Source organism: Epinephelus lanceolatus, chromosome 12 (genome assembly GCF_041903045.1).
Source record: "Epinephelus lanceolatus isolate andai-2023 chromosome 12, ASM4190304v1, whole genome shotgun sequence".
Lineage (NCBI taxonomy): Eukaryota > Metazoa > Chordata > Actinopteri > Perciformes > Serranidae > Epinephelus > Epinephelus lanceolatus.
Window position 1 is genome coordinate 19,178,480 of NC_135745.1, and position 253,840 is coordinate 19,432,319.

General features: G+C 39.8%; 9 protein-coding genes across 14 annotated transcripts; 6 read left to right on the top strand and 3 right to left on the bottom strand.

Moving 5' to 3' along the window:
* The first annotated feature begins 106,712 nt into the window (after positions 1–106,712).
* cdcp2 (CUB domain containing protein 2) lies at positions 106,713–113,082 on the top strand. Its single transcript, XM_033650904.2, has 6 exons — positions 106,713–106,779; positions 107,048–107,395; positions 108,668–109,009; positions 111,947–112,300; positions 112,398–112,576; positions 112,719–113,082. The coding sequence occupies exons 1-6, from the start codon at positions 106,713–106,715 to the stop codon at positions 113,022–113,024; spliced, it is 1,596 nt and encodes a 531-aa protein (XP_033506795.1). The 3' UTR covers positions 113,025–113,082.
* tceanc2 (transcription elongation factor A (SII) N-terminal and central domain containing 2) lies at positions 113,077–116,615 on the bottom strand. The gene is made up of 4 exons (XM_033649998.2): positions 116,201–116,615; positions 115,975–116,116; positions 113,846–114,039; positions 113,077–113,594 (listed from the first exon to the last, which is right to left on the bottom strand). The coding sequence occupies exons 1-4, from the start codon at positions 116,297–116,299 to the stop codon at positions 113,406–113,408; spliced, it is 624 nt and encodes a 207-aa protein (XP_033505889.2). The 5' UTR covers positions 116,300–116,615; the 3' UTR covers positions 113,077–113,405.
* A 2,917-nt stretch (positions 116,616–119,532) lies between these two features.
* On the top strand, positions 119,533–123,695 carry tmem59 (transmembrane protein 59). Its single transcript, XM_033649699.2, has 8 exons — positions 119,533–119,763; positions 119,984–120,089; positions 120,332–120,426; positions 120,510–120,662; positions 120,781–120,853; positions 121,732–121,852; positions 121,979–122,096; positions 122,952–123,695. The coding sequence occupies exons 1-8, from the start codon at positions 119,608–119,610 to the stop codon at positions 123,102–123,104; spliced, it is 975 nt and encodes a 324-aa protein (XP_033505590.1). The 5' UTR covers positions 119,533–119,607; the 3' UTR covers positions 123,105–123,695.
* A 3,362-nt stretch (positions 123,696–127,057) lies between these two features.
* Positions 127,058–129,346, bottom strand: lrrc42 (leucine rich repeat containing 42). Of its 2 annotated transcripts, none has more exons than XM_033651347.2 (7): positions 128,622–129,346; positions 128,408–128,539; positions 128,202–128,320; positions 128,016–128,101; positions 127,822–127,935; positions 127,616–127,700; positions 127,058–127,512 (listed from the first exon to the last, which is right to left on the bottom strand). In XM_033651347.2, the coding sequence occupies exons 1-7, from the start codon at positions 129,008–129,010 to the stop codon at positions 127,217–127,219; spliced, it is 1,221 nt and encodes a 406-aa protein (XP_033507238.1). In that variant the 5' UTR covers positions 129,011–129,346; the 3' UTR covers positions 127,058–127,216. The 2 variants fall into 2 exon arrangements, with proteins under 2 accessions (XP_033507238.1, XP_033507237.1); XM_033651346.2 differs by having other exon boundaries at positions 128,202–128,323; positions 128,622–129,344.
* Positions 128,987–135,595, top strand: yipf1 (Yip1 domain family, member 1). 3 transcript variants are annotated; one of them, XM_033651350.2, is made up of 10 exons: positions 128,987–129,011; positions 129,923–130,047; positions 130,251–130,408; positions 130,524–130,604; positions 130,735–130,822; positions 130,999–131,115; positions 131,219–131,385; positions 132,464–132,646; positions 133,344–133,450; positions 134,823–135,595. In XM_033651350.2, exons 2-9 carry the CDS (start codon positions 130,014–130,016, stop codon positions 133,428–133,430), a joined length of 915 nt encoding a protein of 304 aa, XP_033507241.1. In that variant the 5' UTR covers positions 128,987–129,011; positions 129,923–130,013; the 3' UTR covers positions 133,431–133,450; positions 134,823–135,595. The 3 variants fall into 3 exon arrangements, with proteins under 3 accessions (XP_033507241.1, XP_033507239.1, XP_033507240.1); XM_033651348.2 differs by lacking the exon at positions 128,987–129,011 and adding an exon at positions 129,524–129,574; XM_033651349.2 differs by lacking the exon at positions 128,987–129,011 and adding an exon at positions 129,553–129,617.
* Positions 135,596–135,747: 152 nt separating this feature from the next.
* Positions 135,748–137,821, top strand: LOC117272149 (uncharacterized). The gene has a single exon (XM_033650903.2). It carries the CDS (start codon positions 136,857–136,859, stop codon positions 137,613–137,615), a length of 759 nt encoding a protein of 252 aa, XP_033506794.2. The 5' UTR covers positions 135,748–136,856; the 3' UTR covers positions 137,616–137,821.
* Positions 137,822–137,986: 165 nt separating this feature from the next.
* On the top strand, positions 137,987–148,657 carry ndc1 (NDC1 transmembrane nucleoporin). Of its 2 annotated transcripts, XM_033649609.2 has the most exons (18): positions 137,987–138,169; positions 139,320–139,440; positions 139,526–139,627; positions 140,928–141,102; positions 141,187–141,322; positions 141,522–141,630; positions 142,274–142,325; positions 142,426–142,558; positions 143,064–143,156; positions 143,241–143,322; positions 143,465–143,626; positions 143,708–143,971; positions 144,882–144,994; positions 145,586–145,636; positions 146,182–146,245; positions 146,340–146,440; positions 147,454–147,614; positions 147,715–148,657. In XM_033649609.2, exons 1-18 carry the CDS (start codon positions 138,131–138,133, stop codon positions 147,776–147,778), a joined length of 2,022 nt encoding a protein of 673 aa, XP_033505500.1. In that variant the 5' UTR covers positions 137,987–138,130; the 3' UTR covers positions 147,779–148,657. The 2 variants fall into 2 exon arrangements, with proteins under 2 accessions (XP_033505500.1, XP_033505501.1); XM_033649610.2 differs by lacking the exon at positions 145,586–145,636.
* A 4,217-nt stretch (positions 148,658–152,874) lies between these two features.
* On the bottom strand, positions 152,875–160,143 carry dcaf8 (DDB1 and CUL4 associated factor 8). The gene is made up of 13 exons (XM_033651172.2): positions 159,896–160,143; positions 159,305–159,378; positions 159,097–159,192; positions 158,131–158,768; positions 157,864–158,004; positions 157,631–157,725; positions 157,187–157,297; positions 156,125–156,255; positions 155,448–155,555; positions 155,041–155,171; positions 154,586–154,705; positions 154,100–154,216; positions 152,875–153,119 (listed from the first exon to the last, which is right to left on the bottom strand). The coding sequence occupies exons 2-13, from the start codon at positions 159,339–159,341 to the stop codon at positions 153,012–153,014; spliced, it is 1,833 nt and encodes a 610-aa protein (XP_033507063.1). The 5' UTR covers positions 159,342–159,378; positions 159,896–160,143; the 3' UTR covers positions 152,875–153,011.
* A 2,488-nt stretch (positions 160,144–162,631) lies between these two features.
* On the top strand, positions 162,632–231,269 carry LOC117271586 (guanine nucleotide exchange factor VAV3-like). 2 transcript variants are annotated; one of them, XM_078173087.1, is made up of 27 exons: positions 162,632–163,057; positions 168,418–168,534; positions 179,371–179,429; positions 180,169–180,234; positions 180,786–180,903; positions 182,612–182,704; positions 183,155–183,223; positions 183,304–183,407; positions 184,019–184,118; positions 184,610–184,705; positions 188,218–188,286; positions 189,141–189,227; positions 191,408–191,493; positions 191,608–191,740; positions 196,183–196,292; positions 201,259–201,360; positions 201,896–201,987; positions 202,810–202,832; positions 204,532–204,556; positions 207,585–207,715; positions 212,144–212,209; positions 212,457–212,491; positions 212,642–212,758; positions 218,497–218,584; positions 219,118–219,247; positions 229,896–230,044; positions 230,359–231,269. In XM_078173087.1, the coding sequence occupies exons 1-27, from the start codon at positions 162,854–162,856 to the stop codon at positions 230,398–230,400; spliced, it is 2,511 nt and encodes an 836-aa protein (XP_078029213.1). In that variant the 5' UTR covers positions 162,632–162,853; the 3' UTR covers positions 230,401–231,269. The 2 variants fall into 2 exon arrangements, with proteins under 2 accessions (XP_078029213.1, XP_033505758.1); XM_033649867.2 differs by having other exon boundaries at positions 182,615–182,704.
* The last annotated feature ends 22,571 nt before the right edge of the window (positions 231,270–253,840 follow it).

Below are 253,840 nucleotides of genomic sequence, written 5' to 3' on the forward strand. Positions count from 1 at the left end.
TTAACAGCCGGTTGCCATATTATTTCCTGTGTCAAAACGGCCAAGTTGCATTATGTCACCCCACAGCAGTAGCGTTTATTGGTTTGGTGCGGCACAGTGCACTCTGGTAGGTGTAGGTTTTCTACCTTTTGAGCAAAAGCAAATGCCACAGCCCTTTTCCTCTGTTTTCTCTGATCAAGTAGGACTAATGTCAAAAGCACCTTTCTACTGCATAGAAACCCCAGATTTATGAAAAGATAATCTTTCCAGCAGTGAAATACTTCTTTAATTGATGATCTATTAAGTGTGAAGAAAACACATGAAGTCATAGTTACTTGATCATTTGTTAATTGTGAGCAACGGGACTTTGCGATTCAGCCTGCATTAATTTTTGCAATAAATCATCATGAGTCGTGCATTAGCTAAGCATAACTTAAGTATATGTTTTGTACCCTTATTAAAAAGTTACCAATTACTCTGCAGCATCCTGAGGCAAAATCAAGTTGTGCTTCTTACAGAATAAAAGAGAGCAATCTGTACTGTACACAAGAAAAACTGATTACCGATCACAGAATGTCAAATATATCACACAATAAACACACATATGGTCTTTTCAGAACAGAAGTGACATGATGGCTTTCATCTGTTGGTTTCCACTGCCCTTAATCAGTGCCAAAAAGATACATGACATGTCTCATAACAGATGATTTATTGCCAATAGACAGTGCAATGTGGTGTGAATGTTGAGAGGCAAATTAAAAAAAATAAGCTTCATAGCACCTGTGAAAGCCTGTGTTTTATGTGGGAGTGCATAAATATTTATTTTTATTGAATTAAATTTAACACCTTAATCTATCGCCAGTGCTCATCAACTACAAAAACTATGAATATTCATCAGAGTACATCTCAAGCGAACAGAATTTAATTCATAAAGTTGTTTCTGAAATTTCCATTTTGATTAGTTCACACCGAACTAAACAGGGAAAACAGCAGCAGAAATGTAATTTGTTAACGTGGAGATGAAATTAAATGAATATCATATCGAGGCAAGAAAGTGAACAGTACATTTGAGAAGTATTTTCTAAACACAGTTCATTTGGGGGAGAAAAGACAGCTTTTAAAATTTAAAAAGTAATTACATAATATGACATTCTATAACATGTTAGGTTAATATATTTGTAACTAATAATTTTGTCAAAGAATATGTATCTTTTTTGTCCGAAAAAGACAATAAAATTCCTAACTTATGTCCTGACCTGAGACCTAATGTTTCATATAGCACCATGCTGACCTGTGATGGAACAAACTAATCCCTCATTGTTACTGGATTTACAAAGACACCACTTTCAACTTCAACTGGAGCATTCACTGAATGAATCATCCTTCATGAATTAAACAAATATAAAACAAACACTCATAATTAGGAGCCTGAATAACCATAGATTGAACCTGAATATCTCCTTAATGTTTGTTTTTTAATCAGAATACATTAACAATGTTCAGCTTTCTTTAGTTTGAAATCTCTGTGGGGGATGAGAACGTCAAATAAAATAGCAGAGGGGATTCTTTTTCTCTGGGAGACAAACAAAACTTACAAAAAAAAAAATAACAAAAGGCAACCCAGATGTTACACAAGCCGAGTTATCTTATTTGGTTCGAGTTCTAAAAAGGACTTTTTGGCTGGTAATGAAGCGCAGGATGAGTAAAAGCCATTTTTCCAAACAAAATCTATCTCTCTTTGCACAGGCTTTGTTAATGGATGCTTTGACTCTCACATAGTCTTTTTAAGAGCACGTCTTTGGGGAGGTTTTGAATACCTTCAGAAAAGCCAAGGTCACCTACATATAATAAACACAATGCAGCTTTCAATTGTGAAAGGAAAATGTTTATCTTTTACTAGTGTGTCTATTATATTTAGAATATAGCTCAGAAAGTCTGTACTAACCAGTGCAGTCACACCAGCTCATCAGAAAATCGCCTGGTAAAGTCAAGTTCAGGGTATTCATGTTACATGTCAATAGTTGCCTCAAAAAATGCCTCAGGAATAAAGAGAAAGGATGCTGACTATGTAAGAAGAGGAGAACCTTGGGAATCAAGTGCAGTATATAATTCTTTATGGCACTTATTCTTTATGAAACATTGCCTCAAATCAAACATAATGGAAAACGATTAAAATTAAGATGAAATTCTACCCACATTCACATGCTCTGATTAATCACTTCCATATATTCACAACGCTCCAAGTGTGAAAATCTTTTAGATATAACTAAAACCTGCACTGCTTTCAGATACCACTGGATTAATTTCATATTCTAATCTGTGGAGTTGAGCATCAAGGCTAAGAATCACTGGCTGTCTCCAGCTCTCTGCCCACATTTGAATGACCCCCCACTGTGTAAGAGAGGATTAAACTGTAATATGAATCCTTTATTCTCCCTTTAGTCAATTCAACTCAATTATGCCCAACCTGGGCAAATTTTTTTTATGTTATAATATAATTGAGAGATCATAACTCAGCTGGAAGACGCAGATGGAGATTGTGAAGTACCTGACCTTACCTGATGCCTATTGACAGAGCTCCCTTTTTAAGATTGAATTATGGCTTTGCCATTTGTGCCTTGGATCCCATTTTCTAGAGCCATGGGCCATATGTTAATGGATGATTTTAATTAAATATTTCCAAGTTTAAACTTTTTAAAGACTTTAAATGACTTCAGCTACGCAGCTACAGGCAGAGTAATATTTTTTACTGCTGTTGGTGGGATATCTGAACCGCTGGCATCCTTCTGGGCAGGGGAATCAATATCTATCTAATGGGGGCACGTAATACGATAATATTGGGCAATTATCGGTGCAGGGGTATGATTAGTATCATCGTTTTTAACCTCTCAGCTTTCAGCAGAAAAAAAAAAATCTGGCATCTCACTGAATATTTTCAAGGGAGCGCCACAGAAATGCAAGAGAAAAACTCATTTGACTCGTCACTACATCTTGCTCTCTCTCTGCCCCTGGATTTGATGGTGTAATTAAAACCTGAGAGCACCTTGTGCAGCTCACTTACTACAGTGGCACACCTGAATATTGTTATCATTCTGATGCTGGTAAAATTCATATTGGCATGACTTCAAATGTTACTAGATTTTTGAGGCAGATACAGATGTTAATATCTAATAAAAAAAACTTTTTTGATTTCATCCATTTCAGGACTTCTGGTCTATGATGACTTACAGGTTAAAGGAATATTTTGCCATTTTTCAACCAACCGTGTATCATAAAAATGTGAGTAGTATGTGTAAATAAATAGTGGTAAACTTGCCTCAATCTTACACTTTGCACTTCTGCATATTTGTATTTGTATGTTTTTAGACACATGTTTTAGCTTACCGTTTAACTCTTATATGAAACTGTTTATTACCAGCTGGTAGTGTGTCCTGTGTCAAAACTGCCAAGCTCGCACTATGTGATCCACCATTGGGAATGTTTATTGGTCCAGTGCAGCGCAGTGCATTCTGCTAGTTATAGGTTTTTCACCTCTTAAGCAAAAGTGAATCCCACAGCCCTTTTCCTCTGTTGTCTCTGCTCATGTAGCACCAATTTTAAAAACATATTTGTGTCTTTCTACTGCATAGACAGCGCCATTTTAAAAACGAATATCTTTCCAGCAGTGAAACAGTTTTTCAAGCATTCAGGTACACCTTTGATTTTGAAAATACTAATTTGACAAAACTTTACTGATAATGATGTACCCCAGGGTTCTGTGTTAGGTCCACTGCTATTCTCGATTTATATTAATAGTTTTGGTCAAAATGTGATTGGTGCCAATTTTTTAGGCCGATGACACAGTGATATATTGTGCTGGCTCATCCATCACAGAGGCTGTGGCCAAATTGCAGGCTGTCTTTTGTGTTATCCAGATTCAGCTTTCACAACTAAAGCTGGTTTAAAATGCTATATAAAACTCAGGTAATGCATTTCTCAAATGCTAGGAAGAAGCCTGTGAATACTCCTGATGTTATCACTGCTCAGGAAAAGAAGTTAGAGGTTATCACTTGTTACGAGTATCTCGTTATTTGGCTTGATAACTCCCTTTCTTTTAAACCTCAGGTAGATAGTCTTAAAAAGCTGAGGCTGAAGTTAGGGCTGTGTTTCAGAAACAAGTCCTGTTTCTTCTTTGAGGCGAGAAAAAGACTGGTTGCTGCTATGCTTTTACCAGTTTTGGGGGGGCTTTTATTTAGTATGGTTTACTGGTACAGTAGAAAGCTCTTGAAATGCTAGTAAAAAATGTTGAGTTCAAATTGTTTTGTCACACTGAATTTAAACTTAAAACCAAATGGAGATCAAATATCCATGAAAACAGGAGATAAAATATTTCTTTCTGCAATTTAGTTTCCCAATTTCTTGTTTTTTTTATAACAGCAACCATACATGCTGACACATACAGTATTACCCAACATGGACTGATAATACTAGGAATAAGACGGCTAATAATGACTCTGAATGCAATACATATATGTCAAAAACAACATGACCTTGTAGACGGCTAACATTATGGTGCACTGATAAAATAAAAAGAAGCAGAGGTATCCATAAACCTTGCACTCATCTTCTCACTGCAGATGGCCACCTAAACACATAAAGGGCCACCTATTTTGTGTGCTCTCATAAACCTCTCTCTGACATTCCCCTTGTGGATGACATCCAAGCACACAATATCACTCAGTGCCTCTGTATCCTGTTGGGCTGAGATGACTGATAACTATCTCCAATTTCCTCAGGGCTTCTCAGATCTTTTCTTGGATTGGCCATGATTGGATAAGTGGTGGAGAATATGATCAACAGTCTCTCTTTACCAATAATGCCTTGCAGTGAAATAAAGTCTCACAGGTAGGACCTCTCCACTGAGATAAACCTTGGCCATAAAAGGTTCTCTCATCGGGTAATTAATCTTGCAGGGGGTGGTTAAATTTCATACTAGTGCTTAGGTTCAAAAGCCAGAATCCACTGCAATTACTGACCTCAGCAGTTTTTGTACGGCAGTGGCGCTTTTGCTGTCTTTGTCAAATATGGTAGCTGAGTCTGGTGCAATAAAGAAAGGACACTGACAATGTTCGGAAAGAGAAATGGGGAATAAGTTGTTTTGCTGACCCAAAGGCTTCTATGGTTTTCAACAGACGGAGAAAAAAGTTTCACTGTTTTCCTCTCATCGACAGTCATTGAACATCATGCTGGGAATGAAGCTGTGCTGTGCTCCAGACATTTTTGCAGTTGCCTTTCATTCATTATTCACTGCAGTTATAAAAGTGTAAAATGACTGCTCCTTGCCAATAACAATCTCCCCACCAGTTTTCACACACTCGCACTTATTCTTTCACCTCTCTCCGACCCGAGTTCAACTGTCTACTCTGAAATAGCTTCAGCACCACGCTGTGTTAGAAGTGCAAAATTTTCTATGTGGCATATCACTGGAGGTGTCTGGTGCCACTTAAACGTTCACACCCTCTCTCAATGTCATGGTACACTTCATCCAACTCCCAGCTAAGGGACAAGCCAACGGGTCACGGCAAAATTGTCCTTCTGTTTATCTAGCCATTGTGCTACCACTGTGCAGCCCTGAACCGTGGGCACACTGTGGAGCTGCAGAGCAAAACAAAGTCACTCATCTGAAGGTTTATTGTTGTGTCAACTTTGCTGAATGCCTGCCAACCTACTATCAAAGTCCTTTATCTGCCTGAAAGAAAAATACCTCTCTGTCCAAACACAAACAGAACATTTTACCATTAGATCATCCAATTAAACTGATTAATTGATGTATTTGACAATTTGTTTCCTGCCATTGCAGATGTTTGCCCATTGCTATCCCGCCTGCTCAATGTTTTTGTATTACACAGATCATATCAAACTGAGTACTTGATAACTATTACTTTGAAAAGTGCTGTATAAATACATTTTATTTACATTCGTCTGCCTCGTATAGCACACATGCATGTAACACTACATTTACAGGTCTGAGTGATATGTTTCTAACCTTTATTAGGATATCATTAAGAATATTTTCCAATATTGATATTCACTACAATACAGCAGGTATATGCAAAATCATAAATATATAAAAATGTAACTTAAATGCATATATATTGACCTATAAGTGACAAGAAATTGCAGTACACAAATGTTAATAGGTTTGTCCTGATTTAGAAACTGTTGTCATTATGTACTTTGTCCACCACACCTTTTTTTCTTTAAATGTGCTAAGTCCTGCCCAGTACAGTTCTTGGCAACAAATATTTTAAATGTTCCTATGTACACAAAAAAATAAAATATAGCTCAATACACTGTCACTGGCTCTCCTGAATATTGATATCTGTATCTAGGGAATCTGATCTAGTCTACTAATTTGACACACTGGATCAGTATGCAGATATTGACCTTAGCTAGTGTATTTTTTTTCCATCTTAATATATTATAGATTATTTCCCGATGTAATTATACAATTCAGTGCTTCTGCTGTCAGAAACATACATTCTGTCACCACAGGCTGCCAACTACTACCACTCTTAAGAGCCTCCTGTTACCTTTACTTAAAATGAATTCTGAGAGTTCCATGCTGGGAGATATAAAAATTTTGATACCTGAGCTGAGGTAATAGAATCTGTATCCAGAGAGGAAAAAGTTGGATTGTACATACCTATCATTATCAGGCTCAAAAATCCAGTTACAGAGTTTTTCCACTGGTCTGCATTACATCAGCCGTAGTCTTTGTGTCTGAAAAAACTTCCGTAATAGTTTTATTTACTGCTTCGATGCTTGTTTGGAATTATTTATTTGGACAAGATATCTGTAGGGCTGATAACACGGCCTCACAGCCCTTATTAAGTAAATCCTACCTAACTTAATAAACAATTTTGTTCTGGCATTTTTAAAAGACTAGTTGTGGACCTCAAAGAATGACAGGCAGAATGAAAAGAGAACAAACAAAGAAGAAAATAGTTGAAGCTGCAGCGCTAAAAGGTGGCAAAAAGGCTTATAGTGAGGTTGCAGATAATGCACAGCGGACCCCTCATTCCAGGTAATACAACACACAACTGGACCAGCTTTCCACAGAGGGGAATCCATCCATCTCAGGCCATCAATTATTCATTTCGCTCGCTCTCTCTCTCCAGCACAGTTACAAGACAAAAGCTTTCTCTTGGAATTGCGGCTGAAATAGGAGAAAAGCTCTTCCCCTCAGTCTGACAGCCTCCAACAAAACATGTGTAGAAGTTCCTTAGTAACAGACTCAATATAGTAGGGACATGACTGGCTGAGATTTTACCCGAATAGATTAAACAACTATTAATCAAACAAATAACATGAAAAGAAAATAAGAGAAATACGCAACTTTATATAGTGCATGTAATAATAGAAAGTTCAACATACCCTATAGCTTTACATCAGCAACAGAAAGCCAAGAGCTTAAAATGTAAAGCCCATGCAAATGTCTCAGAATAGATGAGTAGATACAGCCCGCAGTGGGCGGATATTATTCATGAGTGATAATGACTTCTCATGCTTATCGTGTGAAGTCTGCAAAGTATGGATTTATGTTATCATATGCATCACACCAATCAAGCATAAATAACGATGCACCACATTATATACAGTAAGCGCCGAGTGTCAAATATACAATAGACTCATATTTGATTGTCCTTCATTCTCAGCTGTCGAACGCCACTGGTCATTATAGAGACGTGACTGAACCCTTCATCAGGCTGATCCAGTTGTCGCTGTAGATGTAATTAACACGGTCTTGCTGGACCCGTAATCCTTAATTATTTGCCAGTGAACTAGATGATACTCGTTTATTGTTGTTATGGGAGAGCTGTTGAGTCCAATCAGAGGATCAAGAAATCGCTGATAATCAGTCTGGGCAAGAAATAAAGTTAATTCCTAATTTAATTGGCATTTCAGACAGAAAAGAATTAATCCATATTAGCTTATTTCATACTGGGGAACTTTATGAAGGTTATTCAAGGTCAATATCTTCCAGGGATGTGCCATGCCTCCAACTGCTTTCATGGGCTTAACTGTCCTTTCAATTAAAATCCTCTCATTAGAGCTGATAGGAGATCTCTGACAGAACTGTTTACACTGTTGTAGGTGGAACTAGCCATGATGGCTTCCTGCTTTCTGGACAATAAAGAAGAGGGCAAAGGTTGGAATCCAGAGCAATAACAGATATCAGCACACCATCCTTCCACAACTATCAAACAATACAACCTCTATTATCAGTAAAGACAAAGATTACGTTCTTAATCTCTGCATTTTTTCCTCAATTAATTGATAGATCATTTTGTCTATAAGCTGCCAGAAATAGTGTAAAATGGCCAAATGTTTTAAGCATGAAAGCAGGTGCAAACAAATCTTTTGTGGATTGACCACGGTGTCTACAGGTATCAGGCAGTTAAATTTAATGCTTTTTAAGACCCGTTTAAAACACCTTTTAACAAAATTTAGGAACAGATTTTTGGACAAATCATGTCTTACTTATTCAAGCATCACAGGTAACCATTGCAGGCAAGTAGCATATATGTGGTCTTGTGCAGAGGTAAGTGTTGTGTAGGAATATGGTTACTAGAGTGAGTTAAGTCAATCTACATTTTGCCAACAGTAAGTGTAAGTATGAAGTAACATGATTGTATGTATTGTAGTTTATTAAAGATCTGTAACATTAGAAATGTGAACTTTGACATATAAAGGCTTCACTCATTTTCACAAAAACAAATTAAAAATGAATATAAGAAATTAGATAAAATGTTCGTAGTAGTTGAGACCTCACAAATTCAAATTTAAGACGATTTAATGACTTAAGGCCTTACTGTTTATTTATTTTAAGACTTATTAAGGACCTGTAGAAACCCTGATTAACTAATCACTGCAGATCCAGCTCAATGGCAAATATTTATTTTTAGTCCAATACCAAGGTTTTTAAAAGTCTCACATTCTACAATATCTATAAATGAAAACAACAGTATGGTAAAGGTAAAGAAAACATCCTAGTTAGGGCACATAAACTTTGGTTAAAGTATGGTTAGGGTTAGACAACTGAAACAACTGGTTAAAGTACTAATGTTGCTTTCAAGGAGTCACTGCCTTAAAGCTACAGTAAGTCATTTTATAAAAAATAACCCTTGTCGTATTTGCTTAAATTTTCATTATATCCTGAGAGTAGTATATGAGAAGGATAATCTGTAAAAAGAATCATGCTCCTCTGGCTCCTCTGAGTACTCCGATGGCATTTGTAAGCATCCACTGCGCCTGAACGAAAATAACCAATCAGAGCCAGAAGGAGGTTCTAATTTGTTGTTCAGATATCGATTCTAGCATTAGAAAAAAAATCTGATTTCCTAAAATGCTTGATCAGGTATTGTCAAGTATGCAAGTCTATGCACCGATCCAATAGCACATAACTTACAGTATGAATAAACTTTATAGCAGTTTCAGACCCGGATGAAGCGGCAGAAATCAGGTCTTTTGCTACTCTAAAACAGTAGCCTAAACACAGGGCCGTCGCAACCGGACAGGCAAACTAGGCAATTACCTAGGGCCCCGAGCTGGAAGGGGGCCCCCAGAGACGGCTGATATTGGTCCATATTAATGACAATATGATGGAACCCCTATAGACACTGCAACAACAGCATCACGTTGGAATCCCCCCTAATGGGGCCCCCTACTAGCTGCTGCTTGCGAGTGGCTAAGTAGGGTGACCAGATGTCCCGCACTGTGCGGGACTGCACAGCATTTCTGTCTCTTTTCACGCGTCACGCAAATTGAGACCATGTCCCGCATGATTGGCTGCCATCCGCGCTAGCACTGTTGGAGTACCGTAGTACTACAGTACCTCACGGTACCACTACTGTGGGATAAGTTCAAAGTCCAATCGCAAGAGGGTGAGTGTCCATGTGCCGTCCAATAACGGCGCGCGCTGGCCACCTGGCACTCAATATGCTGCTGCAGGTTTGTATCCAGTGACATTTCAGGTATTAGCTGAGCTATTGAGTATCTTTAAGCAGTGAAAGTTATTATTTATTTCTTTTTACTTGTAGGTTAGATTTGTTTATATATGCTACAGTGATTTGTTTTCCACAGAGCTCTACGGTGCAAGCATTTTATTCGCATTTGCGATTAAAAATAGTTTTGCGCAAGCAAAACAAATCATTCAGGAGCACGCTGTGCGAGTACAGATTTCAACCAGCAGCAGAAACGAAAGGCGAATCCTGCCGGTTGTGGGTTGAACGGGGGTCACAGACGCCGTATTCCTGTCAAATACGGCGCAAGATAAGGGCTTACCGGCGACGGAGAAGTCTGGCTCCAGGTCCAGTAATTTCCTCTTTGTTGATTTCATGACTGCCCAAAAGTACTTGGACAGCCGAGCCGTGGCAGCACACAGGTATGTGATGTGCCAGAGGAGAAAAACATTCACATTTACATTTCTGTCTTTGTGGCAGGTAATGGCCCACAAACCTCACCGCACTTTAGGGACTGTTCTTTACTTGTGAAGGGACTGTTCTTTCCTGTCCTCCAAGGTGCCTCGTGCCTGGGGCCCCTAGAGTGTCTTGAAACAGCCCTGCCTACACAGTAAGTTGTGCTGTGCAGTCACTGGCAACTACTGTTTTAGTGCGGTGAAGAAGAGTTTATTTCTGGCAAATAGTGGAACATTAGCCGTTAACAAAATGTCAGCATTTGGCAATATTTACACAGGATTAAAAAAACGTTCTATGGCATTCATTCTCAGTATGCTCAGTATTTGGTCATGTTTTACACAGGGTTTAACCTGAGTCATACCATATAACAAGCACAGCAGGATAGCAATCATTTCACATCCATAAAGGGTTTTTAGTATAAAGCTGCAATATATTTACTTAATACAGTGTTATCAGATGAGTACTCTGCCAATATTCAAGTTCCGGTATCAGAATTGGTACCAGGAAGGTAATATGGTTCTGAAACATCTCTTGTCTCTATGACAGGATCAATCACTGCTGGTGCACATGCTGTGCGGTGTCCCTCCCCCACGCATATTCTTACTAAATCAAGCTCAGTATCTTCTGCATGCAGCTTCAGGAGGAGCTTTAGAAAAACACAATGGCTGAGAGACAACCACCAGCAATGATAAAACTGTCCATCTCTCCTTTGCCAACAACAGCATTCATGGCAAGGACAAGTTAACAAAGGAAGACTTCTGTGAAAGTGGAAGCAAGCTTTACGTCATAAGTTTTCGTCTGTTTACTTGTCTTGGCCATGAACGCTGTTGCTGTTAGTGCAGCGTGTGCGCAAGCAGTAACTGATTTTCATGGCTCTGATTGGATGTTTTTGTTCAGGCGGAACCCGATATTTCCATAGATTATCTGTTTTATGTACTACTGCAAGAATATTGTGACAGTTACAGCAAATATGACAAAAAGTTACCTACTGTAGGTTTAAAGACAAAAGTCAGGGAACCAAAGTCTCAGTGCACAGTTAACAACACAGATTACATGAAAGTCTGCCTTCAGCCTTACTCTACAAGATGAGCACTGACACGAATCTGTGACTTTATTTAGGTATACAGTAATTCGTCCTGCTCAGAGGTTGGTATACGCCATATACTTGCATATACGCACCACTGCACCTCTAAGACACCTTTTCTTCTGCATTTGCACTGAATTATGGCATCGGACTTGAAACGGGAGGTACAAAATTGTCCAATTTAGACATATTTCCTTGGGATAAATGAGCTGGATAGCAATACCATCACCCTCCCTTTTGTATTTATTATCAATTCTTTAAAATCTCTATTTCTGTCGCTATCATTCTTACACTGCCTTCTCTTTCCAGTTTCCAGGGAGGTCTACCAATGTAAAGCTAGAATGAAAACAGGAGACAGAACAAAAATGCTTTCCTAACTCAATGTGAGAATCCTAGCAACAAGGCGGTTATCACTTAAGCCATCTTATGCTTCGAAGTCTCGCTGAGAACGGGGGGCTGTTAATTCTGCACTTACATTAGTTGAGGAACATTAATCCCGATGGATTTACATGCAGTAGCCATCACTTGTGGTTTGTCCTTTATGTGACAATAAATCTACCCACCCTACACATTGCTTATTGCCCTTGATGAGACTTTAAGAAAAACCTAAAAGATTTTTTTGTGTGTTGAATGTGCTTTGGATTTGAAAATGTGTTAATCAGCTCCGGATTGACAGGTCTTTTCTCCATAGCCTGACCTTCTGAATATAAGGCTTATACATGTACAGTCACTCAGATGAATGCTAGAGAGGTATATTTCAGGACTCATCAACACATCTCTCAGATCCAGGTTAGAGGATCACACTTGCTGTAGACCCCCCGCCCACTTCAATTAGTGACCTCCACAGGCTTCTCCGAGCAGAGTGCCGGGATTCTCTTCAAATCCACATGATCAAAATGTATGATTAATGCTTGCTGTCCATCCCAGCTAAGGCTAATCATCCAAAGATTCACACAGCCATTAATACCTCTCCAAATACAGGATGGAAAAGCTGCTTTAAGCAGCATTTTATGATACCTGCTACAGCAATCTTTGCACTCCATATTAGCATGGAAAAGATGCTATGAAGCACAGTGATTCATTAAGAACACAGCCAGCAACATCTAATGTAATGGACCTTAAATCTTTAGGACACCTTTATAGCATCTTTGCAGCTATATGAATAAATTAAAGGCAAAGAGGAACTACAGAGAGAAGTCAGTTAAGTTGTGATATATGTAAATCAGATTTAAAATTGGATGTTCTAGATGCATCACCATTTTCTAAAAGTGGCCACATTTGGCACAGAAAATTAAGTACAAAGATGCTGTTTGTTAGTATTGAGTTACAGCTCTGAAGGATCTGTGATTACAGTCCTCATTTTACACTGGGGGCCTCAAGCTCCATATCAATTGGTGGAAGAACAGCATGGCCTTCAGAACACTTCAACTAATCACCCATCTGTGGCCATTGTCTACCAGAACCATATGTGACTGTGATGTCTGTTTATTATAATGAGGATGAAGATAAGTAGCATTTGATTACTTCCTCACAAACTGCGCAGTGTGAAGTACTGTATGTGCCCAGACACTTGCAGATCATTCTGTGCACAGATACAGAAATTGCAGCCACTCTTCACCGACAATATTCAGAAACTGAAATTAGGAATTTTTGAATGCCAGGAATTCATTACTGCTATCTTTGTTCCATCGTGTAGCTACAATACTGACACAGAAAGAACAAGAAATCCCGTTTCACTATCTGGTTTTGCTACAGAAGTGATTAGATCACTTGATACCGTCATTCCACTGCTTCTATTTTCTCCACCATAGGACCTTCCCCAGGGGAATACACAACCATAATGGTTTTCGAGAAATATTATCGACCTGGCATGATGCTGAAGGTGGCTACTACTGTAATGATGCCCTTGCCTTGTGTGTAGATGAGGAACAACTTAGAAACGTGAAAGTGCTGCATTTGAAAGTAGTTTAGTGTTTCATTGAGATTTAAGACATGTCTGTTCAGAAATGAACACCCAGAAAAATCTTTTTCCAAGAAACTACGCAGGAAAAATTCTGGATCTTGTGTGCACTTTCAGATTATATTAAACACATTAAATAAGAGTAGTGTCACATTATTTGTGTCTTCCTCTATTGTATATTGAGGTTATGTTTTGAGTTCACACAGTTGTGGTGTGTTAGAGGCATTATTGTATACTTAAACTATGATGGAAGAGTGGAAACAAGACTTACACAATGAGATAGATTTTTGATAAATAATCATCAGTAGCTTGGATATAATGACTTAGTGGGTATAGGTAAATAATAAAACAGCTATTAACAGTCTGATAAGTTCAGAAATTACATCACTTTACTGTAATGCAGGGTTTGAAACCAGGAAAACACAACATTTACAATCTACTATCTTCTATCCAAAGCGTAAGACGATAGTCTCATATCACGACATCAGTATGACATCTATGTATTGCTCGGTCCTAATGTCTATTGCAGTAACAAACCAACAGAGAATTATCACCAAACGCTGCAGCTTTACATAGTTTTTTCGCTCTTCTACCTCATAATTTGGGTTAAATAGCAGACAAAGTTTGGTGACAAGCTTGTAGCAAGCTAAATAACCCATTTTTTAAACGCTACCAAAACACAGCTAAAATGACGGTAAATGTTGCACTTAATTCGTGGCCACTAATACAGTTAATATAAAGGAATGCTAACGTTAAAGTACACAATTGTTTGCTAACACATTGGCTAAAACCTGTAAAGGGTGGTAAATTGTCAGACTGTGTCTGTACGCTTGTTGTGCAATATGAAAACAAGTGGATATAACATCAAGACAGCTGAAAAAGTATTTGTGAATTGTTTAAAAGGAAAGGCAACATCCAACATAATTAGAAATTGTTCTGCTTTTTGATCATTTCGTCCCTGAACCTAAGTACTTTTAAAGCTACAGAATTTGTTATTAAAAAGACTTCATCATGGAGCTCTTTGTTATACATTCTCGTGTAAGTGTCAGCAGTTACTGAGCTTGATGAACATTAGAGGGGTACTTGAAGAAATTCCACTGTGATTTGTACACCACTTAGTGCCCTGCTACATAAAGAGGTCTATGCACTGTAATAGGCTATTGGGACCTAGAAAGCCAATTACATAGAACCGAATCAAGAAGTCACTGTACTTACTAGACCTCTCTTGCAATTATGATTTCCATTCATTCTCTTGCATAATGTCCAACTAAATGTAATGTACATTGCAACATAATGTATACTGAAAGCATTATGAGGCGGGCCTGCTATACACAATGGATGTCACTGAGAGCTAAAATGCTTTCCTTCATCACTGGAAGCCCAAGTGATGACAGATCTCCGAAGAAACAAACTTTCATATTCTTCTCGATCTGATTAAAAAAGAATGCTCCCATTGTGACTGTCAAGCTTAGAGGATACCCATTAAGGATATCCATTGAGGCCTGTTTTCATTTCATTGAGCAGATGCTTTTATCGGGAGAGACTTAACAGTTAGGGCACAAAGAGAGGTCTTATATGTCAGCCATTTTAAGGCACACAAGACACTGAGTGTCAGACAAAAAAGCAGAAAAAATTATATTTATCCTTATTTTTTTTCAAATGCATTACTTATCTACAATCACTTTGAGCACACACTTCCCTGAATCCCATTGTTCTTCTTCCTCTGAGATGGCCAATGGCTTGTTTTTCATGGAACAATAAAATGTGGGTCTATTCAGCAGCCACAAAGGTGACATGATGGCAGATCAGTCTTTGTTAAGGACCAGCACAGTGTGAAATTAAGTGTTGTTGTTGTATGCAATAGCATCTATTAGTGTTTATGCCTGCTAACCTCTGTTAGCTTATCGGGGCATCATAAACATTCTCATTTTCCAACAGATGCTTTAATAATGTACCAGCATGAATATGCAAGGATTGAAATTACACACTGCAATTACTTAGTGTAACATATTACAAATGAGCACTGTCTGACCACATGATGTGTTCTGTTAGTAAATTACAACAGCACATGTCAGCTGTGGTTCAAATAGGCCTTGGGAAAGCAAAGCAATTGGTAAACATAAAGGTGAAGGGTTCTTTAACATGTTCTTTTCAGAGGAAACCCTGTAATCTCTAAGCTCTAGATCATGATGATTTAACATTAGATTTAATTCTGTCTTAAAATGACTCATTAGCCAATTACAACCTATACTAATCAGTGCTAATTACATCCCATACTGTAAGTGGTAATATCTAGAATTCTCTACAAGGAATTCAAAAAAAGGAAAATCATGCAGTAATTCTTGCATGTGCTGAAAGAATCTCTTGGGAGTCAGAACAACACATTTTCTACCTTATGGTAATGGTACAGCAATAAACAAGAAACAACAACAGTCAAAGTGTGTTTTATTCTGATCTGTGAGCTGTGAACTGTGATCAGTGACAGAAAAAGACGCAGAGATTCTTCTAAGATGAGCCAGCTGGATCACAGCGTCTTTGCAAATCTTTTGGAAACTTCAGGCTCTGCTCATTATGTTGTAAATAATCACAGCGGCAGCTAAAGCGGTAGTTTGTGTCCATGCAAGCTCGGCACATCACATCCTTTTCATCTGGGGACTTCATATAGTCTCCTGCAATGATAAAGAGGGATAAAAAGATGGTTTGTGGGTGCATACTGAGGTCTCCTTAGCTCAGCTGGTGAAGCCGTCTTAGCTCCTGCCATAAATATTATACCCAAATAAAAAAAGGCTTAACGTCAATAGAAAAAGAAGGTGCACAATGTGCTGCATGGTGATGGGAGAATAGACCCCAAAGTACTGGCCTCTAACTACTGCAACTATCACATCTTGCGGTACATGAAAGGGTAATAATAACAATAATAATAATAATAATAATAATAATAATAACAACACTTTAATAACTAATCAAGCTGAAATTTCAAATGAATGAATGAATAGAATTGGTAATTTGTGCTCTCTTTAATTGGACATAAGGGACAAATCTAAAACATTAACACATCATTAGAGAATGATTAAAGCCTTGAGTCTAAAACAAATGGCATTCTTGCCAAAGTGGTGTTATTCATTTCTATAGGAACGGAAACAAGAAACTGCTTTAATCAATAAATTGCTCTCCTTTCAATGACTATCTTCCTGGAGTTGTTATGTTAGATTGAGCTCACCTTGATTCTTTGATTTTCTCCTTTCCGAGTTGTAGCTTCTGGCTTTCGTGGTCCTTAAATGTAAGAGTCATCAGAGTTTTCCTCTCACATCCACACTACTTGAACAGTAAATGTGCTGACTGAATTGTTACTCGTACACAGTCGAACGGAGGGGATAATTGCGGTCTATTGGGCAGTGACCACTGGGGGACAGGAAGACTCCAAAACGATCTCTCAGCAACAATCCTTTAGCTTATCAAGTTGTTATGGCTAATTGCACATCCAGGAGAAACAGAGCATCGTGGCCATCCCGTTGACGAGCACTTTCGCGCTACCTGTCGAATACACTGAATCCACGTCCAATACGGTATATTCCACAAGCCTGAGAATGTATTTTCTCAATCACTCAATTAAACCTATAATGAGTGTTTAGCAGTCCAGCTGCATAGTGCTGCAGAGAATGGTGATTATCAGTGGGACTGCAAACATGATCTTTTCCAAACCATTACCAAGTGTTTTTTGTGTCTAAACCTAACCGCACCTTGACCGCAGCTTTGTCGCAACAAAAAGCTGAAAATTTAAATTTAAAGAAATGTAAAGGTTCAACATATTTGCCACCTATGAAATGTACAAACACACATGGTTTGCAGATCTGTACAATGCCAGCATTTATTCTGATATTTTAATTCAGCTTAAAAACCACTGATGTGACCTGAAGTGCTTTAAATGCTCCATGTAGGTTACCATTTGTTACATAAAACAAAATCACTTTTATAATTGAGTGAATCAGGAAAATATTGAAAGTGTTGAAAGGTGCCTCAGTCATTGCACTGTGGAAAGCTTATATCACAAAGGTCAAAACAGCACTGAATACATATTACATTTCAGTGTAATATAAAAAGTAGCTACACACATTTTTATGTAGTGGTATCCATCCATCCATCCATCAATTTTCATCTACTTATCCAGGGCAGGCTTGTGGCGGCAGAAGGCCAAGCAAAGCACCCCAGACGTCCCTCTCCCCAGCAATACTTTCCAGCTCCTCCTGGGGGACCCTAAGGCGTTCCCAGGCCAGATGGGATGTGTAATCCCCAGCGTGTCCTGGGTCTTCCCCGAGGCCTCCTACCAGTGGGACATGCCCGGAACACCTCTAAAGAGAGGCACCCAGGTGGCATCCTGATCAGATGCCCGAACCCCCTTAACCAACCCCTTTCGACGCGAAGAGGCAGCAGCTCTACTCCGAGCTCCCTCCGGATGTCCGAGCTCCGTACCCTATCTCAAAGTGGTCACAGTGAAGGGACCAGACTAAGCGATTCAAGAAGCACCTCACCCGATATGGGGACACCGGAGGCCTTACCGGAGCAAGACCCAGAGAGGAGCCTGCCAACGTCTGGTGGGCAGACCTTGGGCCATAGAGCCTGGTCAGGCTCAGGTCGAATAAATAACCAGGAGCCATTGCCTTGTAGGCCCATCACCTGCAGGGACAGGAATCAGGGTTTGGTGCATTGTGTGCCAAGCAGCAGGCAGGGGTGGGGCTCCAGGCATGCTGATCCCCGGCGTCGCAGACTGGCTCTGGAATATAGTGGTATGCACACAAAAAAACACACTAAATAGGAAGAAGAGAAGAAGACAGAGAGTTGAGAAAGCTCACTAGCTTCAAGAATTTGAACAAAGGATGGCAGCTGCATAAAAGATTGACACGGCATTAAATAAATCCCCCGTGTTATAATCAGTTATATGTAAATAGTGTGTATGTTTAGTCAACAAAATAACAATGACGGGCCATCTGTGTCACACATTTATTTTATCTAGCAAGTAACATTACAAACATGTTAGCACACATACAAATGCTGTAACTGATATATTTTTCCGCCGCAGCATAAGCTATGAAATAGATGAATAATCCATAATGAGGCCATGTTTCACAGTCAGGCCTCCTTAAAAGCAATTTCTTATGTTCCAAGTTCTTCACACAAATAAAAGAGAGAAAACTCATATTTTTATGAATTCTATTGGGTCAGTGTTCATTGTAAACAATGTTTTTTGGACTATAAGTTTCAGAGACCTCTGCTGTGAACCTGGTGCAGGTTTGTTTTTCCAATCCTATCATAAAAAGTATGGCTATATTTGTATTTGATGACAGCCTCTGCCACTGCTGCTAGGCAAGGGCCATAGTCACCTCATCTCTCAGTGTGTGTGTGAGAGTCTAGCTGGCAACAACAGGTGAAACTAGCTAAGTCAGGAAAAGTACTTGAAAATTATACTTGAGACATTCAAGAAGCAGGTAAGGGCGATACTGTTGCACTGTGCTTCAAGTGAGGGATCAGAGTGCTGGTGAACAACAGAGATCCCTCATGTAAAGAAAAAGAGAAGGAAAAACATACTGAAATAGAGGCTTTATAAAGGAACATGTAGGAGAAAACCTGAGAGCCCTCTGAGGGCTTGAAGTATGGCAATCCACAGAGAAATAATGCCTCAAAATGAAAATACTATATACACACAGAACACATCTAGACACACTTATAAATATATACACAGCTTCACATAAAACTTTGAATGTGTGTAAGGCGGAAATCACACAAACTGCGGCTAACACTCACGCTGCAGTACTGACAAGCGCCAGTACCCATAAATCATACATACATCAAAACATCAGTGCTGATTTGTATTGTTAGTGGCCGATATGCTTTAGTTTTGGTGCAGTCGTATGTTTGACTATGCCCAGCCACCTGACAGGGTATAGTTACAACATTTTTGACAGTGATGTCTGCCATAACTGTGTCACAGTCTCGCAGGCAAACACACTCAGACTTGCAGACTTGTCCAAACAGACAAATACCAGCGGGGCGTGGTTGCATCAGACAGTAAAAGTCCTATTCATTTTTCCAAGAGACAGTCTTATGTGACTGGCCGTTCAAGCATTTATAACATTTTAATGGACTCTCCCACTTGAAGCAGGAGTGCAAAACGTCAGCAGCTGAACTCAACAACATATTCTATTGGAAAAGTTTAAAGGGTACAATACTGTGTACATAACAATTTTAAAGAAAAGTCAACTCGAGCTTCCAAGGACAACTGAGGTTAAACAAAGTATATCTAATCATCAACTTAAAATTCTGATGCCTACACCCATTATGGTGGGTTAAATCAAGATGGATACATAACATTCATTGTCATTCATATTCCATAACCACCTATCCTATCCTGTTGGGGGTTTTGGGGGGGCTGGAGGCTATCCCAGCTGACAATGGGCGAGAGGCGGTGTACACCCTGGACAGGTCGCCAGACTATCCCAGGGCTGACACATAGAGACAGACAAATGGTAAATGGTAAACGAACCTGCACTTATGTAGAGCCTTTCTAGTCATCCGCCCACTCACTTTTTACACAAGTCACATTCACCCATTCACACATACACTGGTGGCCGAGGCTACCATACAAGGTGCCACCTGCTACTCTGTCTTTAACACACTCACATACCAATGGAACAGCCATCAGGAGAAATTTGGGGTTTCGTATCTTGCTCAAGGATACTTCAACATGTAGGCTGGAGGAGCCGGGGATCGAACCACCTATCTTCCACCGCTCTACCTCTGTGCCACAGGTGCCCTGACAACCACTCACATTCATATTCACACCTATGGCCAGTTTAGAGCCACCAATTAACCTGTATGTCTTTGGACTGTGGGGTACCTGGAGAAAACCCACGCTGACATAGGGAGAACATGTAAACTGCACACAGAAGGGCTCCCTCTTGCTGTGAGGTGACAATGCTAACCACTGCACCACCATCCCACCAGATACATAACAACTGGATTAATCTAGCCATTTGAATCAGTTTAGTGTTGGGTTTTTATTCAGTGTGGAATAAATTACATTGTGTTTACCTAATTGCAATGACAAACAAAAAAATGCAAGCACTTCTGAAATTTCAGAAGTATGGACCCACGTTCCCTTTCTTGATCAAGCCCAAAAGCTTTGATGGACATGAACAGGATTCATCTCTGATGGACCGGCTGGATACACAGGTTGTGGTAATGCAGCTGATTGAGCTGAAAAGTTCAACAGTGTGGGTGAAAAAGTTTGCAGAGCTACGGGAACAGCTGAAAACCGCAGCTGTGCGTAATCACAAAACTTGCATCTTCACCTGCTGGATATCTCTACAGGAGAAGTTTGGCTGTCTCAGGGACATTGCATTGGCTCTGCTGACACTCCTCTGACCTTCATATCTCTGTGAGCAGATTATTCGCACATGAAGAGCGTGCTCTCTCTCCCCACCGCAGCCATTTGACAACTGACCACTCCGAGGCTTGTATGCAACCTAAAGTGACTGAGTATGATCCACAGATAATGGAGCTCAGCACAGAAAAGCAGGGCCAGAGATCACAGTGAACAGTAGGCATCTGTTTATTTGTAACATAAATGGCTTTGCATAATGGAGCTCTTAGTCCCAGTCTCTATTTTTCATCTCAGATGTGGATGTTTTCATAAGGATGGCAGGAGCATTCTTCAATAGTGCTTATATTTCTGTTTGTTATACCAAGTTCACCTTTTTTGACATTTACTGCCCCTTCAACACTTCAACACACAACACAGGCTAAGGGAGGGAATGTCATTGAAAGCACTATGCTGAAACTGGAACTGTACATATAATTCGTAACCGCACGGGGTAAAAAACACGACAACTACTGGTTAAGATTATGGCTGATGAACAAGACTAATGATCTCAACTCAGCTGTGGGTGTGTTTATAAGGACCCCCTCCTGAAACTATTGTCATTTTGAGTCCACTGTGGATCTGTACCATTAGCACGCTGGCGTACGCCTGAGGGGCGCCAAGACAGCAGAGTCTGCAAACCATTCGACAGTTATCAGAGCTAAATTTGAGCGGCAAGAGTGCCATTTAGGTCACCACAACCACATGGCTCATACAAACACAATCACGTCAAAGGACACTGATAACACAGATAACTGATTCATTTAATTCAGGCTTAATTAAAATAATATTGTGAACATTTCGACCCATGCAGGCAATTATTTGTCAACTTAAGAAAGCTACCATGGCTTTTACCCTGTAGGCTGACACTGTTGTTTGTTTTGTCAGCTGACAGTGACCTGGTTGCTTCCACTGGCTGACAGATTACACTCCATTTAAAACAGCTTTCCGAGCCTTCGCCGTTACATGCTAAGCAGTGCACCAACGCACTGAAATGGAGCGGACCCACTGATGCATAGTCATGCCAACATACCCGTTTTGCCAGGGCTTTGAGAGTGGAGCGGAGTGAAGTAAAACAAATTATGGTATTAGGAAGACATGTCGACTTCGAACAGCCTCAAGAGCAGCATCTATCTTGTCTAAAGCACCCGCCATTGTTGCTCAGTGTTTCCAATGCACCACTTGACAACACTTAAGAACAGCTTGACCACAGTGTTAGTCCCACCCATGACACTGATCGGTCAATCGATCATCCCCCATGCTCATGTGAAACATGTGCTCATTGGTTGTTTTTTAACTTTAACCATGAACCCTCTGTTTCATGTCACAATGCCAGTTCAGAATTAGTCAACTAAATGGAGTGGATGTATGCACTGTCCCTGTTAAATAAATAAAACAAATAAATAAAAATACAACATGCTGTGTAGGCTAATGTCTAGAGTTGAGTTGATTTCTGGTTTAGCTGGTCTGTTGCAGAGTTTGAACCAGTTTGATTTTATGCAAACTGCCCTAACTGACATTTGTCATTGTGACACTTTCTGGCAAAATAAAAAGTAGCCTACATCAGCAACCTGTGCTAAAGATGTCATGGCACTAAATCCAGTTCATTTTGCATTGGTATTAAGTAATATGACTCCAGGATTAATATAACATTATGTTAGCTTATAAACAGATTAACGGAGACAACAGTGCCGATAGTTAAGAAAGATCAACAGGGCTGAAAAAACAAAATATGTGACAGGAGTCAATTCCAAAATAATAGACAAGTTAGTAGTCTTTGCCATGTCGGCTTAAAGTTATCTGAAGTGTCTTTCAGTCAATAAAATATGGAGTTATATTTTGTAGAAACGACAAGACAGTTTACTTTATTAATGCAACGCCATCAGACTTTTAACTTTTACTTGTGTTAACTTTAATTTACACCCACACCACAACTCTCTTTTTATTGGATATTGTTCCCAGTTGTGATATATTTCCACTTTATTCGTACACAGCTGACACTTCAGTGGACGTCCACATCAGCACCAGCTGTTGCTGGAAGATTAACTTCAAAGGTTCTATACATCTTCAAGGATCTCTTTTGTTTGTGAGGAGAAAACAAAAACACACCGCTTATCCCACTGTGTTACCAGCAAGTGTCCATCCACAGTATGCAGACTATGGAATGAATTCTTATCGGTGGCGGTGCAGTCTGGTCTCCATGCAGCACCGACACTGTGTCTAGATGAAAGATGTGTTTTGATGAGGGCTGTATGAGAATTTAATGAAGCAAGATGGGAGTGAGCCTGAAGCTATGGACGCCTATTGATGTGAGATGTTTTAAGGGGATTCCTCCTCCTTTGCTTTTATGAGTTGCATACCTTTTATGGGATACTGCAGAGCCTCTGTACATGTATTGTAAATGGTATTTCATGATTTGTTTTTCAAAGGACTGCACTCTTGTGGAGCTGCCTGCGACCCTGACTTGAACTGCTTCATAGCCATCATTTGACCTAAAAGACCACGTCACAGATAACAATGATCTAAAAATATCTTTGTCAGATAACACCGTTGCACCTTAGCGAAATCCCCCGATTCATCTTTAGTTGAAAAGCGAGAATGATTCAAAGGCACGCCTGGGGCAACACACATCTGAAGTAAAGGAAAATTAGCTTCTCCAGCTACCCTTTGATAATGGGACACCCCATTGTAAGTCTTGGTATCTTATTGTATTTATTAGTTGCTTTATCAGATCTTTGATGGTCTCAGTTCAAACTGGGAAGAGCAAGAATCCTCCTCCGGGGTGAATGTGTGTGTTGAATGGAGTAATATCTTTGTCTAATGTCTATTCACTTCCTAGCAGCCTTCTCTACATAGCCCCTTAATGTTTCTGTCTGTATACAGCAGGCATCCTCTCCAGTGTTCCAGTAACAGGTCTCCAAGAGGTCAATTAACGGTAATGAGGCAATAATGTGGTTTACTCCAAACCTAATTAGATTTCGCTTAGCCAATGGGCTCTCAGATGTCCCATGTAAGAGGCTAAACTATGCATATCATTTACTGTGTGTTTCGTTTCATTTCACTTCACTTGGACTTAAAGTGGTTCTCATAGAGGCAGCAGTAACACCCACCCATCAAAGATACAATTGTTTGCCTTTTAAGTCTCCATCATCTTATTCCAGTTACTGTGAATGTTCACAAATCCCTTTAGTCTATGCTCTCTCGTGTCTCCAACATCCGATTGTACATGCTGCCTCCTGATTTTTTCTTTGCAATCAGACATCAACAGTCAGATATCAAATATGAAAGAAATTCAAACAAAGACTGCAGGAAGATGTTAACATCTTTGTAAGTTTAATGTTCATGCAGTGTTTTTAAACATTTTTGAACTTATTTTGGCAGCTACTGTGACCCGAACTGTGTGGGAGGAGGAAGCACAGAAATAACCAGGATTACGACAAAGGTGTGAATCACTGTTATTACTCCAGATCCGGTCCAGCCGGGGCAAGAACACAAAGTCAAGAACCCCGTTCTGGTGGTTTGATTCAAATAAATGAAGAGGTAGGCAGAAAAGTGGTGCTTTAATGCAAATTCGATCAGATGAAATATTACACACTCAAATCTTAAGTGGCCTTTGAGGTCAATTGACTGGCTGCTGAGTCGAAACGTGGCAGGGGTGGTGTCCATATTTCACACGCCATTCCACCGCACGGAGCTTATAAGTTATCACACGCGGGGAGAATAGCTTAGCTCCGACCCTGTGGCCCTCAGCGGCGGCGTAACACAGACTGCATCCGTCACGTTACAGAGCAGGAGTGAGCTCTTTTCTTGGCAATTTGTACCACAAAGACTCACAGTTATAGGGAATTACGGGGGCCTTGCAGTTTCACAGTGAACATTAACAATAAAAGAGCTGATGAATAAAGATATTAAACCAAATTCAATCTGAGCTTAATATCTCATTTAGAGCTAATATCATATGTAGGAAATGACATGGTTTGGGTTCACAGAGTGCAGAGTGAAAAATCTGCCCAAAGTCGATGCTGCAGCTGAACTATTTCCTTTATTGTTGATTAGTTGCCTCTTAACTTCCTTGGAGTGATTTCCTCCTAACAGATGAAAGGACAATTTCCATGTTAAGTGGATTGCTTCTCTCAATTGTGTCTGTGGAGGCAGAATTTCTATATGTGCACATGTGTGAGCAAGGGGGCTTTTCGACAACTCAGATCCGATAAGGTTTTGCGCCAGCTTCCATCTATTGGATTTCTCTCACTCCTAATGTAATTCTTCCAACTGTACTGTGTTAAACACGGGCCCAACAATTACATTATTCTAACTGCATTAGGAGATAAAAATAGACTACTGTAATCCATGTGCATTGTTTATTAAAATACATATGTATGTTTTGGTTTGTTTGGAATATCCTCTGAAAGCAAACAGATTGCTTGGTGCATCTGTGCATAATTTGATTCTTGTCATATCAAAACTTTTAGACGAATGCCGCATCCTCTCTATGCTCTCTATGGTGACAGCAAAATGAAGAATATCAATTCATTTTTCTTTTTTTCCTATTAAGGTTTTCCATCTGCTCCAGCAAAGTCATAAAAGTATTAACATTCCTGGATGTGACAAGTGAAAAAAAAAAAGGCTCTTAGTTTTGGCGGAGGTACAAAGGAGAAGGAGGGGAGAGGAACTTAAAATGAGACGTCTGTAGCATTAAAAAGATCCACTGTTTAATGCATGGGCCGTGTTTGTCTTTTTTTCCACTTAAGAAGCCTACAGTTGAGAACCAGAGAGCTATTTTCTCCTACTTATTACAGAAACATTGCTACAGCTTTTCAAAAGTGGACTGTGGAGAACACGTTTGGCCTTAATCTTCAACTTGGACTTCACGCCATTTCATCAGGATAAACTGATGCAAGTTAGTATCCCCTCTCTCCAGCTCTTCCCAGGGGACACTGTGTTTTCTTTATCTCCCACTCTCGATCTGGCGAGAATAGCTGTAATCCCAACCGTGTCACCCATATTCTATATAACTATCCCTGGGGCTGTAACGAACTGCACCAGCCTCCCAAATCCCATAACAGATGTCAGGGGAAACAAACTATTCACTCATACTGACAGGTTTATCTGTCTCGATTGCAACCTGTCAAAAAAAGCCAATACTTCAGGGCTTGAGCATGAGTTGTTGTCTTACTTCTCTCCAAGTTAAATTTGTAATGATAATGAATGGGCTACAGACAGATATAAGAGAAAGTTGAAAGACACTGCCTCAAGCAAGGGAGTCAGTGTCCCAAATGGACGAGCTATGTATTGATACCCTTAATGAATGTGGTATATGGTGTTCCAACTTAATCTTTCCATATAAAATGTATATTTTCTTACTATTATACATTTCTTAAAACTTTAAATGATCTTTACGTTCAAGGGCATACATCAAAAAAGTTTCTGAGCAAACACAGTTTAACTTTTGACCTTTGAACTTTGGCCCAAGCACGCCCTCACTGACAAAGTCACTACTCTCCAAGCAGAGCTACTGACACAAAGAGCATAATTCATACATATTGAGCCTAGAGGCAACTAATCAGCGTTCAGAGCGGGTGTAACTCTGCCTCATGCACATCAGGCGCTTTCCACTGAAACATTTCCCAGAGGAGAGCGGCAGCACTCTGACTGTCAGTCACAGCCTTACTGTACTATTACGGCAACATAGTTATAAAACAGAAACAGATAAATCTGAAGGGCCGATATATCACATTCATTTGTTATTCCATGTTTTAAAAAAAAAAAAAAATCTCCCTCAGGGAATGCATTAGTCACGACAACACAAACACGCCGGGGTACGACTTTATATTTCTTACACGTGGATATCACCAAGTTAGTAATGTATTCCATAGCTTTCCTGGTGCTCCACATTTGCATTTTGCATCTAATTAGAAAGAAGTCATCACTCAATAGAGGCCGCTCTGCTGATCCAGAATCATAACAAGCAACGTGTTAAGCATAAAACATGATTATTGTGGCTCGTCATGAATGTGCTACTCCAGTTTATTCTATGCACCCAATTAACTTCGGCACTTCAGGCATGAACATTCTGCAAATAGCAATTTTTATTTTAGGACTGACAAGAATGTACACAGATCGCATCTTTTCCTGCTGATAAGACTGACAGGAGGCGCAGGCCTTTCTTGACTTTCGGTGGTTGGCAAAGCGATGTCCCATATATGGACATGCAGCGGCATTGATATGCATCCGCAGTTATGTAGCTGTGATGTTAAGTCGATAAATGCTGGGTGTTAAGATCCAATTTTAAGCAAAATTGACAAATCCACAAATTAGTTTATGATCCTCTCTTACTCAAAGGACCACTACAAGCATTTTAAAGACCAAACAGTCTTCCACGCTGCAAGTTTCTGCTTATCACTATATCATTACAAAGAACAAAGCTCCTCTTATTTTCTTTATTTGACATGACTAAACCCCTCCGATAACTGTAGATAAGTTTGTATGTACAGTATGTGTTCTATTAACAAAGAGGAAGGACATAATAATAATCCAAAGTCATACTCCAAACATCATTTAATTCCTTGAAGCCCTGTGTGTGTATGAAATGCTGCATTTCTATCATAGGACATGTTTTGCTTCTCACAGCAAATGGATGAGAGAGTGAGAGAAACCAGTCTACCATCAGTCTGTGACTCTTAAATGTGGAAATATCTCATTTAACTGTTAATCGTTTTTGTCAAAGGTAACACCCACCAATTATCCTTGAAATATCAATTTTAAAGTCTTTGGCGTTGCTTTGTTTGAATTAATTAGTGCAAACTCACAAATTGCTGCAACACTAAATTAGGTTTTAATTTGTTAGACTTTCCAACAATCAAAGTCGCTAAACAAATGCAACCTGTGACAAGGGTCTGCAAGTGAACTATTTTTTAGAGAGGTCTAAATCATCTATTCATGGTGATGTCAAGCAAAGTTCATTTTATTTCTATTCTGCTTTGCACAATAGAATAAGACAACATTTGTTCAGTCACAGATTTAATTAAACTTATTTTTTTAACTAAAACAAACAAGCGCACTATTCTTATTTTAGAGATGCTGCTTTGTCAAATGTTAAAATATTCTAAGAAAATAAGATGATTGAATTGTGCGGTGGAATCATAACTGGGACCAAAACCAAGACAGATGTGGAAATAAAACCAAAACACCCCTAAGCACTACAGCTACATAAAACTAGAGGAGAAACTTGCAAACTGTGTTAGGATTTATCAGATAACTGTTATGGAGTCAGAAGAGCCTCTGTAAATGGATAGTTCAAACTGCATTTCCCCATCATCGCATAGCCACAGGTACTAAGAAATATCCTGCTTAAGAAGAATTACAGATAACTATGTTGAATTTTCGACTTGAACAGAAGGACTCTGGTGTATGGAGTAAATAGAAAATATAATCAATGTTTTTACAATGGGCTTTTCTCAGCAGTGCAATAAAGACAGTCCTAACATATCTCTTAATTCTTTATCTCCTTCACAAAAAAACAAGCTTCTGTGCAGTGTTAACCGCAGGAGTCTGGCAGAGCATAATACAGCCTGAGCAGAGAAAAACAAAGATAAAGTGGCCATCAGAAAATATGGCATATAATTGGCAGGTGATGTACTGTGCTCTGGAGACTGCAGTCAGTTGAAGCATGAATCTTCCCTCAAACAACCTGTCAACAACTTCTCCACCTTGATAGTTATTCACTCTAATGCACTGTTGACATTATCACACTTTTTTATGGACTCTGTTGAGCGTTCTGAATATAAGACGTTGAAATTTGTGTCATTATTTATCTATGATTTGAGAATTGTTAATCTTCATTATTCAGTAAAACACTGATATTGCCTCTGTTAGATTTGCAAGTCTAGCACACCAGTTGGACAACAACCTGAAAATGCTTTTAGGCTGGTATTATCTGTCTGCTACAGATAAATGGGATCATTTAATGGTGCAGTTGCTTTACATTACTTTCAGCGTGCTTGCAAAGGTTTGACACAGGCAATTTATATATGCAAAATATGAGAAACAGCAATTTTTTACATTCAGTGTTTATGGAGAAAACAAGTCTATAATGCATGTGATTCAAACATAGAGCTAATTACTTCAGCACTCACTTCAGGACTACTAGCATCGAGCCATGGATATAGAGTTTATGCCTTTATTAAGCCCTTTTTAGATAGGAGTTGTGCAAATTTACAGGAAAACCCAATCAGTCTTCGTTCAGCATTAGCAGTATAAAAACAAATTTGGGGAGTGCAGCAAAATGCCACCTTCTTACTTTTGTTTATACAGAATGCGCGTTTTTCGGGGCAATGGGGGCAACAAAACGTGTAGCTCAGCGTGTGACATAAACAGTGACGTGGGAGGGAAGCTGTGGCTGGTCAGTCCTTCGGCAATCCTCTCATAGGTCGGCCCGTTCTTCACCATCCCCGTCGTTTGTGAGGGCAAGGAGGGCGAGCAATCCTGTGTCTCCCCAGTTGCTCATCTTTTCATTGTCTGTCAGGTTTCCATTTCCCTCTTACTACTAGCTGCTCGTTAATTCCTGCTATCAGCTGTTTCCTGTTTATCCACCGCCAGTGGGTCACACATGCAGCGTCATCAACAGCTCCTCCCACAAGTCTTCAACAGCCCCTCCCGTTGCGGAAGGCCGTCTTATTATTTTTAAACCAAAAAGGTTCCGCCAATATGACTACCCTACAAGGCGGAAAATTGGGCACCTCGGATCAACTCGTCAATCCAGCTCTGTGTGTCTAAACACTAGCAGTTTGCCGGCAAAACGGCCCAACATTCGCGGAAAATCTGGCAGTGTAAGAGGGGCTTTAGTTTGGGGCATATCAAAGTTAAAAAGGAGAACACCGACTGACTTCAACCCATAAAGGGTCTCACTCAGGGCTCAACCAAGAGGCAACCTCCAGGGCTGAAAAACGAAGCCAATATGGAAGTGCCAAAAACTGCAGTTCCTTGAATGGCCACTTAAGACTGGCTCCAGAAGCGAGTCAATCTGCAAAGACAAGCACGTTAAAATGCCCAACTTCACAGCAGAAATAAACATGTTTACAGTCTGGGACAAAAAACAGTTTTGGTCTCTAGAGCTGGTTTGTCCCTTTATGACAATTGTCCGGGTGTGAATTTTTATATAACTCACCTGTTTAGGTTTTATTAATACTTAAAGTCACGCATAATTAAGGGCAGGCCACTTTGACTGACAGGCTGTCTGCAAGGAGTCACCACAGTCTATGAGTCAGGTCCACCCATCGCTCCTCCCTTTCATCCAAATTTGGTCACTTCTGGCTCCAAAAGACCAAGATGGCAATGGGCAAAATGCAGAAGGTCACGGTAGCTACGTCCATCATTTTAAATCTCCTAAAAATTACATTTATGTATGCTGCTTAGTGGTTTTGCTTATGATGTGTTTGGGGAAACATATTTCTTGCATTGATTATGTTTACTGACAAAATCTTTTACAGTGAAAGTACTATGATCTTGTATTGCTCAGATGTTGGGACTTTGACACCAGAGACCACACAGACAGTAAATGTACTGTCTTGTTATAGCATTGATATTTTCATTTAAGTTGCAGCTACATTTAGCATGAAAAATGGTGACTTTGAAGATACATTTGTTTAAAACACTTTCTTATTATGTTAATAAAAAACAGTCTGAGCAGCATTACATTTCTTTTGAACCATTATTTGCTGTTGCAAGTTAGTAAACGATAAATACATGTTTTAAGAGACAAAAACATGGGAATTTATTATGCAGTTGGGGAAATGGGATTTGATGCCAAGAGACTGTTGGCCGACACCAAGAATATGGTAAACTGAATACTCCGCTCATATGACATCCCTTATTTTACCCTATAGCTTAAGAAACCACCAGAGCTTATTATTTTTAATTAGCGTCACCTCTTTAGTCTGTTGGATGTACAGCAGAGAAATCTGGTACAAACTTATGAACCAACCATTCACGCTGCAGATAAACATTAATGTTTACTGTCCTCAGTAGAGGCCAGAGTGTTTGAACCAAGCAGCTTCAGATATCTAAAACTTCAGCTGTGTACATTAAATATTCTCCTTTAGAGAAAAGACTTTGTACTGGCATTGAACAATCATGTGAGGAGGAGAAATGCAACAAAAAACATTTCTTCACCAATGGTGGCCTCAATGGTGTAAATCACAAGTTTCATCATGTTATGATATTAAATCGATTCTGTGGACAACAGTGTTTGCTGCAGGATTCATGTTGGCTGGCATGTGCTGGCTCTTTGCCGGTATACAGTGCAGTTGTCAAGCAGACAAATATATCAATTGCCAAAATGTCTGGTGCAAAATATGTCAAATGAGTAAATACATGAATTAACAGCATATCAAATAGGCTATTACTGTGTGATCTATAAGATATGTTGCCAACACAACTTAAATATTACACCCAATATCCATTCCAGTGTTTCTCCTATATTCGTTCTGCTGCGGAGCACTGCAGTGAGTCCATGGACGAGGTCTGCATTTAGTTCACATCTCTGTGATAACAGCAGGACAGACGACTGTCCATTATCTAAACTGCTAAAGTCAGTCAAACAGTGGCTACCAGTTGGTAGTGAACGTCACATTAACGTGCTGACGGATTCAGTGTCTTTGTGTTTACAGCCGAGCTATAGACCAGAGAATATTTGGTTAAAACAGATCAGTGATGCTGTTTGCCCTTGTTGTTCTCAGTGAAGTTTGCTGAAAGTGATGTAATGTAGGATTTTGTGAGGAGTGGGCACAGTTTGAATGGTTAAAAAAGAAGCTCTACTTGAACGGCAATGGTGAGACGGCAGTGCCATGGGAATTTCAAAGTAAAGGCATGTCTTAAAGATGACGAAATGTATCGATATTTTCACTTTAGCTCCGTTTTCACCAAACACTTTTGTTATGGTACCTTTGGAACTAAAATTAACCCTTCAGACATGGTACCTAGATCCTAGCTTTTCCACCGCAAACAATACTTTTAAATGTGGGCGGGGTTGTTGTCATGAGGTTATTTTTCTCTCAGACTCCAGCCGCTGTAAGAGGCAGCAAAACATCCTTACATTTATAGTTACAATTTACTAATGAAACTCTCCACAGTATGAACAGTGGTTACATGAGCCTCAAAACCAGCCACAACTCAGCCCTGAGCAGAGTGACCATCCGCTACTGACCAATCAACGGACTGCAGTGTTCACAGCTCCACCTTTCAGTACCAGATCTGTGTGCTAGGTACCCCAGCAGAAGGGTGACCAAAAATGGGGAGGGTATGGAATGGTCCCATGCACAACTTTTTACAGTGGAAACAGAAAAAAACGTACCAAAGTGAACTGCACTTTACTGTACTGCTCGGTGGAAACGGGGCTCTTGCGTCAATGATAGTGGATCGCTGATCACTGAATCGATATAAAGATCAGGATTAATGTATTGTTGCACTCGTAAGCCTCACTAAACCAGAATTCAATGCGGCCACAGGACAGGATGTACATGCAGCACAGAAAGTGAGATAAAAAGAACATCCTGCTGTTACTTTATCACTGATGTTCCCTCTCCACTTAAACAAACCCAGATCTAAAATCATGCCTGGTCTGTGGGGCTGTCAAATCCTAAATGTAGCAGGGTTGAGGTAATTGGTCACACCAAAAACTATAAAACAAACTTTCTCTCTTAATGCACCTAAAATATGAATGTCACAGTGTATTTAGATATATGTATACTACTTGTGCATAGGCAAGAGTCCAAGGATGAGTTATTTCTCTATTAAGGTTGCATTTGCATGTTAAACTAACCTGTGTGCTGCAGGCAAAGAGCACACTAAAACTTTTCCTCTGAATATTATGGGAAGCAGTACAGAAAATTGTATTCACAGCAGCACATTAATCAGATCTTATTTAACAGTAATTTAGTCATAGCAGAGTTGTTATTTACTGCATACATTTGTTTAAATATTTTCAACCCCACACACAGACAAAGGAGCCCTTTTACAATAACTACAAATGTCTCCCAATGCATAAAACCTGTTGGGCATTTCCTCATTACTTTCAATTAAGTTAGCTTGTACATCACTGCATTTGTTCAGGCTATATGCATCCCCATAGGAGAGTGTTAAATCAGACAATCTTCTTGGTTATTCATTTTCATTCGAATGACCTCGCTTTCCGTGAAGAGAGCAGTCTAAATTGGAAAGCGCCTCATTTTGGCCTCAAACTTCCATTCAGCTGAGAAGGGAAGAGACAGGAATTAATTTGCAGTGAGTGAATGGGTTTTGACAGGGGGCTATTTCACCAGTCAGTGTCAGTGTTATCCTGGCTGTGCAATAATGCAATAAGGAAAACAATCAAACAGTGAGCTGCAAAACATCTGACCTCGGATTCTGTTTTGATATAGAATATAATTGCTTCGTGCAGAGGACTTACACTGGCCTCTGTGTTCTGCTGATTTCTTAAAATAAGTTAGACTGAAGCACAGAGCCAGAAGCATGGTTATTTTCATACCGCCTTTGTTCTGCAAGATCAGTCAGAATGTCTCCAACATGGAGAGCTAGTCCCTTTGAAACACCCGGATAAACCTTCATCTTCACATTGTTTCCCACTTCTCTCTTGCTTCCGCTTCACTTTTTCCACGGTAACCAAAGAATTTTATAAAAGCTGAGAGAAAGAGAGTGCATGTCACCTAGTCTCTGCAGTGAGCAGTTTTTGCTCTTTTCAGGAATCATTATTATTCCATGTGTTGGAAAATATATATACTAATAGCTGTAATGATGCTGCATCAGTAAATCCATTTATGGGTTGATCAGACAAAATTAAATACACAAACATCTGCAGAGTTCAATGGCATTCTACGGAATCCAGTATCAAATCTAGTTATAAATTCTGAATCCTTTTAAATCTTCACCTAACATCATTTGCATGTGACTAAATAACTACAACACAAACATTCAGTTCAAATCTGTAAACACCTTGGCAAAAAGTCAGATCTTCAGTGGTAGGTATTAAATTATGCAGGATTTGTCACTAACTATTTTTAAATGCATTTTAACTTGGTCCCTTGTCTTGGGTCAACAAGACTGAGAGGGCAGTGGTGGTCTAGTAAGCTTGAAAGTTAAAGAAGAGATAGAGCAGCTTTAACAAGAACAAAGCTGTAAATCAGGTAGGATAAAGCTTTTTTTTTTTTATCTGATTTTTTCACAGTGGTTTTGTTCTCAAGCATAACCAAAAGTGGTCCAAAAGTGGGTCGCGGGTCCATTCTGAATGGAGCACAAGTGACTCACGAATGTGTCAAGTTTGTTCATTTTGAAGTACAGTGAACTTCCATTTCCTGCTGTAGAGTGAGTAACTAACAGAGACAGGAAAACTAGCTCGACGACATGGCCAAACACAAGTATGACACTGAATATATTAAACTGTGTGGACCTTGAACTAATGACTAAGGAGAAATCTTGACCCCGTGGCTGCATCAGGTGGGAACCACTGTTCTAAAGCACAAATAAACACACCCACTCCTTGCATAACTCTGCAGGAAGGTGCTGCCTTGCCGGACTTTCTCTGGGTTCAGCTTAAGCCCATGCTCCATCCTGTTAGCTTGGCTTCTCTGCTCTACGTGTGTGTGGGGGGCCCAAAATGACACAGACCTACAGCTCACACCCACAGAGCAGAGGAGAGAAATGGAGACAGTGGTGTAGCCTGATCGCTATGTTTTTTACAGAGTCCTGACCTCGCGCTGATATTGGTTGGGAGCTACACACCACTACTCAAAAGTTGGCACCCAGAAACATCCTGAACAGACCAAAATAAGAAGAAAATAAAAAAAATACAGGCAGAGGGCAGAGTCTCTGCAGATACAGACCACACCACACACTGTTAGTGGGTCATAAGCGATGACCGAGAAGGACAACTTTTATGTGAGTCTCTATATTGTTTTTTTGTTGTTTTTTTAAAATCCTGCATAGTATGCCTTTATTTTGCATAACTAATATTCAGACCTTGAAAATGAGATGAGCAGCAGAAGATATAAAACATTGATTGCTGACTGATTTTCATTTAGGAAATAACTGCTGTAACATCCTAACATACTTTTTTAAATTTGATCTAAAACATGGTACCCCTGATTCTAGAAAAGAGTTGCCATTCTGTTGAACAGCAAAACCACAGCTCACTGTAGTGGTTGCAGAGTAATGTTATAGAATGATGTGTCTTTCCAATCGCAAATACAGTCAGGAGCTTGGAGAGAGCACATGAGCCAACACACAAAGTTTCAGTGTAGCTGTTATGGAATTAACATTAATTAACTTGGGTTGATATAATTAACCGTCAGTGACATTGGTCCTTTTAACTGGCGAATGCAATGGTCAGGGTCGGCTATAAAACAAAAGCCTGATAAGGTTCCCTGCGTGTTTTCAACAGTGCTAATAAAAATAACAAGGGAGGATAAAAGGTTTGATAAGAGATTTGCTGGTACTGAAGTCTAACAAACATGGGTATTTTGCAGACCAGGGACCGGATCTAAATTAAACCAGCTATCAGAACTCAACCCCAGTATGTATGTTTACCTCTTGTTAGGCTTTAAACACTGAGATATGAGCATTACTTGTATATTTTTCAGTATAATGGGCAACACTGACGATGAAAATATACATTACGTCTGACTGACTAATTGACCGCATAATCATTTTACCATGAGAATAAGAAAAGACTGACACCCTTCATGTCAAAGCGGGAAATAATTAAGTTTTCACGGTGTCTAGTCGTCATTAGACAAGCACTTCTAATGCAAAATAAATTTCCAAGGCTCAGAGACACTGCAGAAACAGTGGGTCTAAAAGTGGATTATACTCAGTCTGTCTCTGTCCCAAGCATTTCCTCTCTTAATCCAATCATGTCCCAATTACAAAAACCCAAGATGAAGTCAGGGAAAGACAGAAGAAGAACACTATAAATGTAAACCTAGTTTTCTGGCGCCATTTTTAATAGATGAGTTTATGACATCTGTTTTGTGGCATATTTACACAGATGTCAAAAGGAGCCAAGAAGGCAACCCAAGTAAATTTCATCAGGGCAATGGAAAACATCATGAATTTGCTTCTGACCATCTCCCAGAAGAGACAAGGAAAGTCACAAACTGGAAAGATATTCTTCTACAGAGGAAAAAACACAGACCAGCTAATGTAAAATTGCAAAATATAGTGAATCCTATAACAATGTTTGAACTGCCAGATGGCTCTGTGCACCCCTGATGGAAAACAAAGCTTTCTCATCTGGGGTGCAGGGATCATTTACTGGTTTACAATATTGTTGTCTTAAATGCAGCTCTAAACCATTAACTCCTACTTAATTTCATTTTCTTAAAGGAAAAGTTATATTGCTTTTTGGAGAATCCCTTGATCCAAAAAGTCATTAGCTTTTATGGGGCCTGATAGAGACGCCATTTGAATTGTTCTTTATGCTTTGGTCACACGAAATGTTCTTCCACATAATAACTCAGAATTTATTTAGATTTGTTTTTAGTAGGTATTCCTGCTCCAAGCAAAAATGATCCCTCAGTCTAGGTGCTTATCTTTGTACATATTGTACAACTGACTATCAAACAACTTTGTGAGACAGCCTCGTCTAACATCTTGTCAATAGTAGTCACGCTCAACATGGACACATTTAGCGTCAGGGGTAATCTTTATTTGAATGTGAGGCTTTCAACCTGTCTAGTTTACTGAAAGGTTTCAAATATATTTTATCCAGAGAGTACTATTACTCAAAAGAAAAAAAGACCTTCAACTGGAAAGTGAGACTGACCAGAGCCTTTGAGAATGAACAAAGTGCACATCTATCATTTTGTATAACAGGACAATTTAGAGTGAATACGCCGCTAATTTCACCAATTAATCAGTCAACCAAAACACATTCAGTTTTCAGATATGTGAAAAGCGGTCAAGCTTCACTTTAGAATTTCAAGAAATTATTTATTACATCTCAAACACCTAATTATACAGAGTATTGACAACTGTAGAAGGTAACCCGCTAAATATGTTTTCATGGTACTAATTTGCATTGCCAAACATATTTTGGAGGATGAGTCCAGGGTGGGTGGTTTATGACTTGCGTCCAGAGTGTAGCAAGGTTTCGGCTACAAAAACACTAAGACTAGGGAGAGATTGTGGTTTTGATTAAATACTGAAATTGTCATTGAGTTCCATGTTGTACTTCAACTCAGAATTGACTATGTAAATATTTAAGCAAAACATTTCCTGTTTTCTAAGCTTAACCGAGTGCTTTAAGTTGTGTAAATGTAACCACAAGGACACAGATACTGTAGGGAAAACAAACAGAACACATTGATAGTTAATGTTTTGTAGATACTTACTGAATGAATATATACAGAATGCCATTTATATGGATATGTAGTGTGGAGATATATCAAATGTAAGTGCTGATTTGAAAATGTAATGGTGGCATATTTTTCTTACAAAACATACTTGCTGACACAACTCAGTTGCATATGAATGTGAGTTTTTTAAGACAGTGCTGTAGTGTAGGGCAGTAATTTTATCTCTTCACTGCATTTCACTGTAAACCATTTTGATTATTCCCAATAAAGGTAAAGGCTAAGAGTAACTTTAGTACTGCAGGGTTGCAACAAATGATTATTTTCATGACTTATTCATCTGTTGATTATTTCTTGATCAATCAATGTATTGTGTGTAAAATCAACCCATTTTCAATCCCAAGGCATCAAATACTGCCACTTTGTCACACCCTTTGACATGTGATATCGATGCAGAAGGCACCCTTTAGCATGTTTATGTGACACACCAGGCTCTCAAGAAAATCCAATGTAAACCAATCTGCAGCAAAGCATGACACTGAGAGCAACTAATGGTTCAAACAAATTGGACTTTTATCCAAGAGGGCACCATTCGTGTCAAAGTCAATACTGTTTTAGCAAAAAGTTACATCACTTACATACCTACGTCCCATGTGAAACCATAAGTCACTGTTGCTTGAACGTAGTGTTACATAATTCGTCGCACATTGCCTTCACTTGTGTCATGTATTTAGGTCATGTTACATGACAAATGTACTTATTTTAATCCAAAACCTTCTTTTTTTCTTAACCAAGTAGCTGTGTTGCATTTCACAACAATAACCACGTTTCAATGTGCTTCACCTGTGCATCACAAAGATAAACTAAAGGTTGCCCTCTACATTGCTATGACATGTGATGAAGTATGACACAGTGGCAGTATGCGATGCCTTGTTAATGAGAGCGGGTTTCTAACACCAAAAAATTTGGAAAAATGTCTGACAAAATTTCTCAGAACTCAAGAAAACATCTTCAATATGCTTTGTCCGACCAACAATGAAATATATTAATATTATACACGAAAAAGAAAAGCAAATCTTCACAACTGAAAAGCTAGAATCTGTGAATCTGGGGGATTTTTGTATGTAAAATTATTAAAACAATTAATTGGGGGCGTCGGTGGATTAGTGGATAGAGCAGGCGCCCCATTTACAAGGCTGTTGCCGCAGCGGCCTGGGTTCAACTGCAGCCTGTGGCCCTTTGCTGCATGTCATTCCCTCTCTCTCTCTCTCCCCCCTTCACACCTAGCTGTCTTATCTATAAAGGCAAAAATGCCCCAAAAAATATCTTTAAAAAAAAAAAAAATAAATAAAAAATTAATTGTTTATCAACTATTTATTTCAGCTTTAGATATAATGACTAAATACTCAACTTTTACATTGAAGATGAATCACAAACACTTTACTTTACAGTTGCACTGTGAGGTTCTATCACTGTGTACCTGAATAATATTTGTCCTCGTTCTGTGTGACAACTTAAGCTGTCTATTTATCTTTTGAACAATGGCGCCAAGGCATACTCATATATAGTTACTGTACTTGACAAATAGAGTTACGCTGACGCTAATTATTCAGTGTGGGCGCCCAGTTCTTGAGGCTGATATATTTTGCCAAAACTTGTGAAGCACTATGGCCTTGTTGTACATCTGAGCCATTATTCCTCACAAATTAAGTTGTGAAAGACAGGAAGACTTTGGTTTATGTGCCTGAGGCCTCTTGTTGACCTGAATCATGAAATCATTCTGCTGCAGCAACAACGGTAAACTGTGTGTGTGTGTGCATGCATGTCAGAGTGTGTGTGTGAGATGCTTAAAAAGGAGCCCTGGGTAGCACAGAATGTAGGTCAGTAATTACGGTTAGCTCAGTTGAGCAACACTGTTAATCTGTATGTCACTGTTAATCTGCTGTTGTCTATATATGGATGTTGCTTCATCGCACCTGAAGGCACAAAAATTACTCTTTTCCTTTACCTTTAAATTGGGTCATTAAGCACAACAGGATGCGTGTGAAATACTTCTACAGCTTTGGACTCATGTAAATGTCATAGCTGTGATAAAGGCTTGTCACATTCATGTAAAATTTAAAACAGGCATTTTTGGAGATATAGCTGGGGCTAGTTTTGACAGCAGCATCACTAATTAGACTAATTATATGGCTTCATTAGTGTGTGAGACAGCGTCTTTCCAAAGCGACAATGGGTAATCAGATTTAGAGCTCACATCTCTGACAGTTCACCGTTCACTCACCTACCCTCATCCCGCCCCCTTTTGTCTTTGACATCACCTCTTTAAAGATTCATAAGCCAGGGTAATTTGCATAAAAGTTAAAGCGTCTGATTAGTCGTATTACAACCCACTCTGACCGGCATGAGCCCTGCAGGGACTGGAGGATTGGCCAAGGTTACAGCTGAGGCATGTGCTCAACAGCACGTGATGGGACCCACCATGACGCCAGGCATAGGAGAGATTATGAATTTCTTTGAGGACAGAGCCACTCTACACTGTCTCTTTTACCTTCATGTTTACCCTGATTATTGATGTTACTATGTGGGGACCATTCCATAACAATATTATCCTGATACCCATTACACAAAATTAATTCCACAATCGATTCACAAAAGGAATATTCCTATTTGTGACACTCAGCTATTTTGCATGAATAACAAAAGACTGCGGGCTTGTTCCCCACAATACACACAAAGCTATTTTGTTCTCTCTCTTTGTTTGTGTACGGAAATGAGTGACCATGATGCAATGCTGGAACAATTTCAGTGTTTTCATGCACATAAAAAGGCATAAAAACATTGAAATTGAAACTATTCATTGCAATTCAATTGGGGTCATTAAGTCAAAATTTGCATTTAAATAGCAACATTAAAACATTACATAGTATTGCTGAATAATGCGCTCATACTAGGGCATCATAATTAATGTGTGTTTCCAAGGAAACCTAAGAAACCTAATTGCTCACAGGGTGGTCTCATTATAGCAGCAACACAATGCCACAAGTCTGGATGACCAGAGCACAGAAACTGAAGGTGGCTGCTAGGAATGCAATCAAAATCAAAAGTCAGATTCTACAACAGATCTCTTTACGTTTTACAGCATTTCCATTTGTCCATTCTCTTTGAATGTCTTGTCATCGCCTCTCACTGTGCAGGCTCACCTGTCATTTTGAAATAATTGTGTACTTTAAACGTGAGGTGTGTGCTGATGAATTTTGCAGAGGACACTCGAGCCAAATCCTGCCAAGGCAGCATCCCTAAGGCTGGGCAGAAATGCATCACAACTTATAATAACTGCCACTGCTTGTTTCCCCAGACATGCCAGCAGCAGTCCACACCATGTTCTACTTGGTTTAAGAGAAATCCTCTGCAGGCCAATACAGACCTCTTTTATAAAAGACAGAGAAATATAGCCTTCTTTCACAGGTAAGGCCCTGAGGCGTTCTAGCATGCATGTCTTGATAAGGAAAATAGTCATGCTTGACTGTAGGTTACGGGTTTGAGAGGTTTATCAGGGCAACACAAGGTCTTTTTTGTGGATGATGCAATAAAATCAACACATAAAATAATATTCAATGTAAAAATACCAGAGACAGCTAGATAAATCTTTTATTTCTACAACCTGCTTTAAAAAGGAATATAAAACATACCACTAATATTGCATTTTCAAGCCAATGTACTTTAGCAAGGGCAACAGAGTGCCAATTTGTCCGTCATCCCCTCCATTAGCTGCAGTAATGCAGGCTATTATGTGCAAGGGGGGCAAATTGGAAGGGATATGGTGCTTATGGGAGAACTAGGTGGCTCCATTGCAGTAGCGGTGACATTTTGTTGTTTGTTTTGCAGGATGGAGCAAGAGGTGAGGAAGGTAGCCATATGGTGGGTATTTATCAGCCGATGGCTGCCAGAGTGATTGAATGTGAGCTGAAGGTGAAGCAGCAGACAGCTGAGAGGGAGAGCAGGGCCTGAGGCCTGGGGTCTGGTACCAGGTTGTTCATCATCTCCCTTAAAGGAAGGTCAACAGTCCAATGAATCACACCCACCACCAAACTTACAGCTTGTTCTCTGTCAGTTTTACTGCGTTTCGCTGCAGTTCTTAGTGTTCATATGGAACCCAAACCACTCCATGTGTCCCTGCATGAGATTCTGTAGAAGAAACTGAAGGAAACCAAGATGCCAAGGTCTTTTAACTGCAATATTCTCAGACATCATCGCAAATGGCTGCTGATGACGGTGAAGCCAGCAACAGTACAATATGAGTCATTTTGTGTTATGAAAGACACATAACAGCAAGGACAATAGCAAGATCAGAAGCATCAAGTCTGTTCTAGGATTTGCAATGACGTTACCAGTACAGACACAAATAATGCACTACATATGTGGTACAAAGACAATGGAGCCCTTCCATGAACACTCCAGCATGGTCAAAGGGCAACTACCCATTCAGCTAAGCACCCCAGTGGGAAACCTGCAAACCCCAAGGGGTATAAAGTTTTTATATGAATGGCTCAACCTTATTCACCAAGACCTCACAGACCTCATGGGAGGAACACAATTGAGACAAGGATTTGTCCCAGATTACTGTGGACTATATGCAAAATATTACAAGGGCACTCATGTTTGAAGAAAAGTAATCCTCCATGTGCACCAGTAAGGAGAAACACATGTGATATGAATTTTCTCTCTCTAGGAGATACTACAGTCTTACAACTTGGTTCAAATTATGAAAAATACAGAAGTTAATTCCCATTTTGACTGACTCATCTCATTGTTGAGAACACCCAAGGCAGATCTGGGCATCCCAGGGGGTCAGTGAATGAAGTGCATCCACTTAGTACTGCAGAGCCAGCAGTTTAGACAGTGCAAGTGTGACAGATTAAAGAAATAAAACTTAAGCATATGCAACAATGGTAAAGAGAAACTGATCTACTCTATAGTGTTTTTCTGCATAAAGAATTACAAGATACCCCCTCCCCGTCATATGTCATACCGCCTCCAGCTCTTGACAAAACTCTGACGGGTGTCATCATGAAAAACACCATTTCTTACCGAGCACTGCACTTAGTGGATTTGTGTCATTTGTAACTGCAATTGTGGCGATGTGGTGGTGCTGTATCGTAATCAGCGCAGTGCACCGGGACAGGCACTGCCAAAACTGCCAAAGAGGAAGAAAAGAGCTGTCTGTTTTAGACGGCAGCAAAGCGGGGGCAGCCTGGTGCGCCACAGTGTTTCTGCTGGTAACACCTTTGCTACCACAACAACATAAAATAACACTAAAGAAAACAAAACTCCTTTCCCCTGCTGTTCGTTGATAATTTTATATCGCCAGTTGGAGTTTATAAATGCCGCTGCAAACGGCAGTCAGACTCTACATTCCTAAACATTCCTCCATATGGAGCACATCTTTATGTGTCTGAACGCTGTCCTGTGCTGAGACATAGACATTGGAAATAAAACAGTTTTTTAATCAACTTATTTCCCACTTTATTTGTCCAAAAGGTCAAATAGTAAAACATGATATTTGTTCATCACAATACCCAACAACTTGACTGCCACATATACTGATTAAAATACAAATATAATTTTAAAAAAAATGTTCTAAATGCTTCACATCTTCATTTATTTTGCCAGCAGCAATCAAATTGGTTTACAAGATATTCAGTAAAGATGTACCAATACAACTTTTTCCTTCCCGATACTGATTTCGATCCCTGAACCTTAGGTATCTGCCGATACCGAGTACCGATCCGATACCAGTGTGTAAAATAAAAATGGATGGGAATAAATTGTTGTATGTCTCAACTCCTAAAACTCTATGTAAAATATTAAGAAATAAATATATAATAGTAGAATAAATGCCATAAAACTTTTTTTTATTATTATTATCCAGTGTTGACACAGATCAAGACACAGGTTAAAGTGCAGCCACACAATTTGGTAAAAAAGACATTTTAAAGGCTACAGTAGAATGCTTTTTAAACTCCGCTCCGTTTCCGTTTCGTTTGTCTAGCGTGCGTATGCGTAATGACGTGAGGCATTACGTGGTATCGGATTGGTCCTAGGCTGTACTTGCCGATACCCGATACCACATTTTAGGCAGTATCGGAGGCATTTCCGATACTGGTATCGGTATCGGTACAACTCTTATATTCAGTATATGTGGTCATGTTCTAGCCCCAAGCATAGTTTAACCATGTCATGTGGTCTGCTACTTCAGTACACAAAAACTGCAGATCAACATTTGATATCTGAGAATTCACATCATAGATACAACTGACTATACAATAATTTGGCTACAATTCCTTAATTATTGTAGGGTTTTTTTCCATTTATATAATTATTAGACCTCATAAAATACATTGCTTGTAAAAAGTGTTTGCTTGAGCCAGTTGACGGCCCAGTACATATAAATGTGTGTGCACATGATGACGATGGTGCCACCTCCACCTCATTTTGAGCCAGGGGGCAAGCTTTGTGGCTGGAAAATGAAGCCTACAGGAAGTGCCAAAAACTGCAGTTCCTCTAATGGCCACTTGAGGTTGACTTCAGAGGCAAGTCAATCCCCATTAACACCCATGTTAAAATGCCCAACATTACAGCAGAAATAAACATATTTACAGTCTGGTATAAAAAACAGTTTTGGTCTTTATAGCTTATTTTCACATTCATGACAACTGTACAGGGGGGTAGATTTTTATATAACTTACCTGTTTATATCATATAAAGGCTTAAAGTTACACATGTTTAAGAGTGGGGCCGCTAAAGTGGCAGGCTGTCTGTGAGGCGTAGCTACAGTCTATTCTGCTTTCTTTCTTTTTATTTACACATTTGAATAAAATTAAAAGATGCGGTACATAATTTGCAAAGGAATGTGAAGGAGAATTGCCTAAGACTCTCAAGGAGCTTGATAAGTGGTCTTCTCCAGGCAGCATATTACAGAAAATAATTACAGCTATGTTATACACAGTATTTGTAGGTATCTGTCAATAATTTTAGACATGATAAAACAATATCATGAAGACAGTTTAGCATAGTACTTGACAACAATGCATTCCTAAAACACCCATATTAAGGTCTACACCTCGCTCGTCCATAGCTCTACCTTTTCATCCAAATATTGTCAATTCTAGCTGAAAAAATGAAGATAGCATGGCCAAATTGCTGAATGGTGACATCGCGGTAGCTACATCCATTATTTTATACAGTTTATAAAATCAACACAAGACTCTAGTCCAGTTAGCGATGGTAATGCAATGGGTTGGTTTGCCATTAGCAGCCAATAAGCAAGAAGGAAGAACAAGAAGACGAATTAGAAGGTCAAAAGAAAAGACTAAAATGAACCTGAGCAGACAATTTATTCCCACCCACGTCTTATTTTGGATCACGCTGGCTTTACATATATATATACAGTACAGGCCAAAAGTTTGGACACACCTTCTCATTCAATGCGTTTTCTTTATTTTCATGACTATTTACATTGTAGATTCTCACTGAAGGCATCAAAACTATGAATGAACACATGTGGAGTTATGTACTTAACAAAAAAAGGTGAAATAACTGAAAACACGTTTTATATTCTAGTTTCTTCAAAATAGCCACCCTTTGCTCTGATTACTGCTTTGCACACTCTTGGCATTCTCTCCATGAGCTTCAAGAGGTAGTCACCTGAAATGGTTTCCACTTCACAGGTGTGCCTTATCAGGGTTAATTAGTGGAATTTCTTGCTTTATCAATGGGGTTGGGACCATCAGTTGTGTTGTGCAGAAGTCAGGTTAATACACAGCCGACAGCCCTATTGGACAACTGTTAAAATTCATATTATGGCAAGAACCAATCAGCTAACTTAAGAAAAACGAGTGGCCATCATTAAGAAATGAAGGTCAGTCAGTCCGGAAAATTGCAAAAACTTTAAATGTGTCCCCAAGTGGAGTCGCAAAAACCATCAAGTGCTACAACGAAACTGGCACACATGAGGACCGACCCAGGAAAGGAAGACCAAGAGTCACCTCTGCTTCTGAGGATAAGTTCATCCGAGTCACCAGCCTCAGAAATCGCAAGTTAACAGCAGCTCAGATCAGAGACCAGATGAATGCCACACAGAGTTCTAGCAGCAGACCCATCTCTAGAACAACTGTTAAGAGGAGACTGCGCCAATCAGGCCTTCATGGTCAAATAGCTGCTAGGAAACCACTGCTAAGGAGAGGCAACAAGCAGAAGAGATTTGTTTGGGCCAAGAAACACAAGGAATGGACATTAGACCAGTGGAAATCTGTGCTTTGGTCTGATGAGTCCAAATTTGAGATCTTTGGTTCCAACCGCCGTGTCTTTGTGAGACGCAGAAAAGGTGAACGGATGGATTCCACATGCCTGGTTCCCACTGTGAAGCATGGAGGAGGAGGTGTGATGGTGTGGGGGTGTTTTGCTGGTGACACTGTTGGGGATTTATTCAAAATTGAAGGCACACTGAACCAGCATGGCTACCACAGCATCCTGCAGCGACATGCCATCCCATCCGGTTTGCGTTTAGTTGGACGATCATTTATTTTTCAACAGGACAATGACCCCAAACACACCTCCAGGCTGTGTAAGGGCTATTTGACCAAGAAGGAGAGCGATGGAGTGCTGCGGCAGATGACCTGGCCTCCACAGTCACCGGACCTGAACCCAATCGAGATGGTTTGGGGTAAGCTGGACCGCAGAGTGAAGGCAAAGGGGCCAACAAGTGCTAAACACCTCTGGGAACTCCTTCAAGACTGTTGGAAAACCATTTCAGGTGACTACCTCTTGAAGCTCATGGAGAGAATGCCAAGAGTGTGCAAAGCAGTAATCAGAGCAAAGGGTGGCTATTTTGAAGAAACTAGAATATAAAACGTGTTTTCAGTTATTTCACCTTTTTTTGTTAAGTACATAACTCCACATGTGTTCATTCATAGTTTTGATGCCTTCAGTGAGAATCTACAATGTAAATAGTCATGAAAATAAAGAAAACGCATTGAATGAGAAGGTGTGTCCAAACTTTTGGCCTGTACTGTATATATATATATATATATATATACATATATATATATATATATATATACATACATACACACACACACACATATATATACACACACATATATATATATATTCAGATTTTGTTGACATAAAGAGATATTGAGCATGGATATTAGCTGTCTCTATTTGTCCTGGACAGAAATATCCCAGGGAGCCAAAAGCTTGTCAAACAAAAATGAACATGACAATTGTTGCCTGTCATCCCCACTCTGTCCCCTCTCTTTGCCTCTCCACTCGCCACTTGTACACAATCTAATAAAAGTAGGAATGTCATAAAACGAAAATATTATTCTAAAAACAGGACGCATTGATACGGAGCGGCATCATTTTCATTTCACTTCGTATGACACTATCACAGTTGCACAGAAGGCTTGTTTCATAGCAGGTGGTAAATACTGCAGCTCCCTTCCCGAGCAGCTCAGCCATCAACCCCTGAGGGCGCAACAAGAAGACTCACACTTTATAAGTATAGCACACATACACATCACTTTATCTGGCACACCTTGGTGTTTACACCAACATTGCTCCTCCAGATTCCTGTGTGACTAAAGCTTAAGTACAAATAATGCAGAGATGAAATGTGTGGTTACTGTTCAAGTAAATGTTAGAAGTGGCAAGACGTGTGGTTCAAGTGACCTTGAATGTGGCAGCTGATGCGTCATTTCCAGCGATTCAGAAACAACCCAAAGTTGCAAGAAATAGCTGCCCTCTGGACATGCAATTACCAACATTCTTGTCAGTGCTGTGGGCTAAATGCAATGCTGATTAGAGATGAAGGAAGAAAAGCAAGACTCCAGGCTGGTTACACACACACAGGGGGAACCAGGTATGTAAATACCAGCTCTGTACAACAATGGTGTGCAGAGGAGCATCTCCAAACAAACAACTCATCAAGGCTCGGAGTGGATCAAAAGACAGCAGGAGATCACTGTTGGCTTCCAGCTAAGACTTTGAGGAGGATACATGAGCACTAACCCTTTCTAAATGAAGAGCAGTAAAAGGCCACCTGTCCCGATAATTATAGTAAATATCTAGGTAATCATGGCTGGGTCAGTATGTAGAGTCAACAACATAAATCCATATATCCACAGGTCTTAGCCAAATAACAGGATCTGGAAGCCAAGCTGTGACTGGAAGGGGGAAAAAAAACACAGAGAACACAGGCTGCTGTGTCTTTGTAGCTGCATATTCATGTGCTGGTGTGAAGCTCTGGACATCCAAAACTTCAGTGTCAGCATCTTTTCTACATTGTGAGAAAACTCAAACCCAGAACACAAGCAATAAGTAAACACCATTTCCATCAAAAAGACTACATTTGCCAGCTTTTCATACATTAAAAAGAGCTGGTTGTCAAGTTTTGTAAGTTGGAGGTTCCCACAGCACTTGAACGCACTACAGCACAAGTGTCAGCTATGCACACAGAGCAGCCTGCAGCGAACTTTCTCAAGCGAATCTGAGAAGGCATGCAAAAACACAGGTACTGTATGGTGCTTGAACATCATTATAAAAGATGCAAGAGTAAGGGAGAGGAAGCAGTAAATTCATCATTCTGTAGCTAAAAGCTTAGCAGCACCAGGAGATGGGAGTTAACAGAAGTAAAGGGAGCAAAGAAAAACTAAGTGCTAAATATGTCTAGTAAGTGCCATGTTCAGCTCGGCTCATACATTAGGGATAAATGCAATGTATCACTCCAGATGTTTGCCCCTTGTATTTGTACAGTTGTTGTTTTTGGAAACAAGTGTGATGCACACAGTTGATATTTGGGTTTTGTGTGGCTTCAGGTGTGGGTGTTTTCTCTGTTAGGCACTTAAATTGAGATGAGTGCAAACCAAAACATAAGATTTTACTAGAAATGCATATTGCTGTTTTCACACTTGGGCGGTATCACTGTATTACAGTACACCATGATATTTAGAAATCCCTATGGTATCATTTTTAATACTGTCAACAATACAGACTTCATCTTATTATTAAATTCAGACATAAAGGCTATATTAAGGATGTATTGTATGTAGTGCACTGCATGCGCCTCCAGGGGTCAGATGAGAAATGACTGCGAGTAGTGGGGATGACGTTATAGAACTGTAAACAGCTGGCAGAGACACAGCAGGGCAAAAACAACTTACCTTCACATCTAACTCAGTGAATTAAGGGTTTATTTTGACAAAACCAGAGTTGGTGATTGTTGGAATAGTTGACTATAGATGACTAACAAGACTATCCAAGTTTTGGGTGAGTTTTATTTTGTTTCTGTGGAGTTTGAATGAATTGTGTTTTACAATGAGGTTACAAGGCCATTAAGCAAACATTAGTCTTCATTTGGTAGAAGAGCAACACTTGAATTCAGAAGGTGTACGGTTGCATTTCTCTGTTTGATAAGGACAATAGGTGAAAGTATGGGAAGATTAGCTCCATACACTGATACTGTTATATCCTCCTGAGACCTCAGCTTCTGTTTGCTATGCATTTTAATGTCTCCTAGCTATTTGGGAGTTCACGTGTGAGGTTACCTTTGTTAAAGTTGCCAAGGACAATAACTTAGGAGTCTGGGTAAGTCCGATCCGCACACAGTATCTGGTCAGCGAGCGTGCACTGTAGCCTACCTCCTGCACGTTGGCCTGCGGTGGGATGTGTCTGCGGTGTCCGCGTTGGCAGAGACGCACAAGCACACCAGCACGTTTCCCCTCCTCTGGCGTTTCACTGCACGGGCAAAGGTGAGGGCACCTTTGGCCAAAAAGCCCAATAAATCCACTGAAGGCTTGAGAAAAGTGGGGGAAATTCCACTGGAGCTGTTCACCTGACAGCCTGATATATATTAGCCTACTGAGGTAATGTTAGCTTCTCTGACCTGTGGCGCGTGGCATGGTTAAAAAAACAAACAAACAAAAGGCCTGAGCGGGCCTGTGACTGGTCAGTCAACTTGCCTGACATACTTTTTGATTGGCCCCGGGTCATCGCTTATGTCGAACACTGAATTAAGCATCGTCTTTTAACAAGAAACAGAAAAACAAAATGATGTCCTCATATAGTTTATTTTAATAGCCACAAGTGTGTAATAAAGTATAAAACTATATAAAACATTTCAACACCTGAACACTGTTGTGCAAAAACTAAATTACAAATAATGCAGCATTTCAAAAAGTCTTGTGATTTGTTCATTTTGTAACTCTGGATGAGTTTTCCTCGTTCCATACTGTGACTGCTAGTAAAATTGGTCAGATTTGTTGCCATATAAACCAAAATGTTTATAACATAAATAAACACGTTTCAGCCATAAAATGTGATCTGGTTTTGTACCTTTTTCACTTTTGTGTTGGGCTCAGCTACAGACTGACTCAGCGGAGATGGCTGCCATCTTTTATTTACATGGATTAGTGTATTTTGCTTTTGCCACCACTAGATGGTACAAAAAGTGTCCATGAACGAAGGCAACAGGTCTAGGTTAAGCAGAATGAAGTATAAGGTGCAGGAAAGAATGTGATGTCCTCATATTAGGACACAGGGTCTCAGGAGGATATACCGTATACCCAGTGAAATGTCACTGGTATGAAGGTACGAAAAAATAGATACCTCCTAGGGCTACTTGATTATGGATAAAATCATAATCACGATTACTTTGGTCAAAATTGAAATCACGGGGCGTCGGTAAAGCAGTGGATAGTGCCGGCGCCCCACGTACAATGGCGATGCCTCGCCGCAGCAGTTGCAGGTTCGACTCCGGCTTGCAACCATTTGCTGCATGTCACCCCCTGCTCTCTCTCTCCCCCATTTCACTCTATCTCTATCACTCTACATTAAAGGCAAAAAAGCCAGAAAAATAATCTTTATAAAAGGCAAAATGGCCCAAAAAAAATCTTAAGAAAAAAAAAAAAAAAAAAATTTGAAATCACGATTATGCAAACGATTATGCGTTGTACGTGATGACTTGTATTGTTTACACGACGGCATGTCATTTCTGCATCTACATGGTCACACGTTTACAATTCTCTTCTGCTCTCCTCACACACTCACACACACACACACACACACACACACACACAATATTCACCTCTCTCGCTCTACCTCTGCCATTTTCCGCACACTGTTTTTGAAATCTTCCATGATCACCTGCCCCTCGCCCCTCGTAGTTCACCTACTTGACTGGCTCGTGGAGTGAAAAGAGGAGAGGAGGGGAGGGGAGGGGGCAGTATTGCGCATGCGCGGCTTCTGTAGAAGACAAAATAACATCTTTACCCTCGATTTCATTAATTTTGAAATTGCCTGACCTCAAAATCGTAATCGCGATCACCAGACGATTAATTGCACAGCCTTAATACCTCCCACGCCTAATTAACAATTAGCTGATTAATCAATAACTCAATCAACACAAACTCAATTGACAAAACATTTGATAGCTGTTTGAGTCCTTTATCGTGCAGAAATTACAATAAAATATTCTAGTTCCAGCTTTGCAATTGTCATTATTTGCTGCTTTTCTCGGTTTCATATTCTTGGACGGAATAGGATAAAACAATGTGAAGTGGGCAGTGACAGATCAGCCCCCATATCTCAACACAAAAGTGCACCTTTGGGACAAAATGGGATGTTAAAGGGGCTCGATGCAAAATTCACAGTGTATGAATTCTCTGGACACAGTTCTCAACATAGAGGTGGCAGAGCCGTCAACAGCATTAAACAACAGAAACAGAGCTGAAAGAGTTAAAGGTGTAAGGAGGGAATTGGAGGGTGGCACTAGGCTTCTGCGACAATGGCGTCCTGTTATCAGTGGTATCCACCATATAAGTGCAATGGAAAGCTGCGGCGATAAGCGCGTCAGTAGGATATCCACATGCACTAACATAAATGCACGGCTGGACCAGCTTACCACATCGAACCACAGAGGAACTCAAATTACAACACTCACAGAGGAAGCGCGACTTCATTCTCCACTCAGAACACCATTACCATTACTACTATCTTTAAATAACAAATAGTGGATTGTTGCTATATTAATGCTCTGAATGTCGCACTCAGAACCTTAAACACTCCAAAAAAAGTGAAGTCAGAATAGACCAGGATCCCTGTGCAGTGTTTTTAGCACTTTGCAGAGTCAATGACTTGAAGAATTCAAAGTGTTTTGGTGGCAAAAAGATCCAATTTGGTGCTGGTTAGGTGTCCTCAATAAAGAGGCTATGGGGTGTAAAATGTTTTGTGCTTTCTGCCTAAATACTGAGCTATGTTCTAGGGATCAGTGCTTTGTTCCACAGAAAGGAAATTACTCTCTTCACTCTGTTGGGTATATGCAAAGTCTCTGTCTCTCTTTCTCTCACACACGCTCACTGGCAGGTTATTGATTCCCAACCTCCCATTGTGTTGCATAGTGAAACTGACACCTAACTCACAGCACAGATTATGCAGAAGTCGCTGCAAATGGTGAGAGAAAGAGAGGAATAACACAAAGAGACAACTGCAAGCTCCTCTTCCCTGTACTGACCCTCCTTCAGTGATTACCACTGAATACGGTAAATTATTTAAAGATTATTTTATTTGTTTTTAAAAGCACTACAAGGGCTGCCACCAGTTTAACCCTCCGGTTTCCAAAGCCCCTACTCCATCTCTAGAAACCTCACATCTATTGAACAATTACTGTTCTTCATGCCACACTTAAGTCTGAGTATTTTTTACTGTTGAATAGTATGCTCATCTATGAAATCTTTTCCATCCATGGATAATTTCATCAGTAACATCTCTACAGACCCATTTGTCTTCCTAACATTTGTGAATATTACTGTGTTATATAATATCTATGTAATATGTATATTAAAGCTAGACTGATAAATTGGCAGTGCTGATATATCAGCTGATATTAGTCTGCCTATAGGTTAGATGATATCTAACAAGAAATGTCATACAGAAATACAAAATAAGTGTTTGAGGTAGTGGAGAAACAGTGTCACCATTGTATAGTTTGTCCACTAGAGAGCACATGCAAATTCATTTTTTAATTGCAATTCAATTAGTGTGTTGCTCAGTACACATCAAGGTCACAGTTCCTTAAACAAATTCAAACATATAATATGTAACATATCCACATTAAAATGAATAAAAACTACTAGATCATGCTTAAACCAAGAGAATTCTATAATTTTATTCAAGGTAACAATGCGTTTAATTCGGTCGCATAACGTCAATAGCGTCATACTCTCGTTACCCCCTTCTAGGGTCATAGCTAGTTGGTAAGCCAAGGTTTGCAGCACTCTTGCAAGCTGCTTCAAAAATGTTCTTGTGTTGCTGTTGTAGGGTTTGACAATGCTGTGGTTAAGGTCTGGTTAGGTTTAGGCACAAAAATCACTTGAGGTTAGGGAAACGTAATGGTCTGGGTTAAATTGATCACTTGAAACATGGAACATGAGACCTTGGGGGAGTTTTTCCAAACTTTGGGTTAACATCTAAATTACCCACTAGTTGGTCTAATTTCTAAGGAAACACATGCCATTTTTCAACACAGTAACTAAATAGAGACCTAATTTAATGATATAATGTTTCAATACTGATCCAGCTCAGTATGATATGCTGTTATGACAAGTGGCTCATGCCAGTCATCAAGCTAATGCCGTAAGCTAATGTGTTCTTTAACATTATAACCTCACAACAACACTCTCATAAATTTATTTTCAGTATGATTTTTTCAACCACCAATAGCAGCCCTATGCTACCCCATGATTAAATCTGCTACATAACATTAGCTATAGCGATATGGGTAGTGGTAAGTTAACGTTGCATTAGATAATGTTATTTGCGGCTATTTCATTAAAATGAAAAGACAGAGAATCAGTCCCTAAAATAGGAACTAAAAATTGCGGCATCTTCATGTGATTTTTTGCGGGAAATTGCGGCAAATGACAAAAATTGCGGCTAATGACAAAAGGAGAAAAAAAATGTGATTGTTTTTTTAATTACTACCTGCAAAAAAAAAAAGTAGTTTTATTTAATTAGTTTCAAAACATGGACTCCAATAATGTTACAAAAAATCCTGAGTGAATATTGTAGCCAGACAATGTGACTGTAAAACAACATGTAAGCTACATCTTCTGTAAACATAACATTTTAATACATTCAAAACATATTTTATGCAAATTTTTATGTCAATACAGAGCGTTTCTCCATACTGCAATGCCATTAGCGCATTTGATGATGCGGCTGATGACGCTTCAAATGATGTCGCATGCGGGACAACTTCCTGTCAGCTGTAAAAAATACAGAGAAACGCGGACTATTATTGAACCCTAAAATATCAATAAAAGTCAAATTCAAATTCAAATTCAATAGCAATGTTTGCCTCAAAACTACACAATTTGATGGGCTATAATAATCATTATATTTTTACATTTATTGCGAACTATTTATTTTCATTTTGCATCTTTTATTTAATTTATTTATATATCTATATATTTTGGACAATTTTGTTGATTGTATTTCCCCTTACTTCTACAACTGCTCTGTAAAAGCACCTTGGCCAACATTTGTGTTTAATAAGTAAAATAAAACTGAAATTTGTCAATGTTAGCTTATAATGAGATCTCACACTAAGTGGCTGTGCTACCAGCATAGACAGCAGGACCTCATCGCATGACGGAGGCTATAAACCAGACAAGACTGAGACCAGGATAAGGTGAAATGAAGTGGACAAACACATTGGGTGAAGGGCAGAAGTGATACACAAGAGCTTTACACGTACAGCAAGCCCATGTGCTGCCTCTACCGTTGCCTGCATACACAGTAACATGCACCATCCGGGCAGTGGCTACAAGGTACATCAAATGTAATGAGGTATAATTCAAGCATAACTGAAAATAGAAGAATATTCTAGGTTCAGTGTTCCTGTGCCAGGAAAATGTCAGGTACACAGTAGATACCTTGCCATGCCATACATTCCTTCACTCAGTTGAATAAGCACAGAGACGCTTAAGGGTGACAGCATGCATAGTTAAGTTGCAGTCGAAACGACACGCTTGACAGCGCGCTGTATATATTCACACAGGGAATGCACGCTTCCCCACGTCTGTCTGTTTTTTCATGCATGGATCAACGAAGACCAGCATATCAGAACAATGGGGAATGTTAAAGGACATTACATATAGCCTTTACATGTAAGCTCATCATTGTTTGCAATAGCACACTTGCTTGAAAGCATCTAAATAGCAATGCATTCAAGTGTAGAAAAAGAAGAGTAGGTGTCCGGCTGAAAAAAAAGGGCAGTACAGAAGTAATTTAGCTATTACATCAGACTGCTTATAAGAGCAGAGCCTTGAAATAAGCCAAGCATCCATCGGCTCAAGAGCAGGGCACACTTATAGAGAGCATTTGAGGAGAATTCAATTTAATGTGAAATATTCAACTTTTAGTAAAAAATACATAATTGGTGGTGCGAAGGTGAATCACATGAGTTACTGATGAAGTTAAGCAAATTCCCTCCTTAGTTTTAAGAACAGAAACTTAATGTTTCTGACAGTAAAATCATCTGGATTTATACCACATTTCTTTTCCAAAATATTGTGTTATCAAGTGAGAACATTTGATTCCCTCCGTTACAGTATGTAGTAAGGCTGGGTTAGGCCTGAATAAGGACACGTTTGCCCAAAAAGAATCATCTCCCTCATTTATTTCTGCATGTGTGGCTGGATCTGATGATTCGCAGTCCAAGTGTTCAAATTCCTGCTTGTCTGAAATGTAGACTGGCCTCAGGGTGTACGCCTACTATTCACCAACACACACAGGGGGGCTATGGGAACACTGGTAGCACAGAGCACAATGACAGTGTAGAAACCGGAGCCTACCACTGAAACCAGTCCACAAATAGAATGAGACTGCAGGTGAGATATTGCCCCCTAGTGGTTTGTTTGGCAAGAGCAGGGACTTCCAAGAGAGTTGAGTGACAGTGAAGCTGAGAGGTAGACATTCAACAGCCATATTCACTAAAGCGGTACACTGTGGATCATGAGCGTTTCACAAAATTACCGTTCATTTCTGTCCACTATGTAAGCATAACATCCGAGACAAAACACAACACCTTATAAATCGTGCAAATTCAGAATTTGAATCCTTACTGTGGCTAAAACAAAGCAGGGCAACACAAGATAAAGCGGTGGGAACATGAAACATGCTTACACATCCAAAAAGATGAAAATTAGTACATAAAACCATACACTGGAGGAAGGACAGGATTTTCTCCTTCTGTGCCGGTAGAGAATGTGCAGCTGTTCAGGTACTGTGCCAACAACACACCAAGGTTGACTCACTTCCAGAAGCTGCTGTGTAGAATCATCCAGAGACTAGGGGAGTCACCGGTGCTGGGGCTGACTGGCGCACTGTGCTGATTTCTTTATGAAATCCTAATAATGGTTCATAGATGGAAGGATTAAATATATCCCCAACTCTAGCCCTGTGATATCAAAGAGCAGGCGGTATTACAAGGGTATGTGTTCATCTTAAAGTTTCTTTTATCCTGAATTTTCTAACTTGATTTTAGGATTTCAGTCAGTGTCACTTTGATCAGCTGCACCTATTTGTTAGCACAATCAAAACATCACAGTCAAAGATACAGTGATGGAGCCCTACGTGCAGGGAGGGATGAAGGTAACAGAATTGTGCGAAATGTTTCCCAGTACAAAGGAACTCAATCAAGTGTCAGGACTACATCAGATGATAAAATATAAAAAGGAAAAAAAAGAGCAATTACAGAAACAAAAAAACATCAAAAAAACAGAAAGTCCTCTTTCTATTAAATTCATTGTATATAGTGCACATCATGTGCCACCCGGGGTGAGTCTCCGGTCTCCACTGATAGAAGCAGGCAGTGTCTGACAGACACCTCAACTCCCAGTGGTGGAGGGATAAATAACAGCCAGCTAACAACGGCAGAGATAGGCCGTGGGGAAAAACTGCATGTTTTCTACATCTAACTCTGTGAATTCAGGGTTCACTACGACCAAAGCGGAGTTGGTGATTGTTGGAACCGCAGACTAAACAACTGGATGACTAATAAAAGTAACCAAGACGTTTTGGTAGAGTTTTATCTCATTTCTGTCGAGTTCAAATTAAGTGTGTTTGTGGGCTAAGTTAACCAGACAATTAAGCCAATCTTTGTTCCATGCCCACAAGAAAGCTGAATTCAAAAAGTGTACAGTATTATTTCTCTGTTTAATAAAGAAAATAAGTGCGAGAAAATAACTTTGATTGTCATTTTGTGAGTTTCTGTTGGTATTTATTGGTCTGAAAAAGCTACAGGTGCTTTCACACCTGCCCTGTTTGGTTCAATTCAATCAAACTCATGTTTGTTTGCCACCTAATTGCGGTTCATTTGGCCAGGTGCGAACATAGTAATCATACTCAAGTGCGTACCAAAACAACCGGGCTGAGACCTTCTTGAAGAGGTGGTCTCGGTCCGGTTAAGGTGCGTTTGTGGTGAGAACGTGCTCCAACCTCGATCCAAACCAACTGCAGTCATATTGTGCATTGTTTGGGTTAAACAACCATGAGCATGCTACAGTCCTGGAGGATTATTAATGTGCATCTCCTCCTGTACTGCCTTAATATGCACATTCAGCACACCCAATGCATCAAAACATTGTTCTCTAGTTGGAGCCACGCCTCGTTTTCAAACTGTATGGTTTGCCTAAAATGAACAATGACAGCAATGTAGTCCACGATGACCAGCGCTAAATCAACCTGCGTAGTTGTCCCTCCATTGTGACATTAGAAAGTGTCACATTTATCTTGCAAGTGTACTCTTCTTCAACGATTTGTTTACTTCCTCTTTTTTTCCCACATTGAAATTCTGAACAAATCAAGAGCGGCTTTCTCGCACAGGCATTTTATCTGGTCTGCTTGTAAATGCTGCCGTGAGAACACGAACCAACTCTAGGAAATTATGCAGCTTTGTAACGAAATTAGTCCCTGAATTAAACCAAAGCAATACAACTCTAGGTCTGATAGCACCCTAAGACAGCAGTGAACCTCGACAGTTGATGGTTGGGGGGTATGAACAATTAGATACTGCCTAAGCCTAGAACCTACAATTAAAAACAAAAGACAGGTGACTAATAAGACTACTGATTCAGTCTTTCTAACAGCAGAAGCTTAACAATGCAAGTTTAATTGGATTTTGCTGTTCAATAAGAATATTCGACTGCCCGTTCTTTGGAATGTTGAGGGTGACAGCGCCATTAGCATAGGCTAAAATAGTAAACAATCCAAGTTAGCCTCCAAGACAAGGTGTGCTTACTACATGACAGATTGGTAATTTTCCAACATTTTTTGCTAACACTAAACAAACAAAAAGGCAGACTATATCATATTAAGTTGCTGTGAGCTGTGAATTCACCACTTCTAAGCAGAGGATAGAAAAAAACCTTAGGGTCTATCTATCTTAGGGTTATCTTAGGGTCTGAATGGGCAAAGCCTCTCTTCCTCCAGGAAGCTGCCTGTGTCTAAAGCCTAGTTCACATTACACGATTTTCACCCTGATTTTGCGTTGCGGAGACTATCGTAATCTTTTGAGTGTTCATACCTGGCGACGTGTGTTTCTGTCAGCCGGAGTCTCGCCAACTGTGTTACAACCTGTGTGTGCACACCACAAGATTTCTCCACCGAGCCCTTGCTGACAGAGCCCCAGATAACACGGTGACGTCACCAAACTATGAGACGACACATCGTAAAAGCATGGATATTCTTCCCAGTATTGAATCAGATCTGCCTCCAGGACCTGGGTCCAAACACAACGCGCTCCCTGTGATCCTGTGGATGCCGCCATTGTTGTTGCTTGCCGGCTTGTCAGTGTTACCAGATCTTGGGAGAGAAACAAGCAACCAGGGCTATGGAAACAAGCCCAAAAGAAGCGACTATCACACGTTTAAATAACTTATTAGACGGATATATATATATAGAGGGAGAAAGGTGACATTTAGACAGCAAGCCCAAATAAGCCACTCCACTTTAGAAACAAGCCCAAAGTCGCGGCTAATAAGCGGACCTGGCAAGTGGCAACCCTGCGTCTTGTCCTCCTCACATTTCTTCCGTCCTCCTGCGTGCTGACGTGGGACGTATCCCACCTCTCATTGGCTGATGCTCTTTGTCAGTTGTGTCACACTTCTCCAGTTTTCTAGCATGCCAGATATACAGTCCCAGTCACAGACGAGGGGGCGACTTGCTCGTAGGCTTGTTCACACATGAGGACTCGTCGTGGCAGACTATCTGCCGACTCACCTCCGACCCAAGGTGGCTCTCAAGATCCTCTGCGACGTCAAAATCTCGGTGAAAATCGTGTAATGTGAACTAGGCTTAACTCAGACTGCACTCACTCTGCAGCTACATCTGGTGACCAAAAGGTCCACAAAAATTACACTGCATGCTGACTGACAAAAAAAAAAAAAATACTTGACTTGAAGAATCTCAGTTGACTGAGGGGACTCTGACTCAATTTAAATTTAAATTAAGTCCGCAACAATACAAATTTTCAACCTTTAGGGGGTCGTAAAATTAATTAATTGTATTATTTATGTAATAATATAATATTTCTTTTAACCAGACTTTTAAGAACAAAAAGACAAACTATATGGGCCTTGTCTGATTTGCTTTTGTTTGTTAAGTGTCTGGAAAGGGCATCTGTTTATTTGTCACTTTTCGTTTCTAAAGAAGCAATAGTGGGAAAAATGGAAATTGTAAATGCTGACATGCTTGTCAGATCTAATTAGGGTGTGACAGCAAACCAGCCCAGTGTCGCCCAGTCCTGTAAAGCCATCCATTTTGTTGCTAAGTTACATTCCTCATCATCTGAGCGACAACAAAATTACAAGTGACAATTGTCGTGATCCCCTGGAAACTCTAAGATCAACTGATAATTAGATGGTTCTTCACAAGCAAGGAACAAACACCATAGTAACATCAGGCATAATTGCTCTGTGTCTTATGTTGAGGATTCATTAAAGCTGGCTGCCTCTGCTGCCACTGTGTTGATGGGTTCACTCTGTCATCACAAGAATATTCCCCATTATATACCGAAACCAGCCACACAGACAGTAATTGGAAACACAAGGGTCTTGTGGCACTGTCTGAGGTTTCACTGACAAACAAAAAAAAGGTTCCAAAGACACGAGCATGGTGCACTGCATGTCTTTAAGTTAATTCCACAGCATCCTCTGCTTAAAAAAAGTATGTGAACTTGAAATAAAATAGTTCACAAAAACCTTTGATAGCAGAAATGTTGAGGCTTCTTCAGTACAGAGGGCACAATTGAATAAAAATAGGTTCTTCAGAGTGCTTTAGCTCAACGGCTGTTTGTGTAATGTAGCATGAATAGTACAAATTGCTACAGAGGCCTGTCTCTTATCCTCTCTATATTCTGCTGGTGTTTCTCTGAGCAGTCAAGGTCCTTTAACACATATTCTCTTAGACAGTAAATGATGAACATCCTCGCTCACATGTCGCCTATTCATTCCCCCAAAAATCCACCTACTGTAGCATTAGTCCTTAAAATGGCTTTTTTTTAGTCAAACATCAGCCACAGCGGAGTCAATTAATCTTTTTTTTTTTAGCTAAAATACATGTTGGCTCTGGACAGGGAAGACAACATTTTGCGTGAAACAAGAAAAAATGGTTTTAAAGAGTTTCATGAAAAATGTGTGCTATTACTGCCTGAAGAAACAGACAGAAGCATATACAGTACAGGCCAAAAGTTTGGACACACCTTCTCATTCAATGCGTTTTCTTTATTTTCATGACTATTTACATTGTAGATTCTCACTGAAGGCATCAAAACTATGAATGAACACATGTGGAGTTATGTACTTAACAAAAAAAGGTGAAATAACTGAAAACATGTTTTATATTCTAGTTTCTTCAAAATAGCCACCCTTTGCTCTGATTACTGCTTTGCACACTCTTGGCATTCTCTCCATGAGCTTCAAGAGGTAGTCACCTGAAATGGTTTCCACTTCACAGGTGTGCCTTATCAGGGTTAATTAGAGGAATTTCTTGCTTTATCAATGGGGTCGGGACCATCAGTTGTGTTGTGCAGAAGTCAGGTTAATACACAGCCGACAGCCCTATTGGACAACTGTTAAAATTCATATTATGGCAAGAACCAATCAGCTAACTAAAGAAAAACGAGTGGCCATCATTACTTTAAGAAATGAAGGTCAGTCAGTCCGGAAAATTGCAAAAACTTTAAATGTGTCCCCAAGTGGAGTCGCAAAAACCATCAAGCGCTACAACGAAACTGGCACACATGAGGGCCGACCCAGGAAAGGAAGACCAAGAGTCACCTCTGCTTCTGAGGATAAGTTCATCCGAGTCACCAGCCTCAGAAATCGCAAGTTAACAGCAGCTCAGATCAGAGACCAGATGAATGCCACACAGAGTTCTAGCAGCAGACCCATCTCTAGAACAACTGTTAAGAGGAGACTGCGCTAATCAGGCCTTCATGGTCAAATAGCTGCTAGGAAACCACTGCTAAGGAGAGGCAACAAGCAGAAGAGATTTGTTTTGGCCAAGAAACACAAGGAATGGACATTAGACCAGTGGAAATCTGTGCTTTGGTCTGATGAGTCCAAATTTGAGATCTTTGGTTCCAACCGCCGTGTCTTTGTGAGACGCAGAAAAGGTGAACGGATGGATTCCACATGCCTGGTTCCCACTGTGAAGCATGGAGGAGGAGGTGTGATGGTGTGGGGGTGTTTTGCTGGTGACACTGTTGGGGATTTATTCAAAATTGAAGGCACACTGAACCAGCATGGCTACCACAGCATCCTGCAGCGACATGCCATCCCATCCGGTTTGCGTTTAGTTGGACAATCATTTATTTTTCAACAGGACAATGACCCCAAACATACCTCCAGGCTGTGTAAGGGCTATTTGACCAAGAAGGAGAGTGATGGAGTGCTGCGGCAGATGACCTGGCCTCCACAGTCACCGGACCTGAACCCAGTCGAGATGGTTTGGGGTGAGCTGGACCGCAGAGTGAAGGCAAAGGGGCCAACAAGTGCTAAACACCTCTGGGAACTCCTTCAAGACTGTTGGAAAACCATTTCAGGTGACTACCTCTTGAAGCTCATCGAGAGAATGCCAAGAGTGTGCAAAGCAGTAATCAGAGCAAAGGGTGGCTATTTTGAAGAAACTAGAATATAAAACATGTTTTCAGTTATTTCACCTTTTTTTGTTAAGTACATAACTCCACATGTGTTCATTCATAGTTTTGATGCCTTCAGTGAGAATCTACAATGTAAATAGTCATGAAAATAAAGAAAACGCATTGAATGAGAAGGTGTGTCCAAACTTTTGGCCTGTACTGTATACAGTGTGTAGTGAGAAGAGACAGAGAGATTGAGTGGGAGACAAAGTAAGGGATTTAGCTGTAAAATAGCAGCCAGGTGAGTTTTCACACTGTCATGTGTGGCATGCTACAACAAGTGTTAATAGTAATACATGGCTTACATTCACAGTTCTTCAACACTTTTAATTCCTACATAAACTCAAACATATATATACAGGTGCTGGTCATATAATTAGAATATCATCAAAAAGTTGATTTATTTCAGTAATTCCATTCAAAAAGTGAAACTTGTATATTATATTCATTCATTACACACAGACTGATATATTTCAAATGTTTTTTCTTTTAATTTTGATGATTATAACTGACAACTAATGAAAATCCCAAATTCAGTATTTCAGAAAATTAGAATATTACTGAAGACCAATACAAAAAAAGGATTTTTAGAAATGTTGGCCAACTGAAAAGTATGAACATGAAAAGTATGAGCATGTACAGCACTCAATACTTAGTTGGGGCTCCTTTTGCCTGAATTACTGCAGCAATGCGGCGTGGCATGGAGTCGATCAGTCTGTGGCACTGCTCAGGTGGTATGAGAGCCCAGGTTGCTCTGATAGTGGCCTTCAGCTCTTCTGCATTGTTGGGTCTGGCGTGTCGCATCTTCCTCTTCACAATACCCCATAGATCTTCTATGGGGTTAAGGTCAGGCGAGTTTGCTGGCCAATCAAGAACAGGGATACCATGGTCCTTAAACCAGGTACTGGTAGCTTTGGCACTGTGTGCAGGTGCCAAGTCCTGTTGGAAAATGAAATCTGCATCTCCATAAAGTTGGTCAGCAGCAGGAAGCATGAAGTGCTCTAAAACTTCCTGGTAGACGGCTGCATTGACCTTGGACCTCAGAAAACACAGTGGACCAACACCAGCAGATGACATGGCACCCCAAACCATCACTGACTGTGGAAATTTTACACTGGACCTCAAGCAACGTGGATTCTGTGCCTCTCCTCTCTTCCTCCAGACTCTGGGACCTTGATTTCCAAAGGAAATGCAAAATTTACTTTCATCAGAGAACATAACTTTGGACCACTCAGCAGCAGTCCAGTCCTTTTTGTCTTTAGCCCAGGCAAGACGCTTCTGACGCTGTCTCTTGTTCAAGAGTGGCTTGACACAAGGAATGCGACAGCTGAAACCCATGTCTTGCATACGTCGGTGCGTGGTGGTTCTTGAAGCACTGACTCCAGCTGCAGTCCATTCTTTGTGAATGTCCCCCACATTTTTGAATGGGTTTTGTTTCACAATCCTCTCCAGGGTGCGGTTATCCCTATTGCTTGTACACTTTTTTCTACCACATCTTTTCCTTCCCTTCGCCTCTCTATTAATGTGCTTGGACACAGAGCTCTGTGAACAGCCAGCCTCTTTAACAATGACCTTTTGTGTCTTGCCCTCCTTGTGCAAGGTGTCAATGGTCGTCTTTTGGACAACTGTCAAGTCAGCAGTCTTCCCCATGATTGTGTAGCCTACAGAACTAGACTGAGAGACCATTTAAAGGCCTTTGCAGGTGTTTTGAGTTAATTAGCTGATTAGAGTGTGGCACCAGGTGTCTTCAATATTGCACCTTTTCACAATATTCTAAGATAGAATATTGTATTTGATACTGAATTTGGGGTTTTCATTAGTTGTCAGTTATAATCATCAAAATTAAAAGAAATAAACACTTGAAATATATCAGTCTGTGTGGAATGAATGTATACATTATACAAGTTTCACTTTTTGAATGGAATTACTGAAATAAATCAACTTTTTCATGATATTCTAATTATATGACCAGCACCTGTATACAAATTAATTTCTTGGAGGAGTACAAATTGTCATATTAAAAGAAAAAGACTAACTGCAGTGTAAAGCTGGGCAATATAAGATATTGTAATGTGAGGCCATATGAGGCCAATAGACACTGTAATATCCTAAGTGTTTTCTTTTACTGGCTTTAAGGGCTGCATTACAGTAAACTTATATAATTTTCTGAACTCACCCGACTGTTATAGCCTTTCTATTATTAGCCTTTACCATTGGTGGACAGTAACAAAAGTTATTTTACTCAAGTACCATACTTAAATACAGTTTTTGAGTGACTATATTTTTTGGAAAGTTACTACTTTGATTCCACTGCATTTGAAAGACAAATATTGTAGTTTTGACTTGACTACATCTCTATGAAGGCTCTCGTTACTTGTTACTTTTACTTTGATGTCAGCGGATGATTTTTTATTTTATTTTCCGTAGTCCAGAAATTGTGATCATGCAGTTCTGCATGTGATTTGTTAGTCAATGTTGTGTTGCTGTACCTCTACCTTGCCCGTGGGCTACTCAGATTGGGCAACTCATCAGTAGAGACAGGTAGAGAGGAGAGGTCCGCAGCAGGTGGTTGTATGTGGTTATGTGGTGTTACTTTGGCTACAGCAGCAGATGGAGATGAAGATTCCCAACAAGATCAACCATAGCTATAGCTCAAGTCCATGTTTGAATGTTTGAGATAAAGAATCATTCGTATTGTTTTAAATGTTTGCTCTGTTTACGGTGCAAAAATTCTACAAGAATTCACCATCCAACCTGAGAAAGCATGTTAAGGTGAACGAATATTTTAAACAAAGTTGTCTGTGCTTGTAGCCTAATAGTTGCAGATTTTGTGCTATGTTTGGTCAAATGACTGTTTATGGATTTGCCCACGAAGATGTCTTTCACTGTTAGAATCATTTTACCTAGCATTTCTACTTAAGCTGTGGATTCACGTAAGACCTGGTGTCGTGTGTGTGTGTGTGTGTGTGTGTGTGTGTGTGTGTGTGTACAACAAGGTGTTGATATTTTTTTTAAAAGTACTTTGAATACTTAAGATCTTTTTTACAAGCAAGTGCTCCAGTTCTTAAACTTAAGTAATAATTTGACTCAGCAACTTTCACTTGTATTAGAGTAATATTTGACCAGGGGAATCTAAACTTTGATTGAAGTAGTAGAGTTGTGTACTTTGTCCCCTACTGGCTTTTACCCACCTAATCATTATATCCACATTACTGATGATTATTTATCAAAAATCTCATCGTGTAAATATTTTGTGAAAGCACCAACAGTCATCACTACAGTATCAATATTTGGTCAAAACTATTGATTCTCTCCATATTGCCCTGTCCTACTGTGGTGTAGCCTATTCTATATTTACCTCATGTCAACAAATCTCAAGAAAAAAATCAAAGCTCACAATCAACTGATCCTACCAATAAGTAGCCTATTTCTTGAGCAGCTTAAACATGAATATTCTTCTATGCCTCTTCTTCTAAAGATCTCCAATGTTGTCCAGAAACCTAAGAGTAACAGGTGTAACATGTTAACCGTCTAAGTATAGCGTGTGCTAGTGTTGGCACAATACTTGACACAATGTCAAACTTCGATACATTACCTTCAAAAAAAGTTACAAATATAGAAAAATCTGTATCTTCAACAACACTACTCTGCATGCCAATATTTGCTGATTAGCACCACACAGAACAGAGGGTGAGGGTAGTTTCATTGGTTTTTCAACTATTTTTATTATAATTTTTACCATTATCATTATTATTATCATTATTATTATTATTACCCTGTTTTTAATATATAAATTGATGTAACTGACAGATTGTTTTTCACTGTAATCATATTCTTATGATTTCATGTGAAAAATAAATTGGTTGTGATATTTAGTCATTAACCAAATTATTGCACACATTAAAAGTTTGACCTGATGAAAGCACTAGATGAAGAGTCAAAGGATCACCAAAGTTATTACAATTCATCCTGATGAGGATAATGACAGTCTGTACAAAATTTCACAGCAATCCAGCTCATGTGGCTAAACGCTGCTGCACTGGGTGACATGATCCTCCGTTACGTTGATGAACATGGACACTGTAGTTTATTTTGGGTCAATGGCACATTCGCCATTGTACTGCTGGGAATACACACTATAGCATTATGTTTATTAATCAACAGCTAAAAATAGTCCTCAACAAATGTACGATTTACTGGTGTTTGACCAACCTTTGCTAGAAATCTAGGAGGTGCTTTATTCTTTAATATATACATATATAGATATAATTGTGACCTGTTTTTAAAGATTTTTGACTTAGGGCTGAGTTGAACAGACAGGGTAGGGAAGTCAGAAAGCAGTGTCAACGACTAACACATCATTGGTTTTGGTCTTTTCATGGGATTTGTTGACAATTGGAAAATATAACACCAGCTTTATCACTTCACATATGCAATGTAAAAACAGTATCTATGAAAATCTGCTGCTGCTGAGTACGAATTTAATCACAGATAAAGACCCTTTTAAATTCCCTCAGAAAAGATGCTGAGGTTGCATGCTCTTCTCCGGCTATACCTTGAATTACACCCATACGGACACTTTTATAATTTACACTTCTATATGCCAGTACACCTGAGAGCCTTCACAGAATAAGCATCAAGACTGATCTAACAGCACAGAGGTGCTGTGTATCAGAGAAAAACACAGAGTGTGCACAACACAACAGCTGTCCTATAGGATCAACTGGAATTACAATGTGTGCTCACCACTGGGTAAAACGGCATCCATCTCCAGTGGATACAAATCTGCTGCTGTGAAAATATGCAGGGGAAAGGAAAAACAATCCAATTTGTGTGAGCTGTTAAGGATAACCTCTAGTTCAGTGTTTCCTTCAATATCCAGAATGTAAAATGCAAATGAAAAAAGAAAGAATAATAAATGGCGCATGATAAGCAGGGGAAATTGCTGATAAAGAGAAAATTGTTACAGAGACTAATGTGCTTGGGAGCTGGCCAGTTATTTTGTACGCCACCGTCTCATCTCTTTAGACGACCATTTGCTATTTTGATTGATGCGTGAGAGCATCAGCAGCCAGAGTTGAAGGAAAGAGGAATGGAGTCAGTGAAACGGCGCAGCAGCTGGACACAAGTATGATTCACAATTCCCTGCTCTTCCTGGAAACCCTGGGCTGATGGACTGCTGATGAGTGGTGGATGTTGTGGTGGATGAGTGGAGGACAGAGAGAACCCACTGAGAGGTCAATAGTTCTGCGCTGACCTGTGAAGAACTCCATTATACCTCGATCACATCTCTGACTCGCTTCTTTTTTCCAACTGGTGAAGCCAGCCAATACTGAGCAGTAACAATATCATTGTTGCCAACTGGACTACAGTCCTGATTCAATCACAACCCTGTACAGAAATATATCACGCAGTCATCCCTTGCTTTCAGCAAAAGTTTGCTGCAATACAGGCTGCAATTTGATGGCACTTCGGTCAATACTCTGGCCCCTCTATTTGATCCCAAAACCTGAGATCACCTCAAAAACACAATGCCTCAAAGAGTGGCACATCTTTTGACAGCACATCTACACTACTGTAAGGCTGATTTATATTATCTGTTATATACAAGCAGATGGCTGCCCCCTCACTTTCAATGAAACAAAAAAAGGAGAGAACATAGCTGATTGAATTCCATTACATAACACCTTTGTCTGTTGTTGAGAGAAGCAATCTGTTATTGCTGAAGCTATGCTTTGTCACTGCCATTACAGCCAAACAATTACATGCCTGATTGTATTCACTTTGCCCTTACACACACCCACTGCAATTCTTTATGCTCTTACAACTGACTGAAATGCTTTGCATAATACATCTGCTAAGTTGCATTATTCCATTTAGAAGCAGGAGGACTATAAAAACTTGCAGGAAATACATAATATTAAATGTGAAAAGTAGCTTTGATATCTTCTCTGGCACAGGGTGTGTCCCAGCAGGAGGAAAAATATGGAAATATTTCCAGGTATTAAAATACTTAAAAGTAGCGAGAATTACTGCCTTGTTGTTGTACGACTCTGCCAACCAGTCGATTTGCAGTTCACATGTGTGTTCAGACCCATATTTGTAGTGAAGACTTTGAAGGAATTTATAGGTCCAGTGTGTAGGATTTAGGGGAATATGTTGGCAGAGTATATAATATTCATAACTAGGTTTTCTTTGTATAATCAATTGAAGCTAAGAATCGTTGTGTTTTTGTTACTGTAGAATGAGCCATTTCCATCGACATATAACGCAGGTCTTCTTCAATGGAGTCTGCTATACTATATCTACAGTATCCCAGAACAGAAAAATCAAACACTGCTGCCATTCGTGATTTTGCATTTTTTTGTTGTTTGCCACCATAGTCCTCCAACACGCTTCACACTCAAGAGAAGTTTCAGTTGGTTGCAATCTGCAACCTCACCACTAGATGCCACTAAATCCTACAAACTAGACCCTTAATAATATGTATTAAAGAGGCAACAGATAGGATTCGGGGGGTTTTTTAGCTTGGCGCCACCTAGCGTCAGTTGTGTTGCGTCGCACTGTCGCAACGACCAAATTGACCGTGGGGATCAGAGATAATCAATAAAATGTAGGCTGTAAAGCCACCGGTATACCTCTCTGTATACGCAGAATGAAAAGGTGTGCAGACACTCTACTAAATAAATGAGTAAAGAGACCGAGCAACATTTATCAGACTTATCTTTAGAAAAAACAAATAGTAATGCAAATAATTATACCAGATTGCACAGTACCAGTACAAACAACAGTAGACACAGTGGAATTATACCAATATGCACATGTAAACAGTCCCGATTCTAGAATAAACGGTACTGTATGGAAACGATGCGGCCAGTTGGAGCTCACATTGAATCAGAAACAAAGTTCAGTGTTCACTTAGCTGGGCGTAACTTAGCTGGGTGATGTCCGTTGATAGCTGCCTCCGTGAGAAGAGAACAGAAGGAAGGGAGGGGGTATCACTGTCCGAGGGCTGCCGTAGAATGGCAACAAGGATGTCAGCCGACCAACACTCGCTACCCGGTCCCTGGTTGCGGTGATTTGCGATGCTGGCCAGCTAGGAATTAACTAGCAGCCAGTACAATACAGTCCTCTCTCGTCTAGCTAACATTTAGCCATGTTACTTACTGATCCATTAGAAACAAAGCTAGCTGGACAACGGTTTTGAAGCTTCTTTGGTCACGGAGCTCCTTCCATCTCTTGAACGCCTGACTGAGGCTTACCCTTGTTTTTGCTCTTCTTTGCCTCCTCAGACAGAGGAGCTTGTTTTCTTTTGCTAGGCCGTTTTTCACTTGTCTCCAAACTTTGTCCGTCTGCCATTGTGCTCGTGACTCAACTATCTCATGCCCAACTCCTCATAAAGGACCCGCTCCAGTCCCTGATTGGCTGAGCAACCAATTTCACAATACATGATGCGTTTCCTGCCGTAAAGCAGATTTTTTCTGCAAAATTTCGGCACCGGTGGCAGAAGCTTATTGCACAGCCACTAAGTAACCTATGTAAACACTGATAGTCTGATTTTACTGTGGCCACTACCCTGTGCAACCCACATTATCTTCATAATGATATATTTAGGAAAAGATGCTATCTGTTGCCACTTTAAGTGTATTTTGTGGCAAAATGGAAGTGATCGCTAAGGTAACATGTTTGAATCCAGTGAATAATTTCCAGTGAGGAACAGGTTGTCTTCACTTAGAGACTATTTTTACAGAAAATTACAGAGGACTGATGGAGAGTTTCGTCACATAGTGCAATGACAGTCACCTAAAGGTCAGTATCAGTAAAACCAATGACATGGTGGTGGACTACCAGAGGGAACAGGACAGAACACAAAGTTGTAGCCATCACAGTAGACAAATGCTTTAAAAATGGATGTTGTTGAAAATAAGCTACAAAAATGTAGATGCCTCACACACATCTTCAACCCAGTAGCACACATCTATACAATCACCAGAGTTTCAAATTGGGCACCCAAGATTAGTGTCACCAATTTAGTATCCTATCAAATGTCTCACCTCCTGTTCCTGAGATATGACATTGAATAACAGCCACAGTGAAGCTGACCTTTGACATTTTGAATATAAAATGTCATCACTTCATCTTTTTATTCTGTTGGACATTTGTGTCAAATTTGGTTCTAACTAGTGTATGAATTCTTGAGTTATGGCAAAAAAGTGTTTAGTGAGGTCACCATGACCTTTGGCTACCAAATTCTAATCAGAATTTGCATTCATATTTGTGTCAAAGTGTCAATTGTGCCAAATTTTAAAAACTTTCCTCAAGGTGTTCTTGAAATACTACATTTATGAGAATGATACAGAAGGACAGACAACCCTGAAAACATAGTACCTCCATCCATGGATTACAAGTCAAGATCTTGCACTGAAATTCTTATTGAAGTTAAAGTAAAACTTAATCAGCAAAATATATTTCTGCATTAAGTGTGAAAGTACTCCTTATGCAGAGGTCCCTTTTCATTGTATATCATGGGATTTTATCATTGATGCATTACCAACCATTTTGAAACACTTTATATAGTGTGCTGTTGCTTTATTTAATCAAAAACTGTTCCTCATGTTTTCTGTGTTTTAGAGAAAAACTTAAATTTGGAATGTAATTACAGCCAACAGCTGCTGATTAAGTATAATATAACATTAAATGACTGCGTACTTGTTTAATTTCCATTACTGTGCCAGGGCTTGTTGAAATCAGTATCACTTTTAGAATATTTTCCTATATATTGTGACTTTGCAAATGTATGCAAAAATCACATTTAAATGTTCTACTTTTACTTCAGACAAAAATGTTAACAAGTGATTCAAACTGTAATCATTTTCTTGGAATCATTTATTTGCACATGAGAAATTCTATAACACAATATGTTCATATATTCAGTATGTACATATTGGCCAGTCTAAACCCAAAATATGATTCTGTGGTATCATAATCCCATTCAGATGTGGAGCAGGTCATTATGACCAGTCACATTTATTTAAAAGGCTTTGAGCCACACGACAACAGAGGCAGGACAGTCTGTCCTGCAACACATCTTGTTCCTTATCTGGCAGAATAACAACAAAGACTCCTCTTGAAAATAAAGGTGTGTAGAACACATGGCTATTTTTTAATATCCCCAACAGCACACACAAATCAACAGTCACCACAATTATCACAATATGAACCTTTCTAAATAGGAAATTAGAAACACTAAACTGATCCAGAGGCGTCTCTACAGCTACATGGTGTGAGAAAATAGTGATTCATGGTGTTGTATTTGGTTATAGGGAGATGAGCCCATGGTAATGAATGAGCCTTAAGGAGGGCTTGGCCCCCATGATTAATCTTAAAAAACTGGGCTGCAGAGAAATGCAGAGTCACTCTATTAACACAAAAGAAGACATCCATTCAGTTACACTTTGTTGAACTCACCTAAGAAAAATGCAGATTGCTTCAAAGCAATTATACGATTCCAGTATGCCATTATATGGTCCTATGGGAACAAATGAGAAAACAAAACTACTTTAAAAAAAAAACATGAAAGATGGATAACAGGCGGAGGACACAGCCTATCTGATTCAATTAGGATTCAGAGCATTTTCTCTGAAGACTGAGGGGAAAAGTAATGAAAATCTGGACTAGAGTAAATGGTGCCACTACTGAAAATGTTTGACTAGGCACCGAGCTGTCATAGCTGCCAAAGCAATAGTGCTTATGGTTTATGTCACAAGGCGATTGATACCACCATCATTACACACCTAAGCTTCTTTTGATGAAACAGCTATCTTGGAAAATGTGTCTTCTTCCTGACACACTGTGCAGGCTTTTTTCAAGTCTCCCCACTCTGAGCACGATGAGAAATCACAGACAAGACTATGACAACTTTCTTAAAGCTGTGAGACAAGAGCATCAGTCGCATTTTCCCCTCATTCATTTTCACCGAGCGAGGCTCGGAAAACTTTGAAGACCTTCTGAGGAATTCTTGAGGTGCTGCAGAGGAGGTTTCAGTTTTCAGGAAAGAGTGAATTTCTTGCATAATTCCCAATCCACTCAGACAGCTGTTATCAGTTTTTTCAATTCATTCATTTTTCTGTCTAGGATGCAATCCCGTGATGGGTCTTTGACTGTGCAGTTCTATAAAAGCTTTTTTTCTTTTTACTCATCAAGTGTTTTGATTTGACAAAATCAAAGTGTGAAGTGTTAGGAAATGTTACTTTTCAAATGTAAAATATAATATCTGAGACTTCCTTGTGGCAATCACAAGGCCTAATGCAGTACTTACTTTATTCAATAGCAGCTCCTGTGAAGTATGCCTCAAAGTAAGTGTAAGAAAAGCAATCACTTTTGATGAAAACTCTGCTACAGTGACAAGTCCTTTGATGGCTGCAAAGCTCAATTTATGATAAGCACAGTGTGCACCATTTTCCATAGGAACTTCTGCACTGTAGCTTCAATTGTGTTGCCCACTGCATGCAGTACATAGCTCAAACAGGGCCCTTTTACAGTGGCAGTAGTACATGGCTTCATACAGTAGATAGTATATTTTAAACCTTTTTTTTTAATATTCTATGATTGATTGTCATTTTTTTTCCTTTGACAGCTATAAAAGGTATTTGCATTCTGTAATTGTCTGACTATGTTGTCATTACTGACAGACCACAGGGAGATTCACTGGAGACAATGCACGTACATACTTGAGCTGTTGTGGTAGACAAAAGCCAATAAAAGCACACATTTCACATAATACAACAAAATAGCGGTGGACAGCCACTTATCTCATCATAATTTTCACATATTGCACAGTACTAGACACAGCAGCCCTTAAGCTTAAGGGAATACTTAACCCCTTACATGATCGTTTATATATCAATTACTCACCTTGTGTTATGACAAATTTGTGAAGAAAACTTGCCTCCAATGAACAAAGAATCAGAAAATTCTTGATGAATTGAAGTCATGGAATTTGATGTTAAATAACTGCAGAACTGTATTAAAAAAAAACAATTTCCAAACTCTCACACCACTTGTGCTGTTATGTTGCTGAATGCTCAGTGTTTCCAAAACATATGTATTTTCCCTAAAACCCTCGTATTTAAAACAGAAGTCAAAGTTATCTACCTGTAAGCTCTCTGTGATGCCAAATTCCACTGACAAAAATGTACTAATTTTAACTTGCTGAGCAGAGGAGCTGCCAATCTATCTATTTGCTGCCTCAATCAGTTAGTGTTTTAAAGGGTTAGTTAAGATTAATCCAATGTTTTGATATAGCTTTGTTGTTGTTAAACGCTATCACATTCTCACCCTGACCTCATCACATATCGATGTTTGGTCATGGACTTTCCATGTCCAGATATGACGTGAAAGGTATTAGTGTTGCACAGTATACTGGTACCAACGGTAGACCGCGGTACTTAAACACCACAGTACATATGATACCCATAATGTTGGAGTACCGTAGTACTACAGTACCACTACTGTGGGATAAGTTCAAAGTCCAATCGCAAGAGGGTGAGTGTCCATGCGCCGTCCAATAACGGCGCGTGCTGGCCAATAACGGCGCAAGCAAGAAAAACATTTTCTTACAAATTCCATGTAACACAGGGTAAATAATTGATACACAAATGGTCATTTGTGGAATGAAGTATTCTTTTAACATATGGAAAGGAAAAAGCTAGACACATATAAGAACAATAAAATAACTAAAAGCCACTGAGCTACACAAGCTAGTGAAATAATTTATATATCATGTGTCTTGTACAATAATACCTTGTGAAAGCACTCATATATAGTCAGTTTACTTACTGAATAAAATGTAATGTCTTTAAATTGTTATGATCAGAAAAATATATCATAGTATCTGTGCTATTTTCATTTGTCATATGAAATACATCTGGTGAAAATAAGGAATCTACTGGGCTCAGCCCCAGATGTCTGACTGACCAAACTAATATTCAGAGTCAGTGTTTGTGTGAATGATGCAGCTTGGCAGGAATCTCTTAACACATTTGTTGATATTTTGAAATGCGCTGATGCAAGTAAGCACGGTGTGTCGGATGCACTGAGACATCAACAACGTTAGTCAACATTTTGTTTTCTTAAATAAATCCCTTGATCATTTGTCTGTAATTATCGTTTCACTACGCAGGATAATTGCTTGAGTTTAATTCATTTCTAAGTATTCCAGCTTCAGTGCCTTCAGTTTTTCATTTTTCCCCTCACCAGAGCTACAGTGCATCTGTCACCAGTTTTGTTTTAGTCCACTTGGTCTGCACCGGGGACTGACAGTGAATTAGGGTAGAGAGAGACGAGCTCAGGGTGGAAATTGGTACAATTACTTTCATCTTTTCAGAGGATGCCACAGTGAAAGGTGCTCCCTGGGGAATTAATCACCCCAGTGTTTGAGCATCTTACCTGTTTAATAACCAATTTAATCACTTCCTCCCAAGGTTCAACACTCCTAAAAAGATACAAGCGGTTGATTTTTATTAACACACTGTGCTTCCATTAAAGGCCAATTAGGAGCCATGAATCAGTTGTGTGCTTGTGTGTCTGCTGTAATTCATTTGTTGTAAATAAAATGAGATGGGGCTATTGAGAGTAACTCTACATAGCTTTACTCAGATTAGCAGTATAATTTATTACAATAACAGACACATAAGAACAAGGCAAGGCTGCTAAACTAACATATTACACATCAATGGTATCAATAAAATCCGCCATCTTTAATTTTTACATTTCTTCAGTTCCTGTATATGATTCACAAACTATTTATCCTCAAGTGGCTTGAAAGGCTTAACATTCAAACCAGGAACCACGTTTAAAAAAAAGCCCTTCTCAAGGTCGATGGCGCACTTACAACAACCCTAATTGAGAATTTGATCTAGTCGCTCTAAGGGGTGGACAAAGTGCTGCTGTGAATGTTAAAGATGAGCTATCAGGATTTGATCAGAAGTAATCAAAATGCTGCCCTACTTTTAGGTTGCTTCCTTCTTTACCACCAAACTGTGCAGCAGACGTGCGTTTCTGTAGGATTTGTATTCTATACAACTGCCAGACTTTCTTAAGCACAGCAAACACACGGACCGCTTCTGGTATATCAGCAGAGATAGAAATAAATCACAAAATATATTTTCAGACATCTGGACAGCAAAGCAATAGCATAGCAACAACTGTCTGATGAAAGGAGGCTGCTATCCTCTTCGGAACCCAGCGAGAATACAAGTAAGCTGTGATGATCTATACATGTGACTGTAAACTAAACAGCGCAGAATGATTTACATCAAATAAATGTGCTTACTGACCTCGTTTAAAAGTCTGAAATGAAAAACACTATAAACAATCCCAAGTAATCTAATCAAACATAATCCCACACCAAGAAAACACAGCTGTATGGTTTTAAAATGAGTGGGCATTCATGCACAATTAAGAGCATCTACTGGATAGAACAAGAATTAAAGGCTACAGTCATGCAAGTGACTCTGTGAGGCAGTGCTGTGAGCTAAATGCTCATGCCAGCATCAAGCCCCAGAAACAGAGCTGGGCTTTGAAGACACTTTGACATAGTGGCCAAACTGTGTAATTACAACTTCTGGGTCCGCCACATGGTGCCCTTGGGCCCAAAGAGACATACTGTAAAAAAAGATGTCTGTAAATAAGCTTTTTTGGTTTTCTTTTTAAGTTACATTAACATCCCAGTACTAACACTCACTAATAGCCAAATCTAGAGTTTTTTTCGTACTGTCATGTCGAGTGAGGGTAGAATGGAGCGTGAGATGGACCAGCGGGTCGGTGCAGCTTCTGCAGTGATGTGGGGACTGCGCCGTTCCATCGTGGTGAAGAGGGAGCCAAACCAGAAAGCAAAGCTTTCGATTTACTGGTCCATCTACATCCCAACCCTCACCTATGGTCATGAACTCTGGGTAGTGACCGAAAGAATGAGATCGCGGATACAAGCGGTGGAAATGAGTTTCCTCCGTGGGGTGGCTGGGCTCAGCCTTAGAGATAGGGTGAGGAGCTCAGACATCCGGAGGGAGCTCGGCGTAGAGCCGCTGCTCCTCCTTGTCGAAAGGGGTCAGTTGAGGTGGTTTGGGCATCTGACTAGGATGCCTCCTGGGCGCCTCCCGCTGGAGGTGTCCCGAGCACGTCCCACTGGTAGGAAGCCCCAGGGCAGACCCAGAACACGCTGGAGGGATTACATATCTCGTCTGGCCTGGGAACGCCTTGGGGTCCCCCAGGAGGAGCTGGAAAGCGTTGCCAGGGAGAGGGGATGTCTGGGGTGCTTTGCTCAGCCTGCTGCCCCCGCGACCCAGCCCAGGATAAGCGGATGAAAATGGATGGTTGGATGGATGTGAGTAAGCCTGGGACAAAGTGATTGGGAGGCAGAATTAAGGGAAACGCTACCACCCTTTCTCTATTGGCTTACAAACGTGAAAGATCTGTACAATTTAATCCCCGGAAGTCAAACTTTTGGCCTCCAACTTTGTATCCACTTCTCTTTATATATCCACGGTCAGCAAGCTAACATGCTCACAACAAAAATACTAACATGCCGATGTTAAGCAGGTAATCTTTACCACATTAAACCTCTCGGTTTAGTGTTTCAACATGCTAACATTAACAAATTAGCAATAAACACAACGTGGCTGAGGTTGAGGAAAATGTTGAATCCATCCAATAGTTGCTGAGGTATTTCAGTCTAAACAAAAAAGGTGTACAAACTGAACAAGAGACCACACCTGACATTGAGATTCCCTGAGCCATGTCGCTAGCATGAGGCCATTGACAGTCACCATTTATGAAGAACTATTTATGAGCCATCTAGTATAGTGCTTAAGGGAAACGAGTCACACTGCAAGCAAAGGCTCAGTGATAAATCTTCTTTTTTTCTTCCAATTACAATTATGGCTTGTAAAGACTATGAAAACAAGCCAATCAACATAAAATGATTATTGTCCCGCATTCTGTTTGGCAATGATGCTCTCATTTTGTCTTGTGTCATAAATCCAGGGCACCCCTTTTCTTTACAGAGGTGTGCTTATTGTTGTTAATTTGGCAACTTTTTCCAGCAACAATTTCCAGACCCTCTTAGTGACCTAATTTCTAAAAACCAACAGGTATCAAAATTAGAGTCTTATTCAGACCATCAAGAAATGAGCGATAAATATATTCAAATATATATTGTAATTCATTCCCATAAATGCCTGTTGCTTTTCTGCCAACAGCATTGGGCATCCACTTGCACCACCTTTTATATTATTTATTTTATCTGTTTTTCTCTCTTTGCATTTAAAGTTTTGTTTCTTTTTAAAGTTCAATAAATGCATTTTCCCAAAGTCAATGGCAATTGTGATATTCACCATAATAGCTTTTACATTTAAGTATACAATGAAAAGGCAGGTGTAAAGAATAGTGAATACTGTAATTCACTCTTGATGATATGTTACAGCCATGCCCACACTATGCAAGATTTCACTTACAGAAGCACACCTGAATTATTGGAGTCATATGAGAACAATGATTCTGCAGCATAAAGCTCTTAGTGGCAGCTTGTTTTCAGGGAAACAAACTCTTTGCAGAAAATAATGCCACTCTGCTCTGATTTAAGGCAGACACATTGAATATTTCATTGCAGCTTCAAAATGAACTTGTGTTGTGAGTGGCTTTGATGTGAACTTGCCGTTTCAGCCAGTGGTGGCTTGTTTGACAGGCAGCAGTCACACAGAGACAAAAACAGCCTAAAGTTGAGCAGGAGAAATGTGCCCCTCTTCTACAAGCTGGCAGAGTGGTAATGATTAGCTCTCTAGCAGGATTCTCCTAAGGCAAGTGATTACGACACGCTCTGCAAACTATGACACCTCTTACCTGGAGCCCAAACAAAGACAGCATCCCTAAAATATTTCTAGAGCGCTGCTAAGAAGAGTTTGAGCTGAAATGCTGTTTTTGCCATCTCCATGCCATAGTTTGTGTTTATTATTCAGGTTGAGAACTTGGGGGGAAATTGGTTTTGCTAATGAAAATTACTTCCTGCAAAAACAAATGAACTGTAAATGCCAGCCACAAAGAGTTGCATACCTTTTTTTTTCATGTGCTGGGTGCTTGAGTTGGATGAGAGCTGTTGAGTATGAATCATTTTTCTCAGTGTTTCACTCTGTTTTGCCCCTTACCCGGGTTGTGAGCAGTGCTAAGCCTCCATGAGAGGAATAACCTGAAATGGAGGAACACTTCAATGTCGCCCTTTCCTCCTCTCCTCCACGAGTGATTATACAATTGATTTTTTTTCCACCAGTGGTTCCCGCTATAGGAGCTGTAATAACAATTTATCTTGGATCCTTGTTCCATTACAGCAGAGCTGCAGTGAAACCAGAGGAAAAGTGCTGTGTTTTATGATTTATGGAGGCTATTTGACCTGTGCTTATTAGAGGGATCTACTGAACGTGATGCAGACTTCGGAAATAGACTATGAGCTTTGCTCTGCGATGGGAGTGTGAACATGGCTTTCGGAGAAGATGGAATGGGTGTCCCAGCTGATTGAAAAACAAACAAGACCCAGTCTGTGCAGTGATGTTTAAATATACAGCTTAAATGTCAGCTCTGCTGCCACATTTCAACTCTCTACTTTTTACCGTCTGATTTCAATCTTTAGAGGTCAATAAGAAGAAAGGCTCAGCCTTAATCCCTCTGACTGTCATTTCCAAAAAAGGATTTAAGAATAAAAGTTTTACATCATCACCAGTGAATCCCACATTACAGCCCCAGTTGTCTGGTATAATTTGGCATGGGTGGAGAGAAGTAGATGAGTGAAAAAGTGAGATGCTTATCATCACGTGTCCTTACCCTGACGCTAGTTTTTGTTCGAGTGATGCCTGAAGGAACACGCCGTGGCCGTAAGGGGCCCCTGGCTATTCATCATTGATTGGCGTTTATGGAGCAGTTTAAGCATGGTGGCTACCTCCCTGCCTCCCTCCGCCAAATCCAGGTCTCTCTCCTGTGGCTAGTGATAATATTTAACTGCTGACCTTATCTGCTTTCTCCCACATCTTCTCTCCGCCAGCGAATGGGGAGCATGTTAATGTCTGACACAGCTCTACATGTAGCATGCTAATCCATCTGTGGCCTTGCCTGATTAAAGATGAATATCAGTGGGATGGTAAACACAGGCATGCCCCAGGCAGCTTCACCGATGACTACATCTGCACAGGACCATGTAAACGGTTACACTCCAACCAGCATATAATATCACAGATCTTGGGGCCAGATGAATAAATCAAAGGCCCCCATTAATAGCAAGTAAACATGCTGCCAACTTTTATTGTCAGGTATGTAAACCGCTGAATTCTCATGTCTCCATAAATTGTTTGGCACCAAGAAAATATCATTCTCATCCCATCCACAACGATTTTTACGTAATGTTGATGACTGAAGTATCACACGCTGCTTTGGTTTTTAAAATGTCATTTCACACCCAACCTAATTATTGATAAGGCATAAATGAAAAAGGCAACATAGATAGAATTACAAATGCTGGGGCTGAATGTATTGCGGTAAATAGCTCAAGTTGATGTTTGAGTAAAATGATGTCTATTAGGACAGCACAAACATAGGAGGATTGCAAAGTGTCTGCTAAATGAAATAAACCATAAAACACATATGAGTTATGTGACAGAAAAATTTAAAAGAAAACAAGCCATAAATCATAGGAATATGTAGTATGAATATAAACTCTGAGCAAACCATTACAGCAAGCTGGTAAATATAATGTAGCTGAAAGTGCCATTTTATCCCATATTATGATCGTATATGTAAATGTAAATGTTATAAAAATGATTTGTATATGCTGTACATAATTGCAACAGAAGGTTACCAGGCCTAATTAAAAGTGTAAAGGTTTTTATTACAGTAACAGCAGCCCAAGGCAGTATATAATCTTCTTTTACTACATTACATTATTATGAATGTTATTTTGGACTTAAATCCCCTAGTTATCAAAGACTCCAATATCTCACATTCTATTGAGAGGTTTGCACAAAAAGATGTGTACGCATGTCTTTTTGTGGATCAACATAATCACTAAAATGCCCTTTTATAATTATTCTAACACTAGCTAAAAAGAAGTATTTGATTCAGTATTTCCAGTTAAAGGAGATGGATGCTTACAAGCTAATAAAAATGTTAACAGATCAAAGTGAGTCTTGCTTTCATGATAATTGGATGTGTTTTTTCAAAGGGAGAAGTGCTATATCTTTGTCTGGGATAACACTATTTGTTCCCTGAGCACCCATAGGTCCCCTTTACATGCTGTTACAAATGTCTTTAGCTGACAAAGATAGAAAATGTGCCGCCTTCAGCTGATCAATAGTGGACCACCTGAGAGTTGGGCCCTTTCTCTGTAGGCAGAGTTGTCACCATTAGCTGGACGAGGAGCAAGAAGTTGGAAAAGAAATGATAATGCCGGGAGACAGGCTGCACGGAACACCTTTGAAAACAGAAGAGGGCGAAAACTGTGAATGGTTCTGTGAAAATGATGGTTTACTTTTACTTTATAAATATTATCAGAAGCAATCATTATCTCTGTAGTGCCAGGAGGGAGAGCGCAGTGCTCTGCTGGCATCGTATCAGCTGTAGTTCTCTTCTCAGACAAGCCATTGGTTGGCTAGACAGGAGAAACACACTCAGATAGACTACTGATGAATCTGGGGAGTTGTTTGCCATCATCTATATGACTAGTTTTAGCTGATGCCATCATCTCCCCCAGCTAAACATCATATTTTAGGAAGCATAAGGGTCAGGTATTAAATCTGAGAAGCAGACCTCTGGAATCATACACTGAATACTACAGCCAGTATCTTAAATACTGCATGTTATGGATATGACATTGTATATGTGACGTGCAAGCAAGCTCAATTCACCATGGGAGTGATTCAGTCTAAATAAATAACCATGTAAATAGTGTTTCTGTGAGACATTTGCGCTCGAAATAAAATCATTTTCTCTACTAAGTTTGCAAATACTCTGTCAAGGGTAGTTTACTCATCTTACATTCAAGGGCAAAACATTTTGACTGACATCTCAAAGCAGGCACAGATGCTGCAGTTTGGGAATTCTTCCAAGGGAACATGTAAAAAGTTCTTCACCACCAATTACCATTGCTGATTTTAAAGGAAGCAAATAGTAAGAAACAGAGCTGCCTTCCAGTGATAAAATTCTTACTCCGTAAGGAGGGTTTTTTAGTTTCAGTGTTTAGTGTATTTAATCAAAAACCTGAAGTTTCTTGTGCATAATCCATAGTTTATTTGCATTTTCTTCCCATTTTGTTATATTACCAATACGATATCTGACCGAACACATGTAAATAATTAAAACCAGTGGCCTAGCGTTATCCTATAGGATCTTAACATCATGTGCAAGAGTCAAATGCTTCTTAATACTGAGGAGATTGTTCAAAGAAAAAACTGGAATGGCTTAAAACACCTTCAGAACCAGCTCATCATATATCATGAACTGAGCACAGCTGTCCCATTAATCAGGTTTTAAACATTATTTTATCAGGCAAAAGATAGTTGGAAATAGTAATATTTCATTTCTAGTAGGCACACATCAACAAGGTGAGAGGGATGTATTATATTCAGCTTTATTTATGTGTCATGGACACTGCACATTAATCAATGTTAGAATGTAAATGTGCCAGAGTTAGCTAATATTCATTCATTGTCAATGACAGTCTCTTTTCAGACTGTTAAAATGACTCCACCTGCAAAGATGAAGTCTCACATATTAATTGCAGTGAAATGAGCAGATAGGAATGCAGAGTTTCTCTCAAGTAAGTAAGCAACATTAGGGAGCTTCACTTCGTAATTAAACTTGTAGTTTAACTTACTCAAGCTATACTTCTTTACACCCCGAGGGATTTTTGTCTCTGCATTTGTTCCATCCTAACCCAGAGTTAACTATATTTTACTCTACTGCTTTTGGCAGTGATAGTTCCCAGTACATTGGTGTTTTTGAAGGGGATTGCATTTTTTGGTTTTGGATGGCAGTACTGGTACAGTATCTGTGTGGGTGGGCACAAAAGTTCATAAAATCACTTCAGTTCCAACGGCCAGGCAGACTGTTTACCAGCTGGGGTACTGGTGTTGTTCGCCATCACGCTGTCCCATCTGTGGTTTGAGCCGAGCATTCTGTACATTATCCCATGTAGTGCTTAAAATCATGGGGTAACATACAGAGGTCAGAGGACTGCTCATTGCTATGTGTTCTGACAGTCTGGTTGCTTGCCATGACCACGACTGGACCCAAATATAGACAGCTAACGGCAGCTAACCACCCCATCTTTGTACATGTGTGACAAGCACAGCTAATGTCAGATGGCTATGCTGACTAGTTTCCACTTTCTGGGTGGAAGTTATTAAGCCTAGTTTACTAGCTTTATATTTCCTCTTTCAAAAAGTGAGAAGAATTCAAATTTCAGTTCAATTAAATAATCTTTCTAAAATAAATGTTTCTTAATGAGGGTGGCTTTGTGGCTGCCCATCTCTTAGTATAAAGTAACTGTGAGCCCCTAAAATGGTACTTTTACAACTTCCCCTCTACTATGTCCTCTCCATTAATCTAAAAGCAGTCACCCTCCAGATACCAGCTGGCATCTGGAACATGCCCTTCTGTTGGTGTTGGCAACCAAACCAGCAGGCTTTTGCTGTTAATTAGCCTCTCCACCACTAGGCCAATGAGAAGCATCCATGGCACAGCATTTACGCACTCAGAGCAACAGATCACACCGGACCATTTTCATTTTATATTTCAGACCCTCCACTGCCACGAACACGCGCGTCAAAACCACCAGATGCCAATATCTTCAGCTTCAGTTTGGGAGAAGAGGAAGGGGAGCATCACATTAGCATAAATCTGGATTACTATGCATGACTGTCACTTCAAAGATAATCAAACAAATTAGAAAATTCTTCAAGTGTTCACGAATGTTGGAATGAGTCACACATAATCCACTTTGCTTTTATTTATTATTTTTTTGTTTTTTAGCCACTCAAGACCATTTCGCATGCTTATGCAACTTAGAGCAGGGTGCTTATACGGGGCAGCAGCTGCAGGACACACCAGGACAGCGAAAATATATAATGAAGAGGGAGCAACAGAGGACAGAGGGAAAAGGCAAACACAGACTAAAGTCTAGACATGGTAATGGGTACGGTCAAAAGCCAATAATCAATACACTCCCACTGCCTAGTAATCATTATTAGCACCTCCAGATAGAACTCACACACGGACTGCCTTAAGAAGAAGAAAGAGGCAGTTTCAGACATCTTGTCCTAAATACGTTTGCTCCTCGACCAGTACGCACATTTGGTTAAGCTAAAGGTCAATTAAATACCGTGACACCAGTCAGTACACAAACACTGTTGAAGCAGTAGTTTGATTAATATACTAAATTGATTTTTTTTTCTGAACAATCATTAAATGTTCATGTCCTTTACAATGATTCAGTAGAGAGAAATGCAGCATTACATCTTCACATTTGAAAAACTGGAACAAGAAAATGATTTTGGCATTTATCCATTGTAAATGACTTAATGGACACCTATAATGCTTTTTCCATATTTCCTCTAAAATATAGTGTTACAGTGACAAATGTTCATATTAAACATTGTCAAAGCATCAAATACTACTGCTTGAGTCAGATTTCTTTAGGGCACACACACATATCTATTGTTTTCATGTAGACACACAAAGGGCACGCTCAAAAGTGCCATTGCGCCATGCAAGCGTTCCCAAGTGCGTATTTTTTCAGGGCGTGATAGCTGCACCCTGAGATAAAGAGAGTTCAACTTTTGGAATGCAGCAGTGCACCACATGTCATGTGAAAGGCACAACCAATCACAGCCAGCAGGTATCGTTCCCTTCTTTGTAAATATCAGTCTGTGGTGAATATGGAGTACAAGTTAGTGCAGGGCTACCCAGAGCTAAAACTGTCCCATGAAAAAAGTTAAGGCCTAATAAACACTTACAAAACAATACCTGGAAGAAGCTCAGCTCAGACTTTGGGTTGTCTGGTGAATAGGCTATGATACAGTGCAGGTTATAGTCACTTAGCAACCTCAGACGCAATCTGCTTCCACTGTCTTGAAAGTTGGCACAGAGTAGGCACAACTGTAGCATCAAACGCACAAACTCGCCCATGTTTTCCAGGCAGTTAAAGACTGCTCCAGGGACGATACTGCAAGTATTCTGATCACGTAGCCTATACTGCTAATAATAGCTAAATGCCAACGTCAGGGAAACACGTAATCTTTGTTGTTGATGTCGTTCAGTTCTCCCAATTTCGGATCATATTCCCGTTGGAACATGTCTAGTTGTGAAGATTTAGATTTAGAAGATTTTACTGGTGATGTTTTATGATACAAAATGCTGCTACACTCCCTTCCAGTCATTTCTCTCGCTGCAATGACAATGCAGAGATGCTGAAAATGCAGATACTTAAGACACGTAAACTCTGACCAATCAGAGCAGACTGGGCAAAACTGCTGAAATAGTGTCTCAGACAGAGGATGAATATAGGTGTTCCAGCACAGACAGTACAAAGAACATAAAGTACTTTTTGAACATATGAGAATTTGGTGCCTTTCTCCATTTCATATTATTATTATTGTAAATTAAATACTTTTGGGTTTTGGGCTGTTGTAATAAAACAAGCATGACGTTGCATCTCAAAATATGGTAAATAGTGATAAGCATTTTTTTCTCTGACATTTTAGATGAAACAATCTACCAGTGAATCAAAAAAATTAGCAATAATGAAAAAAAAATCAGAAATTTATTACAGACAGTGGTAGCCTGGTAAAAAAAAGTATGAAAAATGGTTTTCAGTTAACATTTCTAGCTGGATATAACTGGGCGGGAAAAGTTATTGCTGATCCTTTAATTAATAACAGTTAACTGCTTGCTCCGCTGCCCCAATAAAGCTGCTGGGATCTCTGTAGGTGCACATGTAAGTTTAACAGTTAAACCTTGTCTAACAACATCCCTCTGACTGTTGCTGTAGTCAACTTTTTTCCAATTAAATGTTTACCATATATGAAAATCAAGAACAAAAACTTCCATCCCCCAACACTGTAAACTACTGACATTCATATCTAAGAGCAGTGGGCCTCATCAAGCCGCCATAAAGTTTAATAAAGCACAATGAAATGTGATTTTCACATGGTGCCATTCATTTCCATAAGCCCTGCCTTTACTACCCTCCCGTGTCGCCTCGGTGTCTCAGTGGGGTTGTAGAAAGTGGGGCTCGCGCAGGAGCGGAACACTTTCACAGCTCCATTTTCATTTAGTATCATTAGAAATTCAATTCCCAGCAAATGACTTTTTAGAATTTCACAGCAGTCCCTTAAGATGTTCTTGCATGACCCACTTTTGTCTCAAGCAGCACAGGCCTCTCTCTATTGCCACAGTTCAAAATGTACATGCATATTCCTAAATTCCATCTCCCAGTCCCAGTGTTCTTGTTTAAGTGTGGGTTTTGGAGATGGCTTGCTGGGCCTGCTGGGGTCACTGCAGGGGAAACTGGTCATTTGTTTTAAAACTCCCAGGGTGATTCAGGATTACTGTAGCAGCTGGCTATTTTCAGCTTGTATGGCATCTGCAACCTATGTGGCTGTGTCAAATATGCCTCTGTGGCTAGACAAAGAGCGAGAGAATATTAACAATGACACTGTAATGCAGTACATTTTCCCCCGGGGGCCAGGTTATACCTATTCCACTGTAATTTTATTTTTTTTCTGAAATATCTCTAATCCTGCTTATACTGAGGTTGATTCATTGAGATCACAGGGTGATTTTCACCATCGTGTCAACATAAATTCCTCTCTGGTTCTGTTGATTGCTGACTTCAGGTGCAAACACACCGTACATCAACAGCTAAGCATGCTGAGATTATGTTCTGTGATCTGCCCCATCTGTTAAAAGGCCGATGACGATAACAGCAGATCTGTCTCGGCTCCCTTTTGGAGTTAAGTAGGAAGTGGGTACAGCTGACACTTGTAACTTTAACCGTGAAATGAACACACTCACTTTTCTGTCTGTGCAAACAAGGCTTAATAAAGGTGATGGGCTATGAATGTGGTGCTCCACCTTTTTCAATTTCCTGCTTAACTGAGCATCCTATGGAAGCAAGGTACCACCTATCCCCAGGAAGTATCCCGACAAAGTGACATCACATGTCTAGTAATGCGACACATATGAAATGAGTAGAAATAGTGATTTTACACAAGGGAATTTGGGACACTGACCAAAAGCAAATTAAATCATGTCATAAAAGCAGATATGGGCTATCAGCTAAAAAGAAAGTTGACGAGTAGGACCCCAGAGGAAAGATCACACTCCAGGACATTAAGTGAGTGATGATTCTAACAGAAATCGCTCTATTCAGGTCAATGACACTGTTACCCTTTGAAAGTTTCGGCCTAATGGAGCTAATGAATGCTCTACCATTGAGTTTATGAAGCATACATCCTTGAAGTGACGTCCACTGCCCCCAAGTTGATCTTAAACATCATCCATTGTAAGCCTGCTGGCTCTGACAGGTGGTCCTGTATTGGGGAGCAGGTGACCCTCCCCCTCTTCCCTCGACACTGTCAGTCACATTGACATAGCTGACATCAGGAGCAGATCCTGCCATGATGGAAAGGGCATCTGCACAGCATGTACATCTTTTAATAGCCTCTACATAGATCAGACAGGCAGATCGACCCATGCAAATTTACCCACTTTTGACTGAGTACACACCGGGTGAGATACAGGGTCCCTCACTGGTCTGAAAACACACACTCCACACAGTAGTAATTTATGAGCGCAAGGTGCTCTCCTGAGAAAAGGGGACAAATAGTTTCTACTTGATGAGGAGATGTTATAAAAAGTACCGCTGGTGGCAGATCGCAATGTCCTCAAATCATTTCTTGTGACTTGAAAAATAATTCCACTTCATTTCAACTGAGCCTATTTCTTGTAGCTTTGGCCAACCATTTCTATTGCTAATAATAAAATTGTACTCAAAAGTAATTGCTGAAATTCAGGAACACAGCATTATAACCAGGGCTGCAATTAACAATCCATTTAATTTTGATTAACATGTTGAATTCTCAAATAATCACTGAAAATTGATGTGCAGAGTTTTCCAGATCCCATGCTGCTGGCCCATCTTCAAATTGCTTGTTTTGTCCAACTAAGATGCAAAACCCCAAATTATTTAATCTTCATCAAGGGGCAATCTCTGGCGTTAAAAATTAAGCTAATGCAGAAGTGCCAAAAACTGCAGTTCCACTAATGGCCAGTTGAGGTTGACTCCAAAAGCCATTCAGTTCCCAAAGCCTCCCATGTCAAAATGCCCAACTTAACAGCAGAAATAAACCTGTTTACAGCCTGGTAAAAACAAGAAAGGTTTTGATTCATGACAACTGTACATGGGTGAATTTTTGTATAACTCACCTATTTAAATTTTATTAAGGCTACAAGTTATACATAATTAAGGATGTGGCCACTTTGAGTGACAGGCTGTCTCTGAATAGTGTCCTCAGAATCACAGTCAGATCCATCCCTGGCTTCTCCACAGCTCTATCCTCTCTGCCAATTATGTCACTTCTGGCTCCAAAAATTCTAGACGGCAGCAGCCAAAATGCCGAACTCAAGACTTTAAGACAGTTATCTACAAAGCAGTTTGAAATCACAGGGGCTTGGGCCATTGTTTTTAAACAGTATTTGCTTAAAATGATGCAAGACAGAGAAAAACAGCAAATCCTCACATTTGGAAACTAGAACTATCAAATGGCTGGTGTTTTTGCTTAAAACTGAAAAATCGCTGCAGGTTATTTTTCTATCAATGGATTAACATCACCACAAGTCAGACAGGGCAAGGCATGAACAGTCAAATGATCTAACAGGTTGTACATAAGCAAAAGGTTTAACAAAATGATCTAAACCAGAGGTGTTAAACTTACAGCCTACGGGCCAGCACTGGCCCACCAAAGGGTTCAAAGCTGCCCACTGGATGACTCTTCACACCTTATACTTTGGTGACAGATATAAGTTGCCAGGTTTTAATAATAACTTACAAAATGAGTAGCCTTTAACCTGCTATCTCATTAGCTTCCACTTTAATTTGGTCTGGTGATGGCAGCATGCCCAGACAGGAGTGGAAATATATGGAAAAATGCACATGTAATGGCAGTGAGAAATAGACTGACTGAATGTGGAAAAACTGAGACACATTGTTGATATGTATGTGGCCCACGAGCTACAATGAATTTGACACCCCTGAATTCTAAACCACTTTATTTGAGGGTAAAAGAATAGGTTAGTGCAACCATAATGTAAGCAATGTCACCTGTGATGGATGTTTACAACAGTAAGGGTGATAATTTTACCATTTGCCTATATTTGATCGTCTGAATAAGTTTGTTTGTTATAACCTGGGGATTTGTTCAAGAAATGTATCTAATCATCTGACTTGCATGTGTCTCTTGCTCTGTCAGACTTCTGCTCAACGACGTGGGTGCATTCCTAGATCTCAGATACTGTCAGAAATGATGGAAAAAACTACAAAAATAACACCCAAGATGAAATAAAACAGAATTATCCTTTAAAATATTGGGGTATGCTCCACTTTTTCTGTTGGATTGGATGCCTTTCAGTGTAGAGTACCCACACAGAAACAGAGATAGTGCACTCTAGTAAAGATGGATTGTGAACATGCTGAATCTTTCACAACCTCGCTCTGAAAATAACAGCATGCTTTGAGGAAATGTGAAATGGCTGATGTGTTGGAAAGCTCAAGAAGAGATACTGTGCAAGTCTGCAACGCAGAACAAAATGGTCTCCCCAGAGTAACACTAGAAACAACAGCAATCACTTCCTCCTCTTGTTCTTCCTGTCATCATACTTCAGATCTGCCAGTGTTGAAAACATGCTGTGGGCTGTAATGGATGTCTTCTCATCATTGTCTCTGCGCTAATTGAAATAGAATCTGTGGGTAGATAGGTCCATTTGGTCAGGCTCGGCTTTTAACTGCAGTTAATGCACAGAGCTATTTGTCTGAGCATATGCTCAAGTCGAAATATAGTCACTGACTCAAGGGAGAAGTTACGTTGCTTCAGTCATGGACAGTGAATATTCTCCTTGAAAACAACTGCCAATAGCTTCCTCTCTTAAGGGATTTTCACATTTGTTCTAACTACATTGCCAGAGGTGACAAAAACCCACAACGTTTAATGTTTGAGAAAAGTTCTGTTGTGTTTTCACCAGAACTAGAGGTCAGAAATAACAGATTTTTGAGTTGTTTAACCCTGAAATGACAAACGGGTCTGATTAAATATTTTTTTGCCTTACGGTAATGCGAAATTTGTCTCAAACATATTTCATCAAGTATTTGATGAATACAGCAAGACTGATTCCAGCAGCTCAGATTAGTGAAATGTGATAATGGGAAGCAGTGAGGCTAGCCCTAGAGACCATTTTTTCCCCATCGTGTAGAAAAACACCACAATTAATAAATAATAGATGGTGTCATGTATAAAAGATTATTTGTGCATTATTCACTACTAATAATAGTTTTGATATTCCAGAGGTCCGATGTTTGTCGAGCGCAAATAACAAATCCAGCTGATAAATTTCTATGAATATTTCATAAGTGCTGAGCTGTGTCAATTATTCATGTTTATTGTAATGACGGCTTGACACGAAAACCCGGACAGAGTATGTGGAGTTCTTCCAGGTATCATGAAGTTAAAGCAAAGACTAAACCATCTGTTTATTTACAGATGTACAACAAAAGCAGCTTTAGCAAAGCAAAGACAGATCTGTCATAACCCTATGAGGAGACAGTATGATAACAGAAAACATTTTTAGGCCTTGAATTTAAAGACAGTGGATCCCAACCTTTTCTATCACTGAGTGAACTAATGACCCCTAAGGGACATATTCTGTGGATATTTCAATTTATATTCACTGCATAAAAATAATAGTATCGAACAGCTGATAAACTGTACAATTAACCCAAATTGCAAACGCAATAACTGCAGCAAGTTTGTGTAAAAGGAGCATTTTGCATTAATTTGGAACAGATAATTTCCTCATCAGAGATGAGTTTTCCTGATATTTTTAGCAAATGTTTTTACAATTCTCTCTGCATTATGTATTTTTTTTTATCTTTAAGAATCACACATACTTAATAGGATTCATGTTTGACAAACTCAGCGTTTTTCTCTCCCTGATGCTTGGCCATTGTTTGTAAGCTGTTTGGTTGTTATAACTGCCGACTTGTCCAACACAGGACAAGGCTATTTAGCTAAGAGTGGAGGCTCTGTGAATAGCCTATAGCTTGTGTTCAGGTCTTTATTGAGCCCTGATCCTGTGAGATTTTTTTCTGAGTTTATATCTTGAACAAAAATACAAATACAAATAGCCATTTCATTTGGTTTTCTTCTCAAAATGAATGAAATGAGATGTAGGCCTACTGTATATGTGTATTTATTTATTTCAAAAGTCCTAGAGCACTGGTCAGAAACCAGTGTTGTAGAACTATAGTCCCCAAAATGCACCATTTACTCCTGTTCGAGTGACATTTTCTAAAAACTACAGTGTCCAGCAGTTTTGGAAAATTTCTGAGCATCCATCTAAAATGAAACTATAAATGTGTGTCCTGTTTTTAAAGCATTTTTATTCTCAGTAGAAACAAAAGGACTTGGATCTGAGTGAGTGTCACAGGCAGGGTAGGAAAGTCTGAAAATACTGAAAGACAAACTAAGGCATTGTTGGTTTTGGTCTTTCATTGGATTTGTTGACAATACAGAAATAGAGAATAACGCCAGCTTTATCCTTTAAGGACCTGCACACATCAACTCCTAAACCCAAATGACCAGGACAACATCCACTGGGGATTTATATAAAAATCATACACTAAAAAGGCAAATGCTCTCGATAGATAAGGGCTGTAAAAAATAAATGAGATTCATGACACCCTAATTTTCAGGTTTTAGTCCCCGGCAGATGTAGTCTCTGGTCCAATTCCTCCCTGTGTCACAATCAAGCCACAAAGGACCATCTGAGAAAACACTTGCAAACCAAGAGCATCCACACCAGCTGCCCTGGTGGCAGGTTGATGAAATGGTAACATGATATAGTGAAACATCATCCACACATAAGCTAAAACACATTTCCATATTCCATTCCTGGCGAAAAAAAAACACATTTGAATGAGATATAATATAAGATGTAGAGCAGGGAATGGAATAATCTAAGCTCAGTGACCATACAACCTTTCGAAAATAATAAGGTGACTGGAGCTGTAGGTAGGCAGGGAGGGAGATTTGCGAGATTTTATCACATGAGGGCAAAGGCATATTAATCATAGTCTGGGAACACATGAGCACAACGGTAAGGAAAGAACTCAGGAAAGGTTAATGTGCGGAAACGGGTGTAATAATGTGCGGCGTTGGAATACTAAAACGGTGCGTTCAATATGCAGCAAAGCATTCACCGCACTTTGTCACATGTCACTGTACATAAGGAAATGCTATGCATATGGTACCAGCAAAAAAATATGATGGAAAAAATGTATCTGCCAAACAGCATAAATTCAACAATAAAAACAGAATTGTTTGTGTGTGGGAAGCTCAGCTCGTTAAGGCTGTCAGTTTGAATATGACTCAGCCTTTCCTGCATGTCACCCCCTTTCTCTTGTATTTCCTGCATATCTGTATGGACAAATAATCTCAAACATCATCTAAATTTTCATCAATGACCCACACCTCCTTGGGCAAATAATCCATCACAGAACCTCCTCAGATGCAGAGAGAAGACAATTTGTTAACTATTTTCAGCTCCATTTCTGACTCATTTCTGACCTTGATAATGACAATAAAGAGCCACTGTGGAAGGAACAAAAGCAAAGCTGGAACAAAGTAAATCCAAACTTGAGTGATTCGGCTCAGCTTCTTTTTGACAGTCCAGCGGGCTACAAGCTTTACATCTCTGTTTCAAATGCAAAATCAAAGAGACTGTGTACTCATCAGCAGGCTACAGAGCCGGCGATCTTCCTCATTGTCTCGCGGCATGGATGTCTTGGCAGCTGGCCCTGGTACTCGTGGTGCCATTGCTTTCCACTAATGAATGCAGACAAGAATTCAAAGGCCATATTGAAAAGTAGCAACATAACTCAAGCCTACATTTTTCAAGAAGTTCAATTTCGCTGACAGCACTAAAAAAGACTGAAAACACTGAGGGGAGCAGGAAGAGAGATCATGTGGGAAAAGTATGTTTTCATCAGAGAGAACATATCAGCGTCTGATCTCTGACCAATTCATGCTTTTCACTGCTTTTCATTTTAATAGCACCTACTACGCCATCTTCATATGATCAAAACTGTTTAACATGAATGTTGAGATTTGATTCTGTTTGATCAGTGGACTTTCCAGTTGCCGGTTTTCATTGCATTTGAAAAGAGAAAAATTCATCCACTTTTATGTTGTTTCAGTTAGCTCATAAGTGGGATCATAAGGGGACTGGACCTTGACTGTCACAGCTCTCACAATAACTGCTCAAATCCTTCCAAACAAGCAGGTTTGCGGCATTTCAACCGACACACTGGCTCAAATGTAACCACTTAGCGGCTCTAAACCATCTGAATCAGGGGAGCTTGTGCAGTCTGTCAGTCAGGGTTCAGAACCGTTCCGCATGAAATAACTTATTCTTCAAATTCATTCAAGAACCACCCTATTATCTAAACTGCCCTCTTTTCAAAAACATTATTCTTACTCAGAGACATGGTACATTTGCAAACAAATCTGAAAATCAAATGATTTTCGACATTTGCTGAGCTCACCATCAATGCAAATCTGAGCCTCACGACATCAGCATGGAAATTTCCCTTTTCTGTGGTGAAAAGGTGTTGTAATAAGCATGTCACTGGTTCAGAACAACAATCCTAGCCTTCCAACTCAGTATTGTGCAACATCAATCAGGACTGTGGGTACTAATGGAGCTTCAGCGGCCATCAGAGAAGGGCAGCCTACTGATAGATGAGGGAACATGGCACAAACACCCCCATGTACACACAGAAATACACAAACAGACTTCCATCAGTCTGCATGCAAGTAATGATAATGTCTTATGAGAGGCACTGACAATCTACCCACAACACTGAGATTTGTAGATATGAACAGCACAGGAGTAATAAAATATGAGAACCAGCAAACAATATCGTCATGCTGTTTTATTACACTGAAAACATTCTTTAGGAGGGAGACTATTTAATTAGACCCCTATTAATCACAGTAATTGGCTATTTCGCATCCCAGGAGTGCAACTGGCCAATAGCTGTTAACCTTCTGTCTCTATCGCTGCTGTTGTCCCCCAAACTATTAATATACTGGTGGGCATCATTTCCAAATGACTCCTGGGAAGAATTTTCATTGGTTCTCAATAAGGGGTTGATTATCTCCAACTGTTTATTCATGCGAGGTGGATTATTCCGAGAGTACTTTGAATTGGTATCTCATACAAACACACACGTTTTGTTTTGCTGTGAACGCGAGCAAGTATCTTGTGGATTACACTTTTCTTGCTGAACAAAGCCACGTCTAATATTAAAGCCAGAAATGTCACAGAATAATTAGGTTACTCTGTGTTTTTACCACCTTGTTTTGTCAGATTACTGCGACATTATGTAAACTGTTCAGATGGAACACCAGCGGCGTGGCCTTTTTAAGCACTGTGCCTGGTGGAATTGGTTTTCATATTGTTGTGTAATGCAAGACTTCACATTATTTGCAACTAAATATAGTGTAAATGTTGAATGAGGGGAACAGTGTAAGTATTCTGCATGTGCCCAGTCTGTACATACAGCTGGTGCCCCCCACAGACCGGGAAAATGACTGGTACACAAGGCCATCTGTCAGGAAGCAATGAGCAGATTCAGACCCAAAAGGCCACCAAGGCCAAAAGGGTCAACAGTAGGGAGGGAAACCGTGGCCAGAGACAGGGCTTAGTCGTATTCAGACGGTGACAACAAATACACTGAAAGACTATGTTGCGGACCATGTTGTGCTTTTAGGTTGAGCTCCAATGAGCCAAATGTGATATCATTCCGGTCGACAAGCCAAAGAGGTTTTAAATCTTTGACCTTGTATCACAGGTTCTCAGTATGCTGTATTCTACTTGCATGTCAGCGGGATATTGGCATTGAGTACATATTAAGCAGAAAACACACCTTAGTAATGGCACTTATAGAAACAGTCAGTATTTGTGGGAACACACGTCCTTTTAACCTTTTTATTTTTCAACATGGACCCTATTTTCCAATGCTTTTGTGTCTAAGTTAATGGAAAATAACATTTTTTTTTTTTTAAAAATTGGTCCAGTATTGAGCAAGAGCAGCAGCCAGTCCACTATGTAAACACTCAGGGCATGTTCGTTCCGTCAATTTGTGTCCACTGAAAGTACTTGGCTTTGCCACAGACATGCTCAGACCATTACTGTAAGTGTCTGACAAGATGATTCAAAGACTCCCGACTGGTCGACCTTTTTGTTAAAGAGTAAGATCAAACCCGACCACTAAAGTCAAGTCCACCAGACTCCATTTAAATAAACAGGCTAACTATGTCACTAAAACATGATGTTCGTCTATCTGGGGTTGCAGCGATATACCAGTTTCAAGGTATACCATGATATTGAAGTTGATGGTTATCATACCATGTACATTTGCTTATCTATGATATTGAAAAAATTGCAACTGGACGGAGAATGTCCCCTTTATTTTGGTTATTTTCAAAGAGGAGATTTTTCACGCATACGTTCATTAAGTTTCAAGTATAGTAATAAAACATTTGACCAACAATAAGACTTCCGTTTTCATTCCTCTAAGGGTCATTCTGACTGACAATAATATAAATCCTGTAATACCATGATACCATGAAGCCACAGTATCTTCTGAGATGGTTATCGTTCCGTGAAAATCTCATGCAGTTGCACCTCTAATAACATCATAGCCTTAATGGCTCTAGAGGACTAATATTAGCGTACGTTTAATTAATAATACCTTTGGTAAATGTTACAGTATCTCTTATGTAATCTTAAAAACTGCATTGCCAGCAGCATTTACTGGCTGGGGGAAAGGACTGTTTTCCTTCTTTCTGACCATGCCCCCTAACTATCACTGGACACCAAATGTATCATTGAGGTCTGGTTATGTTTTGGTGCAAAATGACTTGGTTAGGTTGAGGGCAACACCATTACTTGGTTCTGAAACAATTGCAGTCATGGTTAAAAGAAACCATTGTTAACTGTCAACAGGAAACATCAATGAACAGCACTGTTTTGTTGACCCATCCAACCACCCTAACGTTCTCCGTATATGGACTTTGTGGCTCTATAACAATGCCATACTATATCCTCCTTTACTCCTGGTGAAAAAGAGAGATAAAACATGCAGCTGCAAGATTTTGTTACTTGTGTATAGACTTGTGTGTTTTGGGGATCAATACGTTAAACTGAAAGATTATAGGATCCACCTGAAATATACAAAACAAAGTGACACAAGTAGCACACTAATTCTGACATTTTCAAGTCACTGCCCTCATATTTGTCATCAAGTAAGTGAGCTGTTTTTGCATCACTGATTCCTGTCCCCATCCACTTCATCATTGCATTCCTTTAATTACTTGTGTGAATATTCATGCAAGATCATAGCAAGAGCAATCTTCTGATATAGTTGATGCATTATGAGTCAGATGTTTAGTACCCAGTGAGTAAAGGGTACTAAAACAGCTTAATCAAGTGCTCTTGCTAAGGGCCATAATTGTACTCTGTTTATGTGGCAGGGTGGTCCCACCCCCCTTTTCCTGCTATCTGGAGTATTTACACTGCAGCATCACTATGCGAGTGATTAATTAAAATGCTGTCATTTTTGCCCAAAACAACACAGCCGTCTAGACGGCTCAGTTGGAATTGATTTATAGAGCTCAGCTTCTGATGCTATACTTTTGTGTGTTAGCTCTATGATAAACTGAGATATATATTATCATTATACAGAAACACTTCACTTGTCACAGATGAAAGTACATCTCAAACTGTGCCTTTCAAAAATAATGTGCACAATTAGCAAAGCTGAACTGATTAATACTGAATTCACTGATGCAAACAAACAGCATAAGCCAATACCAGAAACTTGTCTGGTGTCTGTGTATTAAAAGGCTCATCAATCAGTTTGAGGAGGGTATCGGGTTCCAACTTTGTGTTCTGGCTTAAGTAGGGCAGTTGTCATTTTGTTTACAACAGATTATGCTTCTAAGGAAAAGTAATAGATTTCAGACAGTCTGGTGGCAGAGTTGAACTTGTTACTCCCCACAAACATACACCACCATAGCACAGATTGGGGGAGTGATGATGATGTACACCAAAAAATACATCAGATACTGCGCCCAAAGCCAGCTATTGTAAGGAATGTGTGAGATAAATTTTCTACCAGTTGCATAAACCTATTGCTCTGAGTTTAATTACACTAGTTTGCTAACGTAAAGCATGTGGACAAAATGTTACTGACTACCTGCCTTATGTATGACAGAAGCCTTGCTGTGAGCAAGAAAAAAAAACAAAAAAACATTTAAAGCCAATGTATAATTTTACACTCTACTAGAGATCTGGTTTGAAGTAAGCAAATGGGAAACAAGAATAAAGAATGGCAGCAACTTTTCTAAACCCATCAATCCGTTGCACATGCAGCAGTAGGCTGTCGGAAAACACAGCCCCATTATTTCTTTCAGTGAGACCACTGCATTGACACACCACAGTGTGCCAATGCAAAGGGCTCCAGCAGGAAAACAAAGTGTCGCCTGGCAAAAAAGAAAAACATGCCGTCATCTGGCAGCTCACAATGCTGGCCAATTAAATACATGGAAGCCTGGTAAATTACTTTGAAATCTGATTTGGGAAATTCTACGATTTACCTTCAATCATTGCAACAGAAAAAATAAAACGATTGTCGCCATGATGATTTTTCAGAGTTATAAAATCTTTCCTCGTAGTGATATAAACTTCTGTGCGGTGTTCTGGCGTCTGGTAAGCCCTCAGACTCACATATCTTTTACTCAGACCAGCCTTCCCTGATCGTATTTCATCATCTTGCAGCTAACCTGCAGCAACATGATGTTTTCAGTGTGAATGCTTGACACTTCAGCTATGCAGCAGAGCTGTTATCTTGAGCATGTAAAAATCACAGAGATTCATAGATAAAGAGGAGGCAATTTCTGCTATAAAATGTTACTTGGCATTGATCAACAGTACAACAATCCCACCTCTGTGTTACAAAAGCTTCACACGCAGCCAACATTACAGTGAAATAATTATGTGAAGAGCCTGTGTGCAAGGCAACAGTCATGTTTACAACCATACAGCAGCATAATCTGAGTCTGTATCAGGGACCCAGGTGTACATTTTAGGATGATGCAATGGAAAACAACTTGCACAACCTATCCAAGTTATTCTTCATCTCCTCATACAACAGCAGCATGAGACTTCATTATAAGCATGTCAAACAAAGACGACTAAAAGAAATATGCTTAGGCATATCATTATTGATCACAACTGCACACAGATAGCAGCAACATTGTAAGAATTCATGACACACTATATGTTAGCAGTGTTGCTGGCTGGACTGAACAGAAACAAGACTTTGGCTCAAGATGTATTAGCACAAACATCAAGCACTTACCTTAGCTTGGCATTCATTTTTGAAGAGTCAACTTCAGAGTCCCACAGCAACGACAGGAAAACCAAACTGGAAGCACATCTTTGAGACAGCTGAGGAGATGACCACCAACAACGATTTCTTGATTAAGCCGTCCTAAAAGTAACATTATCAGACAGTTAGCAGGCTAGCTTTATTATTGACAGTTATATGAGGGCAGGATTGCCACCTTCAATGTGAAAAAATAGGGGACACCTTCCTAGTGGCCCCACGTCCAGGGGACACAAATTAAAAGGGGCATCTGGGTGTCCTCCTCCAGGACCATTTAGGTGTCAGACACTGTTTTTATGTACCAATTTGTGGGGATTTTTTTATGCATCATGTTCAAAGTCTTGCTACTCTCAACATGAAAGTAAAGGAAAAGGAGTCTATTACAGTTAACAGCTGCATCAGTTATATTAAGGATTAAAACATCAGATTATAGATATGGGCAAAATGTTTAAACTCTTTGGTAAATTTGAAAGAAGCAAGGCAGGGCAGGCTAAGTTAAACCTTTTAAGACCTTTTTTAAGAAGCCTCATCACCATTTCGAGTTCTAACTGATTACATCAGAGACATATTTTAATTTACCTTTACTACAGGACATTGACTGAAAGATAGCACAACTATAAAGTCTACACCATAACTCCTTGGACCACTGTATGCATGCAACATAACTCAGATAGACAGGGTGGGAATAACTGGATAAGGTGGACATGGAACATACAGTGAGAGATGTACTTCAGAGTTTAACCTTGTTTGTAGGTTTGCCAATATTAGTCAACAATTACAATTGTCAGAAAAGTTATTTTTGGCCATTTGGGGGCAGCAGAAACAAGCTGTGAACATAACATTGACATAGCCATATCTTTTAAGTTGATATGGCTAACTTTTACTTTTGCTAACTTTGGCTAACAGTTGCTTGTTTACATATTCAGCAGTTAGTGTAGTGGTGACACATTTATTTAATAATGTAAGTCCAGTATTCATTCATCTCCATTTATGGTCTCTAACAAGTCCTTAAGAAAACCGTTAGCTCGTTAGCTACTAAATGCCATTTTTACCAGCTAACGTTAGCTAGCTGCTAATTGAGTCTGTTAGCCGTTAAGTGCTGGACAGGTAGTGAACAGTCGGGAAAAACACCTACCTGCAGCGGTAGACAACGACTGCTGTCAGAGTAGTGATAGTGAGCCAAAATAGTAAAGTTGTGGGCTGGACAGCTAACCTTAAAAACATCCTCAACTCGCGCTATACGCACGCAAACACGACTGAAAGTGACGCTTCTTTAATTTCTTTCGTTTGTGCGCATGCCTCCTCTCGCGTGCTGTTCTGAGCGAGTGACCTTCACTTAATACTGTGCCCGAACGCCTAACGTGTAAAGACTGTGTGGAGCAGAGAGGAGCGACATATTCAGGCGATAATTAAAATGTCAATCATAATTTTAAAAGACCGCCATGTTGCAAAGGTGCGTCTAAAACACGTCATCCTCAGGTGTTTGAACTTACTGCGACCTCACTTCTCCCAATTTCTGTCTATATTATTATTTTGTTAACCTCCATGGTAGCCTCCACTGCCCAAAAAGCAACAAACGCCAAAGGAGCTGAAAAATAAAATGAGCCATCAAAAGTAGCAAGAGGAGTGGAAATAATAAATCAGTGAGGGCTGCTCACTTACAAGGCTACTGATGCACTCATGGTTTATAATATCAGTTGCACCTGTGCTTTTCTCTTTTTAAACCTGCTGCTTTAGAAATTATGTTTATTCACAACCAGGATTCCAAAAACTAAGGGAAGCTGTGTAAAATGTAAATTTAAAAAAGGATGCGGTGGTTTGCAAATCCTTTTTTACTTGTATTTAATTTAGAATAGTACTAAGACAAGATATTTAATATTCAAGCTGATAACCTTTATTGTTTTTGGCAAATATATTTTTATATTTCCAAAAATGTTTGGGACAAGGGCATGTTGTGTGTTACAACTCCTTTCTTTGTAACACTCAGCAAGCATTTGGGAGCTGAGGCGGTCATTGTTGAAGTTTTGACAGTGAAATTATTTCCCATTCTCGCTTGTTATATGGCTTCAGCTGCCCAACAGTCTGGGGTCTCCATTGTTGTGTTCTGCCCTTCATAACACAGCACACATTTTCAATAGGAGACAAGTCTGGATTGCAGGCAGGTCAGTCTAGTGCCCACACTCTTTTACTACAAAGCCTCACTGTTGTAACATGTGCAGAATGTAGCTTGGCTTTGTCTTGCTGGAATAAATAGAGACGTCCCTGAAAAAGACATGGTCTGGATGGCAGCATATGTTGCTCTAAAACCTGCATGTACCTTTCAGTATTCCTCATATCCTCATACTATCACAGATGCTGAATGGTCCTTATCCTCTTTAGCCTAGAGGACACAATGTCCATGATTTCCAAACACAATTTCAAATGTGGACTCATCAGACCACAGCAAACTTTTCCACTTTGTGTCAGTCCATCTCAGATGAGCTTGGGCCCAGAGAAGTTGGTTTCTGGTTGTTGTTGATTTATGGCTTTCACTCTGCATGGTAGAGTCTTAACTTGCATTTGTAGATGCAGTGACGAACTGTGTTCACCGAGAATAGTTTCCCAAAGTGTTCCCAAGCCCATGTAGTGATATCCTTTATACAGTCATGTCTGTTTTTAATGCAATGCAGCCTGAGGGGTCGAAGGTCACGGACGTTAAATGCTGGTTTTCAGCCTTACCCCTAATGTGTAGACATTTCTGCAGATTTTCTGAATCTTTGACTTTGTTGATCTTCTCTTTAATCTTCATTGATTGAACCCGTTTACCTGTGAAATGTTCTGAACAGAGTATTCCACAACTTTCCCAGTCTTTTGTTGCCACTGTCCCGACTTTTTTGGAAGCCGTTGCAGGCATCATATTCAGAATGAGTGTATATTCACAAAATAACAAAGTTTATCAATTTAAACATTTAATATCTTGTCATGGAGCCATATTCAAATGACTAAAGGTTGAAAATCGTTGCATTCTGTTTTTAATTCACGTTTTACACAACATCCCAACTTTTTTGGAATCAGGGTTGAACTACTTATTAGCTTTGTCAGTAGGTTTTTAACAGAAACATTATCAGAGGTCATCATGGTGGTAGTCTTGTTGTTAGTTTCAGGTAAAGAAAGAATTTTGGTTTAAGTTTAGGTAAAGATGGGGCGTCGGTGGGCTCGTGGGTAGAGCAGGTGCCCCATGTACAAGGCTGTTGCCACAGTGGCCCAGGCTCAAATCCAGCCTGTGGCCCTCCGCTGCAATAAAGTTAACTTCTTGGAGATAAGGTTTCCTGATTGGTGGTAAAGTCTGTAAGGCTCGACTGTATTTGTTTTACATTCCATTTTAATAATACTATTTAGTGATGGAGTCTGATAATCTTTAATAGCCTTTTGTCTGTATCTGGGGCTGTCCATTGAGAGTGTCCATCATTACTTGTAAATGTATTGTATTAGGTAATCCAAATTCATTTCTCAAAAGTGTATGTTTTTTTCTCTTTGTAACAGGTGTAATAATTTGAATTAAAATGTCCAAACAACACCAATCTTTGAGAGAATTTCTCTTTGCTGCAGCTGTGACAACCAATTAGTGTTACATACAGTATGTGTTAAAAGAAAGATTATTTTATACATTTCAGGGGAAAAAAGGCGTTCCAATTAAAACAGCTAAATCTTCTATTTAAGCCTCCGAGCACTGACTTAACAGTATCTCATTACTTGCATTTTACTTTGTTTCTGTGGTCATTTTCTCTGTGATGCTCTTGCTATATCTCCCCTCTGTATGCAATTAAATTTGTATAAATAACAAAAACAACCAGCAACATAACAAATGCCACCTCATCCAATGTAGCGGAGAGAAGGTAGCAGAAGTAGAAGTTGTCAAGGGAAGTTGGTTTCTCTCTCCTTTCTGTTGCTTAACCTAGATAATGGATTTCATTGCCCTCATAACTATAGAGGGAGGCTTAGCTCATTATGGCCCATAATCCAATCTGTGAGCTCCCTGAATTGGAGGTGCAATGACATATCAATATTGTCCTTGGTGGAGAGAGAGGGTGGGAAATGTTACAAAGTGGCACAGAGAAAATGTTCACAAATTCACTGCAAGGGAGAGAAAACAACATTTCTGGCTGTAAGTGAGCACCGCCTGGGAATATACCAGGTGCAAGGTTGTAGCAATGTTTCCTCTATGTTCATCCAGTTTGGCTGGTCCACTCCTGCGTTTAAAAAAATACCACCAATTTTAACAGAAATCCAATTATGATGTTGAATTCTCTGAATGTCATTAAGTAAAGCTCAGTTTTTAGAAATGAGCTTTTAGTGCAATGTGCACTCAAAGTCGAGCCAAAAATCTAACCAGCTGAAATGCAAAATATATGGATGAAACACTGTGTTGTTGTGTACATCAAAACAGCATACAGCATAAACTCTTCCAGGGTTATCCTTAGGCTCTTCTCTGCAGAGACACACCATGCATTAAAAATATTAAAAGACAAATCATGCAAACCAAGACACCACATCACCCTGAGTACACTTTAAGATGGCATGGAGATGTTCTGCCAAGCTGCAGGCGGTGTCAGAAACATTAACTTTTTATTGTCCTGTGACATATATGCTTATATATTCATCTCATTTCCCCCTGACTGTCAGGAGCTTTGGAGAACATTCATCAGAGGGAGCAGTTACCGGCAACACTCCCTGTGTCGCCTGAATCTCACATAATCTTTCTTGATGTGGGAAAAGACGTTTTGTAAGGAGATTACGTTTTATTAAAAAAAAAATTCCCAGACAAATATCAACATTCGCATCATTTGGGTTTTTGCTGTTTGGATCAAAAGATGCCAGATGCCATAGCTGTCAAGTACCCCCACCCACAACATCACACACACACACACACACACACACACACATAGACACTCTTCTCACCTGCCAGCCAGTAAATCCCATCCACCTATGATTCAGGGTGTTAATAATGGATTTTGTTATACTGCTGAATATAAATAACTGAAACAAAAACATTTACTTTATGTATTTTTGCACCAGAATCATTCAATTAAACTCAAAGAACTATCCCAGGTCAAAAGGCTGCATTTGTTTGACTGACGTTCCCCTTTATTCTGCTGAAATTCTCTAATAGTTTCAACCTCATTTGTTTTTCAAGTATTTACTTACTAATAGGTGATTTAATTGCTCTAAACAAACGATATCTTCCCGAAACACATTTCAGCACTGCCCAGTGCCCACATCCTTGAACAATGACAAGCTTTCAGAGAGGACAGAATTAAAATTCAAAGGCAAGGCGGTTCATTTTAGTTCCAGGAACCGCTGTGTGAAAAACACTTGACTGATTTTAATCACATTCTTATTTATTTCAGCTTAGAGCTCAGCATGACTTTTTAAAAGCCAGTGGTGATTTTTCACTGAGTTTCCATAGTGCAACAGCACCATCTAGCAGGTCCCTGCAGGTATTAGCTTTGCTCTCCGAAGTCATTAGCTATTCACTCTAAAAGCCTGGCCTTCACAGCACCGCTGGAATAGCAAGCATTTATTTGCAGAACAGGTTTTTTACTAAGAGTGCTTTATCTCCTTGTCTGTTATACACTCCACTGAGTCAGGATTATTGTTGCTTACATGTGTCTTGCACTGTTCGGTTATAAGACTGCCAAACTAGGAGGACTGAGTCATGAGATGTGACTGGCATTTGGCAAACACAACTAAATCTCTGTCTGAGAGTCATTGCAGCATTTTTCTCACAGACAGAAAGTAGAGTATAAACAGAATCTGCATTTAAAAAAGCTTGCATCTTTGAGAGGGTGACCTTGCTTAGGAGTCACAATGCAATGACTTCTGTCTATGGTTCAGCTTGTTTGTAATGAAACTTTTAAGTACGCTATTAGATGAAATAATAGAGCAAAGGTAGACTCAAAGAACATTCTCAATTATGAGAATACTGGACACAATTCTGTAAACTCTGTAAATTACATTTACTGGACAGCTGCAAATAGGAACAGTAAATAGCTTTGTTTTACTACAAAACATATGATGAATTAATTAGGCACACAGTATGATGCACCGTTAAAAATGTAGATAGACGAGAATGTAGGATGTAATTTTCTCCCGCCCAAATACAAGCTGCAGGTGTGACCCTCAGAGGTAACAGAAACAGCAGAGACAGAAACCGGTTCTCTCAGCGGGCGCTTTTCTTTTTGATTACGTTAAGATGCAAATGCTTGAAGACTTTTACTTAGGTCAAATTTAAATGCAAGATGACTGCTGATAATGGAGCATTAGAGTGGTGTTGATACTTCAAGGAACAGCGGGAGATACATTGTAGGAGAGTTAGATGAGAAGGTCGATATCACTTTGGCTGTTAAATATGAAGCTGCAGTCTGAAGCTACAGTCAGGAGACAGTTGGCTCAGCTGAGCAATAAGAGCAGAGACAGCTAGCCAAACTATTACATGGCCAGAAGAAATGACCTCAAGACAAGACTGGAGAATGTCACTGCTACTCCGCCAAAACATAATTACAGACATAACCCCACCCCTAAAACCACAAACTGTAATTTTTAGATTTTACACTCTTTTCCCTCCACATTAAACAAACAACATCTAATGGTCATATATGTTTATTTGTGAGCTTTAAAGGTGCTGGTTGGACAACTTATTCCCAACAGGGCAGAACCAGGCTTGCTGTTTGCCCTTTTTTCAGGATTTGTGCTAAGCTAAGCTAACCATCTACCGGATGTAGCCTCATATATAGTGAACAACCGTGAGGGTGGTATCGATTCTCTATGGCTGACTATTTGGAGGAATTTGGTGATATACCTATCACAATGTAGGGGTTATGATTCAGTACATTGCGATATATTGAAATACTGTAAGCAGTGTTGGGGAAGTTACTTTTAAAAAGTAGTGTTTGCTCGTTACTTGTTACTTCTTAAAAAAAGTAATCCCTTACTTTACTTAGTTACCCTCTGTGAAAATTAACTTTTTACGTTACTCGTTACTTTTACGTTACTTTTATGGTGCTTGATTTTGGGTAGAACCCCATCTCATTTCCTAAATGTGAAAAAATCCGAGTTTCCCACTGGTATTTACCACTTTGGTGATAAAATAAAGATTAAAGAGTGAGAGTTAATTTGTGTTAACTAGGCTACATGAATTTGTTACATGACGGATTACTACTACTAATAGCCTATTTGCCAGACCTGCTGCATCACTGAATGAGGAAAATATTAATATTCACAGACACTATCTTTGAACAAATAGTGTCATATTCATGAATAAATCATTTTCTGTTCTGTTATTACGTGTGTAACTGTGAGACTGTGTTTGTGTAACAGACTCATACTTTGCAGTAAGCTACAGACCTGCACGAATAAATTAATTCATTTTCTCTTCTGGTATGGTATGGTAGGTGCTTTATTAACCCCTCGGGGGGGAATTTCAATGTCACAGCAGCAATTTAAAATACACAAAATAGGAGCTGCTGCAACAGGCTGCCGTTCACACAGCGCCAGGAAGGTAGGCAGGTTATGATTGTTCTGTTTTCTGTTAACACAGTGCTGCATTTTATTGATGTTTTGGGGGTCGTTTTGATATCCTTTGAGGTTCCGGGGTTGTATGTCGCCCATGTCTGAGGTCTGACTAGCGAGGTTAACATTACATTAAACAACACTTACCCAGCCATACAAGTGCAGTTCGCTGTCAAGGTCCACTTCCTAGCATTTTCTAGAACTTTCAGCCACATCTCATGGTCTTCTCTCACCTGAGGCAGTTTTTCTTTTGTGATCAAGTATTTTTGCAGAGGTAGGACCACATCATTGTTTTGGAAGCCACAAGTACATCTCAAATCTTTGCACTCAAGTCCAAAACCTTGAGTTTCCAGTCCCAAACAAGTCGTAATCCATCCATCCATTTTCATCTGCTTATCCGGGGCCAGGTCACGCCAAGCAAAGCACCCCAGACGCCCCTCTCCCCAGCAACACTTTCCAGCACCTCCTGGGGGACCCCATGTGTTCCAGGGGTAGCTGAGATATGTAATCTCTCCACTGTATCCTGGGTCTACCCTGGGGCCTCCTACCAGTCACAATGCCCTTTTTAATAATGATGTAAGAACATTAGCTAAGCATTAGCTCGCTATGTTAATATTAGCTTGGACTTACTATTCTTTGTGCAACTTCAAACGTTAAACAAAGTTGGAGGTTGTTGCGTTCCCGTCTGTAATTTTTGACCCGTATGTTTTGCATGCTGCAGTTTGTTTTTTGTTGATGATCTTTGCTATAATTTTTTCCAGCTGGCACTCAGTAATGTAATCTCAGTTCTTCGTGGTTCTCTCCTGCAGCTTGATTGGGTACTGTCAGATTGGTTCAAACAAAGTGGATTAGGGGTATAACAATCAGTGTCAACTCACTCGAAAAGGATTGCATTGATGTTACTTGAATCAGAACACAAAGGGAAATCAAAGGATCCGTGGCACTTTTTACATAGCATACTTGTTCATCTTTGAGTTTGGGGTGAGGCATCAGGTAGCCTATTTTAAAGTCAAAAGGCTCAACTCCAAGCGAAGTCAATTTTGTCAAGTTGAGACATGTCAATAAAATTGTAACTCAAGTCTGACTGCATCTGTAACTCTAAGATTGAGTCACTGTGCTAAAAAACATGATAGTAGCAGGTATTATCATAGCAGCAAAGCATGCGATGCAACCATCCAATAAAGTGAGATATTTATCATTTTATTCGTATCCCAGACACATCAAACACACCTGTGCATTCCTTTATAGACTCACAGTCCCAATCAAAGTTAAGATGTTGATGTCTTTGTGTCGTGCTTAAGCTGCTTTTACAAAAGAAAACCAAAGTCTACACAGTGCCCCTTACTCCACAACATCAATAGTTGTGGGATCTTCTCTCCCTCACGGTGCTCTAATGAAGCCATTTATATTAGTGACAAATGTGATCATCCTCCTCTCTTTCTTCCTGTCTCTTTTATCAACTCCACTTGCAGCTGTTGTTCAATGTGTGTGTGTGTGTGTGTGTGAGAGAGAGAAAGAGAGAGAGAGAGAGAGAGAGAGAGAAAGAGAGAGAGAGAGAGAAAGACCATCATTAAAAATGTATAGCATCTCTCCAAACAGTGTCCTGACAAGCCGCTCATGCTCATTGGATATCGGTCATTAAAATTTAGCGAAGAGGCCAAAGCATGGCCTACATAGGTGTCAAGTTTCTTATTCAGGCTGTGGATGAATTTTTCAAAGTCCTATTACCTCCACAGGCACTACTGCTGATGTCTCAAGGCTACGCGCTCTGACACTGCCATTGTTTGTCTCTGCTGGTACTGTAGCTAAGGCGTGACAAAAGCCGAATCAACAATAACAACATGAGTCTCAGGGTGGCTATACTGATTCATTTACTACTGCTTGTTGACAAGGCTGATTCTAAAAAAGGTGAGTCGCTATATGTTATCTTGATGGAGCAAAGCTTAAATTTGATGGAAGTGCTTTATCTTGCAGGTACTGTATATACAGAGGAAGTTGGGCCTCGATTGTTCAGTGTCACCTTGTAATGCATTTTCAGAGGTTGTATCAGGTTGCTAGAAACAAAAAGTCAAATGAATAAGTAAGCGAGAGAGGAACCTAAGGAAAGAGCCATTTATTTTATTCAGTATCTTTTCCCTTGAGCTGAAATTAAACTGTCCTTTTTTGTAATTATAAGGTGTCAAATGTGGAGGGATCCTCTCTGCACCGTCAGGCAATATCTCCAGCCCAAACTTCCCAGGCCTGTATCCCTACAACATTGACTGCTCCTGGCTAATTGTAGTGGCAGAGGGCTCCTCCGTCCTCCTCACCTTTCACCACTTTGAGCTGGAGTACCATGCCAACTGTGCTTACGACTACATCAAGATCTACAATGGTATATCTGAGGATGAGGGGAACCTCCTTGGGACATTTTGTGGTGACATCTCCCCTCCACAGTTCACCTCATCTTGGAATGTCATGTCCATCATCTTCCATTCAGACCGCCATGTGGCCTACAGGGGTTTCAGTGTTGGCTACAGAAAAGGTAAGTCATTATATCTGATGCAACGTGACAGGGGTCAGTGGGCTAACTGCCCACAATTTGAGTTGATTTTTTTTCTGGTACTACCATAAGTCAAGGCTTTCAGCTAGAACTTCTTGACCTTAAAATCACAGGAGAGCCTTTTAATCTCAGACAAAGGGTCTGCAGACATGCCTGTGGCTCTGTAAGGCTGTTCTAAAACACAGTGGTGCTTTGGGCTAAATGCTCACATCAACATGCTCACAATGATAATTCTAGCATGTGTAATGCTAGTTTGGTATAATGTGCCATGTTTATAATCTCAGTTTAGTGTGCTAGCACATTTGTGCATTTACTGTAAACACAGGACATGATTTTGGTGTCAGAAGTGTTCTGATTTCATTGGTAGTCTGAGTACTATTGATGAATCACGTTTGAATGGCAGGTTAACAGTCTGGGAGAGGCAGAACAAACCCATTCGGCTACTGTTTGAGGATGAGTTAGCTTTATATTTGCTTATTTTTTCTGCAGTCATAGGCAGATATGCAGAAGGCCTTCCTGTATTTGCTGAAATGACCGGCACACAGAGAAAGGAAATCACCAGACAATGGCCAAGACTGATTAGCACTTAACAGAAAGTACAACTGAGGCTGATGATATCATTAATTTTTTTTATTTTTTAAAAACAAGGTATTTTTATTTTTATTGATTGAATTCCATAAGATGCACAAAGCATCAACAAGCAAACATAGAACAAACAAAGACAGAAATCAACCCCACCCACCCACCAACCCAGAAACAAACAGAGAAAGCCAGACCAGTGAAAGGAAGTAGAAGACAAAATGAAAATTTGACCTGATGATGGTGCTAGGTGAAATGTTTACAGCAATCCATCAACAACATGTCAACTGTCAACACTTGTTGAGATATTCCAGTGATAAACAAAATTTCAGCCTCATGGTGGCACAAGTGGGCAGTCAGGAAATCACCAAAATCATTATGGGTTCACCCTCTGGAGACAATAAATGCCTGTACAAAACTTCATGGCAATCCATACAGTAGTTACTATGATATTTCAGTCTGGACCAAAGTGATGGACCCCCTGACAACCCTCGAGTAATGCCACATGTATGGCTAAAAGTGTCACCGACAGCCTTTAAAAGTATATAAATTTTTGACAGTAGTCCAACCAAAGAGCCATAAAACAAGTTTAGCTAACTAATACATTGTCGTCTTTACAAACCTCTCGAATGGTTATTCTAAGATGCATCTGAGTTTGCCTTCTATCCTTTCTAGATATGTGTGGCGGAGTCCTAACCGGCCTATCAGGTGTAATCTCCAGTCCAGGCTACCCTCAGGAGTACAGCAACAATGCCGACTGCTCTTGGGCCATCCACGTGTCCAACACCAGTGTGGTCACCTTGGTCTTCTTGGACTTCCAGCTGGAAAACAACGAGGGATGCAATTTTGACTTTGTTGCCCTGTTTGATGGCCCAACAGTCACCCACCGCCACCTGGGCAAATACTGCGGGGTGGATAAACCTCCTAACATTGTCACCACCTCCAACCATCTTCTGGTAGTCTTCAAGTCTGATTTCAACATTGGTGGACGTGGGTTCAAGGCATACTATTACTCAGGTAGGAAAGTTTGATGTGATTAGTTTTATTCCAAATATAAACTGTAAACAACAGAATGGGATATGAAGTGTTTTTAGTATTTGACCCCCTTGATTTTTTGTGTTTTTTTGGTGTAATTGCAGGAACTGGGAATGAAAAAATGACAGTTATAAACATGACATACTATTACCCTGTCAGACTGTCAGGTTTACATAATGCAACTCTTATTTGCAGAAATCCTATTCATTTGTCTATTGAGAGCAAAAAAGCTATCATAAAATCCAAGGACAAAGGAAAAAAAACACATCACATCATAGTGGAAGTTTGAAACAAGGCACATGAAAGACCCAGAACGTGACACAAAAGATCCTGTCACCCGATGAAATGAAAATTGAACACCTCTGCTACAATGCAAAGCACTATCTCTGAGCAGAGCAGAGCTCATCGCCCATCTCACACCATCTCTGCCACGAACAAGGAAAAAAGTCCCCAAAGTAAAAGTCCTTGAGGGTTCTGGCCGAAGCCCAGACTTGAATCCAACTGAAACTCTGCAGAATAACTTTTAGACAGCTGTTCACAGCCTGTCCCCATCTGACCTTGTCAAGCATAAACTAATTGGCAAGTAGATAAAAAACCCAGAACACTATTGTAAAAGATGCTGCCACAGATCGCTTGCTGCCCACTTTAATTTACTGTATCGATAATCTTCACGTATTTAACATTTGTAAAAATTGGCTAAATAAACAGCATTTTCTCCCTATTCTTTTTTTAAGTTGTATGGAGTAGGTCATCTGTTCCAGAAGATGTAAGTCTTTAACAGTATTAATAAAGAGACTAGCAGTGGGGCCGTTTTTCCAGAGCTAGTATTTTGTAATGACCTTTTTACTTGCTGCCATCAAGATCTTCAGTAGACAGGTCATCTTCACTTAGTCCTTTGGGGAGGTGTCCAAGACAAAGGGACGTGATTGCTGTACTAAAACTAAAGTTTTTGAAATTATTGTTGCTACTTCTTTCCAGAAAGTCTGGATAGAAGGACAAGACCCAAAACACATGGGCATGGCCAACCATGATTTCTCCACACTCCCTCCAGCAGCACAGCTGGGTGCCAGTTTGTTTAGACTTCTGTTTGGGTGTGATGAAAAAGCAAATCGGGTTTGTCCAGCAGAAGTCTTTCCAAGTCTGAGAGTTAGTGGAGGTTGACTATGGTTTAATCTATTTTTAATTCAGATGACACCACTTAAAGGACTTTTTAAACTTCTATTTAAAGGTCAAGTGTGAATATTTTACGGGAATGCATTGGCAGAAATGAAACATGATAAGTATGGTTTCTTTCGGGTATGAGAAAATAAGAATTGTCATGTTTTCGTTACCTGAGAATGAAACACTTATATCTGCATACGAAGAATCCTTGTCCATGGAGTCCGCCATGTTGCACCACAATGTTTCTACAGTGGCCCAGAACAGACAAACCAAACATGGCTCTAGAGAGGGTAATTTGTGTTTTTGCGTTGGCCACTGTAGTTAGCAGCCTCGTCAAGATGAGAGCATCAAAAAACACATATGTTTCAATGTGAAACTGTTTTATTTAGTGTTTTTACTCGTTGAAAGCACCTGGTTTGTTTGTTTGGGAGAGAAAGAGACCTCTGCGAATACTATGGCTCCTGGTAAAAAAATAAACCTCCTGAACATCTGTATGTTATCAGAGAAAAAAGTGAGCACACATAAGCAGGCGCTGGGTTAGCAGATCGTCTGCAACGAGCTGAACAACATCAGAGAAACACTGATCTTAAATGTGAAACTAAACTATTTTATTCAGTGTTTTATCGGTTTGAATCACCTGGTCTGTTTGTATTGTAATCAGGAGTTCACTTTAGGCACATGGCAGATGGTTTAGCTGGATGCAATCTGCAATCCTCACTGATAGATGCCACTAAACCCTACACTGTTTTTCTAAAAGAATAGCTGTTTTTTTGTTGTTGTTGGTGTTGTTGATTTGTTTGTTTGCTAATGCAGGATTTATAGTTTGAATCAACACCGTACCTACGGCATAGGATCTGTGTCGACATATAGCCTACGCCGTACCCTATGCTGTAGCCTGACTTGCACCTCCACAGAAATGTAACCACACGTCACAGCGACGCAGACCTCCTGTCTATTTTTGAAGCTGAAACCATTTCCCTCAGTGGAAACAAAACTTTTATTTACTTTAATTTCACAGATAAGAAACAATAAATTGTGAAGACAATAAAGCCTCCCCGAAAATAGCATTTTAAGTCTTGTGTACGATTTATCCTGGCCTCATATGAGCATCTCTGCTTGTTGCTAGGCTAATTTATGCAATGTAAAATGCCATAGGCTTGTGCTAATAAAGTTAGCATGCTGTATTTGTTTGGAAAACATGTTAAGTTTAAGACAGTTGTTTTGTCGATGAACCAAGAGTTAGATGAAAAGGTTAACTTTCCGCTTTCATGCGAAACAGCTAACCTGGCCCAGTATGAAGGCAATGAAATCCGACCACATCTAATGCTCGCTACTACATTACATCTCTTTTTGTTGGATCCCTGTAAAAATCAAAGTTTAAAAAAGAAAACAAAAACAAAAACTATTTGCCATTTCACAATTTCTATGGGTGGTGCAGTGAACAGGCTAGCTTTACCCTTGTTTCAAGTGTTTATGCTAACCTAACCAGCTGCAGGCTACAGCTTCATACTTACGATACACAAATAATGAATGAATGAATGAATGAATGAATAAGCACTTTTCCCAAAATATGGAACTATTCCTTTAAACTATGAAGGAGTTTTCTTGTTTGCCAATGACATATGTGCTGTAAACATAAATCTTGACTTCTGTATGGCTCGCTTGTGTCAAACAGTGGATGCAGCCTCCTGCAGTGTCAATACTGAACTAAACTTACTGTGGTGAACTAATGTGTATCATCTGAACAACTCTTAACAGGTGAATGCCAGCAGGTCCTGTCAGCTGTAAGTGGCAACTTCAGCAGCCCACATTTCCCAAACATCTACCCAAACAACATTAACTGCCACTGGAGCATCACTCTAGCAGCTGGGTACCGCATCAAACTCTTCTTCCCCGTCATGGACTTGGAGGATCGCAACAGTCTGTCAGATGAGTGTGACTACGACTCTGTCGCAGTTTATGACGGGGCCAGTCAGACAGATACCCTGCTGGGGCGCTGGTGTGGCAGGGAGCAACCTCCCTTTCTCGTCTCTAAGGGCAACAAGTTGCTGGTGGTCCTCAGCACAGACAGAAATGAGGCTCACAGAGGGTTTGCTGCTTCTTATCTTGGAGGTATGCAGGCATTAGATTCATTTTCAGAGACTATCAATACCTAAAGTGCATCATATTTATCTCTATGAACAACTGTCTTATTCCCCTGCAATCCCAGTGGTGCCTGTAAACGTCAGCTGCACAAGGTCAGAGTTCACCATACTGATACCCCAGCAGTCCTTACCTCAGCTGGACCGTGAGAGCATCTACCTGGGAGACCCCACCTGTGCCGCTCAGCTGACAGCCACCTCATACAAGATACTTGCTCAGTTTGTCAACTGTGGCACTGCAGGCCAGGTGACTATCCACACTCTCACATCACCTGCTGCTCCACCATAAGAGGCAGTGATTTACCACACTAAAGCTGTTAAATGCATCGATTTGAGACAAACATTTGTGGCCTGCTTCTATTAATACCATAACTTCTAATCCCTTACAGAAACATCGGAACATTACCGTGCTGGTAAACAAACTCTACATTGATTTCTCTGATGGGAAGCAGCAGAATGTGCAGGAATATAAAGTGCAGTGTGATGCCCTGCGGAAGATAGCATCAGTGTCCATCATTTCAGCGGAGGAGCGGCGTCTGGAGGAGCAGGCCCAGCAAACTGATAATGACAGTAATGACGATGCAGGGGGTCCAGAAGCTGTGCCTCACGACCTGAGCGATATCGTCTTCATTAGCATCTGTGTTCTGGCTGTTATCCTAATGGTGATAGCTATTGTTTGGCTGGTGCTGCTTTAGTTATATGTATATGTAAATATGATCTTATCCAACAGAGGAAGGACTCAAACGCTGCAGCTGTCTTGTTTTTTTAATTGTATTTTGTATAAAAATTCTCACCAACATTATAAAAACAGCACCTATCAAATAAAAAATGCTGATTCATTATCATGATCATCAACAATAAGTTACATATTCTCAACTGTGATTTACATGCATTTGTAAAACAGTGTAAGGCTGCTGATGTGCCACAAAAATGTAAAAGTATTTTGTATCTCCTTTACAGAAAAATAAAAAAATACAAATAAAATGTGTATTCATCATAAAACCATGACATATTTCAAGTAAAACAACCAGAAGTCTTCAATATGCAGTAGAAAGCTCAGCGTAATTCATCATCAGTCATTTCTTGTATTTAGAAACCAGCTGGTTGACTGATATTGTGCTGTCCTTCACTTGTGTTCTAACATCAGGGTTGTGTTTGAAGGCAAACACCAGCGCTCTAACAGTCCGTCTGTATGAACTGCTGACTAACCGGGAGCTCTGGTGAAACACTTCTCTCTCGATGTTGTCTATAAGACTTGAATCCTCCTGTAGGTCAGATAAGAAAAGAGAAAGAACACACATACATAAGCAAACAGACATACACGAATGAAAATATGACTCATGCTGGGGTTTATACATTCATAAAATGCACCACATACTGTAGCCTCACCATCTATTTATATTACCAAAACATCCAAACAAATGTAATGTAAATGTAATACAAAATGTAAATTAGAAGTGGGATAAACAGAGTGAGAACACATTTCGTTAGACTTCACCAAGAGGCTCTTTCTTACCTTGACCTCGAGGGCCTCAGACATTAGTCTTCTAGCGTTGCTCCTGAGTCCTTCAGATTGTTTGTCAGAGCGCACTTCAATAGACGGCTTATTGGAATTCTCCTCAATGAACGTCCTCCAGTCAGTGTAAACCTTTGCTGCCATTGAGCTCACCTCAGAGTCCAGATGCTTTCGCATTTTGTTGACAGTGTGACCTTAGGGAGAGAGAGAGAGCTTTTGATTGTGTGTTGAACTCATTAGTGTTGAGTGGATTTGATAAAGGGCCTGGCATATATGAGGGAAACAAAATTTTGAAAGTGTTTGCTCTTTTGAGCATTGGCATTGCCAAAACAGGGGGTCGCTGGCCCTGCCACTGGGGGCCCCTCACAAAAATAATCAAAATGTGTGGTGTTTTCAACCTAAGTTGGCTTGTTCCCAGAAGTGTTTTGCTCCTTAGAATCCATGTACTCTTCAAATTAAGCTGTATGTTTGGGAAGGAAAAGGACAACCAGCCTATTTGAAGAACAATGAATCTCCTAACAAATGTATACTGATACATACCTCATTAAAACAGAATTGCTGTGGTTTCATTCTGGAGGCACCACTGCTTTTAGTTAATAATGCTGCTGTAACAATGCTGTGAAAGACTACTCTGGACCTTGCAACCTATGAACTGTTCATTAAGTGTGTTTAAATTGGTTGGTTGCAATCTATGCTAAATCGTGAGCACAAATACAACAAAGCTGGGGCTGTCTGCATTAACGCGTAAAATCAGGATGCAATTAAGGTCTGAACTAACATCAGGTTTTTTGTTTTTTATCACATTAATTGTGTGCCTTTCTTCTGTACCTTCTATGCACCCTGCAGTGGTCCTCTCCACTGTGCTTTGGATTGGCTCCTTTCACTTTAAAAATAAATCTAATGGAATTAAAATATCATCTAAGTACTTCAAGTTTGAGCTACCACCCAGGAGCTGAGCATACAGGTGCAGCCAATCACACGGTTGTAAGGGGGCAACTGCAACGCCAAAGCTGGTAAAGCACTGTTTTGGAGTGTGTGAATTGCCACAGACCTGTGGATGAAACTAAGGGTGTTTTCACATATAGTCCTTTTTAAATGAACCAAACTCAGCCCTCTCAAAGTGCACCAAAAATTGGACCAACAGAAAAGCGACTCAGTTCTCTTTCTGGTCAACTTCTGCTCTGAAGAGTCCTCATTCCTCTTTCTGTTCACACTACAGCCTATATATAAGATATATTGATGTAAAAAATTTTTTTTTTACTTTGACGTGGCACTGCAGTGCGGTAATGAAGCTCCTCACTGTCATGTGAACTTAAAATTGGAGGAAAAACTATGTGTTTCTGTGCTGTAGACTATGTGATGTATTCTACCTTTTACATCTGCAGACGTGCTGTATCTTCCATGTACCAAACTACTCCTCATCCTGTGTCCTTGTTACAGGCTGACGTGGTTTTGTCTGTTTTTCAAGCGTCCCAGTGCAACAGCATGTGATCTAGAGGGCTAAATACAATGGCAAAGAGCAAAGCGAACCGGGAGCGCTTTGTGTTTACAAGGCACAGATTAAGTGAGCCGCACTATGGACTTGAAGCGAATCGTACTCAGGCCCTTCCAGAGGTGGTCTGAGTTTAGTTCGCTTCAGCGGGGTCTGAGCTCTCTTTGAGTGTTCACATATGTGCAAAAAATGCTGAGGCACTGCTCTGAGTCTGCTGAGAGGGCTGAACAGATCCAAGTGTGAAAACACCCTAAATCAAAGAGGTTTACTACAGTGCTTGCTTAATGGGTGGCAACTGACTGCAGACCAGTCAACATGGTGGAAGGCTTGGATCTCAGGGAGGTCCTCAGGTTGGCATGTTGTGACCGGTCATATTCCTTACTATCACTGGGAACAATAGTTTTAAGCTTACAGGACCTGAATGACTCGGAGAAAGAAACTAAACTGTAACTCACGAAAAGTGTAAATTAAATTTATTTGCATTCTTTTGATTCCCAATCAAGACACCTTTCTTCAACTATACAATAAGTGTTTATGCTTTCAGCATCAATAGTGCACGTGTCAGTGGTCTACACAGCTATATATCAAAGAGCAAACTGTGAAATAACATCTTAAGATGCAGTTCTCTTCAGTCTACCTATCTTAGTGGACTTGAGCACCTCCCTGGATGGGATCTTCTTGCTCAGCTCTGTCAGGGCAGTCAGCAGGTTGTCTTTGCTCTGGTCTGGCAGCTCCAACATGGACTTGTAGCGCATGATGTCCTCAATCACAACCACCCTCTGTAACAAACACACGGGTTATGATTGACTTCAGTATATCTGCTACACAGTAACACTGACTTTCACATGTAGGACTCAACTCACCCGTAAAGATTCAATTGTAGTTTGTTTGTAAACCTTTTCGGTGCTTTTAGGTTTTGTAGGTGTTTCCCCCCTTGGAAGACGCATTACAAACTTGTCCATCTTCAAACACAATGTAGTAGTAGACGTTTTATCTAAAAAAGGCAGTTGCCTATAACTGAGTTCAGGTCAGGAGGGTCCAGAGTCAACCAGTGCTAACAGCTGTTAGCAGTTAGCTAACCGGTTAACGTTACCTAACTATAACTTCCGTTTTTAATTCAATACATTAAACGCATTGCTAGCTTGGTTCACCTCATTCGTTCATTATCCACTAATCAATAGTTGCCTTTATGACCCTAACTGTGACAGGTAACATTTAAGCTAGCTGCAGCTGAGTGGCTAAATGAGTGGTAAACAGTAGCGGCTAATGTTGCCTTCAGGTGCTGTCGGACATAATGAATCAACAAGGTGGAAAATAAGGAAATGTATGGAAGCTGTAAGTACATTATGCAAAATGCATAACTAAACAATCTATCAATAAATACAGCAAAAGAAATAATTATAAACTAAAAGCGATAAGCATTCCATTATTATGATGTAATTTCATTATTATTTTCCTCACTATGAAATACATTTTTTATTTGAGTTTCTCCAGTTCTTTCCCCAAAAGTCCGTCTTCATTTTACTGAGCAATTTTAAGCTGTGACAATATTTCACAATGTCAGTTGTACAACAGTTCTCTTTTTTTTTTTTTAATTTATCTGTTATATTTCAACCTTGCTACTGGGATTAAAGGTCCAACAGTTCTTTGTAAAAATGTTTTAACTTTACAATAAATACAGCAGTACTCTGTGCAGTTATTCAGCTGTGCAATATCCCTCAGTATCCCATGTATTTTTACCAGCATCACTCTTGAATGTATATTTAACATATAGCCTAATGTACATATTATATTTCTTATTCTCATTCTATTTGTGTATATGTTGTGTTGTACATTGAAGCACAATGCACACACTTTTTTTATATTTCTAAACTTAACACTCTAACTTTATACATTGTAATGTCACACAAGGCACATATTTATATATATATATATATATATATATATATATATATATGTGTGTGTGTGTGTATATATATATACAGTACAGGCCAAAAGTTTGGACACACCTTCTCATTCAATGCGTTTTCTTTTTTTTCATGACTATTTACATTGTAGATTCTCACTGAAGGCATCAAAACTATGAATGAACACATGTGGAGTTATGTACTTAACAAAAAAAGGTGAAATAACTGAAAACATGTTTTATATTCTAGTTTCTTCAAAATAGCCACCCTTTGCTCTGATTACTGCTTTGCACACTCTTGGCATTCTCTCCATGAGCTTCAAGAGGTAGTCACCTGAAATGGTTTCCACTTCACAGGTGTGCCTTATCAGGGTGAATTAGTGGAATTTCTTGCTTTATCAATGGGGTTGGGACCATCAGTTGTGTTGTGCAGAAGTCAGGTTAATACACAGCCGACAGCCCTATTGGACAACTGTTAAAATTCATATTATGGCAAGAACCAATCAGCTAACTAAAGAAAAACGAGTGGCCATCATTACTTTAAGAAATGAAGGTCAGTCAGTCCAGAAAATTGCAAAAACTTGTGTCCCCAAGTGGAGTCGCAAAAACCATCAAGCGCTACAACGAAACTGGCACACATGAGGACCGACCCAGGAAAGGAAGACCAAGAGTCACCTCTGCTTCTGAGGAGAAGTTCATCCGAGTCACCAGCCTCAGAAATCGCAAGTTAACAGCAGCTCAGATCAGAGACCAGATGAATGCCACACAGAGTTCTAGCAGCAGACCCATCTCTAGAACAACTGTTAAGAGGAGACTGCGCGAATCAGGCCTTCATGGTCAAATAGCTGCTAGGAAACCACTGCTAAGGAGAGGCAACAAGCAGAAGAGATTTGTTTGGGCCAAGAAACACAAAGAATGGACATTAGACCAGTGGAAATCTGTGCTTTGGTCTGATGAGTCCAAATTTGAGATCTTTGGTTCCAACCGCCGTGTCTTTGTGAGACGCAGAAAAGGTGAACGGATGGATTCCACATGCCTGGTTCCCACTGTGAAGCATGGAGGAGGAGGTGTGATGGTGTGGGGGTGTTTTGCTGGTGACACTGTTGGGGATTTATTCAAAATTGAAGGCACACTGAACCAGCATGGCTACCACAGCATCCTGCAGCGACATGCCATCCCATCCGGTTTGCGTTTAGTTGGACGATCATTTATTTTTCAACAGGACAATGACCCCAAACACACCTCCAGGCTGTGTAAGGGCTATTTGACCAAGAAGGAGAGTGATGGAGTGCTGCGGCAGATGACCTGGCCTCCACAGTCACCGGACCTGAACCCAATCCAGATGGTTTGGGGTAAGCTGGACCGCAGAGTGAAGGCAAAGGGGCCAACAAGTGCTAAACACCTCTGGGAACTCCTTCAAGACTGTTGGAAAACCATTTCAGGTGACTACCTCTTGAAGCTCATGGAGAGAATGCCAAGAGTGTGCAAAGCAGTAATCAGAGCAAAGGGTGGCTATTTTGAAGAAACTAGAATATAAAACATGTTTTCAGTTATTTCACCTTTTTTTGTTAAGTACATAACTCCACATGTGTTCATTCATAGTTTTGATGCCTTCAGTGAGAATCTACAATGTAAATAGTCATGAAAATAAAGAAAACGCATTGAATGAGAAGGTGTGTCCAAACTTTTGGCCTGTACTGTATATATATATATTTACACAAATTACTCAGTATATCTCATATTTTTGTAAATATTTTACACGAGTGTGAACATTTAAGCATAATACACATATTTTTATTCTTATATCTTTTCATACTTATTATTGTTACACTACTTATTTCTATTTTCTGTAATTCTCCATGCCTGACATCAGAGCAACGTTTCAATTAAGTATTCTGATTTTTGTATAACTTTTATTGACTCTTTACATTTTTTATGGATACATTACACAATATAGTGCAAATATAGTCTGCCCAACTCAGTAAAATAATATTCTGCATTTTGCAACTGCATAAACTATTTTTAAACAACATACCTACAAAATCCAAATATACACGAAATCAGGGGGAAAGACAACAGAATTAAGCAAGCATATGACCCCAAAGAAAATAAATTATAATTAACATATAGCACAAACCTGTACGCATTAAATTGTGCATAAAAATGTGTCATAGGAACCTGAAAAGTGTTAACATAACTTATTTCAATAGGGGCCTCGCCTACTTAAATTCCTTTACGGGTTGCACCTAAACGCCTCAAAACATTTACGAATAGTCTCGCGTGAGTCAGCGTTCCCGCGAGACAAGAAGCCGATTAAGGAGAAGGAAGAAGAGCGTGTTGTTTGTTTAGGTTTTCGCAGACAAAATGGGGACCTTCTCCTCCTTTGTCCAAGTGCTGGGGCTGTTCGTCCTGCTCGCGTGCTCACTGGCATCTTCAGATGTGTTCGACAGTGTGTTGGGGAACACAGCATCCTGCCATAAGTCATGTGAAATGACATACAGTTTACACACGTATCCGCGGGTGAGTACTCTTCTCGACGGGGGAAAGTAATGTCTGCTCACGTTAGCTAACGATTGGGAACTTGACGAAGGAAAAACGGGCCTGTACTGTTGAATTTGTCACTCACAGCGACTTCTGTTTAATGAAATGTTGTTTGCAAAGGAGAGTTTATGACTAATGTGAAAGTTAAAATGCGTCATCTTTCAGGGTTGTTCAACTGGTCCTGTGGTTTGTTTTGCAGGAGGAGGAACTCTACGCCTGTCAGAGAGGCTGCCGTCTATTCTCCATTTGTCAGTTTGTTCGTGACAACGAAGACCTAAATCAGACCAAATCTGATTGTGAATCGAGTAAGCCATGCACCGAGCCTTTGACCTATATAATTAACCAGTGCACACAGCCCAGGCCTCTATGATATCACTGTATCCGTGTAATCACCTACTGTAAAGCTATAAACAGTTGTCCTTGCACACAGTCAGCCCTGTATATTTACACACACCCAGCTTCATAATAAGTGGACATGCTTTAAACGCTTCATTGTAACCCTGATTTATCATCTGCTCCCTTCTCACCACCTCACAACTTCTGTCAGCCTGTCGTGAAGCCTACAGCCATGCTGATGAGCAGTATGCATGCAACCTGGGCTGTCAGAATCAGCTGCCTTTTGCTGAGCAGCGGCACGAGCAGGTATAAGTATTTATCAATCACTTAGTGGTCTGTTGATGCACAAATCCAACAGTGCACTCACTCGGTATCACTCTTCTTTTAAGTTGGAGGCCATGATGCCTAGGATTCACCTGCTGTACCCCCTGACTCTGGTCAGAGGGTTCTGGGAGGATGTAATGAGTCAGGCCCACAGTTTCATCACCTCCTCGTGGACGTTCTACCTCCAGGCTGATGATGGCAAAGTTGTCATTTTCCAGGTATTACAGGGAGCAGGAGGAAATATCAGGCGATCTAATTCAATAATCTGTATGCAAACAACACAGTTCATTCTGTGCAAAGATAATGTAGAGCACAATTTTGTCTTCTGTTTAACAGACTGAACCACAGGTCAAGTTTTTCACACAGTTTGAAGTGGAAAAAGACGTTAAAGAGGAGCCACAGAAGAGCTGTAAGTCCACTGTTTAATTTTCTTAAAATAAAGGATGCTCGACTTTTCTTATGATCAGGAAATCTTATGAAATACAAAACAAAATGACAATGCAAGTATCTTATTACTATTTTTTTTTGTCCAGATGCTAAACTAAATATACCAAAACACACACCCATTTGTTCTCTCTTAATATTAAGATAAGAATTTACCACTGCTTTGTTTTCATTTAAATATCCTGTCCCCAGTTCTCCTCCTGTAGAACGTCGTGTATATCGCCATATCTTGTTACTATTTCTCTAAGAGCCGTCTGTATAGTCAGTCTGATTTAGTGTATACCTCTGTGCCGCAGACCTCAATTGTTGCCCCCCAAAACACATAAATGAGCCGCACAGTTGCACTGAATGACATCTTCCTTCATTGGCACTATAGGTTATCTCCAGCCAATCCCACGTACATCGTCCTGCTGCCATAAATACTCACTACCCCACACAATATGTATTAATCCACAGCTGACAGTAGTCCTCAAAAAATGCATTAGTCTTGTTTAAGTAAGGTTTGCTGAAAGAACTACAGTGTTCACCTGTTTGAGAAAAAAGCAATTCGACAATCTGACCAGCAGTTCATAGGGAGTATACTGGCCTCTTAAGTGCCACAGACAGAGTAGTACAAGGGACAATATTGAGAGATAAACCAGCATATTGTTGGTTTTAGTCTTTTTGTTGACAAGAAGAAATAAAGAATAATGCCAGCCTTTCCTTCACACTCGGTGTTCTTAAAAATGCCGACATCAAGGCTATATTTCACACTCAATCCATAAATCTTATACAGCCCTGAGGGAAGTACACAGATAAAAAATTGTGTCAGTGTCAAGTAACTTATTATTTCTCCTTTTCAAGTCCCCGGTCTGAGCCCGGTTTACAAAGAATACCACCGCACTTTAATCCAAGAGAGGGACAGAGACATGACTGGAGACCGCAGCTACGACGATGAATACAACCTCTTCAGCTGTCTTTCAAGGTTGGTTAGCAAACATTTGTATAAGTTGTCGAGGGAGTTGAAATTGTTGAACCTGCTTCGCAGAGCATGACATTAACAGCAGCAGACACACACACAAGCTTAATATGTTTGTACTTTTCTCCTCAGGAATCCTTGGCTACCAGGGTGGATCCTAACCACAACTCTGATCCTGTCTGTGCTGGTGCTGATCTGGATCTGCTGCGCCACCGTGGCAACTGCTGTAGACCAGTATGTACCTGCTGAGGTACGTTCTGTGCTCTCCTTTTTTATTTTAAGACTCCTGTCACCTGGATTAACATAACAAGGTCAATCTAGGTAAAGGTTTGTTTTGTGTAATTACAGGGTGCTGTAGTTTTGTTTCTGTGCTCCCTATGATTGATTGCCTTTTTTTTTAGGTAATTGCTGATTATGTTTGTGGCCTTAAGAGATTAAAAGATTAGTTTGACATTTATGGAAATGCACATGTCCACTTTCTTGCTGGGACGTGGATGAGAACATATATACCCCTCTAATGTCTGTAGTGTGAGTATGTAGCTGGAGCATGCAGCTGGTTAGCTTAGCTCAGCATAAAGACTGGAAATGGGAGGAAACAACAGTTAGCCTGGCTCTGTCCAAAGGTAACAAACTCTGCTGACCAGCATCTCTAAAGCTCACAAACACAGTGTGTGTGTTGCATGTCTAATCTGTACAAAAAACAGAAGTGTAAAAACAACGAACAATTATCAGACTTTTTCTTAGCATGATTAGCAACTCTCCTAGCGTTGCATAGCAGCTATCGTCTTTACACTTCCATTTTTGTGCATATCAAATAAACAAGATAAAAACTCCAGACAGAGGCAGGCTAGCTGTTTTCCTGTTTCTGAATATGGCTTCATATTTCCCGCACAGACGTGAAAGCAGCATTGATCTTCTCATCCAACTCTCAGCAAGAAAACAGAGGCATATTACTGTATTTTCCAAAATGTTTTCTTCTTTCCATATGGTTTCAGTTATATTGCAGGTTGTGATTATTTTTAATTTGAGTGCCATTTATTTCGACAGTGTCAAAAATGTCTCAAGCCAAAACGGTATTTCAACAGTTTCCCTATTTTTCCCTCAGAAATTGAGCATCTATGGTGACAGGGAGTACATAAAGGAACAGAAGCTGACCCCATACCCAGCGTCCTCCCTGCTGATCATAACCTCCAAAGGGCTGGAAGAAGAGGCCGGGCCGCTCCCTTCCAAAGTCGACCTGGGCCAGTCCAACATCTAGAAGCCAAAGCTGTAGCAGAGAAGGGATTTCCTCTTTTATGAATAATCTTAAATTGATTTTTATCCTCTGGCACAAGACCTGCGCTTCTCTAAAAACAGAAGTAACTACTCGCAGAACATTTTGTATTACTGATATAATGTCTCGTCTCCCTTTGACGCTTTTAAAATTGGAGTGATGAAAAGGTTTTTTTTCTGTATATTGGTATAATTGAGGCATTATAGTGTAGTGATGGTGGTGAAAGTAAAATATGTTCTGGGATTTTTTTTTTTTTTTTCCAGTTTGGATGTGTGCATTAGATCCCTGTTGGTGTGCTTATTTTATTGAGTAATGGCTAAATGATCTTTTTGTGACTTGAAGTGATGCAGGTTTCAACCCATCTCCTCAACTTTTGGTAAAATAGATTGTGCTAATATCGCAGACTCTCCCTGTTTGTTCTCATGTTTTTACTGCCGTGATTCACAGATGATTTGTTGAGTTTTACAATAAAATTCTTTGCTCTTATGCTTAATTAAAAATGACGGTACACACGGTAGGTCTTTCCTGCTTCACTGTTCTCATACTGATGGATCAGATTAAATACAATGGAGTGAAGTTGTTGATGTGGGTGTGACTTTTTTCAATCATATACCGCAGCTAACTTGAGGTCTATCGGTAAACATTTAAAAAATGGTTGCACACACGTCTACGTCAAACTCAGCACAGTAGGACACAGTTTTCTCAGGTTACAATGCTATGAACATGGGGCATAGTGCTTCCTCTTTTTTTTTTGTAACATTCTGCTGGACATAAAAAGCTGTGGTGACCATTTCCTGTGAAAATGATTTAAACTTAGCGATGTAGAGTGTTTTTTTCTCCATTCAGCAGCCAGTTGTTAAAGCAAGACTGCAGAGAGTAGCTCTACTTCCCTGTGTGATGACAGGGCTTATCACCACTGTAATTCAAGGGTGTCAGACTCATGTCAGTTCCTGGGCTGGACAAGTAAATCCATTGCATAATGATCTATAAATAACATCTCACAAATTTTCCTTTTCTTTCAGCGTAAAGAACATTCTGAAAATGTTGATCCAGTTACAAGACGTCCAAGCAGATTGCAAGCATTTAATTGCTTCTCTTTTTTCACTGACAAGAAGCAAAATATTTAATATGTTGGGTTCGGTGAAAATGTGTTTTGCTTGACTTAATCCTATTGAAATTTTATTTTGTTAAAGATCTGGAATGCATCTCGTCAATTTATTTATACACAAATAGTGGTACTATGTGTAAAGTGTCAAAAGTTATCCTGGAAAATGCAAAGAGTCAGATTCAGGATGACGAGCAGGAGTTGAACTCTCAACCCTGGCCTTACATTACAAGTAACAGAAGATTGGGAGGTATAGTTGGGAATCAACAAGTAGCACAGGATAAAGCATTTCAACTTTTAAACCACAACAGTTCACAAAAGATGGGCAGAACTTGTATCATCTATCCAGGTGCAGGTAGTTTCCTGACTCTTCAACCCTGCCCTCTGGGCTATTAAGTAAAACAGGATAAGCAGTAGCAGAGGGCAGAGAGAGGGAGGTCACACAACTTAAAATACTCACATAACTGTTTGGGATACAATCCTGTAAAAAGAAACACTCATAAACCTGCTGGTTTCTGTCCAAGGCTTTAGTGAATTTGTTCAGAAAGGATTCTCAACCACTTAAAGTTTTTTTGGAGTTTGGAATGGTAAATGACCTGAAATGTAGTTTTATTGTAATAAGCCACTCCCCCTTCAAGCAATAATCAACTTTTATGCATCGGCTGAGTGAGTCATGACCCTAGATGGTGCTAACCAAATTTCATATGAATCTCTGTAGCTGACTATGAGATCTAAACTTTTTCCTTTTGTGGTGCCCCCTACAGAGCATCCACACTTATCCACAAGTTTACTTACAGGCGCTTAAGCTGTCTTTGCCTTTATTAGGAAGGACAGCTTGAGAGTGGAAGGGAGAGGGAGAGGAGATGACATACAACAATGGGACATGGGTTGGAATTGAGCCCACAGCCACTGTGGCAAGGACAGAGCCCTTGTACATGGGTCGCCCGCTCTACCAGGTGAGCTACTGGGCATCAGTGATGTCTGTGGATAATCCAAAATTTTGGGTCGACTGGATCAAGGGTCTGGGACAAGTTTGCAAAAGTGTGATTTAGAAAAAAATTGAGAAAAAGTTGCGAAATTTGACAGTTTGAGAGCAGAAAGCAAAGATGCAGGCTGTATGTTTAACACCCCTGCTCAAATTTCAGTAACCAGGTGGTGAAGACTCTGAGGGCTTGCATGTGCTTTAATGAATCATCACACGACTTGTTTTCTACTGGAACCTAACATTACTATATTAGTATATTATTTTAAGCATTATGTGCTCCTCTTCTCAGGTTTTAGGCATACCCAGCCATTTTCCTAGCATATCATTGCATATGTGTGAATACCTGCAGAACCGTCTCTTTGTATTTGATGATTTAAATGACTGTGTGTTGACTGCTCTGAGGTGACATGTCATGCAGCAATTACACAGTACATAAAAGGTTTAATTCATGACTGAATTAGCCTACTGATTAACCTTGCCCAGAGTCAAAAATTAGCCGACGGTCCCCTATTAACCTTTCCCTCTTTTCCCCCCACTCTCTGTGCTATGTAGAGTTTTTCTGTGAGTACCACCTCGCCTCCAGATTTGCTGTGTGGTAATTTGATTTACAGCGGAACTGCACCGATTTTACACATCACAGTCTGTTTACAGGACTTGGGAAGTACTATTGCAGTCTTTTGTGGCTTTAGTTGGAGCTGTGCGGGGTCTGATAAAATCTTTGCAAATGAAAAAAATCTGAGGGCATGGAGAGAGAAAGGAATGAGTTTACCAGACAGCTGCAGCGGGCCGAGACTACATTAGCAGCTACAAGCATAAAACACTTGACTCTCAGGCTGAATGTTAGAGTTCAAGTTGCATTGTGGGTAATGTAGAAATCAAGTTCTGACAAAAAAGAATGTGTGGAATAAATAAGACTACACGAATTGACAACATACCAGTGCGATGATAAATCTGTGCTGAATTTATTTTTAACAAAATAATTTACAAATACACAAACCATGAACACAAACCTTGCACAGGGACCTTCTTCAAAACGGTGCTATAAAATTCAATAATACAGCAACTCCTTTAAGGTCTTTATCATGTCCGTTGGCGTTAAGTTTCAGTGCTGCATGTTCCCAAACAAATTCTCAATCAGACTAGCATGGAACTGGATCACACACTGCAAGCATGGCAGGGCAGCTGTCTGCTGTGCCCAGTTAGTAATTCAGTATTGATGTAATTTGCCTACAACACTGCCATATATGGTCTGATGAGCACACTTGTCTAACTAGAATTACCACCTTGTGGTTGTAAGTCTCTGCTAACAAGTCAAGTTGCAGTTACAGTTTACATCCATGTCTGTGAAAATGTGGATGCTTCATATACATCACAATCACCAAAGTTTCAAGATGGACACTCAAGATTAGTGTCACCAATTCAGTATCTGACCAAATGTTTTCCCTTCTGTTTCTGAGATATGATGTTGAGTAATGGCCAGAAGTGCAGAACATTATGATGTCACAGCGCAGTTGACCTTTAACCCTTGGATATAAAATGTCATCACTTCATTATTTTATCCTATTAGATATATCTGTGAACTGTTTGTTTATGTTGTGGCCAAACCATGTTTTGTGAGGTCACAGTGACTGTTAACCACCAAAATTCAATCAGTTCTTGAGCTGAAGTGGACGTTTGTGCTAAATTTGAAGAAATTATCTCAAGGTGTTCTTGCATTCACGGGAATTGGACGGAGGGATGGGCGGACCAACAACCCAAAAGCATAATGCCTATAGTCATGAAGAAGGCAAAAAAATCAGCTAGGTTTTGTTACTAATCAGCAAAATGTCAGGCAAGGCAGCGAACACAAACAAAATACTAAACTTTATTTATAAAAATATACAAACAGCACCCGTATCCAAGAAAAAGACTTCACAGTTCAACAGTGTGAATCATCCTGGAAACTGTTCTTTTTCACTTGAGCCTAAAGGTCAATGGTATTTGAGGAATGCTATATAGTCGCATTCTTTAATAGCTGTTCAACAAGTCAATGTCCTCTGCAGTAAGAGCTGATGATGAGGGCAGACGTTTCGCTGGAGGACTTTGATGTGAACTGTCACGCCTTTCCGACTGACGCTGCCTTTTTTTAATATTGTGCCACGAAGGCACTGCTTGATGATGTGTTGTGGAAGGAGTCTGCTTTTCTGGTTTGTGATCGTTTGCTGCAGGTCTGAAGAAATGCAGTATCTCTCTCTTGGCCTCATCCTCGTCACACACCAAGGGTGCTGCGTTCAGTACTTCTCTGACAAACTTCTGCCTGCCGACTAGAGAACAAAACACTTTCAAGTCTATCTCAGATGATTTGTTATAATCTCGACTTTTAGACACAGCTAATTACAATGTGAATGCATTGTACGATGAACTTACAAAAGCGAAGTGCTGATGTTCTGGATTCATCAATTTTCTTCTGTTTTGGCATTTGTGAGCCGTTTGTTTCCCACTGATTCACAACCTGAAAATGAATCATTGTATTTCTTAATGAGATGTCAAACAGCCCTACATCTGTAATTAAAGAACACTGCTTGCCTTAGAGAGACATATGTTTACTTTTATCAACGTCTGAAAATATTTACCTGCTCGGCCCAACCTGCTGTTTTACATCTTGAGTGATCAAAGGTGTCCAGTGGTTTCTCGGAATAAATGAGCCCCAGCAGGTCCCATATGGCTGTCTTCAACCCTGTGCCAAGCTGGAGGTATAAATTACATTTAGAAGTCAGCATCACAATAGGCTGCAGCCAAGTGTTGCACACAACCGTAACTGTCGTACCTTCAAACTGGTCCCAGATACATCAAGATTTTCAAGTTTGGGGAGGCATGTGAGATATCTTAGAGCCCTTGCTGAGATAGGGTTATCTGTGCAAGAAACAGAGTAATCAATCAACATGTTAATGATGGACATGAACTTCATTCATTCAATCATCAATTTCTTTAATGTGAAGGTTTTGATACTAACAGGAAACATCAAGGAACTGAAGACAGTCCAGTCCCTTCCTCAACATCCGGATAGGTGCAGTCAATCTTTGTAGGCCGGCATCTGACAGACTGTTGCCACCAATGAAAAGCTGAATCAGGCTGCTGAAGAAGGAAAGCAGAAGTGTTAGTGACACCACTTCTGAAATTCTCACATCATGTCTTTGGGACGGAGAAATCAGGTATTACCTTGCCAATGAGCTGGATGTTAGATGCTGGAATATCTCATGATCATCCCCCAGTCTGCAGCCAAACAGATCCAGTGACTTCAAACTATGAAATGTTTTTATCTCATCCATCCTCTCGTGCAAGAGTGGAAATCTGAAAAGAAAGGGACAATAGATGCTGTTGCTGTCTCTGGGAAATGAAACTGGAAGGCTGGAGATATGCTGATATAACTTACCTGTTTCTCAGACAGAGGGATCCCAGCACCATCTCCCCATATGCATCACTGAATAACTGCAAAGCTTTTGGAGAAATGTCTGCGTTTAAAAATACACGATTCTCCTCTGCTGCTGCAAAAAGTCTGTCACCTATCTGCTCAGGGAAACCCACCAGAGAGTCCACATGTTGAATGTTGTCAGCTACGAATAACAGAGTGATGTCAAAGAGAGATTTTGTGGTGTATCTCAGACTTCCCTCCGCATTGTAGGTGAATATGAAGTGCTCTTTTCTCAGCACAAACCGATTTGTCCTTCTGCATGATGACACTGGCTTTAGTTGTGCCAGGACTATGCCACGGACACGACGAAGGTTGCCTCTCTCTCGGACATAAATGGTGCTATTGTCCATAGTAAGGTCACACTTGCTCTTTTCACATGAGAATGATAAAACTTTTAAATACAAGTTTAGTAAGCTAGCCGGCTAAACACCTGAAGCATTGCAAAAACCCAATATAGCTTGCTAGCTAGCTAATCCATAGTCATTGACTGAGTTAAAATCAAAACCAAAACGAACCCTAAGCCTTGAGCAAGACTCTCTTATTATCTGCTATCGTGTCTCATCGTATTCGTTTTATAACGCTAAATTATTCCGCACCATGCCCTGTTTTACAAGGGTTTTCATTTCCTTATTGTAGCCTACCGTGCAAGTTGTCACAGTTGCAGTTTTGCTAGCTAACTTCAAAATAAAAGGCTATCGCTATCAGAAACTCGCTTAAAACCCCCAAAATACCAAATAAGAGGCAAAAGCGTAACCTAAATAAACTTCTTAAAAGATAACATGTAATAAACTATAATATACTCATATATATGTAAAATTCAAACTGTTAAAACCCTTACTTTGAAAGTATTTAGTAACAGGAAGAAGTCTTGTTTACATGACCAGTATATCCTGTTACGGCCGATGCTAATCCAGGTGAGAGAGTGAGATGATTTTATCACTTTTAATAGATAATTTGGTAAGCATTTGATGTTTTAAAAAGATAACTAAAAATTTGCAGTGTGTTTTAAAAAATAAATCGAGGCTTTTACGATTTTTCCCAGTCGTAGAGTCACAATAGGCAGTTAGCAACGGAAGCTAACGTTAGCTATTTAGTTGTTGATGTGTCAAGATTGGACTTGGTAACGTTAGCTAACTTAAGCTAACACACGTTGCTACTTTTGTTCCTGTATTGCTCATAGTTTACAGCGTTTGAAACTAGCATACGTGAAAGGAATAATAAGGCGTAGGAGCTTGAACATCACATGTTTGTCTTCTCCACAGCTTTCTATAATTACGTTGTTGTGAGAGTGCTACATTAAGTTGTCGACAAGTTTATCAGAGGAGCCCCGTCACGGAGAGTGTATCCGTGTAAATGGCGTCCACAAATGATCCATTCCAATTTCAAGGTGAGAGTCCTCCTCAGTCTTTTACTCATTGAAATTGCGTCATTGATGTTTTGCTGCAGTTTATTGTGTTATTTCTCTCAGGCATCTGGAAACGCACATCTGTCAGAAATCTCCCTGTGCTGCATTGGTAGCAACAGTGATAGTTGACTAAAATGTTCAAATGTTGGATTAAAATTTTCCATTTATCCATGCCTTGCAATTAGAATTTGAAGAAGCTGGCAATCTGTTAGAAGCCAACAGAGACGCAATCACCATTAGCATTGAAGATGAGGATACCAAACCTGAGAGGCAGAGCAAAGCTGCTGGGTACACTCCTGGTGGTGATGACGAGGACCCACTTGCCAGTGATGACAAGGAAGAGGTCTGTAAAACACTAACACTTTTTTTATGAATTACTGTGAAACATTAAATGTTGTTGCATCAAATACTTATTTGACTAATTTTGCTTTTCTCCATTTTCTTCTTTTCAATTGAAGCTTCTCTCCGGGCAGAAGAAAAATGTCCCTTTCTGGACGTTTGAGTACTACCAAAGATTTTTTGACATCGAGACCCATCACGTAATATATTTCTAACTTATTTTAATGACTTTTAACCACTGTGACATTTGGTCTTGTAATATGGAGTAGTTCAGAACACATGTAGGTCTTATGAACTTACATATGTAATGGTTATCTACATTTCTTTCAGGTAAGGGAAAGAATCATTGGATCAATGCTGCCATGGCCTGGAAAGAACTTCATCCATGTCTACCTTCGCAGAAATCCTGATCTTTATGGTTAGCATTTAAACAGTTTAACATTTATGTCCTAACTAGAGGTTGAGGGATGACATATTTTGCATTCATGTTCTGAACTGTTGTCCAAATTCTGTAATATTTATAAAGAGTATAGTTTAAAGAAACCAAAGCTGCTCACAAACTGATGTACTAATACTTGATATTTGTGCTTTCAGGACCATTCTGGATCTGTACCACCCTTGTTTTTGCAATTGCCATCAGTGGAAACATTTCCAACTTCCTGGTGCACTTAGGCAAACCAAACTATAAGTACACCCCAGAGTTTCAAAAAGGTAGGTTCTGTTATTCTCTGGTATTCGTGACTCACTTGTTAAGGTTGAACGTAAGAGGAAACTTTAAAAAGTCTTATATTTTTGACTTGTCTGTGTTTTCTAGTGACCATAGCTGCAACAGCGATCTTCAGCTATGCTTGGTTTGTGCCGCTCGCCCTGTGGGGGTTCCTGCTGTGGAGAAACAACAAGATCATGAACTTAGTGTCATACTCCTTTATGGAGATCGTCTGCGTGTATGGATATTCCCTTGCGATTTACATACCAGCGGTGGTAAGACTTCAAACTTCTGTGGCACTCAGCTTCAAGCCCTTTTGGTCTTATTGATGATGTAATCATTCAAAATTGGGTAACAACATTATCGTTTTCAAAAACGCTCAGTAATTTTCTAACCAGTTTAAATAAATAACTATATATATATATATTGTTTAAGAACACTTTAGGGTACGCTATGCAGCATTGCCAGTTACGTTTTGCTTTCACGCTCATCAGTGAACGTGAAAGTAATAAGCCAACCCCAGATTCACACTTGTTTGGCGTTTTGCCTCCCTACATTTGCATTTTTTTCAGCGCTGTGTCTCTATGATGCCTGCTGTTTATGGTCTGGCAGCTGGTTGCTACCTTTGTATAAAGTCCCGAGTGTACTGTCGCACTTGTTAGTCGGATCAGTTCATAGTTGGATTTCGTCTTTTCATTGGATTTGTTGACAACAAGAAAAAGTATAGGAGACTTACTTTCAACATTTGATAACATTGACAATAATGGAATATTTGAATACAGCATGTGATTACAGGTCTAGTGTGTAGGAATTATTGGCATCAAGTCATGAGGTTACAGAACTGAAACTTCCCCCATGTGCCAAACATGTAGGAGAACTACAGTGGCTGACACAAAAAATGCCAATGGCCCTATCTAGAGCCAGTGTTTGGTTTGTCGTTTTTGGGCTAGTGTAGAACAACACGGTGTACTCCGTGAAAGAGGACCCGCTCTGTATCTAGATACAGATAGGTCATTCTAAGGTAACGGAAACTCAAAAGAGTTCTTTGCTTTAGGTGATTATAAACTATTGAAAACATTGTTAGGAATACTATATACCATTTCTGACAATAGATGCCCCTAAATTCTACACACTGGACCTTTAATTTTTCAATATATCATGTAAATTTATTTTAGAACACTGTATTGAATGACTGCATATCATAGAAAATAATGTTACCTTTCATCATAATGTAATGTGGCTGCTACACATTACATAAATTCAGTGCATAAATACATTTAGAGCATTGATTGTGTGTAATATTTCTGACAAAATGAGACATATTATATAACGCACTGTTGTTTCCTACTTAAGGTCCTATGGATTCTCCCATATGAATGGCTGAGGTGGTGCTCTATCGTCGTGGCTCTCTGCCTCTCCGGCTCAGTTCTAGTGATGACTTTCTGGCCTGCAGTCAGGGATGACCACCCCAAAGTTATGATAGGAATCATGTCAGCTATTGTTGTGCTCAACGCCCTGCTCGCTGTTGGCTGTAAGGTAAGGTTACTCACTATAGTTATGAAATTACTGTTAAGGTTAATTACAAATTTGAGCGATATGGAAAATAAATCTGTCAGGGGAAATGAGATACAACATTCATTGTCCTGCTTTGGCAAACTACAACGTCATTAATCCAGTTGAATCAAGCTGCCTGTCCATGTTGGTGTAGATAACAACAATGACTGACTCACTCTCATTTGTCCTCAATGATCTCAGTAGCATGGCCAAGCTTTGACCCAACTTGTCTGTGTCAATCACAGACACTACACTACACGGACATTTTTGCGTGTCTCGCCCTGTGTGTTTCTGGGAAATGACTATACCTGACAGTGTCAAGTTCACTCCCTCTGGGGAGACTGTCTTCATTGGAAACTGTGACCGCATTGGCTAACTGGTGTGAGAACGGGCCGTTAGTGCACTTCTTAATGTGAATGCTGTCAGGGGCACAGAGGTATCATATGTCTGGTCACATTCATGTAATTAGTCTACAAGTAAGCCGTGTCTGAAGGCTGAGCAAGATGAATGGATTGCAGGAGTCCATGCATATATTCTCTCCTGTTACACTGGACATTTGCAGCACACTTACTCACAGACACCCCGGCTTTAGATTATGATTGATCAGTAGTTTCTCTTAATACTGTAATTGCCTCTTTACTGGGTTGATACACTCTCTTTTTCGTGTTCGGTTTTTCAGGCCTATTTCTTTAGCAAACCAGAGCCGGCGCTACCAGCTGAAACGCCTGCTGCAACAGTGGTGGTGAAGGCCACGTCTTCGTCATGAAAGCCTTTCATTGTCTAAAGGTAAACAATAGTGACACAGAAGCTTTTTAAGCCATGATCCCACTGTACAAATACACTAATAACCTGATACGTTTAAGCCATACAGGGTAACTTCCCACAGTCATGAAATTCCTGGAAAAGTTATGGAACAAGACAGACTGGTTTGGAATTAACAGAATGAAAAAAATGAATCTACAATGTTTTGGCTATTACTTAAAATATGTTCATAAATATCTCAAAACATGTCTAAAGTCACATGAAATATGTTCCTTGTATTACTAATTTAAAATCAAGTGCTGCGCCACGTGACCACATTGAAACGTCACTAGTATCACATTATACACATAGACCAGACTGGCATTGTGTCATCGCCAAGGCCGCACCTTCCTTTATGGGTGAAAGATACATGCTATCACATAAGGAGGGGAACAGGAAAATGCTGAGAAGCTTTTGTGTAGTGGGTGAACTAGGCTTTCACACTGAGATTTGAGGCACACATTACACATAACATTCACTTTTGTTGTGCTAAATTGCTAAATGATGCTGGTGACAGTTAATGTTGATGGACTGCTAACGTTAGCTTGAGTCAGAGTCACACAGTATAGCAGCCTTCGTTGGTTATTCACACACAACACTCAGCCTAATGATACCTGGTGATTCAGTCTAATATATTTGATAAATCACCAGGTATCATCGTGATCTGGACACCTATACATGTGCGAAGATGTCTGGATAAGCAATATCCGGCCAGTTATTAGTTAAGTCCATAAACATTTGTTTGATGAGAAATAAATGTATGCAGCCTTGTCAAAATTATAATCCAAACACATTTTAAATTGCAGTGACATCTACAGAATCTTTTCCAGTTTTTTTATCCTTCTAAAGTGGCGTGGTTTGGACATTTTGTGAAGTACCTGTATTTGCTGGTCTGGTCTCTTGGTACATGCAGCTAGTTGACGGCACGAATGTCAGGAGAGTAAAGCTTGCAAGTGCAATGTGGTTTTCCGGATATGCGAGTGTGCATTTAAAAATTTAAGGATGTATCATATGGGCCTCCCCATTTTAAACTACTGAAAAAAAGTCATGGAAATGGGGTAAAATATTATGGAAAAATCCTGGAAAAGTTTTGAAAATTCATTTTTAAAAAACTGTGGGAACCCTTTGTCATATTTCTCTACCTTGTACTTTCTCATTGCTGTTTTTTATGCTCTTATTTAATAGTATCAAGTATGACCGCATACTTCTGTAGCAGTTCCACATTGTTGACCTATTTTAGTGGCTTTGGCTCGAGTGTGTGTTTTTTTTGACCTGCTAGAGCAGAACATCTGACACCGGACTTCCTCTACATGATTTCTCCTTCCCAAAGCAAGTGTTATTCTTTTTTAAATTGCAGGTTCTCCTGTTGCCTTATTCGAGAGAATCGGGTTGCTGTGGTGTTGAAGTCACTGGTCGTCTGGATTTCACCTGCACTCCGACATTCTGGCTCGTGACCTTAAAACCCAGTGTGCATACTCGGTTTAGCCGCGTGACCTCTGAAAATGAACACTGGTGACATGTATGTCATTTCTAATGGGATGGGTTCTAAACTTCCTTAAGGATAAATGGGGTATGGTGTTACACAGCACAGAAGATCTCTTGTAGTACAATAGTTTTATGCTTTATAATTTTCATGTTCATATATTTAGATAAGCAGTCTGTGCGGTAATGGTGGTGACATCTAAGGCTTTTTGTATATGCATTTTTTTATATTCAGTTCATGGGTACTGGCTAGTCTACTTTGTGTAAAGAATATTTGGTATGAGCAGAACAACAATTACAGGTGTTGGTGAGATATTGAAGGCTTGTACAGAGTTAACTGCATTAACTGATATAACCACAAGTGCCCTCAACTAATGCCAAAGACCCATTATATATGTCCAAGGCAAGTTGTGTAACTATTTTTTGATTCATTTGTTTTTATTGTGACAAAATGCATTTGATAAAATGTAAGAAATTTAATATATCCGTTCTCAATGAATGTTTCATGGGAAAAAATAAAATAAGACTTGGTGGTCTTTGTGGGACCCACCTTTATTAATGAAACTATCATTAATAAAGGTATTATGACAATGATTTACAGACCATCTGGAGCCTATTTTCAAGCACAAATTAAACTCTATGAACAGATTGTTTGACATTTTGGGAAATGTGTCTCTTCACTTCAGTGTGTATTAATTGTTGCAGTTTGCAGGTGCTGGTAGGATTTTGTCACCTTCACACAAAGCCAGGCTAGCTGTTTCCCCCTTTTTCCAGTCGTTATGCTAAGCTAAACTAAGCTAAGCTAAGCTAACCGGCTGCTAGCTGTAGCCTCACATGAAGTTGACACAAGAGTGGTCTCAGTCTCCTCATCTAACTCTCAGCAAGAAAGTAAAAAGGCCTATTTCCCAAAATGTGTAACTGTACCTTTAAATAACACTGTAATTGTTTTGTTGATTTTTTTTCCCCCATTAAATCAAAAACATGAAAAACATACTCACAATCTAACACACCCTAAGTCTGCAGTGTTCATCTAGTTTCCTAATAATGAGCATCTGGATTTGTCATCTATAAAAACAGCGTGTCTGCTTTAAAATTCTTGTAAAAATGTCAGTGAATCTGGAAAATTGCATCATGTAAAAGCTGAAAATGTCAATAAACCATCTTTTTTAGGCATGACAACCTTAAATCACCCCAGCTGCCACACGTGTAGGCAACGTGACTCTGTCCCTGACAGCGTTAAAGGCTGCCAGTACTTTTCACCAGTTGGACATTTTAAATATTTAAGGGAGTGATCCTAACTGATTGGTATAACTTCAACATTTCAAAGACAGCGTCTAACTCTTAAAATTGGACGTTTGGCTGCTGCTGCTCTCTTTTCCAACTCATCCATCTCAACTGTCGTGTGGTCGAGCAAACCGATAGAATCTACGGTGTCACTGTTTGGATGCACAGATCACCTGCAGTGGAAAATGTTACTTATGTATGTAAAGCCTGCTTCTACAGGCACACAGCGTGTTATCAGCACCTTACATGCAGGGGGGCTTTGTTAAGTCTGTTTTGTATTTCTGTTGATTAACAAGGGCAAAGTTTTTAGATTAATTAACAAAATAGAAAAAGAATTGTGTCACTTGAAACGGTGTCAAAGGGATGGTGGCGCCCTAATTAATGGTCATTCTAGCCCCAGCTTTGAGTTACACAGGAGCTGCCTGTCAAACAGATAACCCTGTTAGAGGAATGTCACCTGCCTCAGTCTCAGGCATGCATGCAGCCGCTCGTGCTTGTGAAGTGGATTTACCAACACAATGCTCACGGACTATTTGAGTAGCTTGTGAGTAATAATTTCTATTTGAAGACAATGCCTTTTTAATAGTTACTTTTTTATATTGTGATTTGGAAATCTGACCATAGGATGGCCACCTCAAATGCAAAAGGTGAAAAAGTGTCCAAATTTGAGACATTGAAACTATTGGAGAAATGCAGAAAGGAAAGAGATGATGCCTTGCACAGAGAGAACGTCCTCAGAGAGAAGCTCAGACAGTATGAGTCGAGGATGCGTTCAACTGAGGCTCTGAAACAGAAACTCAAGACCTTGACCATGGACAACAAAGAGCTGAGGAAACAAGTGAAGACTCTTCGCACTGAGATTGGACTTGAGTGCAGCCCCAAGTTCAATGGAAAGACCACAAAGGACATAATCAATGACTTGCATGAAAAGGACCGTGAGTGCATTTCCCTGGTGGAGAAGGCTGGGAAACTGAGTCTGACTATTGATGACTTGACTTCAGAGTTGGCAAATACAGTCACCTCTAAAACACTATTAGAGGATCAAGTGCAGTCACTGCAGCAAAATCTCAAGGATATGACAAATAATCAGCGCCGCTTGCTGAAGCTATGGGAAGACAAGAAGGTCCAGAGGGAGCAGCTTGCCCTCCCTGCGATAGCTCAGAAACCTGGACAGAAACCATTTGTCCATAAAGCAGTTCAAACTGAGATGTCTGTCAGTGCATCCCAAAAGCTCCCCGTCAATGCTTTTGAGACCAAACCATTCTCTCGGGAAAATGATAAAAAGACTGTTTTGGATAAACACAGTTTTCCAGCTTATGGAAATGGCTTTCATCATGACAAGAAAGCTTTCATGCATGATGAAAGTAAAGGAATTAAGAATTGATTCGCCTCATTGACTGACAGCCTGTAGCACTCTGCGCTGACAAAGCAGAGATACAGCACATAATTACAGGACTAATGTGTGATATACATGTAAATATTAACAAACAAGTAAAAACTGATACAATTTAAACAATGAAAAGCTGATTAATGGCTTGTCTTGGTGCCTTGTGTAATTCAATTCTGTAACAATGCAGTTTATTTTTATGAGTTAGCTGTAACTTTTAACTGAAGCAGCTTTTAAAACATATTGTTTGTGAGCTTATTCCGTTTGACCAAGCTTGCATTGACCAGACTGTCCGAATTTATACATTTTTTTTCCAAACAACTTCAATAAATTGAATTCATGTGGCTTTGACGCTGGCAACAGGCAAGTACACGGACACCCTTTAGCCGGGGGTCCTTCAGAGGTCCTTTGAATGCATGTGGCGCGATATGGGAAAGAGTGGAAAATAGTTTGACAGCAGGAGAGCCGAAGAGATTATTGTCGTCGTTAGGCTCTCCATTTTTCCAAGCAACATGTTTTCTGCAGAGCAAAGTTGTTGGTTTGTGCGCAAGGTGAGTCTGTGAACTTATTTTTTTATTTTTAAAACAAAAAATGTATCGCGTGAGCTAGCGTGCTAACTTAAATTAGCCTGTGTTTATGCTAGTTTGTGTGAGCGCAGCTAACATTTGTTTTAGCATTTATTAAGCGACATAAAACACAAAAAAAGTTATTAAGCAAGAAAGAAAAGAACGGCTAAGGTTAATAAATTTGATACGATATATAAACATATTCAGCAAAAAGACTCGAAGTAAATTAATTGACTCATTAACAAAATACCTGTTTCAAAAATACTTGTATGTAACGTTATACAAATGTCAACTAAAAAAAAGATTTCCCAAGACATGTCAGTATAAGATACAGTTGTTATTCTATTTTTTAATCAATTTTTGAAACCATTAAGAGACTTTAGTTTGAAAAAAAGTATCAAATCGAGCAGTGATACATTTTAAAAAGGGCGTCTGTACGTCCAATTGTATAGATAGATATGATTTGCTAAGCGCACAGATCATCTAATAGGATATGCAAAGTAAATGTGCAATTACATACGTCAAGATGTTCAATCTTTTAACTTTAAATAATTACAAAATCTGGCGTTTAAACATGAAAGATCAGACTCAAAGTACCCCAGACAAAGAGAAAATGACAAAATAAAAGGCTTTAATTATAAATTTATCTACTGATTATTTTCTTGATTGGTCAATTTATTTAGCTGATAAAATGTCAGAAAATACTTTAAAGGATGACTCAAAATTTAAACTTTAATCCTGGTTGTAAAAAGCACTCACTGGATAAACAAAAAATCTGGGTCCTTGTTTTCTAACCTTTTCAACAACAGGGCATTTTAACTCACATACATTAACACCATAGAAGATGAAAGGGTGAAAATTAAATGTCTTATTATAGTCCTTACAGATGAATAAGTTACTACATTTGCTTTCATTAAGATACTTCACAGATTTTGAGTGTAGGCAATGTTGCAACAGGGTTTTGAGGAGAAAATATATCAAACTGTAGGCCTGCATAAACTCCTAATATGCCTTTTCATAACATACGGACAGATAAGCAGATGCTTTGTCAGTGTCATAATAGCTACCATTCTGTTGAGGTGAGTTGATGATTGTGTTTGTCGTGCATATAGTAATGATTGACTGCTCTGTTTAGGTGGTTTGCTGGAGAGCTGTGGCCAGTATTGCTTGGGCTGTCCTGTTGTTGCCACCCATCACCGCAGTTTTTGTAATCCTCAGCAGGTTCAGCCTCCTCCACCCCATTCAGACGATATCAGGTCAGTCACCATGTTCATTGTTTGATTTAAATCATAGCTGTCAGAAGTTGTGTGATGCTCACTGTGGACAGCTTTTTACACACAGAATGCCTGTCCTTCTTAACGAGTGCAAGTGCCATCTTTTCCTTCATCCTGCTGTGTGGCGTGATCATCATGGTGGGTTTCCTAAACCTGGAGTATTACACAGGTAAGTGGCAGGAGGTGGTTGTAATTGTTTACCTTTTGTGGGAGTGACAGGTCAGTTTCAGAATGCAAAGCTGCATTAAATCAGCTCATCAGTTCAGAGTTTACGTGCAAAAGACAAATCAAACAAAACTCCTTGAACTCATTGTCAGGTTGGTTCATCAGATGTTTTATCAGATTGCTTTTGTCGAATGAGCTAGACTTTGCCCCTCCTCTTGACAGTTTAGCAGAGCATAGTTTGCAGTCTGCTTTACTTTCATCTCCTTCGTTTATCTTAAAAAGATTCCAAACTGCTGACATTATACGTCCTCTACAGCTTAAAGGCTCAACTGAGGGGTTAACGTCACATTGCTGTAAAATTGCAGAGTACAAGTACACGCGCATGGTATTGGACCTGATATCCGATGCTGTTATAGGTATCGGTGCATCTCTAACAAAAAAGTATCTGGGGTGAATTAATCAGAAGTGACAGCTACCTGGAGAAGAAGTTAAGTGTCTGCATGTGATACAGTAGGACTAAATCATTTGATACACTGTATCATTGTTCAGTTTAATCATTAATAGAGTAATTAATGCATTGTATGATAGCACTGTTAAAAATAATACCCCACTTACTTAATTTACTAGTAAATATAAAATTTTTAGTTTATTTATAATTACATTCATGTAATGTTGCGTTGGGAATAGAGATGGGCAAATGATCAAAATTCATTATTCGATCATCAAAAAAATTAACGATCAATTATCGATTAATTGACAAGGCCAAAGAGAAAGAATGGCGCGCATGCGCAGTTCACCCCTGGGTGTTTACAACCGTTGCCAGCCAGAGTTGAGGCTTCAGTTTTCAGCAAAACCTCCGTCTTTCAGCAAAACCTCCGTCTTTCAATGGCGTAGTGTTTTCAGAGGCCTCAAGGGAAGCCGCCGAGGCTTTGGAGAGCGATGAGAGCCTCCGTCTGTTTCTGATTTTTTTGCCTGGCATAGGTCCGGCTGGGGTCTCGTAGACCCGTCGAGCTGCCGTGCTCGCCGGGCGGAAGGGTCTCGTTGGCACAGCGACTCGCCGGGCGGGGGGTCTCATTGGCACGGCGGCTCGCCGGACCTATGCCAGGCATTGTAGGGGAAACACTGCGACTATCGATCAAAATTATTTGTGATCGATCAAAAGCCTTAACAATCAATCATCAATAATCAAAAATTGATGCCCATCCCTAGTTGGGAACTGTGTCTAGATAGCAAAATACAAGAAATCTGACAGCTAGCGCATATGTTTATGTTTGTCTTTGGTTGTTTTTTCTGTTTCTCCTCAGTCATCCCAACAATCGCATGTTCGAAAATTGCCCTGTTGGGTCAGCTGCTCCACCCTCGCCAGTGTGTCAACTCCCTGGCCCACTGTATCATGGGAATAATTGTGGCTTGGTGTTGTGCCGTCACCATCGGGGGCAGATATGAGATGATCGGCTACCCTGTCACACAGAGTGATGGGTAAGCAGCTACCACATAAAACTATCGTGCTGAGCTTTGTGTATATGCTTTAGCCATAGTTTAATTTGCTTGATTTTATTTCAGCACTGAAAGTTCCCCCCAAATGTGTCTGAACGAGTATCACCTCATCCTTCTGCTGGCTGGAGCCTTTGTTGGATTCTCTCACAGTCTGCTGGGTGTGATCTACAACATGAACTTTGTCTCTTTTCACCCTGTTCAGGTATGTGTTGTGAGTTTACGCATTTATCTGACTGGTGACTATTCAAAGACAAAAATCTAGTGTAACACTTCTGCCAATCAACATGCAGACATGCAGGTGTCTTAAGCCCTGATAGCTCCATCTACACAGGCTGGCCCAAACTTTAGGAAAAAAACTTGCAATGTGGTAACTGTGTTCACCCATTTGTTTTTTTTTTCAGCAATACAAATACCTTCGCTTTAAGGGATCCCTAACTATGGTGGTGAAGTGCAGCGCTACTCAAGCACTTTACTCTGTCAGGAACTTCATTGTCGTGTATTTCTTTTTGGGTAAGTTATCTCTATTTACACATAAATCTTCAGTGACACAGTGTTGTTAAATCGTAGTACCAAGTGCCAGAGGAGTTAAAAGTTTAATGATCTTCTCCCAAATACGCCCCAGTTAGGTCTCTTTTATGGGCATGCCTTTATTTATTGTTAGTGATTCTACCGGAGCTCTGTTTTTATTTTGCTCTTCTTATTCTACACCAAGTTGTGAGAAGTGATCAGGGTTCCAACAGTCATGGAAAGCCTGGAAAAGTCTGGGAATATTGTTATATGTAATACAATTGTTACAGAAATCTTTTGTGGATAACCTTCCACGAAATGTAACATAATGGCGAATCTATTTTTTGTAGCTGTAAGTGTGACGTAGCTCTGATATGCTTCTGTTTGTGACATTTTGTGTACGATCATGCGAGTTTCTTCATTTTACCACCGTGTTCTGTCTCTCTTCATGTATGTCAGCTTCCTGAAATTATGTTTGAATAGAGTTTGAACCTGACTTGTTTTAAAAAACGCTGGGCAAGTGGCACAAGAACATCTTTTTTATCAAGGGTCCTTTAAAAGTCATGGGAAAGATCTGAAATTTTGTCCATGAAAATGCATGAGAACCCTGATTAATAGACAAAATATTTCACTTTATTTTTAACAGGATACATTCCAAAAGCATGGATTTGTAAGACTCTCAATCTCCATTTGAACAGGTCAGTATGTGTTACATATAATTAAACAAACTCACTTGCAGCCACACACTGCTGCTTCCTGGACTACAATAATGTATTTGTCTGTGATCTCCACCTCCAGCTCTGCCCACCCTCTTGACAGCATAGCTGGGCTGCTGGACCTCTCCCTGCTCTACTACCTGTGGATCAGTGCCACCTTCCTCCTCTTCACATGGCACATCACTCTGCTGCTTTTTAGGATCTTTGTCACTGAGGTATGTGTAGCAATACATGACAAAATTAATACAGTCCCTAATGTTTCAAAACCAAAGACTGCTGCAGAGGTGAAATTTCCACACTTTTCCCCTTCCTTTGCATTCTCTTTTTTCCGATCAGTATTTTTTTACTTGACTTGAGCACATCCAAAAATTACAACTTATCAAAGATGAGAGTGCCAGCTGGCCATGGTGGCCACCATAAAGTTGCATGGATTCAGCCTTCTTCTGATAATTGTATCTGATTGTGGCTGTAATTAGCTTAAAAGTAGAGTGCTGTGTTGCAGACTACCTCTGTTTGCCTTTAAATTATTTACAGACACTAGGGGGCAATGTTGTCATTGCTTTGAATGTTCAAGTATCTGAGGAACACTGAGCACTTAACTGGATTGTAATATTCATGGTGAAAACCCCAGAAGTCATCTCTCATGATCAATTAAAGTTATACTTGAGGACCGTTACTCTAAGGAAGTATGTCATCTAATAAATTTCCTTTTATTTGCAGGTGTACAGTTTTCCTGTGCAGTCGTCTTTTACTGAGGATGCCCACCAGTGTCTTCCTAAAGTTCTCACTGACAAGCAGCCAGTGATATTAAAGGTAGATAAAATAGATTGTTTCTCTACTTTGTGCTCACTGATAATCAGATTTGGGTGTTGTAACTTGTCTTTTCCCAAATTTTAGTTTCTAGCTCTGCAGGACTTGGCTCTGCTGTCTCAGCACTCTCCGTCACGGCGCTGTGAGGTCTTCAGTCTGAGTCAGCCAGGTGTGTTATGTTGTCTTTGAGCTGTTTTGGATTTTTCTTGTGTGAAATAAATCTTGATGCACTTCAAACATCCAGATTGTATTTATAAGTAGCTTATAACAAAAGCCAAATGTATGTATTTTTTCATTCTTGTCTCGCCCAGGTGGCCATCCTCATAACTGGAATGCCATCAGTAAGGAGTGTCTGTCTCTGCTGACTGATCTGACCCAGCGACTCATAGCCTACCATGACACTGTTGCAACCAATGGCAGGGCCAAGTCACTGTCCACTGGGAGCGAACGGAAGACTTCATCTGAGACATCAGGTATGTCGCTATAAAACAGATAAACTTAATTGTTCATGACCAGTCCCCTTTATCCTTCCTCTTCCACTTTTTGTCTTGAAGTAACCTCAGGTACAGAGGATCTGATGAGCCCGAGGCCCACTTTACTGATGAAAACTCCAGCTTCGGTCTTTGCACGCTCTATTGTTGGCGGCCCACCACAGAGCCCCCTGACAGCACCGTTCACTCCTGACCTGGACAGCCCTTTTGCTTCTCCTGCCCTGCGGCATCTTACTGCTCCTGTGGACCAGTGCTCACCGTGGTTCGGCACAGTGCAGAGTCCACACATCATGAGAAGAGCCCCAAAACTCTGGTCCACCTCCACAGGTGAGAGGAAACTAATGGAAGACATCAGGTCACTTTAAGCTATAATTTTAGCCAGTAAGTGACGAGCGTCGCCTTGTTTGATCTGTTCTGTTTAGGTCTGAAACTATTTTTACTCTTTTATATATATTCACCTCCGAGGACTGAATCTACGTCCACTAATACATGCTCATTTAAAACAGTATTGTATAATGAAAACAAATCCATGTGCACAAGTGTTTTTGCAGTGTTTCAGGAATAATCTCTGTTTATACTAACTCCTGAAAACTTAAATCACGTGATCATTCATGTACACTTGGCATGTGCGTGCCTGTGTAAGCAGGAAACAGATTATCTTCTCAGTGGTTGGTTGCTTAGCTACAGAAAATACTACGGAGGAAGAGTAAGCTCAGAAAGCTCTTAGCTTGGACTGACAATGAGTTGGAACTGTCACTGAAAGTAACTAAGGGGTATAAGGTGGCCAAGGCAGCGGACAACTTATATTGGGAGTCATTGCAAAGCAAATACATCAACATATTAGAGCGGTACTGGGAGCATTATCCATCGCCAGAGGGGGCCGTGGTGATGGGAAAGGAGTAATGTTTCCGACACAAGAAGGATGAAATCATGATTGATAGGACCCTACCAGGAGTTTGAATGTGGGTGTCTGTTTCCAAGTGTCCAGACTAAACTGCAATCCCAGAGTTTACTGAAAACCTATTGTGGACATAGCCTGAACTAATCAGCAAACTTCAGCTATTACCAGAGGTGTTGAAACTTCTGGCCTGGCATTATGACAACTTGTCAGTGGGTCAGGGTATCATTACATAGGTCTAGCAGTAGATAATTAGTAGATAAGTAGATCTTTGATAGACATCTGCGTGTCAGGCTTTTTTGCTGGTTCCTATTTGTAATTTAGTGTCTCTCTTTGCAGATTCACAGGCCAACGGCAGTCCCCTGTCATCCCCTGCTTCAGTTCCCAGTCCTAAACAGGAACCATCCAAACCAAGTCTCCTGGCTCAGTTCCTCCAGAACAGAAAAGAACAGGTACCTCATTCTTGTGACAATACAGAACTACAATATAGATGTTAGTATGTTTATGTTTCCAGCATTGACAAAAGGCTTTTCATACTTAACACTTTTTTAACTCGGGCTAACAATAGCAGTCATATAGAGAGGTCTGTCTCCTTTGATTTTTGTAACTTTTCAAATCAACTATCAGACAGTCATCTCGTTCTTTATGCAGTGATCGGCAAAGCTTTGCACAGGTGTGAAAATGGAAAGAGCTCCATTTGCTCCACATTTGTTTTCTCTACTTTCCTCATTCACAGTTCAATCACACCAATCACTTCTGTGCCGGCACCAGAGAGATGAGACAGGAAAAGTGCCAACAGAATTAAGAATATGTGACTCATCTGTGGCCTGGTTACTGATGTCTTTTACTGATGATAAAGTAGAGGTCATACCATATGTCTTTGTTCTGATGGAGTGTACATCCATCTAAAGAGTGAGGTTATCCCAGATTTTAAGTTATCAGGGTGGTTTCAGCCCCAGGGTTAAGTGTGAAAAGCCATTATTTCTACATGTGTGTCAACATACTGAAAGCAAAACAACTTTATACTTAACTGTCCCATCCAGGTTAAAAATTTCTTGGCAAAGCGGGTGCTGATAATGTATTTGTTTAACAAGGTAAGGATGTGTGGCATGTGCATGGTGTCTTCTGTAGACTTCTGAATGATGTGAGGGGCTCCCTGCATGCAGTCACCTGACAGTAGTGTTGGCAGATTTTAACACCCCCCACCCTGCTGGCATCACTAATTTAACTCCTGGTTTTGGGCTTAAGTGTGCACACATTACTAATGTAGCTCTTTTCCATCCCCCTAGCTGTCACAAGAGCCTCACTAATGACTTTAAAACACTGATTTAAGGAGTTGTGTTACACGTGTCATGCAAGTACCAATCAAATGTTTAGAAATCTTGTCCTTGTGATCTTATCAGAACTGTGAGGTACTGATCACAGCTGAATATCATACATGCTTTGTACCGTTTCCTGTTTGTAGAAACTAGTTTGGTTAGTCTGCTTTGCTTTCTGAGGTTTATGTAAATTGCCTTGGACCATGCATGCATGTTGTAGTGTAGTCTTACTAAAACCTATCTAACAACTTCCTGATTCATCTGTCTACTGTAAATGTGCATCTGTCTGTTTAGTACGTAGCTAACATGGCCTCTTACAGCTTCCAGAAGCCTCCAGTCAAGCTCTGTTTGCAGACAGCCAAGCTCACATTTGGGCTCTAGAAGGTGGGAAAGACGGTGCACAGCAGTTTTATTTAATATGAATATGACCTGTTGAGACAACATCTGCATAACTATCTCCTCTAACATCCACCTCCAGGGCTGTCTTACCTTGTTCAAGCCTCCTTCTCAGAGGACCAGTTTGGGGTTGTACAGACTACATTACCCAGCATTCTCAGCTGCATGCTGTTCTTACAGGAGGTAAGCTGATGTACTTTATTGCAGCTACCCTGAGAGCACATACACGTGGGACAGCTGTGATTAAAACCTGACTGCTATCACATTTCATTGCCCAGCTGTATTATACTGAGTGTGTGAATTGGCTTTGCTAATATAAACTTTGCACTGAACTTTGTGCCTTTAAAACAAACAGCGTGTGCAGTGCTTTGTGCTTGATACGATTTCAGAAAGTTAAAGGGGCCAGGTGATCTAAATCATGAAAAAAGGGCCAGAAGGAGGGCCATTGTTGTAGACTTTTTCAATTAAATATCTCTATCAATCAACACAAATTGAATTCCAGTGTTTTTCTAATACCCCTTCCTGCCAAAATTAGTGAGTGTATGCAGTTTTTTAAGGCGGGAAAAGGTGTTAAAAATAGTCCATAGACTCTCATTGCCAGTAGACCAGATTCATATACATATGCTCTGTGGTAGATGTGTGTGCCTTGGTGTTTTTTCTGATGTGTCACTTATCATGTCACAGACGGGCCGGAAAACAAGTCAGTAAACAGTAGAAAGCAAAATGGAGGCCAGTGAAAATGTTCTGGTGGTTATTTCTTTTTTGTATCTCATACTTATTCAGTCTCTCTTTAAAACTCAGTGTCAACTAGATTTTAAACAGTGTTTGAGCGCTGCTTGGATGTGGACAGACGGTATTTTGTGGTGAGGCATCACTGCATCATTCTAGAAAAGGGGCTAAAATTAGCATGTCCACCCGGGTGTCATATTTCCATCACTGTCCAGTGGGAAAGGGGGTTAAGAGGCAAACTCAGGTGTTTCAGGCAGGCAAGACTTTATCTGTGTCTGTGCAACAAACAGATATAACTGAAATGTAACTTGAAGTTAACAGACTGAATTCTCAAATGTTTAAAAGTAAATTACTATCTTTACTTGTCACAAGAAGCAGAGATATCAGGTAAATGGGGGAAACTGTACAGACACAGGATCATTGTGCACACACTGACAGCAGATATGTCCTGTCCTCCTTGTCTTCAGGCAGTAGATCGCCACTTCAAACTGCCTCACGCCTCCAGTAAGCCTGTCAGGTCGGCCAGCAGCATGGGAGACTCCACTTACAAAACACTGCGCTTTGCTCTCAGGGCCACTCTCAAGACTGCCATCTACAGGATAACAACCACTTTTGGAAATCACTTGAAGTAAGGCCTGTCATGAAAATGGACCATCTCAAAATCACAAGATTATGCTGAGTATATTAATTTATTATGTATATCTTCTTTTTTTTTTTAAAATCCTCAGTGCTGTTCAGATGTCTGCAGAGCACCGGAAAAGATTGCAGCAGTTTCTGGAGTACAAGGAATAACACACCTGACACTTGGCTCTTGTGTCTTCAGACTCTTATCAGTGTGATGTGTGAGTGTGTGTTTGCACATTAGCATAAGTGAGGCAACAAGTGAAAGCCCATGATAGTGCCTCTTTTAATATTTATGTCTGCACCGTGTCATGGCGGATTGTATTTGATAGGTTAGATCACATCTCCTCCATGCTTGAGGTGCGGGCTTCCTGCCCAACTGTAGCAGGCTGGAAGCCCAACTGTTGCCTCCTGTGATTGAGAGATTTATACTGTCCTACTGTATCAATAAGCAACTTATTCCAGAAGATATATTTTATTTGTTTACAAGAAAATCACATCAACAAACTGGGATGAGTTGCAAAGGGCTATTTGTGCTGCATTTGTACTAAATTATGTACATGTTCTTTTGGTTTCACACTTCATCGACTGTCTCATGAAATTCCTATACCCTTGTGATTTCAGAACATTTTGCGTTTGGTGTGAGAAGTGAGAGAAGTAGTGTGTGTCAGAGTGATGAGAAAGAAGTTGTGTTCTCTTAAGTTTCACAGGTGTCTGAAATGTGTTGTGGAACTTCAATTTTTAGATCTGGGTTTGCTCCAAACACCAGTTCAGAGAACTAGGTAACTGTTACCTGTACGCATCAGTTCAGGTTCTCTGACTAGAAAATGCACTAAAGTCAGATACACAGATCAGACACCTCCGTTTATACATGTAAGCTGTTTGTGTTTGTCAGTATTGATTATGTGAAATAAGGTTGTCTTTCATGTCAGATCAAAGATAGAGATTTGGTGAGACTGGTATCAAGTGTGGGGAAAGTGTTCGCCAAAGCGTGATGAGTTTAAAATCCCGCTCAGAGACCTGTTGAATAAAAACAATATGTAAATATCATTTGTAAGATTTTATTTGTCATTTCTCATCTGAAACAGCCAATCATAAATGAGCATCTGCTCCCAGAGGTTTTACTACTCTTGAGTCGCTTTTTACATAATGGGATAAAAATGTAATGCAAGAGGTCATGGAGATAAGAAAGTGGAGGGCATCTGACTGATTGCTATGTTTTAAATAAGTCCCAACCTCACCTGCGTTCTGTGAGGGTACACGCCCAGAAACATCCTGGACACTAGTGGGTCATAAGTGATGAGTGAGAAAAATTACATTTGTATGAGTCCATAGCTCATCTGAATGGACTGTGGCCATTTTTAATATCATCCATTACACCTGTGCTGTTCATACTATGAGCCAAAATGTCTGCTATGAAAACAGTATTGGAATGATGCCTCTCAGGTTGCACACTGGAAACAGCCAGGAAGAAGAAGGAAGTGTGTCTGCTTGAAACATCCATTAAATACAGTGGGCCTTTCCCACAACAATTGCTGCGGGAAGGGAACAGGTGCCACTAATGATTTTAAAGCAATGTTTTATTCAAGTGTGACAGTGAGCCAGCATGCACAGTATGAGAAGCGGGAACACATCTATCTGTGTTCCCTAGCTCAATATCCTCTTAAGATGACTCATTACAGAGACCTTTTAAAGGGTTTTATGTTCTCAGCATTTTTTCCCTGAGTTGTTCAGTGTTTGTTTCCCTGGGTCAGTATGTTGAAATCACCTGACTGGAGCTTACAGCCCATTGATATTATACTCCTTACAACCTGCTCCCTTACATGTGTGGGCAAGACAGCTATCTTGATTTTAGACACTGATATCTCCACATTGGCTGAATAGATTTTTTTTTTTTACCATTCAAACTGCATTTGAAACATCAATATCCCTTTGTTCTTTTGGAAGTTGAACTGAGAAACAAGCCCTTGCCAGCCTTTTACAATTCTAATTCACATCAAGAGACACAGGACCCTGGTAACACAGGGATGACCCTCCCCAGAGGCAGCTAAATAAATTCATCTGTCATCAATTTTATTACTTAAACCTGTGCTTTTCCAACTGCAACGTCAAAATGTATTGATTAAAAGACGGCCTGCCACGCATATTGTTTTGTTTTATATTCCTGTAATGATAAAATTATATCCTTTAGACTAAATAATTTAATGATTTTTAAGTTATACAGGAGATGTTATAACACAATCCATTGTTCTCCGTAAAATATTAGAAAAATCATTTTAGAAATACCTAATGGTAGGACTGTTGTAAATCTACTATCTTTTAATAGAAGGTACTGTATCACAAACTTGGAGAGTAGAGTTTGAAAGTCGTGGGCTTTTACTACACAGGAAAAGTGAAACAAAACAGTTCTCTGTTGCATTATGGGAAATGTAGGATCCAGTGTTTTGGGGGCTTTTTGGGGTTTAAGGGGATCCTTCCCTAGCTCTTTTTTAAATATATATATATATATATATATATATATATATATATATATATATGAATAAACAAGCTCTATTTCAATGCTTTATCTTACACTCTGGCACCTTATTTACATTCATAATACATAAAAAAATCCTAGTGTGAATGAAGTCATTTTCATTGTGGCCATTTGTGACCCATTTGTCCCATTGGCCATAAGCTGAGTATCGCTGTTTTAAGACTCTGTTGCAAGTTCCTGCAATTCTTATTTTTTTTAATCTTTCGCTTGTTAAGTCCCCTAACTCTGGGGTCCAGATTTCTCTTTAGTCATCAGTTCAAGGTCCACACAGCTTGACGTTCAGCATCATTCTTGTGTTGTGTGACCCTGTCGTCTTGCTAGTTTCTGTCTTGGTTCAGTAGCTGTCCTTTAGTCACTCACTCTACAGCAAGAAAATGGCACTGAAATTTTAAGTTTTTCAAAATGAAGTGTTCTCTTTACAAACTTGACACGTTAGCAAGTCATTTGCAGTCCATTCACAATGGGCCTGCAACCCATTTTTGGATCGTGACCCACCAGTTGGGAACCACTGCCCTAAGTTAATGGAGGTGCAGTATGAGATCACCCAAGTGCCTCGTTGAAAAATTAAATACTGGCCTAGAATACTGATCACTCGCTGTAATCTAAAGACATCACTGTTAGTGTGAGCTGTGAGAAAACCTATTGCTCAAACCCTAGAAAGTTAATGTGAATGTTTCTGGCAGCCTGTGAAGTCTCCAAGGTAGAAAATAGGGCCTCTTATGTCAATCAATAAATACATACGGTATGTAACAAAATGACACAGAGTGAGACAATGAAATAACAACACCATCAAGAGCACTGTCTTTTTGTTTATTGCACGAATCGTACATATTTCCAACTCAACTGGTAGAACGCAATATCAGGCAGTGGTGGACAAAAAATTGTTCATCAAACGCCTTATTATGTATACAAGATGCCAAAAATAGCCAGTGGGAAAATCTGGATAGAACTGTCTCAAATGATGGATTAAAGATCTAGAAAGGAAATACTGTTTTTTTTTCTTGAACAAGAGAATCAGAACTTTAATACTCGAAATGACAGCTGTTCTGTTGGTAACAGAGGGAAGTCATTCATAAAAGGAAACACATGAAGAAAAATGGTGCCTCAAGTCAACTTTTTTTTTCTCTGGATTTTAAAAGTACTTAATCCTCATATAGAATATAAACCTCTGCATCAATACCAATCAAATGTTTTGACATCTTTTTTTTGCTTTTTTTGAAGTCAAACAGCATTTGCTAAAGTTGATTTTTTTTACAGTTTTAATATATATTTATATATGTACATATAAACTCAACTAACTAGAGTTCTCATAGAAAATGAGAAAAGCTGGACTTTATCGCTCTCACACAACAAATGACTGGCAAGCGTATTTACCCCGCCGCCCGCGTCCCCCCTGTCCTCCTCTTTGAGCCGTTGTTAATCCAGCACCGACACAAGTTTCCTCACAAGTGGTGCGCTGTCTGCAAACACACGACCTGGTTCAAGTTTGTCTGAAAAATGTCACTGAACAATTGATTTGAGACTGTTAGCATCACAGGGGGGATTTAAGGAACCACATGTGGAAGTGCAGTCCTTTATTACTCCAATCTCAATTGGCACTTGGGCAGTGTTTCAATTGGGATTTGATCCAGGTCGGTTCTGGCTCTTCAAAAATCACACAGTTCCCCAACAGATACCAACATGATTCCTCATCCTTTGTACATGCTAAACACCATCTACCTCAGCGTCAAAGGTTTCCTGTCAACGATGGGTGTCAGGATGGAGAGTGAGGGAGGAAGAAGAGGAAAGAGAAGGAGGAAAGGCTGGTGGAAGCAAAAGAAACCTCCTCTTCCTCAGTCGAAAAACTCGTAAGTGCAAAATATTTCCCCACTCAGAACAAAATAATCAATAGAAATAAACTAAACTTCACTGTGGGGGTTTTCCAATGAAAGGATACAGCTCTTCTCCCCAAAATCACACACTCAGTGCACGTTTTTGTCTGTGTCTCAAAACTAAAGCGTCCCTGATTCAAAGTGCACTCAGCAGTGAGAGGGAGGGCGATGGAAAGAGGAGGCAAGGGAGTAGCTTGAGGGCAGCATGTAGGGTGATGCAGCATGTAGGGATTTAGTAGTCCTCAGAGAGAAAATGTGTGGAAAAAATGCAACTAGCTGCACAAGCTCAGGGCCAGAAATTAGTATGAGACTGGGGCGATGCAGAGAGGGGACACTGGGGTTTCCCTCTATGAGAAATCTTTAAGGAAGTCACATTTAGGGGATGGTTTGAGGGTATGATTTTTACACCCTTCCTCCCTGCTGAACCTCCCTTCATCAGCACAGAGAGCTTGAGAGCAAGAGGTGTGTTACTAAGAGAGGGGGGATTGTGTGCTGGTGATGTATAGCTTCCTACAGGGTACCTAAAGAGGAGGTGCTTGTTGCCATACACTCACAGTACATTGTTCTGGGGCTATGCAGAGCATATAGATAATGTATGGACAAGCAGGGGGCCTCCAAGTGGTTTATAGGGATGTAAGCACTCACTAAACCTCTTTGTACATTTCTCCAAAAAAAAAAAAAAAAAAAAAAAAAAAAAAAAATCAGGATTCTGGAAGTGTGTATGCAGTCTGTAGTCGTCATTTTTCACACTCAAAACTGCTGGGAAACCAGGCGTTAAGCATCTCTGTTACTCTGCTTCAAATGTATGTTTGAGTAAATGTGTGTTTTTATCTGTGTGTTTGTATGTGTGTGTAAAAAAAAAAAAGAAAGTCTGTGGCTCGTCAGTGTTTGGGTGTGCCAGTGTGTCAATAGTGCTTGCCTATGTGCATCAATTCAAGGGCAATAAAGTGTGTGTGTAATGTATGTATGTATGCATGTGTGTGTATGAATGCGTGGCTCAGGAGGACATGCACTGGACGTGGTCTGGGCCTCCTTCCTCTTCATCAGAGGAATCTGGAGAGCTCCAGGACTCATCTGTGTCTGCGTCTGCACCCTCACGGCGGGCCTGTATTGAGATAAAGAAGAAAAGAACAGAGAAACGTGAGAATGAGACCGTCTTGCCGACCAGGTCCTAAATGTTGGAAAGTGGCCTTTATATTTGAATCTATATTGGAATTAGCCTGAGAACCAGACGAATCTGTGACCTTATGTTTTATAGTTCCATTTCCATATGATTCGCCAAGTTTCGCTTGTATATCGTCGTCAAACCAAATTAAAAGCAGACTCTTGCCTTCACCTTATCCGTGAGTGTCTTGAATAGCTTTCCTGTTGTTTTCTTGCTAGTAGCTTAGCCCGCTAACTGGCTAATGGCTGCTACCTCGCTGGTTTGGAACAGTTGCAGTAACCATTCACACACTCAAACACAGATGGAACAACCGTCAGGACCAATTTGGGGTTCAGTATCTTGCCCAAGGATGCTCCGACATGCAGAGTGAAGGAGCTGGGGATCAAACTCTCGATCTTCAAGTGGTGGAGGACCCGCTCTATCTCTGAGCAACAGCCACCCCAATCTGTCCTCAGTGCATTTGGATGCATTTCCACCTGTGCTTTCATTCGGTCAGGTGCTATCCGATTGAAATTCAATCACCCAAACGCATTTTAATCCAAGATCTAAAGGGGGTGATATTGATGCTACCCCATCACAGCACATCTCTGCACGCTGTGGTCTGTTTAAATGTGTCCGTTGTTCAGCGCTACATTATGTTTTGTTGCTCTGATGGGTTGTAGGTCTATTAAATTGCATCCAGAGACATTTTGATCTACAGCTGTTAAAAACACCCCTTGGAAACTGAAAATAAAGTAAGATGCTCTACACTAACTCATATTTGTGATCTGGTCTGGTAATATCAATCTTCACTGGAATACCAATAACATAATTTTGTGAGGCCCCACCTACCTATTAAATGTTCTTGTCCTTTAAGCTCCACACCCTGAAACCAATTAACATCTGTTGCATCTGGTGTGTTGTTGTGTTTGCGAGCTCACCCTCGGAGGCCGTCTGTTTCTCATGTGTCTCATCAGGAACCACAGCAGCTGGGTGTCGTACTGGTCACCGTGGCGCACGCTGTCCTCATCGCGCTCCCGCTTGTTTTTCTTCATCACCTTGACAAACACAACAAGCAGGTGTGAATGTGGGGAACAGGAGCGTGCGTGCGGAGCAGACATGTCCTTGATACAAATTCCAATACTTCTCAAAGATACTCACTACAAAGTCTTTACAAGTTAAAGAGAGGTAGCTGGATGGCTTATTGTCTCACCATAATCTATTTAACATAGCCTGTCATTTTACATGTGTTTTACATTCTGGATCTCATTTTTTTGTAGTTTTGACTAGTTTGATCATTCCTTTTAAGCTAACTTATGACAACATTTTACTCTGCACTGCCATGCAAAAACAGGAACCACAATGAATAGAATGATGGCCGAAACTATAAAAAGCAGGATGGAATAAAACAGAGAAAATCAGAATACCTCTTTTAGACCCTTGAGTCCTGTGGGACTTTCAGCCGTGGGGGCCCACAGTTTGATGTCGTGGTCCAGCCCACTGGTGGCCATACCCGGCAGATGGGGATGTGGCTCCAAACAGTTCACCTGTAGTTGTCAAAGGCAGCAAGAAAGACTGAGGTGAACAATATGAAGATGAGATTTTACAGAGAATATTCTTGGTATGGGTGTATGAGCAACAAGCTAACTCTACTATTAAAGAAAATATACAGCCAGTACACAGTGCAAGTGTATTTTTATCACAATAAAATATTAAAAAAATAGTATTTTGCTGCAACTGAATACAAATTATGGGTAATCAACACTAAGACAATGAGATTACAGACGCACTGTGTTTATAAAACTTTTCCTAAGTCATCTTTGAACCCAACAAAATGATATTACTCTCTCTCTCTCTCTCTCTCTCTCTCTCTCTGACTCACCACTCCTCCCCTGTCTCCCTCCATAAACTGGACGATGCGAGCAGAGTACTTGTCCCACAGGTAGATGTGTCCACAGTCACTGCCGCTGACCACAAACTCACTGCATGGCCCGTAGAAGTTCACCCCCTTCACTGTGAGAAAGAGGTGAAGATGAAAGAGGATGAGTTATTGTGTGCTAACCAGAGTCTCCTTATAGTGCAGTGCACTGCAGGAAAGTGCAGGAAAATAATTGCCCCATAAATACACAAGAGTATTAAAGAGCTTTCATCGGCCAAATCATAACAGTCAGTCTTCAGGCAAATGCTGGTGAAGCTGGGCTATGGCAGACATGTTTGATTTTTAAAACAAAGGGCCTTAGTTTATCACTGTAATAAATCATTGCTGTTATTAGGAGCTGAATTTAACACCTGTAGCATTATTGCGGTGTCCCTTGTATCTCCTGCGATAGTCAGCACCATCACTGTGGTTAGAGTCAAACAGGTAGATGTCCTCGTCGTTGTAACTGGCCAGGAGCTCTGCACAGACAGAAAGGATCACAGACACTTTGGTTTAATCCCCTTCAGTTCCATAAAGGCAGAAGATGCTCTATCAGACAGAGGAGAGTCACACAAGCTCAATGAGGTTGTTGATTTCAAGATAAATATAAATTGGACATAATTAAATTCCTGTTACAGGCTCTAAACCTGACCTTACTGATGTTCTGCAGATGAGAACACACTAATGCTTTTTAGGATAGACCTCACCAATGTCACTGATATTGCATTGTGGTTGCATCAGGAAGAAGGACAGAAGTTTGGGCATTTTAAGAGGTCAAGCAAACATCAAGTGTGGGGCTCATTATTTTCAATATTTCTAAAATATGTTCATAACAGAATAAGAAATTAGGGGAGGATAATCAAAATTCATTCATATATAAATGGGATGAAGGGTTATGGGGATTGCAAGAAATTAGATCATGCCATAGAAATATAAAACAATTTTCATGCAAGCTGTTTCATGTCTTTATTTTTGCTCTGTCTATGATAGGACATTATAAGATGGTTTTTATACACTTAAAATGAATTCATTGTGCATTTCTTTTTACCTGTGCCATCGTGACTGTACACAAGGCAGGTTATGTTGGTTTTGGATTCACTGGATACCAGGTGTGAAGGACAGAACTTTTTCAGGACACCGTTGTTATCATTCTCATTGATTTTCCTCTGGTCGTAGATCCTAAAAAGGGTGAGGAGAGGGGGAAGTGAGAAAAGAAAAAATAATGAAGAAGTAAAAGGGATTATTCCGATTTTTTGTGGGGTTGTATGAGGTACTTATCACTATTCAGTGTATTACATACAGTAGATGTCACCTGCCACTCCTCCAAACTGGGGGTGTGCCGACACAGAAGCTAAGCAATGTTCTGTTGTGGACAGTGGGAACTCAAAACGTATTTTAGCAACCTATAAAAAGGTCCCACCTAAAACAAAAGCTTGAAACAGTTTAAGATTATAATAAATTGACAGTATTTTTAATGCTTTACCTTTTCATCAGACAGCCCGTTTCTACAGGGAAGCCGTTGGCGGCTTCAATTCCTCATCTATGCTCTCGTCAAGCCACCAGACTCCATAAACAAAAACAGTAATTTTGGCAAAGTGAACCCCAGAGCTGCTGCCTCGATCACTTAGTTAGTTTGTGTTGTTGTGTGACTTTGGTGAATCTGAACTAACCCTTTCAAACACCAAAGTCACACAATAACATAAACAAAGAAACTGATTGCGGCAGCGGTAGACCAGCAGCTCCTGTGTTCAGCAGTGTTAAATCACTGTTTTTCTCAATGGAGTCTGGCTTTGAGGAGAGGGCTGAAGCTGCTTCGGGTCCCTGTCGGAAACCGCTGTTGAACAGTAAGGTAAAGTAGTAAACATATTCTAAATACAGCGTACACTTAAACTGATATTGATTTTTTTAAGTGGCTAAAATACATTTTGTTGTTGTTGACCCCTCCACAGCAGTACATTGCTTAGCCTCCATGTCGGACACCAACCAGGCAGGCCGACTGACATCTACTGAATGCAATACACTGACTGAATAAACATTGAAGAGACAGTAAGCAACAATATCAAATATTATCATGCTATAATCGGCACTAGAATCACCATCTGTTTCATACCTCACATACTGATCTCTTCCGCCCACAGCAAAGTGGTGTGTCTTGGCTGGGTTGACGAAAATGGTGTACAGCCCCACTTTTTTATCACCCTCCTTCACAACCACCAGTTTACTGCCACACAGATTAAAGGGGACACAAAGGAAAAACAGGTATTAGCACTGGCAAGGGGAAGTTTTGAAAATCATGACGACATGGGGCAAACACAGAAAAACAATGGCAAAGAGGAACGTGTTTAATAGTGGGCGTTTACCAACACTGACAGGATATTACATACTAGGATACTATAACCTAAAACGGACAGTTGTGACTGCCTTAACAGAAATCAATCATTAGCAGTGTATAATATTGTAAGTTATGTTATTTTGCTGTCCTACTGCACAAGCCAGTCAATTTAGAAGTTCAACAGACTTTAATTTTGGTCAACTTTAATATGTTTTCACTCACTTGGCAGGACGGTCAAGACGCAGGTCAATACCAAACACCACAGCATCCTCTCCAGCGGACAGAAAGGAGCAGGGGGAATCTGGCTCGAGGGCCAGCTGGAACAAAAATAGGTAGAAGAAACACACACAGACCGTACTTTATCATCAGGCAGCTGGAGTCTTATTTACCACAGCTCCAATTCATAGCACAAACACCTTATCATTTCTATTCACACATGCAGTACAAACACTCGCCTTGTGTGCTGCCCCTTTGTGCTGTGCTACCCGCTTGGTGTTCTTGCACCGCTGTGTGGCAGAGAGCTCAGCAACTCTGATTTGACCATCTCGGGCACACATGGCCAAGGTGGAGTCTCCGCTGTGAGGCAGGAACTTTGCCTATGTCCATGACAGGCAGGGAGAAGAATCAATTTAATGCTCCGACGTCATTTCAATCTGCGTCTACTCATTTTTTGAGTTTTTTATTCTTTGCTCCCAAAGGTAAAAATCTTTGTTGTCCCTTACCTGAAATACATTGCTCTTGTGGCCACTGTCAAACTCCAGCTCAGCACGACGGATAGCCCAGTCCCAGATCACCACTCGCAGGTCATCGCTGCCTGAAGCCAGGCGTGTGCCCGAGGGGTTGAAGTGCAATGTGTTGACGCAGCCTGTGTGCCTCTCCAGTCGACCCTGGAGCTCCAGCCTCTGCACGAGACCACGGGCTCCACACACGCGCCTCACAAACTGGTGTGAGTCCCTGCCAATCTCCCTGGAGCGCAGCGAGGGTATCGCCCGCCATATAGGACCACGCAGATCACGGAGCTCTGCTCCCAGCCATGCCTCCATAGCCTCATCATCGTCTTCATCATCTTTCTGTTCTTCTTCGTCCTCATCGTCATCTTCATCTGAGCTGGTGGAGTGATTGGAGCCGCCGCCAGGTCTATTCCTCTTTCTCGCTGCCCTTTTCCCACCGTCTTTATCCTTTGCTCTCTCCCGTCTTCCTCCCTCACTCTCTCTTTCACCATCCTCAGTCAGGGAGTAGAGACCACTGCCATCCATGCTGTCAGTGTCCTCTTCCTCCTCTCCCTCTCTGTTTGCACCTGTCTCTACTTCTACATCTGGCATGGGCTTGTCTCCAGATGCCTCTCCTGTTTCTTTGGGAGCTACAGAAATAGGGAAAGCCAGAGCCATGGAGGATAGGGTTAAGACATCACTGTCTCACTGGGAGATTCAACAAAAGGTGTGGAAGTGCTGCAAAAAACCCACTGTAAAACTATATCAATGTTAAATCCCATCAGGATGGAAAAATTTAAAGAAACTTAAACTCCAGCAATGTCAGGAACAGCATAATCAAGTATCACAGCAATAAAGATATGTGAATTTAAATATGAACAAAATTAAAAATATATTTAAGCAGATTTTCCACAATACCAAACAATGTTAGCAGCATGCACCTTTTAGGGAGTTGTTAAAACTACAAAATGGTGTTACCATCATCAGAAGATGACTGTGTCTGTCCCTCTTTGCTTCCAGACGCATCTGCCTCTTTGTGTTGATCCTCTCCTGGTTCTTTTTCCTCAGAGCCACCTAGCACAAGCAAACATGTCCTCTGATTATCTGTCAACGCTAAAGAGCATGACAGCTGGCACAGTTATGGTCAGTATAAATAGGTAGTTATTTTCTTGCAGTGATCCTTTACCGTTAAGCACAGTGGATTTGCCGTCAGCCTCAGCCATCCTGTCTCCTTTGTCCTGCGTCGACCCGAGGGAGAACCTTGGAACAAACACAGCATTTAGGTTGTTAATGTTACAAGATAACAATGGATCAAATTAAGACAGCAGATAACTTGTATGCATAAGTAAGCAGACATCATTGTTTGCACTCGCTAAAGTGTTGTCAACTCCCGACGCCACACTGTGTGCCGTGGGGCACAAGTTACCTGTTAGCTCTGCAGCTTCCAAACTACTAGCCAGGCTAATTTTACCACCTCTCTCCTGCTGCCTGTGACCACACAAACAAACCAACTTGCCTGGTAGCTGGCTCACAGGCCTGACTAATACCCTATTTTGCTTTGTGATGCTTTACAGTGCATTGTCCTCTGCAGTGCTCGACTACTTGACAGTGTTACAGCCGTGAGCTAATGCTAACTTGCCTGCGTGCGGCTACCGAATATCGAAACTAAATACCGCTGTCAGTCCAGCTGAACAACCAAACAGCTGGTTGTCAAAAAGCGAGCAGGCAGCTAGCGTTGCTTGTAGTGGCTAACTAGCATAGCTTGCGTTAACGTTACCTCTACTCGAAGGCCCGACGAGGCGTACTTCTTAGTTTAGTCCTAATCTTTATTGCAGATTTATTCTCTCCACCTCACTACTTAGCAGTTGAGCTAAGTGCCTTGACTAGGAATTCTCTGACCGTAAATACACGACATTAGGAATGCGTGCATAAAGCTTTTGGTAAAAGATAGACTGTAAAGAAAGCTAACTGCGTTCACACAAGGTTGACTGCTCTGTTTATGTTTTGACGGTTCAGCTTCTTTTTTTTTTCTTTTTTTTTAGTTCCATTTCCGGTGTCGTGCTTGCTTCGTTTTTTTCTTCACCGGAAGTTCAGAGAGGAGATATTATTATACATCTATGGAGGAGAAACGTAGTATAATAATGATTATAATGACAGTAATAATGACAATAAGACTATTAAAAATATATTATTTATATTATGAAATTGTATTATTATTGTTGTTATTATCATGATAATAATAATAATAATAATAATAATGATAATGTATTACTGTCATCATTAAAATAACATTATAATGAAAATACATTATACATTACAAAATATTTTATATGTCTATATTATATAATAATAATAATAATAATAATAAAAAAGATTATTATCAAAAATATATTATTTATATTATAAAATTATATTATTGTCGTTGTTATTATCATAGTAATAATAATAATATATTATTATCATTAAAATGTTATAATAAAATATATTAAATACTATAAAATATTTTCTATGTCTATATTATATGTAATAATAATAATAATAATAATAATAATAATAATAACAATAAAAAATATTATTAAAATATATTATTTATATTCTAAAATTGTATTATGATTGTTGTTGTTATCATAATAATAATAATAATAATAACAATAAATTATTATCATTAAAATATTATACTAAAAATATATTATACATGATAAAATATTGTATATGTCTATATTATATATAATAATAATAATAATAATAATAATAATAATAATAATAAAAATATATCCTATATCATCTTTTTTTTAATATGTATTTAGTGTGGAGGTTAAAACATTACTTTAATTCATCTTTCAATTTATCACTTTAGAATGTAATTGACGTTTTTTTGATGCTTTTAATGTATAATTTTAGACATTATTTTCTTTATTTATTTTTCTTGGTTATAACCATAGACTGTCTGTCTATGGTTATGACTCAGTAGCCCCCTGGGGGTAAAAATGAGCTGCTGACCCCACTGCTGCAATGTTCACAGTGATTTAAGAATATAAAACTTGCCCTACTCATCCAGATAAGCATTCTTTGTATATGTGTGTATATATATATATATATATATATATATATATATATGTGTGTGTGTGTGTGTGTGTGTGTGTGTGTGTGTGTGTAATTTCACCCGCAAATAATATAAACAGTAAAAAATGTAGCTTTAAATACAGTTGACATGAATTTATCTTTTCTTTACTTTTATTGCTATATTTTTCCTGCCTTCTAATATTGCCAAATTGGTTCTTGTCTAACTTCAGCAATGGGACAGTTAACAACACCATACAAAACTGACACCTAATTGAATGTCAGCAAACACTATGGTGACATTAGATTAGGTGTCAGCTTTGTATGGTGTTTGTGCAAGGAGTACTCATGTGTTTTACCCCAGAGTTCATTAGCCATCAGTAGATGCTGACCAATTAAATATTTGTTGTTGTCCTCATTTATTTTTAGGGAAATTATCTAATACTGTAGACAGCATTATGTTTCCTGTAGGTGAGTATTTGCTTTGTATAAGAATGATTTTTTTAAATTAAAGTTATAAAGAGAGCAAGTTTCCCTGTTTAACATACTTACTCTTATAAAATTCGAAGTTTATGAGCCTAATGTGTGAGGAAACATCTGGCTCTCTCACTCAGTGTAAAACAAGATGGGATCCCCCAGCTTCCTTCCTGTGTTTATTCCATGGGCTTAATGACAGTGATCTACAGTAGAAGTCCCATGGCAGGAGGATGTCTTTTTCCCTGTCTCTCAGATCTTTTTCTTTACTATCTGACTTAGAAACACACGCTGTATGACTATATTGACACAGAGATCACAGCTTCCCAGCGTACATGCCACAAAGAACTCAAAGCTGTTTATAATCCATGTGGAATGTCAGCTGAGAGTGGGAGACTGTGAGGGGGAAGGATTACTCTGCACACACAATTTGTCATACAGTAAATAGAGATACACTAAATAAGTGCTAGAAATTTTATTTGGTTAACTCCCCAAAAACAGGCCAGTTGCTGCTAGTAGCCTCCCAAATGCACAGATTTTACCTTCTTATAGCCTATTTCTTTAAATTTCCTATTCTGGGGTTTTGGATTGTTGGTCATTCCTTATTTGAAGATGGGTTCTGAACATGTGATGGGCATGTTTAGAGTTTATAGAGTAATGTGAATATGCGTTAACCTTGAAATAATTTGCATGCATAGCCTATCAAAGGTGGAAAGAACCTGCGTTGATTAAACACATTTTTGTCATGTTAAAAAAACAAAAGTGTCAAATTTAGCCTTTCCGCAGGTGCACCATATATACTGGTAACTTATTTCCGAAGTAAAGGGAAGTGTAAAAATTATTTAAAAGCTTTTTTTTTAGGGCCCCCTCTGTAGAAATGGGCTATCACAGAGGAAGTAAGGGGAAGGCTAACGATTATCTTACGACCACCTCTGTGGAAATATCACAGAAGAAGGAAGGGGAAGTTCACACACAGACACACAGACAGACAGATAGAGGGGGTTTCACGGCAGCCTCCTCCAGCTGTGCAGCGCTCAAAAGCTGCAGCAGCTCTCTCTGTCCTCCAGAGGCGATGCTGGAGTTTGGAGAGATGAGTGGACGGCGCAGAGCGCAGCTGTCATGCCGCGCACGGGCTTAAAATAGACTCAAAGTTTTTTTACATTTGGCAATAACCTGCTGTTTTCACCTGCTGTCCGACAACATGGAGTACTGGAGGCAATGTGCGATGTGGCTGATCAGCTGCAACGTGCTGCCCGCGAACCACCGGGTGACTGCGGACACGGCGCAGGTGTTCGACCTGGCGCAAACCCTGCGGGACGGGGTGCTGCTGTGCCAGCTGCTCAACAACCTGAGGCGTCACACCATCAACCTGAAGGAGATCAATCTCAGGCCGCAGATGTCACAGGTAGACCAATCCTTTCAGAGCAACTTGTGGTTGTAATACGCGCAGAGGAACTGCAAAACTGCTGTGAAATCCAAGTTAGTGTCGTCAGAGATGAATGAGTTTTAAAAACATGCCTTAATAGCTGCGATGTTGGATGTCAATGTAAGTTACTTTACTGAACAATCAGGCGCCCTACAATCCAATTTAACCCTACAGTGAAAGAAGCCAACTCATATTGCTTATGAACACTGACGATAAAATGTGTGGCGTATGCATGAAGTAGGTAGACGTCAACAAAACAGCTGCTTTTCAAGAAATGACTAGGTGATAAGACTAAAAGCAAGTCCACATACGGACTCTAAACACACCACCACAGAAGAAGAGTAGAATTTATGTTTGCAACAACCCAAAACACCTGCAGGGAACAACACTTTTGGATACAGACACTTAATTCCAGGGTGCTTAACAGTTTGATGCAGAAGTATGGGTGGATTTTTTCACATTAGTGAAAACAGCAGTACATTGAAGTCCAGAATCTGGGAACATATAGACCCAACCTTTTATCGTCTATCACTGTGTCAACACTGACAAGTGTTTCTGCAAACATTATAGAAAATAAAGCCACAGAGTGACCTCTGACTCATTTAGATATGCGATATGGACACGTCTTCATCTTCTGCTTCCTCTAAACATGATAACTAATCCAGACAGGTTTATTGCGTACCTTTCTGTAGGTCTGTATCTTTTAAACCTTAATTTAAGCAATTGAAACTCTTTTTGATTAACTGAGGGAGTGCTAAATGTCCCTCAGCCTGTGAAACACAAATACATGGTCCAAGGCTTGACCTCTCTTTGCCCATAATTCTTCCTTCTGCCACTGGAGAGGCCTGATAAAATCCTGGCTTTGATCCACCCATTAGTCAGGGAACTTTTACTATGTGTGCAGCAGCTGGTCGTTTGCTCGCAGCTGAGTCTAAAGCCGTGTGTAGTTAGCTATTTTATAAAGTCTATGGTAGTTTGTCATTAAGACTGTGATTTTTTTTTTGTGATTTTGTGCCAGCACACTTTTGAAGAACATAATTTTTAATATCAAAGGCTGAAAGCAGATTTAATAAATAGCATAATGTAGTAAAAAGCATATTTAACTTCATATTACCAACACAAATGTGTGTAGCAACATATCTCTTTAGGTGCAAACAAACTCAGCTTGAGTCTGCTGTGGTTATGAAATACTCACTAATGATTTTCATGCGTTTTTGTAATGTGTCACCATAAGAACAAGACTTCCTGTCTACTTACTTGTACTCACTCATTAAGGCCATATTTCCGGTGATTTTATCTTTATTGATTCTTCTTAAAAGTATGATACATATGAAAAATATACTCTAGTCAGACCCTGAACACGTCTTTTTATATTTCTATTTATATACTGTCTGTCCTTTGATTGTGTTGTTATCTTGCCGAGGGTACTACACGTAATTTCGTTGTGCAATGCACAATGACAATAAAGTCTTCTTCTTCTAATGTCCACCACACTGTTTGGAATCTTTACCTATTAAGATCAAAAGACCGATTAATAAAACAGACAACGATATGAAACACACACACAGACACACACACGCAAAGTTGTAACATAAGTATGGCTAATAATGTGTAACCTGACTTCATTTCTTTAGTTTTTGAGAGATGAGCTTGAACATTTTTGATGTTGCTGTCATAAATATGATTGAAATGCTGCGTCATCACAGATTACTTAAACATAATTTAATCTAAGACACTGTTCTTAATTCTAACGTCCACAAACTGCCATAAATAAATGAAAGCATCTAGTCAAAATAACCAATTTTGCCTACAGAAATCCCATATGAAATAAAAGCTAGTTTCTTAGCCGGGCTTGAGTTGTTTTCTGCCTTATAAACTTCAGTGTCGTGTGTGTGCTCTGTCAGTGCACGTCCACTCCTTTTTTATGTTCTTGAGAGACAGTAAAAGCAAACCCAGGGCATAATGTGTTGAACAAGGGGTAGCCATAGCCTGCAGCTGTAGGCCGTCTGAATACGGTCAAGAGAGGCATGTGTGTCAGTGGGTTCCAGATTTTAAATGGCCCTTTCATTGTGCCCTGCTGACCAATGAATTTGAAACAGAAACAAGGGCATGAAGGTAATGGACTGGAGGACTGGAGGACTGGAGTGCAGTGTGCTGTCGGTGAAAATGCGCCCAGAGGTGCTATTTTTATCGTGGTGTGTGTTAGGCCTCGGTGCAAATGCAAAACAAGGAGTGTGACGGTAAAATTTTTATGTATGGATCATGAATATATGAGCACTCGATATCACCTCTGCATTTATTACATTTTTTTTATAGCGAAAGTGAGACAGAAACTGCTATTTTAAAAATCATTCAAGAGAGACTTCTGCATCAAATCAAGGCTGCTAAACATCAACATATATATGCACAAACCAGATAAGAAATAGTGTCAAAAGTTACAAAATAAAAGTTCAATATTTAGAGCATTATCAAATCAACAGAAACAGGATCCTAACCACTAAACACAGTAACAAGCAACTGTATTAACCCTCCGTCAATCATTTTAAACATCCTGCACCAAGGCAGAACTGCGCTTTGGCTTCATATTTTTCATCAGTGAAGCCAAGGACGCAGTGTTTACTCTCTAAATAGATGTGAGGAAAGTGAATATGCAGAGGGGCTGTGACTGTAATCAGAGGTATGAGGCTGGTAGTGGGTGCAAAGCCATCATGTACATGCACTTCCTCCACAGACAAACAGGGCCCCAGGGGGGCGGTGGGGTGATTACAGGCGTCTCCATGATGAGCTGATGTGATAAGGGGGGGCCTATCTATTCTCAAGAATCTGCTGTTTTTACCATAAACTATCAAACATGTAGTTTCTACTTCAGTCATCAGTCAACGTGCAGAGGGGCAAATTATAATGTTGCACTTGTTTACTGCATCTTTACTATTTGAATGCTTTACTGGGTGTTTGTTACAGGGCTGTTTGTGTGGATGGATTTGTATAACAGGCCAAAGCAGGGACCCATTAGCATAAGCACATTGTCTTCATGAATGTTTTTGACTGTACTTTTCCCACCGAGACACAGATTCTAGTAGGAAGTGACACCGAAAGAGCACATGCGTGGTGGTTTCATTTCGCACCGTGAAACTTTTCGTTTTCACTTTCAGTTTGCTGTTAGTGGTTCACCTTCACTTTTATAAATGCAACTTTAACTTCTCTGTGCTCACATTTTAGCGTTAATATAGGCTTATTGAGGTCAAACACAATTAAAGGTTTGGGTCTTTCAGGTGCTCAAAGCATTAATTATTATGATTATTATATTTTATCTTCATTTTCTGTTAAGAGGAAAAATAAGAGAAGTCATCTCCAGATGCACCAAATGTTCTTAACCATCCAAACCTGCCCTTACCCAGGTGTGCTTAATGATGAATCCCACCTGATCATAAGCAACCCATTGGCACAGGTAACGCCCCCTAAACACTATATAAGTGCAGTGTTGTGCTGTGTGCAAAGACTCTGACACATGCCCAACTGCGTGTTCCAATACCCATACTACCATACTATATAGTACGCCAGAAAAAGATTTAGTATGTCCCAATACATTGTAGGTGAAATGCAGTGAGCCAACAATACCAGGATGTTCTTCTACCGCACATTGACTGAGGTTGACAGCTGTCAGAAGTCGCTATGATGGATGACATCGTATTCAAGTAACTGATGACCAGTAGAAAAGTAATACTAGGAATACGGACTGTTTAAGTGAACAAAATAAATATTACAAACAACAATAGGACACAACTATGGAAATAACGTTAAACATAATGTTAAACTACATACATTGCAAAGCATCAATAGTTCTCCGGATTGATCTCTGTCTCTGGCAAACACGGTGAGTGGCATTTGTTTTATCTCCGAGGTAACGGATATAAAAGCAAGAGGGTCAAAGTTCACGGCATGTTATGAGAAAGTAGTATGTCCCGACTGTGTGCATACTGGATGCAACAGTACATACTTTTGAAGGGCAGCTGTAGTAGATACTAAAAATAAAAATAAAAAGTATGCAATTTGGAACACACCCCAAGACTTGAAGAGATGTCACCACAAAAAAGGCTGTAAGAAGAAGAAAAACTTAAGCAGCAGTGAAACTGATGTGCTGTTAAATAAACTTAAGAAAAGTAATGTGATATTTCAGAGTGTCTGCTATGGTGTTACAGGAAAATCTGTACAGCAACGTTCAAACGTGTGATGCTGTAAATGACATGCCAGCTGCAGTGGTGGTGGAAGTTTTCAGATTGTTTACGTTAGTGAAAGTACTCACACCACACTGTAAAAATACTCTGTTACTGGTAAAAGTCCAAAAAACGAAAGAATACTTCGCACATCTATTTTTATAACAGGTGCGTAGGAGAAGGACGAGAAGAATAAAGCTCGTAGAAGACACTCCCACATGCTGTCTAACCTGCAAAAATAATGATTTTAATGCTGCAATGTTTCAGTGACTAGACTTTCATCATCTTATTTAAGTATTAAAATCAAATAACTTGATGCAGAAAAATTTAAATCAATGTAATAAATCAAAAATACTTAGAATAATTATAAGTTCTCTCATATTTAAAAATTAGATAAATAAATAATAATAATTGTCATGGAGTAAAACGTACAATATTTCCTTCTAAGTGTAGTGGAGTGGATGTAGAAAGTGACATGAGATTAATATACTCCAGTAAAGTAAAAGTACCTCAGGTTGTGTCAGAATGAAGTTTCTCAAATATACAACTTGTGTTTTCTTGCATTGGACAAAGACTTTATTAATTTATAATGTCTATATTTTCATACATTTATGAACACTTTTTTTTCTTTAAATTTTGGTGAGGGTGCTCTCAGCCACTCATAAAATGTTCTCTTACCTAACTAACTGAGAAACAGGTGGCACTTTGTATGTTAGCCTCAGCCACCAGTGTGTGAATGTGTGTGTGAATGAGTGAATGTGACTCGTAGTGTAAAAAGCGCTTTGTGTAGTCAGAATACTAGAGAGGTGATATACAAGTGCAGGTCTATTTAGTTGAAATGAAAACTGTTGTGTGACACTGTTTCTGTGAAGAAATTTCAGGTTTGCAATAATGCAGTGCTGTGAGCGATGAGAAATCTGAGACACAGCCTTCTCAAAACCTGGGCTGTTGTAATTTGGATGAACACACCCTTTAATTTTACTTCAGGCTCAGGTGGCGGCACTCAAAGAATACTACTTTTGAATAAATGAACAATTCAATTAACCTTTTGTCCCTGCGCAGATATCCGTAAATGCTACAGACAAGTGATACTAAATTAATAGCCTTCAATGTTTTTCTTTGCAGTTCCTGTGCTTAAAGAACATCCGCACATTCCTAATGTCTTGCAATGAGGTGTTTGGGATGAAGAAGAGTGACTTATTTGAAGCCTTCGATCTCTTCGATGTTCGAGACTTTGGAAAGGTACCGACCACATCCATCGCTCTGTTTCTCTGACACAACACGATAAAACGCATGATGATATTCTCCAACACACGAATTTCCTCTCTTCTGATCTCCTTTCCTCTTTTAGCTGCCTTCTTCTCTAGTTGCAATGACATATGAAAGTCTTTAAGCTTTTCAGGATATCACACATTCACAAGCTGGTTTACAAGGAAATTAGTTTGAGTGAGCAGGTTGTCTGTAAAATTCTATTACAGCTGAGTGATGCCGATGGTGATGCTTGTGCCGTCTGTCCTAATGATAGTGCATTTTACAGTTTCTCTTGTTTGTTCAGATTTTATAGTCAGAAGAAAGGGGCAATTGGTGACACAAACATTCAAACTGTGTTACAGTTTGCAAAACAGAGTATTGTATTGTCAAAACTCTTCTTATGTAAAAAAAAAAAAAAACACACACACACAATGGGTTCTAAAAACAAAATGTAGAAAAATAGTAACACATCTGATTGCCTGTATATCCAGATATACATTTAGGATACTTTGAGGAATGTATGCCATGTGTCCACCCATTGCCTGGTCTTGCATTTTTCTGGTGCACTGGGGAGGGATTGGTCAACTTCTTTTTATTGCTGTGTTATTGTGGGAGCTGGTTTCTGTGTGTGTACACAGTGTTACCAGGTCAGTGGGTTTGTAGTGCGCTCCTCCTAGCTACTCAGTGGACTCTCGCTCGCAGCACAGGAGCCTGATTTAACTCAGCTGAAGAAAGCACACTGAGCAGCCTTATTCCCGCATTTCCTTACTTCAGTGCATCCGGTGCATAACTTTGCCTCGGAGCAGTATGAGCTGTCTAAGCTTATCCATGGGGTTATCCACAGGGAAATATAATATGATTTGTTTTGAAATGTATTTCCTTGGTTTTAATCAGTGCTGAGTATATGTATTTGATAATTTGATACATCTAAAATACAGAAGATTAAGTCTGCACAAGCGTTAACAACATTTCAAATGGATTTAATTTGGGTAAACTGCTCTCTACTAAACCACCACTATAATATACACAATATTTTCTTTTTCTTTATGTACTGTATCTAACTTTAACATAAGGAACCCTCCTGTGTTTGTCCTTTGCATATCTCCAGAACCATTCACTCAATCTACTTCACACTGGCAGGTGTATTACGTGGGACCCAAATACATGCACAGTCTAATGTGATGCAATTTGGATGCAATCAATATTAATAAACTTTGAATAAACAAGCAGCCAGCGCTCTGTGGGTCTGTGCAGCAGTGGAGGCGGGGCTTCAGGGCTTTACAGACTAGATAAATGAAACGTCCGACTATTCAGCAAATAAAAATGTTTACAGCCTGGTTAAAATCTTTTTTTGTTTTGTTTCTGTAGCTAATTTTAACACTCATGACTAGGGATAGACCGATATGGATTTTTTAGGGCCGATGCCGATACCGATTTTTTTCCATCACCCTTAGCCGATGACCGATTATGGACTGCTGATTTTCTTGAGCCAATATTTGGGGCCGATGCTGCTTTTGCTCCCTCTATTTACATCAAAAAAATGACACAATGATAACAAATATTACAGGTCTCAAGTTTAAAATAAGAAACATTTATTGAACAGTAAAAAATACTAAAACAAGATGGAAAGTTGAGGTAGAACAGGTAGAATATTATTATTATTATTATACATTCAAATAAAAAAAAGAGTTCAGTGCTCTTAAATCTTCCAGTAATGTCTTTATAAAATAAACAAATATTTAAGCTGAAGCATAAATAAAACAACAACTACTGTACACAGTAGGATTCGCTGCATGTGCGCTGCAGGGTCTTCCGGCAACACAGAGCTGCCCGTGGATGCCTGTCTGTAAATCATGCCAGGGAAAAATAAATCCGCGAATCCACGAGCGTATCGGCCGATGCCGATACAAGTAAAAAACTCAAATATCGGCCCGATATATCGGCCGGCCGATGTATTGGTCTATCCTTACTCATGACAACTGTACAGGGGGTAAATCTTTATTTGACTCACCCAAAAACGAGATGGCAACAGCTGAAATGTTGAACTTGATGTTTCAAAATGGGAGTACACAAACTAATTGGTGATGTCATGGTAACTACATCGCTTATTTTATACAGTCTATGTTTATAACTGCGGTGGTGCAAACTGAGTTTAGCATATCTTCACCTACCTAAAACCTCAATTAAAAGCCTAGTCCCAATTAAACACCTAGTCCCTTGTTTTGGCCTGGTGTGGCTACACATTTTGACAAATAAAGGCCTGTCTCAATTAGAAGCCTGGTCTGGTTGCCAGGCAGTTCATTATTTTTATGTAAGTTTTTTGGATGTATAAAACCCGGTTGTTAGCTACCTCAAATTATGTGTCCATTCCTCGATTACTCTGTAAGTTATTCATATTATTTTAGTATGTAAGGGTCCTCACATCAAAAGAATCAAAAGGATTTTTCATGAAAATTAATCCAAGTTGCGAGGATTGTTTTAACAGGATATCGTGGGGTTGTGTCAGTGTGCCGGGTGCTGTAAGCCTTGGGTGTCGTAACTAATATATATAAATACAATTGATTGTATTTCCCATCTTTGCTGAACATGTGTTTTATGTGAAAAGAATTAAAGGCCTGTCCCAAATATAGGCCTGTTGATTTCAGCGATTTAAGCAAATAAAAGCCCGGGCTATTCATTGAAGTTTTTAAGGTATGTCTAATCTGTAAATTTGCCATAATGTTACTGACTGAAAACAATAATTAGGTTATACTCGCAAAAACACCACACGTTCATTAAATCTACTAGGTAACCACAATGGTAATGTCAAAGCATGCAACTACTACGCCTATTAAATAGTATAGTTCACCAGTGTTTCTGACCACAAGCAGATGCAACTTGGGTGTGTTGGGATCAACATATATATTTTGGGAACATAATTTTAGGTCTCACACAGCGGCACCAAATATGTTGGGATCAATATATTAGGCCTCACATGGGGCACCAAATATGTAGGGATTTAAATTTGGGCTTCACACGGAGGCACCAAATATGTTGGGATCCTGTGAATCCCAACAGGTGTGTCCTTCAGGGGCAGATTTTAGTGATTTGGGGGCCCCAACCAAGCATCATCTTGCTTTCCTTTTTACCCTTTCCCAAAGTGGGAATTTTGGTAGGCTATTTGCATAAGTAGAAGAAGTACTTATTACAAACTTATTTCTATTAAGTAAAACTAGTAACTATAAATAATGCAGGTTTTAATACTGCACAGTAAAAGTCCTGTGTTTAGATTCCTCGTGAAAGTGCAGAATGAAAGAGAGGCATTATCAGTAATATACTTATATTCAATTCTAGCATATTACTTGATAGTTTAATGAATATTCATCTAATTATACATTTCAAAATGGATTTTATTTAATTTAAAAGAGCTTAATTTAGGTAAACTCTACTAAACTACCACTATAATATCCACAACATTTTCTTTTACTTGATGATCTAAATATAACACAAGGAACCTGTCTGTTTTTGTCTGTGTGTCCTTCACATACCTCGAGAATTTACTCTTAGATACATAGAGTAAAAGAAAATATTGTGCATATTATAGTGGTAGTTTAGTCGAGAGCAGTTTACCCAAATTAAACCCTTTTGAAATGTTATATCATATTCAATATAACATTGAGGATCAGTTTGTTTTTTCCACCATTTTAGTTCATTTTTAGTAACTCTTGGACTTATCGTACTTCTATTGTTATATTTAATATTCTATTGTTCTAAAACTGGGCCCAGTGAGTGACCCTCACCCGAAGATCCCACTGGTTGTTCTGGTTGGTACTGGTTGTGAATCGTTAAAATTGTGGTTACTGTACGTAGTGTTATTGTAATTTGAAGCATTCTCTAGCACAAGAATTTCCTTAAATTAACATTTCTTTTAAATTAAATTGAATTAAACAATAATGCATCATATTTTAATTGTTATAGTTACTGAATCTGCAGTGTAACCAGTAACATGTCTCTGTCAGGTAAATGTAATTGTACAGCGTTTTCCCCTAAAGTAGAAGTAGATGTATGCTGTAAGTATCTGAGTTGCATATTCTTTGGGTGCTCTAGGGGCCTTTTCTATGTAGTTTTGAGATACAATGAACAGCAACATAATTCAATATTTTTCATATCTTATCATCTTAACGAAGCTGTTTGGGGCCCTGGCGTATTGCTTAGGACCAAAGGAAGGGCAGTGCTGAATAGGAAGTTGTTTCAATGAGTGGTTCTCTTGAAAGCTGCGAACAGCAACACCACAGGCCGCGCTATGGGCCTGTTTTGAACAGACATTGCACTTGGAAATTCAATTCTTTTGTCATAGCAGATATTGTATCTATTTTAAATAATTTATATGATATCACAGGTGTTTTTAGAACTCCACTTTGTTTATGTGTGAGAAAATTTGAATTACATGAATTGGTCTCCAGGCAAAATGTATCAGAAGTCCTTTAATCAGGCAAATTATACAGTATCAACATTTTTAATTCACTTCCCTGCAGAGAGCAGACAGTGGTCAGGGGCTCTCTCTATACGTGTGAGGGATTGCTGGGCTTTGCGTGCAGTTTCCCCACATAGACTCTCTTTTCTTTCAGTTCAGTGTGTTGTGTTCTAAAGAAGCTTCCAGTTAATCTGGTGGCTGATAATCCTGCAGGGGAGGTGCTGCCTGCAAATATGTACAGTACATCCAAGCCGGGCTGCATAATCTCAGTCATGTTCAAGAGTTGTCCATCAAACAAACAAGCTTCCGGAGGGAGAAGATTGTGCTGCATCATTACTTTTTTTTTTCCTCATTAGTTAAAAATACGGGTGTCTGCAGGTTCAGCCACTGGGGTGGATTGGCTCCAGGGAGGGTTGTACGGCCGAACAAGCAAATGCTCAATCTCTTCCTTATTTTCCAGAAAACATCCAAAAGAGAACATCTCAAATCTCAGCCACTCTAATCCACTCGGTTTGAGTTGTGCCAACTCTGCCCGTAGACAGAGCATTAGTCCACTGCATATCTAATGAGAGCTCTCTAACCTACATTCCTCTGCTGAGTTACTACAGGCTTCACCCCGGGCAGCCACGCTGACTACATGCAGCAGCCTGGAGGCCAGAAATGTGTTTACTTCTTCCCTCATCATAATGATGTCAACCTTGACTGTTGTAGCAAAATGTTTGCTTACTAAATTCAAATGAGTAGAGAAGGGCATTTTATGTTTGAGGAATGGTTTTTGTTTCTTTCTTAATGAGTAGTTCAGTGTTTTGGTACATGCACTTATTAGCTCTTTTACTTAAGAGGATTGATTCCTCTCTCATTTTCTGTACAAGCTAGCATCGCTCTGTCCAAAGGTAACAAAATCAAACTATCCTCTAAAGCTAACTACTTAAAACATATCTTGTTTTTCTCTTTCTGAGTCTCCGGTGTTTGTACAGATTAAACAAGATAGGTCTACCTTTAATTTGTGTGATAAATAAATGTGTTAATATCAGCAGATCTGTCTTTATAAGGACCACACAATTTATGTTACTTATAAGGTATAGAGTGGTGCAGAAGGAGTCCTAAAACCCAGAAATGAGTTAGCACTTCTTCACTCTCAGTTCCCTCATCTTTAAGTCAATGGGTTTTTTGAATGGATTTCTGTTTAGATGCCTGAAATAAGGTCTGTGGTTAACACAAGCTCAAGAGATATTCACATTTTGCTCTATGACATATGTCAGTAAATGTCCCACTCATGAATTCTGAAGCCTTTATGTGTATTAAAAAAGCCGGTAATAAGTGGCGTAATGAGACTACACAATGTCATTACAGCGAACATGGTTTTACAGCCTTATTGTGGTGGCGACATCAAGTCATGCAACTGCTGTGTAGTCATTTATAGCCTAACGTTAGCTTTTTACTTCTGGTGATTGCACATAAACTTCAAAAATCTTTAAAGTGATGATCGTTTGTGAAGATTATCTTGCTGAACAAAACTTGTAAGTATCATAAACGTTTGTTTGCCACAGAGCTTATTTTCTGTAGTAATCCAAAATCTCAGGGGAACGAGGAGGGAACCAGGGTGACGCTAATTTTCACGTACTGTCTACAAAAAAAAAACAAAAACAAAACAAAAAAAAAAAGGTCATCTCTGATGCACTCTGGCTGAGTTTTAACCAGAAGCCCAGGAAAGCAGCTCAGCCTTGTTTCAATTTTTCCCAGTGGCCACTCACGGTATTGCAGTGAAAAAAAAAATCACGTGACCCAAAAAGCATTTTCCCCATGGATCACCATTATATACGAGAGATCTGTATAACTGTTGATGGGACACCTTGACCTGCAGATAAAGTCAGTTATGACATTTCATATGTGAATTTTTTGATCCATGGAGGTTGTTAATTTGTTAAACTAGCTTAAAGCCGAGAAAAACTATTTAAATATCCATGACATCATCACAGTGTAAAGTCTATCAGCTAATTTTCAATGGAAGCTAGAAGCTTTTTTCGCTATATGCGCCAGGCAAGCAAATTTCATCGGACTGATTAGGCACCATACTGGGGTTGTTAACTAGCTAACGGTTAACTGTTGTTAACATTACTATTAGCTAAAAGCACACAGCTTAAACAGTCTTAATTTAATAAGTTTTCCTGAAAACTCCATCAACCGGATATATATAAAACGGCTGTGTCTCATATGGTGAATCATCTTCTGAATTATTGAATTAAAAAAAGGGCTAACTGACTTACTAGCTTACTCCATCTTTTGTCAAGTGCAGCTGGTTGCTAGGTAACAGGAGCGCCAACGAGTCAGGGTGAGAGCAACTGGGGATGCAACCAGGAAATCTTCTGCAGACCAGACCATATCATTTCGGAGACCATTTGGTTTGGCTGATGCAGTCTTCAAAGGACATGGCTGACGTAGACCATGAAGGCTGCGTCTTTCAAAGGCTGTAGCCCCTGCATTGAGACATAGCTACATTATTGTGTTAAAAATGTGTTGATTATATTCCTGAATTTTGACTGTAAATGAGCAGATCCCTGACTGTAGAAATTTATTGTACAATTTATTTAAAAAATCTTGGTCATCACGTTAAAAATTAATCGATATAATTTTGAATGCATATAATCATTAACTTTTATTTATAATCCTATGTTTCCTCACATGCATATGGTCATAACCACAGCTGCATGTTTCCACACTGTATAATATTTCTTTAAATACACTCATACACTCTTGTTTATTTCAGGTAACAAAATAACAGACTCAGGCATGCCTATGTGATTTATGACATTATGGTTTGTCAGTCCTTCATTATATCTTTTTTTTGTCACGGTGCTTAAAGAATTAAAGCTACACTTCGTAAACAGGCCACACTCACCACTGTGGGCTTGAGCTCAGCTTGTGGCTTTGCTTCTCAAGACTCATGTGGCTTAAACTATCGGCAGGTGTGAGAACAATTTGTTTTTCAGGCAGCCTAGAGGGATTTACGGTTCAATAAAGAAAGCAAAGAAATATTTTATACGGGTTCTTAACTGATAGTCTACTTTGTCCTCTGAAAGCTGTTTTCCCAATTCAGAAATACGTCTTTAAAAAAAACTAATTAACCTCACGCAGCATCAGCTATCACTATCAGTGTTAAATCAGTTGTGATGGGTGTGATGTGTGCGGCAGGATGAACTTAATAGTGACAAAAATTCTTCCTTTTGCAAAGATACCACAGAAATCAAATCATTCATGTAATGTGTAAAAAACACAATGCTGTTAAGACAAATTCAATAGAGATTCTGATGCAGAATCAATTTTCAGCGTTTCAGTTTCTTAAATCGACTGACTTGACGTGACTTCTAGGACCACAGTGAGTTTCAGGTGACTAGTTGTGGAATGACGATACACAATCAATTATTAGAGCTGCAAATATAAAACATCACATTTCAAATAAGTGAAATAATCTTACTTCAAAGGCAAAATATTTGTTTTATTGCAGGAAAGACATGATTTCGGCTGCTGTAAATAACTTGTAAAGATGCAAAGGTGTTTTGCAGTTTTAAAGCTGGTCGCTCACACTACAAACAGAACTCTTTCATGTGACAAGAACACCTGGGTTCAGCCACAGCCACAGCACTCATTCACACAGGAAGAAGAGATAAGCTGCAGATAGAGAGGCTGTTCTTACAGACCTCATTAGCTATCTTTCTTAACCATGTCGGCAAATCCAAACGCTGAAAGCAGATGCAGCGTTATTGCTAGAAACGTCTTCATATTAAACAAAAATTGCAAAGTTAATCTGGGAGATCTCTTTTGGAGATAAAAGCATAAAATGATTAAATTTGTAATGAAACATAAAATGCAGTCGTCATAATTTTTACTTTGAGGACTTTATCATCCTCATCAAACACATCCTTCCTTTCACTGTTTCTCTGATAGCATCTACTGACTGCACTGTGCCAACTGTCAATACTTTACGCCCCAAAATCGACCAAGACAAGTTGATTACAACATCCTGTGGTTCATCTGTTTGGTCAGTGTGCAGACAGGAACAACACTATGGATTATTATAGCACAGATTACAGTCAGTTTATTTGTGTTAGCAGACTTCAGACACATAAATAGACACCCAATGTACTTTTACTTGTAAGTGACTTTCTATTAACAAAAGTGAGGAAATTTTCATTTTGATATTATTTGATAGTAACGAGAGGTTTCAACATACGGATTCATTGGTGTCATAGCTGCAGTATAGATCTGTTTATCAGACCTGTCTCACTTTTTGTTCCTCTTCTCTGTCTATCTTGCACACAATCACACCCACCCCCACCACCACCACACACACTCTCACATGCTTGCACACACAGTCAGATGCAAAGGTGTGAGAGTCTGAGGTAGCGTGACCATTTCCTGCAGACCATGCATGTCTTTCTCTGTCTCTCGGTCTGTTCGTCTTCTGGCCGTCTCTTGCTGTCACTTTGAAGTTTATTTATTGGCATGATAATGATAAAGTAAAAGTTTGCCGAACACACCGTACAACATTTACAATTTAAGTATAATAATTTGGAATGTAAGGAACAAAAAACGAGAGAGAGAAAGATGAGTCAGATTTTGAAGGAGCTCAGTAAAGTCTCATGTGTTCTTCTGGTTTTCACTCAGGCTAAATTCGCTCTGACATATTTTGCTGTGAGCATTGCAAATACTGAATTTTATGGTCAAATTCTTCCTACTTGGGCTTTATTCTGTTAAAGGAATGTGTTGTTGTTAGCTTGTTTCACATCCATGACCCACCACCACCATTGCAGCTACTACAACTTCACATTTTGAGCATCAAAGAAATTTTTATGCACCGAATTATGGTGGAAATGTTTTTATTTATGTAAAGGAAAACAAAAAAATTGAGGCACCAGGTGTCAATTCAAACTATACAGCTATAATGGAGTATAATGCAGTAAGGCTGTCAGGCATTCTGTCTTGCTTTGAAATATGTTTCGTACTGGAGATCAGCTTTTCTCAGTTATTGTTATCCCTGCTGAGTCAGCACACATGTAGGCATGATTTACCTTTCCGTCCTTTCTAGTAACCTCTTTAAAGGTCCAGTGTGTAGAATTTAGGGACATCTATTGGCAGACATGGCATACAATATTCATAAGTATGTTTTCATTAGTTTTATAATCTGAAAATAAGAAACATTGTGTTTTCATTAGCTTAGAATGAGCCTTTTGTATCTACATATGGAGCGGGTCCTCTCCCACAGAGTCCATCAAAGATTGGCTCTAGATAAGGCTATTTATGGTTTTGTAGTTTTGCTTTCGCCACTGTAGTTCTCTTACATTCTTGGCACACAGTGGAAGTTTCATTTCTGCTACCAGATGCCACTAAATCCTACACACTAGACCTTAAAATGTGCATGTGGCCCCCATTCACTTCAACGGCACAAATGGCTGTAGGAACATCTCTCTGGCATAAACCAGGGCACACTGAACTGAATTACTGTGATTTTCAGAACAGCGAACAACACATTTCACCCGCAGCTTCTTCACGTTTGCTCAACAGAATCACATGAGTACTCACAGCTGTGCTAAATATACATGGGTCACATGACTAATTATCACAGTTATTTCACTTTTCTTTTGCAATATTTTTTCTTTCACGTTCTTCAAAATCATTTTTTAAAAGATGATTTTCAATTCATCCAAAAAGCATAGTACATTCACACTGTACGAGAGTACAAGAGTTACAAGAGTTACAAGAATGATATGTGATTTAACCTCACCCCATTACGTAGATGACTGAGATGAAGAATTTATAAAGAACTACTTCTGTCCCCCTACACTGTCAGACGGAAAGGGGGAATGACAGGGAATAAGTCCACATGGCTCAAGTGTAGTCAATGCATGGATCCAAAATGCTTCCTTTCTTAAAATTCGGTTGATCAAATTACCCCCCCTTGAAGTGGGTTGTACTTCTCCGGGCATAGTAAAATCACAGTAACAGTGGTTTATGTTGATGTTGTTAATTTGTTGTTTAACATTTTTTGGTGCAAGCGATGGGGACAAAATCGGCCATTTCAAAAAGTGGTGGTGACATGTTTCCAGCATCCCCAGGGTAAACGTCACCTAAGTGTTTGCTAAGTGGTAGCTAGTTGGTTGCTAAGTGTTTGTAAATGGTTTTCAAGGTTTCAGCTAGGGTTTGGTTTTTGCTTTGGTGCAATAACTTCTATTTGTGATGAACATGACATTAACATAGCAAGTATTTCTTCTCTTTCTCTAACTCTGTCTCTTTGTCTCTCCTCTCCTGCTCTCTGTATGTGTCTGTCTCTCTGAGCCAATCAAAAACATGATTTAACACAACTGTTTTTTCACCAGGTTATGGACACTCTATCCAAGCTCTCCTACACATCAATAGCACAGCAAGGAGGATTCAGGTAAGTTAGTTACATTTCATAAAGTTGTCCAAGTTCTGCTTAAAAAATGCTTACACATTTTAGAAAAAGTACACTTAACTGCCACTTCATAACCTTTTTACCCACACTGCCGCCACATTAAGCCACAGCTCAGTCACTAATTTCCTGTTTTAACAGGTGTTTTCTGTGAAATGACACCATTTTTGCCCAAATGCTGATTCTTAAACAATCTGTTTTTTAAAAATACTTCAGTAAACGTAGCACTCCCACTAATAATGGCAAAATATATTAAATAAAAAATAAGATATGTTTTTATAACATTTGAATATATCAGAGAAAAATGTATTGATGAGAGTACACACACCTGTGACTTTTCTACTGGATTAAAGTTGTGTTATGTGGAGTTTTCTTTTAATGTGTTCTGTATATTTTGTTTTGCCATCTAGATCATTTTTCGGCATCCACTGAATGTGACAATGAGGGAGTTGCAGATTTCCATCTCAGTAAAATGTGGCTCCGGGCCCTGAATTGCTTGTTATCAAGCTGCACTGATAAATTAGTGGACTTGTCCAAGCTAGTTTTAACCAACTTGTGTCATTTTCCGCTGTACAAAAGCATATTGAGCTATTTTGCATTTCTGAATCCATTTCAACACATCAAAAGTTACTATCCTGCCCAAAGTGACTCATTGATTGTAGTTCCTGCTATGTGATTTTTCAGTTAAACACTGAGCCTCATGCTGCTTTGCTGTCATTCCCAGGCCATTTCCAACAGAGGAGAGCCTAAAAGACGAGGACATTTACAATAATCTGGAAGACTTGATTGAGTATGTATGAGGCTCCTCTCCACGGGGCCATTACTGGTGTTGATAGAACATGATTATTTCACTTAGTAGCAGAACCAGCTCTGCTCATCATCCAGGCTCTCCAGGGCTCTGGACACCCACATGTTTTGGTAAAAGGCTTGGCTCCATTTCTCTGTTACTGTCAGAGGGAACAGATGAGTAATTCTGCGTGTTTTTGCTGAGTGCTGGCATACCACCCACATCTAGGTTCTGGATGGGTGCTGCTGGCAGCTTGATTGATAGGTAAAAGATGAAAGAGTAATCAAAATGTATAGAACAAAGTTTGAACAGGTTAATCTTGATTCTTCTTGTATTATTGCTCCACACTATTATTTTTATAATGATAGAAAACATACACGTCATGCTTACGATGTACAGAAAGTGTGTTGCTTTTTGTGTGTTACTTTTTACCATTTAATTTAACATAGGCTATTGCTCTCTCCGTTACCCAAAAATTGTTGCCTCACAGCTTGATTAAGTAATTTGTGACCGATAACCAACACATTTAAGACATGTTAATGTGTGTGTGACAGTGAGAATGTCCCTGAGGATGAGGACGACTTGTATGCGGCGGTCTATGGGGTGGAGGAAGACTACGCTGGTGGAGAGATCTATGAAGACCTCATGAGGACTGAGCAGCATCCCCCATTGGTAATGCAATGAGTCACCCTCACACACACACACACACACACACACACACACGCACGCACACACGCACCCTCCAGGGGGTGGATGTTGTTGGACTATAACCAACAATACCCTAATTGCTACAATGTCACACTTGAACTTCTCACCTGGTACAACTGGATCAAACTCTGTTCTCTAACTCTGCATCAGGATATCTTAAAGTATGGAGGCTCTTTACTAAAATTAAATTACCAGTACATTAATGTAAAAATACTTGGTTACAAGTAAACTGCATTCAAAATTATACTCAAGTAAAGGTGCATTTGTATGATAATTTTTACTTTACGCATCCAAAGTAAAAGAACCTACAATGCAAGGTCTCTCTGCTTAGAGTGTGTTTTATTTTAAATGTTATATTATTGGATAATTATTGTAGATGCATAATTGTAGCTGATCAAGGTGGATTTAATAAACAATGTTTATACGGTATCTTAATCTGTAATAATGTATCATATTTTATAAGATCATCCAATGTTTGTATGTCAAATTTAAATCTGGAAAATAAACTAGTAAATAGAGATGTCATTAGAGATACTAGAGAAAAAATCCATTAATATGCAGTGGAGTACAAGTATAAAGTTTGATAAAGTGGACATACTCAAGTAAAGTACCAGTAGCTCAAAATAGCTATGCACAGTTGCTGAGTAAAGGTACTTGTTTTATTACCTTGGAGTGCCACATGGCTCTATATTGGTCCCGTTATTACTTACACTTTCCCATTTGCTGTTACTTGTCAAGTGTGCTGCAAGTGTAAACTAATGATGCATGTCATGTAAGTACATGGAAATATTCTAACATTTTTGTTTTTAACTGTTATCAGTCTTCTCAGGGGCTGCAGATGAAACTAGCCCTTTGCATTATCCCTGACAAATAGAAAAACAAAATATAGTAATTAGTTGTTACTATGTGTCAGGGTAATATCCCTATTAATCTTCATGAGCAAGGATTCACAGTTATGAATGGGACAAGTATGAAAGACCAAATCACTGACATGTATAAACCATCTTATTTTCTTCCATAGTTATCTATGATTGACTAGCCAAAATCAAATTGAGATAACAGATACAAAAAGAGGATGATATTATTAAAGTATGCTACAAAGTTTTGTATAATTGAAAGAATGATCCATTTGGATCAATAACATTTCTAAGAATGTTACATATGGGTAATACCTGTATATCTAAGAAAAAATAATCATAACTTAACTAAGACAGTGCTACATCCACTTATGTTTACAACAGTAAGTCTTTTTAAACAAAAAATATAGATGTTATGCAAACCAGAGGGAAATTCTTCCCATTCCCTGATTTATGTTCGAAATGATTTTGTTGTTATCACTCAGACCTGCAGGGGTCGACCTCAGCTGGGATCTCAGAGTCATGTGGACCGCCCATTCATCAGCCTCCTGCTGAACCTTATTGCTGTGTGAGATACACGCAGGAGGAAGTGTGCACATGCTGCTTTAAAAAATACTGTCGTCCGTAAATAATTTGTTTTAGAAACGAAAAGTAAACTTATCAGAGGTTAGAAAGTTGGTGATATGATCTGAATACAGATAGTTACGATGATGTCGTTGAGTATAGTCTGAATACACAAACTCACTTTACTGTCTGCAGATAAACAAAAGAAAAAGATTGTTGAGCAACATTTTCTAAGCTGTGCGTCCTTCTAGAAGCAGGCAGAGGTGGATGTCCGGAGCTGCTGCCTCACAGAGATAAAACAGACGGAGGAGAAATACACAGAAACCCTGGAGTCCATTGAGAAGGTACATAAACTTCCTACTTTTCTATAGAGCACTGAGATGATATATCGTCACATGACAGACAAGTGGTTTTCTTTGGGTAAAGCACATACATTTCTGTACAGTTTTGGTGTACATCATTGATCTGTGATCAGTAGAAAAAATTATCATGGACTAATTTGTCACAACAGGAGATGTCAAAATGATAAAATAAAAAATAATAAAATAAAACAAAATTAAATTAAATCAGTAATAAAGAAAAATAAGACAAATGTAATTTAAAGGTGGATTTCAGGGAAATTCCCAGTTATCATTTCCCCAACTTGACCTGCTATGATATATAATCTGATGTCTGTTTACAGTTTCAGTATGTGTGATCATATTATTTATAGATTCCAGTAAAATAATCAGTTGATGAAAGAAACTGAGGAGAGACGCTAATATGTTACATTAAGGTTTTGTTTCTTTCTCCAGTATTTTCTGAATCCTCTGAAGAAATTCTTCTCCGCATCTGAAATCGACAAAGTTTTTGTCAACATTCCTGTAAGTCCCGCAAGTTTCCCTTTTTGTCCCCACATTGAAATAAAATGTTCAGATACCAATGTTGTCTTTCTCTAACGCAGGATCTGGTTAAACTTCACAAAAGCCTGATGATCGACGTGCAGGACTCCATCTTAAACAAAAATGCCTTAAATCTCTACCAGATTTTCATCAGCTACAAAGAAAGGTATCCACGAACACCATCTATTTGCATTCATCTTTAGGTTACAAAGAAAGTATGTGAGCTGCAACTGCAAGGGCATCTCCCTAAATTTCCCTCCCTTTTGTTGAGTTATCTCTCAGTGATCATGTATAGAAGGTTTCATTTAAGGTCGACTAGGTCACTGTACTTTCCCCCTTGCAATCTGACATCAACACACTGGCACAAACATACAGACAAGCGGATGTGTATATTTGATTTACATCAGACGATTCTGAAATATGGATCCTTCCTGCACACAGGCTGGCATTTGGAAATGATAAGCATCTACATGTTGCTATGTGTATCTTAAATAGGTTCTTATTTTATGGCATTTGTTCTAATTCAGTTCTCTATAATCTACAAAATGATCTCCACATATTAGAGGAAGGATTTTCTTCTCAGACATATTACTATGTAGTAGTTGACTGTCTTGCAACAGACTCCGTGCCAGAGAATCTCTTGATACCATCTTCGTCACGAGCAACATGATTGCACCATATTACGAGTTACACTAATTTTAAGTGAGCACTTTATCACTGTCTGGCTCTCGACAAGCCACTGTCCAATGGTTCCACTGTCTTTATTTTGAATTGCAGACTGCTTATTTATGGAATATACTGCAGTCACGTGGAGATCGCCATCGCTGTTTTAGACCTCATTTGCAAAGAAAAAGAGGATGTTCGTCTAAAGCTGGAGGTGAGACACCTGAATAACACATATACATGCTGACCCCCATACACACAGATCCAGTTTTCCAGCGGCCCCTAGTGTTTATATTGTGCACTACACATACATTGCATTTCATTTGCATGTATCTTACTCACTCCAGCCTTTGCAAATTTGAAAAACTATGCTGTGCTTGTATAAATGAATTAAAATAGATTATTTTATGTAGTATATTTGAAATAAAAGTAATATAAGGTATGATATTTCTTTATGAGGTGTGAGCTCAGGGCATGCACTTTAAAACAGGATACAAAAATATCCCACATCCTGTTCCACATGACAGTTTGGTTTTGTGACAGCTTTAAAACAAACAAGAACAGATGCATGCCATGACAAACACATTGTTCTGTCTATTGGTTGACCCGTCCTTGTGAAAAAGTGTCATTACCACCAAAGTCATCTGTGTAATGATGCATTGATGCTCATGTCGCTCTAAATGTGTGTGTATGTATTTGTTGCAGGAGTGCTCAAAGAGAGCCAACAATGGGAAGTTTACACTGAGGGACCTGCTGGTTGTCCCGATGCAGAGAGTCCTCAAGTACCATCTACTTCTTCAGGTAGGGAGGTCTGACTCCACTCGTGTAAATCAAGAGTGTCAAACTGCATGTCTGAGAGTCTCTTTGTTTTTAGAAGGGATCAGTTTATCTCAGATCAGGCCTCTCTGAGGTGTGTTAAAGGGACATTTCCCGATAAAATCAAAAATACAACTTACCTGTAATGCTATTTATCAGTCTAGATTGTTTTGGTGTGAGTTTCCAAGTGCTGGAGATATCAGACGTAGAGATCTGCCTTCTCTCAAATACTATGTAACTAGATGGCTCTTGGCTTGTGGGGATATCTTTCCAGTAGTCATGACCTGGTTAATCAAAAGAATCCACAGACCTTCATCTGAGTGCTGTCCTGGTGTAACCAGTAATTTCGTCCGACCTCAGCAGGTAGACAAGACCTTTATCTGAGTCATTGAGATCGCCATTAATGTTTACATTCGGGCTGTCATGAACATGATCCTCTCGTCCATGAGTAGATGCACGCTTCCTTCTACACTTTTGAGATGGACTGTCCCTTTAATCCCTAAAGTTGTCTTGTTTTGACAGGTCTGATTTAGATATATGCTTGTTTTTAGCAATCCACAACAAAGCACATTTATTTTATACATGTCATGGCTTTAATTAGCAGCTCATCTGGAACATTTGGGGCTCACTACTTTACTCCAGGACACCACAGTGGAGCCAGGAAAGAGTAAAAATATTGCTCAGATTTTACCTGTTTCTGAGAGGATTCCAACCTGGAGCCATCCATAAGGATATACCACATACATAGCAATTTTATTTTTCTACTTTATTCTTTAAATTACAGCGAGTTTTGCTCCTCTGAAATGACCTCTTGGAGGTTGTATCAACATCATGTTAGATAATTCAGCTTGGACAATGCCTCTCTGTCAGTAAATAAGCGGCCACTTGAGGGCGACATTCTCCACATCTTTGCTTCATGTTTGCCTCCCATCGCAGCATCTCAGCAGATTCACACTGCAAACCCCATCTATTTTGACAAGTCATTTAGGTGTTGCATATACTCTTCATTTCTTACATCTCATAAGAGAAATGCAGTGAATGAATGACTGAAGTAACATAATTTCAGTCTGGTTCAACACATTTCACCTCAGTTTTTAAGGGGAAGATAATTTATCCCTGCATTGTTTGTCACTTGATTGTGAAATAGATTTACAAGTGAAATTATTATTACATTACTTATTGGTTATACGTGATTGTATCCATGTCTTGCACTGCTTCCTAGAAACCAGACATGCAACCTTTTTAAATTCTCCAATTTCACTACCTACTGATAACTGTGTGACGCCGTCTCCCCTGGTTAGTATGAATCAGAGGTCAGACTGTAGATGGCAGGGCAGACGAGGACAATGGCCAGAGAGCTGTTTTAAATTGTTGAGGAGGGTAAAGGCCTCCGTGGTAAATGGTGGTGATCCTCTGTGTTCTCAGCCGCCCCTGAGGAGTGACTTTGGGAAGTGGGTAAATAGATGGGAAGGGAAGAGGAAGGAGTGGAGTGAAGTGAGAGCGGATACAGCTCAGCAAGTAGGCAGCACTGTAGCCCCATGGAGGAAAAGTTAATCTTTTAATTTGGTAATGTTATTAGAGAGGTAATGAAGGGCAAACATGCTGAAGGTGACTGCACCTACCTTGTGTATTAGGTATTAGATATGATGTAAATATTGTTGTAATTTAATTAACACCGTCTTCTACTATTCACAGCACATTACACAGCAAATATTGTCAGCAGTGTCTCAGTCTGGACTAGTATAAAATTATTTGTCTCATGTTTACTTTGCTGTTTGACTGCCTCTGCGCAGGTTAAACTACCCAAAAATAACTGCCACGTGTTGATTAATAAAACAGACGTACATATGTGTGGGTGTCGGCAGGATGGTGTGGTCAGAACTTCCCTTTTTCCTCCCATTACTTTCTTTAAGATGACACTTGACGGTATTTGTATAAAGCTGCACAGCTTCGTAAAAATGTTGTCACACATGTTTTATTAATTGTTCTGTGCATTTAGATGGCAGACAAATCCCATTTATCTGTCTATTCATCTTCAGCTTCATCTTTCACTTCATTAAAAATGAATGATTATACCGCTGAAGCACATGTGCTACATCTTTGCCTAAAATCCATTTTCTGCCCTCAAATAAGATTAATTTAAGAAAGTCTTCTGAATACAAGAGTATAAATGGAGCTTTATTATTATTATAAAAACTACATGAAAGCTCAGTGGTGGAAGAAGTATTCAGATCCTTTACTGAAAAGAAAAAGTATAAAACCAAACTGTGAAAAACATCACAAGTACAAGTGTCTTACTGTTATATATTATATGATTGGATTGTTGTGTTACATATCGATTCGGAATATCTTAAATGGTTTCAATGGTATCAATGGTTTCAGCAGTATCAATACACTGGTACCAGCTGTGTTTTCTCATTCTCACTCTTATTGTTAATGTTCACTACAGTCATTCTGTGCTTCTTTGCTACTAACTAAGTAAAGAAAAGTCGTCATTGTCCTATCATAGGCTTATTATATTTCTAAAACAATAAAATTTAATAGAAATTAAAAATTCCATAGATGTTAATTTTCCTCGTAGTACTGAAAATATTGATATTTTTCAAGGTTTTTGTCAAATTTCCAGTATCATGACAACACCATCACAATACAATCCACCAATGTGTAAGCTGCATTTTCGTGTTGTAGCTGGTTGAGGTGAAACCGATTTTACCTACTGACGATATGTATGCAAATTAAAGTTTAACCTGCAAATTAATTAATATAGCTACCAAAAAAGTACAGAAAACAATACTCCTTTCCCTCTGAAATTTTTATTTATTTAATTATTTATCATTTATTTAACCAGAAAAACCTCTAGAGATTAAACATCTCTTTTTCAAGAGTGTCGTGGCTGAAACAGGCAGCAACATAAGTTACAGACAGACAACATAGAACCAAAATACAGAATAAAAATTTAAAGCTCTAAAAAGAAGCAGTATAAAACACAAAATAAGATTACTACAAAGAAAAGCCAAAAAGAAATGAACCATAAAAACGCAAAAAAAACAGCACCTACACATGATTACAAGGACCAGCTATGACATTGGCAAATATAGAAGATTGTGTACAAAAATCCTGCAACAGTGCATTGAAATGGCCGAGAATGACCAGTGAGTGCAAATGTAGTGGAGAAAGCATGTAAAGTAGCATAAAATTGAAGTACCCAAGTAAAGTATAATGATTTCAATTTTGTTCTTTAAGTATGATACTGGAGTAAATGTTCTTTGTTACATTCCTATTCCTATTCAGCTTTATTTTTAGTCACCTTTTTGTCCTAGAATAAGATTAGTTTAAGAAAATTGGTTGTTGTCCCATTACGTGAGTACAAGAAATTAATCTAAAAGTAATCTTCATTCAGTCAGTAACCCAACTACTCATCCTAACTGTGTTTGCCTGAGTGTGCAATTATGCATGTGAACATTGTCCATCTTTTCCTCTCTGTCGTCCTCCAACAGGAGCTAGTCAAACACACTCACGATGCTGCTGACAAGAGCAACTTGAAGATTGCTCTTGATGCCATGAAAGTAAGTGCGGTGCTTATGGAAAATGGTCTGTAATCACTGTGATTTCAGCTTGTTTCCAACAGCACACTAATTTAGTGGAAACAGCCTTTCATTGGATAACAAAAAGATAAGTCATAAATCATTCATGTTTCTCTGCAACAAATGTATGAGAATTGATAAAACTTTAAATTTAGACTACATTACATTAGTGAGCGCTTCATACTTCACTTTTCCAGTCCTGATTGGAACCTGAGGTTGATAGGCAGCTGATTTTAGGACAGAAATGCAGCAACAACACCCTACAACATGCATATATAAACTTAAAAGAATATGTAGACATTTTACAATGTTTATTAACTTTATTGCCAAGAGTTAGATGAGATGATTGATACCACTCCTATGCCTGATTGTTAGATATGAAGCTACAGCCAACAGCTGATTAGCTTAGCTTAGCATAAAGACTGGAGATAAAGAAACAGCTAGCTTGGCTCTGCCCATGTACCAGCTTGCTAATTAACAATTTAAAACAGTTTAAAAAAAAAAATCTATACCAGAGTCAAATGTAAAAACAACAAGTTGCACTTTTATGAAGGGTTATGTGCTCGACTGTTTCCCATAAAACTGCAACTTAACATTGTTTCCAGGCTTTATGCTAAGCTAAGAAAGCCTAACCACCTCTTGGCTCCAGCTTTATATTGAACCGTCAGTAAGAAGAGTGGTATTGATATTCTCATCTGACAATCAGCAAGACAATAAGTGTTTTTATATTTCCCAAAATGTGCACACATATAACCCCTTTCACTACCACCAGACTTCGCTAAACCAATAAAATGTGTGTATATTTCTGTGTGTGTGTGTTTGCATGTGTTGCCCAGGACCTGGCTCAGTTTGTCAACGAGGTGAAGAGAGATAACGAGACTCTAAGGGAGATCGACCAGTACCAGAGATCTATTGAAAACCTGGTAAATTAAAATCTTTTCCTACAGCTATAAGCAGCTTGAATATCATGTTTCATTTTTTGTAGCAGTTCAGTTTTGCCGTAGCCCGAGGGAATCAGCCAGTAATTCAGGAAACAACTTACTGCTCTGAGTGTAGATTTAAGGGGTTAATGCAGGTGGAAGCTAACATACTTTACTCACTACACCTGAATAAACCTAATTATAGTTCATGTCATGTCACCGTGCATTTCTGCGAGTTTCATTTTTTATTTTTTCCAAGAATTTCCTTCTGAAGCATGATAAGATAAAATTACACTTAAACTTTACATAAAAAAAAAACTCCCCTTAAAGGTCCCATATTATGCTCATTTGCAGGTTCACACTCATATTTTGGGTTTCTACTAGAACATATTTACATACATTAATGTCCAAAAAACACATTATTTTTCTCATACTGTCTGCCTGAATGTAGCTGTATTCACCCTCTGTCTGAAATGCTCCGTTTTAGCGCCTGTCTCTTTAAGCCCCCCTCCCAAAAAAGCCCAGTCTGCTCTGATTGGTCAGTGTTTACGGGTCTTAGACATGTGCACTCTTGTGTCTGTGTACTATCATTGCAGCTGGGAAATGACTAACAGCACTGTAGTGGCACTTTCTATCTTTATAAGGTATAGTTGTGACATCACAATATCATTGAAGTCCTGACAGCTTGTTTAAAGACAAAGGTTTCTGAATACAGATTGTGTGCATTTCTCCATGGATTGAGCATTTTATATACTTTCACAGTATTTAAATAGCATGTAGACCTGCTTTATAATAAAGAAAGACATAGAAATCAATTAGTTTAAATTAATCTGCAACAATTCTGATGATTGACAGGAAGGCAATCCAGGCACACCGGAAAAAATATAGAAAAATGAGGAGGGAACTTTTAAAAAGCCTTTATTGTAGTGGCTAAATCATTAGAAGAGCTGATGTGTTTCACCTTCATCAGGGCTTTCAAAAGAAATTCTGATTATTAATCAATTGTGTCAGTATTCAGTGTAATAAATATTCCCTGATTCCAACTTTTCAAATATGAGGATTTGTTTCTTTCTTGCTTTTTTATTTTGAATCGTTTGTGATAATAAATGTCTTTAGTCTGCTGGCCAGACAAAGAGACAAGAGATTTGAATACATCGAGGCTGTGGGAAATTATATAGGAACTTGGTAGGAACTTGGTAAAACCTTTATTTTTCACCTGCTCTTTGTTTATAAAAACAGGAAAGAAAACAAAATAGACCCGACTTAGAAAATGGATCACTAGAGTATTTATTTTCTTACTTTCCTCTCAGGGCTTGTGTAATTTTCTGACATTTTACGGAAAACAATTAATTTAGAAAATAATCAGCAAATTAATCCGTAATTAAAATAATTGTTAGCTGCAGCCTTAAACCAGTTAATGGATGAAGTTGCTCATAGCAGCTGCATCTTAATAATTATTGCCGTAATTAAAATATCAAATTGAACAGCTGTTATATGTGAGACATTCTGACAGAGTGGGTTTCAAAGTGGAACACCATAAAAAAATCCCGTTCCAGGGCCGTGCAGAGCGCACCACAAGCATATCTTATGTAAGGTGAAATATATGGAACGCACCTCATACATAAGGCAAGAGAAGCCATCACAAAATGTGGTAATGAGAAAGGGGAACAGGATGAGATAAGGTGGTGAAGGAAGAAATCAGTTGACAGAACCAGTAGCAGGTTGGAACCAGCAGCAGAGGACACTGTGAGGGAAAGAGCTTGTCAGGTTATGAAGACCTTCTACTTGTCTTGATTGAACAGAATTGGCGACTCGATGTGGATGTCATTGGTGATAACAAGAGCCTGCTGACACTGATGAGCTGATGGTGCCAGGACTTACATGGTGTTTTACTGGGAATACCTCAATATGCAGTTTGGAGGGGAAAAAAATGAAAACCAGTAATATATAGGTTGGGTCTGGGTTATATTTTAAGTAGCTGAGAGACACACATTGTGTAATAGATAGTTCATGCTAGAAATGTGTCCCCAGTGACACATTTAAACACATCAGAAGTATTTTACTATTATGCCTTTAACTGGACTTGGTTACTTATTAATGCATTTATTTCAAATGCATATATGTCATACTTAATTCAGCCATATTTCATATTCATTTTAACCCCCTATTTTTTTTACTTTCAGAATCAGCCTCTACTCAGCTTTGGTCGACCAAAGGGTGACGGAGAAGTGCGCATGGTCTCCAGTGTTGACAAGAGGAAACAGGACAGGTTGTTCTACTTTAACTTGAATGTCGCTTTACTGAAGCGTAACACATTTACCATACGTCTCGACAGTGTACAAGAGCAAAGTGTTATATAACACTCCGTCTTCTTATTTTACAGACACATCTTTCTATTTGATGTGGCTGTCATTGTGTGCAAGAGGAGAGGCGACAACTATGAGATGAAGGACATACTCGAACTCAACTACTTCAAGATCACAAACAACCCCACTACGGACAGAGAGGGTAAAAAGGTCAGTTGGCTGCATACAGACAAAGTAGTACCATACATAAGTGGCGACACCAGAAATTTTTACAGGGGTGGCCAGATGGAGCCACTGTAAATCTTAGGGTGGCACATCAAAACCAAAAGCCATAACTGAATTTAAGGAACTCTAGGCGATTCATTGTTCCTCAAGTAGGCTGATTGTCCTTTTCTTGAAAACACACACACACTGATTGTGAGGAATAAAACATTTACTGTGAACAAGCCATCTCAAGTTTAGGGGAGACTCGTGGGTACCCATAGCACACATTTTCAATCATTTATCTTGAGGTGAGAGTTCACGGGAGCCTTTTGAAAATGGCCATGAAAGCTGTTCCCTCGCCAAAATTAAACCTATATTTGGAGTGTTATTGTGCCCCCTCCCCGACAAGCTTTGCTGACATGGCAGGTACCAGGGGATGCCTTACACCATGTTCACACCCTGATATGTCAATTGTCGAGCAGCCGCCCGTCAGCAGTCGCCTGGCCTTTCACACCAGAAATGCATTTCTCCACGCTGGTCAGCAAGCGATTCTGCTCCTCTGCTCTGTTTTTAATCACATATAGAGGTCTGTCCCCTTTTGCTTGTGTGTCTGTATGTGCCCTCTTGCCCCTCTTGCTCTCTGTTGAGACACAAATATGTGGAAGCAAGGGATGCATATTCTATCCGTTATCATAATTAGATCATTTATATCACATCCAGTATAACATTTATATCATTCGGAATAGATTATCAGTGTGTTGTCTTGCCAGATTCGCTCGCAGCTTGTGGATAAAGTAGACCAGACACTGAAACTATTGCTGCAGATTGCAAGCTGGCTGTGGAGCTTGGGGCAGCAGCATGTCCAGTGTGAAGAGCCCCATTGCTCATTGGGCAATGGGGGCAAATGATGCGGGCAGCATTCCAAGGAAAATTGGTGCACTTTGCGGTGCTTTCAGGTCCTGGCGTTAGGTTGTATGGTTTCAGAAGATAACACAAAATACCACTACCTCTGTGCCCCCCCCTTGGGGCACCACTGCTATACATATGAATGGACAGATGCTGCACTTAACACTGCACTGAATATTGTCTCTCTAGGTGTATCTACATCACATTTCGATTAGTTTTAGTTTATATTTGTTCATACCAATCACTTCACACCATTAAACTACACTTCTGTGTGGGAATGTTGCTACTCAACATGTTTGGCTGCAGATTTTATAGCTAAAATAAATGTTAGTAATCTAGAGTGATATTTTCCCTCTCTCTGGTATAGGGTCAGTCACCCCTCACAGTTTATACAGTATGCTATTTTTCGCCTCGTGGGAACGTTTGCAGGCCGTATTGTAGTGAGGGGACTTGTTGATGTCTTGTTGATGTATGCCCACAGATGGTGTCTTCTCACTCTGGTGCTGATTGCTAATGTGAAGCTGACAGCTTGCCAGAATGGGATGGTTGTGCGGTTATTATCAAAGGGACTCCATTATCATACTCATTTACTCTATTGTGCTGTCACCATCAGTGTGTGTTGTGTGCTTGTGTGGGACATGTGTATGGCAGCAACTGGTATTTGACAAGTACAGTCATGGTCTTGGCGTGTTTTTGGGGGATTATGTGTGTGGTTGGCATTATTTCGGCTTGTATCTAGCATTATTTCGAAATTAACAATCTTGTACTGACACAAACAGTGTAATTTTGCTCGGGCGCGTCATTATTTTTATCTTCCAACATTATGTTGCACAAAAGGACGCAGACTGGTGTGAGAAATTATTTGCAGCAAGACACTGAAACACAGAAAAAGACAAATATTCACAGACATACAGATTCTGTGTACCCTACACCCACCTGAACACACACTGCAGGACAGAGATGCTAATATCAGGTGATGAATGTGCGTGGTCCTCCAAGGCTGCTTATAGCTATATATCATTTTCTGCTAAATGAAACTTCAGAGTGTGGATGTGGTGCCACTGAGCACCCACACAGTCATCAATGATTTAACACTCAGCCGAGCTCTAAAACACTCAGGACTTTGCAGGGCTGGCCAATCACTGACGGGTAAACCCTACCACTTTTCCTGTTATTAGATATGACACAACAAGCTGGAGCAGATTAGGGTGGCACAAACTGAGAGGTTTGGGAATTGATTGAAAATCGTTTCCAAAAATGCCCACGGGCAAGACATTTAATGTGTAAGTGCTGCAGTGGATATTTAGTGCCCAGCGGTTGAAGAATGTGCCAAGCTGTGAATGTGTTGCTGAAGAGAAAGTGATAGTTAAGTTTACACCCAGAATGTCCGAGCACTTTTTCAACTGTGCTTTCAAGTTTTGATGCTGTTTCTAAATTTAGGATGCATTTGGAAAATAAAGATCGAACGTCGTATTTGGTTCCTCTGAAGCAGATTAGCTGACTCTGCCTCACTGTCATCACAGCATCATAGTCCTCTTTGGCCAGAACTCTGGTTAAACTTCTATTGCTGCTGCTCTTTTGACATCGTTAGAAAAAAAAAACAGCAGCCAACTCACTCTTGGTTGATCAATGAGCCTGGTGGCAACAATCTTGGCACCAGGACACATGAAATAAAGCCAGTGACGACTGATGATGGCATTAAAGTTGTTATCTGTAATGCCTGGCCGCATGCTCCAAACTGATGGGGGGCAGCATTTTACCTCCAAGCCAATCATACAAGCTCTCTTAGCTTTTTTAGTTCAATAAATAAACAAAATAAACTCACCAAATGTCAATACAGGAAATGTTTTGACACCTTTTTTTCTTATCAAACAGAAAAATACCTTCTGAATTCAAGTTTTTTCATTGAACTGAAGGCCCTGACACACCAAGTCAACAGTTGGGCGATGGTCATTGCTGAGTCACTGAGAGTCTGTTGCCCTGGTCGGTGCGGTGTGTCTCGCACTGTTGCCCCTTGTTGGCCTCCATTGGCTTTTTGGGGGTCAATTTAGCATGTTGGATTGGCGTCAGTGAAGGCAGAGCCCATCTGTACATGAAATCACTCAGATTGGCAGTTTGGCTCAGCGCACAACAAGAGAAACACAAGTGAGGAAAGTAAACAAAGAGCTAAAGTCAGGAGGAAGTGAGATCAAAACAAACTTGTTGCATAAAGTAAGATAATTTTTTATTAGCCACTGAGCTCTTTAGTAGAAACCTTTCGCGATGGTTTGTGTTATTCTTCACTGGTGCACGGTATAAATACCTTGTTCGTTTAACATTGGATTGTGTTGTTAATGTGCTAACCGGCTAACTAGCATCAACTTGGTCTTCCGGTTTCCCTTTTTGAATGACGTTTAAAGACAACCGCTGTCTGCTGGTGTGTTCATGAACAACTTTTTGGACGAGACATGGTGACGTGAGACGACACAGCCAGGGGGCCTTCGTCCGACTTCTCTGAAGTTGGTTTGGTTTTTCTGGGCCTTTAGACTGCCTTAATTGCCTCGCTAACTAATCCTAAAACTTCATTCAAACACGCCGCCTGCGGTCGTTTTGACTTGACCAGTGGACTTCATTACAAGATGATTGGCTGTTGAAACAGGTGACGATCTTTACGTTCTAAAACCAGCAGTCAGCGATTTGACAAGCTGAGTTGCAGTTGACACCATCAGCCGGACTAAGGGAGCGATCACACCGAGATGAAACACTAGAAACGCGACGCCAGTAAAACCATTGTTTTCCTATGATATGACGCGTCTGACTGGTGTTCAAGCGCCTTTTTAGACAGGCGTTTTTTCGGCATCTTTTTAGACGCACATTTTTGTAGACGCTTCTTTTTAGACGCATGTAGACGCTGAAAAGTTAAAATATTTTCAACTTTTTTGAGCGTCAGACGCCAGTAGCTAGAGCACATTGAATAAGCGCTTCCAGCGTTTCAAGCGTCTTTGAAGCGTCTCATTTCTGTGTGATCGAGCTAAGTCGAACTCAGCCCAGACAGCTCACGACGCTGCAACTTTTCTCTGCAACGTTCTAGAACGGTTTTGTCCTGTCATGAATCATTGGTCTGAACTGGACTTTACTTCTTACCATCCTGCTGATAATGTTCAGTTTTTGAATGTTTTGAACAAAAAAAAAATATCTTACACATTGCACCTTAATGGCGGTACATCAGACCATTGAATCAATCTCCAATTACTTGTAGTTTTCTTATCTTTCCAGTATCATGTACTGTTTACACTTAAACCCACAAATACAGTATAACAACCTGCCGTATGTGTCTGAGATTTATGATACAAATATAAAGAAAAAAAATGCAAAGCCTGAAAGAGGTAACACTTAGTTACTGTGCTACCCACCATTTTATAAAGTATACACTCTGTGAGTTGATCATTACAGCGCAACTGTAGCCATGTTTCCCTTCTATTCACATTAGCATGCAAATGCACATATGCATTCATGAGAAAATGCATTCAGCTTGATTGCCGTCTTCCTTCTGACCTTCACAGTGGTGCTACGGGTTCTACGTGACTCACCAGCAGGGACACGTCGGCTTTGAACTCTTTTTTAAGACCAGAGAGCTGAAGAAGAAGTGGCTGGATCAGTTTGAAATGGCCATGTAAGTACACGGACACATGAACACTGCACAGTTTGTAACCAACACAGAGGACCAGTGTGTGTGTGTGTGTGTGTGTGTGTCACAGAGAAAGCTAACCATGTGCTTGTATGTGTGTGGTGTTTATTTTCCTTTGTTTGCATGCATGTTATTCCAAGGCCGACAGAGGTGTTGACTCTTTCATGTGCACTGTTTGATCAGGTCTTTGCTGTAATCAAGCACACACTGCTGACAACAGTACGATAACACACACACACACACACACACACACACACACACACACAAACCCACACGTTACACATAAACTGCTCCAAAGCGCTGCAAAACTACAAAGAAGTCACTCTGCCTCGATGGTTCTTCAAATCAGTGCTTTATGGAGGTATATCTTTTGTATTATTTTGTAACAGTGGGAGGTTTTTCTCAGGCAGATATCCTGTCTGCATCCTTTGTTGTGTTGATTCAGGAGTAGACAGTGTTGTTTTGACATTACACTCTGATTGACTGAGCAAATGCTTGTGTGTTTTGGGTGGATATGTATGAAAACAACATTCCTGATATGCATGCTGACTACCTGCCCTTTGGCCAACTTCCAGCTCTCATAGTGTACTGGATTATATTTGATGTATGGGATACACTTTCTGTAACATGTCTATGATGCATTATAAACATACTTTAATGCATTATAATCTGCTTATAGAACTGTGTAATAAGAGTTAAGCACACTTAAAGAATCACAACATATCGCTCACTGACTTTTTTTGCAAGGATCATAGTTAATTCTACTTCTTATAGCTATAATGCATCATACTCGCTGTTGTACTGTAATGCACTGTTTACATGCCTCAATAAGTCAACTAGTGCAGAATGCTGCAGCTCGTATTTAACTGGGACAAATCGTAGGTCACACATCACCGCAATTCTCGCCTCCCTCCACTGGTTGCCTGTTAACCTCAGAATTGATTTTAAGATTCTTTTAATAACAGCTCAACATGGTTTAGCCCACAGTTATATAGCTGAGCCTCTGACTACCTATGCTCCAAGTCGTGACCTGAAATCTTCAAGCCTACCCTCACTAGTCGTCCCTAGATAGTTCTTTGCCATCAAGGCCCTGAGGCTCTGGAATTCTCTGCCTGAGGATATTAGGCTGGCTAGCACATTACCAGTTTTTAAATCATAGCTTTAAACATATCTTATAGGAAAACTTTCCCTTTTAAAGCCTGATTTGTACTTTTTGATTTTTAACTTTAACATTTTATTTCCTTTTGCTCTATATTTGCCTCTGTACACACTATTTTTCTCTGCTCTTAACATTTTTAAAAATATTTTAATTGTTATTTTTGTCTTATTTCATGCACTTTGTGAAGCACTTTGTAACCTTGTGTAGATAAGTACTATACAAATAAAATTATTATAATATTAAATCATTAAACTATTGCAATAATATGATTCTAAGATATTCTAAGTATCCATTAGGTGCTTTAAGTAAAGCAATGAAATCCCAGAGGTACAGGCAAATATAATACATTACAGACTTGTTATACGTCACTGTAAGTGGTCATTGTTTGTGTTAGGTAAAGGAAAAAAAATCATTAAATTTATGTGAGAACAACACACGAAATGCTGTCAAAGGAATTCATTTGAAGATGAGCACTCCACTTTGACAAACCTTTTTTATGATACCTAGGTATATAATAGGTAATAAAATTAAACTTTACCTGTAGCTGTATATTTTACTTTTATGTAAAAGTTTATCAACACCACCAACTTCTTGATAAAAAGGTGCAAACTATGCACTGGTGTTAACATTTGGTATAGCTCAAACTTTAAAGGGATATTTCACTTTAGCAGAATTTGCCAAAAATTCTTACCTCGATTTAATGTCACCTACAAGTAAGCGAGCAACCACTAGCGTCTCTGTCATCCACTGTCAACACCGTCATTCCTCCTCGGATTCAGGCTCCTCATTTACTTCCATTTATTTTGAGGACCAAGTCTAAATACAATACATGTTATGTTATAATATGCTTTTTGAATATTTTTGAGTGCTTATAACAATAATTATACAGTGCTAATGGAATGCAATATAACGACAACAATTCTATTTATATGCCACCTTTAAAAGCAGAGTTTACACAGTGCTTTCACAAAGCAAAGCCAAAGCAAGCTACCTCAGAGGCAATATCATAATAGAGGCCAGAAATTAGGGCAAGACAAAAATTAAGGTAACATTGAACAAAAGATAAGCATAAAAACATATTAAAAAGAAGAAGACTGATGATAACCACAGATAGAGATAAAAATAATAATAGCAATAAACACAAAATAACACTAATGGTAATAACAAGGAGGCTCAAGACATTATAAAAAGATAAAACACCCTTCAAGACCACTAAGCACTTGACACCTTCTGAAAACCTTATGTGTAATTTCTCAAATTTAAAGAAGAAGTTTCCCACCTCATCCTTCTTGGAACATTTTTTTTCCTGCGGATACCGAGTTTGTGTCTGAAAACAGCTTTGTGTGCCTCTGTGCATTGGGTAATGACACCAGGAGGGGTCCATTCAGAAAGTGAAAATTGTACCTGTAAAGAGGATGTGGGCTCCTGATGAAGGACTCACTTATGGGAGCACTCAGTCTAAGTGGCTTCTGGATGGTGTGTTCAATGCGAAAACGTGTTTTTGTGTCATTCGTGTTTGTGCGCATTCCAGAAAGGCTGCTTATTTCTGCTATTCATGTTTCCCCTCTCACATTTGAACGCATGCGGCTCAAAATTGATATTTGTCTGGGCCCTCGTCGTTCACATGAACATATTTACCGGAGGTAAAATTGCTGTTTTGAAGGAACCAAATTGCAGATTGTTTTTGTCACGACAAAGTGGTTTTATTGAGTTAATTAGGAATGTTTTGTGTTTTAAGCACATTGAAAGAAAATTGTTCCCACTACTGAGATGCACTGTCATTACAGAACTTTGGTCTGGACTGAAATATTTCTGTAAATACCAGATGGGTTGCTATGAAATTGTGTGCAAACACTCATAGTCTGTAGAGGAAGAATCCTAATGATTATGGTGATCCCCTGACTTTTCTTCTCGCACAACCACCATTTGTGGTTTTGGGTGAAATGTCTTAACAGCTATTTCAATCAGGAGATACTCATTCTGAGTGAAACTTACAAGTATGAAAAATATGAATAGTCTTTGGCATTTAGACCACATTGTGATATATATATATTTTGAGAGGGGTGGTGAAGCCATAGTCAAAACGGGAACTCCCACATGGAGTCTAGACGCTGGTAGTGGTGGTGATGAGATAAAGAAAGTGCTGAGGATATGACAAGGAGTGGACATTTTATGAGCTGGATCTGGGCTCTGGATATGATAGGTAAATGGGGTGATGGAGGATGTTGCAATTCAACCTAAAATGACAGCAGCAGAGAGCGAGAACAGATTTGAAGTTTGACAGTAGCAACATGATAGGCTGATAGAGATCATGGCAATATCTCAGGATAAATTACCTTAAAACTCCAATTAAACACCCAGTCCCCTTTACTAGAGCGGTGTGGCTACACAATTAGACTAATAAAGGCCTGTCTCAATTAGAGGCCTGGTCTGGTTGCGAAGCAGTTCATTTTTATAGAAGTTCTTTGGATGTATAAAACCAGGTTGTTGGCTACCCATTTGAGCTAATGTTAGTTAGCTGTTTAGATTATGCATACAAATATAAATGTTTTTATGCTACCCATTGTTAGCTTGGTTAGATTCTTCACAGTTCAATTGTTTAGGTCATTTTACCGGAACCATGAGCACCAGAGAAGACTATAATTCATTCAGATTTACCGGCATGACGAAAGAACAAGTGGTGACTCTCTACCTCTGAAGCTGTCATGAAGTCAGAATACGTGTCCAGTCCCTGATTACCATATTCATAATCCTTTAGTCCGTAAGGGTCCTCAGATCAAAAGAATCAAAAGGTTTTTCATGTTGTGTCAGTATGCTGGGTGCCATAATCCTCAAGTGCCGTAAAACCAGTGGTCATAAACCTCTCTCTCTGATGCCTTGTCTGTCCAAACTAGATCAAACAAATGATTCGTCATTGATGTTATTCAAAGTCTAATTTTTATACATTATATTGTACTGGTTAAAATAAACAATTTCATCATATTTCCCATCTTTATTGAGCAACAGTTTTCTTTAAAAGGAATTAAAGCCCTGTCCCATACAGATGCCTGTCCCATATATAAGCCTCTTGAACGAATTATAGCCCGGGCTACCAATTTGAGTTTATGTACTGTATGTTAACTTCGATGGTCCTATGATTTTTCCTCTAGCAACATCATCAAGTCAAAATTTATGTTTGTCCAATACTTTTATTATATTCCCATCAGCCTCAGATGTACTTTGTGTTTAGTGCTAATTAGCAAATGTTAGCATGCTAACAGGGCATGCTCAACTAAGGCTGCTAACATGGTAAACATTGTCCTTGCTTAACATCTGCATTTTAGCATAGCTTAAAGCATTGCTGAGTATGTATGATATCTTTGTTAGGGTTAGGGGTTATGATAATAAATAAGCACCCCACAAATGATGTCATGTACTTACGGTAAAGTTACATTGGTTAGGTTTGGGAAAAGAAGCATGATGATGACGTACCTGATAATAACTCAAAGTTCACTTAGTTTCACAAGGTTACAAACAACAGTCTCCTGGGGGAAAGTTCCATTTGTTTGTGACCCATCCAACCACCCCAACCTGACCCCTAAGGCAGGTTTACTCTTTACTCCAATCAGTACATTGCTCTTCCTGATTACACGGGTTAAACAGGAATTGTGGGGCAGTATTTTTCAAAGGAAAACATATGAACAATGCATTAGAACAGCCCGCTGTGCTTTCGTACAGCATGACAGAGTCACCAGCCTGGCTGTAGACTCTTATTTTCATTTAACCAGCTTTTGCTCTTACTCCCTGTCTCAGATCAAATATCCGTCCAGAGAAAGCCAACCACAACTCTCACCAGTTCAAGATGCACACCTTTGAAAGGATCACCTCCTGTAGTTTCTGTCACCTCTTGCTCAGGTAATATCCCGTCATATGAACAGACTGTTCTATTTTGGATTATTACGTGGACCTGATGAAGTCCCTGCAGATGTTTTTACAGGAGACTTCAGTCCCACGACTGAGACAGGGTGAACATGAACTGTAAGCTCACCCACTGTTCTCAGATGGCAAATCATTGTGTGTTATTGCACTGTTCTCTGGAAAAACACACTTTCAAATCTTTTTGATATTGATGGTATGAAAGGAACACCATGACATTTTACATTTCAGTCTTCAGCCAGTTTTCCTCAAGCACTTCTTTGAAATTAGCCTCTCACTGAACGGCTTATTAGCACTGGGTTTAATTGAAAGAACTAGAGACTACAGACTTTTAGCTGTCTCAGTTTTCAGCAGACAGGATCAGTTTTATGGTTCTGGAAAGCTGAAGGACATTTCCAGTGTCATTTTTCTTATCATGAGACTGTGACAGAAGCCTGGAAATTCAAAATGTCAAGGTATTTCTCTTAAGGACGCTGTTATGCATAAAATATATACTGTGGTTTATTGTGTCCAGGGGCATCTTTAACCAGGGTTATCTCTGTCAAAAATGTGGGCTGGGGGCTCATAAGGAGTGTCTGGGCCGACTGGGAGTCTGTGGGAGAACAGGTGAGATGGGACACTTTGGTCCTTTACAACTTATCGTAAAAACCAATGGCATCATTTCCATGATATTTTCTTTGTATATTTATGTCCCTCAGAGAACATTTCCTAAATTTTTTGGTGACCTTTCCTCTAGCGCCACCACCAGGCCACATTTTCCACCTAAACTCACAAAATATCAAAATTTAAAAGGCAGATTTCCTTGAAATTTACTCTGCACATTGGTGCTCCCTGAGGGAGGACCTCTTTACATTTTGGGCACTCCATGAGCTTTCCTCCAGCCCCACACACTCATACCAGATTGCCAACCTTGTACATAAAATATCTTACAGCAGGTATAACGATCAAATTTGTTATAAATATTTATGGTTCTCAAAAGATTAATCTGTCTGACTGGTGTAACCCCTTCCCTTACTTTGTGACCCTCGGGCTCAGATTTCCACTTGAACATACCTTTATTCCCCCTTTACATAAAATCAAAATCCCGTTATTTGAAAACATCAAAATACACATGATGCTTTGAAGTTAAAGATAAATTATGTCCTAAAGATATTCAGCAGATGTTGCATCTTACTCCTGTGTCAAGCTTTAGCTCTTTGTCACCAGTCTGGGGCTGTAGTCCAGGTACATTACCCATCCTGAATACACAGACAGCTAAAGGCAGCTCAGGCCTTTGACAAGCCTTCTCAGCAGAAGCGCTGTGGTCTTTATGCATTCTGAGGCATGATGAGGGCCAGCAGGGGTTGACAGTTGAGGTTGTATGTCAGAAAGCCACCACACGCTCATATTGTATTCCTCTCACTGTGTCTGTCTCTCACCTGACTGCAGATTCCGCCAAGCCGAAACCCAAGGTAAGACCTGAACTATTTCTCTTCTTTAACTTAGACACCGACACAATAAGTGAAGCATAACATAGCAGATAAGATAATATGACGCACATGTGGAGGTCTGATTGGCCAGACTCGTGTGAACACACAACAGTGGGTCAGTCAGATGTCCTGCTGCTGCTCTGTGGGTTGGACATCATTTACTTTAATGGTGCATTACTTACAGTTCTTTAGATGTAATCGATAATGGAACATATGTCATAATAAAACTATATTTAGACACTTTAAAAGTCTTCATAGTCTTATTGCTGTGGTGCACCTAAAGGAACAGTGTGTAGGATTCATAGGATTTAGTGACATCTAGTGGTGGGGACTGCAGATCGCAACCAGCTGAAATTTCTCCCATGTACCAAGCATGACACCCCGTTTAGGATTCCTTCAGTATTTATTGTTCATGAGGTTTTTACCATGAGCCGAATTATCTGCAGAGTCTACTCCTTTCCAGAGCAACCAGGCCAGGTAATTAAAACCAGTAAAAACACTGAATAAGGAAGTTTCACATTAGATATTAGCGTTTTTCCAATGCTGTTCAGTTCATTGCCGAGGGGCTGCTCACTACAGTAGCCGATGCAAAACGTCTAATGGCTCTCTTCAGACCAAGTGTGTTAAAGACAGGTTTCGGCACTTTCGGATACAGTACCTTTGGAACCAAAAGTAACCTTTTAGACATAGGTTTGCTTAGCATTTCCACCATAAACAGTACTCCTTTGTGTGAGGCAGCAAAACATCCTTTCATTTTATAGTCACAGTTTACTAGTATACGTAAAACTCTCCACGGTATGACCAGTGGTTACATAAACCAGCATCACCTCAGCCAGACAGCCAGAACAGACTGCAGTGTTCACAGCTCCACATTTTAGTACCAGATCTGTGTGCTAGGTAACCCAATGGAGGGGTGACCAAAACTGGGGATGGTACAGAACGGTTCCATTGGCACCATCCACATGGAAAAAAGCGTACCGAAATGAACTGTACCGCACCGTACTGCTTGGTGGAAACGGGGCTTTAGAAACATGGTGGACTCCTTAGACAAGCACCCGCTCCCTTTGTAGATATAAACAGCTCATTCTAAGGAAACAAAAATACAGCGATCCTTATTTTCAGGTGATTAAACACTGAAGAAAACATAGTTATTCTGCCAGTATATCCCCCTTAATCCCACACACTGGCCCTTTAAAGCTTCATGTAATTCACCTTTCAGAAAATGATGAGTACTTTTAATTTTTAAACTGAAATGGGCAAAATGAGTCACTTCGCAACAAATGCAAGAAATTCAAGTGTGCCTCCCAGACATTTCTGTCTCTGCAATTTGTGACAGCTAATCTAAAAAGTGAACACTCTATGATACCCTGGTGTGTTGTGGACAAAAGGATAAAAAGATCCAGTACTTATAATTTTTTTTATTACAATTTCCCCCCAAAAAGACAAAATCCTGAGAAAGAGAACTCCCAAATTTTACTCTTGTTGCCTGTCTTTCACTTTTAAAATGGTTAGCCCACACATCTAATGAGTAGAACACACAGTATGATTGTATTAAGAGTATGACTCATTCTTCAGGTCAGGCTGATCCTGCACAAGGATCTCTCTCTCTCTGTAATTCTTTTTTCCTCCCTTGTTTTCTTTGTTTTTCTCCATCTTGCTTACTTTCTCTCTCCATCTACAGGAAAGCACAACACCACCAGACCCAGGTCAGTATGGCACGACCATTTCACCGCTTTTGTGAACCTGCTAAGGGCTTTACGTGGTACCTCTTAAGCCGCTTTCATCTCGGTTCTGTAACAAAACAAACACGGGCAGGATGAAAAGGAGACGGTTAGTCAGAGGCCAGAGAGAGACCTGGAGGAGATAGATGGTGGTTTAAAGCTCAACCTCAGATGTTATCATAGCCCTCACCCACCCATCACATTTTTGATCAAATGTTACTCAACTCTTTCTTTTTTACTTTGACCCCCTGAAAAAACCCTGAAGATGTTTTCTCAGAAATGCACTGACATGATTTTCTCCTGCTCACATACAGGGTTCAAAGGAGGAAATGAGCAACAACAGTTTCCTTCTGACAAATAGATTTGAGTAAGAATAACCAATGAATAATAGGATGCAGAGGGATCCCTTAACCAATGCACAAAAAAAAGCCTTTTTCTCACTGCGTGAGAACGGCAAGACGGCATTGAGATGAATTGGAGTGGGTGGAATCATTATGAGGACTATGGCAGGAGAAATGCTGGCAGAAAAGCACTTCCAGCATACTATATGCCTCGGCCTCAACCGCTGAGCTGTGCCTTTGTGATAAATCAATTTCCATAAGGGGCTTTATGAGAAAGACAGCCGTGCTTATTGTTCTTATTAAAAACATGAATATGAGATATTCCATTCATTTGAGGTCACCGTCAGCTAATAGTCTCCTCGGGCTGGTTTGCAGGGGAGCCGTGGCTGTGGAAGGGAGGTGTGTCTGAGAGAGCTAGATGTGTGAGTCTGTGGAGAGTAAGTGGCTGTGTCTTTTAAGTTGGCAGGGGTGTTTAGTCTTAGCCTTAGCCGGATGCTTGTGGCTGTGTTTGTCTGCCATGCTGAGGAAAGATTGGAGCAGCACCGTACAGGAATCAAAGAGATTAATTTTTCTGCAACAGTAAATCGCTGCTTTTTAGGATGCCGCATTCTGATGGTTTATACGGACCTCAATCAAACTGACTGTCAGGACGTCCACGTTTATGTAGGTGCTGGAGATGGATTGTGCTGAAACATTTAGGACAATGACAGTTAGGAAAATTGCTTTGTGTACATGATTAGCACAAGATGTACAAATAATTATTAAAACAGACAAAAAAAAAAATCTCACCCAACTCTCGTGATATCTAGTCATGCAGATAGTTTTGGCATCATTTGCCCATGTTTTGACACATCTGCCTGTGAGATTTCTGCTGTCAGCCCAATACAAAGCAGTTGTGATAGAAAATTTTGTTTATTGTGCTTAGAGCATTGAAAAAAATACATTTAAAGAGCAACTTAACAACAGCCAAAAATCTTGGTTTTACCAACCACACACTGCTGCAATGATAGAAAAGAGTACTCCAGGGTGCATCAGTACCCCGTACTTTGCTGTTGTCAGTATGAAGAAGAAGAAAAGAGCAAATGAAAAGAGAAAATGCATGAGAACATATCATGGTGTATGTAGGTTGCAGTTGGCCCTAATGAGAATAAGAGGTGCTTGACTTTCAGTTTATTTCTGAGCGCTAGAACTAACAGTGATTCTCAGAGCACTATATCTGAAACTATGAGCACTTGTAGCCAGTGCATTTACCAAGTGTGCTGAACTGAATGTATGTACTCTGCTTTACACTCTGCTTAGTTTCTAACACACTTTATGCAAAACTAAGCACAACTAACTGCTATATATTCACTTTGCAATTTATGTAATAACACACTTCCAGCAAAACTGTTAAAATTGGTCTCCACACACTGCACTGTATAAATCTAAAGAGAACATTATAAGATTTCAGCCTTTACGTTTTCGGTCAGCAAAACTTGCTTTGGTTTGTCACTGTTTCTGTGAGGATTACTGAGGCAGATCCAGCAAATTATTGAACTGTTTTTAACAATGCTTTAACATGTTAATATGTAAATTATAATTGTGAACATATATGTGTAAATAGTTAACTGTGCAAACGTTGTAAATGTATTTTTAGCAAATTACTAAAACATGTGAATTAACTTAACTTGTAAGCCTTACATTTGTAAATGACAAAATATTTTTAAGTACAGCGAATTTCTGGCACAGAACTTTTATTTTGAATTGCTGTTTCCTGCTGTAATTACGTTGAATGTATTAAACTGTGCAGACCGTGAACTAATGACTATGGAGAAATCTGGACCCTGTAGCTAGACCAGTTGGGAACCAATGATCTAAACTAATCCAAACTAAATTAAACACTATTTTGCCAATTTTACTCACAAATCAGAGCTTGAGTACTATAAACACGCCATGGATAAATATTTGGACAATACTGGACAGAGAGATGTTGATGAAGTCTTATGAGGGTGTGAGATTAGGCCTATTTTTTCTGTTCTTTTTTGTTTTCTTCAAGTGCACTTTTGCTGTTTGATGAGAGCATGCAAACATTTTGAGAAACTTTCTTCTCTATTTGTATTTGTTGCATTTTATTTGCATTGATAGTCTGTTATAATTGTAATACACATCCATTATTTACACATTTGGATACCAGTGTATATGTGTTTAAGACATGAATGACAAAACCTAATTGAAAAACTGCTATACCCTGCACACAGGAAATGCAAAAGCCACAGGTGTTTTTCATTTATACTATCAGTGCATAGTTTCAGTAAAAGTATTAATCATAATTTCAGTTATAGTACAGTAAATACTAACACCTAGTGTAACTTTACACATCTAACAGAATACTTGGAATAGGCCTATCATGATCTTTCCACTTTAGTCAGAGTCTCAGCAGCACAGCACTCTGTGATTCAAATGCCTATTTTCCCCAAGATTTTATCAGTAGCGCCTTCTTCTTTATCATTTTCAAAAAGTCTCTCTGTCATACATGGCTGCTGTAGTTTTAATCTATTACCCAAAAGTAATGATGACTCAGGCTACACGTGGCATTACTGCTCTTGCACCTGTTGTATGTTCCTCTGTATCTGACTCTCTGATAAATGTTTAAAAAGTTGAGTATGACTGTGTTTGTATTCCCTGTCTGCTAGGTTTACCCAGGATGGTTGTGATCAGAGACTACAGTGGCATCCCCTGTCCCCAGTGCGGGCCCCCACTAAGCATTCATGCGGGGGATGTCATTGAACTGATGTTTGCCGACCTGCACAGCTCCTGGTGGCAGGTGCGTGTCACTCAGCTCATCCTTCGTTTTATCTCAACATCTGTGACTCTATGAAAAAATAACATGTCACGGCTCACCGGGTTGGTTCCGTGCACGCAATGTCTTTGCAGTGTCATGGGTTTGATTCCGTGCTGCGTGTCACTCCTCGTCTCTCTCCTGCTGGGTGTTCCGCGATCTGAAAAAAGCTGTCAAAAACATATTAATGGGGTGACATCAACAATTTATCTCCCTCCGGCCATCATTGTTTATAAATCACAAATGGTATTGTGGTTGTTTTATCACATTGTGGGTCCTGTCAGGTGAGCCATAAATAAGACTTTATTATGAGGTCAGCGTTAATTAGAAATATCAGACAAAGATCTGTTTGAACTCCACAGAACCCCAGTTACATTAAAAACAGGGTATGTGTCTGTTCTTTCACTCCTCGGATTGAATCACAGCCTACATCAGATGATCTAACCAATTAGTGGCTTTAGTTGATTAATTGAGTGCCACAGTGAGACAATAAAACAGCAGACACTGGAGCCTCTGGTGGATGTTTTAATGGTTAGTGCACAACCTCATGTACAGGCACATTTAGCAACCATCTCACGAGGTCAGCCAAAGGTTGACAGCGTTTGACCTTATCTATTTTTGAAAGGATGGGCGATTTATCTGGGGTCTTCCGGCAGCCTCCCTAGCTGTTTCTCACTCTGCTTTACGGCGGCATTAAAGCCTCATCCTCCTGTTGGTGCTGCTCCAATCAGACTACAGTCTTTGCCAACGGCACGGCTGGGACTTGGCACGTAGCCCGATTTCCTATGCTCCGTGTTTCTCTCTGTTGTGACAGAGCACAAGGTGGAGGGTGAGGACATGAATGCCAGGAGACTTCTTGTAAGCCGATAGAAGGGCTAGCAGAATGTCATGCTGCAGACCTGATGGCACTGCATTGTTTGCTGCCATGGAAACCATGCTTGCGGGGAGGGGATAATTAAAGGAATTAAATGATAATACACATTTGTATCTATTCCTGTCCTGTGCATAATGATACTGCAACAACGCCACTTAAACCAATCCACCAAAACGTCACATTCCATTTAACCTATGTTTTGCAGTGGAGCGCAATTGTACTTACTTTTTCTGCAGAGGGCTGTAATGCGTATTGACAGCTGGTGGCAGTAATGAGCTGGAAAATGTATGATGCAAAAATAAAAGAGAAGATGATTAAGAAGACAACAATGTCATTTAAAGAGGACCTATTATGCTCATTTTCAGGTTCATACTTGTATTTAACATTTCACTAGAACATGTTTACATGCTTTAATGGTTTAATTTACATTGCTTTAATCAACACTTTATTTTCCTCATACTGTTTGTGCTGGAGCATCTGTGTTCACCCTCTGTCTGTGAGGGCTCTGTTTAGCCCAGTCTCCTCTGTTTAGTCAACATATCTCAGCTTCTCTGCACTGCCGTTGCAGCCAGAGGATGACTGTAACGGAGAATAGCGTCATGTTTTACCATGAAAAAACACCAATAAAAGCTTCTCAACACAACGGGACATGTTTCAGAGGGAATATGTTCCAAAATCGGGGCGCAATTTACATCCTTGGCAACCAAGATTACATGTTTCCCTGGCATTAGCATGTAGCTACATGCATGTTAGCAGTGTATTTGCAGCCACGAAATGACCATAACAGAGGGCAAAACCACTTTCTACTGTAAAAAATCACAAGCTTCTAAACAATAACAACATCAGCAACCAAGTTTACATGTTATCCTGATGATAGCACATAGATTCATGTGGCAGTGTAGGCTAATGTAAACACGTGCAGTAGCGATTAAGACAACAGCAATCTCATTTAAAGATGACCTATTATGCTCATTTTCGGGTTGTATTTAATGTTCCTGCAAGAACATGTTTACATGCTTTAATAGACAAAAAAAAACCCTTTATGTTCCTCATACTGTTTGTGCTGGAACACCTGTGTTCACCCTCTGTCTGAGATGGCACCATTTAGTGCCTGTCTCTGCCAGCCAGTGTTGCCAGGTGGGAAATGTAGAATTATCGTACCAGAGACTCAAAATTATTGTATTTTGAGGAAAATTATCGTACATCCATCATAACCAAAATAACAATCCTACTGATGCACTATAGGCAATTATACAACAGTTAGTTTTGACTGAGTAATTTGATTGGACGAGAAGCATTCCGTCCGTGAGTGCTGATATAGAGTATAACATCACTGGTCACTCTAGTGTTTACTTTATTTTCCATTTTTCTTGCTTCTAATTTTCTTCTTCTTCTGTTTTGAATCTCATTTTCGCTCGACTTCCTGATGGGTCCTAGTGCCTCGTGGGGTGGGTACAGCTGACCATTCAGCCAATCGTGCTCATTGTTCAGAGACAAACGTCACCCGTATCGCATGCTAAGCAAAGTGCGATTGGCTGGAAACATGTCACATGAGAACAGATGCCTTCAGGGCTCACAAAAAAACTCCGGCATACTGATTACAACCACACTTTCATGAAATGGTCAAATTATCGTACATTTGGCCTTTTTTGGGATTATTGATCGTACATTGTACAGAGGGCCAAATTGTCGTACAGATACGATAATTATCGTACACCTGGCAACGCTGCTGCCAGCCCCCCTCCAGAGAAGCCCAGTCTGCTCTGATTGGTCAGCATTTCTGGTTCTTCCATATCTAGCGGCACTTTTTACCATGGAAAGTCACCAATGAAAGCTTCTAAACACAATTGGGCATGTTCCAGTGGGAATACTTGGGAGCAATTTATGACATTGGCTACCAAGATTACATGTTTCCCTGGCATTAGCATGTAGCTACATGTAGCAGTGTACTGCTAACATACATGACTGTAACAGAGAGTAAAGGCACTTTCTACTGTGAAAAATCACCAGTAAAAGCTTCTAAAAAAGCAACATCACAACCAAGTTGACATGTTTTCCTAACAATAGCACGTAGATTGACGTAGCAATGCAGGCTACTTGATATAAACACTTGTAGCAGCGTGCCTGGAGCAGATGACCATATAAAGAATTTCAGCACACTATGACATCATGCTGTAGCCAGAGTAGAAAAAAACTGTTACAGGTGTTCAAGAGTTTTTGCTCCTTCATACATTTACTTTATTATTTGAAACTTTGGCCACATTTAATATGAACATCCGTCATTGTAACAACTACAACTAAGAAACAAAATACGGAAGAGCATAATAGGTTCCCTTTAAACAATTAAAGTTAGAAAACATGGAAAAAAGGCTTTACAAATGTTCTCAACAAGTTTGTTAGGTCTTACGGTCACACCCAATGTGTTTTGGAGGAACACAGAATCTAAAGAAAACCCAGTTTATTTACAATGAAAACTCCACAGGGTACCTTTAATCTTCAGTGTCCCCGGTGGCGCCAGAGGATGGAATTACAGAACATTGAGAATTCATATCCCCTGTTACCCAGGAGGCAATTATCCCCCATCCCACTGGCAGAACAATACAATCAATCACTGTAATTTCATTTGATCCTTTGGCTGCTGCCTGTTTATGCCAACAGAGTAATAAGTTTAATCTTTATCATACGCTTATCGAAAGCATAACAAATAGAGAGGGGCTCTCAAAAAACCTTTGATGAAATGTTATTACACAGAATGAATCATAGAGATGGGTAAAGATTCGCTTTCCAATCTAGTTACTGCCGGGGCTTGCACGGTCCCAAAAAGCATTTCATACTCTAATAAAGAGGAGTGAGGAGGAAAGCATAAACAGGGCAGGAAGCTGAATGAGGAGCTCCACATGCCCTCAACACTCACTGTTTTCTGAGATTGATTCAATGGACTTCAAATTGACCGCAAACTCAAAACTGGAAACTGAAATTAACTTGGGCTTAATGCTGACATACTTATTACCATCAATGTACATGATAGAGAATGACGGTTATGAAATAAAGTGAAACAACTATGGAGGGGCACGTCTGTGTAAAAAATAGGTAATTTGTTTCAACAAAGTGGTTTATTTAGTTGGAGAAAAAAGTCTGTCTACACTATGTTTGTTGAAGGAATTAATGATTTTCATATAAAACTTGTGTTGTGCTTGAGGCAGGCTAGCTAAAATGCAATTGTTAGTCTTTAGTGCAAGCCAGAGAGCTCACGCTGTTTGGATATTCAAAGACCAGAATAAGATCCATTATTTAGTGTTAAACGAGGCTCTTGTTTTGATGCAGTACAAATCTAACTGCCGGCAGAGTTTGAACCATAATTAACTTGGGCTGCAAATTAGATGCACTGCTTGTTGTGTGCTAATTGCTGAGGATTTATTGAAGCGAGTGTGGGAGGGGAAGAGAAAAAGGAAGAGAGAGAGAGAAAGAGAGGGAGAAAAAGAGAGGTGTAGTTGCTCCCAGACAAATATAATGCGATTAACAGCCAGTTGCCATTGCAGGGAAAAATTCTGGCGACAAGCAAGATTGGCTTCTTTCCAAGTGATGCTGTGAGGCCTTGCCCGTGTGTAAGTGTGCATATTTTTCGTAATCAATAAGACACATTTAGTGTGATTACAATGCATTCACTGGATAATGGCTACTATTGATGTCTTGGCAAAGAAATGTAGTGCTTTTCAATTGCACTTTTTCGCCGTAGAAGAGTGATTTTAGTCATTAGATGTGGCTTGAATATCACATTACCACAAATGACCTCCACCCCTCTGTATCGACTCCATTAAAACACAAAATAACCGCAATTCTTTTCCATTCCAGGTTCCAAAACCTGTCGATTACTCTGCCCAACTCTGGTAAGCGAGGAAAACAAATGGCTGTTGATTGCTTACAATAACTACAAATCATTCTTGCTCTATTTTATTGATTGTATCGACTGTTCTCATCCTCATGTTCAGAATGATTGATTGCAGTGTAAGTGCAGTAGTTGTTCATGGGTGGTTCAGGTTTGCAGGGCCTATGGAGAGGTACCAGGCTGAGGTGGAGCTTCTGGACCGAGGAAACAGCACCTATCTGGTTCGACACAGGAGTAAAGAGTGCACTGAGTACGCCATCAGTATAAAGTAAGTGAAATGATGACTTGTTTTCCATTTATTTCTATACTAAATCTCCTACAATTTTCACTCACTTTAGTCGTCCAAGAATGCTGGTATAAACAAAATTCATGCAGTCAGCAGCAGTCTTGTGGGCAAAAACACCTTATTGTGAGAGGTGAGTGGCAAGAATCATTCAAGCAAAAAAAATGCCCACATGCAAATAACAGCTCTGTACAACACTGGTGCTGTATTTGAAAACAAGCAGCTCATCAAATGTTAAAAGTGGATGGGCCGCAGCAGAAGGAGGTCATGCTGTGTTCCACTCATACCAATGAAAAACAAAAAAAGTTATAGTGACTATGTAATCATGAAGAATGAAAAAGAGTTTGCTTGGTCTGATGAGTCACAATTGAGGGCCAGAATTAAGTTTGAAGGGTCGTTTTACCCAAACTGCAAAAAACACATTTTCTCGCTCACCTTCTAGTTGAATCAAGCAAATAGTTCTGCCCAAATTTTGTCTCAGAGCTTTCGGCCCTTAAAAATGCACATATAGAAAAAATACTTACCTTGGTCCAGACCTTGGAATCCACCCACTCCACCAAGTTGACTGATTCGTCTGGCATTGTGACATAAAACAGCAGTTTTTCAGTTGTAATAAAACAACCAATAAGCGCAGCAGTGGGACTAACAAATAGTCAATCAGAGCAATCGGCTGGACTTCTGCCATCGTCAAGCAATGTCAAGCATTGTCAAGCATTATCAAGCGGTGCGCTGGAACTAGTGAGGAGCAGTAACAACAGCACAATTATTAAGGCTGTTCTAAATTGACATGTTTTCTCAATATAAATGAACATCGTAGATTGTTTTACTTTGCTACGCTCTCCACTTAAAACCCCAGCAAAACTAGTATGTTGCCGTGGCTACGTATCAGTGTGGACTAAAAATTCTCACTCCGATCTCGTCACATATCACAGTTTGGTCATGGACTTTCCACATCCAAATATGACGTGAAAGGTACCCTGGGTGCGTTGGTTGTTGATATTCTGGGATGCCGTGCCAAGTTCTGCCTGTTACATGCATTGTCTTCTTTCAAAATACACTTCCATTTTCACTGGAAATTTACTGTTTACATACAGTCTCTTTCAAAATAAATGCACTACGTCGGTACAACACCACAAATTTATGTTTTTTTCCTTCAACAATAATGCACGTGGTTGGGTTTAGGCAACAAAGGCACTTGGTTGGGTTCAGGAAAAAATAACAGGGTTTGGCTTTCTAATCTTACGGGACATGAACACCGCTGAAAGTCATTGTTTGGTGGACCAATCCAACACCCCTCCAGCACACCCTGCTAAGACTTTCGCCGCTTTAACTGGCTATAACAGTGACCGGCCGACGTTAAAGGACAGCTCTTTCATTGGTGTCTGACGCTGCAAGTCACTGCCCAAGCACTGGATTTTGATGACTTCAGAGTGAAACTGGGTTGAAAAATGATGTTAGATTTAGGTACAGTATATTCATTGGTCCCTAGTATGGGTTAACAATACATGTGTTTGTTCTGAACTGTTCGGCACACATTACAAACTGAACAATCTATTGAACTAATCCTATTACATTTGGAAATTTAAATATACAGCATTCATTTAACATTAATGGATTATGGATCACTGTTGTGCGTTTAACAACAAGGGTTTGCAGTAATCCTGTTTCTTAACGTTACATAATTCTTAAAGTTAACTATAGACGGGGCGTTGGTGGCTTAGTGGTAGAGCTGGCGCCCCATGTACAAGGCTGTTGCCGCAGCGGCCCAGGCTCGACCCCAGCCTGTGGCCCCCTGCTGCATGCCATTTTTTTTTTTACTATAGACATTGTCTGAGAACTACTCAGCAGATGAAGGCTACTCACAAAGTTATTATATAACCTATTAGTTAAGGTTTTTCTCTACAAACAGGTCTGTATTCAAGTGTGATTGTGCTTAGCAGTGCATTTGACCAATGTTGCCAAAGCCATATAGTCATATGTAGCCTGAAGTAGGATGTTATGTTTGCCATAACGTTAGCTAATCGCTCATTAAGAGAGAGAGATGGGTTCATTCCATCTGGTAAAGGGCTGTTTTGCATGGGTGGAATATGGTCTCAATAAAATCATAAATACAAGTCTCCTTCAAACATGGCACACTGTAGGATTTATGCAAGATTAAAACGCCTTTATTTTACATGGCAGTATTGTAATTGCTAATTAAGAAAAAGTGCTGGTTAAACCTAAACTCAAGAGGTGGACATATCAGTAAAGGGACAGTAGAGTCTTGTATTTCAATTATTCTAACTCTGTATGTGAGACAAGTGGTCAGAGGGGAGGAAACAAACCAAATTTAATAACCCATTTACGAGAAAACAGTGAATCAGCAGTTCTTGTTTATGGACACACATTGCTTCCACCTTTCAGTGTGGCCCTTGAAAACTTATTTCCAGTTACTGGATAATTCCCAGACCATGCTGTGAACAGTTTTTATTGGAACTACTTAGCACACAAGAAATAGTCCCTGTAAAAAACATTGATAGTGAGTGAGTGATATTAAATCATCATTAAATTCTGCCTCAATTTAATTAAGGTACAGGTAGAAAAGATAGAAATACTTTAACCTTAGCAAAGAAAAACAAAACCATCTGCATACCTAGATGTAACTGATAAAATGTTTTTCTAATGTGAGTATGCACCTTCCGTTGTCAGTGGCACAAGGTTCATCTGAACCTTACATCATACCTCAACATTGTTGCAGTTCATTTTTATCCTGATGGTCGCCACAGTCCGCACATCTCTCAGCTGAGTGCAGCATGGGGAAGAGTTGGCATTGGATGATCTATTTTACCATCTATCCATTGTCTGTCTCTTCTGCTCAGACATATGTTCAAGGAGAGCCTGATAGCTTTGCATTATATTATTTGCTGCTCTTTGGCTATCAGTCTTAGAAATGTATTTCAAAAGAAGGCTAGCAACGCACTTGAATTGTAGATAAAGCATCCATCCCTTTAGGCCTCAATAAATGGCTGCTTTATCTGCAAGTTGAGTGCCTCGGTATCCCTCTTTTGAAATACAACACTGGCCATTTAACTAGCGAATATCTTTCAGGCTACATCAAAGCTTGTTCAGTCTTTAAAAAAAAAAAAAAAAAAAAAAAAAAAGGACTATCGAGCCCTCCCGACCTGGCATGACGGCTCCAAGAGATTATAACGATTGAGGGTGCACTCTGAAATAGTGTTTGGATGTTAAGACTATTTAGCCAGTGACACACCATTCCAGCCCATTTGGTTTGGTGGACTCATACCGTCCCTCATTCAAAGCTTTGATGTACAGGGCCAGTTTCTGAACACTCCAATCCTAATTGCCTGTCTCACTGCTTAAGATCATTATCAGGATGGCCGTTTGAGATAATGGAGCTTTATACAGAGAGCTGCTACTAATCAACTGGAACTGTCTAGTGTCAAACACTACAGTTTGTGAGTGTGGGTGTGTTGAATGATGTTTGTGTGTGTATGTGTGTGTGCAGACTTTGGAGTCTATAGGAGGCAGGAAAGACTCTCCAAACAGGGCTCATCTGTCTCTATGTGTTACTTTATGCACCATATAACTCAACACACATCAATAATATATAACTTGCCATATATTCATAATGTATCTGCAAATTGCAACATGATCATACAATATTCTTCTCATCCGTTATACACTGCATCAGGAGATTTACAGTGTAGATCTACCTCCAGTGTAACTTGCACATTACTATATGGAAAACATGCTGTATACTGCACTGTGCTTGTGATTGTCTTGACAGCACGTCCCCGCTGGTGCCTGCAGTATGTATGTGTGTATTTTCAAGGTTGAACAGCATCACTGTTTCACAAAGTAGTTACTGTAGCCTGTATCACTTATTTATTTAATCAGGCCTATAGCATACCCTCTCAGGTACTGTATGTTATGTTTTACAGTTATACATTTAGAATAACAATAAGGGCGGCACTCCATTTAGCTTTGCTAGATTTAGATGTATGCTGACTTACCAATTTAGGCTTAATGATACTTAAATGTAACAAAGCTTTATTCAATGTTATTTATTACTTCTGTGCTTTTCCTGCCATTAGTCAAAATGTTTGCTTTGAAAAAATGGCCCATTATATTGGTGGTGACAGCTCCAGAAACATCACAGATAAACAAAACAAAACAAAAAGGCAATGAATTAAAACATTTAGCATTGTTGTTGTCTGTTGGAGCAGCTTTTGTGTCATTTCCTGTTACTGAAAAATGAGCATTCTGTAGCAGAAAGTACATACTTTGGGGTTTAGCACATAGCTTATGGTGCTATCGACTGAATGACTGTGACATCACACTATGACAACAGTTATTTCCGGGCAAACTGAATTAATTTAAGTTAGCCATAATGTTTAAAGATATATCATTAAAAATGGCGATTCAACCTATCTCACATTTCTGCCATGCAAAGCATTAAATATAATGCTTTGCTACTGTCTTTGACGAACCAAATCTACCAGCACAGAAGCTTAACAATGTACGGCTATGGATGGAGGCCACAGCAAAACATATTTTAGCACCCAGAACAATCAGTATTAGTTTAGGTGTACGCTATATTTGGAATATTTTCACGGCTTTACCTTACACATTATCCGATGGAGGCAGTGGTAGACCAGCAACTCCAGTGTTCTGCAAAGTAAAATGACTGTTTTTGTCAATGGAATCTGGAGGCTTTGAGATAATGGCTTCAGCTGCACTTTGGAAATGGCTGTCTGACAGTAAGGTAAAGCGGGGAAGATATACTAAATATAGTGTACGCTAAAACTTTAGTTGGGTCTTTTTTAGGTGAAAAACTAACCAATGGAGGCAGCATGCTCAGCGGCGTTTCATTTTATGAACATGACACAAGAGTTTTTTACCCAGAAATGATTGTAAACAAGCATCGTGATTTGGTGTATAAAAGTGGGTTTGTCTAACAGTGCTGTGGTAAGTACTCAGCCACACCTATTGTACATCAGCCTATCACTACTGTTTGTCCACACTGCTCAAATGTTCGGAATAAAACCACAAAACTCTGATTTAACTCATAAATTGAGTTATTTTATTTAAACTATTTAAACTTAATTTTTGGGACTACTTTTCTTTTGTTGGAGACTCTTTTTTAAATAGTTTGATAGTTTTGCTTTAAGGTGCTTTATTCCAAAGCTGAATAGGTTGTTACCACACAAAATAATATATTATCCATGCAGATTCTACAAAGGTTGTCTTGGTCCAGACAGTATAACAGGCATAAACAAATAAGAACTACTTTTCACTTGTATTTGTGTTGTTAATTACTTGATCCTTTTTGCTCTTAATGCTGCTAAAATATTCCATATGAAACAACTGAAAAAGGAAAAACCACTGTTTGGTATAACTGCTTCAAAACTTCAGGTATTACTCTTCCTGTGATGAAGGGTCCTTAGCAGACACTGGTATACACAGTATGAATTCATCCTACAGAGTAAGACTGTGTAATCCTGTGATGCTTCTATTATTAACTGATGTGAGTGAATTGAACCTGATTTCCACTGCAGGGAAAACCAGAGGTGTTCTTGTCAGACAAAGTTGCTTGGCTCAGCTCAGTGTGGTAACCGACAGTCAGCATAGACGGACCTTCGTGATGGTTCACCATAGAGACTGGAGTGATGTGGAAGCATGTATAGTTGATTAGCAGCCCATGTCTTATTCATCCTCCACAGGTTCAACGATAAAGTCAAGCACATTAAGATTCTGACCAAGAATGGCTGCTTTTACATCGCTGAGAGCCGGCTGTTCAAGACTGTGCTGGTAAAGGATGGATTTTTGTATTTTATATTTTTATTTTTAAAGATTTTTGTGCTCTATAAAATACTGTAGCATCAATGAGTATAATCATTTTGACATTACACTGCTTTTGCAGCACTCCCTAGAGATAAACCCCAGCATGCAATTGAGAGGTTTACTGTTGTTGTACAGTGATAAAATATGTCGACTAGTGGTTTATTTCTACGTTTGTGTATGCACCCACAAAGCTACAAGAGCATGTTGTAAGCAACTGCCTGTGGTATTGTATCTCAGTCGCTAATATTAGCATGTTTCCAGTTCTGTGCTTGAAATGGGGAGATGGAAAGATATATTGCGGTTAGCTGCCCTGCTCAGAACACCTCCTCAGTACTGGCTGCTGTTGTCTTATCAAGATCAAACAAGCAGCTTCCCCCCAACCAACATCCTCACATGTTTTTTCTTTCATTTCTATACGTTTGTACAAAATACCAGCTAGATTCACCCTGGATAATCGTTGTTAAGGCTGTGTTTTGTTTTATTGTGCTTGTTTTACACAGGACTTGGTTGAGTACTACAAGCAGCATTCTCTGAAGGAGGGTTTCAGCAGTCTTGACACCACTCTGCAGTTTCCCTATAGGGAACTGTCCAATGGAAACATGCCCAAGGCCATTACCAAGGCTGGCAGTGGTGAGTCTGCCTCAAAAACACCCACTCTCCCTCCCTGAGACTGTCTGACAGAGGGAAATGCTACCAGTTCAGATCAGATCTTGATCTGGTTACAGTTGAAAGTAATTCTTAGCATTTGTTTTGACCTGTTGGAGTACCGGAGGGGTACGTTTTCTTACAATAGTTCAGTTCAGATAAAGTAAGGTGTGTTGTGTTTCCCTGGGAAGTCTACCTGCTTGTAAAGGCTCTATGTATGTCCACAATAGTCAATGAAAGCTCATATTTCCCGTGTCTCAAATACAAACAACAGAACTGAGGGTCAGAACAGTTTGCTGAATTCGGTCTCTCACCTGATAGATTTTGTTACTACAGACCAGCTAATGTACTGTATGTTCTCACCTCAAAGAGCTGTACAAAAACATCCCACCTTACATTACAAAGTCATGGTGACAGAGCATTTGCTTGGCTATTCGACACTCAAGTTAAAAGTGTGTCCTAATACCAGAGGCAGTACTATCTTTGACGTGCAAGACATGCTAGAAATATTTAGCACAGCATAATGAGCTAACAAAATTCCCTGCGGAAAAGTGTTGGGTGAGAGACAGCAGCTGTGTTCCTTGGGAGGTGTGCCTGGTTGATCTTCTTCTGCATCATCACAATGAAGTCACAACACAACATTTTAACACATGTATTACATCATTTAGATTTGACCACATACACACGACCTTATCTCTTTATGACATGGGATCTAGAGCTTAGTCAGATGGGGTGTGGATATGAAATGTTTCCTATTTTTGTCTCTAACCAGCAGGTTGTGCTTCATGTAATTTAGTTAAGTGATGTCACATTATAACATAAAAATTTAACATCCTATTATCCAGTTTTAATTTTTTTCCCAGGTACCAAACTATTATTTCAAATGTGATAATATTCTGACTTGAATCATGTAAACAGCATATTCAATCTGGATACTCTGAATTAGGTCTTATATCCAAATGGAGCTTTTTCTGATTAAGACATGTGGGATATGCTGGTATTATTTGTGTATTAGGAACATTTTTTGGACCTGTATATATACCGTGCTTTTGGAATGTGCATCTCAGTTGTTGTTTTTTTATCACAGTTTTTATCACAGTGTATACAAACCAACTTGCCAATAGTTTGCAAGGCTGGGGTAGAGATGCATGCCCCAAGGAAAAGCCCACATTACCGGTCAGATTGCCAAACACACCTACTTTTAAACTAATTTTAATTATAAGAGACTTTGATATCAACAGTTTTTTTGTTTGTATTTTGTTGTGCAAATATCGCTAGCTGACCTTTTCAAGAAGAATGCTGAAGGAATGGAAGAGGATGGCTGTGTTCACATGGTCGAACAAGATCGCCACCACTTTAAAGCTTTAAAAAAAAAAATTCATGTTTTGGGCACGTGAATCAACACATGCACGGCTGTATGTTAACAGGAATATTAGTGGAATATCTGTGTTCATTAGCTACGCGAACAACCTAGTAGGGAATTGTCTTTTTTGGAATTAGGTTTGGCACAACCCGGAATAATTGTGCATGTTAACATAGTCACTGATTGTAAGCTATCATGCTTCTATTTATTCATGCTAAATAATATGATAAATTAAAGATGTTGAACCATTAAACGATGCGTTACTGTTAATGTAGAGTCAGCCTTTTGCCCAGTTGTCATGAATTTAAATGTTACGGTTTCAATTTTCATCTTTAAATCTTTTTTTTTCTTAAATGAGTAAGTAAAATGAAAATAATGAAATAAATTATCATATAAATAGATGTGGAAACAGGAATGGTGTTGATTCAGTAGAGATGGATTTTTGCTGAATATGCAATTGAACAGAACATGAAAACTAATTTTTTCCCCCCACAAAAGTCACTTAATAAAACAGGAAATTATTTTAGGTTATCTAACAGATGTTGTGCATGTTATGTGGTAGACCTTGTGCATCTGGGTCAAACTAACATTGTATAGAAATACTGTTTGACTCAAGTAAGAGAAGCTTTCTTATGGTCACAATGAAACATGCGCTCAGTGTCGTATTACTAATATACCATAACTGTGTGGTAAATCTTGGCTATAAGAAATATGGAAGCATCTTTGATTTCAAGCAGTCAGCATTAAGAGGCATGGGTAAACGCAATCTTGTGCTTAAGTTCAACAAGTCCAGCCACTGCGTCATTACTGGCCCTTGGTGACAGAATTAGATCCTCATTCACTCTGAGGAGGCATGTGGAGGAGAAAGGTCTTGAGGAAGAAGGAGAATTGAGAAAGAGACAGGTCAGGAATGGAGAGTGCGAGTGGGAGAGGCGAAGCATGTTGTGGATAGAATGAAATGGACAGGAGATGGGGAAGAGAGGAAGAGAGCGAAAGATGGAGAGTAGGGAGAGCAGGAAGAGGTGGAAATGGCAAAAAGGGTGTCGGAAGAGAAGGCAGGCGAGAGGGAGGGAGAAAAATGGGACGGTGAGACAGACATTGATGTAAGAAAGGGAAACAATGAGATAAATAGGAGGCTGGGAGAGAGTACAGAGAAGGAAAGTAAAGTGAGGTAAAATGAAAGGACACAGAGCCTATATAGGAAAGAGGAATCTGTAGCTCTTTGGAGTGGAGTTAAATCTTTCAACTAAACAAGAGTTAGATGTGAAATTTGATACCACTCTCTGTCTGTGCAGTAAATATCGAGCTAATTATGCTATCTCAGCTCAGTGAAAAGACTAAACAATATGGATATAGCCAGCCTGGTTCTGCACCTCCAGAGCTCACTAATTAACATGTTACATCTCATTTATTTAATCCAAAACCAAAGGGTCAATGTGTGGTTTAAAGTGCTGTTGTGTTCTGAATAATTTGGCCAGGTCTAGAGACTTCAGGGGATTTCCACTCCTGGCCAGAAAAATGGTCCTGCGTGTGTCTAACCCATGTCTTTCATCCTTCAGCACGTCCTGGCTCTAGCTTTAGACTAAGCATACAGACATGAGAGTGGTATCAATCAGTCTTGGCAAGAAAGCAAATCAGAATTTTTCTTAAAATGTTGAGCCATTCCTTTGAAAATGTGATCAAATTGTAAACATTACATTCAGAGAAATTCAGTTCAAGCCAGACCACCAGCTGATGCAATCCTATTCAGATTGCAATGTATTCCACATGCATATGTGCCTAGAATTATTATTGTTTCTAACCCAGATAAGATATCCTTATAGTGAGTGTGAATGGGGTAAAAAGGAGACACAGAGTACAAAGGGAAGGCGTGGGGTGGGAGAGATAGAGGAAGAGCAAAAGACAAAGGAAGTAGTGAGAGAGACAGTGAGTGAAAGAAATAGAAAGGAGCCTCGGCAGCTCACCAGGCTCGGCGGAGAGGTCCCAGTTAGGGCCTAATGCCCCAGGCAAGCACCAGGAGCCTGCTACCTCAAACGTCACACTCCGCACGCTGCTCAGCTCTGAGATGGCTTCACAATTTTCCTGACAGGACATGACATTTCACTTGGGCTGGCAGCAGAGAAAACTGTGTGACAGCCGCCTGCTGACACACACCTGGGGGATACCCCTGGTCCAACTGAGGGACTGCGCCTGTTTCCACAAAACTGGGAAAAGTTTGCAAATATGATCAGATGTAAAAGAGCAGAAAGCAGCTGGAGGTAAACTGTCTCAACTTAAAGAGAGGTGTACGTGTAAACAACCACAGCTGCCGCAACAGCAGCAGCAGAGGCAAGGAAAAACGAACGCTGGAACAAAGTCAAAGTTAGCCCTTTGTGTCTGTTCGGATGTAAAATTCTGCTACATCCTTGTCCCTCTGCCTCCTTTGGCAGCGTCGGTCTCCCAGCGCATCACGCTTCAAAGCAGCTCTGCAAGAGGTGTGTTTGTGCATCGCTGCCATTCACCGCTCTTCCTTCTGTGAGGAAGCCTTGACAGACCCGCCGTTGCCTCAGTGCATTCTGGGATAGATTATTATTGCCTTAAGTCGTCCACCCCCATAGACAGACTTAGTGTGGGCACCGCGTTCTCTGTCTGGTAAACAGCCTCCATGGAAAGACAGATGTCATGCCAAAACAAAAAACACACACACACTCACACAAAATGGTTTGAATCTCAAAACAGACACCTCATAGCAAAGAAAACAGAATGCAAGACTGAGCAAACAATCACAAGATGCACAACTATTGAAAAACCATCAAAACTCTGGAGTAATTTGTTTGGAGAAACCCCAGCCAGCATCTTTAATTAAGTCTGACTGTGTGCTTTTTGTCTGTGTATGTGCATGAATGTTAAGGATGGGAAATAATTTAAAATCATTTTCTTAGTTAACTACCAGTGTTATCAGGATATGCAGTTCTGATATCTTAAATTAATGATGATAAGGCCCAATCCCATTTCTCATTTTTACTCATAACCCGTGTTTGAGTGCCACTTTGCCCCTCGGAACAGAGTTACAAGGGACAGTGGTTGAAATCTTCCCCTGTGAAATGGAACAACTCTTCAAGACCCTGAAAGGTCATCAGTAGTCATCAATGGCGTTTACGTTAACAGACAAGACTATGGCAATAATGACAACATCACAACAACACTTGCTATTTAGCTGATGGAAATAGAAAAGCACAGACAGTGCTCTGTAGGCGTTAGCAATCTGTGCTCCCACATACCCTGCCAGTCTGTACCAAGCTGCAACCTCCAGAGTTTAAAAAGGAAGTCAACGCAGAAGTGCCACAAACTGCAGTTCCTCTAATGGCCACTTGAGGCTGACTCCAAAACAAGTCAGTCCCCATAGAGGCCCACGTTAAAATGTCCAACTTTACAGCAGAAACAAACACGTTTACAGTTTGGTAACGAGCAGTTTTGGTCTCTTTAGCTAATTTCAACATTCATGACAACTGTATAAGGGGCAAATTTTTTTCATAACTCACCTGTTTACATTTCATTAAGGCTTAAAGTTAAAGTGCTTGACCAACTCGGTCTCACTCCAAAGCCGTCGAAATGCAACACTTGGGTAGTGACATCGGCATGATACTCAGCCAGTCGCACGGCGGTGTCAGCAGGAAACGCGGCAGGACAAGAGCAAAAGTTAAGGTGACGAAACTCCAAGTAGGGTGGGCAGGAGGAGTGTTGGATGGGTCCAAGAAACATTGACTTTCACCCAGGATAGCGGTGTTTGCGTCCCGTAAGATTATAAAGCCAAACCCTGTTCTTTTTTTCCTAAACCTAACCACGTGCTTTTGTTGCCTAAAGCCAACTACATGCATGTGTTGTTGAAGGAAAAACAAAAGTCAATTTGCGGTGTTGTACCAACATAGTGCTTTGGTACAACACTGCAAATTGACTTTTGTTTTTAAATGTATGTAAATGACATGTGAAAAACAAAAGAGTATTTTGACAACCAACCCACCTAGGGTACCTTGTATGTCATATGTGGACGTGGAAAGTCCATGACCAAGTGTTGATATGTGACAAGGTCTGAGTAAGAATGTGTTGGCTTGACTGACAGGCTGTCCATGAGGTGTCACCACAATCTATGAGTCAGACCCCCTTGCTCATCCAAAGCTTGAACAGCAATGCGTTGCTGAACTCAAGGCTTCAAAATGGCAGTCCATAAACCAGTGGGTGATGTCACGGTAGCTACCTCCATTGTTTACATGGTCTATGGTCTGCAATGATATTAGAGGAGCCTTAACAAGTGCAGCAACTTTGCTGCTGAACTTAAGTTAAATTTAATGCGTCAAATGCAATCAAAGGGGGGGGGGGGGGGGTGACATGGAAATATGTCAAAATGTGCAACTGTTATGCACAAATCAGTAATAACAATGTAATTTTAGTTAGCTTGCTAGTTAGCTCCTGAGACAACAGCATACTATAAAGAAAATGACCATAATCAACTGAAACAACACAGATAATACGATGGTTATCGTAATTTTTAAATCTTTATTAACAAATTAAATGCATTTGTGGGTTTCTTTTGTTGCTTGTGCAGCCATGATCGATGATTTCCAGGTGGAGGTGCCTCTGAAAAACATTCATTTTGAGGGCCATGTAGTCCTTACACTTTGCCCTACCCCTCTATCCCAACAAGAATTGGGACACCCTACCTCTAGACATGAACATGCAAAATGAAGGGTTAAGGCTAAGTAAAGGGGCAAGGGATTGCACCTGAGTGAATAATTTGCATAATCTCAAAATGAAATAAGAATTTCTAAGAGAAATAGTGAAAATATTACAGGATATTTAGTTTGATCATACTAAAATGAAACAGCTTCAAGTATAAAATGCTCGTGCTGTTTATGGCTGTATGTGCAGTACAAGTTTATTTCTGTATCTACACATACAGCCTGTGTTTGTTTATACTGTATATATTTCCTGCAGGTCTGTGCATAGTCGTGTGGTAGTGTGGGTTGTGTGCACTCTGGTCAGACAAACAGTTGACACATATTGGCCCTGCATTTACTTATCCTTGTGGGGAAGCGGAAGAAGGCATGGAACCATATTGTTGTGACGACAGCAGGTGGTTTTCTCAGTGTGAGGGTCTGCTGGCTCAGATGGGATTTCATACCGGAGCAGAAGTTGTCGGCTCTGCGGCATGGATCGCCTTGTCAGGGCGCCGTGCTGTGCCCAGACGTATACCTACCCCCATACTGCTGCTTCGGCGTGCCCGGTCTGAAACTCAAAAGGTTGTTATTGCTGTGTTATGCAGTATGACCTGGGGAAGATTATAGATGCTACACTACATAGCCAAAGGTATGTAGAGAGCTGAACAACTGATCTTCAAAAACCACAGGCGTCTTTACGCTGCTACAACATCCTCAACTCTTCCAGGAAGGCTCTGCACAAGATTTTGAAACCTGGCTGCAGGGATTTTCTACCATTCAGCCACAAAAGCATCAGTGAGGTCAGCTGCTGCTGTCAGGCGATAAGTGGGTGTTAAGACCAAAAAACAGCCATGTGTCAATTAACACAAAGAGGCTGCCTTGGTTGGGGCATGTTGCCTCTGGTACCAGTGGGATGATTTCAAAGAATACGATCCAGGACAGTAACAGATCGTAAAAGACTGATGAGTTTGAAGGCTCATCAGAAGCCGTAACACTGCACAGACGTTTATGGTTTATGGGACAGGATTTTACAACTCTGAGAAGTTATCACGGTGGCAATAATGGCGAGGCAAACAGCAGAAATACACTATTCACATTTGATTGGCCACCACAGAGCCTTGCCGGGTATCATCCTGTTTCACTGTGACAAAAGTTGAGCCTAGTTAAGCTTTTTTCTGTTGGCGGACCCTGTCTTTTTTTTACCAAAGCACTCTGCGTTTGTAACCCCACTGCTGGACTGGCCTCATTTAAAGGAATCAGCAGGCTGTGTTTTCTTGAATGCAAGGTTGGGAGTATATACGTCACTGTGTTTCAAATCATCTAAAAGGTGTTGGATTGGCCTGAGGTCAGGGCTCTGTGCAGTAAGTTTTTCCACACCTGAACTTGGGAAAACTGTAAACTGTTACCAGAAAGTTGGAAGCACTGTTGTCCGAGATATCATTGCATGATGTAGCATTAAGACTCACCTTACCAAAGTGGGCATGTCCATATACTTTTGGACACATTCATAAGTAAGTTAATATGTTAAAAACTCAATACCCACTTTCTATTGGTCAGTATTATACAAAAATCATGTGCCAGGTGAAATGACAGATTTTCTGATGCTTTCACTGTTTTTGCCCTCCTCTCACTCTTCTCTGCTTGTTCTGTGACTTTGCCAACTTTTCCCTCACTCTCTCTCTCTCCTTTACCCTCTCTCATACTCTCTTTCTGTCAAACTTGTGTTTACTTTGCTTATCTTCTGTCTTTGCTCCCTCTACGGCCTGAACCCCCCCTTCCCATCACTCGCTCCGTTTCTCTGTAGTTCCTCTTGGCGGCTGCAGCTTTGTTCCTCCCTCATCCTCGCCTTTCTGGTCAGGTACAGGTACAGCTTTTTTACTCTCTTTGTCTCTCCCTTGCTGTATGCCCACATTTCCAGGTTTCCAAAGACAAAACTGTCTTGTTTTCCCTGTCTCTGTTAAATAATGTAGTCTAATGATGCCGCTTTTACGTCATATTGCACAGATCGCACCGAGTTGTCATGTGGGGAAAAAACATTCACGTCAGTCTCCTGTAATTCCATTTCTGACAGCTCTGATATCTCCCACTAGGTGAAAATAACTGCAGAATTGTCAACAAACCAGTGACAAAGAGCTGCAAAGCCATCATTTCTGGCATTTACATTTTACTAACATTATCAGTTCAGCTAATTAAAAGGAGACATACAAGTTCAAGCTCAAGGTATTTATTTATCTAATGCACAACAATTACAAGCGCAGTTGTTAGCATTGACAATCTTTGGTCTGAGGCTCTTCACTAATTAAACATGTATAAACAATAGGGCTGTCAAGTGATTAAAAAAAATTGAATTAATGACATACTCTGTGATTAATTAATCTTAATTAATCACATTCATCAACTTTTGCTGTGAAAGTTTTTTAAAAAATCCAGTTCAATTGAATTTTGGCAGATGTGTGTGTGTAGTAAAGCTGCTGGATTTTGGACACAATTGTCCCCCTGTCCTCTCCCACGGAAACTGGTCTGCAGTGTATTGCAATCCATTTTGCAGGGGAGTTTGTCAGTCACATGTAGACTTACTCAGTTTGCATCTGAACGCCTGGTTGAGTGTGACTTGATGAGTCTAACTACTAGCGCTAGCATCAGAGGCTGTGGTAGCTCAGACCTCTGGGTTCGCTGCTTAATGCTTTGCGTTGAGGTGATATTTCAGGCCTTTAGTACTCCAATGGTACGAAGATTCCTTACTGCAGAAGCTGCAGAGGATGGTGCTCCTATCAGCAGTTCCATCTGGGTGTTTCTTAAATGTAAATGCTCCATTTTTGGGGCCAAACAATGTCATTTCGTCTGCCTCCACCATGTGATGACCCACCGTGTCTAAGGGCACCAATTAATGTGATTAATCAACATAATTTTTTTTAATGCATTATTTATTCTTTGATTAATTAATCGAAATTAATGCGTTATTTCGACAGCCCTAATAAAAATGAAATCACACAAATAAAGGCAAAATGAGAAGATAAGACTTAAGATAGGTAACCTGTAAGTGCAAGTTAAAATATAGGGATAGAATTTAACAGACATATATATGAAATAAAAAAGTATAGGTAATATAGATTTTTGGTAGACAGTAATTTCAAATGAATAAACAGACGACAATAAAATACACTTTTGTCTGTATATTTTCACTTGTTAATGAGCTGCAACAAATATGAAACACAATAAAATAAGGTAATTCACGTAATATTCATTTTTAGGTGTGACTACTTGTGGTAACCATCATGGAATAATGAGTAAATGCTCCCAAGTCAGAATAGCAGGATGTATTTCAATTTTTTCCCCTCCTGCCATCACGGCATTAATATATACAGCATAATAGTCTATTAAGATTTCTTTATTTGTGTCTGTCTTTTTTGTACATAAGCATATATATGCTACATGCATTATGGTATACGCTGCTTATATATGCTACATGCATGCATGCATGTAGGTGTGGGCTTGGGCTTCTGGCTTCTGTGTTGGCATGATGTTCTCATGTGTGCCTGAAGGAATAGATGTATTCCTTTCATCTCTCACCTGTATGTGTGTCACCTGTATTTCCACAGATAAGGTAAACAAACCCAGGCAGCTGCATACGTAGGAATAACCTTGTATAACCTGATAAGTTTCCACGTTGAACATTAACTTTTAATGAGATCAACACATGACCATGATAACCCATGACCTGTCATCTCTACTGTGCGTTCGGCACCGCAGAGCTGGGCAGCGCTATGTATTTCCCCTTGCTCACCAGCAAGCATGGTTTACTCCCTCATCTGTGACTCTGTGGTGCTGTGACATTTAGTATGACTCAGGCACAAGAATGAGGGCTCTTTGCTGCCTTATCATCATGGCAAGACAGTCATAGTAATTTCACTGTGGATAATACCTGTCAGAAAATCTGTTTCATACCATTGTAAATGGAATATAATCACAACATACCACTATTACTAAAGGTAAAGACTGAATTTGTTGAGCTGAGCTGTGATTGTCCTTGCAGTGAAAGTAGTTATTTGATTTAACATTTTCTCATCAAAGTTTTATGAGGATTTAACAATAAGATCAGTTTGAGGTATAAAAGTTAGTCACCAAGCATCCTGGCTATTAGAATTCTTCCAAGGTTACAAGAGTAAAGGTTAAGAGAGCACCTTTTCAAAAGCCTAGGATTTCAGAATGGATTGGAGAAAGTAGCTTCAAGAGCCTGACACAGGTGAGAAGTTCTCCAAACACTGAATGGCAGTGTGCTACAGATAAGAATGTGCACTTCAAAGTAAGGGAGAATTAAAGTTTAAAAAAAATATAGTTAGGTTGAACTACCCAGAGGAGCATCTAGAAGCCATACTTTTAGATTGGATTCTGATTAAATTGTTGTATGGAGCGTGACTCTCTGATTTAGTGAGTGTGTTTGTTATTGGTGGACCAAAGAGGGGAGAGAGCGGCGTCAGACATAATATAGCTCTTGTCCATTTGTGGTCCAATAGCTGCTCTAAGAACTTAAATACGAGATTTCTCTCAATACTAAGGCAAGATCTCTCTGTCTCAGTGTTTTCTCCCAGGGTGGTGGGTATTGCAGTGGCACGCTATGACTTCTGCTCGAGAGACACACGGGAGCTCTCCCTGCTGCAGGGAGACATTATCAAGATCTATACCAAGATGTCCAATGGATGGTGGAGGGGAGAGGTTGACGGCAGGGTAGGTGCTTTTGTGCCATCTGTGCTCTTATCATATACAGTGGTAGCTAATGTACAATGTCTTTATACATCTGTCTTACATATCCCTACAGTATTAATACACTGTACACTATCTGACTGACTGGGTGGTTCTGTCTTGAATATGGTATTGTGGCATAATGTTCTGATGTCCGTTCTGCCCACTCAGAGCTTTAAGGGAGTAAAAAAAATTAAGAAGTCTTTTTGAGGGTTTATTTAAGATACTGATGCATAAAACATATCCTGTCAAATACATGTGCTGCTGCCTGAATTTTATCCTGCTTTCTTGCTTCTCAGATGGGCTGGTTCCCCTCCACCTATGTAGAAGAGGAGGACTGACTTTGCGGGAGGACTAACGTCTTAGCAGCGTCCATTCAAAGCCGACCACCTCCAGCGAGCACCATGCTGCTCAGCCACTCTCTTTGCCCCACAAGTCAGATCTCTTTGATAAAACCCAGAGACTCGGACTAAAGAGGAAGCGGCGGTGCCCTCAAAAACCTTCTCCTGCCCTCTGACAGACTCTCACACGGTGCAGATGTCAAATCACAGATTCCAGGAGCGTCACGCCATATCTTGCCTCTCTGCGGCCCTGTCTGCCCCTGCGGCCCACCGGGGAGTGCATGTGCTGTACCCAGATAACCCCCCCCACCCCCGCCTCCCTTCCTGCTCACCTTGTCTTATTATTGATGACTCCATTGGCTGGTGTGAGACTTGCCTTCACTGTCATCATGTTTCGATACCAGGAAGGCTCAGTCACCCAACTGGAACACAGATCCTGCTGACAGCGCACCGCCCAGGTGCCGCACCAAATTGAAATGCAGGAGCTGAGGAGCTTTGACTGTTGTTGGAACACTGTAGCCCTCTTGGCTGTTGAGACTTTTGTGCTCAACTTTCTGTCAAAGACTTCAGTATTTAACAGTTTAAATCACCTGACTGAAATGAACAATGTGATATATATGATGAAATGCACTCGCTCAATTGTGATCTGACACATTGTAGTAAAAGGATGTAAAGATTTCAGTAAAGCGTCAAGGACATTCACATATAGTGCGTTCGGTATCTTGATGACTATTAGTCTTGTGGACCCAGAAGTGATTTGGTCATATCATTACAGGACAGGTCTGGAGACCAAATAGTTGATTATTTTGTTGCACAACATAATAAATAATATGTTGTTGTGGAAAATATTGAAATCCACCGCTGATAAAGTTATGTCTCCAAGCTTTGATTCTTATTCACTTATTATTTCAACTTCAAGTAGGATCTTCATGAGACATTGGATTGGTGTCAAAATGTATTAACTAGTTCATCCGTTCATCATTCCCACCAAAATGTAAAGCAATAGTTGGAGATTTATATTACACTTATTTGTTCTCTTGCCAAAAGTTAGATGATAAGATTGATTCCACGCTCATATCTGTCTGTTCAATATGAAGCTGAGGGCGGCAGCTTGTTAGCTAAGCTTATTAAAATGAAGGAAAAAGCATCCACACACACAAACCTATTGTTCCACTGTCTACAATTTCCGCTACTAGAGATAGTAACTGAGAATTTCAGCCCAGTTCAGATGAGTTGCCGGTTCACACCAGTGCAACTAGATGAGATGGTGTATCATCCCTATGCAACAACTCTCTGTACTTCCGTTCTGATTTACTACTTCTTTAGGCTTATTTTGTGGCTGAATATTATGTGTAGCTTCTTAAAATATGAATGAGGATAGTGATAGTGAGATACTGGCTACAGCTGCATTTGCAGTAGTGATGACATGGCGAAAACCATGAACAAAACGAGCATCAGATGGACTGTATTCATAATAAATACGCCACAATAATATAAGCGGTTCTAAAACGGTTTTGTCTCATCGTAAATCTTTGGTCTGCACTGGGCTTTACATTGACACTCTTTAGTAACTTGGGATAGCTACTGATAGCTACTAGGGGAAATAAACGTGTTATCCTCTTCCTGTTTTGGTTGTGCATTGGCTGACGCACTTCCTTTGTGTTGTAAATTGAGCCTTCATTTTCCCAGGAGATTGTAGCCTACCCAACAGCAGACAGAATTGTATAATGAAAGCGAAGCTGATGGGAATCAGTTTAAACGCAGATGGTGCCATTATGCTATAGTCATTAGTTTGTGCAATCAACATTAACTTCATAATGATATTGTTAAAGCAAAAAAAAAAAGTCTTTCTCCACTTTAAGTATTCTTCATCTCAAATATTGTACTTTGCTACATTTCAAGTGGCATCCTGAACAGAGTAAAAACAAAAGTCACATAAAAAGTCCTGATAAACTGTGTGAGGATGGAACAAAATAAAGGATATAAATCAGCAGCTGCAGCAGAGAAGAAGCGGCTGGTGTCTGTCTGGAGCTGTTGGTGTGAGGACAGAGCTCAGGAGTGCAGCTCCAGAGAGGTGACACTCTGCACTCTGCTGACACTCTGTGACAGATACATGTTGAATGTTAACGCTGACTGTCAGAGGGTGTGGGGGATGCAGTATTAACTGGGCTTGGCGTAGCAGTTTGTGAACAATCGCCTACAACAATGAAGTATCAGGTCATTATGGGTCAAGGTTATCATTACTGTACCTCGGCATGGATTAAAAAAGAAGTAGCATCTACCTTAAGGTTGTGTTCACACCAAACCTGATGTGAATTTTTGCATCGTTACTTGCACAAGTTTGAATGCTACAATAATTTGTGTTGACTTGCATCATACACGCAAATAACTGGAGTCATACACATGAACTTCCACCGCTATGTTCTCAACGTCATACGTCCCTGAGGATCTCAATGCTGATTGACTTTCGCAGCGCGAATTGGTCTCTGACATTCAGATTTTTTAACCCTCGCGAAAGAGCGTATGATGCGACATTGCGCTACCTGCGTAATTCGTGGCACGTCCATCGCATCCATTGAGCTGCCCAGTGGGACTTTGCCTCTAATTACGTCTTTACATTGACTTAACATGTAATTCATTTGGGCACACTGTCAAAAGGACTAGTTCACCCAAAAACAAAATAGATTTTATATTGGACTTGCCTCCTTAGGCTCTTTATGGTACCAGAAGTATTTTGTCAAATGCAACAATTTTTGCTAAACTATTGATCATCTCTGGATTATCATCCTGTGTGCACAACTTCCTTCACAGGAAATTATTTGATTAGCAATACAGTAGTGGAAATACAACCGTAGTTGGATTTCCATGAGCCTACGAAAAGAAAAAAAGAGACTGATAATGATGCACAGGAATTTTCAAGGTTTTTTAAAACATATTATAAGATTTTTTGCTGTCTTTTGTTTGACCTCCAGTGAAATCTGTTTGCACTCTTATGGCTCATTCATGCTCAATGTTAGATACATAAATTGAGACGGACGGAGCCTTGTCTCCGTACTCTGTATTCATTTTGTCCATATTTGTGCACTTTGCCTTAAAGCTTACGGTTATGGAGGAAATGGGGCAGCACTACCAGAAATCGTGGGGGCAGTGTAGTATAATTCAATCGAGATAAGACCATTAATCATGAGGAAGACATTAAAAAAATGGAGGAACAGAAGAACAAATCTGCAACATAGTGAAAAGAATTCTTCCAAATGCAATAGATGTTTAATGTCCTCTCAGGCCACACAGTCTACAGTGCCGTCTCCTTTAAAGCCCAGTTCAGACCAAATATTTGCGATGAGACGAAAGCGCTTCAAAACGTTGCAGAACGTTTCAGAACTGGCCGGTCTGAGCTGGACTCAGCTGGTCCAATTGCCAGCAGCTGGTTTTAACACGTAAAGCACATCACCTGTTTCTACAGCCAATCCGCTTGTAGTGAAGTCCGCTGGTCAAGTCAAAATGTTGAACGGTGGGGTCGTGGGTCGCTGCTGCTGCTTGCTGTGCTTATGCCGCCCCCTACATACAGAGGTACAGACAGCTGAGGTACAGACAGCTGTTGCATAGAGATGATACACCATCTCATCTGATTAGTTTCATAGCTGTGAACTGGCAGGTTGTGGAATGGCACATTGCAAGTAGTTACCTCATCTCGTTGCGAGTCTATGATCTGACCTGGGCTTAAAGGTACATTTACAACCTCCTCCACCATCGCCTGATTGTTGTCAGAAACATTTGACTCTGCCTAATAGTGCCCTCTTGTGGATGTCAATGCCATCAAAAAGCATGCATGGAAGTATGAGGGCAGTGATGTTTAAAATGTTTGAATCGGACTTATCTATTTTCATACATAAACAGAGTATAAATGAGCCCATGTGCTTTCATTTTTTGGGTGCTCCACTCTTCTAAATGCCTTTCATTAGAGGACTTTTTCTGGGACCAGGAGATGAGTACTATACAATTGTTTTTGTTTTGTAGTGAACTATTCCTTTAATTAATCACTGCTTTAATGCTCCACCCCACCAGCACGCTAAGTGACTGAAATCAAACACACCCTAGTTTTTGCCTGTAGGACAGGTGCCTCCTGGATCAAGCTAACAGGCTAAGTGCTAATGGATCCTCCAGCAGCAGCTTCAGGTTCTCTGTGAGCCTTAGCCCACTTAGCTCAAACTGTGTAAAAACTTTGAGGAGCTCGTGGGACAGAGAGGCTGAGTGGACTGGTTATAGCTACTGTGCTATGAGAATGAATGAATACAGAAGCTGAACCTGGAGCACATTGTGGAGGACTTGACGGTGCACAAGACTCACGCAAAGCCGTTCAAACAGGTGAGTACAACAACAAACTCGCTGTGAATGTTGTAACTCTCCAGAGGTAAATATTGCCAAGCAACGAAGCGCCGTGTGCGCGTGCGTCCGCGTGTGCAAACTACACTGTGCAAAAAAACTTTGCAGCTCTCTTTTTGCTGTAGGCCTGTGTGTGTGTGTGTGTGTGTGTGTGTGTGTGTGTGTGTGTGAATGCAGCCGCTGTGGAGTTTGTTTGTATCTGTCTGTTGTTCCTGCCCGGGTGATGTTTTATTCTGCTGGTGTTTCTATAAGCAGTGGCAGGTTATTTAATTTGGGCTATACTATGGCTTAATGATGTTTGTGAAACCCGCTGCGGTGTTCTTGGCTTTTTACTATTGTCATCATATTGTCTCATTGTTGTTGAAATGTCTGACTTTTGTTCTCTCTTACTGTTAACTGATAATCAGCTGTATGCACAGGCAGCAGAGTGCTGTCTATGGGAAAGGAATATATTGTTGGTTTGGCTCTTAAGTCTGTGGTGTGATGTTTAGGCTCTACTGTTGACCTGTGCACTTTATAGCCTAAATATAAGGGGTGGGGGACAAATTTGATATGGCATGGTATCGTGATATTTTGTGCGGCAATATTTTATCCATACAGGGAAGCCAAGTATCAATCTTTTTTTTTTTTTTTTTTGAAATCATATGCGAACACAAATTAAACTTTTGGTAGCCCATTATGATAATAAAATAATTGTTCCTTCAGTTCATTGGATGCGTCTTACTGCAATAAAAATGAGTAAATTAAGTGAGATGATCGAATTAGATAAAACAGATGTTGACAAAGTTTTCTTTTAGGATTTAAGTTGCAGTTAAAAAAATAATAATTGGTTATAAGTAGCAATAGATGTTACTGCAATACTCAGTATGTTGCAAAACATTTAAAATTACAGAAATAGGGTATCATGACTTGATTTTATGGGTCTGTGCTTCATCATTATATTCGTTTTCTCCCTTTTCCCTTTCCTCACTAATTTTTACTCAAGAGTCCAAGTGCCCAACTATTAACTTTACAATTTTACATTAGTGATTGTATTTGTATTTGAGTAATATATGATAGTATTTTTTCCATCTCTGAGCTAAACTAAACGGCTGCTGGCTTTAGCGCCATACTTAACTGACAGACATTTGAGTGGTGTCACTTGTCTTATCAAATTGTCAAGGAAGCAAATAAGAATATTTCCATAATTACATAGGTATTTTATTTCAGCCAAACTGACTAGAGTTATTTCTTGATGTACAGTACAGGCCAAAAGTTTGGACACACCTTCTCATTCAATGCATTTTCTTTATTTTCATGACTATTTACATTGTAGATTCTCACTGAAGGCATCAAAACTATGAATGAACACATGTGGAGTTATGTACTTAAGAAAAAAAGGTGAAATAACTGAAAACATGTTTTATATTCTAGTTTCTTCAAAATAGCCACCCTTTGCTCTGATTACTGCTTTGCACACTCTTGGCATTCTCTCGATGAGCTTCAAGAGGTAGTCACCTGAAATGGTTTTCCAACAGTCTTGAAGGAGTTCCCAGAGGTGTTTAGCACTTGTTGGCCCCTTTGCCTTCACTCTGCGGTCCAGCTCACCCCAAACCATCTGGATTGGGTTCAGGTCCGGTGACTGTGGAGGCCAGGTCATCTGCTGCAGCACTCCATCACTCTCCTTCTTGGTCAAATAGCCCTTACACAGCCTGGAGGTGTGTTTGGGGTCATTGTCCTGTTGAAAAATAAATGATCGTCCAACTAAACGCAAACCGGATGGGATGGCATGTCGCTGCAGGATGCTGTGGTAGCCATGCTGGTTCAGTGTGCCTTCAATTTTGAATAAATCCCCAACAGTGTCACCAGCAAAACACCCCCACACCATCACACCTCCTCCTCCATGCTTCACAGTGGGAACCAAGCATGTGGAATCCATCCGTTCACCTTTTCTGCGTCTCACAAAGACACGGCGGTTGGAACCAAAGATCTCAAATTTGGACTCATCAGACCAAAGCACAGATTTCCACTGGTCTAATGTCCATTCCTTGTGTTTCTTGGCCCAAACAAATCTCTTCTGCTTGTTGCCTCTCCTTAGCAGTGGTTTCCTAGCAGCTATTTGACCATGAAGGCCTGATTGGCGCAGTCTCCTCTTAACAGTTGTTCTAGAGATGGGTCTGCTGCTAGAACTCTGTGTGGCATTCATCTGGTCTCTGATCTGAGCTGCTGTTAACTTGCGATTTCTGAGGCTGGTGACTCGGATGAACTTATCCTCAGAAGCAGAGGTGACTCTTGGTCTTCCTTTCCTGGGTCGGTCCTCATGTGTGCCAGTTTCGTTGTAGCGCTTGATGGTTTTTGCGACTCCACTTGGGGACACATTTAAAGTTTTTGCAATTTTCCGGACTGACTGACCTTCATTTCTTAAAGTAATGATGGCCACTCGTTTTTCTTTAGTTAGCTGATTGGTTCTTGCCATAATATGAATTTTAACAGTTGTCCAATAGGGCTGTCGGCTGTGTATTAACCTGACTTGTGCACAACACAACTGATGGTCCCAACCCCATTGATAAAGCAAGAAATTCCACTAATTAACCCTGATAAGGCACACCTGTGAAGTGGAAACCATTTCAGGTGACTACCTCTTGAAGCTCATCGAGAGAATGCCAAGAGTGTGCAAAGCAGTAATCAGAGCAAAGGGTGGCTATTTTGAAGAAACTAGAATATAAAACATGTTTTCAGTTATTTCACCTTTTTTTGTTAAGTACATAACTCCACATGTGTTCATTCATAGTTTTGATGCCTTCAGTGAGAATCTACAATGTAAATAGTCATGAAAATAAAGAAAACGCATTGAATGAGAAGGTGTGTCCAAACTTTTGGCCTGTACTGTATTAGACTAACTGAATATAGTAGGGATGCACAATATTGGGGGACATGGTGGTGCATTGGTTAGTATTGGGTTCCTGATTCGAACCCTGGAATTGGGGAGCCCCTCTATGCAGAGTTTGCATGTTCTCCCCATGTCAGCGTGGGTTTCTCCGGGTACTCTGGTTTCCTCCCACAGTCCAAAGATATGCAGGTTAACTGCTGACTCTAAATTGCAGGTTAACTGCTTACTCTAAATGGTTGTCTGTCTCTATGTGTCAGCCCTGTGATAGTCTGGCGACCTGTCCTGGGTGTACCCTGCCTCTCGCCCAATGTCAGCTGGGATAGGCTCCGGCAAACCTGCAACCCCAAACTGGATAAATGGTTATGGAAATATATTGGATTTTTTGCCGATATCCGATATGGCGATACATAACAACTTGTTTGGCTGATAACTGATATCGATACATCCACTTTTTTCCCCACCTAATTTTAGTGATCATCAAGTCTTGTTTATAGAGGCATCATGTTATGCATACATACTCTTATTGTGATGGCCTGCCACCAGGTGGAGACATGAAATAGAATGCTTTTCTATGTATGTAATATTCATTCATTATGCAAACTAAGAAAAAGTATGTTGGCCATTTCTAATAGTTCATTTCCAAGCCAATTATTGATGATGTGCTGATATTAGCATGCACCCTTAGAATATAGTCAATCATTAACAGGAAGAAGGGACCCAGGATAAATACTTCACATTGTTCCCTTTGAATGGCACTAAAAGTAAATGAAAAGCCAGTTCTCATGTTCGGCTTCACACGTGTTAAGTCATCAAAGAGAAAAAATATATACAAAAGGATACAAGAACAAATAGCTTTTAAAAGTGCATGTGTGTGGGGGATGAATCGTGTAGGTTACTACTTCACTGCGAGCTGCTTCATCTTTTGATCATTCACTGTAGAATCCAGAGAGCCATTTTACATTCCACAGATTTTATGTTTACCTCAACTCTTTCTGGTTTCAGAATGAATGATTCAAGGGTGATGTAACCGCTGTTCACTGTAGAGCAAGGTAGCACAAGGGCGTTAAGTGATGCTGTTTTCCTTCAAACGTTAACATCCCGCTAACCGTGTGTGACATCAATATTTAATAAAAGCAGACTCTTTGAATTGTACTTTTGAAATTTGATAGGCTATTTTTCTCTCTTCAGACAAATGTTACATTGCAGGAGCAAAGGCTTTGTGGTTGCATCACAAATGATAGTGTGATTGACATTTTGTGAATCTGACACAGTTGGGGAGGTGCAGCGGAGAGCCGGCAGTGCTCAAATAAAGGCTAAACAAATACAACAGAAAAGAAAGACACCGGGAAGCAGCTGTGGTATAGGAACATGTAAGCTCAGAGCAGGTTTATGTCTTCTTCATTTGCTTCACTGAAACAGGAAACAATCTTGGCCCCCTTTCACTAAATTTGCGTCATGAGATCTTTCCTCCCTCATTCATTTTGACAAATTATACTTACTAAAACAAACAACACACCTGCAACCCATGCATAAGCAAGCCAGAGCCCTGCAGGACTCCCATACTGTGTTTATCTCTCATGTTAGGGGCGATGTTGAAATACACTGTTGCCGCTGTTTGCAGTGTACGTGTAAGAACTGCTGGCATTTGTGAAACCACCCCCTTGGCTTTAGCCCTTTCTTGCTGATCCTCTACTATTGCTTGAGAAGAACAGCACATCCTGAAGTCAAGGAAAATAGTTATAGAAGTTCAAATCTCACTGCATGTCAGATATCTAGAAATTATTTGGTAACACTTTACTTGAAGGTATCTACATAAGGGTGACATGACACTGTCATAACTATGACATGACACTGTCATGAACCTGTTATAAACATTATGTCATAAACGTTTATGAATGCTGTCATTAAGTGTTCGGTTTTTGTAATGACAAGTTGACATTGTTTGGTTTGTCTTGATTATGACAACTTGACATTAATCAAAGTGACATTACCAGAAGTTGTCTTTATCATGACAACTTGACATTAAATTTGTTTGGGATGTCTTTATAATGACAACTTGACATTAACCAGGATGACATTACCAGAAGATGTCTTTGTCATAATAACTTGACATTAACAAGAAATGCACCTCTTTTTGTGTTTATGAAAAGTTGACATAATGATTATTATAATTAGATGTGCAAGGTTACAGACTGTCATAACAGCCAGTCTCATCCTTCATGATATCTTAATGACAAATCAAAATGGTGGTCTGCTGCTGCTGCGAGAGATCAAATTTCACTGGGGGCGGGGGATTCAGCAGTCATTCATTTTGTTGCCCTAACCAAAGATACTGGATTACTACTGTATTATACAGTTTATACTGTACTGTACTATTACTACTATTATTACTGGTTTCTTCACCGTCTTTGCCCCAACGTCTTGGTGTCCTTCTGCTTCTTCTTCTTGTGTAACCTTGTGTGTATTGGCGGTTAATACAGCATTACCGCCACCTAGTGGATTGGAAGCGCATTACACCTATAATGGGCTTTTATTGGGAAAAATAGCTCAAATGCGACCCCCAGTGGTAAAATTAGGTATATAATTCGAGATACTGGTTCAGTTAGATATTTGGCTTTAAATTAAACCAGTTGGAAAATTTTCAAACCGGCACAAGCCTAAATGGTACCACTTTACTTAAGGTCAAAGAATTTATTCGTTACACTGTCATAATGGTGTCATGACAGCCAGTTTTGTGTCTTATCCTGCCAGACATCTATCTGTTTGGTCTGTAACCTTACATATCAGAAAATAATCAAATAGGCAAAATCTTACTTCCACTGGGCGGCTATGGCTCAGAGGTAGAGTGGGTTGTCCACTAATTTGAAGATCAGCGATTTGATCCTTGGCTCCTCCAGTGGACTGGAGGATCCCAGGCTCCTCCAGTCCACATGTCGAAGTATCCTTGAGCAAGATACTAAACCCCAAAATTCTCCAGGTGGCTGTTCCATCGGTGTGTGAGTGTGTGTTAAAACTGAGTAGCAGGTGGCACCTTGTATGGTAGCCTCGGCCACCAGTGTGTGAATGTGTGTGTGAATGGGTGAATGTGACTTGTAGTGTAAAAAGCGCTTTGAGTGGTCAGATGACTAGAAAAGCGCTATACAATTGCAGGTCCCCATTTCCCATATTTACACTGTAGTAACTTAGTTTGAAAAGTGGATGTAGTCTCACGTGTATCCTAGTCTGTGTTAACAGAACACGTCAGAACATGACGGCACTCCAACTTAAGCAGTAGCCGGTTTGACCACTAACGTGGGTTACAGCTATCTTGATGCAGAAACATCAGATGCTGCTTCTGGATCACCTGAGACGCACAGGAGAACAGGATGTGACCTAGGTGATTGAGAAAAAGACTATAGTCAAGCTAGCCGCCACTCGCATCTCTGCTGATCAAACCAGCTGCCGCTGAAGCTGGAGACAGACAAAGCGAAGTCTCGACACGTAGAGCAGTGAGGTCACTCTTGAGTTAATGTCTGGAAAATTATTTAATTGAAATGATTTTAAAGTTTTTGGAGCGCTGGCCTGATTGATTTGTTGATTGTATTTACTGACCTGATGTAACCAGTCTTGGTGTGTCTGGAGAAGCTGAGCCTTGCCTTTGGTTGAAACACAGCATGTCTGTAAATGACACCGAAACATAGCAGCGTACTTTCTTTTGTTCATTTGACCGCTGTGAAAAGACACTTATAATTTTAGGCACTGCCCTAATTTTCCAAAAAAAAAAAGTCCTTCCACGTTTTGTCAGATGTCACGATGTTTTACAGCTGACACCATTTTTATTGTCAAATTCAAAGATTCTGTCCGGATTTCCTGCATCACAGAAATCATAGGAACCTGTTTGAGCCCTTTGAACTCTTCGTATTAGCTAGGTAATGTCAAGTTCTATCTATAACCGTGTATCTGTTCTGGTTTTTTTCCTGCAGTGTTTTAATGCTCTGAACCTATTTTCTTCATTGCAGCGCTGTTTGTCATCTGTTTGTCTGTTGATGTGCTCTGTTTCCTGTCTTATACACCTATATTAATTTATTACCTTTTGTATTTGATGGATTTCGAAATATAAGATTCAACAGAAATAACACTGTCAGATAGGAGAATGCATTTCTACACCAGGGTCTCACAGTATCAGTATTCTGGTAATGTAAACACTCCCTCAGGCTTACTTTTCCCCCCACTGCTCTGCAGCCTCTCTAATGACCAAACTCAGCAGAGGGAGGGCTCTGTTGCGCTAACAGTAACCCTCCCGTCACAAAGAGGCAGAAAGAATGGCTCCCCTAATACTCTTCCTCTCCTTAATCTGCCTGTTCCTGTCTTAGCCGAAGAGATGAAAGGCGACGACAGAGAAGTTGGACAGCAGCCAGAGAGAGAGGAATGGGTGTACAAGGTTGCGTGGAGTAGATAAAGTGCAGGGTGAAAGAGGATGGTGTGTCAGGGTGTGTGTGTGTGTGTGTGTGGATCTGAGAGAGAGACAAAAGGCAGAGAGAGAGAGTGAGAAGGAAACCATGCATCATCTTCATCTGTCTGAATGATCTCCTTAACCCCTAGTCTTTGCCAGTCAGCCCCTCTGGATCTCTATATGGGGGTTAAATAGGGATTTAGCGAAAGCTGAAGCTGCCCTCAAATACAGTGAGCTCTGAGTTCCTCTCACAAGGGCTCGACTCTCCAGAAGACTTTATCTGTAAGATTTATATTCAACTGCTGACCTGTGACCATCAACCCTCCTTACCAAATCAAAAAACTACAACTATAGAGGTTTTCTGTATTCAGACAAGGTACATAAAACCTGCCTTGCAAGAGAAAAATGAAACGTAAAAAAAAAAATCCAGTCCTGTTACAAAACTCACAGAAGCTCTTATAGCTGATATCTACTATTTAACAGCCACATGATGCCATAAAATCAGGATATGACTTGATCAAGGGTGACTCAGCTGAATACAATAAAGATAAATGCCTATTGATTTAAGTCTGCAGATCACCTCTGATTCTTCTCACGTCATCTCACCGTCATAGCGGATGTTCATATCCTGCTCCTATCAACAGTCTCCTTCTTGTAACCATGCTGGCAATGTTAACGCTGTTTACCTAAACCTAATCAAGCATTTTTTCAATGACGATAATATATCTATACAGTATTTCTTTAGATGGAAATAGGGAATATTTTTTTTGTGAATTAGACTCCATGGGATGTGGGTAAAGCAACGGATCAAAAAGATATTTCAAGAGCAGCATCCAGTAATTGAGTCATGGAATTTGGCAGGGATGATGACTGGCCAGATTCAGTGACATAAAAACCTGTGTTTGTAGAGGAGCTCTGGAAAAGCTGGAAGGTTGGAGCTGAATGAAAAGCAAAAATTTGATGAGAGAAAAGTTCCTCCTCACTGAACTTCAAAGCCTCGTTAACTGACAATACTTAATTGTATCTTAGCTACATGGGTTGCAGATCAGGAAGCACGAGTGTTTTTGTTAAAGTCTTGCGAATCATTCTGACACCACCTGTGTTGTTAAGTTACAAGGGCTTTCATCTAGTGCAGCCAGCAGGTTGAATTAATCACTTATCCAATGAAATATATCCACATCTGGTCGATGGACAGGCACAAGATTTGGTTTATGAAAAACTTTTCCTTTGTCATCATCATCAGACCGAAATTTCACTTTTCACAATACTTTTATTTATAGAATGACGAAATTGCTGCAAAAATCAATGATATTCTCAAGTATACTGTGTTCAGCAGGCTAAACAGTAAACAAAGATGGTGAACAGGCTATATTTGGCAAGGGAAAAAGGGACAGGGTCCATTTTCAATGGAGTCCCTTGAACTCTCCTCAAGTTATCTGAATGAAAAATTCTATTGGTACCCACGAGTCTCCACAGGGCTTGTTCCCTGTAAATAATTTGTTCCTTACAATCAGTGTACTACTTCGAATTAAAGCTGTATATTTATGATTTTGTTTTGTTTTTTTAATATTTTTTTGGGCATTTTTGCCTTTAATGGACAGGGCAGTTAAGTGTGAAAGGGGGAGAGAGAGAAAGGGGGGATGACATGCAGCAAAGGGCCACAGGCTGGACTCGAACCCGGGCCGCTGCGGCAACAGCCTTGTACATGGGGCGCCTGCTCTACCACTAAGCCACTATATTTATGTTTTTCATAAAAAAGGACAACCAGCTTATTTGTGGAACAATGGATCGTCTAATACAGGGGTAGCCAAGCTGCGACTCCGGAGCCACATGTGGCTCTTGAGCCCCTCTCCATTTGCTCCCTGTGGCTTTGACCAAAAATTAGGCTACATGGAAAATAATCACAATTATTTTTGAACATTTTAATTTTCATCCATCATTGTTGTAGGCCTACAGTGATTATTTTATTATCCAGTTATAAAAATATGTTATCTGTAGACCTACAACAAATTTAGAAAATATTTTAACATTTCATGAACTAAAATGTGAATATTAGCTATGTCTATGGCCTGGCGAACATCAAGAGCGGTGTTTTGTCTTGAGTCTCCTTAGCGAAGCTAGCTGTGGGCTCCAAATCCAGAAAGAAAAAGTGTTGGAGGAAAATATTTGATTTAATAGTGCAGACAGATTTGTTTACTTGCGCTGCAAGGTCTAAAATATTCATAAATACTGCAGAGTAGCCACCTTATGGTAATGATTAGGCTAATTAGTAATGTTAATAAGCTAATTTAGACTTAATAAGGCTGTGTTACCTTTATTATAAGGCTCAAATATACAGACAAATTAAGTTTTTTGGACTAAAAGTGGCTCTTCTGGTAGTAAAGGTTGCTGACCCCTGGTCTAACACATGTACAGGTTTATGCTACTATGCTAAACTTGGCTCATGAAACTTAATCAACTAAGGCTGGCAAGCCCGTAACTCAGTGTCTCTCCCCACGTGTTGCATTAGACATGAGAAATGTGCCTGGACTTCCCTGGGTAAGTGTGACGTCTTCTGTCTAGCGGTGTGTGTGCGGTTGACTCATCGCCAGGCCACCGCTCTTGCTCCTTGTGACCAGCTCGCTTGAACTGGACGACTCCACTGGACACCCTTCCGGTGCCGTTCCATTGGACCAGTCAGCCAGCTTGCTCTTCTTCGTGGTTGTTCAGAGTCAATGTGTATTTACACGGACAATTCGTGGTGGCTTGTAGAACGCTTTCTCAGTCTCTTTTGTCTTCAGAATGTCTTGACCCCGGCATCTCCCTCGTGGAGTGCTCGCTCAGCTCAAAGGCCTCTCCAGCTCTTTCTCCAGGTGCGGCTAATAGCAGCCAATAGGTCAATACAACCAACCCCCAAGTGTGACATCAGTGATGACTCTGGCTCCTACTGCCTAAACCACACCCACGTCTACAAGACGTTCACTTAACTACCAATAAAGCTATCATAACAACAGATACATAACACATTAAAAAAGGACTCTTATGGAACTCAAAATGTGAACTGTACTGGTATTAGTCTATGCACGTCTGATAATTAGTAAAATTAGAAACCAAAGTATATCAGTCTGCAATTCCTTAACTTTAATATTTATATATTACAACAGCATAATAAAATTCCTGAAATTCAGTAATGGCTTTTGGTTTAGTTGTGCCACCCCCCAAATTTTCAGTGGCCCCATCTGGCCTCTGAGAGCTTTCTAGAGTGGTTGTAGATGCTTATTCTTTCTAATCCTTAATAGAAATACAATTAAATAATAATGGTCAGGAATTAAAGGAATGAATGAGGAAGGAATGAGGAAGAGAAGGTAAGGACAAGACCACCCTCCTCCCTCCTCGCCTGGATATTTTTGCTAAGTCGCTGTGAGGACTCTATCAGTGCTACCCAGCAATTAAGATCTCACAGATCAAAGCAGTCTAAATGAGCTAATCCTCAGAGAACCGCTGCTCTCTCCTCCTCCGTCTATCTCTCTTTTCCCCTCTCTATCTCTCCCTCACCCTGGTTACTTCCTCTTGACTCATGGCTCCATGTGCTGACTGCGCTTTGATGCTTGACAGCAGTGGGTCTCCTAAATGTAAAATGGTGAATAAATGCACATTAATGGGTAATGCTTTCATATCCTTAATGCCAATTTGCACAGGCTGGGGAGCATGTTTTCAAAGGTCTTAAGACATAATTGGTGATCATGAATCCGTAGCTACTCTATCTGATGCCCACATGCAGCGCAGCTGAGCGCAGAAGCCTAACAGACTTATAAAGATCATATTGGCAGAAAGGCATTTTGCACAACGTTTGATAACAAGCAATATTCATACATCTAGGCCCGCATTAAAACTTATGGTGTGACAAGCCCCTTCTGAGTGTAGCGAGTTGGAACCAGTGCTGGCATGAAAGCGAGTGACAGCTTTGAGGTCAATAGTTGTTCATAGGAGCATGACGCCGCTAGCTGCTTAGCAGCTCGGCCATTATCATAGAAAAAGCAGAGCATCTGCCTGTGACTCCTGCGGACAGGTTTAACGAGGTGGCGCTGCTCGTCATGGGGGCCGCTTTGGCAGGGCCCGTCTGTCTCTCACCCCTCTTGCTCCTTCTCTCTCCCCCTTTCTGTCTCCCTCTTTTTCTCCAATCCCTTCCTCCAGGTCTGCCAAACAGGGGTGTTCGTGTTTACTGCTGCCTCTTTCCATCAGGGAACCATTGTTTCATGGCGGGCTTTTGTGATGAAGGCTTCTGTCTTCCCTCCTTTATTTCTCCCCACTGTAACTTGAATCTCTTTGTTTTTGTGTGCCCGTTGTCTGCCTTTAAACTATTTCTTCTCGTGTCCCCATCAGTCTGTTTCTCTGACTATCTTTCTGTGTGTCTGTTTTTTTTCTAACCGCTTTTGTACCGGCTCTTTGTTTTGGGATTTTCTGCCACCACCACCACCTGTGCCTCTCTTTCTTCCAATACACCAGACAACAGACCTTGGATTAACCAAAACCATTGCCAACACTGGTTTGCTACAAATGTGGACCAGATACTCTTAGTTAAAATAACAGACTTATTAATATAATGTCATAAGTTACTAGAGGATGTAGATTGGCAGTAATAATAGAAATGATTTACAGTCATTTCATTTTGAAATATACAGTGGAAGTGACTCATTTAACCAGATGAAGAAGTCCTTATGGAAACCGAGATCTGTGAGTTATGAAGCTGGCATTGTTTCTGGAAAGAGATTTTGTTTTTGGATTTTGTAAGCATAAAAGTGAACACACACTGACATGCATCAAAATACTTGCACATATTGTTATCTGTGAAAGCTGCACAATGGTGGCTGCACAATGGTGGCTGCACAATGGTGGCACCTTGACCCATGTCTGTTAGATGACACGAGTCAACACATCATGGTTAGAGGTTGACTGATTTATCATTTTGGCCAATTAATCAGCGCTGAAAGGACATTTTACAGACTATCGTTATCACGGAAACTTGACTTCGATAGTGGCTGGTGGCTGCTCTGTTAGTCATCCATGGGACGTACATCACAGACTAGAGTTGAGGAGAGGAGGGTTGTGTTAAATGGAGCAAAAAAGGAGCTTCATCAGTGGATACAGCTTCAGAAAAAGCAGGTCTCTTCTGGTGTGTGACTGTGTCTTTTGTATTCTTCTTCATTTTAACATGTATTTACGTGACAGTTTTGCCTGGACTGCAACATCTGGTCGAGTGCTGTAGCGCTGTATTGCTTGAGCTAAAGTCCTTGAGATCATGGATGTATTAAGAGAACTGGATAGAGAATTGGAGGCAGGGCACCTTTCATTCCTATGAAAATTGCTCAGTGGTGCATGAGGCCAAAAAAAAAAAAAAAGTCTATATCTGTGTTGGGAAATTACCTGGATCTTCCGCATTGTGGGGCCCATAGAGCAAGACCACTAGAGACTTGTGGCTCAGCATGGCAGAGTGCAGCTGAGCTCGGCCTAGCAGCCAACATCCACAAACCGAGTGTCTGACTTCGGTTTTTGAATGGGGATAAAATGATTTAATCTTGCAGCTTTTCTACTTTTGAGATGTTATTGGATGGAATGGATCAAATCCTGATAGTCAAACAAGTCAATTTGCAGAGGTTACGATGCTAAAAAAAATGTATGCACTGATTGACAGACGTCTTTTTCCTAATGTAAGTCTATGGGAAAAAGGGTTTTTGGGGCAAATGGCATCATAAAACAGACTTGGTCATTAGTAAGTTTGTTGTATTTCCACTATGTAAAATTGGCTTCAAAGCCCAGCGCTGTTCCTGGGGGCTTGCCCAAATCCTCTACTGAGTAAATGCATCTACTTGCATTTCAAATTAAAAGTCCTTGTTTGAAAACAAAGCCCACTGGTATATTTCAAATACAAGTAACAAAAATACTGCCCATCTCTGATCACCGTTGGCCATTTAATTGGCTGTTTGCTTTTTCCTGTTCCAAGCTATTGTTATTTTATTTGCCTTTAAAAATGCAATATTGGTCGACCTCTGATCGGATATATCATAGACCTGCTTCCTAGCTTCAGTGCATGTCGACTCCTCAGAGAAGCCGCAGTTGCATCACATTTCTTTTACCGATCAGCACATTCTGTCTACTGTACCTTGACAACTGCATGTAGTGTGTGCAACGTGTCACAATGATGCAACATTCTGCGGCGCTTGCAGTGTGTGTTGTTAATGTATTAATGTGTAAATACTGCACCTCCTGATGCAAACTATTATTCATCATTAACGCTCCCACTTGCAAAATATGTGCATGCTTTCCACAGCCTTGCTTACAACTAAGCAACCTTTGTGTTCATTTTTATCAACACAGCTTGTAGCTTAAGTTCAGTATATCCGCATCCCCTTTTGTTAACATATCACTGAATTAAAATGTACAAATTACCTATTTGAGCCTAAACCTTTGTGATCCTATCAGTTGAACCTAACCTGGCAGGTGCCTGCTATAAGGATGGCGGAACAAATACACTGAATGCTAAAACTGGAATGGTTTCTAGGACTGACAGCAGTCTTTGTGTGCAGTGTTCTTTGGAACAGGTGATAGTCTTTTATACACTCCACAGGTATGTTATTCTTGTTTTTCCAGTCACAGGTGTTTCTGATGCAACCCAGAGACCAACACAAACCCCACATCCCTCCCAGCACGTGAAAAAATGAGGATAAACCATTTTCTTCCAAACTCCGGGAACTCTGGAACAGACTGTGAATGGTATCTTTTATTTATGGACGGCGTCGGTGTGATACATAAATAATTTCTTCAACAGGGTGTCGGGGGCTTGTGGTGCCAATCCCAGCCGTGGCTGATTTGCAATTTAGGTGTGGCACTGAAGGCCAAAAGTGCTGGATTTGGCATTGAGAAAAAATAGACAAGAGCTGTGATCGTGTGTGACACTGAATAGGATTACCATCTGTAGCCGAAGAGCCGATTGCTGCCCTAGATTGTATTGAAATGAGGGGACATCAGATTGGTTTGTGGTCGTGACAAGAAAGCAGATTTTTTTTTTTAAAGCTTTAGCTTTGTGCCTCTAAACTGTCCTGCGTAAAGCTGCCTATGCATTTAAAATAAATAATTTTAATTTCATTATTTTTTTTGCAATAATTGTCATGCACATTACTTGACACCCACATTGACTGTATGACATCCTACATAAAGTTTATGGTCCTCAGCAAGGACAAGGATAGTTTTAAGCTGTACTTTACAATTTCCAGAATATTATTTTTCACATGTTTCTTGAGTTAATGGATGGTGGCAGAGTGGACGCATTGCTTCCTGTTTAGTCAGTTCCAAGAACTCTGAAAGAGCAGTGGGGAGAAAGGTATTTCCATTATGTTCCAGCGGAGGCAGCTTAACTTCCTCTTTGTTCTGTCTATTGATTCTAGTGTACTTTGGCTCTGTGTGCCAAGCCAGCGAACCACCCACCAGCTGTCCTTGCGATGTCACGGTTGTGAATAGGAGTCTGATAAAGCCACAGATGGCATGCTGCTCCCACCCCTCCATAACTGCCATTCCTGATGTGTTGCCACATAAATGGAGTCGATACAATTTCTACCGCTGGAGCTGACAAATTGATTAGGATGGAGAGGGCGGAAGGTCCTGTAGATGTTAGTGGGCCTGGCTGCATGTACGCTATGAGTCGTACATAAAAGCACATGAGGTGCACTTTTGTGTGTGCGCCTCAGGCTCTCACATGATGTTCAACCCCTTTTTTAATGGTCCAAAGAACACTTTAAACAAGCTATTAAAAGTTAGCTAGTTCACTTTTCTCTGCACAACATTGTTGCCATTATTTTTTTTATTGTCCTTGTACATTTGTCAGGGATGCAAATTTGTCACCCTATGGCGACAAGCGGCGTTTTGAATATAAGATAGAAGTTTTTGAAATTGGTGTGTTGGATGATGGGGCTACATTTGTGTCAAGCTATATATTCTAGTTATTTATTGCCAAAATACCAGTATTTTAGGTATCTTAACTCTTACAGTAAGAATTATGGCCTTCAAAATAAAAGAAAAAAATATAGGCAACGACACCTATGATGTAGTTAAACAGAAGGCTTGTTACACTAGTATAATTATGTCGTCTGAGAAAGGGGCTCTGAGCTCTCTTAACTCTCTTGTTTTTGTTCTCTAAGTACCCTCTTGCATTACTTTTATAGCAGTAAGATTACATTAATTCTGGGGTGAGATTTTCCCCATATCCTCATGCTGAAACCAACTGGCAATCCAACCAAGTGGTTGCGGGGGTTGCCTCTTGACATATATGGTTCACCTTTTTCGCCCCTGTTGAGTTTGAATTTTATATTGGTTTATTTTCTAATTAAAAACAGTGCACTTAGAAGATGATATATGTGCTATGTAAAAAGGTGTATACATCTACCCTGCATCACAGATTTCTCCTTGGGCAGCTTCTTTGCACTTCTCTGCACCTTTTTAATATAACCTTGCATTTCAAAGGACAAAATATTGCAGGTGAATCAGTTTATTTCAATGGAAACGCCATGCCAAAGTTAACGTGGAGACAATGTCCATCGAATTAGTGCCTTGAGTCAGTACTAGGAGTGTAACGATCCATCAATCTGGATCGATTTATCGATTCAGTGATCAGCAGCTTAATATAATTGATGCAAAGTGAAAACATTTATCCATATCATCGCCTTTATTTTGAAATTCTGTCTCACCATCAAATAGCAGTGGGTGGACGACCAGCAGCCATGAGACGATGAGGCTAAAGTTATTGAAGTCTTATGAAAAAAATGATGGTTTGGGTTAAGATGAGAGGATTTCTTCTAGAAAGGGCTCTCTGACAGAAAGGTTAACATATCCATGTGCTGTTTGATATGTGTTAGTGGAGTCAATTTAAAGTCAGCTGTACTGCACTTATTATTATTGTGTTGTTTTTATCTTTTATGTCCAAAAGTTAAAAAGAAAGGATTGTGTTAAATGTGCAGATAATATTATCTCATATTGATCACACAGGCCCCTTAATCACATCGAATTGAAATCATATTGTGGCAGACTTTTTAATGTCAGCAAATATTGTATTGTCCAAAGAATCAATATAATACCATATAGTAATGAAACGGGTGATTTAGACCCCTATTCAATACTAAGCAGACTTGACAATGTTGTCCCTTGAATGAACTGAGAAGTGAAGGGAAAACTCTTCGTAGCTTATTTGGTGTGCTGCCTCATCCACTGGTAAATTTGCATGTACACATAAAAAAGAGACTGTAACAACAGGATAATAAAAAAACAACTAAATTTTCATTCCAGAATGTTAAAAAAAAAAACTTAAGAAATGCCATCATTTCCTCACCACCTTAAGTATGTACTGTACAGTAATTAGTTTCATGCGATGCTCGCGACCGTTTTGCAAGACCAGGTATAACTTTTCTTCAAATGGTGGATATCTTCCGCAACAAAACTTTCTGAACAAACAAACAGACTGACAAGAAAATAAATAAATATATAAAATATTGTCAGGCAGCAGGCAGCTTTCACTCTATGAGAATAGTGCTGCCGCTACTGCTCAAAGGAGGAGAAGATCTTTGTGGAAACTGCAACTCTCCATATGGAGCCACACTTATAGTTTCATTTCTTTTGTTACCTTGACAGTTGGGCCAGCAGCTGAAGCTTGCTTAGCGACGGGTCAAGGACAACTTGTTGTTAGAAACACAATGCTATGATTGCGAGAAATATAAGGACCCACAACATCTAACTTGAATTGTGAACTGAAAACTACTGTATGTATGTGTCATGATTTAAACAATAGCTGTACTTTATTTATAACTCTTTGATTTGAAAAGAGCTATGGGAGGAAATATGAATCAGGCTGTCCATTCCCATTTCAGCACAAGCATTTGAAATGGTTTGGAAAAATGTATGCAGTAGTGGTATTGACAGAAGTTCAGCCTTCTATCCATGAGCAGGCATGAGACTGTGTTTGAGTTCTACCACTGGGCATTTCAAAGAGTGTCACTGATGAGCTGAATATGGATATTGGATTGCTAATAAGCTGAGTGCTCCAGTCATGTTGCTGAGCCTCTTCTTTCCTAGATACTGAATACCCCTTGTCTTATGTTATGTAACTTTCTGTTGGTGCCACCAGTGCTGACAGCGGCAGAACACAAGGACTGCTCGTGTCTAAAAATGTCCTTCTAATACCCCCTCCTGAGTCTTAGAAGTGAAAGGAGGAAGGACAAGGCGTTGCTGTGACACGGAACAGTGGGGAACATAACTAGCGAACAAAATCCTCAGGTCTTTTCTTTGTGCAGTGAATTCTGACCCCTGAAAAAAAAAGCCTCATGCTGCACGCCAGAATTGTACCAGAAAAAAATCATTATCATAAAATGTTCCACTGCTGCCATATATAGGTTCAAATGTCAGCATTTTTGTTTAGCTATGTATGGTAGTATTATAAAGTATATGCATGGAAATATTGAATAACAAGTTGGAGTTACCACAACTTTTTCTGTCTCTAAATCTGGTATTAAAAAAGAGGAAGTTACTTTAAATATTTCCATGCCCATGATAGTTCAGCAGTAAGCAGGCCATGTAGAGGATCTATGGTGCTCATTTTCCTTCCCTGGCTGAGAATGTCAGTGTATTGCACTTGCTGTAGAGGCAGAGCAATGGTCTCAGCCCAGTTGTTCATCAGCACTTTGTGCCATAATCTGCATTTAAGTACAAGAGACTTGGATTTAACCTTAAAACTTTTCTGTGCTAATAGCTAAATACAGCCCAAAGCCAGGAGCAAGTGTCATAAAACACCATTTTTATTGCACTAACATGTCATAAAGGTAATTGTCTTTCTCTCTCTCTCTCTCTCTCTCACACACACACACACACACACACACACACACACACACACACACACACACACACACACACACACTGGCCCTTAAACACTGCTGTAAAGCTTTGTTTCCTCCAACTGTCGCCACAAAGAGTCCCAAGAGTGCCACTTCACATTTTGCAGAGCCAGTTCAGAGACAGGAACCTTGGAGAACACTTTTAAGTCACAGACGGCAATATAATTGTAATATTCTGACTGTATTTGGGGTAAGAGGATAGTTATTGGTCAGTTTTCGTCACATCTACAAGCTTGAAACAGCAGCTGACCTTTTGCTAAGCCCCCATCCCCCTTAGTTACTGTTGGTACGCCTATCAAGCTTTCTGTGCTTGAAGTTTAAAATGATGACCAAGACAAATTTAAAATTGAAATTCCTGCTCAACTTTGAAGCAATCATGGGGTCCTTGATTGTCTTTTTGTTTCCAACTGTAATGACAACAATTGCTGGTGGTTTTCTTCGCCATAGCAAGCTAGCTGTTTAAGCTAACATTAGCAGTGTCTTACATCACACGTCACACGGAGTGTTGTGTTTTTCGCCGGCTCGCTTTGCGTCGTCTTGGCACTTTTTTGATAAACCACGAAACCATAACCTAAAAAGTTGTTTATTAGCCTAGACTCTGCCTCAACCCGCCTGGAGGTAAAAACCTACAGGAGACCTGACATCAAACCGTAACTTCAGAGATGATTTTTAATTTTGTCTTTTGTGATCAACAATTTACGAAGATACTCTTAGATTTATGCTCCTTGTACTGCTGGCACAGCTGCAACCCTGACTAGCGTTAGACCTCCCTGTGGATTTTCAAACACCTTTTACCTGGCTGCTAATAAATTCTCAAATTGACCATCATTACGTTATACGGAAAAT

Coding starts and splice junctions, on each gene's coding strand:
- LOC117272149 (XM_033650903.2), top strand. CDS start 136,857: ATGGCCACCTCAAATGCAAAAGGTGAAAAAGTGTCCAAATTTGAGACA.
- LOC117271586 (XM_078173087.1), top strand. CDS start 162,854: ATGGAGTACTGGAGGCAATGTGCGATGTGGCTGATCAGCTGCAACGTG. Junction 182,705..183,154: donor CCCTGGAGTCCATTGAGAAG/GTACATAAACTT, acceptor TTCTTTCTCCAG/TATTTTCTGAATCCTCTGAA. Junction 184,119..184,609: donor ATGTTCGTCTAAAGCTGGAG/GTGAGACACCTG, acceptor TATTTGTTGCAG/GAGTGCTCAAAGAGAGCCAA.
- tmem59 (XM_033649699.2), top strand. CDS start 119,608: ATGGGGACCTTCTCCTCCTTTGTCCAAGTGCTGGGGCTGTTCGTCCTG. Junction 120,090..120,331: donor CAAATCTGATTGTGAATCGA/GTAAGCCATGCA, acceptor AACTTCTGTCAG/CCTGTCGTGAAGCCTACAGC. Junction 122,097..122,951: donor ACCAGTATGTACCTGCTGAG/GTACGTTCTGTG, acceptor TTTTTCCCTCAG/AAATTGAGCATCTATGGTGA.
- yipf1 (XM_033651350.2), top strand. CDS start 130,014: ATGGCGTCCACAAATGATCCATTCCAATTTCAAG. Junction 131,116..131,218: donor CACCCCAGAGTTTCAAAAAG/GTAGGTTCTGTT, acceptor TGTGTTTTCTAG/TGACCATAGCTGCAACAGCG. Junction 131,386..132,463: donor CGATTTACATACCAGCGGTG/GTAAGACTTCAA, acceptor TTCCTACTTAAG/GTCCTATGGATTCTCCCATA.
- ndc1 (XM_033649609.2), top strand. CDS start 138,131: ATGTTTTCTGCAGAGCAAAGTTGTTGGTTTGTGCGCAAG. Junction 138,170..139,319: donor GTTGTTGGTTTGTGCGCAAG/GTGAGTCTGTGA, acceptor TGCTCTGTTTAG/GTGGTTTGCTGGAGAGCTGT. Junction 139,628..140,927: donor AAACCTGGAGTATTACACAG/GTAAGTGGCAGG, acceptor GTTTCTCCTCAG/TCATCCCAACAATCGCATGT.
- dcaf8 (XM_033651172.2), bottom strand. CDS start 159,341: ATGGCTGAGGCTGACGGCAAATCCACTGTGCTTAACG. Junction 158,005..158,130: donor ACAAGAGCAATGTATTTCAG/GTAAGGGACAAC, acceptor TCATGGACATAG/GCAAAGTTCCTGCCTCACAG. Junction 155,556..156,124: donor GTACAGTCACGATGGCACAG/GTAAAAAGAAAT, acceptor CTGTCTGTGCAG/AGCTCCTGGCCAGTTACAAC.
- cdcp2 (XM_033650904.2), top strand. CDS start 106,713: ATGAGTCTCAGGGTGGCTATACTGATTCATTTACTACTGCTTGTTGAC. Junction 112,301..112,397: donor TGCTGCTTCTTATCTTGGAG/GTATGCAGGCAT, acceptor CTGCAATCCCAG/TGGTGCCTGTAAACGTCAGC. Junction 112,577..112,718: donor ACTGTGGCACTGCAGGCCAG/GTGACTATCCAC, acceptor AATCCCTTACAG/AAACATCGGAACATTACCGT.
- lrrc42 (XM_033651346.2), bottom strand. CDS start 129,010: ATGGACAATAGCACCATTTATGTCCGAGAGAGAGGCAACCTTCGTCGT. Junction 127,936..128,015: donor TATCTGGGACCAGTTTGAAG/GTACGACAGTTA, acceptor TTATACCTCCAG/CTTGGCACAGGGTTGAAGAC. Junction 127,513..127,615: donor AACATCAGCACTTCGCTTTT/GTAAGTTCATCG, acceptor TTTGTTCTCTAG/TCGGCAGGCAGAAGTTTGTC.
- tceanc2 (XM_033649998.2), bottom strand. CDS start 116,299: ATGGACAAGTTTGTAATGCGTCTTCCAAGGGGGGAAACACCTACAAAA. Junction 116,117..116,200: donor CTACAATTGAATCTTTACGG/GTGAGTTGAGTC, acceptor TGTTTGTTACAG/AGGGTGGTTGTGATTGAGGA. Junction 113,595..113,845: donor CTGAGGCCCTCGAGGTCAAG/GTAAGAAAGAGC, acceptor TCTGACCTACAG/GAGGATTCAAGTCTTATAGA.